The sequence below is a fragment of the Sus scrofa genome, chromosome 17 (assembly GCF_054392235.1).
Source record: "Sus scrofa isolate SSC_HxYL_T2T_F1_AM1 chromosome 17, Sscrofa_HxYL_maternal_Yorkshire_Landrace_v2.0, whole genome shotgun sequence".
Lineage (NCBI taxonomy): Eukaryota > Metazoa > Chordata > Mammalia > Artiodactyla > Suidae > Sus > Sus scrofa.
Window position 1 is genome coordinate 70,671,328 of NC_139399.1, and position 213,673 is coordinate 70,885,000.

At 53.7% G+C, this 213,673-nt stretch overlaps 3 protein-coding genes and 1 long non-coding RNA gene across 58 annotated transcripts; 3 read left to right on the plus strand and 1 right to left on the minus strand.

Moving 5' to 3' along the window:
* Positions 1-17,952: 17,952 nt before the first annotated feature.
* Positions 17,953-81,247, plus strand: MYT1 (myelin transcription factor 1). Of its 41 annotated transcripts, none has more exons than XR_014832951.1 (23): positions 17,953-18,183; positions 38,855-38,955; positions 45,891-45,945; positions 46,790-46,820; positions 51,653-51,715; positions 52,432-52,679; positions 53,843-54,649; positions 56,260-56,394; positions 56,852-56,942; positions 58,077-58,190; positions 60,129-60,343; positions 61,669-61,856; positions 62,377-62,664; positions 65,173-65,287; positions 66,157-66,219; positions 66,333-66,401; positions 70,885-70,947; positions 71,286-71,369; positions 74,888-75,106; positions 76,322-76,413; positions 76,973-77,076; positions 78,979-79,122; positions 79,406-81,247. XR_014832951.1 is itself a non-coding variant. In XM_085004627.1 (23 exons), the coding sequence occupies exons 1-23, from the start codon at positions 18,159-18,161 to the stop codon at positions 79,544-79,546; spliced, it is 3,510 nt and encodes a 1,169-aa protein (XP_084860753.1). In that variant the 5' UTR covers positions 18,073-18,158; the 3' UTR covers positions 79,547-81,247. The 41 variants fall into 41 exon arrangements, 24 of the variants coding, with proteins under 24 accessions (XP_084860753.1, XP_084860754.1, XP_020933451.1 ...); XM_085004627.1 differs by having other exon boundaries at positions 18,073-18,183; positions 56,245-56,394; positions 65,133-65,287; XM_085004628.1 differs by having other exon boundaries at positions 18,088-18,183; positions 61,732-61,856; positions 65,133-65,287.
* Positions 80,499-116,301, plus strand: PCMTD2 (protein-L-isoaspartate (D-aspartate) O-methyltransferase domain containing 2). Of its 6 annotated transcripts, XM_085004641.1 has the most exons (8): positions 80,499-82,530; positions 91,155-91,276; positions 92,735-92,881; positions 100,005-100,341; positions 104,128-104,230; positions 105,294-105,465; positions 111,166-111,289; positions 113,596-116,301. In XM_085004641.1, exons 3-8 carry the CDS (start codon positions 92,870-92,872, stop codon positions 113,973-113,975), a joined length of 1,128 nt encoding a protein of 375 aa, XP_084860767.1. In that variant the 5' UTR covers positions 80,499-82,530; positions 91,155-91,276; positions 92,735-92,869; the 3' UTR covers positions 113,976-116,301. The 6 variants fall into 6 exon arrangements, with proteins under 6 accessions (XP_084860767.1, XP_084860766.1, XP_084860768.1 ...); XM_085004640.1 differs by lacking the exon at positions 80,499-82,530 and having other exon boundaries at positions 87,587-91,276; XM_085004642.1 differs by lacking the exons at positions 80,499-82,530; positions 91,155-91,276; positions 92,735-92,881 and adding an exon at positions 95,834-95,963 and having other exon boundaries at positions 104,128-104,235.
* An 821-nt stretch (positions 116,302-117,122) lies between these two features.
* Positions 117,123-140,955, plus strand: LOC146395431 (uncharacterized). 2 transcript variants are annotated; one of them, XR_014832961.1, is made up of 7 exons: positions 117,123-117,180; positions 120,483-120,559; positions 121,822-121,900; positions 121,988-122,256; positions 138,101-138,161; positions 138,922-139,104; positions 139,646-140,955. XR_014832961.1 is itself a non-coding variant. In XM_085004644.1 (6 exons), exons 1-5 carry the CDS (start codon positions 117,374-117,376, stop codon positions 138,102-138,104), a joined length of 450 nt encoding a protein of 149 aa, XP_084860770.1. In that variant the 5' UTR covers positions 117,235-117,373; the 3' UTR covers positions 138,105-138,161; positions 139,646-140,955. The 2 variants fall into 2 exon arrangements, 1 of the variants encoding a protein (XP_084860770.1); XM_085004644.1 differs by lacking the exons at positions 117,123-117,180; positions 138,922-139,104 and adding an exon at positions 117,235-117,394.
* On the minus strand, positions 128,021-184,312 carry LOC146395432 (uncharacterized). 9 transcript variants are annotated; one of them, XR_014832969.1, is made up of 6 exons: positions 184,189-184,312; positions 140,967-141,095; positions 139,826-139,909; positions 132,175-132,271; positions 128,985-131,595; positions 128,021-128,108 (listed from the first exon to the last, which is right to left on the minus strand). It is a non-coding gene; the product is annotated as an uncharacterized LOC146395432 (long non-coding RNA). The 9 variants fall into 9 exon arrangements; XR_014832970.1 differs by lacking the exons at positions 128,021-128,108; positions 128,985-131,595; positions 184,189-184,312 and adding exons at positions 134,839-134,938; positions 177,156-177,312 and having other exon boundaries at positions 132,266-134,069; XR_014832964.1 differs by lacking the exons at positions 128,021-128,108; positions 128,985-131,595; positions 132,175-132,271 and adding exons at positions 135,677-138,257; positions 155,930-155,991.
* Between the last annotated feature and the right edge of the window lie 29,361 nt (positions 184,313-213,673).

Below are 213,673 nucleotides of genomic sequence, written 5' to 3' on the forward strand. Positions count from 1 at the left end.
CCTTCCTTCTGCTGACTTTAGGTCTTTTTGTTCTTCTTTTTCTAATTCGTTTAGGAACTCCACACATTTTAGATCATGCGGGGGAATCAGTCTTATACGGTTTGGGCTTTGTGACTTCATAGTGTGTGCTCATGCTTCCTTCTGGCGCTTTCACGGTTATTTCTGAACAGTTACATCTTTGACCCATTTAGAGTTTACTTGGTATAAGAGCCAAGTTAGGGATCTGTGCCAACTGGGTCCAGGAGGAAACGGACGTCATCCTGAAACTGGGAAATCTGAGGGGAGCCGAATAAAGGGATTAAGCCGTGGGAAGCCACGGAGGCTAAGGCAGGTTCAGCCTCAGGCCCGAGGGCGCTGAGAAGCCTCCCCACAGCAGCTGGGACCTGGGGGCAAGGGGGGCTGCAGCGAGGGGCTGGAGAAGTGAGCCCCCTGCCCCTGTGGGGCCTCCTGTTGGCCAATCTCCCCCAGCAGCCCAGAGGCAGGCGGCCCACTGGTGCCCTTGCAGGTCCCCTGGGGTGGGGTGGACACATCTGCGCAGGGCAATTTGAGGAGCTCCCCAGGGGACGTGGACAAGCCCCCAGGGAGCAGGGCGGGGTTGGGGGCCGGGGGGCTCTGGAGGCTGTGGTGAAGGGCCTGTGTGGAATGAGCCGACTGGGGGCTGGGCCCAGCTGTGAGCTGCTCTTTGGGGAGGGAGCCTGAGGCTGGCTGCGCAGCTGGACAGGACAGGGTCGGTGGGGGTGGGGGGTAGGGGGCTGTCAGTGGGCAGGGGTCCTGCCTCCTCCCAAAGGGGCCTGCTTCCCCCCCACTCGTCCACTCATTTGTTGGTTCTTTCGTTCAGCATCTGAGCGTCCAGCTCTTGCCCGAACGTTGCGATGGCTCCTCGACACAGAATTTGATGTAAAACATCACTAAGCCATCAGTTTAGCAGCTGAGTCCTGAGCATCGATGGTCTCCCCGGGATGACCCTTTGGATAATTGGCCAGACACTGTCCCGGACTTAGAAATTCAGTGGCCAGTTGGCGGGGGTGGGGGGGTGGGGGGTTCGTGAGCGGGGCCTGGACTGTGCAGGGCTGGGGGCAGGAGGGAGCGTTCAGCTCCGGGGCAGACTCAGAAGGAAGGGCTTGGCTGTTGTCCTGCAGGAGCTGCGGATGACTGCACGCTGGTGGGAGCGGGGGGCCCTGGGCCACCGAGGACGGCAGTGAGCAGAGATGGGGCGACGTGGGAGCCGGTGTGCAGAGGGGCTATCCACACAGCTCGTGGCCAGGCCAAAGGAGCGCTTCTTGGGGTGCCTGTGGGAGGGGTCCTGGACCTGCAGGAGGCCCCGCCCACAGCCAAGAGTGCCCTGGCTGGGGAGGGGCGCCTGAGGACAGAGGGTGGTTCTGTGGTGACCATTGAATTGGGGAAAGCCTCGAGGGCCCAGCAGGTGCATGTGGAGATGAGGTGACACGGGGAGCTCTGGCAGAAGGTGGGTGAGGGGCTGGCCTGTGGCCACCGCCCTGCTTGGCCTGTGCGAGGGTGTTTCCAGGCTGTCGTTGCAGCACCGCGATGTCTGAATGGGGCTTTCTGCTTCGTGTCTTTGCTCCTGATGTGGCTGAACTGAGTGGCTGCTGCCCCGGCGTCTGAGTAGCCAGGACCCTGTGAGAAGGACTCAAAGTTCAATTTTCCCCTGCCCCAAACCAAAGGATCCGTGGACACCGAGGGCAGCCCTGCCCCCCACGACAGGGGCTTGCAGGCGAGGAGTCGGGCTAGCTCCAGCTGCCCACCACTGCCACCTGGGACCCCCTCGGCCGCCTTTCAGACAGATGCTCTGTGCCCCCTGCACCTTGACTGTCCTTTGATTTCCACAGTGGCTGTGGCTGTGGCCCCAGTGCTCAGGCGGCGGTGCCCCTTTTAGCTGAGTGAGGCTCCTTCCACCCTGTGGGCACGAGGCCGACGCCCTGCGTTTTCACGGTGAATCTGTTCTGAGCTGTTGCTGAGATTCTGGAAGCAGAGAAAATGCATTTGCTCCATCACCTTCCGGATGTGACAAGTCCTATAAAGTCTATTAAAGCCTTTAATGAAATCCCTGCTCAGAGGTGCTCCGTGAATGAAAGTGGGATTAGAGTTTAAATTAAAATGTTGTTTCTGTTGTCTGGAGGCTTTGCCTGGGAAGAAATTAAAGGGGCAGTTCGCCTTTCCGCCCTCACTCTCAGGTGGCCCTCCGGGTGGATGCCGGGGCCTTCCTCAGACCCTTGGGGTGGACGGGACAGCCGCTGTCCCCATGCCTGAGGCTGTTCCCACGTCACCTCAACAGAGGAGGCAGTGCAGAGGGAAAGGCAGGTGCACTTGGGGGCCAGGTGGCCACTTGAGGCTGGGGATAAATGTATTTACTTGGAAGTAGACGCAGGGCCTGCAGTCACGGAGCCCCAGTCGGGGGAGACAGACGTGGCCAGAATAGGTGCCAAGGTCTGGAAGTCACAGCGGGAGGACCACGGGCTGCCAGGGAGTGTGGCTGGACGGTCTGGGTGGGCAGGACAGGGACAGGGACTCTTCCCCTCACTGAGACCTGCCCTGGGGATCCCAAGCACACTCAGTTCTGAGGCCTCTGGCCAGCCCCTTGTCTCCACGCTCCTGCAGGCACCCCGCCTGTGGGGAGAGACGGGGGCACACGCCTCGGGTGGAGTGAGAAAACAGGGCTCTAGAGGGGCTTGTCTGTCCTGCTTTCCAGTTTGGCAATGTCACCCTTTCCCTCTGCGATGAAAAGTTCTAAAAGACACCCAGAGCACGTGCAGCAGGAGCAGCGTGCCGCGCAGAGACTGGGTATCCCATGCCGCGGGCAGGGGACCAAGTGGGGAGCCAGGGCAGTGAGTGTGGGCAGCTTCAGGGGTTAGGGTGCAAAGGTCATAACTGAAGCGAGGAGCCCCAGCTGGATGTAGAGTCTGCACCACACACAACCAGCAAGGGTTACTCCCTGCGAGGTGGGTGATTGCTTACAGATCAACAGGAAAGTGGCCACTGCGCAGATCACGGCAACAAGGGCTGTGCGGAGAGAACTTTCCAGAGGGTGTGGAGGAGAGCAGCTCTGGGGACCCTGCATGCTGTCACCTTGCCCCGGGGGGAGGGCTGGCCCTACCTGTGCTGAGCTGATCCTTGCAGTCCTCCTGGGGGCGGGGCAGCAAGGGCAGCGACTTTGAGAGGGCAGTTGGATGTAGAGAACATTCCAGGTCCGGGACGAGCTTCTTCTGCTCTTCTCACTGTCCTGAAGTTCTGGGTCCTCACAACCAATTGGGAACTTGAGCTGGGGGGTCCCTCCTGCCCATCCATGAGGCCGTCTGCATAGCCCCAGACTCACTAGTCACCTGGGTAGCACACGAGGTCGGCAACACCAAGTGCTTGGATGCTCTGAGCTCGAGTGAGTGGGTGAGCGTGAGCTTCATGCTGCGGCAAAGGGCAACCAGCACGAGCCCGGGAGCCCGGTCCGGCGTCCAGGGTCCCCTGCGGCCCCTAGCAGCAAGGAGACAGGGTCATTAGAAATGTATCTGTCATGACAAAAAAGTGGACCTGGGCGTCCTTCAGCAGAACAGCACAGAGGCGTGGCTCGCTCATGCCGTGAAATGCCACACGGGGGTTAAAATCAGCCGGATCGACGCTGATACACCTCAGGAATAACACTGGGCCATGGAAGCAGCTTGTAAAGTGCTTTGTTCGGTGCGATCACATCAGTGTAAATCTACAGAGAATGTTACACATTGTTCTCGGATGTGTCTGTAGGTGGTGGAACTATGAAAACAAGCGGAGAGATGATACAGACTGGTCTCGGAGATGCTCCCTGTGGGAGACGGCAGAGGCCCCGTGTTTATCATCAGCTACCTCGTTGAACGTTTTCATACTTAAAATTCAAAAAAGCAAAGCGTTCGGGGTGGGTGGGGAGGCAGCATCTGGGGGAAGTCCGGGAGGGTGGAGGGGGCAGAGGGAGGGCTTGGAGGCTTCCGGGCAGAGTTTTGTGGAGGAGGCGCTAAGGAGCAGGAAAGGCAAAGGCGTCTGGGAAGGTTGGGAGGGCTGGGGCCCAGCGGGTCCCCGGAGCTGGAAGGACACCTCTGCGGGCCAGGCCCGGGGGGACCACGGCCGCATCACTGCCACTGCTCGGAGCAGAGGCGGGGGGCCCTGGCAGGGGTCAGATCCTCTTCGCCCAGGCTTTGGGGTCTGGGAGCAGCGGGCACGGGGCTGGGGGTCAATTGACATTACCCCACGCCCTCGCTCAGTGCTCAGTCCCCTGGGGGAAATGGCTCCCTTGCAGCTGCCCGGCAGGCCCATCAGCCCCCCCAGGCCGTGCCCACCGCCCTCCTGGTGGGGCACCCCTTCTCCGGCCCACCGAGCCTGCTCTGTCCTGTTGTCCCTGCTCCTCAGAGCCAGGCCCGACTGTGGTGGCCCCGAGGGAGGGTCCTCGGACCCTCCTGGACTCTTCCTCCTCCTCTGGTTTCAGGAGCTCAGAGCAGGCGGGCCTCACGTCTCTCTCTCCTGCCCTCATCACTGCCCCTCAGCTTGTCTGGGTTCTCCCACCCGTCTCCCTACAAGATCAGGAATTGCGTAAGACTGAGCCCTGGGTCCCCAAGGTTCCTGCTCCCCTTCGGGGCCAGTTCCGAGCGCTCCAGGGGCTGAGGCAGATCTCGCATCAGTTCATGCCCTCGTTCCTTGGTTCGTCCAACCCTGATTGCCTCCTGTGTCCTGGGTGCTGGGAGCACCCTTCTCGAGGCCGGTCCCCTCAGGAGCTCTGGTCCCAGCCTTCTCGTGTCCCCTCTGCAGGCTCGCCCCAGAGGGAGCCCGTTTGTTGCCACAGCAAAGTGAAGCCTCTGCTGGTCGGACCTCTGGGTGAAACAGGCCTCCCAGCCGGCAGGCGGACACCGTGGCCCTGCCCACTCCAGACAAGGCTTGCTTTCTGAACACTGAGCGACCTGGGTGGGGTTTCTGGGGTCCCTCCCAGGCACCTCCAGACAGGGGCATTGCAGCTTGATGCCTGCAGCTCCTCCTGTGCCTTCCCCTCCGTGTGGGGGTCCAGCCACACTGCAAGGCTCGGTTTGGGAGGAAAGGGGGCCGGACCGTTCCCATCCCACGGACTCCTTCATTTTCCAGATCCAACATGATTAGAACCAGTCAGAGGGCTGGGGGTGTCCAGACTGAAGCTGGTGCCAGCTTCCCCTACCCTTTCCCCCCAGGGGCTGCGGGTGGGGGAGGGCGGGGGCAGACCAGGTTCCACACGGGACCTGGAGACCAACCGGTGGCACACGGTGGGGTCATGCAGGAGCCCCCAGGCTTTAGCTCTGTGCCATGCGTAAGCTGATCAGCTGTGACCCCCGGCCCTCCATTGGTCTGGGGATGAGGCTGCTGGGCTGCAGGACAAGGAGCTGTCCCCAGGACTGTGCAGGTCCTGTGCTCTACAGTGACACCTGGTGGCTGTGACTGGAACAGCACCTTGCACAGGGCCGGCGGTGGTGCTGGTCTTCTCTGCCTGGGCTGGGCCGGCCTGGCCTCGGTTCTGGGCAGCTGGGTGTGCTGGGCAGTTGGGTGTGTGTCGGAGCAGAATCTGAGGAAGGGAATCCCCCATAGACTTTGAGCCTCACACACTCACTGGGGAAACAAGAGCCCATGCTGGTGTTTGTGCTTTGAGCAGGATCGTTCCTGCCCGCTTTCCCCTTCCCACGTGCTTCCCAGCCCTTTTTTGGGGGCCCAGGGGACAGCCTGGGCCAAACTGCTTTTTGAGTCTCCCGGTTGGATGGGGGAGCAGATCTGTCAGAACCACGTCAAAGCGCTGAGGTGAACAGCGGGCTGTGGGGTCTGGGGGTCCAGGGCCCAGGGGCTTGGCACTGGTGGGAGGCGGAGCTTGGCAACCGTGTCACTGGACCAGAGGTTGGGCTGTGCATCCCTGGGGCCTTGGGGGGCACTCAAACCGGCCCATGGATTCCGCACGTGTAAGGGAGACTGTGGGCCCTGTCCTGTCCAGTCCCGGGCTCAGACGCTCCCTGGGTTTGAGTCTGACCCCTCCTCTCCCTGCGCCACCAGCCCGGCTCCCCATCCAGCAAGGGCTCAGGCGAGCCGGGTGGGGGGCGGTTAGGAGACAAAGAGCTGCCCCGGCTGAGGCCCTGGGCAGCTGAGGGGCTTTGGTCTGGCCTGGGGGATGGGCCACCGACTTCCCTGGAATACCCTCCCTTCCTTCACCCCCAGACTCTGTTTTCAATCAGTTCAATTAGCACAACTTTAAAGCAATTAGGGAGAATCAGGGCCGAGCTGCTGCAGGCCAGGCTGAGAGCCCTCCTCTCCCCTTTGTCCCCAGCCTGGCAGCTGCTGCACCAGACACCCAGCTCAGGCCTCACCTTCTCCTGAGGGTCTGGGGAGGGGAGGGTGGGTAGCCCAGAGACCGGAAGTGGGGTGGGTGGGGGGACAAGGAGGAGAAACTTCGCCTCCCCAGGATGGGACTGGGGCCTGAGTTGCCTGCAGAGGAGACCAGCGAGGATGCTGGTTAGAAGCTCAGCCCCTGAGCCAGGGTGTGGGTGCAGGTTCAGGGCCCCTTTGGCCGGTCCCCTCCCTCCGGCCCCTCCCCCAGCAGGGAGGAGGAGGAGGCTTACACCTCTGCCCCCTGGGTGCTGAGGGCACTGAATCAGTGACATTTCTGCCCATCACAGCTGCTCCCACTTCTGTGGTCTCAAGCCATAGGGAAGGAGACCACAGCGGTTTTCTGGGGAGGGGCAATGTGCCTGGGCTCTGCCCCAGCTCCATGGCCTCCGAGGGCCCCAGCTTGGCACCACTTGGCAGGATAGCCTCTGTTTAGGGCTCTGGCCTCTGCACTCTGCACAGTCAGGTGGGTGCCCAGCCCTGTGCCTGGCATGCGGCAATGGCCTTCTGGGCCAGCTCCAGAGCCGCGGGGGGAGGTGGCCGTCTGTGCTGCAGACACCCTGGTTGGAGGCACGGCCTCTCCTCCAGGCGTGTGGCTGGGGCGGCAGCAGGTGCGGGTCTGACTAGGCAGACAGAGCCCTTTGTGTGGGGACCCACCCACCCTCCCCAAGCCTTCCGGGCCAGCCCCCCCAACTCCTCCGGCCTCTCAAAGAAAGCCTGTTCTAGGAGCCCCTTCGGGGAGACCCCCCAGCAGTGCAGCCTCCTCAGATGTGTGTGGGGTCAGCAGTCTCCACGTCCTCCTGGCCTGGGGCTGAGCCGGGCATGGGCGAGACAGGCCCCCAATGCCCCTCCTCCCCCCAGGAGTTGGACGCTGCACAAATGATGACACAATTCCTTGTTCAGTTCCAGCTGTGATCAAGGCTTCCAGGACGAGCGGGCCAGGGCCCCAGAGAGAGCTCCCGGGCACCCTGACCTGACCTGGAAGCGCCCAGGGAGGCTTTAGCAGGACCATGGTGGGGGGCAACAACCTTTCCGAGGGGGCGGAGCTCAGGGGAGGGGGCCGGCTGAGGTCCGGAGGTCCTGAGGGCAGGGGGAGATTGCCCTTTGTCCTGAGGGGCCTGGAGGGTGGTGGCTGCCGTGAGGTGGGTGCAGGGAGGGCGTGGGCAGCGGGAGGGCTGGGCCCCACCTGCTCTCTGGCCAAGGAGAGGAGGGGGCTGATGTGCTGCCCTGTGGGCCGCTGAAGCGGCCTGGACTCGACCCCGGGGGTGTTGGGCCTCAGTGGCGGGGGAGCGGCGGGGAACCAGTCGTTACTCTGACACCTGTGTCGTCCAAACCCTTCACGCCGGCCTGGAGCACATGCAGTGTCCATGCCCTGTGTCCCCCCAGCTGCCCCTGAGCTGATGAGTGAACCCTGGGGAGGTTCCCTGAGAAAGGGGTGCTGAGGGCCACAAGGAGCAGATCTCAGAACCCAGCGAAATCCCACTAGAAGCCCTGGGACCATCCCTCACCTGTGGCTCAAAATAGGGAAGCTCCTTTCTGACCTGCTGCACCTGCTCCTGGTGGTGAGGGGCTGCTTCCTGCCCCTGCCCCCCACTCAGGAGGCGAGGGATTCCGGGAGATGCCCGGCAGCCAGGATGTCCTCTCCCTCTGCTTGCCCTTGGCATTACTGTTTTTCACTTCCTGAAGAAGCTGTTTCCAACATAATGGCCCCACATTGCAGGAAAAATGTGAGAAACCACCTAAGAGGCAAAAGGCGAAAGAACACTTTGGAGTGTCCTCTGCAGAAAGCAGGCCAGTGGCAGGCTGCTGGGCGCCGGGGCCCTGGCCCGGCCTTGCTCGGGGTTCAGGGGGAGACCAGCAGGCCCTGACAGGCGCCCACCCTGAGCAGAGCAGATGAGGCGCCTGCCTCCCCTGGCTCCCAGACTAGTGGGAGAGGCACGGGGTGGGGGCACGCCTGTGCACACAGCCCCACAGTGCAGGGGCCCTGCCTCTGGGGAGGTGAGGCCTGGGTCGCAGGCCCCTGGAGGAGGGGTCCTGAGCTGAGACCTTGAGATGCAGTCTGCTTCCTCTCATGGGCAATTGGAGAGTGTGCTGCTGTGGCCAATAGATGCCAAGGCCTGTGGGAGCCGAGGCCCGAGTCCTTGCTTGGGGAACAAGCACACGGCCCACCTGAGGGAGTCCTCGCAGTCTGGGAGGGATGTAGGCAACGTGATGGGCTCAGGGTTGAGGGGGTGGTGGGCACCAGAGACCTTGGCCTGAGCCTGGGTGCATACCCACTAGGTGGCAGCTGATGGGGGCTGGTCCCCACGGGGCCCTCCTGCAGCTTCTGTGCTTTCTCCAGCTCCACCCCCTGTCATGGGGGCGGGGGTGGTATGTGCACACGCAGATGCACAGATGTGCAAATGGCAGTGCACACTCCGACCCACACACAGACACGCACACATAAGTGGCGTGTGCCCTTGTCTGAGCCACACGGGCACACGAGCACGCACTCACAGGAGAGGCCTGGGTTCTCGCTTCGGGACCCTGGAGCTGAGGGACGAGGTGAGCTTTGGAGGCAGGAGGCCTGGCTCCTGGGCCCCGGGACGCAGGAGGGACTCTGTGCACCTGCTCAGGCAAGTGGCAGCCTGGGCTCCGGGGTAGGTTAGGAGGGCTCCAGGGCGCCAAGAAACTTTCTGAACCCCGGCTTGGGGGCAGAGTCGGCTGACCCTTGAAGGTCTGGCTGGCCCGCTCTCGGCTGGGCCGCCCGGCCCCTGAGGCCATGATTAATTGCACACTTGCAGGGTGGGCTCCGTGAGGCCACCCCCGGGGCCGCCTGCTCAGGGGACCAGGGCAGCCCCTGCCTGCAGCTAATGCGGTGGCTGGCATTTCCACCCAGCTGCTGGCGGCAGGAGTCCGGCCTGCTCTGCTGCTCGTGCCCAGGGCCGGGGAGGGGCAGGGCTCCAAGAGGGGCACCAGCAGTGCTCCTGTTTCCAACATAGCAACGCAGCAGTGGTCTTTTTGGCCACCCCAGGCAGGAGGTGCTCCAGAGACGTGGGTGAGCCTGAGCATGGGGGTCCACAGTGGCAGGTGGGCACAGTCGCGGGGCGCGAGCTTCTGACAGGCGGCCAGCGTCCGGGCAGACAGAGGACCTGGAGCTGGGACAGCTCAGTAACCAAGCCCTTGGTCTCAGGCTGTAAAGATTCTGTGTCTGGTGGTGGTTTCCTCACCCCTGTTCTAGGCTCACAGCGGGTTCAAGTCCGGCTGAGCTCTGGGCCTTTCTTATTCTCGTCGTCAGAGCCATTCCTTCAGGAAACTCACGGGGCCTGGCTTGGGAAGCCAGTGGGCACTGTGCTCGGGGTGAGGAGGCCACAGGTTGGACAGGCCCTTCCCTAGGAGGCGCTGGAGGACTGCGGGCCCTGCCCTTGGCGGCTGAGGAGTGCCACGGAGCACGGTTGGCTGATGCACACATCCAAGGTCACGGGGCCTAGGGCGGCTGACCGGGGGCAGGGAGGCCTCTGGGAGCGGGGGTGGGGAGGCGCGTCGGGACAGGACTGAGGGCTCGCAGAGGGGGAGCCACGGCGCCTCGGCAGGAGGTCAGGGCCTTGGCCCCGGGAGGAGGGAGAAAGGAGGGGTCTCCGTGGCCAGGGGCTGGAGGGCCCGAGAAAGACGGGGCGCTCAGCGACCGGCAGGACCATTTGGCTTTTGTTCGTTCATTCTGACAGATATTTAAGGAGCTCCCAGCGGTGGTGCCGGGAGCGGCTGGGGCTGGGGGTGGGACCCTCCTGTGGTGAGAGCCGGTGACACACAAACCCTCCAGGTTTACTCTGTGCTGTGGGGAGTGTGGCACAGCGGGCGGCGGCGGGGGGGGGGGGACTCGGGCTGGTCAGAACAAGACTTTTCAAGCCCAGGGACACCCATGCAGGGGGCTGGTGTGGCTGCTGGGATGGGGGTGTGTGCAGAGGCCTGAGGTCCTGCGGGTGACGGGCCCCGGCTGAGGTTGAGCCGGAATTGGCTTTGGCCTGGGAGTCAAGCCGAAGAGGGATGTGGCCCCCCCGCCCCACAGGAGGTGGGGGCTGAACTTGATTTCCGTGCTGCCCCGGCCCTGGGTCCTCTGTCCGCCCAGACCCTGGCCACCTGTCAGAAGCTTCCTTTGCAGCGTGTCCTTCCAGGGTGAAGTTGGAGATGGAAGCAGAGGTTCCGACCCAGGAGCCACATCATGGTACTCCCCCCCCGCCCCCACGTGTCTTGGCTTTCTCTTGGCGTTTGCCTTCTCCATGGCGCCGGGGGAGCTCCGCTTTTTGCAGACATGATGACAAGTGTTCAGTCACGCAAAGGAAAATGGCTTTGCCAGGATGGGGCAGGCTGCCTGTTCACTTGGAGCCTAACGTGGGGTCTGGGTCTTTGATTTAGAAGCAAGTGGCAGGATAGTCCCCATGTTTCTGGGTCGCCTCAGAGTCAGGGTGAGGGGGCAGACCGACAGGGGGCAGGCGGGGCAGGGTGTGCCCTCTGTGTCCAGCTGAGTCTCGGCCACCTTGAACCCAACCCCAGGGCTTGGCATGGTCTCGGGTCTCCGCGTCTGTCTGGCCTCGCCTTGCAAGCCCTGTCTGTACACAGTGTGCGCGGGAGAGTCTGACGCGCGCTCTTGTGCTGCGTGGGCAACGCGGGGACATTGGCGTGATTTTCTAGCTTCCACCAAGTCCACCTCGGCTGAGGCAGGATGGTGCAGCGGGGCCATGGCTCCACCGTGGCTGGGTTCCACGGACCTCAGAGAAGCTCTGTAGTCTTTCTGAGCCCATAAAACAGGTCAGGTCAGCCTGACCTGAGACACAGAGACTCTTCGTGGGGGTAACTCTGGATGGGCATGTGTTGGAGGACAGACCGTGGTCACAGCTCTTCCTCCTGCCACTGTTGGATGTGAACTCAGACTGGTCCATCACGGTGCCGCCAAGGAGATTTCATAGCCGTGAGAATGTGCAGCTTCAAGGTCGGCTGAGAGCCCAGGATCTGCCTGTCCTGTTCCTCAGCCACGAGGGTGGGGGCTGTAGCCTAGCCACGAGGTTCCCCAGGCTCGGGGTGGGGGCTGTAGCCTGCTCCCGTCATCCTGTTTACCCCTCCTGGGGTGGGGGCCTTTGGCCACCCCAAGCAGGTGGATGTCACCCACAAGGTGACCCCTGAGGCTGCCCTCCTCTCCCATACCCCGAGCACGGCTGGTCCCGTCGCCCCTCCCCCAGGCTGCGGGATTTGCATACAGGTGTCCCTGTCTGTGCAGCTGGAGGGCTGGGGGTGGAGCCAGCCGCCCATGCTGGGAGGGCCAGCAGCACGGGAGCACAGGTGGTGGGACAATGGCCACTCAGAACGTGGGTTTTATTCCCTTACCGCCTCCTCAGAGCTGCAGCCTGGCTCCCGAGCTGTGGGGGAGGTGGGCTCTGGTGTTCGGGGGCCTCTGGGGTGCCCTTGCTGTGCCGTCAAGTCCCTCTGGAGCTGTGTCATGTTATCCACTGTCCAAGCCTCAATTCCTTGTCTGTAGTGGGGGTTGGACGAGGGCACTGCCTGCAAAGGGCTTGTGTAAACTGAAGCCCTGCGTCTGCTGCAGAGGATGGGGTCCAGGGTCCCTGCAGCTGCAGGAGGACTAGCAGCCCAGGCTGCACTCTTGCAAAGCTCTTGCGTGAAGCTGTCTGGAGCTCTCTCCAAACGCAGGGCGCCCAGCCAGGCAGGTGGTGTGCTTACAGGTCTATCGACAGACTGGGATGTTGCTGTGTGTCGGTAATTATCAACCCAATCAGAATCTAGTGAATATGCCAACCGTGAAATGGTGAGTTTTACATGTGAATGGTGGACACACACCGAGGTTTTTGTAACACGGCTTTGGCATCGCTGTCTTCTCACAGCCTCGAGGACTTGTGGTTCTGAGGTGTCCCACCTGCCTGATACCACCTTGGTGATGGCTGGGGATGTTCCAGGCTCATGGCACCCCCTCCCAACGAGCTCTGGGCCCTTTCCCAGCAACTTCTACATCTTCTGCCCCTGGCCTGTGCTCCTGGGGCTGGGGGTGGCCATGGTCTGCCGGCCTGTCCCTCTTTCCTTCCAGACACAGAGATGCCTGGTATGTGGAGTTGGGATCAGTGTTGACCACAGGCCTCTGGTTGGGCACTGGGTTGTCTTACCTGGGTGTGTCTAGAACTCTGGAGGTGTGTGTGGTGTGTGCAGGTCAGGTAGGTAGGGGCACACAGGGTTCTGGGCTCCAGGGGCCTTGTGGATTGTCACACTGGTGGCCCCTTAGTGAATCACATCCTCTGTGTCTGAGCCTGGATGTAGTTCTTCCCACATATACTGATCTGCACCAGCAACTGGATACACATATCCATCCACCCATCCATCCACCCACCCACCCATCCATCCACCCATCCATCCATCCATCCATCCATCCACCCATCCATTCATCCATCCATCCATCCACCCATCCATCCACCCATCCATCCATCCATCCACCCATCCATCCACCCATCCATCCACCCATCCATCCATCCATCCATCCACCCATCCATCCACCCATCCATCCACCCATCCATCCACCCATCCAGCCATCCAGCCACCCACCCACCCATCCATCCATCCACCCATCCATCCATCCATCCACCCACCCATCCATCCATCCATCCACCCATCCATCCACCCATCCAGCCAGCCATCCATCCATCCATCCACCCATCCATCCATCCATCCACCCATCCATCCACCCATCCATCCATCCATCCACCCATCCACCCACCCACCCACCCATCCATCCATCCATCCATCCACCCATCCATCCATCCATCCATCCATCATCCATCCACCCATCATCTACCCATCCATCCACCCATCCATCCATCCATCCATCCATCCATCCACCCATCCACCCATCCATCCATCCATCCATCCATCCACCCATCCATCATCCATCCACCCATCATCTACCCATCCATCCATCCATCCACCCATCCATCCACCCATCCAGCCAGCCATCCATCCATCCATCCACCCATCCATCCATCCATCCACCCATCCATCCACCCATCCATCCATCCATCCACCCATCCACCCACCCACCCACCCATCCATCCATCCATCCATCCACCCATCCATCCACCCATCCATCCATCCATCCATCCACCCATCCATCATCCATCCACCCATCATCTACCCATCCATCCATCCATCCACCCATCCATCCATCCATCCATCCATCCATCCACCCATCCACCCATCCACCCATCCATCCATCCATCCATCCATCCATCCATCCATCCACCCATCCAGCCATCCATCCATCCACCCATCCAGCCATCCAGCCATCCATCCATCCATCCATCCACCCATCCATCATCCATCCACCCATCATCTACCCATCCATCCATCCATCCACCCATCCATCCACCTACCCACCCAACCATCCACCCACCATTCCATTCATCTCCTATCCCTCATCTGTCTACCCACCCACCCACCTATCCCCTATTTTCCTACCCACCCATCCACCCATCTGTTCATGCACACATGGATGGCAGAGTTGGGGCATGGAGAGGTGAGGGCTGTTGATGGGCTAGGTTCAGGGCTCTGCTTTTGTGTGTGGTGGGAGTGGGAAGATGGCACAAGAAGGCTGGCATCCAGAGCTTGGCTCTGGATGGTCCTGGGCTATAATCCTGACTCTGCCCTGGGAACTGCAGACCCTCACGCTCCTCAGCCATGTCTACAAGAGAGGACCCAGGATGTCAACCCTACAGGGGGGCTCCCTGTGTGAGGACACCATGCCTCCCTTGCCCCTTCTCAGGGGCTAGACCTGTGGGTCAAGTGACTGGTTGGGGTGTCCTGCCTGGCTCCCTCGGTGGGATTCGTGTGGCGTGACCAGAGAGGTGGCACCAGGATCTGTCCCCTGAGCTCCATCCGGGGCTCCAGCTGTCTGGAGCCCTCAGCCTGGGGCACTCTTTGTGAGACTGGGGCAGACCTGTCTTTACTCCTTTAAACCCAGGAAGCTCTTCCCCTTGTATCCAGCATGGTGCTGCCCCCGGGCTCTGCTGCTGGACTCCAGTGCTGGGTGTGGCTGGAACCACCACAGTGTCAGCACATCCTGGGCCGCAGAGTCCTGGGACTGAGTCTTGGGAGGGAGTGGTTTCCCCTGTGTGGTCAGGCTGTTGTCCCTGGACCTCAGGTTGGGGACAACCAGTGCCCACCAACTCTGCAGCCCTTCTTGGTGCTGTGGGACTGGACGTTCGGACAAGGGTGTTTCCTCTGGGGCTCTGCCAGGGGGGCGACCCTCTCCAGAGCCTGTGTTGACATTTATAGGCCATGCTCCCGTGGCTGCTGATAAGCAGAGGCCCTGCCATGGCGACCTCCACAGCCTCACTCCCATCAAGGTTCCTGGGCAGATTTATCTCCGAGGCCATCTGTTCTGGGAGCAGAATTCCAAAGCCGTTTAGACAGCCTGGAGCCCTCTGTCCTCTCATATGTGCACACGCACACGCACACGCACACATGGATGAAGTGTGACCCCTGCAGGGTGCAAGGTCTCGAAAAAGGCAAAATCCGGGGAGGCTGCCATCTAGCTCTGACTTCTTCTTGGGGCAGCCGCCGTGCCCGCCACCCTGAGCCCTGGGGCCTGTTTGAGTGCCAGCTCCTTCAAGGCACTGGCCTGGCTTCCCCTGCCTCTCTGTCCGCCTGTCTGATTTCTGCCTCTTCTCTTTCTTGTGCTGCCTTCGTGTCCCTGCCATGCTCGTCCCTGACCCTGGCCCCCCGCCCCACTCCCCCTGCTGCAGGCTCTTGTTCCCACCCGGTCAGCTGCACCCTCTTCTCTTTTGCCTCCTCTGTCCTGGCAGGACTAAGCCCTCGGTAGGCTCTGGGCCCCGTGCAGCTAGGTGGGTCTGGTGGGCCAGTTGCTCGCTCCCTCCTCTGCCTCCCTCCCTGCCTCCCAGATGGCTGGGGCCTGGCGAGGGGTGACCAGACCTGCCCTCAGCTTCCTGGGCTCCCACATGTGGGATATCCTCTTAGCCGGCGTAGCCACCCCACTCTGAGCCCCTCACTTGCCGGGCCCATCACTCTGGGCTAGTGGAGCTCTGATACCAGCCTGCAGGGCTGGGATGTGAGCCCTCTCTCTTGTCTGACCTGGGTGCTCCACTGTGCTCCCCCCCGCCCCACCCCAGCTGCTACTGAATCAGCTGAGAGTGGCCCACAGACCCCAGGAACGCTGGACTCAAGCCTCCAGCTGGAGGTCTAAGAGTCCCGCAAACTGGGTCCCTGGAGTGGCCGCCACTGTCCTGGTCCATATGCTCAGAACACAGCTGGCAGCCACAGGGGGCTCAGCTCAAACAGCCACGGTGCTGCAGTGCCCTCCCAGACTGAGCTCCCTGTGGCCCAGGGAGCCCATGGCCAACCGGCCCCTGGAGCATACCCTGTTCCTGCGTCGCTTCAGTCCTTTGTCTCTGGGGCTGGTGTGGGTCTCATCTGGCCGTGCTGCGGCCAGTGGTGTTTGCTTGGAGCAGGGTGGTTGTGCTCAGCGCTGCCCTGGCTTCTGGTCAAGGGGAGGGAGGTGCCATAGCCACACAGAGCCTGAGAGAGGTTGGGGTGACCACTGCCCTTGACAGCTAGAGTCCTGCAGATGGGGTGCCTCATGGGGGCCGTTGGGCCAGAGACCAATGCTGCTCACACTCCAAGGGGGGCTCATTGAAATGTGGATTTGGACTCAGCCCTCCATGCTCTCGTCCCGTCTTGGGACTCTGGTGCTGGTCCTGTTGTCCCTGAGCTCGCTTTGAGTGGACGGGCGAGTGGAGGACGCTGAGTGCCCCTTGCAGCCCCCAGGCCTTCAGAGAGCATACTGACTCTGTCTCTCCTGACTCCGAACTTGTCCGAGCATTTTTGTCCCATGACGGATTATGAAGGCATTTGGCTTTATTAAGGGAAACAGCATGGGTGATCCTAGCTGGCTTCCTTGTTCCTTTTAGGACTCAGTCTTGATTAACCCCATCCAAAGGACACATTTCCCCAAGTTTGGGAGCCCGGTGGAGTCAGAGTGCTCGCTGTGGGAACCTGGCAGCTGTGGTACCAGGAGGAAGCCCTTTGGGCTTCCTGGGGGTCTCTGAGGTTGGGGAGGTTGGAGGTGACAGGACACTGGCAGCAGTGACTCGGCACCAGCCTACCGGTGTGGCCTTGTCTGGGGACCCACAGTTAGTGTCCTGGTGCCTGCATGGTGCCGATGGGAACAGAGTCACAGAAAGCTGGGTAACCCGGTAGAGGCTATTTCTCTGTAAGCATATCTGTCACTGCAGGCGAGGGCCAGAGACAGGCATGGAGAGGACCTGCTCCCCGGCCTCCTTTCCCCATTTACCCCAGCCCCCCATCTGCCCAGAGCCCCCCTGATCCCTCCCACCCCCCCGCCTGCCCCTGATCCCCCACCCTGGCCCTCGCCTGTCCCCATCTGCCCTGATTCACCTGACCCCCCCATCCCCCATCTGCCCCTGCCCTCCCTCTCCCCCCAACACTCCCCTCCCCTCCCCCACCCAGCCCTGATCTACCTCTGATCAGCCTCTGGTCCCCCTGACCCCCCATCTACCCCTGATCCCTCTTGATTCCCCACCCCCCACCTGCCCCTGCCCTCCCTCTCCCCCCAGCACCCTCGCCCTCCTCAGGCTTCATGTAAGGGTAGGTCTGTGAGCACAGGACCTGGCAGTTCCTTTTCTTGACCCCACCACCCCAGGGGCTGGATTTGAGGCCTTCTACTCTAGAGGAATGTTGGAGGGGGGCCCTTGTGTCTCACCTGCCCCTTTCCATCTCCCAGGGTGTCGTTCTCAGATCCTTTCAAGGCCTGAGAAAGCCCCTCCCAGCCCTGTCTCCTAGGCCTCCCCCAGCACCAGCAAATGTAGGATTCTTGATTGGGGCTTTAGCTATTGCAGGCTATGCAGGCTTCACCTGACAGGGGCAGACACCTGCACATAGGCAGGTGAGTACCCACGCTGAGGATGGGGTGGGCACCTTGCAGGAGGTGACGCCTCAGTTGCCCCAAGGGTGAGTGGACACTTCTCTAGCAGCAGGGGAAGCTGGGAGGGTCCAGCTAGGTCTGACGATGGCAGGGCTAATTGCCCCAAAGGCCCCAGTGGGCAGCAAAGGGTCACGGACATGGGGTGGGGTCATCCCAGAAAGGCCCCTCCCTCCCACCCCAGCAGGTCCCCTCCTAAACCTCCCTCCCAGAGGGAGGGGGTCCTTTCTTCACCACCCCCAGCCCCTGCCCCCAAATCTTCACACCCGAGTGGTGGAGGTTCCATGGCTCAGGGGCCACAAGGGCCTGGCCCCTTGGAGTGCAAGGTGTGTGCTGGGGGGGGCGGCAAGGCTTTCCACACCTCATCCCACCCCATCATCGTGGCTGGTCTTTGACGAGGTTTCTGGCCTCACTGGGTCTGGGGTGAAGCAGGGAGAGAGGGAAAGTGGGGGGAAGAAGAGGGGCGGGGAGCGGGAAGGAGGAAAGTGGGAGGGGGAGGGGAGGGGAAGTGGCTTCGGGAAGGGCCCCTCCCCTCCCTCACTTCATCCGTCAGAGCCAAGGGGCAGTGTCTTTGCTTCCCCCACCTGCAGGCGGGGCTCATTGTCAGGGCCTGGGGCCCCTTTGTGTGGGGAAGGGAGCTGCGTTGGCAGGGCGTCAATTTGTGATTATCTGCGCCTGGCGCGGATTGGCTGGATGAGAAGTGCCTTCTCCAGGGCCCTGGGGCACAGAAGTTTGTGCAGCAACTTTTTGCGGCATGAAGTGACCGTGGGGCGAGCTTCGGAGTGGAGGTGCCCGCCCAGCCAGGATGACGCTCTGCGGGACCTTCCTGGGTGCGTACCTTCCCCCCTCCCCAACCCGGCACCCCTCCCCTGGCCTGTTCACAGGTTTCTGCCAAGACGCCAAAGCAACTAATTAGCTGTGTGTCCCCATCAGCTCTCAGTGCTCTTTTCTGGGCAGCCAAGGAGGTGACAGACACACGCTCCCTCCCGAGCAAGGCCAGGGCCCTCGGAAAGTGGCCTGCCACTCTGCCCTGGCAGCTGATGGAGGGGCAGCCCTGTCTGTGGGCGGCCTCTGGAGGGGGGAGGGCAGCCAGTGGGGCTTGCCCGCCTGGGGCTCACTGTAGTAAAAGGCTTTGCTGGTGTTTCCATCACATGCGCAGTTCCTCGGTGTGGGTGAGAAACTTGGGCACGGTGGAATACTCTCGCAAGCCCATGTGTGTTTGTGCGTGTAAGTGCTCACAGAGAGTCAAAGGGTTGGCGCGTTTGATGTCTCAGCATGACACAGCCCCACAATATGGCCAGAGAGTGTGCGCGAGTCCGCCCAGGGTGCTGGTGAGAGTGGCTCTCGGTTTTGTTTGCTCCATCTGCCAGAGCCTGCCTGGGGCAGCGCCCCCCCTCGCCCTCAGCTGTTCGTATACAATATTAATGCTGACCATCGCGGCTCCACACACAACGGCCCTAATTGTCGTCTGCAGCTTTAAGGCGGGCGCCCATCTGCAGGGAAGCTTTCAGAAGGAAACAAGAAAACCCTCACCCCCAGCTGGTCACCGGAGAAGGTGGTGCCAATTACAGATGCAGAAAGTTTAGACCAAAATTACTTGAAAGAGTTTTTATGAGGCAAATGAACTGACACTTGGAATGTCTGTGTGCAGATTTGCACAAGTAATTACACTTTATTTGAAATGATCTTACCAGCTAAGCCATCATTGAGCCGGCCTCCCCAGCTCCCACAAAACGCTTTCTTAGCAAGCGCTGCAAGTTTGCTTTTGCAAATCTCCCCATTTTCTCCTGTGTGGCATTGGAGGACCCTCCAATCAGACAGAGGTTGTTTCCCTCGGGGTCTCCCAAACTTAAAAGTCAGGGATAACTTCACCACAGACCTTTTAGGAAACAAAGCTTGAAGGAATGATTGGCCTCATGCTTAGTTATGGAAAGAAAATATTTTATAATTTAAAAAAATCCTGACAGTTTCCCCCGTGTAAGAACATTTTTGGCGACACCTTGCTGCTATCACCTAGAGGCAGGACTGCAAGCCTTGGTTTGGAATTGCCTTTCCGCGGGCTCCGCGATCGTCGCCCGGGGCCTGTCCGGATTGGGGACTTCCGTGCGCCGAGAACAAAGGGGCCGGCGGGCGAAGGAGCGCTGTCCAACGTGCTGATCGGATCCAGGCGCGTCTGGACCCCACACTCCGGCCAAACGTAAACTTTGCCGGCTAGGCCCCTTCGCGAGCTCCTCCTTTGTTCTCTTGACTGAGTGGGAGAAGGATTTGAACCTTTAGTCATCAAACCCGTCTTCTGAAACGGCTCTTGCAGCTGGACCCTCCCGGTGGGGCTCCTCCTCAGGTTCTGGGAACAGGCACTGGTTGAAAGATCTGAGCTCCCCTGGATGCTCCCTGAGCAGCCTCAGGTGGAGTCTGGAGGCCCCCTGCCCTGACCACCGGGCGGCAGCCTTGGGGGAAGCCTGGTTATTCACAGGAGGGGTGAGATCAGCAGGCGCCTGAGGGTTTGGGCAGTGCAGTGTGTTACCTGAAAAGCCGCCACGTCGTCTCAGGTCTTTCGGTCGCTCGCACCGACCTCTCCTTGTCGCTACCTCTCTTCCCGTTGTTTCCCGAGCTGGCCTGTTCCGTGTCTGAGCCGAACACTTTCATGAGACACAGGGCATTGTTGGGGAGCACGGCTGATTCAGCACCGGCCTCCCTGCGATTCTATCTCCGTCGTGGAACAATGGCGCGCAGGGCTGTCTGAGCCTGCAGCCTGCCGATAAGAGTTTAATAGAATTTCTGAATGCCAAAGGTTCGGGATGCAAAACATCCCGGCACTCACAGCATGTCCAGAGGAGGCAGAAAGTGGCTTTTCAGGAGGGCTCTTAGCCAAGCGAGTCCTTCTGTCTAATGGACGTGAGCTCAGGAGAGAGTAAAAGCAAGCTGCTCTCATCTGGCTGATTAATATTTCACCCTCCGTTTGACCAGTGAGGGCCTGCCTTTATTTCCTTTTGCTCAACCTGGAAGATCACTTTGAGTACAAGTGGTCCTCATGTGTTGAGAGTGACGCATTTTGGGATGAAGCTCCCTGGGTTTACCCGAGATGAGGGCAGCTCTGCAAGTCGAAGGCGATGGCTTGTGGAAGAGCCTAAGCTGACCTTCAAAAACGCTTTCGGAGAGAAAGCCAAGGCCTCACCTCTGGCTCACGCTTGCTTTTGGTGGCCTGAGCCCTTCCGTGCTCTTTCACTCGGGCGTGGTGTTCCCGCATAACTTAGAAGGAGTGATACGCACCGCCTGCTGCAATCTCTGCACCGAACTTCTGGGCCGGAGTCCCACTGGCCCTCTCGCTGGCCGGTGGCCGTCCATGCTGCACAGGTGTCTGCACCTCAGCTTGTGTCCTGTTTCACAGCGCAGTTTCCAACAACCTGATTGTGGTAGGGCACAATCATCGGCCAGCTTTATCTGCAAGAAAAGGGAATTTGGATGACAAGCAAGAATACCCTGGCTCCTGGGTATTCTTACTGAGAAAACGCCTCCGTTTATCCCTGAATCAAAGCATCACAAATGGACACTGTAGAAAGCAGACAGTGGCCTTGCTCACAGGGCGGCTGGGCACCTCCGCTGTGTGCGTTATGGGTTCCCCTCCTCATTTCCACTGGCTCACTCCTGGCAGACAGTTTGAAAAAGACTCAGAAAACCCGAGAGCTGGGGTGGTGTGCCTCCCTCTGGCTGCAGTGGAGCTCGTGGTTTCAGGGTTAGGGTACTTGTGGCTGCGGGGGCGCTCAAGCCTTCTGTGAGAAGGTTTTATTCTTTTAAGTCTCGAAACAAAAAGGGAGTGTGTGATAAAAGCAAAGGATCTTTTCCTGATCTACTCCGTGTGTGTGTGACTATTTTTTGGTCTGTGGCCAGAGGTAACTTTTAGGCACTTAAAAAAAATACACATATCCATTTAAGTCACTGATACTTGAATATGCAGATGAGGCAATATGTAACCCCCCTGGCTCATCTGAGTAATAAATTCTGCAGTCCGTTCTTTATGATGGTAGGTCATATTCCTAACCACCAATAAATATTGTAAAGTACTTTTCCTGCAGCCGTGCTAACCCAGGGCATCTGTCATTCCGCTCGCTGCTATTAGGAATTATTGGACTGAACCACTGGTGGAGAAAGCAGAGGGGGGTGAGCTTGGTGGTGGTGACGCTTCCTGCCCTTTTGTGTGTTTGGCACTAAAAAAACCCAAATCGTGCTGCGTATTAATTATGAATCAGTGTGGGCAAACGCGGGCACTTCTGTTGGCTGAGGCTGGCAGCAGGGGCCAGGGGCTCGGCCGGCCAGGGCACCTCTTGCTCCCCGTTAGCAGATCCATCTTTCTGATGCTATACTGTAAATTTATTTCACCTCAGAGAGTAAACAGATATATTGGAGCCCCAAGGGTTCATGGGTAGCGTATTTACAAAGAAGCCTCTCCGCCAGCCCGTGCCACCGCTGCTAATGAGAGCGGTCATTAAGTAAATGAGACGTCGCCTTTAGCTGGCTTAGGAGTTCGCACACTAAAGGGAGAAGATATTTAATTGAAACCCCGCACACAGGCTTCCCCACATGTGACCGCTGGAAGGGAGGCAGCTGCCTTGCCTCTCCTCCCCCGTCCACCCGCACCCCCCATGTAAATTTCATGATTGCTTTCCGTGATGTCATTTTGAAAGAGGACAGACAATAGCTGTGGGAAAGGTAAGTCCACGTTACGTTCTTTCGCTGACAAAGGCAGACGCCCGGCGCTTGGCTTCTCCCCTTGGCCGGGGGCAGGGAGCGGGTGCGCGAGCGAGTTAATTTCCAAGATGAAGGCTTTCTTTGCTGGAAAAGCAGGTTTGGGGGTGGCTCTTTAAAGCCGCTCCGAGGACCGAGGCTTTCTTCTCCTCCGGGGCTCTCCGTGGCCGCTCTCCTGCGCTGGCTCTGCCCCTCCCTGGCTGCGCCCGTGCCTGGCCTCCTCCGAGTCTAGCGGGCACACTGTGCGGCCGACAGAAAAGACACGGGGGACCTTGTGTCAAGACGGAAACTTTATGTGCGTTTCTGGAAGAGGAGCACGGATCTTCTGCAGCGGGGCCCCGGCAGCTGCGTGCGGGGAGAAGGCTGGCTTCTTAGGCAGGAGACCTCTCTGGAGCAGAACGCGGCCGGGACCTGTGTGCGACCCCCACCCGGGACGGAGGAGAGATGCCATGTGAGCGTCTGTCTTTGCGTGTCATTCTAACGGGTGTTTCTAACTTAAGGAACAACATCTGGGTGCGTGTGTCTGTGGGATAGACGCGCTGAACTAAACACCGCTGTTCGCCTCGGCTCCCTTCTCGCCGCGTGATCGGGTCACGAGTGTCGTTGTTTATGGCGTTAGTGTAACTGGGTTTTCAGATGTAAAACTAGACATCGGGGCTGGCAGAGAAATCGCGTGAGCAGCCGACGCTGCGAGGCCGTTGCTGCAGGGTGGTGTGCTCTGGGCCGTGGACTTTGTCCTTTGGATTCACTTTCTTCTTTGTGAATCAGGAAGATAAACAAGCTGGCGGCAGCTCCTGGGTGTCAGTGCAGTGGGTCCTCGTCCCCGGAGTTGCTCTTTCTGAGCCACCGAGGGCGTCTCTGCTCTCAGCATCACCTTTGCATCCGTGGACGCCATTGGCTGGTAAAGTTGGGCTGTAATTTCTGAAACAAAACCTCTGAGAGGTGGGTCTGTTAGTGGGCTGTGGGCTCGGTCTTGGGCCATCAGACTGTGCCACCATAATGGCGATAATGACAGCGATTATCGTCATTATCCTTTGGGGAGACGGAGGTGAGGAATTTTGCCCCCGTGGTGAAAAAGAAAAGAAAATTGGAGAGGCCTGAGGATATTTCTGTGGCTGGTGGCGAGTGAACAAAAGGCAGGAGAGTGTTGGGGCAAAGCGGGAGGAGGTGAGCCTCGGCCTTGGTGAGAGGATGTGTTTGGACTCTGCCTCCCTGGACACTGGCACAGGCTGCCCGGCCCTTGTTTGGCCCACGGAGGCTGGGCGGGCACTGGGGTGAGGTCCAGGTTCCTTCTACCAGGGCTCCCCTCCCTTTGGTCCCTGGCTGTGTCTCACCTCCTTCCATATGGCCCCCAATTAATGGTAAACAAAGGATGGGAGTGCAGGAGGCTGGCACCCACAGGCCTGGACCCGGAGCTGGTCGTCGTGTGGAGGAGGCCGGCTTAGGGCTCACAGGGTAATTTGTTTGCACAGAGAGGGAAGCAGCTCCATAAACCCTTCTGTCCCGTGGAGCTGGAGACCAAAGCCCCTGCAAGGTGCTCCCACCTCCTGGGCACTTGGGTGGCTTTGGATCTCACGGGGTGTCCGCTGATGCCAGGGGCTGAGCAGGGGCCTCAGGGAGCCCGACACGGGGGCCTTCAATCCTGGCACCCCCTGGGCTCTGACCCCTTCGGACTTTGGGCCCAGAAACAGGCCTGGGAACTCACCCAGGACGGGGGGGCTGCTTCCGTCCCAAGTGTGACCCTGAGGGTCTCTGTGACCCTCAGGCATTTCCCACAGGTCTGGAGGCAGCCCCTGTATTTGGAGCCAATGCTCCATTCCCTCTTGGAAGATCCTGGTGAAGGCAGTGGTCCCCCATTGCCCTGCATGGTCCTGATGCCCTAGGGAGAAGGACCTGCCCCGAGCTGACCCCACATGGCAGGCAGAACCTTTGGGGCTGCAAAGTTGCTCTGTCCCTGGGGTCACAGCCGCTTGTACTGGAAAGCCCTGCCAGGGCCCAGAGGCGCCGGGGAGAGGCTAGCAGAGAGTGTGCTGGCATGGTGTGCTCTTGGACATGCAGACCCACCCCAGGCAGCTGGCCTTGGCTGGAGTGGGCGCTCTCCCTGGTGCTGCCTGGAGTCAGGGCCCCTCTTCTCTGGGCCCCACTGTCCTCCTCTGTCCTGGGGTCACCGAATGTGCCCGTGAGGACGTGGGTGACTCTGTGTGATGGGGCTGGTGCGTTTGGGGTGGGTGCAGAGGGGTCTGCGCCAAGTCTGGGAGCTGGGTCGGGGGAGCCTGGGGTGTGCATGAGGCCCACCTCCCCGTGGGTGGTGCCTGGGCCATGGCTGCGCGGTGTGGAACGCTGCTTTACGGGGCCGGCCCTGGGCAGAGACAGCAGGACCAGGGTCTGCAGACCGACAGTGTGTGAGAAGTGCCTCTGGGGCTTGGGCAGCTGCCCTGATGGTGGTGGGCGGGCTCGTGGGGGCCGAGCTCCTCGGGGTGCAAGAGGCACTTCCGCGGCGGTGAAGAGAGTGTGGCTCAGCCCCCTGCCTGGGCTGGGGAGGGGGCCGGGAGCAAGCAGAACAACCTTGGTCAGCATTGAGCCCGAGTGGCTGTGGGGGGGGCAGGGCCGGTGGGGGGGGGCTGTCAGGTGGGCGGGGCTGCCTGGTCACCTGACCCTCGGGCACGCAGGGCACTGGGTGACAGGCAGCTTGCATGTTGGAGAAAGAAGCACCGCCGCCTGTCCCACACCCCTTTTGTTGGCTTTAATCCTGTGGGAAGCTGGGCTGGAGGACCTGGGACCCTCCCTTTGCTCCCCGGCTCCTGGGCCACCCTACGGAGCTCACTCGTGGATAAACCAGAAGTTGCTTGTCTGCAGATGTGATTTTCACAGAAATTTTGCGGTGTGAGTTGACAGGAAAACCGTCTTTGGGAGCCGACGTCATCAAGGGATTAGTGGGCCCGAAAATTGCTGCGTCTCAGAAGGGACGAGGGCAGCTGCGGCCGTGCTGCCCGGCGGGCCTCCGGCTCCCTCCAGACCCCGGGCCCGTCTGGGGCAGGGGCCCCTCGGCATCCCGGATGGAAGCCGCCCGCCCGGCCGCCACAGATAGTCGCGTGTCCCCAAGTGTTGCTTTAAAGACCCTCAGAACAGAATGAGAGACGTTTCCCACCCAACTTAAAGTGCTTTTTTCTTGGCCTTGCATTGAGTTTGCTTGAGAGAGAAGTGAGGCGTGGGGGCCGGTGGAAGGCACAGCTGGCAGGGCCTTAGGAGCCTGTCCCTGGCCACGGCGGCCACGTGCAGGGAGCTCCTGCCAGGGGAGCCTTCACCCTCCTGCCCTTTTCATTTTTGAATTTACACTCTAAGAAAGGCAGTGTTATTTTAATCAGACGCTGTGGAAGTGATCTGAGGACGCTTTGATCTGCCTGCCTGGCCGTGGCTTCATCTGCCAGTAGGCTGGGTCCTGGCCTCCGCTGCCCGAGCCTGGCAGCTCTGCATCCACTCAGGAAACTGGAGGGGCCACCTGGAGTTGTGTAGACACGTCGCTCTGTGAGGTTTCTTCAGGACTGTGGTCTGGGTGCCGGGTCTACGTGGAGGCTGCGCCTGGAACAAGCCCGAAGGGCTGCGTGGGGTGGGGAGGGGGGGGTCGGTGCGGGCTTGTGTGTCCGTCTGGACGCCGGGAGGGAGTGGGGACGCGCCATATGGCCTGAGCTGCCGGCAGAGGAGCCCGGCTCCCACCTCCGCCTCACGCCTGGCTTCACACCTTGATCCCGTCCGGCGTCGGGCTCCGAGGAAGCCATCTGGGCCCCCTTCTCTTCCCGATCTCGTTGCCTCAAAGCTCCACGTTAAAGCGGCTGCATGAGCGAGGGGTCCCTGGGGCTCCAGGCTGGACAGGCTGCCCTCCCCGCGGCCACAGTCTGGCCGCAGCCTCCCCACCTCTCTGGGCCCAGAGTCCGGACCCCGGGCCGACCTGCCCCAGCCCACGAGAGAGGAGGCTGCTCTTCCTTCCACAGGCAGAGCTTCGTGCCTCCCCAGGTCCCTGTTTCCTGAGAGTTCACACCGAGCTCTCACCTATGGGGTTTGGATTCTGAAAACAAAGCGGCTCAGCCAGTGGTCCTGGCGGCAGCAGGGAGGGAGCTGCCGAGAGATGTTTCAGACTCAGCTTCCCCTGGACACAAACAAGGTGCTTGGGGACAGGAGCTGCCCTGGGCACCCAGATGGCTTGGTCACCAGGCTGCTAACTCAGCAGTAAATGGGCTCCTCACCCACCTGTTTGCCCATGGAATGGGGCAGCTTCTCACACATCCCACCAAAGTTTTGTTCAAGCAGAAACAGGGTCTCGAGATGGGGAGGCTGGCCACATCGAGAGCTGTGTTGATGCTGGGCCACCATCCCACAAAATTCTAAAATGCAACCAGAATTGAGGGTAAACGGACACACTTGACAGCATGGTTTCAGCCAGAGCCTGGGGCTGTGCCGACCAGTTAAATTCCTGCTGATGTGCCCTGCAGGTGGACGCTGTTGCGGCCCATTTCACAGACAAGGCATTGAGGCTGGGCAGGAGGGTGCAGCCTGGCTTCGGAATGCTTCCAGGAGAGGCTGGGATCACGCCCCCGCAGCCCCGCCCTGGACAGCCCAGAGGTCATCCTCAGGCCACGCTCGCTGCCTCTGGGTGTCTCCTTCCTCCAGGACCCTTCCTTGGTCTGTTTCCAGCCTGACTCTAAGGCCAGCCCGGCCTCCCCAGGGCCCCTGGCACCCTTGCCATCTCCTTTACCTCCTGTTTCTCACGCAAGGCCGTGCCCGGGCGGAGGCTGCGCCGGGTCCCTCAGGGGACCCCCCAGGCATCATGGTCCCACCCTTACATGTCTCCTCACTGAAACATCCTTGTTACCTTGTTGCATCAGTCAGATGGGTGTCCCCACTTGCCTCGGAGGCGGGTCTGCAGACCCTCAGGTCAGGGCTGCCTCGTGGGCAGTGCCCCAGGGTTCGGTTCTGTTCCAGATCCTGGGGCTGTCCGGGTGCCCTTGTAGACACGGGCATTGAGTGGTCAGCACTGGCTGGACAGCCAGGGAAGGTTCTGATTCGGGATGGGAAGTTTTCAGTTCCGAGTTTTCCCTCCACGATCTGCCTCCGGTGAGTTTAGACCCTGGGGACCAGGGAGAGAGACTCTCGCCTGAGGGGCGGTTTCTGTGGTCAGATTGTGTTCTGGTGCCTCCCTTCTGTGTATCGCCTTTTATTGAATGAAGCCCACGCCCCCAATCCTAGCTCCTTCTGGGGGTCTCATTTGGCGCCACAGCAGGTTAGCTGTGAGGCCCCTGCCCCAAAGCACGTGCGAGAGCTGTGAGCTGCCTGCTTTCCCCATTCTGCGGTGCTGATGCTTCCAGAAATGGCCCTGGAGCCACGGGGAAACCTGTGGAGACCCTGAAGTCCATGCATCAGCCCAAAGGCAGAGGAAAGGCTGGTTTGAGTTGGTGTTTGAGTTGCATCGACCAAAACTTTTAGCCTCTTCGCAAGCTTCTGGCCCTGTCGTCTAAGTTCAGAACCTGTGTCGAGTGTGGGGTTCCCTTCGTGCCCCAGGTCTGGGCTCTGGTGCTCGGCCCGCAGCCTGCCCCCTGGCGTCAGGGGACCCCAGATGGGTTCTGAGGTGAGCCAGCCTCACCCTGCTGTGATGCGGCTCTGGAGAGCATCTGACAGCTTCTGGAGCACGCATGTCAGTGTGGGGGGTGGGAGGGCTGTGGCAGCCAGAACCCGGAGGGGCGTCCCACACGCTCCTGTGGCGGCCGCCTTATTGCCCAGAGCCACTCGGGGGTCAGCTGCCTTTGGTCTGTGTGCTCTGTGTTCTGTCCAGGTCTGCCCTGTGCTGGCTCTTGGGCCGTGCGGGCCCGTCCAGAGGCAAGATTAGCACGCACAGCCCCCAGTATGTCTAACTTCAAAGGCTGCAGAGTGGGCTGCGCCCTGGCAGCAAGGGAGGCTGTCGGGCGGGTGTCTCTGCCGGTGCACCCCCCACCCTCGCCCCTGCAAATCAGTTGCCATGGGGGGCGCGCTCAGCCCTGGGGCTGGGACTCCATCTGCCGCGTGGGGCTCAGTCCTCGCCCCCCAGCAGGACCACTTCCATTCCCCACTGCGGGACTGGGTGGGGGTGGGGGGCGGAGAGTTGGCTTGGAGGCCCAGAGCTGCCGTCTGGTCCCTGTCCTTGTGAACAGGACGAGAGCAAGGGCAGGGGCAGACCTAAAGGAGCTTCTGGCAGATTAGTCTTATTCTGTTTAGTCAAGAGAGAGCCTGTTCTAGTCGAGTTAACCTCTGGAGCCTCAGAAAAGTGTGGCTTCGAGGAGGAAGGGAACATCTGTCCTCTCCCTGGGCTGCACTGTTCCGATGGAGGAGTTTCTGGGACCCCCGGCATGGGAAATTCCGGGACCCAGCACTGCAGGTGGGCACAGGCGGTGAGGTGCCGCCTCCCGCGGCCTGTGTCCTGTGGTCCGCTGGGTCAGTTGGGTGGGTCAGGGCAGCGGGAGGGAGGCCCTGCCCCAAGGCCGTGTCCCTTTCCTGGTCTCCTGCTCCTGGTCTTTCCTGCTGTCCTGGGGGCTTGAAGGAGAGCAGAGGGCTCCTCTGGCTCCCCCTGGGGGGTGAGGATGTGCCAGGATGGAGGCGGAAGTTGGGGTCACGAGCCTTGACCCCTAGCGTTGAAACGCACCTGGCTGGGAATGCGCTCCATGAGATCCTGTCTGCCCGAGATCTGGCACCTGCCTGGGCGCTGGGGGCCTGGCTCCTCAGTACCCTGCCTGGGCCCGCCTGGGGTGCGCTAACCCCCTCGTTCTCTTGAGGGCCCTCACCCCCTGCAGGCTCCCTGACAGGCTGCCTGGGGAGACGGTCCTGTGATTTGGTTTGGAAAGTCATCATTACGGCCCTGCAGTTTAGCTGTTTTTACAGCGTTGGTAAGGTTAAAAGAAATAATAATAATAATATAAGGCAGACTCAGCCACAGTAGCAGCCTGCAACATGCTATTTGCATTTTTAAGGAAACACTTCTTTGAGACGGCCCGGGTGAAAGGTCACTATTTGCATATAAATGGAAAAGAAAGTGTGCGAGGCTGGAAGTCGCAGCTGTATTATTTCCTCAGCAGTGAGCTGCTGTTGGAGCGATTAGGGGACGTGGCTTGCGTTTGGCTTTTATTGAATAGAGAAAGCACCAGCCCGGCTGATGTAGAAGCAAAATAATGAGAAATGTGCGAAGCATGGAACGGCCCCCCCCCCGCCCCCACCCCTTCTCTCATTTTCACCTAAACTCAGCAAAAGCAGGTCTGTCTTTGCTCCACTCAGCAAGTCTTCATTTGACGTCTCCCTGCATCCAGCTTAGAAAAGAAGAGGAGGGAGCACAACTTGCCCCCATTTCCCATCGGCCCTGTTTGCGTTTCCTGCCAAAGCCTGGGCCGGTGGGTGGGACGCCAGCGCTGGCTGAGACCCTCGGACCTGGTCAGAAACAGGGGTCAGCCCCGAAGAGGCGCCAGGGTAGGGGTGGTGGGGGTGCGGGAGGCCATGCAGGTCTAGGCGACGGCGTCTAAGGTGCTGCCTGTCCTGCAGCTCTGGCCTGGGGCTGTCAGGCTCCTGGGAGCTCACCCACCTGGCTGTCCCCGCCGCACCCGGCTGTCCTGGGGGAGCCAGCCTTGACCCGGACATTGTAACCTCCTTACCTTCCAGGAACAGTCCTGGGACTTGGGAAGGTGGCCTGAGGCCCGCGCCCGCCCCGCCCCACCCCCCAGGCCTCCGATTCCACCTCCTCCCAGAGGCCTCCGCCTGTTGTTGAAATTGCCCCCCCCCACACCATGCTGTTTTTAAAAAATTGTACATATATACACATTTTATATAATTTATATACATTTCATATAATTTATATCTACACACACACGTATTTTACCACACCTGCTGCATGTGGAACTTCCCGGGTCAGGGATTGAACCCATGTCACGGCGGTGACAACACTGGATTCTTAACCCGCTACGCCATAAGAAAACTCCTAAAATATTTTTTAAAATAACCTAAAAAAAAAAAAGGAGTTCCTGTCGTGGCTCAGTGGTAACGAAACCAACTAGTATCCATGAGGATGCGGGTTCTATCCCTGGCCTAGCTCAGTGGGTTAAGGATCCTGCGTGGCTGTGGCTGTGGTGCAGGCCGGCAGCTGTAGCTCTGATTGGACCCCTGGCCTGGGAACCTCCTTATGTTGCAGGTGCGGCCCTAAAAAAACAAAAACAACAACAACCAAAAAAAAAAAAAAAAAAAAAACCAAAAGAAAGAAAGAAAGAACCTCAAACTCCCAGAAAATTTTCAAATACGGGACAAATGGCTTTTCTGGAACTACTTGAGAGCGCGTTTACCGGGTCTGAGTCCATCGTCCAGAGGGGATTGCAGCACAAAAGACGGTCTCAGGAACCGGGTAGAGGCCGCTGTCTCAGGTGGGCTCCGGACGCCCCCTGCGCTGCCTTGGTCTTGGTCAGGCGTGTCCTCCCCCAGGACGGTGCTGGATGTGCCTGGTCCTTCGGGCTGGAGATGGGCTGTTTGGGGACCCCCAGTGTGAGCCGGGTTGGGCGTTGCCGTCCCAGCGTCTCTTGCTGCAATGACACCTTCCCCTTTGAATTAATACGTATTTTGGGGGGAAGGCGTTTCAAAACTCGGGAAGTATCTCATTCCTCATCAAACTACCAATATCCTCATTTTGTCGCTCTCTGAGTAGACTCACGCTGCATTTTGTCGGATGCCGTAATCCTAACTGAGGCTCAGATTGTCCCTGCTGCCAGAGGAGCCCCCGGACACTGGCTGCTGTGCTCTTCTTCTTCTTCTTTTGTTTTTTCACCTGTTCTTAGGGTCACACCCTTGGCACATTGAGGTTTCTGGGCTAGGCGTTGAACTGGAGCTACAGCTGCTGGCCTACGCCACAGCCACAGCCACAGCCAGGCCAGATCCCAGCTGCATCCTCGACCTACACCACAGCTCACGGCAACGCCGGGTCCTTAACCCACTGAGCAAGGCCAGGGATTGAACCCATGTCCTCATGGATCCCAGTTTGGTTCGTAACCGCTGAGCCACAACGGGAACTCCCCATTTCTCCACCCTCCATGTATGTTGGAAGCACACGTTCACACTGACACTTCCGTCCCCCCAAGATGCATTTTAGATTTCTCCCTTTCCACACGTGTAACGTGTTCCTCCAACAGGGAGAAACCCGGTTTCCTTAACCCACTTACTGGCCGGGCACCAACCGCGGGCCGGGCGCTTCCTCCCTTCCCGCAGGTGCTGACACCCACTCTCGGCCGGACGCCCCCACACTCCGCGCCAGGCCGGGCCAGGCCGTCCTGGCGTCTGGCCCAGTCTTCCTGGGACTGTGGGTTCATGGGACGTGAGGCAGGTGGACCCAGCAGGACCCAGGGCCTCAGAACGGGATTCCTGCCCCCTCGCGGCCACAGCACCTGCGCAGCCCCGAGCAGCATCTTTGTTTGTTTTCCGGCCGGGCCGGCCCAGGTCCCAAGGTTGTTTCTCACACGAGGTTTGTTTTCCTTGCAGGTGATCTTCCCGGATAGTGCCCAGCGGGGAGCATACTTTTGAGACTGGGGGTGGGGGGTTCATTCTACGTTTTCCTGGACGGGCAGTTTGTCTGGGCGCAGAGAGCCGCAGGTTGCTCTTCAGCCTTGACTCTGAAGGTCTTGCTGTGTTGTGGGGATGCCATTCTCCACATGCCTTCCCGGGTGGCCCTCCCCGGGGGAGGTTTTGGGCCCACGCTCCCCCCCAGGCGTTAGACTCTCGGGGCTCGGCCTGCCTGGGCAGGTGTTTCTCTCGTTCCCTGTATTGGGTACTTAATGGGCCTTTCGGTCTAAAAATAATTTCCTGTCGTTCTGGGAAATTGTTTTTATTTTATTTATTTATTTATTTATTTATTTATTTATTTTTTTGTCTTTTGTCTTTTTTTGTTGTTGTTGTTGTTGTTGCTATTTCTTGGGCCGCTCCCGAGGCATATGGAGGTTCCCAGGCTAGGGGTTGAATCGGAGCTGTAGCCACCGGCCTACGCCAGAGCCACAGCAACGCGGGATCCGAGCCGCGTCTGCAACCTACACCACAGCTCACGGCAACGCCGGATCGTTAACCCACTGAGCAAGGGCAGGGACCGAACCCGCAACCTCATGGTTCCTAGTCGGATTCGTTAACCACTGCGCCACGACGGGAACTCCTATTTTATTTTTAAATTAATTAATTCATTTCTTTTTTCTGGTTTCGTTCATATCTCTCCTCTCATTTTTGTGTTCTCTCCGGAGCTCCAGCGTTGGCCTTTAGGCCCCACTCAGCTTTTCCTCATCTCAGATCTCTTTTTCTTTCTTTTACTTTTCTAGTGAGTGTCTTTGACTCTGTCTCCCCGTCTTCTGTTGGGTTTTTCATTTTGGTTTTATGCTTTATTTCCAAACTGGGGAAGGCAGACATGAGGGCACGAAGCCTCAAATAACTCCCATCCCAAGCTCCCCCTCCCCTCCTGCCTGGGGCCCCGCCTGCACGGGCCAGCCGGCACTGGCTGTGCCGGGCTCCTGCTCCCCGCTGTCCACACTGCATGGGCACTGCGCTCATTCTGACGCACCACCCTCTGCCCCTGGCTCTGGCCCGTGGTTCTAAGCCTGGGCCTTGCTGTGATCCTTTGGGCACGGGGGGCCCAGCCCTGGAGCCCGAGGCGCGGCCTGTGCCCTCCTTGTCTGGGAGCATGCTCTGCCCCTGCAGGCTTTGGGGTCAGAGGTTCTCTGGGTTCCGAGGGTAGAATCCTGGGCTGTGAGTGCTCCCAGGATCTGCTGAGATCTGTGGTGTGTTTCCTGTGGGCCTTAAATTGTTGCTCCAATTTTATTTTAACTCTTCTCTTCCTTTCTGAGCTTTGCGTTAAATTGGAAATGGCAGCAAGGAGAGGAGTGAGATGAAAGTAAGAGAGATTTGTTCCTTTTTAAAAAAATTTATATGTACGTGTGTTGTATGTATGTATTTTCTAGGGCCGCACCTGTGGCATATGGAGGTTCCCAGGCTAGGGGTCGAATTGGAGCTACAGCTGCCAGCCTACTCCACACCCACAGCAACGCGGGATCTGAGCCACATCTGCGACCTACACCACAGCTCACACCAGTGCCGGATCCTTAACTCACTGAGTGAGGCCAGGGATCGAACCTGCATCCTCATGGATACTAGTCGGGTTCATCACTGCTGAGCCACAGCAGGAACTCCCAGTGTTTTCCTTTTAACTGGAAGACGTGTTTATACAGAGTCCTTGGGTCTTGGCGGGGGACTGCTCCGGGACCATCCCGTCCAGGGCACCCAAATCCAGATGCTCAAGCCCTCCTGTCAAAGCTCTCCTCCACAGACTTCAGATCGTCTCCAGAGGCCTTAGAATTCTGAGGACAATGTAAATGCTCTGTCATAGTTGCTGGCAAACTCAAGTTTTGCCTTTTGTAATTTTCTGGAGTTTTCGGGGGAGTATTTTCCATGCATGGTGGGTTGAACCTATGGATGCAGAACCTGCAGATGTGGGGGCTGGTGGTACGTGATCCCAGGGCCAGGCTGCCCGTGGCTCCTCCATTTATAGCTTTGAGGTGGAGGGTGTGATTCAAAGCGCTCTCTCTCCTAGGCCTGGTGAAGGCCGAGGCCCCGGCTTAGCAGCGCCCCCGCCCCACGCTGGTGACAGGCTGGACGTGGCGTTTCCCTCCGCCTGTGAGGACCCAGGTGCTGTGGGGAACCCAGGTCCCCGGCGGCCTCCTGACCAGCCGGGTGCCCCTGGCCAGGGGCTCCCATGCTACAGAGGAGCAGCTCCGGAACAAAGCAGATAACCCCAGGGTCTGACTTCCTGCGCAGCGCGAGCCGGCTTCGGTCCTTCGCGTTCCAGTGGCGAGTCAGTCACCCTTTGCCTCGTCTGCTCGGCAAGGACGGGCCCTCGGGTCGTTCCCACTTTCTGGCTGGCACGAATAAACCTGTGACGAGGCGTTGTGGACGAGGCTCCGTGGGGACACACGCTTTGACCTCCGTCGGGTCTGTGCCCGGGGGTAATCTTGCTGGGCCCCATGGCTGGTCTGAGTGGGATGTTCTGATGAATGGCCAGACTGTTTGCCAAAGCAGCGGTGCCATTTTCCACTCCTGTTGGCAACATGCGAAGGTGCCAGTCCCTCCATGTTCTCTCCCACACACGCCATTGTCTGATTAAAAAACACCTACCGCCTCGTCGGCGGGTGTGCGGCGGGATCATATTGGGGTTGTGACTTATGTCTCCTGGTGACAGGATGTTGAGCATCTTTCATGAGCCTTCTGACCGTTGGTGGTTGTCTTTGGCAGAATGTCCGTTCGGATCCTGTGGTCATTGAAACGCAGGGGTTGATTGCTTTATTGCGGACGTGTCGGCGTCCCTGTGTCCTCTGAATTAAAGTCCCTTGTCGGGTATGTGATCTGAAGATACTTTCTCCCCGTCTGTGGGTTGTCTCTTCACTTTGTTGGTGGTGTTATTTGACGTCCGAAAGTGTTAAACTTTGACAAAGTTCATCCTTTTTTTAAATAGATATATATTTTGTCACTGGTGCCTTTGGTGTCATATCTAAGAAACCATTGCCTATAACTCAAAATCGGGAAGATTTAATCCTATGTCTTCTAAGCATTTTAACCCTTACATTGAGATCTGTGATCCAGTGTGTTAATTTTTTATACAGAATGAGGCAGATCCGACTTTATTGTTTTTGCTATTCTGTGTTCCTTGATCTGCCATAAGAATTTTAGAATCAGTTTATCAATTTTTTCAAACAAAAAACGAGAGGTCAGAAGTGGTCAGAGGAGTTCCCATCGTGGCTCAGTGGTTAACAAGTCCGACTAGGAACCATGAGGTTGCGGGTTCGATCCCTGGCCTTGCTCAGTGGGTTAAGGATCTGGTGTTGCTGTGAGCTGTGGTGTAGGTTGCAGACACGGCTCGGATCCCGAGTTGCTGTGGCCCTGGCGTAGGCCAGCAGCTACAGATCTGATTAGACCCCTAGCCTGGGAACCTCCATATGCTGCTGGAGCGGCCCAAGAAATTGCAAAAAGACAAAAAAAAAAAAAAAGAAGTGGTCAGAGTCTGGAGAGATTCAGAAAACAGCAGTGGTGGGAGCTGGGTCCAGGACAGTCCCCAGTGTTCCTGCCCAGGGATCTGGGGGCTGAGGGTTAGGGAGAGGAGGAGCTGAGCTGGAGGCGGAGGCAGGGCTGGGCTACAGCAGAAGCGGGGTCACTGGCACGAGAGAAAGGAGGCTGTGTTGGGGTGCAGGATGGGTGTGTGACGGTGAAGTGACTTGTGACCCCCCCCAGGGCTGCTGCAGGAGTGGAGGCCATGAGAGCCAGGACTGGAGTCAGCAAGTTGGGGGTCTCAAGATATATGGCCATGGAGTTCCTGTTGTGGCTCAGTGGTAATGGACCCAACTAGTTTCAATGAGGATGCAAGTTCAATCCCTGGCCTTGCTTAGTGGATTAAGGGTCTGGCGTTGCGGTGAGCTGTGGTGTAGGCCACAGAGGTGGCTCGGATGCTAAGTTGCTGTGGCTGTGGCGTAGGCTGGCAGCTACAGCTCAGGTTTAACCCCTAGTCTGGGAACTGCCACATGGTGCAGGTATGGCCCTAAAAGGACAAAGACAAAGAAATAGAAATATGGTCACGAAGGAGATGGAGGTTTGGAGTCCAGACAGATTGTATTTTTATTTTCAGTTTTTTTTTTTTTTTTTTTGGTCTTTTTAGGGCCGCACGCACGGCATATGGAGGTTCCCAGGCTAGGAATCGAATTGGAGCTGCAGCTGCCGGCCTACACCACAGCCACAGCAACGCCAGACCTGAGCCGCGTCTGCAACCTATACCACAGCTCACGGCAATGCTGGATCCTTAACCCACTGAGCAACGCCAGGGACTGAACCCTCAACCTCATGGCTCCTAGTCAGATTCGTTTCTGCTGCGCCACCACGGGAACTCCCAGATTGTATTTTTAAAATGCGATGCCTCCAGCTTGGTGAGTTGGAAAGCCCCAGCAGGGTCCAGTTGAGGGACGGGGACCAATTCTTTTTTTTGCTTTATTAGGGCTGCACCCGCAGCACATGGAAGTTCTCGGGATGCACGTTCTATCCCTGGCCTGGGTCAGTGGGTTAAGGATCCGGCGTTGCTGTGGCTGTTGCATGGGCCGGTAGCTACAGCTCTGATTATAGCCCCAGGCTGGGAACCTCCACGTGCTGCATATGCCGCCCTAAAGCAAAACGAACGAGCAAAACCCAGTGAGTTGGGGCCTCTGTGTGGTCAGATACTGGGGTGACATGGAGCAGGCAGGGTGCTTAGTGCCAGGTCCCTAGCAGAGGTCTTGCCCAGAGCCACCATCCTCACCCCCTGCTCCCAAGCAGCTTGTTTGCTCTGTGTGTTTGTGAGCAGGGGTTCTGCTGAGCTCAGGAAGACCCGAGAGCCCCAAGAAAGGGCTGGTCTTGAGGACAACGTCCTCCTCGTTGCAGCCTCCCGGGATGAAGGTCAGGGCCATCCTTGCACAGCGAAGTCAGAGGCTCTGAGGCTCGGAATGGCTTCCCCCCACCTCTGCGGGGCAGGGGCAGAGCTGCTCCACTGGCCGAGTGTCTGCGGCAGCAGGACTGCTGGATGGGGCATCTCGGCGGGACACCCTGTTTTGCGCAGGGCCTTCCTTGGCCTGGGGCCTCGGCTGCAGTGGGCATGTGTGGGCTTCACGTGCTGCCTCTGGAGTCTTGTCTGTGGAGGACTTGTGCAGGTTCCAGGGGCGCTGAGAGGGCCTGGGTTGCCTCCCGGCAAAGGAGAAGGACGGCCACACCTTAGCAGCTTCTTGCACTGACTATGGTTTGCTGCCAAAAAATTCCCAGGAGAAGGAAGGAACTGCAGGAAGGTAGAGCCGGAGCCATGTACCACGGTTCCGATCTTGGGGTGTGGGCCTCATGCAAATGCCCTCTGCGTCCCAGGGGAGGCGCTGAGGACACTGCCAGGCATTGCTGTGTGTGGCGGTGCTGGAGCGGAGATCCTTAAGGCCCAGTGCAGCCTGAGCAGGGGTGGGGCTGTGGAGATCAGAGCTGAGCACAGGGGGTGCGGGCGAGGGGAGCTCCCGCAGAAGGGCTTCGCTTCAGGTGAGAGCAGAGGTTCCTGTGGGCAGTTGTCGCTGTCAGATGGAAGCCAGAGCTCCCTTGGCACAGCCGCGCGACTGCTGGGCTCCTCTGGGACAGAGAGCAGGACGACTGGGTGGGGGCGCTCCCAGGACACCTGCAGGGTTGCCCGGAATGGTCCTCACAGCCCAGCTGTCAGGCTCCATCCTTCCCTCCAGCTGCCAGTGAGTCGCGCCCCAGCTACCCCCACCTACTCACGCTCGTCCCCGAGGCCGGATGGTCCACTGCAACCTCAAACATCAGCCCAGTGTGCAGGTCTTGGCGGCGCTGTCTCCCAGGGGAAGAGTGTGTGGGAAGGGGACCCCATTGGCGGCCGGGCGGGCGTCCCCCAGCTCCCGCTGCCACTGTCTCATCCCCGTCGTCAAGTGTGACTGCGTCCTGTGGCCAGGGCGGTTCCTGTTCATCTCCCGGATTCCCTCCCACCTCCCCACCCTCCTCCCGTGGATGCTGTTTGCGGCTTCCTCCTTGGGGTCTGGGGCCTCCTGTCCTTGGTTTGCAGACTTGGATACAGATGGGTGGGCCTGGCTCCCCCGAGCACCTGCTGGTGACTGCTGGGTACCTGGGCCTGAGATCTCCGGTTCTCAGAAGAGCTGCACGGCTCACATGCCTCCAGTTGGGTCTGGTCCTCACAGGTGACCCTTAGCTCAGTGAGACCGAGCACACAGTAGGCGCACACAGTAGGTGCCAGATTCTGGTGTTACCGTCCCTTTGAAGACCTCGCATTAGGCTGTCTCCTTGACAACCCATCTGCTTCCCTCTGTGTTTGTGCTGCTAGAGGTCACAGGAGGCCCTTTAATGGGATGGAGCCATTTCCAGACAAGAGGACCCTGTGGCTGGAGCCGCAGGGCTGCCTGGGGCAGGAGTGGTGGAATTACAGAAAAATGGCGTCTGGGGAGCACGTCCGAAGCATGCGGAGAAGCAAGACGATGGGTGTGACCACTGTGTGCCCGACCCGCCTTCAGCAGAACCCAAACTCATTTCCAAGAAGCAGAGAGCAGAGCGCAGGCATATTCATTTCCTGTTTTGATTGCTGGTTACTTCGTGACCTTCCTTTGAGGCGCTGCCGTGTAGCGCTGGTTGTCATGGAAACAGGGAGTGCCGAGCGAGGGGATAGGACCCGATGCATTTCTTTGTCGGGTCCAGCTGATGCCTTGAGCTTCCTCTCTGCCGTGTGCATGTTTGCGAGGAAGGAGGTACCCACTGGAGGTGCTGCTCTGGAGAGAGGCGGAAACAGCGGGAGAGGGAAGATGCCAGGAGCCTGGGCAAAGGGGAGGCGAAGTGTCGGACCTCACCTGACCCACGCCAGCCCCTGGCGGGGGTGGCCTCCCCAGTGGAAATCCGTACCCGCTCCCAGGCGTGTTCCATCAAGCGCAGCCAGAGCTGGTTGCTGGGGCCAGGGCACCCGAAGCCTCTGGGGACCGTCCCAGAGGCTTCTTCTCAAAGAGCTCCCGCCTCTTGTTCCTGACGTGGCGGGGAGGCCATAACCTTTCCAGCGGATTCCGGAGAAGGGGGACGGTGTAAGCGCCATGTGAAAGAGGCCCGAGCTTCCCGAGTTCTCCCCTTGAGCTGGCGCAGCTGGGGTTCATCAGGTTTTCTTCTTCTGACCCTCAGAAAATGAGTTCCGGGGTGAGCTGCTGAGCCAGAGGTGGACACACGGAGACAAGGCCACCAGCTGCAGGACCTCGAGGCTCTTGCTGGGCGGACACGGCAAGGTGAGGCGCTGGGAGGGCAGCCCCCGCCCTGGGGCCCTGGGTGCAGGCAGGGGTCCATCTCATGCCTAGACTTTGGGTCTCGTCATTCTCGACCTGGATTGGGCAAAGAGTAAGTGGAGGCCAGGCCCATTAAAGATCTGGTCACTTTGAAACTCAAGGAGGAGAAGTCACTGTGAGGGAGCAAAGCTGAAATGTGGCAGCGGGTCTCCCTTCTGCCAGGTCCCTGCTCTGAGGCCTCATCACACCTGGCACCCCTGAGGCGCCGCAGTGCCTGCTCTCTGTTCGTTCCGATGCTCCCTCAGCTGCCTTTGCCTCGGGGACTCCCGAGGTCGGCTGGCCTTGTTTATTCCATCTTCCCAAGTGGGGCCGAGGGTGCCCTGCCTGGGGCTTGCTGGTGGAGGTAACCCCCGCTATCACACGCATCTCTAATTCCAGAGCTCCCCGTGACGGGCCCTGGTGCTCCCTCTCAGGTGACCCTCTGAGGTGGAAGTGGGGGGGACTGCAGGCTGGGGGGCACTCTTTCCCAGCTGGCATGTTCCGGTCTCTCTTCTCTTTGGCAGGTGGATGCTCTCCATCAGGGTCCGGTCCGTGACCCAGGGCCTGGCCACCCAGACGCACGGCCCTGGGTGGAGATGGGAAGGGCCGCGAAGCTTTAGGCGGCAGCCTCATCTGAGGCTGCTTGTGTTTTACTCTCGAAGCCCAACATTTTTCTTTGGGATCGGGTGCCCGGACTGCGGGTCCGTTCTGGTGCTTTCCCAGGCACCTCCACTCACACTTTTATTCCCTTGTGACCATCGGTTCTCTGCTGAGCATGTCTGAGCCTGAGGCAAAGGGAAACGCTGGTGATACTGCCATGGTCTTTATGTAAATTCTTAATATATTGTTCATCATGGAATTTTTGCATTGATTTAGATGTTTTAAAGTATTGCACTAAATTATTATTCATCTTGGTCACCTCGTTTTGTTTCTCCCTTAAATTTGCACCTGGCTGGATGCTTCACTCACCTCACCCTTCCAGTCCTGAGCATTCCGAGGTCACGTGATGGAGAAGTTACTTGCTTGAGGTCAGGGGCTCTGGGTGACCTGCATGCACAACGCTCTGTGCTGGTTATGGGATGAGTAGGAAGGTTGCTTGGGCCCCATGGTCAGGACTCCCAGCTCCTCCCTGGCACTGGCTGTCCCTCTAGTTTGGGCAGCAGGGCCTGAGTGACGGTTCTGAGCCAAGCAGCCAGGATACGAGACGGGGCCAGAGAACAGAAGGTTTTCCCACAAGAGGGCACTGCCTTCTGACTGAGGAGGCCGGGGAGTGGGCATGGGGTGGGGACAGAGTACACACAGGGGCGGGACTGGCCCTGGACAGGAGGTGGGGTGTTGGGCTCGGTGTCTGGAGGGCAGTGTGTACAGAGGAGGCCTGTGTGGGGGAGGTGTGCACAACGGCCTGCGTTCAGCACCAGGCGTGTGGACAGCTCAGAGCCCGTCTGATGGGGCTGCTGGAAAAGCTTAGCTGCCTGTGTGACTGCGCATTCGGCTTTCTTTTCTTTCTTTCTCTCTCTCTCTCTCTTTTTTTTTTTTTAATACTTTAGGCGAAAAGAGTAGGCGTAGGACCTTAAATCTCTTCTTGGCCTTAAAGAGTGAAACATTTGGGCCCCGAATTGTGGCTGTCCAGTGGATATCCAGAGCCTGGGCGCCCTCTTCCTGCCACCCCAGGCGGGTGACCCCAGTGAGGGAGGGTGGTGTGCGTGGGCTCCTTTGACAAGGCTGGTGTCTACCCCGGGCAGGTGGGGCTTTCGTTTACGTTGGAAGATGGGCCCAGACCTGCTGCTTGATCAGAGTGTCTATTGTGTAGCCATGATTATTAATCTGGGGTTGGAGGGAGCCACGAGCCCGTGCTTAGTGCTGTCAGGAGAACCCTCCCAAGCCGTGCATTAATAATGCTCCATGGGGTGTCCTTTTCACACCCAAGGGGCCGGTCTCTTCAGCAGCTGAACAATGGGTGCAGTGTCAGAATTTCAGACACGCAGCGGGATGTCCCGAGGGGGACACAGCTGTCACGCCAGGAGCCAGGGTGCTGAGCTGGCTGTCAGGAGGTGCGGGGTGAGGGCAAGCGGTTTAGCTCAACCGTCTGAGTGGAAACCAGGATGTGTGCAGAGGCTTCCCGAGGCTGCTCAGGCCACCCCGGCTGCTCAGAGAGGCCGGCGAGGCAGGCTGTGCGGAGCTGTGGCAGCACATGGGGCTGGAGGCCTGGAGGGATTGCCCTGGAGGGCCTGGGTAGGAGAGGGAACGAGGAATGCACTTGAATGCTGCTCTTAAACCATTAAGGGAGCGTCCCCCCAGAGGTGCAAAGGTGGATTTGCCCCATGCCCTCTGCCACGAGGCTGCGCAGCAGTGAGAGAGTAAAACCAGCCCAGGCTGTTCCCCCCCCGCCCCCCGCTCCCGCCTCCCTGGAGAAAGGGGCAGATGGGCAGGTATTGTTGGAGCTCCCGGGGGGGGGGGGTGACAGCCAGCTCCCTGCCCCTCCTCACTCCACGTCATCACTCCCTTCTAGGCAGGCCGCGGGCCTGGGAGTCAGCAGACACCCCCACCTCGCCCCCACCTGTGTCTCCAGGAGGGAAAGGTGCACCGTCGCCCATTTAATCCTGCACATTTGAAAAGCTGTCCTAAGTCCACTCGAACCCCCCAGCCTTGCTGGATGTTGGCACACATTCTAATAAGCTGGAACCCTAACCGGTCTCCTCCAGCCCAGGCCTGTGTGTCCTTCACCGTCCTGGGCCTGGACCCTCCAGCAGCCTGGGGCTCCAGGCTTTGCTCTGACTGTCCACAGCTCCAGGAGCCCAGAGACGGTTCTGACTGGCCTCGCTTGTCTGTCCATCTGTCTGTTCGCCTGACCTTGCATAGTACGCCCTGAGCAGCAAGTGTGGCCTCTGTAGGAGAGACACGGACCTCAAAAACATGAGTGAATGAGCTCATTTCAGCTGGAGATGAGAGGCACTGGGTGGAGAATGGGGGGCGGGAAGTAGGGTGGGCGCAGCCTGACCGTGCAGAGGGGCCGGCCACCCAACGGTGCACCTTCCCCACAGGTCTGGGGCACCCCCTACCCTGAGGCCATGGTCCCTACCTGTGCTCAGGTCTTCCCTGGTCCACGGAGCTCCCCACGCCCACGTCTGAGCAGCCCCTTCCTCTTGAGCTCTCCCCTGACACCCTGACACCCTCCTTCCCTGGAGTAAGGGACCTGCTGCTTGGGTCCTGTAGCTGGTGCTGCTCAGGCCGGGACACCTGCAGGGGAGGAGAGGCAGGACCATAACCAGGGCAGCGTGGGGCTAGGCTTCAGCATGGAGCCTGTTCTTTGTCCAGCCCTTAGCTATGCAGGCGGGAGGGCAGGCGTGTGACAGAGGCTGGAGAGGGGCTGGAGAGGCTGCGGAAGGACCAAGAAGAAAGGAGTGAAAGAGACAGAGGGACAGAGCGAGTCAGAGCGGGAGACAGAGGGGAAGAGAGGGTCAGAGAGACAGGGACAGACAGAGAGACAGCCGGAGACTGAGTGAGCAAGACAGAGAATCGGGGGCACCCTCCAGAAACCACCACCAGTCCCCGAATTGGGGGAAATCATGGGCTGACCTGGACTCTGGGGGTAAAGGTGAAGGTTGGCACAAAGCCTGCTGGGCCCCTGACTGGCCGCTGGTGCAGCGTTCCTCTCCGCTCCGTCACTGGCTGAGCATCTGGGCTCTGCTTCTCACAACTGCAGCCCAAGAGTCGACGGGTTCCAGGGTTGCTGTTATGACATTTGCTTTCAGTTTGTAAATGTTCAGCTCGGAACTCAGTTTTGGCAAAGGTGCCACACAGATGGGTCTGGAAGGGTCTTTGTAACATCTCAGTATGAGAACTGTTTACCGCTAGGAAGAGCGTATACGGAGTTCCCGCTGTGGCACAGCGGTTAACGAATCTGACCAGGAACCCTGAGGTTGTGGATTCGATCCCTGGCCTTGCTCAGTGGGTTAAGGATCTGGTGTTGCCGTGAGCTGTGGTGTAGGTTGCAGATGCGGCTCGGATCCCGCGTCGCTGTGGCTGTGGTGCAGGCCAGCGGCTACGGCTCCAATTAGACCCCTAGCCCGGGAACCTCCATATGCCATGGGTGCGGCCCTAAAAAGCAAAAAAAAAAAAAAAAAAAAAAAAAAAAAAGAAAGAGTTGCTTACACGAAGAGGCTTGATTTTTGCTGAAAAGTATAAAACAGAATCAATCAGTGCCACCCTCTCGAGTGAGGCCATCATGCGACACTAATAAGGCAGGTTCGGAGGAGGTGAGTAGCAAGACGGGAGTATTTGCAGCTGCAAACACTCTCCTCCCATAGTTTTCCTACTGAAGACGGAACTCCTGAAATATTAATTAGGGCGAGAAGCAGGTTACAGAGCCCAGCGAAGTTGTAGGACGCGGCCCTGTGGTCACAGCAACTGTGCAGACCTGCCCTGGAGAGAGCCCGTGGCCCCTGGGGTGCGACTGAGGCCAGCTTGGCTGGGTTGGGGGCCTTTCACCCTCAAGGCCAGAGACCACTCCGCTCTGCCAGGCCTTCCAGAAGCAGACCCTCTGGGTTTGTGCTCGGAACAAGCTAGGAATTTTCAAAAAGAAATCAGTAGAAAATTGGGACGTGCTTCCTGGTCTTCGCGTCCGGGAGTGACCTGCCGTCCTGCGGTGGGGCCGAGAGGGGAGGCCAGTGGGCCAAGCACGGCTGCTGGAGGCACAGGAGCGTCAGCACTGAGGCGCGAGGACCCCCGGCACAACCTCTGGAGATGGAAAGCAGTGTCCATCCAGCGGAGCTGGCTCTACGTGGCTTTGCCAGGTGCCTCTGAGCGGGCACTGTGTGTTTCAAACTGTTCAGAAATCAGAGTTTGCCTGGTTTATGAGGGTAATAGAAGTTATCCTCATGTCGAAGGGCGATGAGCCCGAGTTTTTCCTCCCATGATGCAATTTCTTTCCCTTTTAACATCAAAGCTCCATGCACTGAGGAGAACTTCTCACTTATTGACTATCTGATGCAGACAAATTGCAAAGGGAAAGGTGCTGGGGGAGAATGAATGGCACAGCTGTTGGCTGCGTCAATGGGAGCTCGCAGTTTGCAAGCAGCGACCATTACGCATCCTGCAACCCTCTATTCTCTGCTCTTTGAATAATTTATCTGCAGGAAATCCAAATTGCCTAGGCACGCTTTAACCTAGCAGAATGCTTGCCAATTTCCTTGGGAAAACTGACAAAAAAAAGAGCTGTAGATTGCATTTCAGCTGAGAGCAGCCGGGCAATCAGACGCTCCAGCGCCGTTGTGCCACTGCATCGGAAGCTGCTGTGCTTAGGCCCCGCGCAGGCCACATTCGAAGGCTCGTAAATGTAACGTAACGAAGTCCCTTTGACACCTGCTCCTCTCTTCCCTTTGAATGTGAGCCATTGGTCCGTGGGGAACCTCCGCTTTAAAAATAGAAATTATAGTAATTGTTTTCCGTGCAGTCGGAAAGCTGTAAGAGCACAGCTCTTAGCTCTGTGGCCCCACAGCCTAGAGCCAACAGGCCGCATAAAATTACCCCGGGTTTTGATTTTCCTTCCTCACCAAATCACGTAAATCTTTGTATGTTCGTGCTGCCTGGGGCGGGTGGGGAGCTCACTCCGCAGGTTCCATCTTCCTAATTCCCTGCTTTTTCTTCCCGGGTGGGACCTTAGATACGTGTCCTGTGCTGGCTTTTCCCTCCAGTGCTACGCCCTGCCCCGCTGTCCGGCTTTGCCCTGACGGCTCTGGCCAGGCCGGTGGAATTGCTCCGCCCTTCCTGACCACAGGCCACGCCCCTCGGGAAGAGGCCCCTCCTGCCTCCTGCCGAGATTGGCAGGTTGAGGATTCTGCCTGAAGGGCCCTATCACTGACGCCGGCCCGAGGCTCCACCCTCCCGGGGCTCTACCTCCACTGCCTTCGAGGACAATGAGGGCAGAATCGCTGGAGGAAGGGGTCCAGGCAGAGAATGAGGAGTGGGAGCTCTGTGGGCTCAGGCAGGGTGGGCAGCAGACATGGTGGCCTGGACTGTGTGGGGTGCCCCCGGCCACCCTTTCCTGGGAGAAGTGACACCTCTGGGAGGTGGCCTGAGGGTCTGGTCCAGGTGACCCCTTGTCCTGCAGGCTGCCCTTGCCTGGCTCTTACCCCATCTGCTTCCTGCCTCTAGAGGCAGCCACGCTGTGGCTGGCAGTCCAGCACAATGGCCACGGGCATCTGGCACGTGGCTGGTCAAACTCAGATGGGCAGTGAGTCCACGACGGGAACTCCCATTTTGCATTTTAAAATGTGGCCATTAGAAAATTTTCAATGCTGTGGTTGACCTGACCCCTTTCACTGGGCAGTGGTGGCCGGAGGCCCCTGTGCACCCTGGTACATCCACGCTTTGGGGGCTGTCTCGTGTTGGGGATGCTCGGGTCCTTGGGCGCAGGCGGTGTTCCCGTGGGCTTTCCCTGGGACAGCACAGGGGAAACTAAAGTTGGTGTCAGGGTCATCAGCTCCCAGGGGAAGCTGGGCTGGGGGGCACGGTGGGGTCAGAGTCTGCCGTGGGGAGCCTGCCCCCACCGTAAGCAGAGGGTGGTGGAGTCACAGGAGACCATGAACCCTGACATGAGTGAAGGTTTGGGGGGTGCCGCTTCCTCCTTAGATGTGAGCCTGAGGGCAGCAGGGGAGCCCAGAGCAGGAGGTGGTGGACACCCTGGGGCCAGGGTCTCTGCCCCGAAGCACCCGCCTCTCCTGCTGCTCCGTGGTCGCATGCCTTTCCTGCCCTGTGGGCCCACTCCTCGTCCTCCTGTGTCACAGGTTCACACGCACCAGCAGAGCTCAGCCAGAAAACGTCAGCAGGTACCACAGCCCCAGCCACCAGGCGTGGTTCTACAGGTTTCCCATTAACAGCGCTGTTGTTTTTACTTGCAGATGAGCTTAGAAAATGACGAAAAGAGAGCGCGAACGAGATCCAAGGCCCTTCGAGGTGAGTGCTGTCCCCCGATCCCCTGCAGGGTCGCCCAAGACCCCCAGGTCCTAAAGCTGCAGATGCCATTCCCCTCAGCGGTCTTCCCAGGGAGACAGACGCCCACAGTGCTGCCTCGGCCCAGGTGCTCCTCCTCCCTGCTGGGCACCAGGGTCTAAGATATTGGGAGCCTCAGGGTGCCTCAGGGGTCCCTGGGGGCCACTAGCCAGACACACCTGCTGGGGTGGAGGAGAAGAGGCAGACAGCTCCCCAGGGTGGGGAAAGCCAAGCCCAGTTAGACCGTTGCGTTTGGAGAGGAGAGGCTGCCATAGCCTTGCATCAGCAGCCTCTCTGCTGCCCAGGATTCCAGCCTTGGTGCTGGGGTGCTGGGGTGGTGTCGGCTTGAACTGGCAGTGGGTGTGGAGAGGGCCAAGGCTCTGCTTGCTCGGCAAGGACTGAGTCCCCACCCCTTGGCCCCCTCCCTCCCTGGCACCACTGACTCCCCCATCACTGAGGACCAGCTGCTTGTTCTCTTCTTCATCCAGCTTCACCTGCTGGGTCCTCTTTCCCACCGGAAGCCGACTTCTACCTGCAGTTAGAGGACCAGATGCTGCCGCTCCCTGAGGGCTCAGGGACCTCCTGTCTTGGGGGGCCTCTGTCCCACTCTGCAAGCCAGCACCTCTGGCACCAGTCTCGGCCTGGGGGCAGTGGCCCCGTTAGACCCTGGGCACGTTCTAGGAGGCGGGGAGACTGGGGGTCAGGCCCTACGGGCTTGCCTCCGGGTTTCCCTCCACTTGTGCTGCAGGCCCAGGTGCCTTTGCAGTCCTGACGCCCACATGCCTTTCCCTGTTTCTCTTTCACTCAGCTCCCCCGGAGCCCGCAGGTGCCGACCTCAGGTAAGAAAGCTTCCCGCCAGCGCCCAGCATGGTGCACCTGTGACCCCGTGGGTCCTAAACAGCCCATGCCAGGCACCCAGGCCCGCTTTCCCAAACAGGCCCTTTTCCTCCTGGCCAGCGTCCAGCTGTCCTCGCCGCCTGTCCTCTCCCTCCTCTGTCCCAGCCCCGTCACGCAGCCAGCTGGGCACGGCTGTGCTCACACCTCGTCACCACCAGGACGTGTCACCACTGTCCTCAGCCAGGAGCAAGGAGCTGTCTTAGTGGCTCCCAGAAATGCATCTGTGTCAGGTGATCTGAGGTCCCGCTCGGCCGGAGATGAGGCGACAGGCTGCCCCATGTTCCGAGTCTTTCGCTGACCCCAGACGCAGACCGAGGCCGTGGGCTGGACCCTGCGATTCCCAGCGGGCTTTGCGGGGACAGGTCTGAGGGGGACAGACTCACAGGCTGTGCTGGGTTGGAGCTGGCGTCCTTGCCAGAGTTCCACTGGCTTCTGTCCCGGGCTTGGCCAAAGCCTGCGGGAGAGAAAGCACCGCCATGCCTGTGTGTCAGGCTGTCCCAGTGCCACCATGCACTTGTGCACCCGCTCAGGTCCTGGAGGAAGGGCAGCCCCCAGTGTGCCAGGTGGGCATGGGTGTGTGTGTGGGGCATTCGATTCTCACAGATTCCCTTTGAGATGGAACCAATGACCTGCCTGAGTCTTGGAGGGCCAAGGGGCTCTGAGCCCACCCCATGGCGGCTCTGTGGTGCTGCCAGGGCTACAGGCTCTGCATTCCAGCCACATCCTGAGGGGCATTTCTCTGGGCTTCCAGACTCACATGGAGACAAATAGGACTGTCAGTTGAGGCTTCACTCCCCGATGCCCCCTCTGCCCCCCATGCCCCCTCTGCTCCCCAAGCATCCCCTCTGCCCCCATGCCCCCCACATGCCCCCTTTGCCCTCCATGCCCCCTGTGCCCCCCTGCACTCCCTCTGACTCTGCCCCCGTGCACTCCCCTTGCCCCCTGCACCCCCTCTGCCCCCACCCCCTCTCTTCCCACACAACTGCATCCCTCTGGGCACCAGCCACTTTCAATTCCGGGGGTGAAGATTCTCACTGGACAGAGCCCAGATCCGGGAGGGACCATCTCATGCGCCACTAGACCTCTGAGCGGCGATGGCTTTGCTGCCAGGAAGAGGGGAGGTCCCAGGCGCCCTGGCCGCTCTCCAACGTTGGAGGTGGGAAGCGGGGTATGGGAGGGATGCCGAGCCCAAGCACAGTGGCCCATGGAAGTGTCGTTTCCCCACTTGTGAAGTGGGGAAACTAAGGCTCCGAGGGTTAAAGATCATGTGGCCAGATTTGCTGAGTCACACACCTTCTGGTCACAGGGAGGGAAGGCGATGGTGGGACAGCAGCCAGGCCAGGCCCGGGGGGCCCCCACTGAGCCGTGATCGGCTCCCGGGGGGGGGGCTGCTGGGGGAGCTGCTGGTGACACCATGATGCGTAGAGGGGCTGTGGCGCACAGAGCGGAGGGGGGGCTCTGGGAGGAGGTGCCGCTTTCCCTGGGCCGTGTGGCATTCAGCTGGGGACAGCTTAGGGACACAGCAGGGGGAGGCTGGGCACAGGATTTGAATTTTGGTACAAGCAAGTAATTTCGGCAACAGATAAAGTAACGGAGGAAGTGGGAAAGGTGAACCCAAAGGGCTGGGTTTCTCTCGAGACTTCGGAAGTGGGTTTGTTTGGAAGTATTCTCAGGGAGGACCCGACCAGTGTAGGAAGGCGGTTACATGAGCGTCTGGGTTCCGGCCGCTTCACCGATCTCAGGTCTCCCCCTCTTTACTTGGTAGTAGTGGCACCTGTACACGTTTTGCTGGAGAAATGGGGACAGACGCATGGATGAGTGCCAGCAACAGGGCCTTCAGCAATTCTTCAAGTTGTTGAGAACCGATGCTCAGAGGAAAGTGGAACCTGCTGTGCTCAGGAGCCACACACCCCACGTGGAAGTTGCCTCTGCCTCCTGTGTCCCCGAGCCACAAGGGGGGATGTGACCTGTGATGCGCTGGGTTTGTGCGTGGTGGCCGTGTGGGGCCTTCGCGCCACAGGAAGGGGCAGGAGCTGTGAGCCACACCCTTCCTCCCAGCATAGTGTGGGCTGCGGTCTGACAAGCAGATGAGACCCCATCCCGGTGGCACTTTTGCTGTGGGTCCCAGCACAGGGAGAGTGACCCGCAGAGGAAAGCTGTGGCATCAAAGGCACCTGCTCGCGGTCACTTGAAGGGTGGCTGGGTCAGGGTGGAGCTGAACCTGTGGGATGAGGGGACTCACTCCAGGGATGGGGGGTTGCACCCATTTGTCCCGGAATCTGTAAGCTACCCTTCCCAGCTCAGCGGAGACCCCAGGGAGCCACTGCCCTTGCAGAGCAGCTGTTACTGGAGCAAGCAGCATGGTCAGCTGTCTCCTGCCTCCCTGAGCCCCTTCAAGGCTTTCTCTGAATTTGGCATGAACCCCTGAGGGCCTTTCCCTTTGGGCCAGCAGAGCCCCGCCTCGTCTCCCCTGGGCCATCACACAGCCGCGGGAGGGGGCGGGGCAGGGAAGTGGGTCCCGGCCTTCTCTGCACTAGGAAGCCCATGGACCCCTTTCGGAATATCTTTGGGGCTGGGAGAGATGCCTGACACGTCCCAGTCCTGGTTCCCAGGCCACCTGAGGGCTCCTCCTTTGTCCACCTCCTGCCAAGGGGTGGATGGGAGTGGGGTTCCTCTACCTGCCTACTGGGGGCAGGAGGGAGACCCATCCTTTCCAGCAGCCCCCCCGACCCCCAGCTTGAGGCTGTTTATGTTCAGGTCCCTCCCGGCAGTGGACGGTTCCCCTGCTCGGTGCTGACTGCGGGTAGGCCCTCTGGGAACTCGCGCGCCTGCTTCCTGTCTCTGCCACACTCAGAACCACACTGGGGAATTGGGGGAGGGCTTGGCTGGGTCTGCCTCCCCCTCACATTGGGGAAGAGGCTTGGAACCAGTGCTGGTGTCTCCGCCTTCCCTCCGGCCCTGAGCACAGGGGGTGCCAGTAGGTGGACCTGTGGGCTCTGCAGCCCTGAGGCCTTGGTTGGGTCTCAGGCCACTTTCGATGGATGTCCTCTTGGCTGCCGCGTGGGGAGCAGGGGCTTTCCAGCTTCTTCCTCCAGCGTGGCCCTCACCAGCTCTGCCCACGTGGGTGCCCAGCCTGGCCTGCTGCCCTCTGAGGAGCTGGCCCTTGGGGCTGGAGGCCAGGACTCTCCGAGCTGGTGGCGGAGGTGTGGCTTGGAGCAGGTGACGTGTTTGGGGGCAGCGCCAGTGCCCCGCAGGCCTCCACAGCAGCTGGCATCTAATTGCCTGATTAACTCAGTGATTAATCGACTAATTGGGACCTCAGCTTCAAATCCCCAATAACAAGGAGCTTTTGTGAAGCGTCTCAAAGCCAGTTCTTGAGAAAGCGACAGCAAGTGTGGGGCAGAGATTTCAGAATGAGGGGCGGTGGGCAGCGCCGGGGCCTCTGTTTGGAAAGGAAAGGCAAAGTAAACTTCTCGTGCCGCCTCACCACCCCCCTCCTCCCTCAACCCCGGGAAAGTCAGCCCCACCACGGAGGGCTGCCCACGGCGTCCCTCTCAGAGACTCTGCCCCCAAAGCTGAGCCGAGCTGGGGGCGGGGCTTTGCCGCCGGTTCTGCCTCACGCCGACCGGCCAGCGTGAGTGTGGCCTGCTGGTCAGTGGGGTCCCCCAGTTGTCTGCAGTCGGGTCCATGACTAAACAGGTCAGAAGCCATCAGCGTGTCTGGACACGGGACCCTTTCTGGGTCCCAGGTGCCCACAGGTGTCAGCGGGTCCGCGTGGCCCTTCCTTCCCAGGCTCTAGGAGGCGCTCAGGCCCCCATGGGTTCCCTGTCTTGCTGGGTCCCTGACAGGGGGTGATGCCAGCTCCTTGTCATCCTTGGTCCGTGGGTGTGCCCCAAAGCCCACAGGGCCCTGCCCTCGATCCACGTGGCCCCCTCGCTGTCCTGGGGAGCTGAGTTCTGGGGAAATGTTTTGGGTGGTCCGCGCCCGTGACTGACAGTTTCCAGAGCATCCTGCTGTTTGGTTCCGTGGGGAGGCAGATGGTGTTGGAGGGAGAAGGACTCCTGGGGGTCTCCTCTGTCCCTGGGGTGGGAGCTGCACCCCGAGAGGCCAGGCGTTGCCCCACTGAGGTCTCATGGCAGCTCCTGGGTCATCGGCCCTCCTGGCCTCACCTGCCTCCACGGGAAGCTGGGATCAAACCAGGTTGCTGGTTCTGGGCTGGGGTCCTTGCTGCCACACTGCGATTGCCTACCTCCAGCGGGGGGCCCGTGGCTGCATGTTTGCAGACTTGTTCCTGGCTGGGGGGTACCGGCTCAGGGTGCCAGTGAAGGGTGCGCCTGGCAGGGGCTGCAGAGACTGCTGCCCTCAGTGGCTGCAACCCCACAGCATCGTGGAGGCAGTGGAGAGACCCAGCCTTTGTTCTCTGCCCTTGGGCCTGCCTCGCTGCTGGTCCCGCTTCCAAGCCCTGGAAGCCTGGTGGCGTTTGCCTGCAGCGGGAAAGACTCATCCACGGAAAAAGGAAGGTGTCCAACCTTGATCTCGTACATACAGATCTTTAATTAAACACACATAAAATTGTAATGAACCATTCATTTATTTAAATGGGATGAGTTATTTCATTAATGTTTAGCAAACTGCAAGCAGCCATTCTGAGCAAATGCTTGGAGACAATTTTCTGCTTCCCAGGATGAGGGTCTGGGGGGGCCCTGAGGTGCGGACCCCTCCCCGCGCTGGCTGGGGCCCACCCCCAGGTGACAGCTTCCGCTTGTCTCCCCAGCTGCCCCACCCCAGGATGCACGGGCTCGGGACACATCCGGGGCAAGTACTCCAGGCACCGGAGGTAAGGGGGCCGAGGGCCCTGGGGAGGTTCCGGGGAAGGCGGCTGGGCTGCTGCGGTGTCGGAGCCCCTCTCCTGCTCTGAGACCTTCTGTGGTTCTGAACCCCCCCGGCTCTGCTCTTGACTGCTCAGCTGTGGTGTTCTCCTGTTGGAGCCCCTTCCTGGGAGGCCCAGCGTGGCGTCTCCCGGTCGGGGCTGCTGTGAGGCTGGAGGCGTCCGTGTGGGAGAGCTCGGAGCAGACTCAGCACATCCCCTGTGCTCCCTGCTGTCACCCGGGGGGAGGGGGGCTCCGTCTCAGGGCCCCTGACTGTAGCCAGGTTCTGAGGGTGGGTGGGGTGTGGGGGTGTGAAGGGCCTGCCGAGTGTGGAGAAGAAAGGGCCTGGGTGCTCCTGACACCACGCTTGGGGGCAGGTGGGCAGGGTCTGAAGAGCGGAACTCCATCCGGGGGGCGGGGCCTGGACGGGCCCTGGACCTAGGTCTTCCCAGAGAAGCGGGAAGCAAAATTTAAAGCGCAGTCAGGGGCTCCTGAACGCAGACAACAGGTGGAAATTTTTGAACATATCAACCTGCCAGTCCCAAGTTTGGGGCTTGTGGCGGCACGTGGTGATGAGATGCAAAGAGAAGTTTTCAGGGCAGGGAGAGAGGCTGCAGAGAGTGAAGGGTGGGGGGCTCTGGGAGGTGCTGACAGGGTGGCCCCAGCCCCGCCTCCTTCCCCCCAGTTTGCAAAGCTGCCCCCTGGCCAAGAAGAGGAAGCTGGAGGACGCAGAGGCCGAGCACCTGGTGTCCAAGCGGAAGGCACACCCGCTGAAGCTGGCTCTGGATGCGGGCTACGGCGTGGACAGCGACGGCAGTGAGGACGCCGAGGTGAAGGACGCCTCTGTTTCGGATGAATCGGAAGGAACTGCGGAGGAGGACGAGGCCGAGATGTCAGGACAGGAGGAGATTCATCGCCCAGAGCCAGCTGAAGGTGCTTTGTGGCTCTTTCTCCGCGAATAAAGGCGCCTAGTGTGGCCCTGGAGAATCGCAGCCTGAGCGGGGAGGGGCCCGCGTGCGAGCGTCCTTGCTGAGAACAAGCGGCTCTTGTTCCACGTTTGCGGGGCTCCCTGGGGAGGGGCCTGCGGGCACGTCTGTGTGTGGACCCTGCGTCAGTGGGTGTGTGTCTGTGTGGGGGTCTCAGATAGACCCCACCCCACTTGGCCTCAGGAGAGGCACCTGGGGGCGGGGGTGAGGGGCCTGCTTGGCTTCAGGGGAGGCCGGGGGGTGATGTCCAGGGAAGCCTGTTGGGGAGGGGGAGCTGAGGGGGGCCCCCTGAGTCCCCCTTCTCCTGTAGGGCCCCCAGCCCTTGGCAAACGCTAGAGTGAAGGTGGGAAGCTTCAGAGTCTCCTGAGACCCTGGCCGACTGTAGGGTCCTGGGGGTGGGGCTGAGGCCCAAGACCCAGACCCCCCAACACCTCCAAGCTTCTGCTGTTCTCTGACCGTGCAGGGTTAGAGCTGGATGTTTGTTTTATTGTGGAGCCAATCCAGGGAGGGTCCTGACACGCTCCCCCCGACCCCAAGCCGGACCTGGCTGTGCCCGAGGTGGTGCATGGCCCTGGGGACCCTGGCTCCCTGGCTTTCTTACAAAGGATGGAGGTTGGTGCTCAGCCGTCAGCCCTGGCTCGGCCGCCTCCTGGAGTGGACAGACGAGGCCTGGCTCCTGTGCCCTGGGGTCTCGGCCCATGATCCCAAGGAGACCTTGTGTGTGGCATTCTAGTCATGGGGGTTAAAAGACTTAACCTTTAAAAACAAATTTACTGCTTCTCGATTATGAAACAATTTAAAGAAATTGGATGCATTTTAATTTTACGACAGGCGGGTTTGCCTGCTTTAAGGAAACAGGGAGAACTGTTAATCGAAGCTGTCGGATGGGTTCTTAGCTCAGAACTACAGTCGTGGTTCCTCTGCCCACCCTGATGTAGGTTTGCTGTGGCCTCCAGGTCTGGGCAGAGGGGCAGCACGAACGGCCACACCCAACCCATTTCTGGGGGTAGGTGTCCCCTGGCTGTGGCCGGGTGGCGTGGGGGATGCAGGGTCCTGGAGACTCGGCCTCCTTCCCCGTGTGCCTCCCACATGGGTTCTCTTTCTGCGCAGGAAGGAGCCCTGTCAAGGCTCATTTCGGACCCAACCCCGTCAGCAGCCCCACGGGCTCCTCCAAGGGCTACAGCAGCTACCAGGAAATCATCGCCACGTCTCTCCTCAACTTGGGCCAAATCGCTGACGAGACCCTGGTCGGGGACGACTCAGGCCAGGTGGCCAAGCCGGGCCCGGCCATCATGCGGCTGGTTCAGGAGGAGGCTGAGGAAGGGGCCACCAGCGATGAGGGCGACAAGGACGCCGTTATCCAGCCGGAGGACGCCGAGGAAGTGATTGAAGTCACCAGCGAGCGCTCCCAGGAGCTGTGTCCCCAGTCCCTGGAGGGCGTGGCCGGCCAGGAGCCCAGCAAGCCGGACGTGGGCCTGGGTCACGAGGAGGAGGAGGACGAGGACGAGGAGGAGGACGAGGAGGACGAGGAGGAGGACGAGGCCGAGGCCCCTCCTGATGTCATCTGCCAGGAGGCCCCCCATGCCGCCCCCACCAAGGCCCCTGAGCCCCGGCGCCCGGCACCGCCCAGCCCCAAGCCCGCCTTCTCCGTCATGCTGGAGGCGCACTCTGACGACGGCAAGGACGAGGACTCTCGCTCGCAGAAGTCCGCGGTCACGGACGACTCTGAGATGTACGACGTGTTGACCCGTGGGAACCTGGGCCTCCTGGAGCAGGCCATCGCCCTGAAGGCCGAGCAGGTGCGGGCCGTCTGCGAGCCGGGCGGCGCCCCCACCGAGCAAGGCCCACCGGGCCCGGGCGAGCCGGGCAAGGCGGCGAGGCCCCTGGATGCTGCACGGAAGAGCTACTGCAGCAAAGGTAGGGCCCGGCACTGACCCCCACCCTCCAGGGCCGCACCGACCCGCATCTGGGCGTTGGGGGTGGGGGTGGTGGAGATGGGACCAGATGGGACAAACACCCACGTGGCAGGCAGACTGTGGTCCTTGATCCCCAGGAGGGCTTCGCGCCGCTCACACAGGTGGTCTGGAGACACAGCTGAGGTGACCAGGCGGGGAAAGGGCTCGAGGGGCAGAGGCCCAGTGGCTCAGTCACAGCCTGAGGGCTGCTCTGGCGGAGGAGGGACTGAGGGATCTGCAGGCGGGGCAGGCGGGGACACCCAGTCACTCACACGAGACAGGCTCGGGGAGAAAGCCGAGGGGCAGGGAGGACAGCTGTCAACCAGACACCCTTTCAGGATGGCCAAACGTGGGGGACGGCCCCTGGGGGCTCAGAGGCAGGCCAGCACAGGCCTTGAGGGGACATGGACACTAGGAGTCCAGGTGAAGGTGACACAGATTCGGGAACAGGTGTTGGGGCCCATGTGAGTGTCAGTCTGGGGGTGGTGGGCTTGTGGCCTACAGAGCAGGGAGGATGTTGGTGGGCACTCTTGGAACGTGCCATAATGGGGCCATGGGACACAGATGGACAGGACCAGCCCAGGGGTTTGGGGTCTCAGACCCGAGGACAGACCTGGGGCCCCAGATTCAGGGTATCTTGCCTTCTAGGAGAGAGCTGGGGGCTTGGACCCAGGGGGTAGAGCCCCACGGTGAGGTAGGCAGCCAGGCTGGGAGCACTGGGCAGCGATGAGCCCACCTATACCTCGGAGGACAGAGGGACTGGCTCTGAGGGGCTGGCACTGGGGCACAGGCGCGGTGCGGGTCCTGGATGGAAGCCGAGCAGTGAGCTCAGGATTCGGTGCTGGGGAGGGGCTCATGAGCCTCTAGGAGCCCCTGCCTGGTGGTCCAAGGGCAGCTTCCTCCTGTTGGCATCAGAGGTGGAGCCCTGGGGCCCTGCCCCCCTTGGGTAGGTGTTCTGAGCATGGTCTGTGACTTCCGTGCTCTCCAAAGGGGAGATGTGGAGAATTTCTCTGGGCCGTCAGCTATGCTCTGGGGACCCTGTGTGTCCTGAGAGTTGACCCCTCTGTCTCCGCACTCTTAGTGACCACTCTGGGCCTGCCAAGGATAGATGAAGTCGGTAACGGAGGTCTGGGTTTAGTTTCCTCCCAGATGTTTATTCGCTGCTCTGGGTAAGTTACTAGGTGCCTGTGTCCCCTTCATTTCTCAGCACAAAGGACGCATCCTGGAAGGCCTCTCTCTGTGCAGAGGCCTGGCTCCCACCCTGAAGCCAGTGGGCCTTGCAGGACAGGAGAGAGGACAGTGGCCACCATGGGTAGCCCTTCCCGAAGCCTGTACATCCTGCTGTCTGGGTGTCTGTGATCTACGGGCTTTTCCACCCAGGCAGCCAGTTTGGCCGGTTTCTCCAGGGTGCCCCGGCTGTCCAGCCCCTGGGCCCTTTCTGGCTCTGGTGCAGCTGGTCACTCTCCTCCCTGGAGCCAGAGTGAAAGCTGGCAAGCTTCTCTGCTCCTCCCTCTCGATGCCCCCAACCAAGCTTCCTGGCCACCCTCTAACCCATAGGTCTTGTGCGTTCAGATCCCTCAAGAGCGGAGAAACGCGAGATCAAGTGTCCGACGCCAGGCTGTGACGGCACTGGCCACGTTACCGGGCTGTACCCGCACCACCGCAGCCTGTCTGGCTGCCCCCACAAGGACAGGATCCCCCCAGAGAGTGAGTAGCTCAGGCTGGCTCTGGCGCTTGGATGGTGTCCACATGGAGGAGTGGCCAGGGCCTGTCCCTCTGTACTGGGACTGTCCAGAAGCCCAAATTGAGCCCTCGAGCGTGGGGACATGGGGTGTGCCCAGTTTTTCATCTTGGGATGGCAGCCTGGTTCAGGGTCCCGGGAAGCCCCAGGCATTGGGTGGGGGCTGGGGGCGGTGGCGCAGGACCCTGGAGCTGGGGGTGTGCGTTGCCGTCTGTGTTCTGAGGGCTCAGCGGGAGAAAGCCGTCAGCCCTCGTGAACACTGAGTTTCCAGGAGTGAGTCTCGGGACAGCAGGAGGTTTCAAGACCCTAGAGTCAGGGCCACAGGGGTAGGGGGGGCATGCCTTGACAGCAGGCTGAGCCAGGGGCTCTTGCATCACCCCCCTCCAGGCTGTGCTCACCGCCTCCCTTCCCCTTCTCTCGCAGTCTTGGCCATGCACGAGAATGTGCTCAAGTGCCCCACGCCTGGCTGTACAGGCCAAGGCCACGTGAACAGCAACCGTAACACGCACAGAAGGTACGGGCTGAGCTGGGCCCTGGCGGGCTGTGGTGGGGGTGGGCCTGCTGTGTGCGTGCCAATCTGGGGCAGGCTCGGGCTTGCCGTGTCCCCCTGTGTGCTGCCCTTTGGGGCCAGTGCAAGGTCAGGGCAGACCTTGGCGGGAGCAGAGCAGCCCCTGGATGGTGTTGCGGCCTGTGCCACTGCGAGTGGGGGGTCCCGAGAGACCACATGGCTGCTGGCAGCACAGAGAGGAGAGCCAAGTGGAGACCATGTGCCCCGCCCCCTTGGGATCGGGCTGCTCAGTGGCGCCAGGGAGACTCTGGTGGAAGGGACCCAAGGTGGAGTTGTCTGCCGTCTCCTGGCAAGAGGTCCCTGCACCCTGCTCTCGCCCTGAGCACCATGGCTGCAGTGGTGGGTGGGGATGTGTACACTCAGCCAGAAGGCCTGCCAGAGTTCTGAGGCTGCGTCCCGGAGAAGAGGCTGAATCCCCAATACTTTTTTATTTTTTTTAAATCTTTTTAGGGCCGCCGCTGCGGCTTGTGGAGGTTCCCAGTCCAGGGGTCGAATGGGAGCTGTGGCTGCCGGCCTACACCACAGCCACTGCAACTTGGGATCCTTAACCCGCTGAGCGAGGCCAGAGATTGAACCCGAAACCTCATGGTTCCTAGTCAGATTTGTTTCTGCTATGCCACAATGGGAACTCCTATTTTTTTTTTTTTGAATCCCCAACACTTCTGTGACGCACCACGAGGTCTCTGACTGGTGTTCCCCTGGTGTGACCCCGGTGGTCCATGTCCTCCAGGGTCAGCACCCAGTTTCTGGCGTGTGGGGCTCTGGGCCTCCCCAAGTCGGCTGACAGAATGTGAGCAGCTGGTGGTGACGGGAGGGTAGGGGAGAGGCAGGCCCATCTCCCAGGCCCACCCAGAGCAGGGTATTTGCCCAGAGTTTGGGAGAGCTTTAGGATGCATTTTTGTCTCCGTGTGTCATTGGCCTAGAATTTCCAAAACCAGAAGCCAACTGAGCAGCGGGTACCGTGAGGGCTCGAGGACAGAGCGGGCTTTTCTCCTGCGGGAATGACAGGAGCCCTTGCCTGGGGCTCAGACAGGCCGGCCTGCAGGAGAGGGCTCAGCTGTCCTCCTATCCTTTCTCTAGTCTGTCTGGGTGTCCCATTGCCGCTGCTGAAAAACTAGCCAAATCTCACGAGAAGCAACAGCCACCGACGGGAGAGCCTTCCAAGAACAGCTCCAATTCAGACCGGATCCTCAGGTGAGTGCGAAGGCCTATCAAACCCGAGTTCCTGGGCCCCACGCGCAGTGAGGCCAGACAAACCAAAGCCAGGGTTGGAGTTTGGGGCCCAGGGTTATTTCCAGATGCGAGCCAGCCAGGAGAACGCTGGGTGGGGGTCCCCCCCACCGCCGCCCCTGCCGCTTCTGGTTGGGTCTTTAGAGAGGGCTTTGGGGGTGGGGTTGCATGATCAGCTCTCCTTTTGATTGGCTGGTGGTGAGGTAATGGAACCTCAACCTCTGGTTCCAGGTGCCTGTGGCACCGGGGTGGGATCTCTGATTCTGCAGAGCCGCCCTGAGATCCACCTTGGATGGTATCTCTGCTCCTTTGGGAGGGACAAGGGGTCCCGTTAACTGCCGAGTCAGCTCTCTGAAACTCTTGCACGGCGTCGGGGGGTTGCTTGCAGCCCCGGCCTTGGGGGGCATTCAGCCTCCTCCAGCTAGCTTCCTTCCACCAGGCCACGCTCACTGTGGTTGGAAGCTGCTTCTTTCCTCCCTCTTACTGTTCTTTCCAGCTTCCTGTCAGTTTTCTTGCCTGATCCAAGTCACTGATAAAATGTCAGACCACCAGGCAAGTAAGGCTTGGTGAGGCTGGGCAGGGGGCCAAACAGGTTCCAAACACGAGGCATCTGATCTCAATTGGTTTGCCTGTGAGGGTGGTACTACAGCGTTCTGGCTTCAGAAGTTCCTCCCACGGCTTGAATGAGGCAGTGACATTTTGCCTCCTGGGCCCTCAGTGAGGAGCCCAGAATAATTGTGGCCAGGAGTCCGGGCCTTCTGTCCGGGCTCCATGTGTTCCATGGGGCCACGCCTCTGGGGAGAGTCTGGGAAAAGCTTTGCTGGCATCACGGGCACTAGGTCTGTTGCTAGCTGAAGCCCTGGCTGAGGAAGCCACCAAAACGTGGTATGGAATTAAGCTGAGGGTTTGTTTCCTGCCCTGGGGCGCCTGGCGCTCTCCAGCGAGTTCTTTAGATGGCAAGGAGGGCACGCTCTGGCCCTGGTGGTGTCTCTTTCCCAGAGCCCTTCAGAGCTGGCCGTATTGTGGTTGCAGGGTCTTCCTGGCACCAGGCTCCTATCTCCGGGCCACACTCAAGTTCTTAATGTGCCCGGCACTGGGGGCCCTGACATCCGCCTCTTCTTATCTCCACCAACCTGCCCTTTCCAGACCAAGGCCATGGCTTGACTCTCCCAGGCCTCCGCCTTCCCAGCTGCATGGCACACGAGCGCCTCCACCGAGGGCACAGAGGCCGTGGCTTTCCTCTGCAGGGCTGTCTTCCTGCCCCGGCTCCTGCCCTATCCGGGCCCGGGTCTGCATGCTGTCTCTTGTGCTTTTGAGAATCTGAGCTCTTCCAAGAGCTTCAGTAATAGTGAACCAAGGGCTTGAGGTGGTCCCTTCACGCCTGTCCTCAGCCCTGTAGCAGCCTCTGGGGCAGCTTGACCGACTCGAAGCTGAGGACGGTGGGGCCTGACCCCTCCCTGTGAGGAGCAGGGTTGGCCTGCGGGGGTGCTGACTCTCAGAAACACATCCGTGTCCCTGCTGGGCACCCCAGCCCCCTCCGCCCTGGGTCTGGTAAGCTGTTCCACTATGAGAATTCTGCCTTGGCGGCTGCCCCAGGCACACTCCTGCAGGGTTCCCTGCCAAGGTCTCCACACCTTCTCTCGAGCCCCTCTCCTGGCTACGCCAACTGCAAGGGGGCAACCCACAATTTCTTCAAGGCTCCCAGTCCCTCCTCCCTGTGGCGGCTCCGCTTCCTATAGCTCAGACCCCTGACCCCTTTTGCTGTGGATGCAGGGGAAGGACTCCCGGGGTCTCGTCCACTCTGGGCTCTGAGAGACAGCTGGGATGGGGTGGGGCACTGGGTGAGTGGTGCAGGGTCCTTGGGTCCTGTCTTCACTGTCCCCTCTCTGTCCTGCACCCCAGGCCCATGTGCTTCGTGAAGCAGCTTGAGGTCCCTCCGTACGGAAGCTACCGGCCTAGTGTGGCCCCTGCCACACCCAGGGCCAACCTGGCCAAGGAGCTGGAGAAGTTCTCCAAGGTCACTTTTGACTACGCAAGTTTTGATGCTCAGGTTTTTGGCAAGCGTATGCTTGCCCCAAAGATTCAGACCAGCGAAACCTCACCGAAAGCCTTTAAATGTGAGTTGGGGAAACGCCTGGGTGGTGTAGGGGCTGGGGGCCCCTCACCAGGAGCATGCAGGGACTCTCTGCCCTGGGGTGCTGACGGGACAGGCCCAGCCCTAGTGCCCCAGTCCACCCAGGTGGCTCTCTCACCGCGGCTTCCTCCGGGTTCTCCGTCCAGCGTGACACATCTCCTTACTACATGTGAAATAAAGCCCAGGTCCGCTATGGGGGCCTGTCCAAAGGCTTAAGAGCCCTGTGAGAGTGCCCTCTCCTGGCCATCCCTTCCCAGGCAGTTTATGCCAGCTCAAGCGGTGGAGGTCTGCGGGGGGTCGGGCACCGCTGTGCTGAGCCCCGATTCCTGTATAGGGACCGCCTTGCTGGGGACGACGCGCCACTTGTGGTATTAGCAACACGTTTTCTGGGTGCTCTGCACTAGCAAAATTCATTTCAACAAACCTTCAAGAACTAGCCTTCCTTTCTTTTTTGGTGTATGTGTCACTCGCACGAATTTGTGAGTTGTAAGCCCATTAGCCCTAGAAATGTGTACGACATGGAAAAGCACCCCCAGTGTATTGAGATCAGAACTGGCATCTCCTGGTGATGTTGTCAGCGCCCCACATTGGCAGTGGTGCCTTTCCTATGAGATAATAATAAAAACGCGAGCAGGGTAACTGCCAGCTGGAGTGTGAGTGTCTCAGGGCTCAGGGCTTCATGCCTTCACCAAGGCACCCAGTTAGGCTGCAGTGCTCACAAGGAGCTTTCGTGTACCTGGAAATTTACTGCTGATACCCTGAGTGCTCAGAAGTCAGACCTGAGAGTGATCTTACGGTCACAGCACAATCATTGGAAAAGATAAGCTTCGATGCCTTGTCTTGTTTATTTGAACAATAGTGTTACTTGCCAAAGCCCTTTGGCAGGGGTGGGGGCCACCAAAGTGAGCCCTTCGATGTTGTGACAGGATTTCCTACCTGAGTCACATGCCAGACATACGTCCTGTCGGCAGGCTTTGGGCTCTTGATGAGCGCCACTGATGGGCGGCTCGCTCCGCTCCGTTTGAAATGTCAGGGACGCTAGCACGTCTTTTGGAGGGTGTTGCCCTTTCTGCCCAAATTTTAAGTCAGAAATGGCCTTCAGATGTCCCGACAAGAGTGGGGTAAGAGTGGGGTAGGAGTGGGGCGTGTGGGCTCACACCAGTGGGTCGGCGACCCAGTCCTAGGCCCACCTTCACGTGGCTGTGCTTTGCACGCTCTCAGCCCCCAAAGCGCCCCCCCCCCCAAGAGTCTGCGTGATCGCCTCCTGTTCAAGTTGTGTATCAGCCTGGTGTTGTTCCCTTTTTGCAGCCAAACCTTTCCCAAAGGCCTCTTCCCCCAGGCACAGCCCCTGCACTTCGTCCTCTTCTGCAGGCTTCGACTATGCCCACGACGCGGAGGCTGCCCACATGGCCGCCACCGCCATCCTGAACCTCTCCACACGCTGCTGGGAGATGCCTGAGAACCTCAGCACGAAGCCACAGGATCTGCCCAGCAAGGTGGGTGCAGCTCCTGCGAGGAGCCCCTCGAGGCAGAGGAGAGGGTGGGATTTTCAGTTGGGACCACCTGCCGTTTGCCTGAGGCGCGCTGCACGCACCCTGTGCCTGCTAGGAGATTGTCGTGCTTCCCTTTCCTCTTCCTGGCCGTCCCCCGCTGCCTAGGGGCGGCGGACGGGTCCCCACGGAGCTCTGCGCCGTGCCTAAGGGGCACCACGTGGCCGTGCACACCTGTGCTCCCACCTGTCCGAGCGCCCACCTGTCTGAGGGGCCTGCACACGTTCTTGTGCCCACGCATGTGGCCTTTTCAAGGGTCTGGTCCTGTGGTGCCAGGAGACTGGAGGGAGCAAGTCTGGTCCGTGTGATCTCAGGACGCTTTCTTCCCAGAGGCCCTTCTGTCCTTGTCTGGCTCCTCTTCCTCTGGACGGAAGCACCGTTCTGGGTTCCTGGTATGAGGCGTTGGGTGCCGGATGGCACACATGGCAGGGAGGAGGCCAGCTCAGGGTTCCCCTATGCCCTGCAGGCCATGGACATTGAGGTGGATGAGAATGGGACCCTGGACCTGAGCATGCACAAGCACCGAAAGCGGGAGAATGCTTTCCCTGGTGGTGGCAGTGGTGGTGGCGGTGGCAGCAGCAGCAGTAGCCCCGGTGTGAAGTCACCGGACGCCTCCCAGCGCCAGAGCAGCACCAGCGCCCCCAGCAGCTCCATGACCTCGCCCCAGTCCAGCCAGGCCTCCCGCCAGGATGAGTGGGACCGGCCTCTGGACTACACCAAGCCCAGCCGCCAGCGAGAGGAGGAGCCCGAGGAGGTGGGTGCTGTGGTCAGGACCTTGTGGAGGGCAAGGGTGGGGGCTGGTATGCTTTTGCCCCTCCGGGCTGAGCCTCTCGGTCAGGCTCCGCCTGAGCCAGGCGGAGCCTTTTCCACACAAGGTCCTGCACCCTCCGGCAGCTGGGTCGCAGCTGCCTTCCTGGAAGGGTTTGCGCCTTTGGGCCAGGCCGTGTCCTTTACCGCCTGCAGACTGGATGTCGGCCCCAGTGTGGGCAGGGGTAGGAGAAGGGCTTTCATCAGATCCTCGGGGGTGACTGGGGAATGGCTCCAAATTCCTTGCTTTCAAGGGCCTCCCACCAACCTGCTGGCAGATTAGGGTGCTCTGAATTCCAGCAGCCTCTTCTCACTGTCCCCAGGGCACTCCAGGTGCCTGGCTCTCTGGGCAGAGGTGGGAGAAAACTCCTGGGCTCAGGAGGCCCTGTGGTGGCTGGTGGCCTGAGTCCCAAGGCCTCCTGCCTGTAAGAGCAATGAACCAGGCCGTGTTGGAGCTGAGCCTGAGGCCGCAGACCGGACTGTCCCTTCCCAGTCATTCTACCCACCCGAAAGGGGGTGCTGACTGAGGGCTTTTCCCAGGGAGGCAAGCCTCCTGACAGCAAAGCCCAGAGCTCCAGGCGGCCTCGGCCGTGTAGACAGGCCTGCAGTTGCCCTCACTGCCCTCTGCTCCCTGCCAACCCCCACCCCCAGGAGGGGGACCAGGCCAGGGGTTGCTTGAAGGGCAGGGGTGTGTGTGTGGGCGAGGCCAGACTCTCCTAGATCTGCCTGGGGAGTTCCCGTTGTGGCACAGTGAAAAGGAATCTGACTAGTATCCATGAGGATACAAGTTCGATCCCTGGCCTCGCTAAGTGGGTCGGGGAGCCAGCGTTGCTGCGAGCTGGGGTGTAGTTTGCAGACATGGCTTGGACCCCACATTGCTGTGGCTGTAGTGTAGGCCGGTGGCTGTAGCTCCTAGCCTGGGAGCTTCCATCTGCTGCAGGGGCGGCCCTAAAAAAACAAGGAAAAAAAGAAAAAAGATCTCCAGGGCTCCTTGGCCCCTCCTGGGTCAAGGGTAAGGCTGCTGCCCCCTCCTTAACTTCACCTCCGCAGAACTGTGACAGCAGCCCCCCTCACTGTCCCCCAAATGCCCCCGGTTCCTTGTATCTGTGGGTCCCTGGGACGCACACCCTGCCCTGAAGCAGCCTCTGCCCCATGCTTCTGGAAAACCCTGGTTTATCCTAAAGACTCAGCTCGAGTTGGGGCGCCACCTCCGTCTAATGCAGGAGTCTCTTTTCTATGCCTTGCTCAGTAACAGGAGCTGTAGCCACAGCAGCAAGAGCATAGCAAGGATGCGCTGTCCCGCCGGCATGCTGTGGGCCTTACCTCCTCCATCCCCAGACGTCCTTGGAGGGGCTGCTGTTCTTTCAAGTTTAAAAGCATGGGAGTTCCTGCTGTGGGGCAGTGGGTTAATGACCCAGCTTGTCTCTGTGACTTTGCAGGTTTGATACCCAGCCCCACGCTACTGTGGCATAGGTTGTAGATGAGGCGTGGATTCGATCCCTGGCCCAGGAGCTTCCATATGCCAGAAAAACAAAGCATGGTGCCTGGGCCCCAGAGGGTTGGACAACTTGCCTGGGACACATAGCAAGTGCCAGCCCTAGGATTTAAATTGTGAACCATGGAGTTCCCTGGCGGCCTTGTGGCGAGGGATCTGGCGTTGTCACTGCTGTGCTCAGGTTGATGCTGTGGTGCGGGTTGGATCCCTGGCCCAGGAACTCATGCCATGGATGCAGCCAAAAAAAAAAAACCCTGAGAACCATCATGGGGGCTAGCTGTCTGTTAGACTGTCCTGCAGGGCACTGACCTTCCCGGCTCCCGTGGACACCTTCCCTGCCCCTGGACAGAGGGACTGTCCTTGTTCGCCCCCTTGTCCATAGCACCCTGCTCTTGAGTGGCAATTAAACACTGCCAGAGCCTGGGTTGGAAGTCAAAGTGTGTGTTAAATGCCAGCTGTGGCCAGGTCATCATGCGGGGGAGGGGCCACGGGGCCAGACGGTCCCAAGGTCCCCACGGTCACTGTGATCATCCTTTGTGCCTCGCGCCGTCTCGTCATCATAGCCTTTCCACGGACTCTTCCTTAGCGCCCCTGTCTGCTGAGGGCGTCCTGGGCCCCGAGGGAGCTGCTCTCCCTGCGCTCTGCTGGGGGCCCACGTGCCCGAGGCCGCGGAGGGTGTCAGAAGCAGCCACACCGGGCAGCACCTCGGGAGCCGAGGCTGAGGTGAGGGAGCACACCACCCTCTGGGTGCTGTTCCCTGCGTCTGGGGGAGTAAGGCTTCCTCCTTCATCCAGCAGACAGGAGACTCCAGAACATGCCTCTGTGGACACGTTTGGAAGGGTCCCTCTCCCTCAGCCCCCGGGTCGGGCGCCCGGCCCCGCGCCAGCTGGTTAAAACGTCTCCCTGCTGGTTTTTTGCAGTCAGAGCCAGCAGCCCATTCTTTTGCTTCTTCTGAAGCAGATGACCAGGAAGTGTCGGAGGAGAGTTTTGAGGAGCGGAAGTACCCCGGGGAGGTCACCCTGGCCAACTTTAAGCTGAAGTTTCTCTCCAAGGACATAAAGAAGGAGCTGCTCACGTAAGCCGCCCCCCTTTCCCCAGCTGACAGGACCCCTCGGGGAACCCAGGGTCTGGAGAGGACCGCTCCTGGCGGGGGTCCACGATGACCGGCCTCCTGGCCTGACTGCCCTGGTGGGCAGGGCTGGCCGTCCCCTGCCAGTGCCCTCCTGAGCTGGGCAACGTGTGGAGGGTCTCCCACCGCCTCTGCACCGCACTGGGCTCGCACACCCCTCCAGGGCGATAAACAGCAGGGCTGGCCCCCGTGCCGGCCTGCAGAGCAGATGAGGGCTGAGGGCAGAGGGATGAGGGCTCTCTGGAGCCCCACTGTGCCCCGGCCCCCCGCCCGGGCTGAGGGCACTCTGCCTGGGGACTTGGTGCCCTCAGCTCTGGCAGCCCGAGCTAGTCTCACCCGATGTTGCCGGAGAGTAGCTGTGAGCTGGACAGTCAGGAGCCATCCCAGAGCCTTCTGGCCAACCCCACTGAGTGGCACCGAGGGGGCTGCTCCTCAGGGGACCCAGCCCTCACTTGGGCTCCGAGTTCGTTCCCTTGGCTCCTCTTCCCGCCCCGAACCCACTAGCTGCTTTCCACTGCGTGGCTGGCTCTTCTCAGGGCAGCTCTGGTCTGGGGCCTTGTCCTCAGGGAGGGACCCCCTGTGGCGTGTCCACGAGCACGCACAGTACAGGGGCCTCAGGGACGCCCTGGCTGGATGCCGAGCTTTAATCTGGTGCCTTTGCCTCTTTGAGTCAAGTCGGGTGGGGAACCTGCCGTCGGAGGCGGCCTGCGCGCTGAGGGCCGAGCGGGTGGGCCGGGAGTAGGTCAGGTGCAGCCTGGGGCAGGCGGGGTAGGTGTGCCTAGCTCTCTGTCCTGACGCTCTTTCTCCTTGTCCAGCTGTCCCACCCCCGGCTGTGACGGCAGCGGCCACATCACCGGGAACTATGCCTCCCACCGCAGGTTTGTCCCCGCTGGGCTCTGGCCTGGCCTGGGTGCTGCGTGGCGGGTCTCCTCCTCTGCTCCTCTGCTCCCCCTCTTTGGCTTACCCCGATGTCCCATCTCTTCTCTTTCAGCCTCTCTGGTTGCCCTCTTGCTGACAAGAGCCTCAGAAACCTCATGGCTGCCCATTCTGCTGACCTCAAGTATGTCTGCCCTCCTGGCCTCCCAGCTCTGGGGTGGCTTCCTTGCTCTGCTCTCTCCTATGAGGCTCCAGCCAAAATCAGCCTTCTCCAGGGCTCTAGCGCCCGGCTGGCCACACCTGAGGCATGGGGCCACAGGCAGAGAGGCTGGGCCCTGGCGGGGTTGATTCTGCTTGTCTGGGCTGTTGCTGCTGCTGCCTGTAGCCCCGCTCTGACCGCTGCTCTCCGCCTGTGCTCTGGGGCCAGGGGCCCTGCCAGCCTCTCTGAGGGCTGAGTGCAGGGAGCGCCAAGGTGGGGTAGGACCTGCCTCTGGCTCCCGGTGGCCCAGCCCACTCTCTCCCTCTCCTGAGGACCTGTGCCGGGGCATCTGGGTCTGCTCCCCTCTGCCCTTGAGATCTGGGAGAAACCCAGAACTGGCCTTAGCTTGCGAGCCTCGCTGTGGCTCGGGGGCTACAGGCTGTGCAGCTCTTGCTAAATGAACTGGATGCTGAGGATGCAGAGCAGACTCTGCCCTTCCTCCTCCTGCACCCCTTCCAGCTGCTTCTCTCTCGGCCCCTGGTGCCCTCCCACACCTGCCTCCTCCATGCTCCCCTGCCCCCGCTTCTGCCTCTTCTGCTGCTAACACGCGGGCAGGCAGCCCCGTGGCGCCCGCCACCCTGCTTGCCATCCTGCTCAAGTGAGGAGCAAGGGCCCGGAGGTTTCGCGGCTCTCAGTGTCCTCTTGGGCTGCAGCTGGGGACTGTGATTGTCTTTGGTTTCACGACTTCCCTTGAGCTGTGACATTAAAGCTGCGGTGCCCTCAGCCACATGACCCTGGTCCTGGGCTCCCAGGCTGGACTGAGGTTGCAGGAGGTCCCACTCTTGTCTCCTGAGGTCACCCCTCTCCGGGTGTTCCCCTCTCCCTGGGCCTCTGCATTGGGGGCCCTGGATCCAGGCTGGGCTTTCCTAGCTCGTCCTGTTCTGGGCCAGACAGGAACCTGGGATCTGCCCTCTAGGGTGAGGGGCCTGTGCTGCTTGTGAGACCTGAGCTGCCTTAGAAACAGGGCGGACGCGGGGGCAGCTCCGTCCTGCCAGCCTCATCTTTGTGGCTCTGGGGAGGCCTGTCTGGTTCTAGCAGCAGGAGAAGAGCGTTTTCGCCCATTTTCCCAACGGGCCTTCCATTCCTCGGACAAGGCTGGGCAGAGTTCCCGAGCAAAAGCATCTTTCTGGGACTTCACGGCTTTGGCACCAGCACGTTCTGAGGCTCCGCTCCCCTGGCAGACTCAGGCGTGCGTCACTCACGCACCATGTCCGGCTCCAGAACCTCTAGACCCTCAGTGCGGCTGGCTTGGGACACCGACCCTGGCCTCTTCCCTCGTCCCTTCCTCTCTTCTCCAGCGTCTGTCTCATGGCCCTTTCTCCTATTTCTACGTTGCTTCTCTAACTGATCGGCTTCAGGGTTTTCCAGTTCGTGGGCCCGAGTGGTGGTGGAGGTCCGGTGGTGACCACGTGTACTCAGTAGCCCCTCCTTCCTGCAGAGCAGCTGGTCAGGGCTGCTGGAAGGAACGTGAGGTCTTGGTCTGGGCCCAGAGATGCGGCCACAGGGAGGGTCGGCGCCGTGTAAGCCTGGGAGCCTGGGAGGGACTGTGACCCAAACCCCTCCAGAAGTTAGCACCAGGAAGCCTTCCTTGCGTGCAAATAAACCGCTCCCGACTTGGTCCACATCTCTCCTCCCCCACAGGGGTCTCCGTGGAACCCACTCCTCGCCTGCCTTGGGCCCCTGTGTGGTCGTGGCCTGACCACACCCTGCCACTCTCACTCCCCTGTCTGGCGGGCGTTTGGCCCCCTGACTGGACTCGTGACAGTGTCAGGCGAAGGGGACTTGTCCACAGGGGAGCAGATACCTCCACCTTGCCTGGCAAACAGCTTGTTTTTTGGTGCCCTCCCCGTCAACCCTGGGTGCAGTGAGTCTCAGATGATATGTTTTCTGTGTTTTAATCAAGTCCCCAAGGGATTGGCTCTTCTTCCACGTGGCCGGTGTGATCAGGAGCAGGGGACGTGGCTGCCCCGGGCCATTCTGTGTGCGGGGACTCTGCAGTCACAGACCCGTGAGAGAGCAATGGGGGTCTGCACGGGTTGGGGGCATCCCCCACCCCCACGGGGCAGGGGCGAGCAGGGGGTGAGGTCTGCTGTGCTCCGGGCTCTGTGGATCCTTCCTCTTGCCCAGGCAACTCACTCAGAGTAGATGGTGGGCAGGTTCCTGAAGCCGGCCCTGGGAGTCCTCGGGGCCACGGGAGTGGCCACTGCTGCTGGCACGCAGGGAGGGCCTGCTTCTTCAGCCACGTGAACACCAGCCTGTCTCTGATGTGACTCCTGGGGTGAAGCCATCACATCACACCGTGGCAAGAAGCCTGGTGCAGGCATGGCCCACATGTGCGTTCCCGCCAAGTGGCTTCCCCGGACCCTGAGACTTGCTCACAGGCCGCCATTGGAGGCTGCGCCGGCAGGGATGTCACCACAGCTCAGAACTGTGCCGTGGCTGCAGTGGGAGCCTGTGCCCTGAAGCCGGGAAGGAGCGGAAGGAGGGAGGGACACAGGCTCACCGTCAGCAGCCATGGGCCGCCCTGCGGGGAAGAAGAGCTGCACCTGCTGTGCCCGCTGCGCCAGGCCTTCCAGAGGGCGGGGAAGGGCTCTGGCCTCAGCATGGAGCCTTCCCCGGACCCTCAACATGCCTGAAGAGCTGGTACCTGTGGTGTGGCCCAGCGGGCCTTCCTGGGCAACTGGCGCCCTGGGGCCTCAGGCAGTGCGAGGTGCAGTGGCAGAGCCGGAGCGCCCGGGAGTTGGTGTTGGTTGGGTGCTTTCCTAAGTGGAGGCAGTGGGTGGTTTCTATTAAAACACAAAAGCCTCTTTGCCTCAGATGTGTGTGGGTTGAAATATGACCACGTGTGACTGGGCAGGACCCATCATAACCTCGGTGGGACTTGAGTTACCTCCAAAGCCGACAGGAAGCAGATTGATCAGCTGGCCAGCTCTGAGGCCAGGGAGGCTCCTTGGGGCAGGATGAGGAGGGCAAAAATCTGAGGGGCTGGGAAGGAGGCTCCGGGGCACCTAGTCCCTCCGTGTGGCCATGCCAGCCCGATGGGGGCGGGCGGTGTCGACCTGAAGGCGTCTGCCCGGCGGCCTGGAGGTGGAGGGGGGTCTCGCTGCCTTGGCTCTCTCTGTCCAGCCCCAAACACCAGCACCACATGTGCTGGTAGAGGAAGAGGCTCAGGAAGGGTGTGAAGGAGAGGCCTCTGTCCCGCCCCCTCGGGCCTAGGCCCTGTGTCCCTGGGGCCACTTTTGTAGTGAGGAATGGCCTTGGCCCCACATTCCCTGGATGAGGCCAGAAAGGGCAGACAAGGGAGTTCCTGTCGTGGCTTAGTGGTTAACGAATCCGACTAGAAACCATGAGGTTGCAGGTTCAATCTTTGGCCTTGCTCACGGGTTAAGGATCCCGTGATGCCATGAGCTGTGGTGTAGGTTGCAGACGTGGCTTGGATTCAGCATTGCTGTGGCTCTGGCATAGGCCGGCAGCTACAGATCCGATTAGACCCTAGCCTGGGAACTTCCATGTGCCATGCGATCGGCCCTAGAAAAGGCAAAAAAAAAAAAAAGAAAGAAAGAAAAAAAGAAATGGCAGACAAGCACCCTGTGAGTAACAGACTCTCCAGGTGCCAGCACTGAGACTCTGGCGTATCCGCAGAGCTAACACGCTCTGGCTTAAGAGGGACAATGCAGAGAGCCAGGAGGAGCAGCAGGTGGGCTCCTGCAGGATTGATGCCGAACTCACTCTGACAGCGGCGGGAACCGAGTCGCTTTTCCTAAGTGGACATTCGGGGAAAAAGAAGTTGAGAAAACCCATGCTGGTGTATTAAAACAGAACTTCTCCTTCTATGTGATTTGTTCATCAGACGCTTTGGGTGTCAATTTGGGCTTTCGTGTTTTGTGTCTCCTCCTCCCTACCCTCGGCCTGTGCCAGCCACACCACCAAAGTCCCCTCTGTGGGAACTCTGCCCTCACTGGATAGGAATCGCTCCCTGACCTGGACATGCTGTGGGCAGTGGGTCTCGGGTCCTCTGTCCATGAGGACAGCTGTCTTCCTCCAGCCATGCCAGGGAGGGTGCACCAGCCTTAGGTTTAGCCTGCATCCCGAGCACTTGTTTAAAGGCCCACGTGTGCCCTGGAACCTTCTATTCCAGCCTGGTCCTCTGCAGGGGCTGAGTCTGGGCCCATCATCATGCAGTGGAGACGTGCTCTCTTCTTGGCCCTCCTGGGTCCCCCTGGGGACAGTGAGTGGTCAAGTTCCAAGATCTGGAGGTGTGCCGCAGGCTGGCTGGGACCTCGCGGCCCTTTGTAGACCTCAGTGCTGGGAGGGGGCTGGGCCCATTGGGGGCTGAGTCAGAGATACCTGCTATGGCCAAGTGACTGCACTGCACTGGCTCTGGTCCCAGCTCTGCTGTCCTCCACAGGTGCCCCACGCCTGGCTGTGACGGCTCCGGCCACATAACCGGGAACTATGCGTCGCACCGGAGGTGAGCCTGCCACGCCCTGGGTGCCAGGCCGGCGGGGGTGGGGGGCTCTTCCTCAGACGAAGTTCAAGGCTCCAGGTAAGACCTTCACGTTGCTGCATCAAGAGCCCGTCTCTTGGGTCACTGTTCCCAGAGCCTGGTCAGGATGCCCACTGGCCTGAGCAAGGGGCTCACGGTGCTGCTTCCTGTTTGCGGCCCTGCTGCCAGGCAGAGTGCCCCCTGGCGGAAGGCTCCTTGTGTGCCCGGGGCTGCTGTCACAGAGCTGGAGGGGTGGGGGTGGTAGGTGGGAGCAGCTGCTGTTCTGGGACGACTGTGGCACTTTTTTCCTCTTTCAAAACCAGCTTGTCAGGCTGCCCTCGTGCCAAGAAAAGTGGAGCCAAGGCAACGCCCACGAAGGATGACAAGGAAGACCCTGAGCTGATGAAGTGAGTCCCGCTGGCCGCTCGGCTGCTGTGCACACTCGGGGTTGTTTTGTAGTTTATGGTTTTACAAGCCCCTTCTGGATTCTGTTTGCATTAATAGCTGATGAATGACTGTGCCTATCTTTACATGTGTGCTCGTACCGGGCACGCGGACACTGTGAAGGTGGGTGCCGTGTGTGTTACATGGAGGGCACGCACGTGTACTGGCTCCTCTCTGGGCTTCTCAGGTCTGGGGTGTTTGACGGGGCAGGGAGAGACAGCGCGCCCTGCTGCCCTGCCCCTGAGGCACCTGGGTGTGAGCCTCGGGGCATGGGCAGCCCTTCAGCGCACTCACGGGCATTGTCATCCGCCCGCTTCTGGTCTGGTGGGAAGGTTAGGTGCAGGAGTCAAGGAGCAGAGGACAGTTAGAGACAGTGGAGTCTCTGGTGTGTCTGCACAGGTCTGCCTTGGAAGGGGGCTGACGTGGAGTGAGGGAACCTGGGAAGTCACCCTGGCCTGGGACCTTGCCACTCTTGCGGGGACAAGAGAGGCCCCTCTAGGCCTTAAGTGATCGGGGTTCCTGAAACCCTTTACTGACCTTTTCACTGGAGGGGGGAGCTGACGCGTGGTCGGGGGTTGTGTGTGAACCCTGCCCCCTGTGGGATCCTGGTGGGGGCTTGTGTTGCTGCAAGCTTGTCCTTCCAGAAGGACCGTGTCCCCTGAACTCTGCACTTGCAGGTGGGGGCAAGCTGTGCCACAGGTGCCAAAGGGTGACCCCATACCCAGTTTGCTAGACTGTCAGAGCTGACACCGGGCAAAGCAGGCAGTGGTCCCCTGGACGGAAGTGGAGCGGAAGGGAATGGCTCTGGCTGCCTGGTGGGCCGGGGCCCTTGGGCTGGCTTGGTTGGGAGGGCCTGCAGGGCCTGGGAAGCAGGCCTGCCCTGACTGACACCTGCGGGCCAGGAACGCTGGACGCTCACCCCTGCAAAGGGTGTCCACCTGGCCTGAGATTGGCTTGCTCCTCCTGGGAGCCCACCCCAGCTGCACCCACACATCTGCTTGGCTGCAGAGGAAGAGGGCCTAATTGCATTGCACCCTTCCAAAGGGCCGACCCACCAGCTGTTTGACGTAATAAGGCCATGGCTGCTTATTTACTTAGACAATACAACTGTAATGAGTAGTTTTGCTAAATCACAAATGCAAAATACGTGGCTGCTGGTATTGTGAATACTGCCTCCTAAATGGGAGAGTGGGTAAGGAATATGGTTCCTTCTGAGAATCCTGGAATTTGCCTATGATCGTATACATGCAATGCTGTTGTGGAGTTAGCAAGGCTCCTGCTGGTAGGGATTAAAAGTGAATTGTGCTGCAGTTGCAGATGATCAAAATCAAGATCAGCATTTTTCGAGTTAACTGGGAAAAATGGTGTTCCTTTTCCTGATGTGCTGTCAACTTTGCTTTAAAAACAAAAACAAGATTTCTGCAGCCAAGTGGAGAATGTGACTTTTAGCAACACTTCAGCATTTACAGGACGATGGTTCCTAACGGTTCCGTGGCAAAGAGGGGACCGCCCACTTATCACCTCTGTTTTATGGGGCCTCCTCCCAGCCATAAACTTTAACTGTATTTATGATTGACTGGCATCTTTAAACAAGTGCAGACCGCAGCAGAGACTTTAATAGGCGCGTCAGGGCCTGCTGTGTGATGTGATTTCGTTGGCAGGCACCAGCTGTGATTTTAGAGGGACTGGTTGAGGAAGAGTTCCCTTTTATGACATCTTGTTCCTGCACCGTTTGAGATTCAGTTGGGTCAGCACGTTGGGGTAAATCCCTTTGGCCACACAACTAAATAGCTGAAAATCCATGGAGGGTCCAGGGTGGGGGTGGGAGCCGAATGACCCTTGTCAACTGTCCCGGGCCACACCGGCACCTGACCAAAGAGATGTGCCTCTGACTGTCCCTTGGCTTCCCTGGGACATAGAGGCTGCCCAGCCTGGCTCCCCACCATGTCTTGGCGTGAGGTCACCTGAGAGCACTGAAGACTGGGACCTGGGCGCAGGGGGAGCGGAAAGTGGTGTTACCATGGCCACATACGAGGTGCCCCCGCCAAGAACACGACCCCGGGGCCCAGCAGCCCCTCCTGAGGAGGGAGGCCAGGAAAGTGGAGAAAAGGACTTACATTCAACCGGGTGCCGTGACATGGAGAGTCGCCGCTAACGTGGCCTTTTGAGCTTGTGATGTCTGGCCTCAGGGTGCCCAGCCCAGGGGTGCCCTGGGCCCCCACAGTTTGGAGGTGTCCAGGTTTCAGGGGTGGATGTAGAATGGGAGCTCCCAGCCCCTTTGCAGGGGCCCCGGCAGTGACCGCACTCTGGATGGGCGCTGAGGTGACCTGAGGCCGGCTCTGTGGCCATCCCACGCGTCTGGGCCCGCGGGGTTGGGAGGAGAAAGGGCTGAGAGCCGAGAGCGGGGCCACATGAGGACAGGTCCTGGCTGGGGACTCAGGCTGGGAAGGTGTCTCAGCGGCTGCCTGAGACGAGGCCAGAGTGTGGAGGCCACCAGGTAGCGTGGTCCCACCCCCAGCCCTGCCACCCCCAGGGGCTTCCCGTGTCTGACCTGTCTGTGCCCCAGGGACCTTTCTGTCAACTGGGACCTCTGTGCTTGCTGGGTCCATGGCACAGAGTAGGGTGGTGACAAATGGCCAGAAAGTGGCCTGGTTTGTTAGAAGGATGAGACAGAACTGGCAGGGGGGGTTTTGTTCTTGGTCAGGTGTCAGCTCCAGGATCCTGAAATCCTGGACTCCTGCTCCAGGTCCCTCCCAAGGGTGGTAGAGACGGATGCCCAGGGCCCTCTGCCTTGCCCCATTTTCTGTGACCGCACAGGTCCCAGGGGCAGTGTGAGGGCAGCCTCTCGGACCTTCCTCAAGTTTCCTCACCTCTTCCTGGGGCATCAAGGGTTGGCCCCTTGCCTTGAGCAAGGGAATGAAGGGAAACGCTGTCCCAAGCAGACTAGGGCAGAGCCGAATCTTCCCCGAGTGAGCTCTGGGGCTGCCCTTCTTCCTCCAGGAACACATGTTCCAGACGGGGCCGAGCTGGGAATCCGCAAGCATCAGGGACCAGCCTCATTCTGGGATGCTGTGGGGTGATGGGGCCCCTGGCTGTCTCCAAGCTGCCTGTGACCCCCAGGCCCTGTGCTCAGTGCGAGCGCACAGACATGACACCAGCAGCAAGGTCTAGCTTTGGAAGCAGAGGCCACCAAGAGGCAGCCTCAGGCCCCAGGGTTCATCACTGCTGAGGGGCGGGGAGAGAAAGTGGCTGACCCCCCACCCCCTCAGCCATGCAGGGGACAGAGGCCAAGGCTGTGGGGGGGGATGCCATCCCTCTGGTCATGAGGCCCAGGATCTTTGAGGCCCCAGAACTTGCTCCAGCACCGCGAGCTTATCCAGGAGCCCCTAGCATGTCTCAGGGTCTGGCTGGGCTCCTCCCACCCCAGCACCTTGTGCTCACCTCTGACCTTTTGTGCTCACCTCTGACCTTTTGTGCCCAGGTGCCCCGTTCCAGGCTGCGTGGGGCTTGGTCACATCAGCGGCAAGTATGCCTCCCACAGAAGTGCATCGGGCTGCCCCCTGGCTGCCCGGAGGCAGAAGGAGTGTTCGCTCAATGGCTCCTTCTCCTGGAAGTCCCTGAAGAATGAGGGGCCCACCTGCCCCACTCCAGGCTGCGACGGCTCTGGCCACGCCAACGGGAGCTTCCTCACCCACCGGAGGTGACCATCCCGCCTCCCTGCCCTCTCTGCCATCCAGGAGGGATCGCCTCTGGGGGTGTGGATAAGGCTCCCAGGGAGGGACAGGCCAGGACTCAGGTGTGAACTGTAGCTTCTCAAGGAAAAGTAAGACCCAACTTGGTAGCCACCTGGGGGGAGCCATGGAAAGTCTACTGGGATCACACGATGGCCTGTGTGACGTGTCACCCGTGTGCCTACTGGCCTGAGTGCCCCGTCCACATCCACTGGGTTCCCTCTGGCAGTTGGGGGCAGAGCCCTCTTGGGTCTCGTGTAATAGGCTTAGCAGGTGGCTGGAAGCATCGTTACAGAGCCTGCCTCTCCCGCTGGGGCTCCCCCGCCCCATTTTTCAAGTTGCAGTGAAGTAGAGTTGATTTACGGTGCTATGGTAACTTCTGCTGTGCAACAAAGTGATCCAGTTACACGATCCGTTCTCTCCGATCCTTTTCCCACATGAATGGTCATGGAATAGAGGGTAGGGTTCCCTGCGCTGCCAGTCACTCCGATCACCTCCGTGCGCACCTGCCAATCCCCAGCCCCTGGGGCTTCTTCTTTGGGGCCCAGGCCTCTTCCTGCTACACCGGGGACCTCTCCCTGCCTGGGCAGTGGCCTGGGCAGCGCCGACAGGCTCTGACCGGCTCCCAACCCCCACCCCTTGCCCCCTCAGGCTTCCTCCTGCCTGAGCCAAGATGCCACGGAGACAGCCCAGGCGCAGGGAATTACCACCTGGTCCCATCAGGAACCTCATTCTTCTAGTTTGCTTTTGGGCCCCTGTCTCTCTGCCTGTAAGGTTAATTAGCTCTGACATTCCACACGCCATTACTGAGAGTCCATCCGATACCAGTGTCTGGAGGACGGGAGCCCTCCTGGAGTTGATCTGGGCTGGGCAGGTGGGGAGACAGACTGCAAACCAACCAATCTGTGAAATACCCAGTTTGGTGGAGGATGGCGTGCCGTGGGGAGAGGGCGAGGGAGCCCCGAGCTGCCTGTGGGCCAGCCTTCAGGGCAGAGGCTGTGCTGGGAATGGCCTAGGCTGCCAGAGGGCTGGGGCCAGGGAACAGGGGTGCCAGGGCATGAGTGACGGCATCCCAGACAGGATCCTACTGGACTATCTGCTCTCACTGTGACACGTGGCCTCGGACCGGCCCGAGGTGCGTGACCTTGGGCTGGTTTTCGATGTGTGTGTGACTTTGCTTCCAGCTTGTCTGGCTGTCCCAGAGCGACCTTTGCTGGGAAGAAGGGGAAGCTCTCAGGGGATGAGGTTCTCGGCACGAAATTCAAGACGAGTGATGGTAAGGCTGCCCGTCCTGCAGCCCCTGCGTGTGAACCTCGCGGCCCCGGTGACTGAGATGGACGGGGGGAGGGGGTGGGGAGGCAGAGCCCCTCTGGAGCGAGTCACGGTGGAGACGGAGCCCTTGAGCCAAGTGGGGTTGTCCTGAACTGGCTCGAAGCCCCTGCTGTCCTGTGCCCTCACGTGGCCATCGCGGGGCCAGCCTGGGAACCGGGGGGCCCTGCGGGCAGCCCCAGAAGCCATGTTCTCCGGTTGTGAGCTCACGTGGGCCCAGGGAAGAGGGAAGCTGAGGACGGTCAGCGTCAACTGGACAAACTTCCGTTTTTATCTCAGCGACTAACACTCGCCAGAGAGGTGTCTGTTTTCCCACCTAAGATCCAGGGCAGGAGGCAAGAGCTGACACGTGGCTGCTAGGCCCCAAGACCAGGTTTCCCAGCCTGCAATGTGGGGTGAGCGGGGCTTCTGCTTGGAAAGGGGTCCCTAGCTCCACCTAGAAAGCAGCCTCTGCTTCACCCCCACTCGCTGGTCCGGGCTGAGGCCGAGGTTTCTCCCCGGGGCAGTGCTGGAGAACGACGAGGAGATCAAGCAGCTGAACCAGGAGATTCGTGACCTGAACGAGTCCAACTCCGAGATGGAGGCTGCCATGGCGCAGCTGCAGTCCCAGGTGGGTGGTGCCGCCTGCTGGCCCCCTGCCGCCTGCCCTCCCAACGCACAGAGGCCTTCCTGCCTTGGCCTCCTCTTCCAGGGGGGCGGGGAGGACCGAGCCCCGTGTCAAGGTCCCTTTTGGGCCGAGCCACTCAGCACGTGCTCTGCCCAGCAGTGTCCAGAGTCCTGAGGTGCTGGTGGCTGGTGGTCCCTTGGAGTGACCTCCTGTCAGCCGGAGCAGGTGCATGGTGTGGGTTCTAAGAGCCTGGCTGGGGTTGGGTTCTGCCCCAGCACTGCCACACGCGGGCTAAGTGACCTGGCGACCCTCTTCACCAGTCTGCGCCCCGATGTCCTCACAGGTAGCGAGGAGATAGTGACAGAGTCTGCCCTGTTCAGTTGCTGTGAGGTGACTGCATTTCTACGAGGAAAGCAGTTGGCCCACGTGTCTGACCCAGAAAGAACTGCTGTTGCTGAACGATAGGAATACAAATTACCTCAAGTGCATGCATCGTATTGCCCTGATTTTCCCCAAATGAACATTTGCGATCAGAAAATAAACCCAGTAAGGGTCTCTTATTTTGAAGAGGAGACCCTTCCCTTCCCTCAGCTGCTGAGTCTGGGCCATGCAGGGCTTGGGGCACAGAATGGGTAGCCACACCTAGCCGCGTCCTCTTGGTCCTGCAGGTTTGGAGGGCAAAGGGGACGAATGGGAAGTCCTGTCCTGCTGTGCTGCACCCCCCGCCCCCGCAGCTGGGCTTAGGCTGACCTCCTGCTACTCAGAAGCCTGCCTAAAAATAGCATCAGCCTGTGAGGATCAGGAAGCGTTTTCCTCCTGCCCTGAAGCTCTTCCCAGGTTCACAGGGGGTGGCGGCAGAGAGGGCACAAGGTGTTCTTGGGGCACGAGACACTCCCACTGGGTGGCTAAGCCACCCGCCTGCTTTTCTTCCCAAAGTCCGAGGCTCTCCCAGTGTCAGCACCTCTGACGTCCCTTTACTTGCCAGTGTCCACCCATTCAGACAGACTGTCCACTAGCTTCCTTTTGGAAGGACTTCCGAGTCCCCTTCCCCCTCGAAGGGCTTTTGAACCCTGTCCTTAGGCAAAGAGAAGCGGGGCTGCACCCTGATTCAGACCTTTTAAAGCCAAAGGCTTGTCGCTGGGTGATGGGTGATGCTCCCTGGCCAGTCTCGGAGCCACAGCTCCTGTGAGGTGGCTCGTGGTCCTAACCTGAAGAAGGCCTCTGCCCTGAGGCTCCTTCCAGATGCAGTGAGGCTGAGGGCTGCCCTCCCAGGCATGTTTCCTCCAGGCCAGGCCCCGGGCGGCTTCCCACACCCCTTCCCCACAGAGCAGGCAGGACTGCCCATGGCCTCAGCCATCGCTGCCCCCCCGGTTCCATGTGGAAGGCTTAGAGCCCCCTGGAGAAGGGCCCCACCACCCTCCTGGTGCCCTGCTGGGTCCGGAGAAGAAGTGCTTGTGCTGGAGGTCCCAGGTGCTCTCGTGGTGTGGGAGGGATGTCGGCTGGGCCTGCCTCGCCAGGCATCGCAGAGAGATACCCAGTGGCCTGTTCCGCTTGCCTCCGCAGCTTTAACCCAAGGGCAGGCGGGCATCCCCATCACGGAGGGGGAGGAAGTTGGTGGCAGGCTGAGATTTGAGGCCAAGGGGCCTCAGCCTGCTCTTTCCTCCACCCCGTGGGACAGACAGGGCACAGAAAGCCGTGGACACAGAGCCCCTGCCTCAGTCACTGTGTCGCCTCCTCCACCCAGTGGCCAGGGCACTGCCAGCCCTCACATGTGTCAGGCCCCTGGGGCAGGGCCCCTGCTTCCTCAGCCTTCTGCAGAGGGCTGTGAGCAGTGGCCCAGCGGGCAAGCCCAGCGTGCTCCCAGGAGGAGGCGCCAGGAGGCAGCTCGGTCTCTGTCTGGTGCAGATCTCGTCCATGGAGAAGAGCCTGAAGAACATCGAGGAGGAGAACAAGCTTATCGAGGAGCAGAACGAAGCCCTGTTTCTGGAGCTGTCAGGCCTGAGCCAGGCCCTCATCCAAAGTCTTGCCAACATCCGCCTTCCGCACATGGTGAGCAGGGAGCTCCCTGTGGGCCCCGGCGCTGAGCTGGCAGCTGCCCCCTGGGGCTCCAGGGAGGGCGAGGAGGGCACCCTTCTGCCCCTGGGGTCCTGCTGAGGTTCTGCCCAGGCGGACGGCTGGCCACAGCTGTAGCTGTCCTTGGCGGCTGCTGCCCCGCTGGTCCATGGGCTTGTCTCCGAGGTGTGGGCACCTGGGTCTCCCGTTTCCGGGGGAGTTCCCGTTGCCTCTGAAAACCCCGGGCCCGCTGTCTTGCTAAGCTGGTTCTGTTCCACAGGAGCCAATCTGCGAACAGAACTTCGACGCCTACGTGAGCACGCTCACCGACATGTACTCCAACCAGGAGCGCTACCAGAACCCCGAGAACAAGGACCTCCTCGAGAGCATCAAGCAGGCCGTGAGGGGCATCCAGGTCTAGGCCTCCTCGTGCCAGGAGCCAGCGTGCTGACCCCGGGCGCCCAGGGCCCCTGGCCTTGGCTCCTTCGTTTACCTCCCTTGCCCTGCCCTCCCAGTGGAGATTCCCAACTCGTACTGACTCCGGTTGGCGGCCCGGGGCGGCCTCGCGCAGGTCCACCCAGAGGGGTGCGTGGGAAGCTGTGTCGCCCTCCATGTGAGGTGCTGGCCGGGCCGGAGGCCTCGACACCTCCACGCACATGCAGGGGCGTGAAGTATTGCAAAGTGATTTATTTTTGTTTCTGAAAGCTCGAAGTCTCCAGTGGAAGCTCATGGACAAGGTTCTCAGGGAAGTTTAGGAGTTTGCAACCACAGTATTCCTTTGTCTGTCGAGGCTGAGAGGCAGCCCTGGGCCCAGGGTGGGTGGTGCGTGTGACGTGTCAGCCTGGAGCGAGCCGGTCAGTGAGGCCGCAGCGGCAAGTGTGTTCTCTGTTGTCCTTTAATTCAGTTTTATGTTAAGGGTGGAAAAAAGCAGCGTTCCAGAGGGTAGGTCAGGAACAGGCCTGCAGCCCCCTGTCAGCTCGAGGAAGCCAGCCTGGGCTCCTGCCAGTCCGCGCTCGCCCTACGCCAGGGCGCCTCGTCTGGGAGCTGCTGCCCGAGGCCCCAGACACTGTGCTCGGGGTCACGCTCCCTCTGGGGGCTGCGGCCTTTAGACCCAGGTCTGGGGCCCTGCCAGGGCCCTGGCTCTCTGTGCGCCCCCCTGGGCCCGGGAGCTGCCACTGCCGCGTTACCTGGGCCGTGGCTGGGCTTTCCCGAGGTGGGGACAGGGTCGGCGAGGTCAGGGGTAGAGTCCCAGCTGAAGACCACCAGGGGTTCTCTCCGGTTTAGATCCATTTACGATTCGAAGGAAGGTCAGTTTCGATTTAACGTGTTAAAAACACGATGTAAATAGAGTCCAAATCAATTGTGACTGCAATTCCAAGGTAGTATTTAAAAGTAGAAAAACTGCACTTCCTGGAAGAAAGGAGAAAGTAGTTAGTTTAATTATTCTGTAAATTATTTAATTTTGTCAAAATGTAAGTATTTATATTCACAACCTCTTATGTTAACGTTTGCTATTTATTTAACATTTTTATTTATTAATTTTATACTATTTTACCTAGACCCCCCCACCAGGACATATGAGAGGGAAATAAATGAAATCAAAGCAAAATTAAATATGTGACTGAGAGATAGGCCGCAAAAAACTTGCTATAACTTCTAGTTATGATTTTAATGCAACCAAGTTATTTTTTATATATTTTGTTATTTATTCTTTTAATAATGGAGTTTTTAAAAAAGTATTTTGTACCTGAGGAATTTTGATAATTTGGGGTCCTTCCCCTCGGTCCAATGGGAAGAAAGGCTTTTTGGTTTTTGTCATCCCCTTTGGCTCCTTTTGTTTCAGGCACAACCGCAAATGGAATATTCTGTATCTATTGTTCATTTCAGTGCAGTGCAGATGTGTGTGGTGCTCTGGCGTGTTTCTTGTGTCGCGTCCGTGTGCCGGTTCTTGACGGCTGAGTCCTGTTACTGTGAGGGAGCCCTGGGCGCTCGCAGGCCCCGTTCCTCTGACAGCCCCGATACTGTGACCCTCCTTCCTCAGGAAACGCGTTGAACCCACAGCACAGCACTTCTTGGTGTGTTTGCAGGGTGATTTCGTAATAAAAGTCCACTCTGACTGTGAGTGGGAGCCGTGTCTGTGGTGAGGAGGCCGTCTCTGTCCCGGGAGCTCTGAGGGTCACTTTCTGGGAGCGGGCGGTCAGTGGGCTCTCCGCCTCAGGCATCTCCCTGATGCCACACGTGGCTCCCACCTGGAAACCTGGGTCTGAGTCACAGCCTGCACATGCGTAAATCAGAACCTCCTCCTGGGGTCGGGAGAGGTCTTCTTGCTGGGGTTGTTGGACTCGGGCCTGTCCCGGGCCATCTCCTGGTCATGGGAGGAAGCCATCTGCAGTAGGAGAGTGTTTGGATATTTTGGACAGAGCAGAGCTGAGAAGTGAGGGAGAAAGGCGGTGGAAGGGGGAGGAAGAGAGAGCTCCCTGGTGGTCTTTTCAGGGCTCCTGGATTCAGCCATACCTGAAGGTGTCTACCCTTGCGGTAACTCCTTGCCGTTTCACACTTTTGTGTCAGGTGGGACTCTAGCTCTCCCAGGTGAGACCTAGGTCTGGGGCTTCTGGTCACATTCAACCCAGACTGTCAACACAGTTCGACCTCCCTAGGTATCTAGCCCTCGAGGCCCACCTGAAGCTCCCATCTGACCTGTGAACAAAGGAAAATTCTTAGAGATTTTGGGCTGCATTTCCGATCCCTGCCCAAGTTGGACAGTGGAGGGTCTGGAGGGCTCCAGCTACTGGCTGTGCAGCACATGGAGTGGGTTGAGTTAGCCCGTTGAGCCTCAAGGAAGGGCTGCCGGGTCCCTCCGCAGAAGCCCCGTGGGGACGGGGCCTGGGGGGCTGGGTTCTACCCATTCATGTCAGCACAGATGCTGGGTCCCCTCTGCAAGCTGAGGTGACAGCACTCCGGGGCCATGAGAGCTGGTGGCAGGTGATGAGCAGAGGCCAGGGCCGTGGAAGAGCTGGTGAACTGCCACAAACGTCCCCGCCAGACCTCCTGCTCCACCCTCTCCCAGGGCTTTGTCCTGCTCCCTGCTGAAGGTCCCTGGGCCTCCGGTAGCTCCAGACTCTGAGACGTTGCCCTTGGGGGGCGCAGTCCATCCGCTTCCATTCAGCAAGAACCTCTCCCGGTGCCAGGCGCCCGGCCTCAGGACTTGGGTTAAGACCTACAGTGACTCCCTGAGAGCAACGTCGACAAGCACCCGTCCCACGAACGCGGCAGTTGGGTGCTCGTGGGCTCACAGAGCTGGTTTCAGCTTGTTTCGAGGTGGTGAGCTCTGCCTGCAGCGCGGCCGAGCATCTGGTGGGTCTGAAGAGCCACGGAGATGGCTCAGGCCGGAGGAGGCCCCCAGAGGTCAGTCTCAAGGGCAGGTGAGTGTGCAGACAGTGCGGAATCCAGGGGCTTGGGGCGGGGGATTGGGGGGCAGGGGGCCCTCCGCAGGCCGCGTCTCAGCAGAAATCTCTGCTCACCGCAGGGGGACATGTGGGCCAGTTCAGTCCTGGACCCAGCTGTGCCCTCGGAGTTGCTCAGACCCCAGGCTGGCTGTGGGCGCCAAAGGGTGCTCCCCTCAAGTGTGGGTGGCCCTCCGTGGTGGCGGGTCTCAGAGAGGCCGTGTTTAGGATGGGATTGGTGGGATGGAGGAGAGGGGGCTTCCTGGAGAGGGACCACCGAGGGCAAGCAGTGCTGGCGTCGGGCACCCCGAAGTTGAAGGACCGGGGCGCTGAGGAGGCTGCTTTGGTCCTAGGAGGCCTTGAGCTTTTCCTGCCTCTGTTCCCTGACTCCAGGACCCTGGGGGCGCTAGGGAGCCTGGCCTCAGGAACTTTCGGTCATAAGCCCTTGGCTTCCACCCACCATGACATCCTGCGCTTCTGAGGGTTTGTCCTGTGGGCTCAGCAGACCCGGCTCGAAGGTGGCTCTGCATGTGCCAGCTGGTGTTTCTGCGGGCACAGCTGCGGGCAGGGGGGACCACTGCAGCACCTCTGGCTTTAGAAGACGCAGGGTGCAGCGACCTGGGATGTTAGGAGGCTGCACAGTCCCACAGCCCGATGACGACACTGGCTGTTCGCCCCCGACCAGGAGCTGCACCTCCTGCTTGGGGGGTCGGCCTCAGCCACCACCCTCCTGGGGTCCAGGGTCGGGGGGGTGTCTTGGGGTCCAGGCACGCGCTCTCTTAGGACTTGTCGTTGGCTTTCTCTCCCAGCCCATGGAGCCTCCCTTTACCCTCTCCAGAGAGTTCAGCTCGAGGCATTATCCGGAGGGAGGGGAACCTTCCCCAGCTCTCAGCGACCCTTTCCGCCAGCCGTCCTTGCTACAGGCCCCTCTTCCTCCTCCAGCGCAACCTGAAGCTGCCAGTTCCCCGGGGTTCTGAGGGGCGGACGCCTCGGTCCTGAGCTTCCCACACTCTGGCTACAATTCAGGTTTGGGGTCTGCTCAGGCATTCATTGCATATCTCTGTGTTTTCCGGCTTCTAAACCACATTTGCCATCCCTTCTTCCATCTTCCTTTCCTGCCAGTTTACACCTTAAAAGCTGTCACTTTGGCTAGGTTTTGAGAGGGTGCCAAGGATGGCAGGTGTGTATACCTGCCCGCCTAGCCTGGACCCACGGGGAGCACCCCAGGTGGCCGAGCACCTGACCATATGTGTGGGCTGCATGGATGGCGCCCCACGATTGCACAAGAGACTTTCTCCCAGAAGCCGCTGCGCCCCTAAGACGCTGGCCCCACAGGGATGTTACCGCTGTGGGTGGGAACGTTTTCTCCCTGCTGGCTGATTTCAGACCTTGCAGCTCTTCCAGGTATGACGGGCGCTGCCTGCCTTTCTGTTTACTCCTCCTTGAAATAAGGAGGTGGCTTCTCCAATAGCACCCTAGCTCCCGACTCAGCCAAGTGCCCACCAGTTTAAAACATGCAGGGCCCAGTGGACCCAGGGTGGTGGGCACCTCACTGACGCTGGGCAGCTGACCCCCAGGAGAGCCCCTGTGGTCCTTCTGGCACCCCAGCCTCCCACCAGCCATGTGAGGAATGGTCGGCCATTTGAGTCACATGGACCTACACAGGGATGCGTGTGTGATGGCACCTGCCCACCTTAGGGGACAGTGTGGACACAGTGACGCCTGGGCTCCAGGGATTCCCCCCCCACCAGCTGAGGTGTCTGCATTGGGCTCGTTCTGCTCCCTCCCTGGAAGCTTCTTGAGCCAATGTAGGTCTTGGGGGCATATCCGGAACCCCACAGAGTTGGAGGAGGTTGTCAGCCCTGCAGGGCTGTCCTGGAGCACCTACGCTCAGGATGAGGGGCCTGGTGGGAGAGGCGAGGGGCGCCCATGGATCAGCCCTGCCCCCCCCGCCCCCCGCATTGGCCCAAGAACAGATGAGATGGGGGTGCGTTCAGGTATGGCTGTAGACTGGCCCAAGAGCAGGAGCCGGGGAGGAAAAGGACAGCTCCCACTTTCACCTCCTCAGTGAACCCACTCTTCTCTGCTCTAAGGGCACCTTCTGCCAAATTAGACACACTTCTGCCTGTTTCTTTCACAACCTATTGCAAATGTTCTCCTTGTCTTGAATTGTCACGGCTTTCTCTGTGGAAGTTGTCAGAACAGCAGAGGAGAAATCTGACTAAAGATGGTGAGGAACCCCTAGATCCCCCCACTACACGGTGAAGACCAAGCAGAAGTGCTTGAAAGTCCCACACTATGCCCGGGGGCCCCTGGCCAAGACCCTAGCAGGCCCCCAAATCGGAAGGGCTCAGTCACGGCTGAGTCACCCACACAAAGCCCTGCCTGTCTGAGCCCTGACTCAGTTCCTGGGTGACCCTGAGCCCTCTGGACCCACACGGGCTCCTCTAATCTCCCAACCCTGTGGTCCAGGCACTAGAGTTGGCCCCATCCTATAGATGAGGAGACTGAGGCCCAGGACGCTGCTTGGGGTAACACAGAGGGCTGGCTCTGCAGCCAGGACTTCCCCCAGGCCCCTGGTCTCTGGGGTCTGCCCTTCTCAAGAAGAGGAAGGGGGAGTGCCAGCTCAGCTGGGCCCCACAGTGTGGTCAGAGCCAGTAGGCACTGAGGAGCCAGAAAAGGGGCTGCTTGGCCCCCAGGCCAGCAGGAGGGGCAGGAGGTAACAGGAAGGGTCTGCCACGAGGCTGGTGGAGAGGCAGGTCCTGCTCATTTCCCAGTCACGGGCGAGGTAGCTAGGCAGACACTGCTGCTCCTGGGAGCTCCCACTGACCTTTTCCCAGGGGAGGCAGGACTGGAGGGAAGTCCCAAGCTGCTTTAGGTGGAGGCAGGTTCTCCAGGGCTCCTCTGGCCCCTCCCGCCCGTGGGCTGAGCAGGTGCCTGCTGTTGGCCAGTGGGGAGAGGTGCTGCTGTCCTGGGCAGGAGGAGGACCCAGGGGACAGGCTGTGGGTTAGGGAGGTCTGGTTGTGTCCCTGGACACCTTGGCAAGGGACAGTTCCCAGGTGGGAGCCACACCTGGCAGGAGCCCCAGGAGTTAGAAAGTTCCCAGACCTGCTTGGAGCGTTGATCAGGGGACACCCAAGCCTGACCCTCCTTGACGGGGACCCCATGGTGAACACTGATCCCTCCTTCCAGGGTGCTGAGCTCCTGGGAGAAGAGCAACCACGCCTCTGATTTATAAACAGCACTGATTTAAAATGTGAAGCAGTCAATACCAAGAGAATGCATTTGTCTACTTCACCTGAGCTAATTACGGACTCTGGGCCTTTTGTCCAGATGAGGAGGAGGTGCTGCAGGCCAGCGTGTCTCTACCTTGGGCTGGGGCACCTGGACACCCCAGTGGCAAGGTGGGAGATCCAGGTGGAAGCTGGCTTCTATGCCTAGGACAAAGAGGGCGACATAACCACAGGTGGCCCCACCTGGACACAGGGCATCCGCAGCCACAAGGCCCAGAAGATCTGCTTCTTGGTTTGGTTTCCAGGTTCACACACTCCATGTCCTCTGATCAGAGGAGGGTGGACCAGCCACATGCCAAGATCTTTTCTTTCTGATCTTCCTGGAGAGGCTCCAGCCTACCTTCCCTGGAGCTGGGGATGGTGGCAGCCACCAGACAGGCCAGGTCAGCTGTCAAAGTGGCCTTGTGAGCAGGAGGGTCCTGAGAGCCTGAGAATGGGCCCAGGCCCCAGAGGCCTCTCTCCAGCTGCTTGGTGAGGGTTCACTGCCACTAGAGCGGCCTTGGAATTTCTGTAAGGCGCCAGGCTGGTCCAAGACCCCTTTTTAGATTCCTGAGGGCAGTCTCTTCCGATGTACACATTCAGTCAAAAGCAGAAAGGAGTCAGATATCTGTGGCTCATCTAAATCTATACCTCAATCTGTATCATCTATATCCCTACCTGTATGTCAAGAAGGATTTGTTTTCAGGTGCTGGCTCACACAATGTGGAGGTTAAGGCTAAACTCTGCGACAGGCCAGCAGGCTGGAGACTCCGGAAGCGTTGACGTTGCCAGCTGGAATCCAAAGGCCGCGTGGAGGAGTTCCTGCAGTGGTGCAGTGGGATCGGATGGCTTCCCTGGAGCGCTTGGGCCCAGGTTTGCTCCCCAGCCCAGCGCAGTGGGTTAAGGATCCAGCGTTGCCACAACTGCGGCTCGGATCTGACCCCTGGCCCAGGCCCTCCCTGTACCATGGAGGTATATGGAGAAAGAAAGAGAGAGAGACCACCTGGAGGCTGATTCCTCCTTCCTGGGGTCAGTCTTGGCTCCCGTGTTATGGAGGGTAACTGGCTTTACTCAGAGTTTACTGCTTTAAATGTTAGCCACATCCAAAAAATACCCTCGCAGCAACACCTAGACTGGTATTTGACCAAACATCTGGGCACTGCAGCCTAATTAGACCCATAAAAATCACTGCAGACTGCTTCCCTGTGCCAAGCACTGCTAACATTTCACTAAGGTGGTTTGTCTTTTGTTTGTTTTTTTGCTTTTGTTCTGCTTTTAAGGCCGCATCCTCAGCATATGAAAGTTCCCAGGCTAGGGATCGAATTAGAGCTGCCAGCCTACACCACAGCTCACAGCAACACTGGATTTTTTTTTTTTTTTTTTTTTGTCTTTTTGCCTTTTCTAGGGCCACTCCCCGCAGCATATGGAGGTTCCCAGGCTAGGGGTCGAATCGGAGCCATAGCAGCCAGCCTACGCCAGAGCCACAGCAATGAGGGATCCGAGCTGCATCTGCAACCTACACCACAGCTCACGGCAACGCCGGATCCTTAACCCACTGAGCAAGGCCAGGGATCGAACCCACAACCTCATGGTTCCTAGTCAGATTCGTTTCTGCTGCACCACGATGGGAACTCCCCAAGGCGGTTTGTTTTAAAATGAGAAAATATTTTTGGAATCCCTTCCCAATCATTTCACGCATATGAAAATGTGAATTCACCAATATTTTCAGATCGACATAAAACTGCAGTCACCTGTATAGTACACACGGCAGAGAAGCCTTGACTAATGTGTGAAACCGAGGTTAATTCCAAATGGCTACAAATGGCTTAAGATGAGGGAGATTTTTTTTTCTCTCCAGATGACCTACTTTTGATGCTCTTAACACAGCAGCTGTGCGGTGGCGACACCTTGTGGTAACTTTTGCATATTGTCACTGCCATGGCCTCTGCCCTGGCTTGAGGGCCCCTCTGGGCTCATCTCACAGAGCAGACAGGAGACAGGAGAGAGGGTCCGGGCGTAACACCATTCACTTGACCACCCCCTCCTCCGTGGTGTTGGATGCATCTGTGAGCAATGACCGCTCCCAGAGGCCCAAGATGCCCAGAGTGGACATGAACCCTCCCCCTGTCACTGGAGGGGATGTCAGAAAGCCAGGGAGGGGCGGGGGGTGACCACGAGGGGACATAGGTACTCACTACAAGTGCAAACGCGCTGCTTGCCCATGCTAAGAAGAGTCAGCTAACACAGCGGTAAGTGGAGTAAGACGTTTCCCCAGGACGAGGCAAACCAGAAGATGATCTCGTGTATTTACTCCCACGGTTACGGCTGTCAGTACTCTTCGCTCTCTTGTGCAGCTCTGTATTTCCATCTGCTATTTGCTTTCCGCCTGAAAAACTTGCTATATCATGCTGTTTGGGTTTGCTACTTATAGCTTTCATATGTCTGGAAAAAAATGTTTTGCCTCCTTTAAAACATTAATATAGTTTATGTTTGAGGGTAGTTGTAGGTTTACAGGGAATTGAGGGATCTCAGAAAGACTTCTCACGTGCCCTCCCTCCCCAGCACGCGGTTCCCCGTGACTAACGTCTTGCATTCATGTGGTGCGTTGTTGTAATTGCTGCACCAGTATCGACACACCATTAGTTAGCATCTGCAGATTACGTTAGGCTTCACTCTTGGTGTTGTATGTTCTGTGAATTTGACGGCATAGGATGTATATCCACCATTACGGTAGCACACAGAATAATTTCACTGCTGTAAAACCCTGTGTACTCTGTTTGTTCATCCCTTTCTCTTCCCTCACACCCGTTCCTGGCAACCACTCATCTTTTCACTGGTTCTACAGTTTCGCCCTTTCCAAAAGGTCCTGTCATACAGTATGTACAGCATCCCCGCCTGTGGGCTTCCCAGACTGGTTTCTTTGATTTAGCAATAGGCGTGGGCGCTTCCTCCCTGTCTCTTCACAGCTCCTTTCTCTTTGGTGCTGGACAATATTCCACAGTTGGAATGTACCACGGTTGTGCGTCTGCTCGCAGATTGAAGGGACATCTTGGTTGCCCCCAGTTTTTGGCAATTACAAGTAAAGCCGCTGTAAACATTTGCGTGCAGGTTTTATGTGGACATAAGTTTTCGACTACTGTGGGTAAATACTGAGGAGACTGCTGTATCTAATTATGAGACGGTTTTGTTCTGTGAGAGACTGTCAGACCGTCTTCCTACGTGGCTGTACTATTTTGCATTCCCACCAGCCGTGAATGAAGTTCCTGCTGCTCCATATTCACACGGGCATTTGGTGCTGTCAGGGTTGGGGGTTTTAGCCATCGTAACAGGTGTGCAGTGTATCTCATCATTTTAATTTGCATTTCCCTGATGACACAGGACGTTGACCATCTTTCTGTGTATGCTCGTTTGCCATCCGTATGTCTCTGTTGCCCAGGCATCTATTCACGTCATTAGCCTATTTATCTATTTATTTATTGTCTTTTTAGGGCCGCATCCGAGACATATGGAGGTTCCCAGGCTAGGGGTCTAATCGGAGCTGTAGCTGCCGGCCTACACCACAGCCACGGCAACTCGTGATCCGAGCCACGTCTGCGACCTACACCACAGCCATGGCAACGCCAGATCCTTAACCTATTGAGCGAGGCCAGGGATCGAACCCGAAACCTCATGGTTCCTGGTCGGATTCGTTAACCACTGAGCCATGATGGGAACTCCCATTAGCCCATTTTTAAATTGGATCTTTGATTTTTATTGATGTTGAGTTTTAAGAACTCTTTGTGTATTTTGGATACAAGTCCTTTATTAATTATGTGTTTTGTGAATATTTTCTCTCAGTCTGTGGCTTATCTTTTCATTCTTTTAATAATGTCTTTCACAGAGCATAAGTTTTGAATTTTAATGAAATTCACTGTACAATTTTTTTTTCATGAATCATGTCTTTGATGTTCTGTTCTGGAGAACAGGGGATCTGAGCCATGTCTGCGACCTACACCACAGCTCACAGCAATGCCGGATCCTTGACCCCCTGATCGGGGCCAGGAACCAAACCCACACCCTCATGGATATTAGTCGGGTTTGCTACTGCTGAGCCAGAATAGGAATTCCTTGATCACTGTAACTTTAAAATATATCTTGAAGTTGAGTAGTGTCAGACTTCCAACTTTGTTCTTCTTCAGTATTTTGTTGGATATTCTTTTTTTTTCCTTTCCATATAAACTTAAACCAGTTTGTTGATATTAACAAAATCACTTGTTTGCGATTTTTACTGGACTGCGTTGAGTCTACAGATCATGGTGGGAAGAATTGACTTGTCTTCCTGTGAACATGGAGTAGTTATTCACTTGTTTAGATTTTCTTCTATTTCCTTCAAGAGAGTTTCATAGTTTTTCTCATTTCCATCTTGTGCTTTTCTGGGTTAGATTTATACCTAAGTGTTTCTTTTCTTTTTCTTTTTTTGGTGTTAATGTAAATGTATTTTTAAATTTTGAATTCCCATTGTTCGGTGCCAGCAAATAGGAAAGGGATAGATTTTTTTGTAGATTAACGTTGTATTCGGAAACTGCTACAATCACTTATTCAGGAGGTTTTTGTTTGCTTATTTTTAATAGGTTTTGGGGGTATATTCTATGTAGATAATCCTGTCATCTGCAAACAAAAAGAGAGGGTTTTTGTTGTTGTTATTGTCTTTTTTTTTTTTTTTTTGTCTTTTTGCCATTTCTTGGGCCGCTCCTGTGGCATATGGAGGTTCCCAGGCTAGGGGTCCAATTGGAGCTGTAGCCACAGGGCTACGCCAGAGCCACAGCAACCAGGATCCGAGCCACGTCTGCAACCTACACCACAGCTCACGGCAACGCCGGATCGCTAACCCACTGAGTAAGGCCAGGGATTGAACCCGCAACCTCACGGTTCCTAGTCAGATTCGTTAACCACTGAGCCGTGATGGGAACTCCAGTTTTAGTTCTTCCAAATCTGTACCTTTTTTCTCGTTTTCATGTTTTATTGGATTAGCTAGAGCTTCTAGTACAGCGTCAACAGGACTGGTGAGAGAGAACATTATGGCCTTATTCCTAATCTTATTGGAAAGTATATAGTTTCTCACCATTAAGTGTGAGGTTGGCTGTGGTTTTTTGGTAGATGTTCTTTATCGAGTTGAGAAATCTCCCCTCTCTTCCTAGTTTGAGGAGAGTCTTTATAATTAACGAGTGTTGGATTTTGTCAGATGCTTTTTCTGCCTCTCTTCATATGATTGTAAGATTTTTCGTCATTAGCCTGTTGATGTGATGAATTACACCAACTGATTTCTGAATGGCAGACTGGCTTTGCACCCCTGGAGTGAACTGCACTTGGTTGTGGTGTGGGACTCATCCTGAATGTTACTGTATTCGATGTGCTAACACTCTGCTGAGGAGCTCCGCGCCTATGCTCACGGGAGAGGTTGGTGTGTAATTCCCTTTCTTGTGTTGTCTTTGTCTGTTTTTGGCATTAGAGCAATTCTGGTCTCCTAGAATGAGTTAGGAAGTGTTCCCTAGCTTATGTTTCCTGGAAGAGGTCAGACAATTGGTATCATTTCTTCCTTAAGTGTTTGGTAGAATTTACCAGTAAGGTCATCTGTGCCTGGTGATTTGTTTAGAAAGGATATTAATTATTAATTTCTTTAATAGATATAGAACTATTCAGCTGATCTATTTACCCTTGCATGAGTTTGGTAATTTAGGTCTTAAAAGGAACTGGCTCATCTCATTTAGATTATCATATTCGTGAGCATGGACTTGTTTACAATATTCTATTATTATTATTAATTTTTTGTAGGGCCCCACCTGCAGCATATGGAGGTTCCCAGGCTGGGGGCTGAATCAGAGCTGTAGCTGTTGACCTACGCCACAGCTCACGGCAACGCTGGATCCTTAACCCACTGAGCGAGGACAGGGATCCAACCTGCGTCCTCACGGCGGCTAGTCAGATTCGTTTCCGCTGAGCCATGGCAGGAAGTCCTCTTTTATTATCCTTTTAATACCTGTGGGATCTACAGTGATGGCCCTTATTTCACTTCTGATAATTGATAACTTCTATCTCCTTTTTTCCTTGGGTAGCCTGGCTAGAGGTGTATCAATTTTTATCAGTCTTTTCAGACAGCCACCTGTCGCTTTCACTAATTTCCCTTATTGATTTTTTGTTTTCCGTTTCATTGATTTCTGCCCTAATTTTTATTATTTCTTTTCTTCTGCTCACTTTGGATTTAATTTACTCTTTGCTCGGTCAGTCCCGATAATGATAATGATGCTCTCAGGCAGGAACGCCGGAGGCAATTTCTGGGCCTATGTGACTGGCAGTGAGCCCCACAGACAGCCTCCTGCCCCTGCCCCTGCGTCCGCGCAGTGACAGGTCTGGAGCTAATTATCCCTCATGACCGAGGCAAGACACTCCTGAGTACTCCACCCGATGTCCCATGACCGGAGAGGTTTTCCAGTCCGGCTCTGCGACCCTGCGCTCTTCCCGCTTTGTGGCCGGGGACCCTGTTGGCTCCAGTCCTTTTGGGTGGTTCTTTCCCTTGATTGGAGCTGCTTCCTCACGCGCAGGTGCCATTGGTTCTCGGCTGGACACTCGAGGCGTCTTCACATAGACCTCCGAATTCTTTCTCCCCTAGTTGCCTTGGCTTCCCTGAACTCTCAGCTTTATCTCCTCAGCTCGGGGCATCCTCCAGGCCCTGCTTGGCTTCCCTTTCTCTGCACTGCAGCCTAGAAATTCTCACAGCAGTGAGACAACTGCGGGGCAATTGCAGGGCTCAGCCCGTGGGTTTGTCATCTCTCAGGAGTCACTGAACTTTGTTGTATGATGTCCAGTGACCTGAAAACTGTCGCCTCACGTATTTTGTCTATTTCTTCGTTGTTTCAGGAATGAGGGCAGGTCCAACTTCTGTCACTCCATCTTGGTCAGAGTTTCTGTTCAACAATAATGAAAAAATTCTGGACGGTGATGGCTGCACAACAACGAGAGTGTACTTGATGCTTCTGACCTGTACACTTAAACATGGTTAAAATGGTAAATTTTATGTTATCTACACAGAACCACACACACAAAAGCTTAGAGAAAAGGGCTACCCGAACCAGGGAAGTCTTAGTACTCCTCTTGGAAGATGAGGACACAACCCTGCATGTGGCTCGAGCCACGCGAGTCCCTGGGGACTCGCCTGCCTGAGGCCTCTGCAGGAAGATTCCTAGTGGCTAAGGGCTCTTTCTTCAGATATGTTAACCCCAAATCACCCAGCCAGCTCGCACCCCTCAGGGAGCTTTCCCAGTACCTGCTAGAGGTATCGCATAGCTCCCCTTGGTGGGAGCTCTACTCTCTGGGGCAAGAAAGAGTCTGGTGGCCTTTGGCCGGGCATTGACCTCTCTTACAGGTGGGGAAACTCTCAGTGGACCGGATGCTATCAGGGAGCTGGGGGGCCTCCCTGAGCCATACCTGCGGGGTTCAGGGCAGACAGAGGATCAGCTGTATGGATGGAGGAGCAGGGCTCACTGTCCTTGGCTGGGAGAGGGCACGTTGGTGGCACAGGGACCTGGTTTGTGCTTGGACACAATTACAATGTGTCCTCGTCAGAGTGGAGCTCCTCCGTCAGATGCCTGCGTCCAACAGGAGAATCACAGGGGCCTGCTCTGAGCCCCAGGCCAGCTCCTAGCATCATCAGCTGCTCTCCGTCTTGGAGAACCTAATACCCACTTGATGGAAATAACCTGTGTAAAATGCTCACATGACACTCCATGAGCGTGACTACTGACAGTACGCCGTCTTTTGTAGACATCATGTGTTAGGAGGGCTGCTCGGCAGAGCCCAGGGAAGGGCGGTGAGAGGTGAGGCTACAGCCTGACCTGGCAGAGATGAGGGAAGCAAGGGCCAGGAAGGGTGGGGCATATGGAGGGGGCATCCGCTCCCAGGAGGGAGAGGGTCAAGGACGGCTCCAGGGCCTCTGCAGATGGAACTGTCACAGACGACTGCAGGCATGCAGGTAGGAAGGATTCTGAGAGCCAGTGCGAAGGTCATGGGTTGATGGCAACCACAGGGCCATTGATTCAGGGCTGTGGACCATCATGCTTAAGCCTTCCCTGAAACCGTGGAAAGTGGTGAAAACCATGCCCCCAAGTGGACTTCAAGTCTGGGGAGGAAGGCGGGGGCAGGAGGGCCCCATGCCCTCTCCTGCACAGCAGCTGTGCTTGCAGCTGCTGAAACATGGGGCACCATGTAAAACTGAAAAAAAGGTTCTGCTACTAGAGGCTCATTTGGAAAACCTATGTGAGGTTGGGGCTGAAGCAAAAGGAAGATCAGGGCAGGTTTCACAAAGTTGACAGGGTAGGTTGACAACGTGATGTGTTGCATTAGGCAGAAGAGCTTCGGCCCAGAGCGGCTCAGGGAGGCAACAGGGGCTAGATCGCAGGGGCAGCCACCTTTGAGATGCAGAGTGATCCTCACTGATGTCTCAGGAAGGGCTATCGGGCAGCCTGTGCAGGGACAAGAACACCCCCAAGCCAGATGCTATGAGGCACACCTTCCCTGTTCTGAGACCAGGTCCACCTGCAGCCTTCAGGGGCTCCACCTCCCCCGTGCTGTCCCACCACTGAAGCTCAGGTTGGTCTGCTTCACCAGGGCAGCCCTGACTCAGTTGGAGATGAACTGAGTGGACACATCTTTACCCAGCACGTTCTGTGTGGGATGCACAGCTGCATGTACATGCAGGCAGTCCCCGCCCCCCGCTGTGGCTCCTCAGGTCTGAGAATTGGGAGCTGCCCCGTGTTGTCACCAGCACAGTGCCCACCCAGCATTCTGTCCTAGAGGCAGCTTTCTCCTCCTTCCTCCTGTGGAGCTGGGGGTCACTTTGTATACATGTCGTTCCTTTTCGCATTATTCCTACTTGGATTACTCAACACAAGTTCTCTTTGCATTGTAGGACCCAAGAAATTTTACCAGTCTGGCCCCACCCCCACCCCCACCCAAATCCTTATGACAGTCACTTTCACTTCTTTCTTTCTTCTTTTTTTTTTTTCTTTTGTCTTTTTAGGGCCACACCCGCTACATATGGAGGTTCCCAGGCTAGGGGGTCCAATCAGGGCTGTAGCCACAGGCCTACATCACATCCACAGCAACACGGATCCGAGCAGGATGTGCGACCTACACCACATCCCAGGGCAATGCCGGATCCTTAACCCACTGAGCAAGGCCAGGGATCGAACCTGCCTCCTCATGGATACTAGTCTGGTCCGTTAACCACTGGGCCACGCCGGGAACTCCAACTCTCATTTCTTGAGAATCCACTGTGCTAGATCTCTGCGTCTTGAGATATCTTCAGAGACCCAGACAACCAGAAATGTATTGGTTCATGGTTCACTTTGCCAAGAGGCCTTAGAGAGGGTCTACTCCAACTGCATGTTTCTCTGCTGAGGCCCAGAAGAAAGGTGGAAGGGCTGCCAGGCGTGGCAGGGGAGGCGGCAGCCGGCTGAAGCCTAGTGAGGGTGAGCAGGGTTTGCGGGGGAGGCGGTCCTGGGCCGGAGTGGACCCCTTGCGGATGTGGGTGTGGCAGGCGGCTCCTGCCCACTTCTGTTCTCCCTGGCCCGAAGCCTCCGGACCCTCTCTTGGCACAACCGGGTTCTTCCTGTCCTGCAGATCTTCCTCGAATATTCCCCCCGTGTCACCCAAGCCGCCGTTGCCACCGCCGCGCCAGTTTTGTCGATTGCCTGTGTTTTCTTTTCTTCCTCTCCTGTCGGCCCCCTCCTGGAATTTCACTTCCACAGGAGCGAGCCCTGATTGTCGTGCTCACAGTTGAGGCCTGGCTCGCGGTGGGACGCGGAAGCGACAGCTCACCCGCAGCTACCGGTGGACCTCCGCCTCCCCGCGGAGCGCCTGGCTGGCCCGGGCGTCGGGCTGGGGCCCCAGCTGCGCGGTTGCCCCTTTAAGCGCTGGGCCGGGGCGCACGCGTAGTCGGGCCGCTGTGCGCGCACGCGCAGTGGGGCGGTGGATGTTTACGGCGGCGGAGGTCGGGGCTGCGTAGCCAGGCGGCGGACGGGCTAGGGGCGACCGAGGAGCTGCAGGTGTGGCCCAGCGACCGGGTCCCACCGTCCGGCGGAGCCGGGAGGTAGAGCCGCCGCCGACCTTAGCCCGCCAGTCCAGAGGCGGGGGGTCGGCGCGTCCCCGAGGCCGCTCCCCTCCCCCCTTAAGCCCCCTCCCTCCCCCCGCTCCTGGTCCTGGGCGACTGGACCCTCCCCTGGCGCGCTCCCTCCCTTCCGCATCTCCCTGCCCTCGCCCGCTGCCCCTTGTGCCCCACCCCAGCACGACTGCACCTCTCCGCGTCCGGGCGCCGCCGCTCCTCCTTCTTCCCTCCCCGGCGCGCGCGCGGGGTGGGGGGTGCGGGTGTTGGCCGCCTGCTCCCCGGCGTGTCCCGAGGTCTCTCCCGGTGCCCGTGGCTTACAGTCCTTGGGTTTCCTTAATTCTCCAAAGCGCGGCTTGTCCCTGACGTACTAAGTAGGAAACATTTGCAATTAGTAAGGGACGTGAAGAGTTGTCAAGAGGTTTGAATCAATTTCTACCTTTCGAGAAGGTTGCAGGGTCTATTAAGGAAGAATTGGCCCTTCCAAGCCTTGGGGACTTAATTTCAGGCATCTGAAAGTGGTCTTCGATTGGGAAAGGAGAGCTTGCCTGGGCTTTGGAGCCTGTGTGTGTGTGTGTGTGTGTGTGTGTGTGTGTGTGTGTGTGTGTTTGCGAGAGCATGTGCCTCTCAAGTTGCCGTTTGCACCTCGAGAAAGTCGTCTTTCTGTCCCCTCCTTTGCTCCTGTGCCTGTAAACGTGGTTTGTTCTTTTTGGCCCAGGAGTGGCTGAAGTAACAACTCCATTCTGAGTGCCCGGTAGACAGGCAGGTTCCTATAAACCACTCAGAACTTGGGGCTCTGCCTTGGGGGAGAGCTCTTCCCTAGGATGAGCAGGGTCCTTGGAGGTAGTGGGGTTCATTCAGCTCCTGAGACAGAGCCGGGGCCCCGTTCTCTCCGCGTTCTGAGAACGTTTCGGTATTTGCAGTTCCAGTTTTAGAAAGCTCTTCTGTTTGTTTAGTAGAAATTATCTCCGTCTAACACATGTTCCACTGCTCTGGCTTTTCTCAGGCCCAGGAATAGGGTATATATGGCAGCCTTTCAAGTGTTTGGAAAAAAAGAAATCCCTCTGCATTCCTTGTCAGAGTTCTTATTTTCAAGATAAAAAAAGTCTCAGTTTCTTCCATGATTCCTCTGTCAGGGGCTGTGATTTTGGTTCCTTTTCCCCAGCTCATCTTCCACGTGAATTACTTTGTGTGTATTGCCCTTAACAAGTAGTCTTGACAAACCCAGTGTGGACTTGAATCTTGTCCCTTATTGCCATGCCTTTATTTTACATGGTGTTAACCTGGCCACAGCCTCAGTCTTCTCAGTTATTGATTAGGAGACCTTCCCAAGCCCATTGTCTCAGCCGTCTCCTCGCTGAACTCTTGCATTTGATTCTGGAAGGAGCTGTAAGAGAGTCAGCTTGTCTCATTGGACTGTGGCCAGTTGCTGTGGGTGGGGAATTGCGTTAAGAGATGCAGAGTATCATCAAGCACAGCATCCAAAAAAATGCTTTACCATTTCTTTGAAAAATTGGACCTGAGTGGACTTTAGATCCAGATTTGGTTTGGCAAGGGCATCTTTGAACCTGTTGTTATTTTTGGTGTTGGCTGTGTGCATAACTACAAAGTCATTTAGTCTGTCCTTTTGGGTAGAGATTGCCAACTGTTCTACGTTAAAAATTTTTGCTTCCTTGAGAATTTTTTTTTTTTTTTTCTATTTCTTGGGCTGCTCCTGCGGCATATGGAGGTTCCCACGCTAGTGGTCAAATCGGAGCTGTAGCCACTGGCCAGAGCCAGAGCCACAGCAACACGGGATCCGAGTTGTGTCTGCAACCTACACCGCAGCTCACAGCAATGCCGGATCGTTAACCCACTGAGCAAGGCCAGGGACCGAACCTGCAACCTCATGGTTCCTAGTCGGATTCGTTAACCACTGCGCCACGACTGGAACTCCGAGAATTTTTTAAAGCCATATTTGGTATTGGGTAAAGAACACAGGCCTTTGGCTAGATAATTCTGGGCTTGAATGTCGGTCTTCTCCTCACACACCAGTGTGGGATCATGACTGGTGGGTGACGCTGTGAAACCCTTGGAGGCATTTTTACTAAAATCTGGCCTTTGCTTGTGGAATAAACCTTCCAGTGGGGCAAAGTTGAAAGTGAGGGGTAAATACTTAGGTGACAATGAAACCTACCCAACCTACGGTTTGTGTTTGCCTTCTGAGGGTAGAGTGGTGGTTTGGGTAGATGATGGAACAGGCACTCCAAGGCATCTGGGTGAAGAGGTGGCTCTCAGACCCACGCCAGAGGGTGCCTGGTTGCCAGACCTCTTCCTAAATAGACCCTTAAGCAATCAAACATGACTCCACTTGTAACCTGTGACCCACATTTTAAGGTGACTGTCCTAGACTAGGGCTATAGACTTTAGCCTCAGAGCTAAGTGGCTTAGCCAAGATTAAACTCCACCTCATTAGCAGGTACCCAGTCCCATGATGGAAACCTAGCAGGGGCTCCGAGACAACTTAAAATGCGGTGAGAATCGCATCATTGGACCACCCTAGTGATTTGAAGTGTTACAGTTTCAGCTCTAACGCCTTGACGATGAGGATGAACTGTACAGCCACAAAATGGAAGAGCAGTTACGTCCCACTGATCCCACATTGTGTACTTGTTGTGGGAAGCTGAAGAGTCACCCCCTGGGATTGGTTACTTTCATTCCTGGGGAAACCTCTCACTTCCATGGCCAGCTGTGTGTGGGGGGGAACTGCACACCCCAGTATTTCTTCATGATTCTCCTTCTGCTGTTAGAAACCCACAGGAGCACGTATAAACTTTGTAATAATCAAAGTAGAATGTCGTTATGGCCTTTCCTGATTCAGAAAACGTGTCCGTCTGTGAGGTCTGGTGTTTTCTTTTCTCCCAGTAATTTATATCGAATATTTTGTAAAACATTACTGTTTTGTATGAAATAAAATTTACATGGGGTGAGTATAAAATTGGAGAAGATGCTTTTAATTTTAGGAAGGAGACCTGTTTAGATGCAGCACGTTCCCCTGTGAATTAGAGGGAGTATTTTGTATTTTAGTCATTGGCTCTGAGGGGAACATGTGCTCTTTTTCTTCTTGAAGGGAGTTGGTGAGAAATGTGCCTTTCCTTGTAAGGGGCTGGGAAGGTTGTGTAGCAGGGATTCCCAAGGGCGTTGGAGCGGGGGTGGGGCGGCGGTTGTAACAGCAGCTCCTCCTGCACCCAGGGGTGTAGTGTAGCCTTGACACAGATTTTGTGATTATTACAAGAAGGTGTTTGTCACAATACGTTCCGTGAGAGAGTTTTGTGGATGTTGTTTTGCTGGAAATTTGTACGTCAGGCTGTCCGCTCCAGAGATTGAATGGATCGCGTGACTCGGTGTTACGTATATGTGGGATGTGGGTTGTTTTATTGCCAAATAAACTATAAGACAGTGGTTAAATTTGAATTTCAAGTAAACAACAAATAACTCTTTAGTATTTGTCTGAATTAAAATTTTTTTTTTTTGCTTTTAAAGATTTATTTACAAAAGAAAGATCTACAGCATTTGAACTCAAAGAAGTTGGTATTAGAATGACTTTTTAGAGACACGTCTGTTCTCTTTTCATTCAGTGATTTTGCCATTTGTGGTATTTCCTTGTTAAGATACATCTATATTCAAGATGAGTTTAATCCTAAATACTTGACTTTCTAGAATGACAGCTTTTAGTAAAGTTTTGAAATCATACTTTAATGATGTTTTAAAGGCATCAACTGTGTTTTAGGTATCTCAGGTTCGTTTATAAGCAGTTGACATTATAAATTTCAGGCTTATTTTTGGATAGATATGATTAAATTTCAAATTTAACTTTTTTTTTCCATTTTGAATCTTGGGAGTGTCGTGGGATAGGGTAGGTGGGTGGATGTTGACAACGCATATTCCATCTTATTATTTTCAGAATTCAGAATCTGAAATTGGTGTTCGTTTAGAACTTTTGTGGTCCTGTTCTAACCTTTGATGTAAATAGCTTTTTTTACATTTTAGAGTGGCAGCTTTGCCCGAGTGACCAGGAAGATGGGGGGCGCGGTGAGTGCTGGCGAGGACAACGATGAGCTGATAGACAACCTGAAGGAGGCGCAGTACATCCGGACAGAGCGGGTCGAGCAGGCTTTCCGAGCCGTCGATCGGGCAGATTATTACCTTGAGGAATTTAAGAAAAACGCCTATAAAGACTTGGCCTGGAAGCATGGCAACATCCACCTCTCTGCTCCATGCATCTACTCGGAAGTGATGGAAGCCCTGGACCTACAGCCCGGCCTGTCGTTCTTAAACCTGGGCAGTGGCACTGGCTACCTCAGCTCCATGGTGGGGCTTATCCTAGGTGCGTCGGCTCCATCTCACAGCGCTGGCAGCGTTCCCTTTGCGGGGACTGAACCGTGACCGCCCTGGGCTTTCCCAGCAGCTGTGGGGTCTCCTGAGTCCCTGGGTGGAGAGTGGGAGGGCCCTGAGTTTTCCAGAGGGACCCCTTCTGTTCCCATCCCCTCCCACCTGCACCTCCACCATCTGACCAGCACACCCTCCTTTTGGACAGTGGAGGACGCAGAGGTTGTATAAATCTGGACCTTGTGGTGATGTCTTGATTGATAGAATCACTCAGCCTGCCTTGTGGTTCTGTCTCTAAACTGGGAATAATTGAAGTCCCCTGGAAGCTAAAGTTCTAATAAGTAGTTTTTGTTTGGCTGTTTTAATACAAATAGAGTTACTACCTGTAAGTTGTTTATTTTTAAATAAATTCCAGGGATGGGAAGGATTTCACAAGTTATCTTACTTGTAACCATTTAGCCTATTTTCCCAGACAAATAAGCTGTGAGACTGTGCAGTTATTAAAATGGGAACCAGCCATTTTAGTAACCGAGGCAACATCATCGGATAACTGCAGACTTAGCTGTGTTCCTACTTTGTGTAAAGTGCAGCAGTGGGGAGAGTGTCTGTTTTCACTCTTAAAGTGGAATAGTTTTGCAGAGGAGCAATAGGAGCCAAACCGTGCTTCCTGCAGAGGAAGTGGGGGCAGTTTGGGTCAAAGAGAGCAGGAGCTGGGCCCTGGATGCTAGGGGTTTGTGTGCCTGCTTGAACTGACAGGGTTTGCTAAATTTGGCTTAAGAATGTTACTATTGTTATCAGGTCAGTAAGTTTCCAGTATTGGAGATTTCAAGTAATAATGGCTTAAAAGCCATGTGTGAACCATTGGCTTTTATGGTACATTGCAACATTGTTTCCTTTGCAGTGTTAACAGCAGCTTTAGAAAATCCTAGCAGTAACAGTTGCTTTTTGTGGTTTTGGAATGTAACTTTCGGTTTCTTTGTAAGTTCCTATACTTTGAGATTTAGTGAAGTTTTGACTAAATTTGACTTTAGGCTATAAATTGCTACCCTTAGGTTATTAAATGTGTAGTGTTTTGTTTTTCGGGGTTTTTGTTTGTTTGTTTTCCTTAAGCTAAATGCTTTTTAAACTTAACTTGTCTTGGATTGAGACTGCCTTGCAAAGAGAGCCCAGGTTATTCATCATTCTGGAATTAGTGAATTGTACTTCCCTGTCCTGGAGCTGAAAAAGTGGAGGGATTATGGATGAGGTGGTATTTGGGGGAGGGGGTTGGATTATCAAATTGAATAGCCAAGAAATGCTATTGAAAAAGGACAGATAGTTTAGGAAAAGGTGACTTAAAGTAAACCTCAGTTGACCTGCTACACTGGGTGTTCCCTAGAAATTATAAAGAAGCAGCTCACGATTTGGTGTTGCTTCTCGTTCCTGAGCCCCACTTTCCTGGGAATTCTGCTAGATTCTGGGAGAGGAGGATTCTGGGGAGGAAAGCTGTGTTGTCCGCTGTAGTGGACACTGCATGCTGCTTTGACATGTTTGGAGCGTTCGCGCACATGGAGCGAGGTCTGGGATCTGCAGGGAGAAGGCTGCTCGCACTGGGCTGTTCCCCCCGTCCAGACGCTGTGTGTCCTGGGCCTGCCTCCCTGGTTCACTCAGCCTTGACACTGCTTTGTGCCGATCACTCCAGGTGAAAACCTTGTGGGCCTCCCAGTGCCTGCAAATGTGAGGCCTGGGGTCTTTCATCTGACACAGAGGTCCTTACTCTTTCTGACCCCATCTGCCCTTCCCTTTTCTGCCACAGGCCTGTGCTCACTCTGTGGGCTCCCCTTCGCTGAGGACCCCCCGCCCCTTGTGGCTCTGATCCACACTCGTGAGCTAACCTCAAAGTGTCCCGTGGTCTGGGAGCTGCCCTGCTTGGGGACCAGCTTCAGTGTTGAGTCCTTGGTGCCACCATCCTGACCCCACCCCCACCCTGTCCTCCCTTCCTTTAGTCACCTTGTCATGGGAGATGGTCAGGGCATGTGTGTTGTCACTCTGCTTGATGTGGGGCTTCCTGGGAATGGGAGCTATGTCCTTAATAAATGTCTAACCAGAGGGGAGAAGCTCATGAACAATGTGACAAGTGGGAAAATAGAGGGCCATGTTCTTGTTCTCTGGCAAGTGACCAGGACAGTGGTGGGGATAGAGAACAGGGTAATTTGGGTCTGATGATGTGAACAGTGGCCGTGCGGCTGCTCAGGTAGGCGGTGTTTGGAGGAGGGAATGTTGAGCAGCTCTCTGTGTGGCAGGTGTTAAGGGAGGGGAGCAGGTGCATTGCCCAGTGGAGGACCGGAAAGCCTTGGCCGGGGTGGGGCTACTGCAGCAGAAAGAGGCAGGTGAACCCTAGTGGCCAAATGCAAAGATGTGTTTGCACAGATGGTTGCGTATTTACTGGTGTTTCTGTGGGACGGTAGGGAGAGCTCTGGGCTGTGACTTCAGTGGGTAGCTAAATAAATAACTCTTCTACATAAAGCCCTACATGCCCTGTTCATTTTCACGTGAAGATTTTTAAAACTGACGACTTACCCGTAGTAAATCCTCAAGTGCGAGTGTGGAGCTTGGTGACGTCCCACGTGCACCATCCAGAAAAAGGTGCAGGGTAGACTGTGCTCCAGAGACTCTCAAGGCGCCCCCCATAGCAGGACCGCACCCCTCCGGAAGGGACACATTGCCGCCCTGACCCTCTGGCACAGCTTCATGCAAATGAGTTCTCACAACGCAGACTCACCCGGGCTATTTGTGTCTGTGGTTCTCACTGAGGTTTAACCCAGAGGCATTTGGAAGTAGAGGAAACCGTTCTGTCATTACTGGCTCCTAACTTTTCTCACAGCTTTATTTCCAATTACTGATCACTTTCCTTTTTAAAAAAATTAGTCGATTTTCAGCGTTCTGTCAATTTCTGCTGCACAGCAAAGTGACCCAGCCATACGTCCATGTACAGTTTTTCCACATTGTCCTCCACGATTTTCCATCACAAGTGATCAGAGGGCCCTGTGCTATGCGGCAGAATCATTGATAAATTTCCTGTGATAAAGTTTTGTTGTGACTTTGGAATTTAGTTGATTTTGGTGGTGTTTAATATCTATTTTGAGAGGATTCAACACCACATCTCAGTGTCGGGGGAGAACTTTGATGGAAAACAGGCCTGTGTCCACTCTCATGTGCAAATACATGTTTCTTCTTTAATTCATTAGTAACATCTTGAACCTTGGGCTTTTTTACATTTTTTTCTTTAAAAGTTTGAGAACACAGCGGTTCAGGCTTTAGGAAGCCGTGGAGTCGGTAATGTCATAGGGAGTGTTGATGCGAGCAGAGGCTGGCCTGCACTTTTAAAGATTAGGTTGGGGAGTTCCCGTCGTGGCACAGCGGTTAACGAATCCAACTGGGAACCATGAGGTTTCAGGTTTGATCCCTGCCTTTGCTCAGTGGGTTAAGGATCCGGTGTTGCATGTGAGCTGTGGTGTAGGTCGCAGATGCGGCTCAGATCCCGTGTTACTGTGGCTCTGGCGTAGGCTGGCAGCTACAGCTCCGATTGGACCCCTAGCCTGGGAACCTCCATGTGCCGCGGGAGCGGCCCAAGAAATGGCAAAAAGACAAAAAAAAAAAAAAAAAAAAGATTAGGTTGGGTGATTTGGGCCCCATAGCATGAATTTCTGTATTTACACATGCCAAATAAAATGTACGGCCGTCAGTGAAGTAGAAATAAAGAGGAGTTCTTGCCCTAATTCTAAACGTTATCCTGAAACCTTAGGTCCTTTTGGTGTGAACCACGGGGTGGAACTTCATTCGGATGTGATTGAGTACGCAAAGCAGAAACTCGACTTCTTCATCAAGACAAGCGACAGCTTTGACAAGTAAGGTCAGACCTGTCTCTGGGTCTGGGTGTCAGTCATAACTTAAACTTTGGATTAAATGGAAAGAAGTCAGTTTATTAGTGTTCCTCCTTTTCCAGCAAATGTGATTAAACTGTGGCAGGAGAGTCAGTGGTCTGTTCTAATGAAAGTATTTTGTGTTTTTAAGGGCCTTAAGTTTAACTCTGATACCTAAGTAAAGGTAATTTCTCACCAGTATAATAAGGGAAGGAAATAGTTTATTTTGATCAATTTTTATGTTTACAATGGAGACATTTTATCACCTACTTGCTTCTAAAATCGAGTTGTTGGAATTTGTCTTTAAATGGTACCGTATGTAACTAGCTCTTGCCATTTTAAAATAAGGCATTGGAGTTCCCATTGTGTCACAGCGGAAACGAATCCAACTAGGAACCACGAGGTTGCAGTTCGATCCCTGGCCTTGCTCAGTGGGTTAGGGCTCTGATGTTGCCGTGACCTGGGGTGAAGGTTGCAGATGCGGCTTGGATCTTTTGCTGTGGCTCTGGCGTAGGCCAGCAACAACAGCTCCGATTCGACCCCTAGGCTGGGAACTTCCATATGCTGCTAGTGTGGCACTAAAAGGACAAAAGACAAAAAAAATAAAATAAGGTATTAAAGTTCTTATTTTAAGGATTAAAATTTTTAGAAAAAAAATATATGTTTCCCTCATTTCACTTGATTAGTAGACCTTGAGTGGGAAATAGAATAAAAGATAGAAGATAAGATAATAAAGATATGAAATAATAAATATAGAAAGTAATAAGTTAATAAGAACAGAGCAAAGATAGTGATGACTGGAGCTTGGGTGATTGAAGCTTGTATCATGCTTATGATATTGATTTACATAATATTTTATCTAGAAATTCTAGGGTTCTACTTATTAACAGCATAATTCTGAAGCCTGGCATCTAGCTGCTGGCTCTAATTTTACTACATTGCTGTGGGATCGTAGAGAGAAAACACAAGCTGTGTCTACCATTGACTTACTCGGTAGACGCGTCATAATGTGATGCATTTAGTTGTGCAAAACATTTTTTGTTTTCAGGTTTGACTTCTGTGAACCCTCCTTTGTTACTGGCAACTGCCTGGAGATCTCCCCGGACTGCTCCCAGTATGACCGCGTGTACTGTGGGGCCGGCGTGCAGAAGGAGCACGAGGCGTACATGAAGCGCCTCCTCAAAGTCGGAGGCATTCTGGTCATGCCACTGGAGGAGAAGGTCAGACTCCTCGAGGCCCTCGTAACCTTCCCTCCGTGTCTCCAGGGAGGAAAAAGGCAGGTGTAGGTTGTAGGGACAGTGGCGCTGGGGCGGAGTCCTGAGAGCCCGGGCCCTTCCTCTCCACCTCATCCTGCTCCTGCACCGCCCTCCACAGCAATCTCTTATGCTTGTTCTGGCCTTAGTGTCACTCTACACGTATGGAAATTAATGGAGTAATTCTACTCTGATTGTTAGTCTCATTGTTAAATCCACGATGGCAACTCTTCGCAGAATCTCTGGCGTGGTGGGAATCTTGTCCGAGTCGGTCTGGCCGTGCCTGTTTCTGTACGTTTTAGATGTTGTTTCATTGGGAAGATCAGATTGTAGTAAATGAGCCAGTTAATCAGACATGAATTGGTGGGAAGAACATCTCAGTCATGAAGAACTAGGCCAGACAGAAATGACTGGAAGTTCCCCTGTGGTGCAGTGGGTTTAGGATCCGATGTTGCCCCAGCTGTGGCACCGGTTCGATCCCCTGGCCTGGGAGCTTGCGCATGCCAAGGGTACAACCAAAAAAATTTTTTTTAAAAAAGAAAAAACAGAAATGATTGTTTAAATATTTATTTATTTATTGTCTTTTGTCTTTTTAGGGCCGCACCTGTGGCATATGGAGGTTCTCAGGCTAGGGGTTGAATCGGAGCTGTAGCCGCCAGCCTACACCACAGCCACAGCAATGCGGGATCTGAGCTGCATCTGCAACCTACACCACAGCTCACAGCAGTGCTGGATCCTTAACCCACTGATCGAGGCCAGGGACCGAACCTGCAACCTCATGGTTCCTAGTTGGATTCGTTAACCACTGAGCCATGATGGGAACTCCTGTTTAAAAATTTAAAAGAAAGGAAAAACAGACACATTAGGAGATCATATATTTTGGTGAAATTTTCTATAATCTTTAAATCGTTAGCATTTAATTCATTTGATTTGAAACGTAATCCTTTATTTTGGAAAAGCCAGGTGGTGTGAACGTTGAGCAGACTGCTCGCAGTCCCTGGTGACTCTCAGAGGGATTCTGGTAGCACTGCCCTCTGGTTTGCATCCTTTCAGCAAGGTTGTGGTGCCTTGGTTTAGAACTGAAGGTAGTTTACTTATCAGAGTTCATGAATGTTCACTTTAAGTTATTTAACGTTCCGCATTATCATTTTTCGTGCTGGTGTGGTCACCTGACAATTTATTGACCACAGTTTACTGTCTGGCTCCTGTAGTCAGACATTAGACTGTGAATAGTTTTCACTGTTATTTTACTGTTGGATAAAGGCTGTAGTGAATGTCCTTAATGGAAGAAGATTTTGTCTGTAAATACTTCAGTTTGTGCCTGTAAAAGGTAAGGGCTCTGTCTCTTTCTCTGTTTTTCTGGCTGTGCCCATGGCACATGGAAGTTTCCAGGGTAGGGATCAAACCCATGCCACAGCAGTGACCCCAGCTACTGCAGTGACAGTGTTAGATCCAGAACTCTCTGTGCTGCAAGAGAACCCCAGGACTCTGTTGGTTTTTTTTTTTTTTTTTTTTAACTTCATTACAAAACTGTTATCAACCTAAGAAAAGCAATAGTAATTTTTTTTTTAACTTCATTACAAAACTGTTATCAACCTAAGAAAAGCAATAGTAATTTTTTTTTTTTTTTTTTTTTTTGTCTATTTAGGGCCACACCAGTGGCATATGGAGGTTCCCAGGCTAGGGGTTGAATCGGAGCTGTAGCTGCCGGCCTACGCCACAGCCACAGCAACTCGGGATCCAAGCCATGTCTGTAACCTACACCGCAGCTCATAGTAACACCGGATCCTTAACCCACTGAGCAAGGCCAGGGATCAAACCTGCGTCCTCATGGATACTAGTCGGGTTCGTTAACCACTGAGCCATGACGGGAACTCTTCCAATAGTAAATTCGCAACATTTTCAGCTGTTCGGCTGGTGTTGAGATTTTCCTGATTGCCTCCAAATCAGATTGAATAGTTTAGTTGAATTAGGCTCCAGTAGGGTTATTATGCACTGCACTTGGCTGATTCTCTCTTCAGCGTTACTAATCTCGAAGCTTTCCTTCTTTCTTTTTCACTTTTTCTTGCAGTTTGTTTGTTGAGGAAATCAGTCGTTCCTCTTGGAGAGTTTCCTGCAGCTTTGATTTGAAGGTTACTTCTCTGTGGTGGTGTTTTGCATGTTCTTTCTGCCCTTTGTATTCTCCATAATTGGTGGTTGGATCTGAAGACCTGATTTATTTTTTGGAGGGAGAAATGGCGAAAGAGTACTTGCCAAGGGTTAGAGGGTACTTCCTGTGTAAGACATCGTGCCTGCTGCTGCCTTCTGATGCCAACAGCGTGACTGTGTCCTGACCCATTATCTCGTTAAGGGCCACAGAATAATACATTCTAATGCCATCATTTCTCCTCTTCGTAGCTGGAATACTTGGAGAGAAACAGCCTCAGTTACCTGGCTACCCTGAGATACACTTTTTAGGAGAGGCAGGATAAATTCTGATTCTTAACCTTTGTTTTATCAGTTTTTCTAATTATTGGCTTTCTAGCATCTGCCAAAGGGTGATGCCCAACAAGGTTTTGTTTGATTTTTTTTGGTTTGAGAATGAATTCGTGCTTTAAACATAATTAATATTTTACTCATGTGTGATCCTTATTGAATCTCGCGTTGTCCCACCTTGGCCAGGGGGGCCTTCCCGAGTTGCTCCTGGGCCCTGATACAACCTCCAGAGTCTTTGGCAGTTTTGTTGCTTTCTGGCAAGAAAAGATGTTCCAGACTTAAGTTGTGTGTTTTTACCACGGACTTGGAATTAACCGTTTCTGAGGATCTTCTCTGTTCATTTTCAGTTCCATGGGAATTGGTATTTAGAGACTGCAGTTGGGGTTTTTGCGGAAGTCACTCGATACCGTGTTAATCTTTTCAGTGGTCTGTAGGACTGAGGAGCTCCCTTCCCCTCTCCCCGCCCCCTCCCCCTCCCTCTCTCTCTCCCCCTCCTGCTTCCAATTCAGCATCAAGATCAGAGGGTTTTAGGAGTTCCCACTGTGGTGCAACAGAATCGGCAGCATCTCTGTAGTGCTGGGGTGCAGATTCAATCCCTGGCCTGGCACAGTGGGTTAAACATCTGGCATTGCTGCGGCTGCAACAGTGGATCTGATCCCTGGGCCGGGAACTTCCTATGCCTCAGAGTGCCCCCCCCCCAAAAAAAAGACCAGAGGGTTTTTCTTACCTTCCCGTGTTAAGTCAGTATCACCCTTCTCCCACACTGAAGGCCTGGTCCCCAACCCCTCAGCTTGCTCGTTATCAGCTTGCTCGTTATCAGCAGTCTGATTTCTGGAACCTGGTCAGGATCTGGGGGGAGGAGGGGTGGTGCGTCTGTGCTCGTCGTCCCCCGTCTTCCGCGGGAGACCTGCATCCTGTTACCTCTGAAGTCCCTGGAAACAATGCCTCCCTATAAGCCTGACAGTCGGCTCATCTGTTTACTTTTCTTTCAGTTTTGAGGGGTTGCCATTTTGGGGATCGTAACTTGGTTAAAATAGTGAGACGATTCCAAAGTCTAGAGAAGGAACGCTCAGCATTTTCTCCCATTCCTGCCCCCTCCACGCTGCTCCCTTCGCCTGTAGGTAATCAGTTTCGGGTTTGTTCCCAGTTTATCTCCATTTAAGAGTGTGGAAGTAGACACTTCTCTCCAACCTTTTGCTTCTTGAGGTGTACGCACTTTGCACTCCACCCCCAACCCAGACACGAGAAAGGAGAGGTGATGGTTTTAAGTTTTGTGTCATTTGATGCTCATTAGAACGTGAAATTCTTTTTTGCTCCTATTTTGTTTATTTTAAAACTTTTTGTTGGTGCATAAGAATGTGATTTTTTTTTTTTTTTTTTTTTTTTTTTTTTTTTTGTGGGCATGTGGGGTCTTTCAGTCTTCTGCTGCTGTGTAGAGGCTGTGTATCTTTTTCTGCATGTTCTTCTTCTCTTTTCTTTTTTGGCCACCCCACGGCTTATGGAGATCTCGGGCCAGAGATCAGGTCCAAGCTGCAGCTATGGGAACGTTGGATCCTTAACTTGCTGTGCTGAGCCGGGGATCAAACCTGTGTCCCAGCGCTCCTGAGACGCTCCTGATCCTGTTGCACTACAGCAGGAACTCTTGTGCATTCTTGTCTTAGTTTTGTCTGTATCTGTGGTCTCCTCGGAAGTGCTTGACCAGAGGCTTTGTTTGAATCTTTGCCCTCTGCTGGTTCAGAGGCAGTGCTCTCAGCAGTGCAGCAGAGGAGCTGGGCTGAGCCCCCTGCTGGCAGCTGCTGGTCTTCTTACTGCTGATTTGGTAGCTTTTAGTGTGTGACAGGGCTTGATGTCCCCATGTTTGCTCTTTTTCCTGAAGTTACTGTCTTAAGTCCATGTTTACTTGTACAAATGAATTTAGACATTTTTGGTGTGTTGCAGAACTACATTGAAATGTTTATTGGAACTGTGTTAGATTAATTCCAGATTGAAGATATCTTTTCAGTATTCATCTGTTTATCTAGAACATGAAATAGGGATGTATAGTTTTCTATAAGGTTTACTATATAGTTTACATTTTATAGTCAAATATTTCATGTTTTTTATAAATAGAAATTCTTTTAAAAAAGGTTTTTGAAAAAAGATTTTTGGTGTACAAGAATGCACTGAATTGTTGGTGATTGTCTGGTACGTGGCTCCTTAGTTCTTTACTTCTGAGATCCAGGGCACAGATTCTTAGTTTTTAGAGGATTTGCTGGCTTGGGTATCTTTAGGTAAGAGAGCGATAATCTCGGCGTGTCAAAGCTGACCAGAAATAGTACCGGGGCCTGTTTGGGCCCTTGGAGCCTGAGGCCATCATGGAACACCCTGGACGACTGTGTTGTCTCGCTGGAGCCCCCGGTCCTGAGACTCCCAGGACTGCTGGCTGACCCTCGCTGTAGTGCACTAGCTAGTGCCACAGGGGGCATCACCCAGGAGCTCGTGCAGACATGTCAGTGAGCCTCCCAGGAGTGAGGGTGGCATTGTTGGCTTTGGGGAGGTGGCACAGACTGGGAAGGCAGTGCTGCTCGGGGGGTGGTAGTGGGGGGTGGCTGCCAAGTTCCTGGCTGTTGCAGGGGGTTCCTGTAGGTCCTGCCCTCCAGAACAACAGCCTGGATTCAGTCTCAGTTGAAGCGTTGCAGGTAGTTGGTGTGTCTTTTTTTTTTTTTTTTTTTTTTTTTGCTTTTTAGGGCCGCCCCCGTGGCATATGGAGGATCCCAGGCTAGGGGTTGAGTTGGAGCTGTAGCCACCGGCCTGAGCCACGACAGAAACTCCGGTTGGTGTGTCTTTAATGAATCACCTCCACCTCCCTGTGTTTCTCCCACGACATGGACGGATGGAGGATCCAAGAAAGTCGTCTCGTCGGGACCCCGTGTCCCTGGTCGGACTGCTCCTCTCTCGTTTCCCTTTAACCCCTTTTTCTGTCATGTACTTTCTGTACTAGAAGCGTGAGTGTATTCAGGCTAAACATACTTGCAAAAATATCACTAAGTTATGTGTAATTCATGTCATAGCACGTTAGGGGCCCATATTTTCAGGTTTTTTCATTATTAATGTCTGTGTCTTCTTTAGGTTGTATATAGGAATGATTATATTTAAATGTAAACTACCAGTAGTCAAATCTTTGGAATATTCTCGGTTTTGTCTTTGGGATAGTTGACGAAGATAACTCGCACTGGTCCTTCTGCTTGGGAAACCAAAAAGATTCTGGCTGTTTCTTTCGCTCCACTGATCCAGCCCTGCCATTCAGAATCAGGAAAATCCAGACTTGTCCGGTTACGTAAGTACAGAGATCCTAACTTACCTTCTAGATCTTTTTACTCTCATTAGAATTTGAAGGGAAATAAAATTCATAAGGAATCTTTTAATATTAAAGAGTATTTTTCGGGAGTTCCCACCTTGGCGCAGTGGTTAACGAATCCGACTAGGAACCCTGAGGTTGCGGGTTCGATCCCTGGCCTTGCTCAGTGTGTTAGGGATCTGACGTTGCCGTGAGCTGTGGTATAGGTCACAGATGCGGCTCGGATCCAGCGTTGCTGTGTTTCTGGCTTAGGCTGGCGGCTACAGCTCTGATTAGACCCTGAGCCTGGGAACTTACATGTGCCACGGGCGCGGCCCTAGAAAAGGCAAAAAAAGGGACCCCCCCCCCAAAAAAGTATTTTTCCATCTACTGACACCTTAAAGTTTTACAAGTGATTTTTACGCATTTTAAAAATTATGTTTTTAGTCTATTTTGGGTTAATTTAGGATGCTTGTGCTTGGTCTTCAGGGGTGAGAGGGACTTCCCAGAAAGGGAAGAGAAGGGACGGAAGTCTAGCAGAGGCATAGTTACATCCATGTGGACGCCCGGTGTGGTCAGACTGGACGGGCGGGCAGGTTAGAGTCTTCACGGAGGAGGTAGCGCCCCATCACATGGGTTAAGTAAAAGCTGTGGTGCCTCTGTGTTCTGGATTAGCCTGGTGGCCAGCGAGGGTGAGTGTGTGAAATGCTTCCTCCCTGAAAATCCCACCAGAACAAGTAAGCAAACACTGGCCAGGATGGGGGCCACCGCCTTCCAGAGCCCCAGCAGAGTTCTGGAGGCTGAAGGCACAGGCCGGGGTCTGGCTGAAGACAACTGTCCTGGTGTGAGGCTTTGACCTTGCTCTGGTGAGAATCATGACCCCGAGGAGCGACCCCGAGAGGTAGGGTTGAGGCCAGGGCCTCCCAGCAAGTGTGGCACAGTAAACAGTCATATGACTCCAGTTAGGAGTCCCCAGTGACCAGTCCAGTTACTTGTAGCTTTATCTTCCTGGGCCAGAGTTTCCGAGGCTAGTTAAGTCATTTGATGGAGAGGCTGCGTGCTGAGCAGGGCAGTGGGGTCAGTGGTCAGAGTGGGTGGACCAGTGACAGGATGGCCGGAGTCAGGTGTCCAGAGAAAGGTTGAAATTAAGACTCTAGGCTCTGCAGCGCCTGGGATTCAGGGGAGGCACATGGGGCCTTTCTGAGGGAGGGTGCAAGAGTCTGTGGTGTCTGGCCTCTGTGGTTGAGGTGGGTCTGCCCTGGGAGCCTCGGCTGGTCGCTGTTATTTGAAGCCATAGGGTGGGTGTCACACTGAGGGATACTGAGCATGTGCAGAGTTTCCTGGAGCATGTCCCTCTCCAGGAAACTCACAAGGCTGGTGGTAGAGGAAGAGGCAGCAGGAGAGACATGGGCCTGGGGTGAGGTGGCCCTCAGCATGTGGGTGGGCCAGGAACAGGTGAGCCACGAGGTGGGCCAAGCCGGAGAAACCAGAGCTGGCTGTTGGGAGGTCTCATGCGCTGAGAAGGAGCTGGTCAGCGGTCTGGGGGTGGGGGTGAGGGAGGAGAGCCAGGGCATTGGAAGCTTCGGTGGGCAAGTTGAGGATGGCTCAGTGCTGGCCTCCCGCATCCTGGAAAGAAGGGCTGCCGCTGACAGAGGGCCTGCAGCTGCCTTGGGACAGCGGGCACAGGCCTCTGATTGGGGTGAGGAGTGTTACAAGTAGCATAGGGGCCTCTCCTGTGGTATGGGTTCTGGGGTGAAAAGTGGTGCTGATTTTCAGCTTAAGGTATTTAAACACACGACCCTAATACCCACCCCCGCCTGGAAGCCCTTATCTTGCTACCTGTGTGTTGCCGGTGTTAGACTGAACTTTAATTTAATGCCAGGTTTTATTTTTCCTTGATGTGCTTTGGGATTTTTGTTCTTAAGAATGTTTTGGATCTGCGTTTTCTCTATTTTAATAAAAAAGGAACAAATACTGAATTTCTAAAATCCTGTGAAAATACTAAACTAGATAAAAGGATGCTGGAACCACAGAGTCACTCCATTTTTACTGGGTCAAACAGAATGCTTCCGTGAACACGGTAAATAGAGAAATGAGACTGTTTGTCAGAGAACCGGAACTCTGTAACTCTGGTTCTTATTCTGCCACTGCTTTACGAGCCGGGCAGTACGGCCTCCTGTTCTTACCTAACTTGAGGGTTAGCGTATTTGAAAATCTCTTGAAAAATGCTGCCTGATTGCAGAGGAGTTGCCATCGGCCCAGAGCGCCCTCCTGTTCTCCTGATGTGTTTGTTCTTTGCGCCGCAGCACCCCTGGCGGTTCGCAGCCTCCAGGACTTGGCTCGCATTGCCATCCGGGGCACCATTAAAAGGATCATCCACCAGGAAACGGTGAACAAACAGGGAAACGGACTGAAGAACACTCCCAGGTTTAAACGGAGGAGAGTTCGCCGCCGTCGCATGGAAACGATTGTCTTTTTGGACAAAGAGGTCTTTGCCAGTCGCATTTCCAGCCCCTCAGATGACAACAGCTGTGAAGACTTAGAGGAGGAGCGGCGGGAGGAAGAGGCGAAAACCCCGCTGGAAACAAAGCCAGGCCCCCCGGTGAACTTCCTGAGGGAGAAGGTCCTGCGCCTCCCCCTGCCAGACCCCCTGAAGTATTACCTGCTTTATTACAGAGAAAAGTGAGCCTGGTCCAGGCAGGGGGCCTGTGCCCAGGGCGCTCGGGCGGGTGTGTGGCAGGAAGGCGCCCGCTCTGCTCTGCATGTCCTGTCTGCCCTGTCCCTGACTGTCCTCTAGAGTTCTCATCAGTGCTCTGACCTCTCAACACTCCGACAGATGGGAGCAGGACAGAACGCCTCCTGGACAAGGGGTGGAGGTTCGTGCTCCGGAGACACTGGGGTCTGCGTGGAGGTGGCTCGGTGACGTTTCTTACATGAGGTCCATGTGTTTGCATTGAAGAGGAAAACTGAAGTTGAGATTAACCTGCATTGCGTATAAAAGATGAGACAAAGCACAAGTTTGTAAGTGTGTAAAATCTCTGCCAAGCGGGACACACCTGCATTTGCGTTTTATGGACTCAGCTTAGTTACTGGCACTGAGTCTCACTAAATCTTTTAGTTGTAGAGCGGGGAGATATTATTGGAAAGCCCTCCCTTATTTTAAGTAAATTGATTAAATCTTACAGTGAGTTGTCGGTTGTCATGTTAAAGAGGAAATATACTGATGAGGACGAGATTTGAAAGTATCAAATTGCCAGATGTCTTTCTAGAATTTCAAAAGAATCCCAAGGAAGTTTTTCCTGACACCTTTTGTGACCTTAAAAAGAACCAATACTGAGTATTCCTCAAAGACTGTCCTGAAGACCGAAGCAAGTGTTGTGTGTAGGTGATAAGCTGCAGGACTCACCCAGCAACAGAGACGATCGCCGACCAGCTTCCACACGACCACGGCCACGGCCGCAGCCGCAGCCGCAGCGTCTGAGGCCGGGGCTCAGATCCCATGGACGGCAGACGGGTGGGGCTCTCACAGCCAGCCTGTGGGTGTGTTGTTCTTCGCCTATTTTTCTGTAGTCTCATTAGAGTACTGATTCATAGATTTTATCTTTTATAATTCTGGAGAAAAAGATTTGTTAGTTTTGTAGTTTTTATTACGAACAAATGTGTGTGTTTTAGTAGCTGCATTGCAGGAGAACAGCGTGCGTCACAGTGACATGTTAAATCGCCTTCTCCAGCCTGTGTGTCAAGAGCTTTCCACCCTCAAGCCACGGGTCTAGAAGGAAAGCTGTCTGTCAGCCAGGGGGCAGGGTGTTTCCAGAGGACATTGCTTCTTCCAAAACATTGGTTCTTTTCAGACTTCTCAATTTTTCCCAAAGACTAGTGTAAAATGTTAGCAATAAACCCCAAATCAGAGTGCTGATGAGGAGTCACTGTCTAGATGTTAGGATGAAGTTTATCCCTTAGCCTCTTGGATGTTGGGGGATTCCGTGTCTGTGTGGTTTCACCAGCCTGAGTTCTGTGGTTTGGTTTGGTTTTGTTTTCCATCTTTAATGCTGTTTTTAAAGTAACTGAGTCATTTTATCGAAGAATATTGTGTGCATGCATAGCTGGGAAAACAGGTATGTTGCCCTAGACTGGTAAATTTAAGCTGTTGTAAAGATGGTTCCTGCATAGTTGTGTTTACCTGGCTTTTAACGGAAAGTCAAGCCTCATTCAGAGAAAAAAGCATGAGTTAGGTTTACTGGGTAACACTTCATTTGAAGATTTTGCTGATATTATTCTAATTGATTTGTAGAGGCCTCTGCAACACATGGACATTTTTGGACACATTATCATTTATATTAAATAAATGACGTCTGAAACTGTTACATTAGGTGGCTTGACAAAGTTTTTTTCCTATGATTGTATGTGGGTTCCATTTTTTTCCAACCACATTTTGCCTTTTGCTAGATTGTAAAAACTCTTTACAATGCGTAAGGCCTGTTTTCCTGTATTTGTGTTAAACTTTTCCTAATATTTTTTATTTACATATTGTTGGTGTGTTATTTTTAAACCAGAATTCGGTTAAAAAAAATATATAGATATAATATATGTGACCTAGTTTGGTGTTGACCTGTCTTATCAACGTGAAGGCCGTGGTAAATGAGTTTCCCTGCTTAAGCCCCTCTCCCCAGAGTTAGGATGAGACGATCTTCCGTTCTCACCGGGTCCATTGTACACAGTCTGTGTTGCCTGCAAGCTCCGTTTTGTAAACCACACCCGAGACAATGCTGACTTCGATGTTTTGATTAGTCTGTATTTTCATATGTGACTTGTCTTGAAAGTAGTGAAGCCATAGACATGTACCAAACAAATAACAAATTCCTAAGTATTAGTATGTAAAGTAGAAATCAACTGTATATTTAAAATCCTTTTGCCAGTCTGGAACTTTCAGGGGATCATTGTGAGACATTTGGAACAAAGCCTGTGATGAGCTGATGTGTAAAAGATCCCAATAAAGGCAGCAAGACAGTCCAGCCTTCTTGGCACTGCTTCTGTTTCCTGTGTGGAATTGAACTTCTTGGCTACGTTGTTTTCAAGAATCTTTTAAAACAAGCTTAAAATCATGTGTTTTCTTTCACGATTTATATTATTGCTGAATTTTGTATCAGTCTGGCACAGCGAGGGGAGGCATGGTTTCTCATTAAATCCAGGAAGTTGGAATAGCCCAAGAGAAAAGTGGCTTGCTCTGACACACAAGAGCATAGGCGTCTGGAGAATGTCTGTGGTTAGTTTTTTGGCACAATTTTCCCATGTTGTGAAAATGTTAAATAAAAGATAAGGGTTAATGGCAGCATATCTTACGGGGCAGGAGGCGGTGAGGGTTTGGGCTTGGGGTCAGGCCAGGGCCAGGGTCAGAGGGTCATGGTCCATCCAGACTTAAAAGTATTGAGGTGCTATTGTAAATGAGCTTTTTTTTTTTTTTTTTTTTTTTTCCATTTCAAATTTCAATTTTTTGTAAACATCATTGCTGGTTGTTTAAATCCATCTGGGCTGCTGTAACAAAACAGCAATTGGGTGTTTTGGGTGGCTTATACACCATAAAAATGTATTCTGCACAGTTCTGGAGGCTGAGGTCTAAATCGGCACCTGTGTTGTCAGGCGGGGATGCCCTTTCTGGTGGCAGAGCGTCTTACACACCAGCTGTGCTGCTTTGACTTCAGTCAGCTGTCTTTCTGGAATCACAGTAGAGTGCAGTTTGGGGCAGCGATGGCAAAGCCTCACATTTATTCTAGATTTATAGCTCGATGCAATAGCTTTTTCTTATTTTGACTTGTAATTTCTCCTCGGTTTCTAGGTTTATTCAGAATTGTCACATTGAATGAACAAACACTGACACCTTATTATTAACTAAAGTACGTATTTTATTTAGGTTTCTTTTATTCTACCTTGTTCTGTCCCATCTCCCATCCAGGGCACCGCATGGCATATAGTCGTCATGTCTGTCTAGGCTCTCGGGGCTGTGGCAGTTTCTCTGACTCTCCTTGTCTCAGTAGCCTTGACAGGAACCCACACTCCAGGAGACGGGTTCATGCACCTCCTTGATGGATGCCCGAGCATCTACATCAGGTATTTGGAATTCTCCTGCATGGGAGATGTCTGTGTGACCTCATTTGTAAAAACACCTGTGCAGGAGTTCCCACTTTGATACAACAGGGTCGGTGGCATCTTGGGAGAGCTGGTACATAGGTTTGATCCGCGACCCGGCACAGTGGGTGAAGGATTCGGCATTGCCACAGCTGCAGCCTAGGTTGCAGCTGCACCTCGGATCTGATCCCTGGCCCAGGAACTCCACATGCCATGGGGCAGCCATAAAAGGAAAAACGAAAAACAGAAACCACTTGTGCAGTCATTTATGTTACCAGCGTGGACCCTGGAGAGTCGTTTTAAGCACCACAGGGGCTGCTCCTCCCACTTTGGCTGAGAGCTCTTCCCATCAGCCCCGCTTTCCTTTGACGTCATTCCATCTTTCCTTGTGGGCTTTTTGTTTTGTTTCTTGGTACTTCCTGATTTTCTGATACTTCAAGATTATCCTGGCTCAAATATCTACTCTCAGTTCTAGTAGCAGCCATCTCTTCAGTGATCCCTGGCTCTTCTTGCTGGGGGGATACTATGAAAAAGTTACCTATGGGACTGTATGTGCTCAGCTGAAGAGCACAGGAAATGTGTGCGTGTGTTCCCGCCCCTGTGTATCGTGGGGGTGCAGGGTGGGTGCTCCAGGGCTGCAGCACAGTGATTATTCTGAGTTAAAGCGACTTGAGAAGATGCTGATCCAAGCGGGCTGCTTTAGCCCTCGTCTGTCTCTCCCTGAGAGCAGGAAACAACTCTCTCACGGGGAAGGTGCTCTCCCTGCATTCGGGGGTGAAAGGACATCCGGAATTAAGGCCAAGAAGCCTGTACGTAATGCTGACCGACAGACCATGCAGAAAGCTACAAGTAATGAAAGAGTTTATCTGGGGTCCTAAGAGTTGCAGTTCTATGTGTTTCCGTAGTGTGTACAGTCGCCTAACATGCGAAAGGTCCCTGGTTCAAAACTGGGAAGAAACACGAGCACTTTCTTCTGGAGTTCCCACTGTGGCTCAGTGATAAAAACCCGACTAATATCTTTGAGGATGCAGGTTCAATCCTTGGCCGTGCTCAGTGGGTTAAGGATCCCACGTGGCTGTGGCTGTGGTGCAGGCCGGCAGCTACAGCTTTGATTCAGCCTCTAGCCTGGAACTTCCATATGCCACGGGTGCGGCACTAAAAAGACACACACAGAAAAAGTTGCAGAGACACACAGAAAAAGTTCTAGAGATGAAGATTCAGGTAAAACTGAAAAGTTCTGAGGAAGAGAAGGGCGGGGCTACAAAGACATAAAGCCATGATTTTGTTAAATTTGCCCTGCAAGTATTGTGGTCGGTTCTGCTGTAATTCCTTAAGGAGTCAGGAGCTGGTTTAGGGCAGGAGTAAGTAGCTAGGCTCTCTTGAGATGGTTTAGGGTTACGTCCGATAAGTATCTTGTCTCTGGTAGACGTTTTGAATGCCCTTGTAGGGGAGCAAAACTTGCCAGAGTCCAAAATGTCTCTTTGACATATGGATTATTTTGAGCTGGAAATAATCAAGACCCATAAAACTATCACGAGAGATAAATGCAAAAAAAAAAAAAAAAAAAAAAAAAGCTAAGTGTTTTTAGCAGAAATTTTTAAGAATCAGCATCTACTCTGTCTCATTGTTTTTGCTAGGCCCCAAAAGCATTTATTTACCAAACATTGCTTTTCCATATCCATGTGAATTGCTTTTTATCACCCGAAGTTCCACACCCCCACACAACACCCTCTTTTGTCTTTAGCTGAAGATACTATTGAAGGTGTGGGTATTGGCTCTGTTGGCAAGTTACGCAGTGTTCCTAGGTCTATCCCATGTCCTGTTTTGGGGTCACCCCGGAGGCTTGTCCCCCTGAAGTGGGTTCAGCCTCATGTCACCAGGGCAGCTTTCCTGGGTCACACTCACCACCTGCTTGTCCATTCCCAGTTCAGACCCAAAAAGGCAAGGCCCCGTTGGTCCCCAGCCCCATGGCTGTGCCCTGCTCCCCATTCCCCTCCTGCCTGGTCCCTCCTTCCCATGACCCTGTGGGGTCACCAGGAGCTCTCACAGCTTGGGGCAGGCTCTTTGCTCTGTCCTGAGGAAGCCTCCATGGTGTCAGGAAGAAGAAGCAAGAGGTACCCATGGGGCCTCCCTCACGCAGCACAGTGGCTGGCACCCACCTCCTGACCTTGTCACTCTGGATGAGCCTGGGTGGGGGTCCAAGGACCTGCAGTACCTCCTGGTTCTCATCTGTCCCAGTGCTGACTACAGAGGCCTCATGCTCAGCAACTCTGTGCTGGCCGCAGAGAGAGGATGCCCCTCCCAATGCACGGGGCTCACAAGGCAGGCCCCTCCCAGGATATGGAGCTCACCTGGGCAGTTGCCCAGCAGCCCCTGGGGCTCACAAGGGTAGGCACCTCCCAGGCACAGGGCCTACCTGGGCGGGCACCAAGACCGTGTTGGGCAAGCAGGAACCGTGCACAGAGCCCTCACTGCAGACCACCCCAGGCCACCTGTTGGTAAGGTCTGCTCCTGAGCCGTTCAGAGCAGGATCTGAACTAACAGCAGCTCCTGGGCAGGTCTGTGCCCCCAGGCTTCACTCTGTGCAGCCTCCCTCCACTGGGTTTTCCAGAGGCTTCCACTGTACCCAGGGTACCAGCTCCTGTCTCTACTCCCCTCCCCTCCTCTCCCTGACTCCTGGATTTCTTTCATGAGGGGAGGGTCTTCTTGAAATTGTCTCCTACTCATGGGCCAGTTAAAACAATCAGAAAACAAGCCAGAGATGCAGCCCTAAGTCTATCCTGACCCTCAGGGCTCACACCTGTTCCTTGTACCTGGCCATGCAGCAAGGCCCATTTTCTGCAACCAGGAGCCCCTGATATTTGAGGATTGGCTGACCTGGCCAGCCTGACCTGGCCAGCCAGCCCTTCCCAGGTGTGCTGGATTGAGGTCTCTATAAATAGCCCCTCCAGGCAGTGAGAGCACCTGCAGCACCTGACCTGACCTCGTCGGTAGCTGTGGGGCTGGGTTGGCGGGAGGGAGGGGCCACAGCCTTGTGGGTGGCCTGGTCTGAGTGCTGGACCTTCTGTAGGACTTGCCGGGCCACGATCTGCTGAAGAAGAGGACGAGTTACCCGCACCTGCCACTGGAAGTTCTCCCCAGGCAGAGGTGAGGAAGCAGGAAAAAAGGCAGTGGGGGCCAGGACAGGAGGGGTTACTCAGGGGGCAGAGAAAAAGCTTCCAGAAAAGCCCCTAGGCCAGGACCATCCCATGTGGCCTGAAGGCACCGGCTTGGCGAGCATGCTGTCACGGGCATGGCGCCAAGGCCTCTTGTCCAGCCTTTAAAGTCTTTGCATATATTCAGGTGGTTTACCTGGGAGGTGGGTAAGGCTCAGGTGCAGTTGGCCTGGGGTCAGGTAACATTTACTCAGAGACGCCTCCACGGGGTTCACCTGCTTTCCAATGAGGGTGCTCTTGTGGGGGCTGCTGGCTGCATGTGAGAAAATTCCCCACCTCTGACCAACCTCAGGACTGTTCACTGGGGTAGTGCCTGTCCTCATTCTGTTTTCGTCTGTGTAACTGGCAGGTTCTTAACTAGAAGGGGGAATGGCAAAAAAAGGAAAAAAGAAAAAAAGGGGGAGTTGTTCCCATCATGGCACAGCAGAAACGAATCTGACAAGGAGCCATGAGGTTGCGGGTTCCATCCTTGGCCTTGCTCAGTGGGTTAAGGACCCGGTATTGCTGTGAGCTGTGGTGTGGGTCCAAGACGCAGCCTGGATCTGATGTTGCTGTGGCTGTCGTGCAGGCTGGCCGGCAGCTGTAGCTCTGACTAGACCCCTAGCCTGAGAACCTCATATACCGCAAGTGCGGCCCTAAAAAGAAAAAAAAAAAAAAAAAAAAAAAGGTGAGTGGCAAAATTGAAAGTCACCAATGAGGCTTGAAAACCTTAGCCCACGTGAACAAGTGTAAGAACTTGGGGAGGCCGTGTGCAGTCTTTAGGGATGGGCTTCAAACTTGACCCCTCAACATTGTGGGGTCCAGCTGCTGCTTTAGAATTTCTGCAGGTCCAGTGCTGACTCTGAGGTCTCTCTAATCCAGCCTCTATCTGCCTTTAGAGAGACCCACACTTCCTGGATTCTACAGTGTGAGGTCTGTGTGGCTGTTCTGTGGCTTCTCTAACCAGTGACCACAAGCTGGGTGGTTTAAAGCAACAGAAATCCATCCTCCCCCCGTCCTGGGGACCCAGACATCTGAGATCAAGTGTCTCAGGGCTGAAGTCCCTCAGAGGCTCCAGAGGAGGGTCCCTCCTGCCCTTTCCAGCTTCTGGGGTGTCCAGGGGTCCCCAGGCTCATGGCTGCCTCCCTCCATCTCTGCCTTGTCTTCACGTCGTTTCTTCTTCTGTGTCTATGTCCCTCTTTTGTCTCTTATCAGGACTCTGAAATTGAATTTCGGGCCCCCCCAACCCAAGATGACCTCCTCCCAACTACACTTGGAAAGACACTTTTCCCAGGTATGGCCCTGTTCACATGTTTTGGGGACACTGCTTTTGGGGCCACCATTTAATGTATTCTGTGCGTAAAATAACCCTCATTTTAAGAGAAGACCAAGGTGCTGTGTTGACGGGCACAGACGCAGCCACGGGCGTGCGGGTCTGGGGAGAATGAGGACCCTGGAAGCACCTGGAAAGGAGCAAGGCCTGGCTGCGTCGGAAGCTGAGTGCTTCCGCCACTTCACCCTGTCGGTGGAGAGGAGCCCAGCGCCGAGTCCGGGAGAGGCTACCTTGCAGAGCCGGCCCCTCTGGGAGTCCATCCTCGGTGGCATCAGGCGACTGATGACTACGGGCTTCAAGGCATCACTTTCCGGCAGGTGATGACGGCACTGTCCCTTTAGGCTCAGCAAGACTAGAATGGGGGGTTGGAAGGAGACGCGTTTGGGAGCGTGTGAAGCTGGTTGTCAAGGAAACGTCCCCTTTAAGCTGAAGGCAGACCTTGGGGAGTTGGACTCCAGGCACCTTTTAAAGGGGCTGCCCTGAAGCACCCTGACCTGAGAGGTGGTCTCGGCACAGGCTGTGGTTTGAGGGAAGTGTGATGAGATGAAGCCTTCCTTTCTGTTCCTGAAGGGGAGGGTTTTACAGGCACTTCAGCTTTCAGGGCGAATGTCTGTTACTGGAACAAAGTGCTCCCCCTGCAATGGGCTGAAGCTCAAGATGTCTCTGTCCCCTTCATGGGAGGGTCCAGGGCAGGGGGTGTCGGGGCCCAGGCTCTGTCCCCCTTGTTTCTCCTCCCTGCTTCTGGGTGGAGGACTCCAACCAGGAGGGGGTGGGTGTACCACGCCCTGCGTCCTAGGACAGAGGCTGGCCCAGGCCCCACCACCTCCACCTCTTCCCCTCGGTATCAGGAGATGCTGTGCCCCAGCTGCAGGGGTGGGCAGGCTGGGGGCGGGGGCAGGGCACCATGAGCGGGTAACGGATTACGGGCTGTGGTGGGCGCCGGGCAGCTCTGCTGCAGCAGGGTCACCAGGGCACTAGCGCACGTCTCTGGGTCCTGTGAAGTGGGACTGCACGTGGGCGTGAGCTCTCTGGTGCTTGTGGTTCTAGAAGTCACGGAGGAGGTGTCCCCCAGCAGGTGAAGCTCATGTCCCCAGTGGTGGTGAAGCCAGATCTGAGGTTCAGACGGGTGTGGCCGCGTGTACGGGACAAAACCAACGCGTGTGCATGTAGATCAGGCGCGCGGGGCTGCCTGAACTCTCCTCTCGCGCGCCCTCCCCGGGGACCCTCCTCAGCTGCGGAGGCTCCGTAGCTCACGTGCAGGGGATGGAGCGTGCCCAGCCTGAGGCCTGATTTGCCCTGCGTCTGAGTCTGCTCGGTGCTGCCACATCAAATGCCCGAGTCCAGGCGCTTACACAACAGACCTGTCTCCTCGCCTGGATGCTGTCTGAGATCAAGGTGTCTGCAGGTTGGTTCCTCCCGGGGCTTCTCTCTGCGTGTGGACCTCCGTCTTCTCCCCATGTGCTCACGTGGTCGCCCCTGCGCCTGTGTCCTGGTCTCTTCTTGTAGGACCTCTGTCCAATTGCATTAGAAAAACCCCATCTCCAAAGACAGTCATAGCCTGGATTCCTGGGGGTTAGGGATCCAGCATGTGAGTTTTATGGGGACACAGCTGAGCCCACATCCTCCTGCTTAGGAACTAGCTGGGCCTCTGTGCCTCCTTCCCTCAAATTCCATGGCCGCGGGTGTGGATGTGTGACATCCCAAGGAGAGGCCACCTGTCCAGATCTAATTAGGGACAGCACAGGGCCTTAGTTGGGGAGATGCAGGACCTTAGTTAGGGAGGGGGTAGGGACCGAGTTAAGAATAGTTCAGGGCATTTGTTAGGGATAGAGCTGGGCTTTGGATAGGGACAGCTTAGGTCTAGTTAAGGAGCCCTCAAAGCCTTACTTAGGGAGAGCTTAGGGCATTAGTTCGGGACAGTATTGCGCCTTATTAGTGACAGCGCAGAGCCGTAGTTAGGGACAGCTTAAATGTAGTTAGGAACAGGGCAGGCCCACCTCAGGGACAGTGCAGCACCACAGTCAGCAAAAGCACAGGGCCTGAGTGAGGGACCTTGCCCAGCCTTAGTTAGGGACACTGCAGTGCTTTAGGTAGGGACAGCGCAGTGCCTTAGTAAGGGACCTTGCCCAGACTTTGTTAGGGACAGCTCAGGGCTTTAGGGACACTGCAGTGCTTTAGGTGGGACAGCACAGGGCCTTAGTTAGGGACACTTAAGTCCAGTTAGGGATACAGCGAGGCTGAGGTCATGAATGAAGGGTGGGAGTGCAGCGGTATTTTGGTGGGCAGGCTGTGCTCATCTCTGTGCCCTTTCTCTTGAGATTTCTCCCCAACATCCTGCTTGCCTTTGCACCTGAGCCTCTTCTTCCTGTCCGGTGTCATGGGGGTCTGACTTAAAGGCGTGTCTTGTGACTTAAGACAGGGTGACCTAAAGCTGGCTCTCCTGACTCAATGGGGCAGCAGGGCAGCTGAGTGTTTTACGGTCGTTAGGGTTAGGGTAAGTTGGGGTGAGTGTCCTGGGAGGCTTTGAGAAATACCCCATCTGTAGGGGGCTCTTCATTGTGCTTAGAGGGAGAGGAGGAACAAAATCAAGCTGGCAGGTGCTGGCGCCCCAGGGCTGCTGAGGGAGACGGAGGAAGGACTGAGAGTTGCTGTTAGAGCACACGGCCACTAGAGGGTGTCAAGAGCCCCAGCAGCGCCCCCGCCCCCACTGCAGCTCCCTGGCTGCACCTCCAGGCTCAGATGTAGGAGATGGGTCAGTGGAGCCCCAAGGGGGTGCCCAGAGCTTTGGGCTTGGGTACAGGGCACCTCTGACCACCTGCCCCGGTTTTCCTCATCTCAGGGGACATACTGCCTTCACACTGTGGTTCAATTCTTGTCTGGTCAGGTTGCCCAATGGCTAGAGAGTGTGACAGGCTGTCTCGGGTCTGAGTTCCCTTTGATTGTTTGGAGGCACAGCTCTGGACCCAGAATTACCTGGCTTGAATCTTGGACCTGCAGTTTTCTCAAATCAGGCTGGCATGGCGTTTGGCTTCTGGTCGTGAATGCAGTGTGTCAATGTGGGGGTCTTTTGGGGGTGATCTGTGCTCATCTTTGTGCCTTTTCTCTTGAGAGTTCTCTCCAAAGACCCTCCTTCTTCCATCTTAGCTGCTTCCTTCTGTCCTTGACCCCTCCTGGGGGAACCTGAATTAAGAGGGGCTGATTGATTTAAAGCCAGCCTTGTGATACAGTTTGACTCAAAATAGTGGGGTGGGTGGGGAGGGGTATGCGTCCTGGGAAACACTGAGAGAAAAATACCCCCTCGGTATGGCATTTCACTGTAGGAGAGGAGAAACAAAGTCAGCCTGGCAGGTACCTGGGGTCTGTCAGTCCAGCCCCTGGGGTGGGGGAGGGAGACGGGAGGAAGGGCTGAGTTTATAGAGCCTATGGCTGCTAGGGGGCATTGCAGCACCAGAGGAGCCCACTGCTTTCTGGAGGCCCCTCTAGGCTCAGAACTGGGGATGGTATGGGGTGGGCAAAATCCCAAGGATGTGCCCTGAGAAAAGGGTTTGGTACCCGGTGCCCTCTGGCCAAATTGCCGCATGTCACAGAGGGGACATGGTTCTGCCTTATGTATGTGGGTGACTTCCAGCCTGGTCTGGTGGCCCTTTGGCCAGACATTTGGACAGGCTGTCTGGGGTCTGATTGCCTTCTGGTTGTCCAGAGGCAGAACTCTGGGCCCAGAAATACCTGGCTTGAATCCTGGGTGTGCTGTTTTCTAGAATCAGGCTTGCAAGGGGTTTGGCCTCAGGAAAGCTGGGCTGGTGGTCGTGAATGGAGGGTGTGAAAGGGGTGCTATTTGGGTGGGGGAGCTACGCTCGTCCTTGTGCCCTTTCTCTTGAAATTGATCCCCAGCTTCCTTTTCCCTTCCATCTGAAAGCCTCCTCCTCTGCCCAACTCCTGTTAGGGGGGAAAATGCCTAAAACCCGGTGACATGAGGAAAGGGTGCGAGGTTACTGATTTAAAGCTGGGCCCCAGGGCTTAAGGGTCCAGATGGATTTAACAGCCACTCCTGTGAACTAAAAAGCAGGGCGGCTGAGGGATGGCAGGCTGGGGGGTGGTGTCAGGTGGGGCGAGGGCCCTGGTGGACCGAGAAAGCCGGGCCCCCTCTGCAGGGCCTTTCCTGGTGCTCATGTTAGGGCACCGTTGACTGAACCGCTGAAACCGCCCCCCCCCCCCCCCCGGGCCAGGCAGGACCCCAGCCCTTGCAGGAGTTGTGTCACAGCAGGTGGCCCTGAGGAGAAACACGGTGCTGCCCTGGAGACAAACCGGGAGGGTTGGGAGGGAGCGGGAGGGGGGCAGATGATCAGCCTCCCTGATCCGTAGGCTCCGTCTCAGCTGAGAAGCACATGTGCCACCAGGAAGGCCCCCGGTCCCGTAACACCTGAGGCTTCAAGCCACATGGCCGAGCCGTTCTCCTGGGCTCCCTCCCCTGCTGCCCTCCGCCTGGGCGTCCTTCCCAAGAAGCCTCTCCCTCTGCCAGCCGTGTGTCTCCTCAGACAATTCATTTCCCAGTGTCAGACAGGAGCCCACACTGGGCCCTGGAGGGGTCCCCTTCTGCCGCAGCTGGCGACTCTGCCAAGGCACCTTCCTCACCGGGACTGATATTCCGACCATCAGGCCCCGGCTCTGCTCCCTCATCCCCCGCTTCTCTCAGTCTGGCCACTCTCCCTCCCGCTGAAACCTCTGAAGACTCCGCATACTTCCATTTACTGTCGGCGCTGAGGCCGAGCAGGCCCTGGGGCGTCCTGGGAACAAGCCTTCCTGGGTCCCCCGCTTCGGGTTTTTAGGGAACCAGCTTCGGCCTCCGTGACCTCCCCTGAGCTCCCAAAGGGCAGGTTCAAACTGCTGCTCATCAGGGAAGGGAGGGGAGGCAGAGACAGGAGAACAGTCAAGAGGCAGCAGGGCAGCCCCAGGACCGAGTCTTGGATCCTCTTCAAGGAATACCCATAACAGCCTCTGAGTCCCTCTGCAGAACGAAGCCCCCAACACGTGACAACCAGAGTGGAGGACCCCCAGAACCAGTCCTGGGGCCACGAAACACCGACTCTGAGGGGGAGTGAAAGCTTGCACCCACCCCCGCCCTTGTCTGGGCCCCTATTTTCTGTCCCAAACTCTAAAAGCACCTCCTGTTCCAAGCAGAGTCTTGGGGAGGAAGGCTGCTGATTCAAAGCCTTCTGTCCTGACTTAAATAGGAGGGTTGCTGATTTCAGGGAGTGGATAAAGTCGGGTGTGGTGAGTGGCCTGGCTGATTGTGAATAAGTCACAACCCCCACCATCGTGCATTTGAGTGTGATGAGAGGGAGACAGATAAGAAAACCACGCAGGCACGTGGCCCAGGCAAGGGCAGACCAGGGTTCCTCTGGGAGGCAGAGGAAGGGCTGAGACTGGCAGTTAGATGCTGCGTCCAACAGGTGGCGCCTGAGTGACAGCAAACCTCCCCACCAGTGCCCCCACCGCTGCAGCTCCCTAACCACAGAACCAAGCTCAGATCAGGGTAGAACATGATTGGTGGAGGCCCAAGTAGGTTCCCAGACATTTGCCTTTGGCTACACGGTGCCTCCAACACAGTGGCCCAATGTGCCTCAGCTCAGAGAAAGATGAAGGTTCTGCCGTCCCATCTCAGGTTCCGTCTCTGCACAATCGTGTGGTCCAGTGGGTGGAAAGTTTGACAGGCTGCCTGGGGCATGAGCACCCTTTGCTTGTTTGGAGGATATCACTGGATCCAGAAATTCCTGGCTTATTTTAGAATCCGGCTGGGGTGACATTGGCTTCTGCGAAGTGAGGCTGTTAGCGGTCAGTGTGGTGTATCACTGGGGTGGTGGTGTGGGGGCAGGTCTCAGCCATTTCTGTGCCCTTTCTCTCTTGAGATCTCCACCTCCTCCTTCCCGCTCCACCTGAGCCACCTCCTCCTCTGGATGTAGGATTCCTACCTACATCCAGGGGAAGCGAATAACTGGGAGGTCCTGGATCTCAAGCCAGGTGCCAGGGCTGAGGGCTGCTGATTGATGGCCAGTGGGCTTTGTTGACTGACCAAGCAGGGTGTTTGATTTCAGGGAGTGGGGTGGTCTTGGGGGAGTGCCCTGGCCGATTTGAGATAGGCCTACACCTGCTCTTCATGTATTTCAGTGCGCTGTGAGGGAGAGGAATTAGGAAATCAGGCTGGCAACTGGCCCAGGCCAGTGCAGACCAGGGTCCTGGTGTGGGAGGCAGGAGGGTTGAGAATTGCTGTTAGAGCAGCTGGCCACCAGAGGGCATTAGAACAGCTGGCACCAGAGAGCAGCGGAGCTGCTCCCCCGGCTCGGACTTCACCTTCAGGCTCCAAGAAAATCTAGAAATGGGTCCTTAGCACCAAAGGAGGTGCCCAGAGCCTTCCATTTTGGTACATGGTGCCCCTGACCCTCTAACCAAATTTGCCTCCTCTGAGAGAGGAGAAATAATTCTGCCATCACATCTAAAGTTCAATTCCTGCATGGTCAGGTATCCTCATGGCTAGAGAGGTGACAGCCTGTCTGGGGTCTGAGTGCCCTTTAACTGTCTGGAGGCAGATCTCTGGATCCAGAAATACCTGGCTTAAGACTGTTTTCCAGAATGGGGCTGGAGTGCACTTTGACTTCTGGAACCCTGGGCTTCTGGTTGAGAAAGGTACCAGGGTTTACAACCAGTGGCTACTTTGGGATGGTCTGTGCTCCTCCCAGTGACTTTTCTCTCCAGAGGTCTCCTCCACAACCTCCTCCCCCCCTCCCACCTGAGCCTCTTCCCCCTCTGCCGAACCTGGGGACAAAGAACCCAACCAAGTCCGAGTAATGTGTAGAAATGCTGGGTGAGCCTTGATTTCAAGCTGGGTCCAGGGCTGAAGGGTGCTGCCTGATGCAAAGCCTGCACATTTGACCTCAAATGGGGCTTGTTTTTGTCTGATTTCAGGGAGTGGGTTTGGGTCGGTGTGGGGGGAATTGCCCTGGTGACTTTGAGATCGTCATAACCCCGCCTACAGGGTATTTCAGAAGGCGGAGAGGGAGAGAAGGAAATTACACTGGCAGCAGGTCAGAGCAGAGCTGGGCTCCACTGAGGGAGGCAGAGGAAGGGCTGGGAGCTGCTGTTAGAGCCCAAGTCTCAACAGAATGTGCTGGGGCACCGGCAGAGCCCCATCTGCAGCCTCCCTGGCTGCACCTTCAGACTCAAACACAAAGTTGGGGATGGGTTGGGGAGGCCAAAAGAGGGGCCCAGAGCTCATTCTGGGTTACAGGGCACCTCCAAGACGCTGGGCAATTTGTCTCCTCTCAGAAAAGGGGACAGTTCTGCCATCGCATCTCAGGTTCGATTCCTGCATGGTCCAGCGCCCAATGGCTAGGGAATTTGACAGGCTGTCTTGAGTCTGAGTCTCTTTTGATTGTTGGGAAGCACAACTCTGGACCCAGAAATACCTGGCTGTAATTTTGGCCATACAGTTTGCTAGAATCAGGCTGGTCCATGTGGAGCTGAGCTTCTAGAAGTCTGGCTTTGTGGTTGTGAATGCACTGTGTCATCCCAGTTGTTTCTGGGGACAGGCTGTGCTCGTACCAGTGCTCTTTCTCTCTAGAGATCTCCTCACGCTCTTTCTTCACTCCCACCCGAGACTCTTCTTCCTCCGACAGACACTTGTTCCAAGGAAGCTACCTGCAAACAGGTAGTGTGAAAAAGGCCTTGGTTTCATGCTGGTTCCCAGGGCTGAAGGGTGCTGACTCATTCAGAGCCTGCTCACATGACTTATAAAGTGGGCCCATTGATTTCGGGGTGTGTGGTGGTGTCGTGCAGGGTGAACGTCTTGCTTGAAAGTGAGCTACTCATACCTGGCTGGTAGTGTATTGCATTGCTCCGAAAGGGAGCGGAGCAAGGACCTGAGGCTGGCTGGTGCCCCAGGCCAGTGCACGCTTCTGCTGTGGGAGGCAGAGGAAGAGCTGAGAGCTGCTGTTAGAGCACATGTCCGCCAGAGGGCGCCAGCGCACAGCAGCGCTCCCTGTACCTACCTGTTTGGATCTCCACGCTCAGAAGGGGATTGGGGTTTCACCCTTGGATCTTCGACATGGTGCGTGGAGCCTGGTGTTTGTGTTCATGGTGCCTCTGACCCTGTGACCCAATTTGCCATCAGGTGTCTAATTCAATTCCTGTCTGGTCAGGTGGCCACAAGAAGAGAGAGTTAGACAGGTGCCTGGGGTCGGAGTGTCCTTTGCTTGTTTTCAGACAGAACTCTGGACCCAGAAACACCTGGCTTGAATGTTAGATGTGCAGTTTTCTAGAATCAGCCTGGAGGGGAGCTTGGCTTCCGGAAAGCTGGGCTTCATTCGTGAATGTAGTGTGTCCATGAGATAGACTTTTGGGGAATGGGCTGTGCTTATGGACGGGATCTTTCTCCCCAGAGATTTCCACAACCTCCATCTTCCAACTGTACCTGAGCCACTTCGGCCTCTGCAAGACAGGCATTAGAAGGAAGCTGTCTAAATGCATGCAAGGTGAATCATGGCTGGGTTGTTTAGGATTCCAAGCTGAGTCCCGGGGAGGAAGGCTGCTGATTCAAAGCCTGCTGTCCTGACTTAAATTGCAGGGTTGTTGATTTCAGGTGGTAGATAAAGTCAGGTGTTGTGAGTGGCCTGGCCATCTGTGAGACAGTCACAGCACTGTCCGCAGTGCATTTGAGTGTGCTGAGTGGGAGACGGGTAAGAAAATCTCATTTGCAAGTGCTCCGGGCAAGGGCAGAGCAGGGTTCCTCTCTGGAAGGAAGAGGAAGGGCTGAGACGTGCTGTTATGGCTCCTGCCCACCAGATGGTGCCAGAGCGACAGCAGAAGTTCTGCTCCCCCAACCCCCGCCCCTCTGCAGCTCCATGGCTGCATCAACAGGCTCAGATACAGGGTGGAAAATGATTGGTGGAGGCCCAGGAGGTTCACAGATATTTGCCTTTGGGTATGTGGTACTTCCAACCCTGTGGGCCAATGTGCCTCAACTCAGAGAAGGATTATGGTTGTGCCGTCACATCTCAGGTTCAGTCACTGCATGATCAGGTGGCCCAATGGGTCGAGAGTTTGACAGGCTCCCTAGGGCCTCAGTGCCCTTTGCTTGTTTGATGTACAACACCGGACCCAGAAACCCCTGGCTTAAATCTTGGGTGTGTGGTGTTTTAGGATCAGGCTGGTATGATATTTGGCTGCTGGAAAACTGGGCTTTTGGTGGTGAATGCAGCTATCTGAGGTGGTGGTGTGGTGGGCGGGTCTCAGCTTCTCCCTCTGCCCTTTCTCTCTAGAGCTCTCCACCTCCTCCTTCCTGCTCTGCCTGAGCCTCTTCCTCCTCTGGGGTGGAGGCTGTGCCAAGGAACCTGCCTAAATCCAGGGAAAATGAATAAAGCCTGGGAGGTCCTGGATCTCAAGCTGGGGGCCGGGGCTGAGGGGTGCTGATTGATGGCCAGCAGGCTCCATTGATTACCAAGCAGGGTGTCTGATTCAGGGAGTGGGATGGTCTGGGTGGGATGAGTGCCCTGGATGACTTTGAGATAGTCCTACCCCATCCATCATGCATTTCTGTGCACTGGGAGGGAGACAAGTGAGGAAATCAGGCTGGCAAGTGGCCCAGGCCAGTGCAGACCAGGGTTCTGCTGAGGGAGGCAGAGGAAAGACAGAGTTGCTGTTAGAGAATATGGCCACTAGATGGCGCCATAGCACCAGCAGAGCCACCCCTCTGCATCACCCAGACTTCACCTTCAGTGTTCAGAGGCAAGGTTGGAGATGGGTCCTTGGGACACCAAGGAGGTGCCCAGAGCCTCCCATTTTGGTATGTGGTGCCTCTTTCCAAATTTGCCTATTCTGAGAGGGGGAAATATTTCTGCCATCACATCTCTGGTTCAATTCCTGCATGGTCAGTTGTCCCAATGGCTAGAGAGTTTGACAGCCTGTTGGAGGTCTGCCCTCTGACTGTAGGCAGATCTCTGGATCCAGAAATACCTACTTGGAGTCCTGGGTGTACCATTTCTATAATCAGGCTGGAGTGCAGCTTGACTTCTGGAAAGCTGGGCTTCTGGCTGTGAGGTACCAGAGACTCCACCTGGTGGATATTCTGGGATGGGCTGGGCTGGTCCCTGTGCCTTTTCTCTCCAGAGATCCTCCAAAACCTCCCCCTGCCCTCCTGCCTGGTCCTGTTGCTGCTCTGCCCACCCCAGTGATAAGGAACCCACCCCAGTCCAGGTAACATGATGAAAACCTGGGTGATCCTTGATTTCAAGCTGGGTCCAGGGCTGAAGGGTGCTGACATTCAAAGACTGCTCATTTGACCTAAAAAGAGAGGTGTATGGCTGATTTCAGGGATGGGTTTATGTCAGGGGTGGGTGTAGGTGCTCCGGCGACTCTGAGATAGTGATACCTCTGCCTGTAGGGTATGTCAGTGGGCTGAGAGGAGAAGAATAAGGAAATCATGCTGGCAGGAGCCTGGACCAGATCAGAGCAGGGTTCGGCTGAGGGATGCAGAAGGCGGCCTGGGAGTTGCTTTTAGAGCCCATGTCCACCAGAGGGTGCCAGAGGACGAGCAGAACCCCCTCTTCTGCTCCATGGCTGCACTTTCAGACTCACATTCAAGGTGGAAGATGGGTTGGGGGTAGCCAAAAGAGGTGCCCAGACCTGGGGCTGGGTTACAGGGCACCTCCAGTCTCTGGACAATTTGCCTCATCCCAGAAAAAGGGACATGGTTCTGCCATCGCATCTCAAGTTCAATTCCTGCATGGTCTGGTTAACTAATGGCTAGAGAGTTTGACAGGCTTTCTTGGGTCTGAGTCTCCTTTGATTGTTTGGAGGCCCAGCTCTGGACCCAGAAACACCTGGCTTGAATTTGGCTGTACAACTTGCTCGAATGATGCTGGTCCACCTGGAGTTGAGCTTCTGGAAGGCTAGTCTTCTGGCCGTGACTGCAGTGCGTAAGCCTGGTGGTTTTGGGGGGCAGGCCATGCTCATACCCCTGCTGTTTCTCTCTGGAGGTCTCCTCATGCTTCTTCTCCCCTCCCACCTGAGCCTCCTTTCTCCTACGTCGGACACCTGCTGCAAGGAAGGTACCTAAAACTGGGCAAGGTGAATAAAGGCTGGGGTGGTTCCTGGTTTCTAGCTGGGTCCCAGGGCTGAAGGGAGCTGATTGATTTGGAGCCTGCTCACATGACTTAGAATGCGGGTCCTTGGTTTCAGGGTGTGGGGTCATGCCGTGTTGGGGGGGAGGGTCCTGGCCGACTGTGAGAGAGTCATGCCCCCACCCGCAGTGTATCTCAGTGTGCCCGAGAGGGGGAGGAGCAAGGGCATCAGGCTGGCAAGGGGCCCAGGCCAGCACAGACCAGGCTTCTGCTGTGGGAGGCAGAGGCGGGGCTGAGAGGTGCTGTTAGAGGGTATGTCCGCCAGAGGGCGCCAGCGCACAGCAGGGCCCCTGCAGCTCCCTGGTCGCATCTCCAGGCTCAGAAGGGGGTTGGACATGGCCCCATGGAATCTCAAGGAGGTGCAGGAGCCGGGTGTTTGAGTTCATGGTGCCTCTCACCCTGTGGCCCAATTTGCCTCAACTCAGTGACAGAATGGAGTTTGCCACTTGTCTGATTCAGTTCCTGTCTGGTCATGTGGCCCTAAGATGAGGGGGAGAGAGAAGCTGTCTGTGGTCTGAGTGTCCTTTGCTAGTTTGCAGACCTCTGGACACAGAAACACCTGGCTTGAATGTGGTACATGCAGTTTTCTAGAATCAGCCTGGCAGGGAGTTTGGCTTCTGGAAAGCTGGGCTTCTGGTCATGAATGCAGTGTGTTTTGTGGTGGTCATTTGGTGGGTGGGCTGTGATCATGGCTGGGCTCTCTCTCTCCACTGATCTCCAAAATCTGTCTTTCCTCTGCTCCTGGGGTGCTTCAGCCTCTGCAGGACACCCATTCAAAGGAAGCTGTCTAAATCCATGTAAGGTGAATCATGGCTGGATTGAGACCCGGGGAGGGAGGCTGCTGATTCAAAGCCTGTTGTCCTGACTTAGGTAGGAGGGTTGCTGAGGTCAGGGCATGTGGTAAAGTCAGGTGGGGTGAGTGGCCTGGCCGTCCGTGAGTCAGTCAACCCCTTGCCCATCTGCATTTGAACACACGGAGAGAGAGACAGGTAAGAAAATCATGCTGGATAGAGCCTCAGACTAGTGCAGAGCAGGTTCCTCTGTTGGAGGCAGAGGAAGGGCTGGGACTGGTCATTAGGGCCCATGTCTGCCAGATGGCTCAGGAGTGAGGGCAGAGCTCCGTCCCAAAGACACCCCTCCTGCTGACAGCAACTCCATGGCTGACTCACCAGGCTCAGATACAACATGGGAAATGATTGTAGGTTCCAAAATATTTCCATTGGGATACATCGTGCCTCTGACCCTGTGGCCCAATGTGCCTCAACTCAGAGGACTAAGGTTCGGCCACTCCATCCTGGGTTTAATCTCTGCATGATTGGGTGGCCCAATGACTAGAGAGTTTGACAGGCTGCCTGGGGCCTGAGTACCCTTTGCTTATTCGAAAGACAACACTGGACCCAGAAATCTCTGGCTTAAATCTTGGTTGTGGAGAGTTTTAGAATCAGGCTGGTGGGGAGTTGGCTTCTGGAAATGTGGGCTTTGGGTCATGAATGCAGCCATCTATGAGGTGGTGGTGTGGGGGGTGGGTCTCAGCCTCTCCCTCTGCCCTTTCTCTCTAGAGATTGCCACATCCTCCTTCCCACTCCGCCTGAGCCACGTCCTCCTCTGGGGTGGGGGGAACCTACCTAAATCCGGGGGAAGTGAATAACATCTGGGAGATCCTGGCTTTCAGGCTGGGTGCCAAGGCCGAGGGGTGCTGATGGAGGCCTGCTGGCTCTGTTGACTTACCAAGTGTTTGATTTCAGGGAGTGGGGTGGTCTCCAGTGGGGTGAGTGCTGTGGAAAACTTTGAGATGGTCCTTTCCCTGCCCATCCTGTATTTTAGAGTGCTGCAAGGGAGAGGATTTGGCAAATCAGGCTGCTAAGGTCCCCAGGCCACTGCAGACCAGGATTCTGCTGTGGGAGACAGGAAGGGCTGGGAGTTGCTGTTAGAGCAGATGGCCACCAGATGGCGGCAGAGCACCGTTGGCGCCCCTCCCTGCAGCTCCCAAACTTCATCTTAAGGCTGAGAGGCAAGGTTGGAGATGGGTTTTTAGCATCCCAAAGAGGTTCCCAGAGCCTTCTGTTTTGGTATGTGGTACTTCGGACTCTCTGGCCAAATTTTCCTTCTCTGAGGGAGGGGAAATAATTCAGCCATCACATCTATGGTTCAATTCCTGAAAGGCCAATTGGCCCAGTGGCTAGAGAGTTGACAAACTGTCCCCTTTGTTTGGAGGCTCAACTCTGGACCCAGAAATACATGGATTATTTTCTGGCCATGCAGTTTGCTAGAATCGGTCTGTTCCACATGGAGTTGAGTTCTAGAAAGCTGGCCTTCGGGTAGTGAACACATTGTGTTAAACCAGGGGTTTTGGGGGGACATGCTGAGCTCATTACTGTGTTCTATCTCTCCATGGATTTCTTCAAGCTTTTTCTTCCCTCCCACCTGAGCCTCTTCTTCCTCTGCCAGACACCTATTGCAAGGAAGACATTTACAAACAGGTACCATGAACAAAAGCTGGGTGGTGCTTGCTTTCAAGCTGGGTCAAAAGGCTGGAGGGTGCTGATTGATTTGGAGCCTGCTCACATGATTTACAAAGCGGGGTCTTTGTTTTCAGAGTATGGGGAGGTGTCATGTGGGGTGAGGGTCCTGGCCGACTGTAAGAGAGTCATGCCCCTGCCCATAGTGTATCTCAGTGCGCCCGAGAGGGAGAGGAGCAAGGACATCAGGCTGGCAAGTGGCCCAGGCCAGCGCAGACCAGGCTTCTGCTGTGGGAGGCAGAGGAAGGGCTGAGAGGTGCTGTTAGAGGGTATGTCCACCAGAGGGCGCCAGTGCGCAGCAGAGCCCCTGTGGCTCCCTGGTCGCATTTCCAGAAGATTAGTGTCTGACCAATGGAACTTCAAGCATGTACTTGGAGCCTGGTGCTTGTTTTCATGGTGCCTCTGACACTGTTGCTCAACTTGCCTCAATTCAGCAAGGGGATGGAGTTCTGCTATCACATGTCTAATTCCTGTCTGGTCACGTGGCCAAAATATGTATGCGTTTGACTGGCTGTCTGTGGTCTGAGTGTCCTTTGCTTATTTAGAGGCAGAACTCTGGACCCAGAAACACCTGGCTTGAATCCCGGATGCGCAGTTTTCAAATCAGCCTGGCAGGGATTTTGAATTCTGGAAAGCTGGGCTTAAAGGCATGAATGTAGTATGTCCATGAGATGGAATTTCCAGGGCAGACTGTGCTCAGGGCTGGGCTCTTTCTCTCCCGAGAGCTCCACAACCTCCATCTTCCCTCTGCACTGGAGCCACTTCTGCCTCCACAGGCGCACATTTGAAGGAAGCTGCCTAAATGCATGGAAGGTGAATCACGGCCATGTTGTGTAGGATTCCAAGCTGAGTCCTGGGTAGGTAGGCTGCTGATTCAAAGCCTGCTGTCCTGACTTAAGTAGGAGGGTTGCTGATTTTTGTAGTGGGATAAAGTTGGGTGGGGTGAGTGGCCTGGCCGACTATGCGACTTTCATGCCACTGCCCATCATGCATTGGAGTGTGCTGAGAGGGAGGGTGCTATGACAGTCACGCTGACAAGTGCCCCACGTGAGTGCAGAGCAGCGTTCCTCTGTTGGGTGTAGAGGAAGGGCCGAGACTTGCTGTGAGTGCCCATGTCAGATGGTGCCAGAGCACCAGCAGAACCCCCTCTGCGGCTACATGGCTGCACTTTTGTCCTCAAATATATGGTTGGAGATGGGCTGGTGGAAGCCAAAAGAGGTGCCCAGAGCTGGGGGGCTTAGCTACAGGGCACCTCCAAGTCTATGGACAATTTGCCTCATCTCAGAAGAGGGGACATAGTTCTGCCCTCTCATCTAAGGTTTAATTCCTTCATGGTCCACTGGCCCAATGGCTAGAGATTTTGATAGGCTGTCTGGGGTCTGAGTCCCCTTTGATTGTTTAGCAGTATGACTCTGGACCCAGAAATACCTGGCTTGAATTTTAGCCCTAGAGTTTGCTGGAATCAGTTGGTCCACTTGGAGTTGATCTTCTAGAAATCTGGAATTCTGGTTGTGAACGTACTATGTCAACCGGTGGTTTTTTGGGGCTAGGCTGTGCTGAGGCCCAGGCTCTTCCTCTCTAGAGATCTCCTCATGCTTTTTTCCCCCTCCCACCTGAGACTCTTCCTCCTCTGCCAGACACCTGTTTGAAGGAGGCTACTGCAACTTGGTAACATGAATAAAGCCTGGGTGGTCCTCGGTTTCTATCTGGGTCCCAGGGCTGAAGGATGCTGATTGATTCAGAGCCTGCTAAAGGGACTGACAAAGTGGGGTCACTGATTTCAGGAGGTGTGGGGAGAGTATCCAGGGCGATTGTAAGAATTTCATACCCCCTGCCCCCATAGTGTATCTCAGTGCGCCTGGGAGCAGGAGGAGCAAGGGCATCAGGCTGGCAAGTGGCCCAGGCCAGCGCAGACCAGGCTTCTGCTGTGGGAGGCAGAGGCAGGGCTGAGTTGCTGTTGGAGCACGTGTCCGCCAGAGGGCGCCAGCGCACAGCGGAGGCCCCTGCAGCCCCCTGTTTGCCTGTCCAGGCTTCCAAGTGGATTGGAGAGGGACCCATGGAACCTCGAGGTGGTGCCTGGAGCCTGGTTTGTGTTCATAATGCCTTGGACCCTGCGGCCCAATTTGCCGCAACTCAGTGAGGGGACAGAATTCTTCCATCACGTGTCTAATTCAATTCATGTTTGGTCACGTGGCCCCAAAATGACGGAGATTGACAGGCTGTCTGTGGTCAGAGTGTCCTTTGCTAGTTTGCAGGCAGACCTCCAGTCCCCAGAAACACCTGGCTTGAATGTGGGATGTGCAGTTTTCTAGAATCAGCCTGGCAGGGAGTTTGGCTTCCGGAAAGCTGGGCTTCATGTCACGAATGCAGTGTGCCTGTGCTGTTGTCTCTTGGGGGGGGGGGGGTGGACTGTGGTCATGGCTGGGTCTTTCTCTCCAGAGAGCTCCACAACCTCCATCTTCCCTCTGCAGTTGAGCCGCTTCAGCCTCTGCGGGACACCCACTCGAAGGAAGCCGTCTAAAGCCATGTAAGGTGAATCACAGCTGATTTGTTTAGGATTCCAAGCAGAGTCCCAGGGAGGAAGGCTGCTGATTCAAAGCCTGCTGTCCTGACTTAAAAGGAGGGTGGCTGATTTTGGGGGGTAGGATAAAGTTGGGTAGGGTGAGTGGCCTGGCCGACTGAGACAGTCACTCCCCTCACCCCCCATTGTGCATTTCAGTATGCTGATAGGGAGATGGGTAAGAAAATCACACAACAGGTGCCCCAGGCCAGTGCAGAGCAAGATTCCTCTGTGGGAGGCAGAGGAAGGGCTGAGACTTGCTGTGAGGGCCTCTGTCCACCAGCCTGAGCTGGAGCAACAGCAGGGCTTCCCCGACCCCCACCTACTCTCACCACCATGGCCGCATCACCAGGCTCAGATTCAGGGTGCAAAAGGCTTGGTGGAGGCCCAAGTGGGTACCCAGACATTTGTATTTGGGTACTTGGTGCCTCCTACGCTGTGCCTCAGCTCAGAGGAGGATTAAAGTTCGGCCACCACATTTCCGGTTCAATCTGTGCCTGATCAGGTGGCCCAATGGCTGGAGAGTTTGACAGGTGGCCTCGGGCCTGAGTGCCCTTTGCTGGTTTGAAGCACATTGCTGGACCCAGAAACCCCTGCCTTAAATCTTGGGCGTGCAGAGTTGTAAATCAGCCTGGGGTGATATTTGGCTTCTGGAAAGCTGGGCTTTTGTCAGGAATGCAGCGCAGTGCTGTGGGGGCAGGTCTCAGCTTCTCCCTGTGCCTTTCTCTCTAGAGAGCTCCACCTCCTCCTTCCTCCTGTTCCACCTGAGCTGCTTCCTCCTCTGTGGGGGACTCTGTCAAGAAACCTACCTCAACCCAGGGAACGTGAATGATGCCTGGGAGGTCCTGGATCTCAAGCCAGGTGCAGGGCTGTGGGGTGCTGATGGAAGCCACCTGGTTCCACTAACTTACCAAGGTGTCTGATTTCAGGGAGTGGGGTGGTCTCAGTTGGGGTGAGGGCCCTGGCTGACTCTGAGATATTCCCCCCATCATGCCTTTCAGTGCGCTGTGAGGGAGAGGACTTAGGAAATCAGGCTGGCAAGGGGCCCAGGCCTCTACCGGGAGTGTAGACCAGGCTTCTGCTGTAGGAGGCAGAGGGAGGCCTGAGATTGTTAGAGCAGATGGCCACCAGATGGCACCAGAGTGCCCCCTGCTGCATCGCCTGGACTTCACCTTCAGGCCCCCAGGCAAGATTGGAGATGGGTCCTTGGTCTGGTGGCCCAATGGCTAGAGAGTTTGACAGGCTAACTCGGGTCTGAGTCCTGTTGGTGGTTTGGAGTTACAACTCTGGACCCAGAAATACCGGGCTTGGATTTTGGCCCTACAATTTGCTGGAATCAGGCTGGTCCCTGTGGAATTGTACTTCTGGAAAGGTGGCCTTCTGGTTGTGAAGGCACTGTGTCAGCACAGTGGTTTCGGGCGCAGACTGTGCTCATACCTGTGCTCTTTCTCTCCAGAGATCTCCTCAAGCTTTTCCTTCCCTCCCACCTGATCCTCTCCCTCCTTGGCCAGACACCTGCTGCAGGAAAGCTACCTAAAACCAGGTAACTTTTACAAAGGCTGCAAGGTCCTTGGTTTCATGCTGGGTCCCAGGGTTGAAGGGTGCTGACTGATCAGGGGCTGCTCACAGGACTTACCAAGTGGGGTTGTTGATTTCAGGGTGTGGGGTGAGTTCCGGCTCTGAGATTGTCACACCCCAGCCCGTAGCGTGTTTCTGGGCGCTGAAAGGGAGAGGAGGAAGGAAATCACACTGGCAGTGCCCCCGGGCCCTGCAGAGCGGACTTCTGCCGTTGGAGGCTGTCAGGGCTCCGAGTTGCTGTTAGAGCAGCGCATTCTGGTCAAAGGGCTCTGGAGAACCCCGGAGACCCTCCTCTCCTTCAGGCTGAAATACGTGGTTGCCGATTGTATGACGAGACCCCACGGAAGTGCTCGGGGCTGAGATGGGGTTACAGGGCGCCTCTTACCATCTGGCCAATTTCTTTCACCTCAGGATACTGGCATAATTGCTCACACATCTTTGGTTCAAATTCAGCATGTTTCTCTGATAAATGACCAGAAAATTTGACAGGCTCTCTGAGGGGACAAGCAAATTCCTGGCTTGAATCTCGAATGTTCAGGTTTCTGAAAGCGGGCTGACATCACGCCCTCTCCTCTTGGGTGTTCAGTTCGCTGAGAGGAAGGGGCAGAGGACACTCACGCCGGTCTGTGCCCAAGACCAGTGCTTCAAAGGTCAAAGCCCCATCTTTAGCCCTGTTGTTTCTGGACCCAAGGGTCTGCCTCTGGAGAAACAGGGCCAGCTGACCCAGGGAGCCTGTCACACTCTGGCCCTGGGGCACCGATCTGGCTGACATGCCCGCCAGATGCTGAGGGCACAGCTGTGTCCCTGCCCTGAGGTGAGTCCGTTTGGCCAGAGCCGTAGAGGCTCCCTGTTTCCAGCCCAAGCCTCTGAGCATGTGCTGAGGGTCCCACAGTCCTCCCTCAACTGCACCTCTGAGCCCGGAGTCTCAGCCAGGCGTCTGCCAGGGGCTCTGCCTGGGCTGGGGTTCAGCCTGGCGACCTTCATCTAACACCGTCTCTCAGCCCTTCCTCCTGTTTCTCAGCTGCCCTAGAAGCTACCCGGGCCTTGGGCCTGAGCTGCTCGATTTCATTTCTCCTCAGCTGCTGAGCCGAATGAATGCCCTAGACGCTGGAGTATTTCTCTCACAGTCTCCCCGAGTGCTCACCCCAACTTACCCCACCCCAATACATAAAAACCCCTGCATCCCCACCATTGGGTACCTTCTTTAAATCAGTCCCAGCTGCCTTCCCTTCTCAGGCCCTTCCCTTAGTTCTGCTCCTTGAAACAGCCATTGCAGACAGGACATAGAGGTTCAGATGGAAGGGGAAGAAAGAATCCGGGGAGAACTCCTGAAAGATAAAGCAAGGGGTTCCTGTCTGCCCCCTCAAAATAGCACCACTTTCACAAGCTCCATTCATGACCACAAGCCCCGTTGGACACATGATGACTTTACAGAAGCTGCAGGATTGGTAATTGCGAGGCCAAGATTCAAGACAGATATTGTGGGTCCAGTGTCCCTGCCCCCTGAGAAACAAAAACAAACCAACCCCAGAGAACGTGTCCACCTCTCTGGCCTCTGGGCAGCCAGAGCCGGGTGGAACTACCCATCAGATGCAGAAAGCACATGTCTTTCTGCTCCCTGAGGTCAGTCGATTGGTGCCAGAGAGTCAGTGGTGCCCTGTGAGCCATCTTAACACATCCTAGGGCTCCCACTAACCCCTCTTGGCACCACCTCGTAGCCTGGAGGTGCAGCCAGGGGGCTTCGGATGGGCTTTGTCTGTGCTCTGGCCCCTTCCGGAGGCCGTCTCCTCTAACACTGACTCTCAGCCTTTCCTCCTGTTTCCCTCAGCGGCCCCCCAGGGCTCTCCTGGCCTTGGGCAGCTGCCAGCCTGATTGAATTCCTCCTCACCTTCTAAGCCAAGTGAAGTGCCCAGAGAGAGGGGCAATTCTCTCAAAGACTCCCAGCACACACACCCCCACCCCACCTTAATGCATTAAAATCCTTTTAATTACCCTACTTTAATTCCCGAGAACCACCTTTAAGTCTGCTCCCTGAAACAGGGCTTGGGGACAGGAAAACGAGGCCCCAAAGGAAAGAGAGAGGGAATTTGGGGGAGGGTCTTGAAGCACAAAGCCTAGCGATTTGCACAGTCGCCCAGAGGAGCCAGCACCACTGTTAGGCGCTCCATTCCTGACCATCAGCCCCTTTGCCGCAGGACAGTGACCTGGGTGGGGGGCGGGGCTTGGCAATTGCGAGGCCAAGATTCTAGAGAATTTCCTGTCCAGGGTCCTGCCTCTGAGAAACCAAAAGCAATCCATCCCCAGAGAACCTGTCAAACTCTCTGGCCCCTGGGCCACCCAGGCAGGCTGGAAACGCCCATCAGATGCTGAAGGCACAGCCATGACCCCTCCCTGAGGTGAGGCCATTTGGGACAGAGAATTAGAGGCACCCCAACCACCCCCAAATCAATGAGCCTGTGCTGAGTGCACCCACATTCCTTCTTCCACTTGGGCTCTGAGCCTGAATGTGCTGCCAGGCAGCGGCAGAGAGTCTCCGCCGGGGCTCTGTGCGGCCTGGTGACCATCTGCTCTGACCCCATCTCTCAGCCCTTCCTCCCGGTTCCCTCAGCAGCCCCTGCAGCTACCCTCTCCTTGGGCCCTGGCCGCTTGATTTCACTGCTCCTCAGCCACCCAGCACAGTGAAGTACCCCAGACACTGTGTCCTTCTCAGTCTCCCACATGCAGCCTACCCGATCCCCGGACATTCAAAACCCTCTGCCTCCCCACCCACTGCTTCTTGAGTCTTTAAATCAATCCGCTTTCATTCGAAAGACCTGCCTTCAAGTCGGCTCCTTGCGATACAGAGGTAGAGGCCAGGAAAAAAAAAAAAAAAAAAAAAAAGGCTCAGATGGAAAGTGAGGTTTGGGGAGACGTCTTGAGGAAGAGACCCAGGGCTTCTCCAGCCGCCCCCAGAATTAGTGCCGCAGCTCTGAGCTCTGTTCATGAGCATCCGCCCCTTTCACACTGGACGACGGACCGCGTGGAGGCCGGCGGCCCGGAACCTGTACGAGTCCAGAGTCCTGCCTCTGAGAAAACAAAGGCTGCATTTCCTCCCACCAACAGCCGTTCCCACGGCGGCTCAGCAGGATGTGCTGGCCTCGGACCCCTGCCAGCTGGATGTCCTCCCCCCTCCCCTTTAGCGCAAGGACTGCCCAGCAGCCGGGGCCTTCTCTTCTCACAGGCGCCCAGAGCACTCACCTCGGCCGCCACTGCCCCAAGCGTGAGACTCCCCACCTCCCCGCCTCTTGGTTCCTGAGCACCTTGTTTGGTTTGTTTTTTAGGGCCACACCTGCAGCATATGGAAGTTCCCTAACCCTAAATGGAGTGATGGCTGCTGGCCTACACCACAGCTCAGAGCAATGCCGAATCCTTTAACCCAACAGACCCCTTTTCCAAATGACAACCTCCACAAGCCCAAGGTTCAAGACAGGTGTTTCTAGGTCCAGAGCCCTGCCCATAAAAACAAAGGACAGTCTGACCCCAGGGAATGTGTCAAACCCTCTGGCACTTGGGCCACCCAAGGAGACTAGAAAGGCCCATCAGATTTGAAGGCATGGATGTGTCCTGTGCCTGAGGTGAGGCAGTTGGTGGGGGGTTTGGGGAGTCAGTCAGTCTCTTGTCTTCACAACTCTGGGCAGATCCAGGCAGTTCCATCTTCAACCTGGTATCAGAGCCTGGAGGTGTGTCCAGGGAGGGGCAGGTGGGATCTACACCTCCTTACATGATGAAGTGAATGAGCAAAGCCCTTTGAGAGTTGGGTGTTTCTCTCTCCAAGTAAAACAATGACACACACTCCTCCCTGTATCCCACACCAGACACATAAAAGACGCAAAACCAAGCCAAACAGGTGACCAGACTTAAATGAAACAGCATCCTGCTCTTCATTTCTGTGTCTTGGCTTGAGGTAAGAATTTTCATCAGGGGTGAAAGAGAGGAGGGGAGAGGCTCAGATGGAAGGAAAAGAAGAACATTTTCAGAGAACCTTCACGAGACAAGGCACTGGGATGGATGCAAAGTGCTACCAAGGAACCGCTGCCTTTGCACTCCCCATTCATGACAACCGCCAAGCTGCCCAGATGCCAGAAGCAGTGCAGACCAGATCTGGGAACTCTGCAGGGCCAGTATTCAGTCCAATGCTTTTTGGGCTCCGATGTCTGCCTCTGCAGAATCTGAAGGCAATCAGAATTCTTTTATGGAAGTTCCCCGGCTTAGGGGTCCAATTGGAGCTGTAGCCACTGGCCTACACCAGAGCAACAATAGTGCGGGATCCAAGCCATGTCTGCAACCTACACTACAGCTCATGGCAAAGCTGGATCCTTAAACCACTGAGGGAGGCCAGGGATTGAACCCAAAACCTCATGGTTCCTAGTCAGATTCATTTCCATTGCTCCATGACGGGAACTCCCAGTCAGAATTCTTGACAGCATGTCCAGTCATCTGGACCTCAGGCTCCCTGAGCTGTCTGAAAGTGACCCAGAGATGATAAGGTCCTTCCTATCAGGTGAATTAATTTAGACCCGAGAGTGAGAGGTGACCTGTAACCTAGCCCCCCTCACAAGGCAGACCCCAGAGGGACCCAAACCACCGGCTTGAACCGCACCTCTGTGCTGGGACATGCCCATGCCAAGCTGCTGGGTGTGTCAGGCTCCTCGTCCTCTAGTGGCCATCACGACTCCTGGCCAGTCTCGTCCCACACCTCTGTCTCCTGACACCACCTGGTTCCGCGGGCACTGCCCTTAAGCACCTGGGAGCCTGGTGCAGTCCTCCCGTCTCTCTCAGACTCTGAGGTCTGTGGAGGACAGTGTTTCCCCAAGTCCTCCACATGCCTCCCCGCTCCCTGTGTGTCAGCCCTCCTTTGAGTCCATCAGGGGAACACACTTCGAGTCAGGCATCCTGATTCATCCACCCTGCCCCGCCTCACCAGCCTTTACTCTGCGTCACCAGGATTTAGGTAAGATGTGCCCTCAGGGATGCTCGAAAGGCAGGAGAGGCACAGATGGAGGAAGATCTAAGGAACAATGCAGCGCACCCCCAAGAGAGAGGGCTCCTGCATAAGGACAGCCCGCCCGCCACAAGGGTCAGCTCTCACGCACACTCTTCATTGACGACCAGCAGCCCAGCTCTCCAGAGGCCAAGCCCTGGACTCTGGGAAACGGCAGACCCCAAACCCCAGCCAGCCACCTGCGTGCTAGCACTCCTACTTCTGGAGAACCCCAAGGCCCTGTGGACCCCAGTGGCACATACAACGATGTGGGCTTTGGGTTGGCTGAGTCGACTGAACCTGACCATGACATTTGGAGGGCAGATCACGTTCCCTTTTACCGGGTGTGCCAGTTCAGACGGGAGAGTCATCTGAGACCTGTACGCAACCTCTTTTCGAAGGACATCTCCTGGGGGATCCTCCCATCCCCATCTTGAAACACCCCCCCCCTTTTTTTTTTTCTTTTTTTGGTCTTTTTGCCTTTTCTAGGGCCACTTCCCATGGCATATGGAGGTTCCCAGGCCAGGGGTCTAATTGGAGCTGTAGCCACCGGCCTACACCAGAGCCACAGCCACAGCAATGCGGGATCTGAGCCGAGTCTGGCCTACACCACAGCTATGACAACGCTGGATCCTTAACCCACTAAGCAAGGCCAGGGATTGAACCCGCAACCTCATGGTTCCTAGTTGGATTCAATAACCACTGCGCCACAACAGGAACCCCGAAACCCATCTTTTAACCTGGAGGTGATACTACCAAGCCTCTGCTGGGCTTGAAATGTGTCATTTCTAATGACAACTCAGAGCCCTGCCTCCAGCTTCCTGAACAGGAAAGAATGCCCTTGGCTTGTGCTCCAAATAGTGGATTTAATCCCTCCTCTCACTCTAAGAACAATCAAGCTCATTCTAGGCGCATTAATATTCTGTCGAAGTCAGCTATGGCACTCACTCCTCCTAATCCTTCCCCACTCGTCTAAGTCCTTGAGTCAAACTCATCCAAATCTGGTGACAGGATTTCAATGAATCCTGTTCCCCACTCTTCATTTCTGGGTTTTGGCCAGAGGTTTGATTTTCCCCTCCGGGGGGAATTAGAGGAGGGGAGAGGCTCTGAACGAAGGAAAAGAAGAAACTTTTCAGAGAATCCTTGAGAGACCCGTCTCTGGGATGAATGCAGCCTGTGGGCTGATCAAGGAAGCATGGCTTTAGTGCATTCAATTCATGAGCACCCACCCAGCTGTCCTGAGGGCAAACCCTGCAGAAGCCTGATTGGGAGCACTGAAAGCATAGTCCTCAGTCTCCTGCCTTTCGGCTGAGATGTCAGCCTCTGCAGAAGCCGAGGGCCATCAGAGATCTTTCCAATCATCTGGAATTTAGGCTCCACCAGCTGTCTGAAAGTGACCCACAGATGATAAGAGCAGGACAAGTCCTTCCTCTCAGGTGAGTTAATTTAGACCTGTAACCTAGCCCTCCTGGCAAGGCATGTCCCGTGGGGATCCACTTCACCCAATTCCGACCTCACCTCTGGGCTGGGATTCGTCAATGCCAAGCAGCTGCTGGGCCCTGTCAGTGTTCTGTCACCCTCTGGTGATGAATTGTTGAATAAAAATTCAGAGCCCTTCATCCTGTATCCTGACCAAAGCCACACTAGCACCACGCTCGCCTTGTTCACCTGAGGGCGCATCTCCCTCCTACCCTCCTTCTAAGTATAACCGTGTGCTTTACAGGGGCCAGAGGTCTCTCTCAGACTCTCCTGTGACTCTCCCTCCTCCTCCCTGCCCATCACCACTACCCCATGTCATCCGGCTGATCCCACTTCAGTTCAGCTCACCACCTGTAAATACATCTGGCTGCCTGAATACATGCAACCTATTCCTTGCCATTGTTCATTTTCGTGGATGACTTTTAGCAAGCCATGGCTCAGTTAGAAAAAAAATAGGAACCATATGGAGGAATTTGAGACTTAGACCCAGGAAAGAGCACATCCTGCACAGCCAAAAATGCCGCTTCTACACCTCTCCGTTCATGTCCTCAAGCACTGCTTTCCAGGTGCCACCCCCAACCAAAGCCCCATTCTCCAAATCAGACATGCCCAAGGCTTAAACCAAGTACCTGTGGATTCAGGGTTATACTGCTGGAGAAACCAAAGGCTATTGGCCCAACCACACCTGCTCCCCAGATAGACAGTCAAATCATCGGCACTTAGGGCTCCGTGACCCCTATGGAAATGACCACCTGGTCATGATGGAAGAACTACGCAGCCACCCCCAGGGGATGTGTTTGGGTCCTGAAAGTCCAAGGCAGCTGTAACTCAACTTTCCTCACTGGGAGGTCCTTGGGGTGCCACCAGCACCACCTCCAACCCCATCTCTAACCCTGGAAGGGCCAACACTAAGCAGCATCTCGGTGTGTCAGAGCTCCTTGACCTCTAGTGGCTATTCCCACTCCCAGGTATTCTAATCCCAAACTTCTGCCTCCTGACCAGACCCGGTTCTGTTGGCACTGCTCTTGAGCACCTGGGTGCCTGGCTTGGTCCTCCTGTTGCTTCACTCTCTCAGAATCATCTAAGGCCTTATGGAGGGTGGTATTTCACTAAGTCTTCCATGTGCCTCCCTGCTCCCAATCTGTCAGCTCTCCCTTGAGCCCATCAGGGGAGCACATTTCAAGTCAGGCAACTGGCTTCACATTACTTCCCAGAACATCCTGCTTCACCAGTCATTCTTCTTTGTCACCTGTTTCAGGTAAGATGTGCCCTCAGTGGGGCTCGCAAGGCAGGAGAGGCTCAGATGGTGGAAAAACTAAGGAACATGGCAGAACACCCTCAAGAAAGAGGGATCCTGCATGAAGACAGCCTCCCTCCAAAAGATGTAGGCTTTTATACTCACTTTTCACTGATCAGCAGCCCAGCTCTCCAGAGGGCAACCCCCGGACTCTGGAAAACTACACGCCCAGTACTCCAAGCAGCTGCCTGCTTGCTCAGAATTCTACATCTGGAGAACCTAAAGCATGTGTGAACCCTGATGGCCCATCCAATAATGTGGGCTTTAGGCCAGCTGAGTCGACTGAAAGTTACCCTTTTTTTTTTTTTTTTTTTTTTTTGCTTTTTAGGGCCAAACCTGCAGCATATGGAGGTTCCCAGGCTAGGGGTCAAATCAGAGCTGTAGGTGCTGGCCTATGCCACATCCACAGCAATGCAGGATCTGAACCACATATTTGACCTACCCCGAAGCTCATGGCATTACCAGATCCCTAACCCACTGAGCAAGGCCAGGGACTGAACCTGCATCCTCATGGATGCTAGTCAGATTCGTTAACCGCTAAGCCATGATGGGAACTCAGTACCCTGATATTTTTAAGACATAACACTTTCCCTTTTACTGGGTGATCAAATTCAGACTGGAGAGTCAGCTGTGGCCTGTACATTTCTGAACCTGGAGGTGCCACTACCAAGCAGCTCTTGGACTTGGACCTCCCTTCAGCGCCCTCTGGTGGCCTTTCTCTCTAATGACACCTCACAGCCCTGCCTCCTTCCTTCTGAACAGAACCCCTGGTTGGACTGCATTTGGCTTGTGCAACCAATAGTAGATTTAATCTCCCTTGTCATGCTTAGAACAACCAAGCACATTCCAGGGGGGGTATTATTCTCTAAAAATAAGCCATGGCACTCCCTCCTCCTAATCCTTTCCTCTCCTCAAATTCCTTGAGTTGAACACCCTTCAAATCATGTGACCAGATTTCAATGAATCAGCTTCATAATCTTATCTGGGACTTGGCCAGATGTAAGATTTTCCACTCAGGGTAAAGAGAAGATGGGAGAGGCTCAGGAGGAAAAAAAGAATCTTTTCTGAGAACCCTCAAGAGACCAGTCTCTGGGGCAAATGCAATCTGGGGCCCAAGCAAGGAACTGCTGCTTTTGCACCCTCTATTCATGACCACCTGCCCAGCTTCCCAGAGGACAAACACTGTTCAAGCCTCCTCAGGGTACCCTGCAAGCCCAATATTCAATTCCATGCCTTTTGTCTCAGATACAGCTTCTGTAGAATCCAAAGGCAGTCAGAACGCTAGACAGCCTGTCCAATCATCTGGACTTTAGGCTGCCCAAGCTGTCTGAATGCGACCCACAGATGGAAAGGGAAGGTCTTTCATTCAGGTGAGTTAATTTAGACCCGAGAGTCAGAGGCAACCTGTAACCCAGCCCTCCTCAGAAGGCATGTCTCATGAGGATCCACCACCCCCAACCTCCTGGTTCAGATTCTCCTATGACAAATAGCGGCTGGGCTCTGCTTGTGCTCCATCGCCCTCTGGCGGCCAATATCTCTAATAACAACTCAGAGTTTGTTCCTTCTGAGCAAACCATGGATGCACCGCACTCACCTTGTTCACCTTAAGGCCTAACTCCCTCCTACTCTCACTCTAAGTAACCCCCCCATGTGCCTTACAGATGCCTAGAAGTCTCTCTCAAAGTCTCCCCTCCTCCTCCCTATCCAACACCACCACCCTATGTCCACCGGCCAATCCCACTTCAAGTCAGCCCCCCAGCTTTATAGTCATCCTCCTACCTTAATACCTGCGACTTAGTTCTCATCATGTTTCATTCCTCATGGGTAACTTACAGGATGCTGAGGCTCAGGGGGAAAAGGAAAAAAGGAGCTCTAGGGAGGAATCTGAGACTTAGACCTGGGAAGGAGCACAACCCGGCCAGCCAGAAATGCTGCTTCTACACACTCCACTCAGGTCCCCAAGCACTGCTTTCCAGATGCCATCCCGACAAAAGCCCCATTCTCCTAAACGGACATGCCCAAGGCTCAAACCTGTGGATTCAGGGTTATTCTGCTGGAGAACCCAAAGCCTTTCTGACCACCAGTGTCTCCCGGTCCAGATAGGCTGTCAAATCATCTGTAGGTCGGGCTCCATGATCCCCAAGGAAAAGACCATTTAGTCGTGTAGGAAGAACAATGCACCCACTCACAGAGGAAGTTTTGGGGGCCTGAGGGTCAGAAGCAACCTGTAACTTGAGTTTCCTCACTGGGCACATCCTTGGTCTGCCACCAGCGCCACCTCCAAACCCATCCCTGAGCCTGCCAGTGTCAACGCGGAACAGAAGCTGGGCATGTCATAGCTCCTTGTCCTCTAGTGGCCAGAACCACTCTCAGCCACACACATGTCAAACTTCTCCTTCCTGAGCACACCCAGTTCTGTTGGCACTGCTCTTGAGCACCCGAGAGCTTGATTTGGTGCCCCCCCCCAACAATTTATATCTTGATGGAAGGTGGTATTTTTCTCTCTAAATCTTTGACCTGCCACCATGTTCCCTGTCTGTCAGCACTTTGAGTCCATCAGCAGAACACACTTCAAGTCAGGCAACTGGTTTTACACTGTTCCCCATCACACCAGGCTTGGCCAGCCCTTATTTTGTGTCACCTGGTTTCAGGTAATGCGTTCCCTCAGTGGTGCTCAAAAGGAGGGAGAGGTTCAGATGGAGGAAAATCTAAGGAATTTTGCAGAACACACCCAAGAGAGAGAGGGTCCCTTCATAAAGACCGTCTGCCCACCTCAAGCTGTCAGCTTTTACACTCATCCTTCATTGATGACCAGCAGCCCAGCTCACCACAGGTCAAAACCCTGGACTCTGGAAAACTGCATGCCCCATACTCCAGCTGCCTGTGTGTTCACAGCTCTACTTCCGGAGAACCACAGGGCCATATGAACCCTGAGGCTGTGTACAATAAAGTGGGCTTTGGGGTAACTCAGTCGACTGAAGGTGACCCTGATATTTGGAAGGCAGAACACATTCCCTTTACCAGGTGAGCCAAATTGGACTGGAGAGTGTTCTGGCCCTTTCAGTAAGTCTTTTCGATGGACCCCTCCTGGGGGATCCACCCATTCCCATCTCAAACCCCATCTCTGAGCCTGGAGGCACCACTACCAAGCAGCTCCTAGGCTTGGACCATGCTTTGGCCTTCTTGGTGGCTATTCTCTGAAGGACAACTCACAGCCCTGCCTCCTGCCCCATGAACAGACCCCCTGGATGGGTTGCCCTGGGCTAGTGCGTTCGATAGTCCATTTAATCCCTCTTCTGACTTGAAGAACAAGCCAGCACCATACAGGGGGGTGGTTTTTCCTCAAAGTCAGCCATGGCACTCACTCCTCCCAATCCTTCCCCACTGCTCTAAATCCTTGAGGTGAACCCATCCAAATCTGGTGACCAGATGTCAATGAATCTGTGTCCACTCATCATTTCTGGGACTTGGACAGAGACAAGATGTTCCCCTCAGGGGGAATGAGAGGAGGGGAGAGGCTCAGATGGACAAAAAGAAGAAACATTTCAGAGAGCCCTCAAGAGACCTGTCTCTGGGGACCCAACCTGCTGACCAAAGCAGCGCTGCTTTTGAGGGCTCCATTCATGAACACCTTCCAGCTGTCCAGAGGTCAAACACCGTGCATGCCTGATCTGGGAGTCCTGCAAGCCCAGTATTCAATCCCACACATTTTGGGATCAGGTGTTAGCTTCTGCAGAATCTGAAGTCAGTCAGAACCCTTAGCAGTCTTGCCAATCATTTGGACGTTTGTCTACTAGAGCTGTTGGAAAGAAACCCACAGATGTGAAGGGTTTATAGGCAGGACATGCCCTCCTCTCCGTGCATATCCCAGGGGCATCCACCATCCCAACTCCAACCCCACCTCTGGCCTGGGATTCCCCCATACCAAGCAGCTCTCGAGCTCTGTCGCCCTCTGGCGGCCATTCTCTTGAATAGCATCTCAGAGCCCTTAACTCCTGCTTCCTGACTAGGGCTGTGGGTGCACCGTGCTTATTTTGTTCAGCTGATGGCAGAAGTCCCCACTACTCTCACTCTAAATACCACCCTGTGATTTACGGAAGGCCAGATGCCTTTCTCAAAGCCTCCTGGGACTCTCCATCCTCTTCCCTATGCCGCAAAACTACCCCACATCCAGCAGTGGATCCCATTTCACGTCAGCTCACAGGCTGGACATTCACCTGCCTGCATTAATACACACAACGTAGTTCTCTCTATGGATCGTCCTTGGGGGTCACTTACAGGAGGCCATGGCTCAGGTAGAAGAAGAAGAAAAGGGAGTTCCCATCGTGGCTCAGTGGCTAAATCCGACTAGGAACCATGAGGTTGTGGGTTCGATCCCTGGCCTTGCTCAGTGGGTTAAGGATCCAGTGTTGCTGTGAGCTGTGGTGTAGGTGGCAGATGTGGCTTGGATCCTGCATTGCTGTGGCTGTGGTGTAGGCCGGCAGCTACAGCTCTGATTCGACCCCTAGTCTGGGAACCTACATATGTCGTGGGAGTGGCCCAAGAAATGGCAAAAAGATGAAAACGAAGGAAGAAGACAAAGACAATGAAGACAACGACGATGACGAAGAAGAAAAAGAAGAAACACATCTCCTCTCCTGGGAGATGTTTTGGGACCCAAGAGCCAGAAAGAACCCATACCTCGAATTTCCTCACTGGGCACATCCTCAGGCTGCCATCAGCACCACATATAACCACCTCTCTGAGCCTGGTAGTGCCAACACCAAACAGCAGCTGGGCATGTCATAGCTCCTCATCCTCTAGAGGCCATTACCACTTCCAGCCAGTCTCGTCCCAAACTGCTGCCTCCTGACCCCACCTTGTTCCACTGGCAATGCTCTTGAGCACCTGTGAGCCAGATCTAGTCCTTCTCTCTCTCTCGGAAAAATAAAAGAGCATGTGGAGGGTAGTATTTCTCCCTCTAAGTTTTCCATGGGCTTGCCTGCTCCCATCTCTCAGAAATCCTTGAGTCCATCAGGGGAACAAACTCTGTCTCAGGCAACGGGCTTTATGCTAGTTCCCCACCCCACCCCTACCCCGCTTCACCAGCCCTTAGTCTGTGTCACCTGGCTGCAGGTAACATGTTCCCTCAGTGGTTCTTGAAAGGAAGGAGAGGCTCAGATGGAGGAATAAATATTTAAGGAACTTTGAAGAAAACCCTCAAGAGGGAGGTCTCTGGCATAAAGACTGCCTGCCAGGTAAAAGATATCAGTTTTACACTCACTCTTCATTGATGACCAGCAGCTGCCCAGCTCTCCAGAGGCCAAACCACCGACTCTGAAAAACTGCATGCCCAACACTCCAGCCAGCTGCCTGCGTGCTGAGAGTTCTTTCTCAGCCATCTGGACTCTGCAGACCCGTCTAAAAATGTGGGCTTTGGGCTAGCTGAGCCAACTGAAGGTGACCCTGATACTTGGAAGGCAGAATCCTTTACTGGGTGTACCAATTCAGACTGGCATGTCAGCTGCAGCCTGTAAGTAACCCTGTTTCAATGGGCACCTCCTGGGGGATCCACCCACCCCCATCTCTAAGCCTGGAGGTACCACTATCAAGCTGTTCCTGGGCTTGGACCATGTTTCAGCACCCTCTGGCAGACATTCTTTCTTTTTTGTTGCCCCCCCTTTTTTTTTTGCTTTTTAGGGCCGCACCTGCAGCATATGGAGGTTCCCCGGCTAGGGGTCCAATTAGAGCTACAGCTGCTGTCCTAGGCCACAGCCACATCAGATCAGAGCCACGTCTTCAAACTACACCACAGCTCACAGCAATGCTGGATCCTTAACCCACTGAGTGAGGCCAGGGATCAAATCTGCAACCTCACGGTTCCTAGTTGGATTTGTTTCCACTGCACCACAACAGGAGCTTCTGGCAGACATTCTTTCCAATGACAACTCACAGCCCTGCCTCCTGCCTTCTGAACGGACCCCCTGGATGGACTGCCCTTGGCTCCTGCACCCCTTGGTGGATTTAATCACTCATTCCCCTCTAAGAACAAGCAAGCACCTTCTGGGGGGTTGTTTTTCTCTTACAGTCAGCCATGGCACTCACACCCTCCCCACGCCTCTCAGTCCTTGAGCCAAACCCACTCCAAATCAGGTGACAGGACTTCAGTGAAGACTCCTCCCCTCATCATCTCTTTGACTTGGCAAGAGGTGAGATGTTCACACTCGGGGGGAATGGGAGGAGGGGGGGATGGAAGAAAAGAAGAAATTTTCAGATAACCCTCAAGAGATGAATCTCTGGGATGGATTCAACCTGCCAACCAAGGAACTGCTGCATTTGCACTCTCCATTCATGACCACCATGCAAGTCTGATCTGCAAAAACACTGCAAGCCCAGTGTTAAATCCCATGCCTTTGGGCTGAGATGTAAGCTTCTGTAGAATCCAAAGGCAGTCAGAAATCTTCAGAGCCTGTCCAATCATTGGGACTTTAGTCTACCTGAGCTGTTGGAAAGTGACCCTCAAATGGGAAGGGCAGGACAAGGTCCTTCCTATCAGGTGAGTTAATTTAGACCCAATTACCTTCACTTTAGGCTACCCAGCTGTCTGAAAGAGACCCTCAGATATGAAGGGCAGGACAAGGTCCTTCTTATCAGGTGAATTAATTTAGACACGAGTCAGAGGCAACCTGCAACAGCCCTCTTCACAAGTCATGTCCTGGAGGTGGGGGGGATTCTCCCCCCCCCAAATCAAACCCCACCTCTGGTCTAGGAAAACCAGTGCCAAGCAGCTGCTGGGCTTGACATGCTCTCTGGTGCCCTCTGGCGGTCATTCCCTCTCATGACAACTCAGAGCCCTGCCTTCTGCCTCCTGAACTCTAGAACCCTTGGATGGACCGCTGTGGGCCTGTGCACCCAATATTTGATTTAATCCCTCCTCTCACTCTATGAACAACCAAGCTCCTTCCATGGGGTTATTTTTTTTCTCAAAGTCAGCCATGGCACTCACTCTTACCAATCCTTCCCCACTCCTCTAAGTCATTGAGCTGAACCCGCTGCAAATCAAGTGACCGATTTCAATGTATCAGCCTCCCTCTCTTCATTTCTGGGACCTGGACTGAGGTCAGATTTTCCCCCTAAGGGGTAAACGAGAGGAGGGGAGAGACTCGGATGGAAAAGAAGAAACTTTTCAGAGAACGCTCAAGAGTTGAGTCTCTGTGATGGTTGCAACCTGCTGACCAAGGAACCTCTGCTTTTGCCTCTCCATTCACGTTCACCTGCCTGGTTGTCCAGATGCCAAACAGCAGGCACGCCTGATCCAGGAACACCGCAAGCCCAGTGCTCAATCCCATGCCCTTTGGGCTTGGATGTCTGCCTCTGTGGAATCCTAAGTCAGTCAGAACTCTTGACAGTGTGTCAAATCATCAGGACTTTAAGCTACCCAAGCTGTCGGAAGGTGACACCCAGATGGGATAGGGAGGACAAGGTCAGAGGTGAGAGTAAGAGGGCATCTGTAAGCTAGCCCTCCTCTCAAGTATGTTCCTATGGGATCCACCATCCCCAACTCCAACCTCACCTCTGGGCTGGGATTTGCCAATGCCAAGCAGCTGCTGGGCTCTGTTGGTGCTCTGCCACCCTCTGGTGGCCAATCTCTCAAATGACGGCTCAGAGCCCTTCCTCCTGCCTCCTGACCAAAGCCATGAATGGACTGCTCTCCCCTTGTTCCCCTGATGGCTGAATATTCTCCTACTCTCACTCTAATTACCACTGGTTCCTTACAGAGGCCAAAGGTCCCTCTCAAAGTCTCCCAGGGCATTCCCTCCTCCTCCCTACCCAACGTCACTACCCTGCACCCACTGGCCAATCACACATGAGGTCAACTCACCACCTGGACATTCGTCTGCTTGCCTTAATCTACTCAATCTAGTTCTATCTGTGGATCATTCCTCTGGGGCATCTGACAGGATGCAGTGACTCAGGTAAAAAAAAAAGGAGAAAAGGAGTGTGTAGAAGTGATGTTTTCGGCTGGCGAGGATGTGCTCCTTCCTGAGGTCTGTGTCTTATGTTACACCCGAGGGTGTAAGACGTCACCTCTACACCCTCCATTCAGGTTCACAGACACTGCTTGCGGATTCCACACCTGACCAAATCCCAGTTCTTGAAAACGGACATGCCCAAGGCTCAAACCAAACATTGATTCAAGCAAGGTCCTACCGCTAGAGAACCCAAAGGCATTCAGACTCTCCCCCTCCCAGGTAGCCTGTCAAGTCATCTGGTCTTAGGCCTCTGTGATCCCCTATGCAAGTGACCACTAGTCATGAAAGAAGAATGATGCACCCACTCTCAGGACCTGTTTGGGACCCAAGAGTCGAAAGCAACCTGTAACTCACCTTTCTTTGCTGGGCACATCCTCAGAGTGCTGCAAGTGCCACTTCCAACCCCATCTCTGACCCTGAAAGTGCCAAAACCAAACAGCAGCTGGGTATGTCAGGGTTCCTCGTCCTCCAGTGGCCACTTCCACTCCCAGCCAGTCTCATCCCAAATTTCTTCCTCCTGACTCACCTGGTCCCACTGGCGCAGCTCTTGAGAACCTGTGAGCTCAATTTTGTCCTCCTCCTCCTGTCTCTTTCTTACAGAAAAATCAAAGGCCTTATGGAGCATGGAATTTCTCTAAGTCTCCTATATGCCTCCCTGTGCCCTGTCAGTACTCCCTTGAATCCATCAGGGGAGCACATTTTGAGCCAGGAAACTTGCTTTGTATTGTTTTCCACCCCCCACCCTCATTGCCAGCCCTTATTTTGTGTCACCTAGCTTCAGGAAAGATGTTTCCTCACTAGGGCTCAAAAGGAGAGCAAGGCTCAGATGGAGGAACAACTATGGAGCTTTGCAGAACACCCTCAAGAGAGAGGGCTCTGGCATAAAGACAGCCTGCCCTCTAAAAGACATTGGCTTTTACACTCGCTCTTTATTTATGACCAGCAACCCAGCTCCCCAGATGCAAAACACCTGGACTCTAGAAAACTGCATGTCCAGTACTCCAGCCAGTTGCCTGGGTGCTCTGAGTTCTATTTCTGGAGAGCGTCACGGCCAGCTGAGCCCAGAAGTCCCGCCCAATAATATGGGCTTTGGGCTAGCTGAGCTGACTGCAGTTGAGCCAGATATCTGGAAGGCAGAACTCTTTCCATTTATTTATACCAGATGAGTCAGCCGCAGTGGTTCAGTAACCAATTTTTGCTGGACCCCTCCTGGAGGATCCACCCATACACATTTCAAACCCCATCTCTGAGCCTGCATGTGCCAGTACCAAGCAGCTACCAGGCTTGGCCAGCGCTTTGGCGCCCTCTGGCGGCCATTATGTCTAATGACAACTCAGAGGCCTGCCTCCTGCCTCCTGAACAGACCCCTGGATGGACTGCACTGGGCTTGTGCACTGGGTAGTTGATTTAATCCCTCCTCTCATTCTAAAACAACCATTTTTCTCTCATAGTCAGCAAAAGTGCTCACGCCTCCCAATCCTTCCCCTCTCCTCTGAGTCATTGAGCCGAACCCACTCCCAATCACGTGACCAGATTTCAATGAATCAGCCTCCCCATCTTCATTTCTGTCACTTGGGTCGAGGTGAGATTTTCACCATCAGGGGTGAATGAGAGGAGGGGAGAAGCTCAGACGGTAGGAAAAGAAGGAAACTTACAGAAAACCTTCAAGAGATGAGTCTCTGGGATGGATGAACCTGCTGACCAGGGAAATGCTGCTTTTGCACCCTCCATTCACAGCCACCCACCCACTGCCCAGAGGTCACACACTGCGCAAGCCTGTTCTGGGAGCGCTGCAAGCCCAGTATTCCAGCCCACACCCTTTTGTCTCACATGCAGCCTCTGCAGAATCCAAAGGCAGTCAGAACTCTTCACGGACTGTCCAATCATCTGGACTTCAGGCTACCTGAGCTGTCTGAAAATGACCCACAGATGGGAAGAGCAGGACAAGGTCCTTCCTATCAGGTGAGCTAATTTAGACCCAAGAGTCAAAGGAGACCTGTAACCCAGCCCTCTTCACAAGGCATGACCACTGCTGATCCACCACCCCCACATCAAACTCCACCTCTGGGCTGGAATAGGCCAATACCAAGCATCTGCTGGGCTCTGTTGCCCTCTGGTGGCCAATCTCTTGAATTACAACCCAAAGCCCTTCCTCCTGCCTCTGAAACAAATCCATGGGGCTGCCCTGGGCTTGTGCACCTCAGAGCCAATGTAAATCATCCTCTCCCTCTAGGAACACTGGTTTCAGCTCTCCTAGGCAAACACCATGCAATCCTGGCTCTGGGAAATGCACGCCAAATATTCTGACCAACTGCTTGTGGGTTTAGAGTTCTCCTTCAGGAGAAACCAAAAGTCAGCCAGACCCATGATTGTCAGTCCAAGGGTGTGGACTTTGGTCTATCTGAGCTGACTGCAAGTGACCCAGATGCGTTGAAGGTGGAACCATTTCCCTTTTACCGGGTGAGCCAATTTTGATTGGAGAGTCAAGCCTGTAACCTTCCCCTCCTCACCAGACACCTCCTGAGGGAATCCACCCCTCCCCATCTCTGAGCCTGGAAGTGCCAACACCAAGCAGTTGCTGGGCTTGCCCAGTGCCTTAGTGCCCTCTGGTGGCCATTTCCTCTAATAACAACCCAGAGCCCTCCCACTCCTGCCTCCTGAACAAACCCATGGACTGCACTGGGCTTGGGTACCTCAGAGCTGATGTAATTCCTCCTTTCCTTCTAGGAACAACCAAGTGCCTTCCAGGATGGGGGTATTTCCCTCTCACAGTCATCCATGGCACTCACTCCTCCCTATCCCTTAGCATTCCTCTTAGTCTATGAGCTGAACCCACTGCAAATCAAGTAACTGGATTTACATTAAATCAGCCTCCCGCCTTAATTTATGTGACCTGTCTTGAACTAAGATTTTTTTCCCTTAGGGGTGAATGAAAGGGGGGAGAGGCTCAGATGGAAGAAATAGAAAGAAATTTCAAGAGACCAGAGACAATTTTCAGGAAATGGGCAACCTTCCCACCAAGGAACCTCTGCTTTTCCATTCTCCATTCATGACCACCCACCCAGCTTTCCAGATGCCAAACATGGTGCAGGCATGATCCTGGAGCACTGCATGCCCAGTAGCCAAGCCAACTACATCTGTGTTCAGTTTTCTGCCTCTGCAGAATCCAAAGGCAGTCACCACTCTTGCCAGCCTGCCCAAGTGTCTGGACTTTAGGCCACCTGAGCTGTCTGAGAGCGCCCCACAGATGGGAAGGCAGACAGGTGAGGTAATTATTCTGGGGAGTCAGTGGTGCTCTGTATCCTACCCTGCTCCCTAGGCATGTCCTGGGGGATCCACCAGCCCCATCTTCAACTCTGGCTCTGTGCTGGCACAGGCCGATCCCAAGCACCTCTGGGCTTTGCCGGTGCTCTGGCAACCGTTCTCTCTAGTAACCACTCTGAGGACTTCCTTCTGCCTCCTGACCAAACCCAGGGGTGGACTGCACTAGGGTTGTGCACTTGACAGCTGATTTCCAACCTACTCTCCCTCTAACGAAAACCACATCCCGCCTGACAGAGGGCAATCTGTCTCTCTCTCAAAGTCTCCTGTGGCACTGCTTCCTCCTTTCCCAACACCACTGCTCTACGTCCATCAACTGATCCATCCCACTTCACATCAGGTCACCAGCTGGAAAGTCATCTGCTCACCGTAAAACATGTGATCGCCTCTTAGTGAATGCCCTTTCCCTGGAGATGAATGAGAGGAGGCACTGGTTCAGGAGGAAAAATGAAAAGGCACTCGGGGGAGAAGTTTGTGAGATATATCCCAGTGAGGAGCAGAGCCTGACCAGACAAAACACTGGTGCTGTTTCACACTCCATTCAGATCCTCAAGCACTGGTTTCCTGTGCATGTAACAGAAGGCTGATTTGGGACAGCTGCATGCTCAGGAATCAAGCCAGATATTTTGTATTCTGGGTTATGATGCTGGAGAATCCAAAGGCAGTGAGACCCCAGGCAGCCTGCCAAACCGTTTAGTCTTAGTGCTCCACCAGCAGCACGGAAATGACCCTTAGTTGTAAAGGAAGACCTGTGTACCCACTATCAGGAGAGGAATTTTGGACCTGAGAGTCAGAAGCAACCTGTAACTCACCTTTCCTTGCTGGGCACATCCTCAGGGTTCCACCAGCACCATTTCCAACCCTGTCTCTAAGTCTGGGAGTGCCGAGCTGCAGGTGGGCAATGTCAGGGCTCCTTGTCCTCTAGCGACCATTACCTCTACTGACAATTCAGATCCCATCCTCTGCCTCCCGACAGCAAGCGGTTCTGTCTGCGCTGCTCATGATCATCTGCGAGCCTAATCTGGTCCTCCTTTCTTTCTCAGAAAACTCAAGGGCCTTACAGAAGGTGGTGTTTCTCTCTCAAAGTCTCCCATATCCTTCCCTGCTCCCTATCAGCAGCCCTTGAAGTCCATCAGCTGAATGCACTACGAGTCAGATAATTGGCTTTAAATTATTTCCCCTCTGTCCTCCTTTTAGCCACCCTTTATCTTATGTGACCTGGCTTTAGGTAAGATTTCCCCTCAGGGGTGCACGAAAGGAGAGAGAGGCTTAGATCAAAGAAAAATGTGGGATGTTCAGAGAACACTCAAGAGACAGGTTTCTGGGATGGGCATAGCCTGCCCTCCAAAGGACCCCTGTTTTATACTCTCCACTGATGACCATCGGCCCTGCTCTCCAGATGCCAAACATCATGGAAGCCTGATTCTGGAAAACCAAATGCCCAATACTCAAACCAACTGCCTGTGTTTCGGAGTTCTACCTCTGGAGAATCAAAAGGCAGTCTTAACCTTGAAGAGCTGTCCTTTAACGTGGGCTTTGGGCTAGCTGTGCCACTTGAAAATGACCCAGATGTGTGAAGGTGGAACAAGTTTCCTTTCCCCAGGTAAGCCAGTTTGGCCTGGAGGGTCAGTTGCGACCTGTAAGCAACCCCTCCTGGCGGGACATCTCCTGGGGTACCCAGCACCCCCATCTGCATCCCCATCTCTGAGCCTAGCAGTGCCAACACCAAGCAGCTGCTGTGCTTGGATGGCACTTCAGCGCCCTCCAGCGGCCATTCCCTCCAATGACAACTCAGAGCACTTCCTCCTGCCTCCTGAACAAACCCATGGACTGCCCTGGGGTAGCTGATTCAGTTCCTCCTCTAAGAACCACCAAGAGCTGTCCAGAGGGAGTATTTTCCCCCTCCAATTCAGCTATGGCACTCACTCCTCCCCATCCTTCACCATTCCTCTTAGTCAATGAGCCACGGCCACTCTGAATCAGGTAAACTTTTTAAAAATTAGTCATCCTCCCCTCCTAATTTATGTGACTTTTCTTGAGTCATATTTTTCCTCGGGGGTGATCCAGAGGAGGGAGAGGCTCGTATGGAAGAAAAAGAAGAAATTTTTCAGAGAACCGAGAGACAGGTCTGTAGGATCGTCGCAGCCTACCCACCAAGGAAACTCTGCTTTTCCACTCTTCATTCATGACCACTGGTCCAGCTTTCCAGGCCCCGCGCCGTGTGCAAGTCTGATCCTGGAGCAGTGCTTGCCCAATATTCAAGCCAACGCCTCTTGGGCTGATTTCCCTCCTCCTCTCACTCTAAGAACCACCACAGGCCTCATATGAGTCCACGAGCTCTCTCTCTCTCTCAAAATCTCCCAGCACGGTCCTTTCTCCCTGTCCAACACTACCAGGCTGGTTGGAGCTTGCCCTGCCTCCAGGACAGGCCCCAAACTCACCCTCCCCAAGGTCACTGGAGTGACCCCTATCTGGTATCGAAGCACATATTCAGGTCAAGACTGGCAAACTGATTTTACAGTAATGCTCTGGGCACAAGGAAGTTTCAGATGTTTGTGGGTTTTGACTGACACCTTCTCAGACTGGATGGAGTCATTTCTCACCTGAACTGAGACTGCCTTGGAGGTTTCTAAGACCTTTCTCAAGGAAAGAATTCCCCGTTTGGGCCCCCTAAGTCCATCAAGAGGGACAAGGGGCCTGCCTTTGTTCCCAAATTACGAAGGGAGTCTCTAGAGCTGTAGGAATTACATGGGGTTTACCCTCCACTTGGAAACCGCAATCCTCAGGAAAGTAGAACAAATCAAACCCTCAAAAGGAACTCCTGGATTTCCCACTGTGGCTCAGAAGGAGAAGGTAGTTCTGGATCGTCGCGTGGTGTAAAGCTGTGATTATTTCCCCCTCTCTGAAAGGCATATTTCTACTGGTCCATATCCCCCAGGGTGGTCTCAGAGCCAGTTCCTTCAGGAATGTGCCTCCCATACATGGTCTCATATGGACTCAACATGATTTTTCCTTTAGGGACTATTCGCATTCGTACAAGTGCTATGGGGAAAGGGAGATCAAGCGTTGATGAGTGTCTTGACATAATTGGAATGTTTCCCTTTATTATTTAATTTTACTGGAGTGTGTGTGTGTGTGTATATATATATATATATAGAGAGAGAGAGACAGAGGTATTCATTTTTTTCCCCACATAGGTTATTACAGAATATTGAGTCTATTTCCCTGTGCTCTACAACAGATTCTTGCTCGTTATCTATTCTGCACATAGTAGTGTGTATATACTAATACTATTGTCCCAATTTATTCCCCCTCCCCATGGTTTCCCCCTGGGTAACCATAAGTTTGATTTCAGGAACCGTGTTTGTTTCCATTTTATAAGGAAGTTTTGTAAAATTTTACTAGATTCCACATAGAAGGGATCTCATAAGCTATTTCTCTGATTTACTTGGTATGTTAAACTCTAGGTCCACCCATGTTGCTGCAAATGGCATTATTTCATTCTTTTTACAGCCAAGTAACATTCCATTATATATACCACATCTTTAGCCATTCCTCTGTCAAAGGACATTTAAGTGGCTTCTATGTCTTGGATAGTGTCAGTAGTTCCACAATGAATATTGGGGTACATATAACTTTTCCAATTATGGTTTTCTCCAGATATATGTCCAGAAGTTTCTTTGTTTTTTGTTTTTCTTTTTAGGGCTGCATCTGAGGCATATGGAAGTCCCCAGGGTAGGAGTCAAATAGGAGCTGCAGCTGTTGTCCTATACCACAGCCACAGCAATGCCAGATCCCAGCTGCATCTGCAACCTATGCTGCATCTTGCAGCAATGCCAGATCCTTGCTTAAATGATGCCCCATTTGTGCACAATGCACACTAGGCTGGTAAGTTCTAGGAACCTATGTATGACCATTCATAATATCACCCAGCACTGAGATAAAGGGGCAATAAGATTCCCTCCAGCAGGAGTAGGGATTGCTCTTGGATTAGACAAGGGGGATTTGGTGGCCCCCTGGGGAAGTTCTGCATACCATGAAATCACTGCACAAATCCTTACACGAGCCCCTGAGGACTTGCCTAAAAGCATGAGGGATGCTTTATTCCATACTTCTCTGGACTCGGTAGAAAATATTGTACTTGACAATAGGCTAGCCCTTGACTACTTCCTGGCTGAGCAAGGGAAATTCGGCATAGTTATTAATAAAACCCACCACGTACATGGGAGTAACTCTGGTCAGATTGAGGTAAACATAAAAGAGGTGTATAAGCAAGCTCAAAGGGCACAAAGGTATCCCCCCAAATGTCCCAATCCAAGCTCCATCTGGAATAAGGTCAAAGAGAGCCTTTCTAGTTTAAACTGGTCTCTTCCATTTCTTGGCACACTGACTGCATTAACCTCCTGTTCGTCTTCAGGCCTTGCTTCCATAACCGCCTTGTCAACTCTGTTAGCAAAGAGCTTGAATCCCTCAAACTTCAGATGATACTAACACAAGGGTACAAGAACTGAGGCTGCAGCCTTCTGAAGCTCAGGCTTATGTTAGGCGGGGCAGGGACAGTTCTGCGCCTCCAATCCAGGGGAAAACTATGCCCATGTTCAGCAGGAAGCAGCCCCAGAAGACAGACCTTCCCCCTCAAGAATGGGGAGTAGTGATGAGGAAAGCGGGTGTTGTTGCCAAAGCCTGCGAAACCCTCCTTGAACTGGAGTTATCGTGTATCGAGAAGTGAAAGGTCTGGAGACAAGAGGAGGAAGCTATAGGAAGAGACAAACCAGACGGAACCAGGTGGAATCAGGATGATGACGACTCTGGCCTCCCCAGACTCCGAGTCTCATTCAACAGATTTTGCCACATTAGCTACTAGATGACACACCTACTGGTGGTCGTGACTGGGAGATGCTGACCAAAAAAATCATAAAAGGGGGGTGGCACCCATTTCCAGGAAAGCCCTGACCCTTCCCTGAAGAGCAATGGGCTGGCCTCCCTGTCATTAGCCTCACTCCTCTTCCCTTTATCTTTACTCCTTAAAATCAAAGACCTCTCACAACTTGGCTGGGAACTTGAGCTGTGAACTAAGGTCCTACTTATCCATTCTTTGCCCACCGAATAAAGCCTGGGCATCCATCTCAGCTTTGGTTTCATTTTTTGGCTACAAAAACCCAAACTAGCATCTATTCTATGCTTTTTTTCCCTTTTTTTTTTTTTAGGGCCACTGGTGAGGCATGTGGAAATTCCCAGGCTAGGGATTGAATTGGGGTTATAGTTCCTGGCCTACGCCACAGCCCTGGCAATGTGGGATCTGAGCCATGACCTGCACCACAGCTCATGGCAACTCTGGATCCTTGAACCACTGGGCAAGGCCAGGGATCAAACCTGCTTCTTCATGGGTATGATTTGGGTTTGTTACCACTGAACCACAATGGGAACTCCCCTATTCTATGCTTTATTTTCATTCTTGTCCTTATGCTAATGACAAGTATGATTGAAAATGACCACCTTAAAAAAAGACTTTGAAATATATTTACTACCCTTGTTTGTAAATCAGAAAAGTAGAGCAACACATCTCCTTAAGATTCAAGGAAGAAGCTCTAGCTCCACCTTCAGCTCCCGAATTTGGAATTCAACTTAAACTCTTCCCTGAACCATTTGCATATGGGACATTTACACTATCTTTACGTGCTGTGTAAATACTAAAAATTTTATCATAAAACTGACATTACTATGTACATTGTGCATCACATGTCCTTCCACACATGTAAGTACAATACCTATGTTTTATTATATATAATAGATGATCATGTAATTATGTATCAATTATCTCCCTCATGTGTATAAGCATGTACTTCAGCCTACTGTTATTACAGGACACATTAAGCAGTTCAATCCAGGAATTCCCTCGTGGCCTAGTGGTTAAGAACTTGGCATGAAGACTGCTGTGGCCCAGGTTACTGCTGTGGCTTGGGTTTGATCCCAGACCTGGGAAATTCTACATGCTGCAGGTGCTACAAAACAAAAGACAGTTCAATCCTGATTAGATTCCAGTCACTAGAGAACATTCATGGGGTAACTGAAGTGATTGATAGTGTATAGGACTATATTTATTAATTCTACATATCACATTATATCCAAACATTTTCCAGTCAACATGCTTATCATAACCAACAACCAGAACATAGTCAGAAAGCCTTGATAAATCATCAACCTGCCCACAAATGTGCCTCTCTCCTAGTTCAGGGCCCAAGAATCATGGGGATTTCTATAAATGATTTATCCATCCATCCATCTGTCCATACCTGCGGCATGCTGAAGTTCCAGGGCCAGGGGTCATCCCCAAGCCACAGCAGTGACAATACCAGTCCTTAACCACTAGGCCACCAGGAAACTCCAAAGGAATTATATCTTGCATTTGGTACTTATTTTAGGGCCATTTTTACCCTTAACTGCCCACTTTTTCTCCTTAAGTAAGACATCCCAGTGGACTATCATATCAGCTTGTGTTCACATGTAACTGGCTCTATGCATTTGGTATTTTTAATTATGGAGGAGGCTGTGACTCAGCTGTGGCCATCAGATGCCTTATCACAGTCAAGCAACTTGTAGCTGGGATTAAATTGTATAGTATTTACCAACATGATAAACCATAATGTGTTATTGAGTGAATGGTCACAGGACATAGAGTAATTACACACACTCACAGGCTTATCAGGTAAATAGCTTCCCTAATCAAATCCTCCTACCTCCCACTCAATCTCATACTTCATATGCCATTATTGCCTGGCCAAACCCCCCAACAAGGCAAAGCGTGTGACTGCATAAGAGTCAACTAACCAATCTAACAAAGATATTGCCACTACTTCAGTGACAGAAAGTTAGTATAACTACAACAGAGCCTGCTAATAATACAAATCAATTAGATATATAAGGCTTAAACAAAATGATGTCCCCCCTAGCTGTCGTGTACCTCAAACAAAATAAAGTACATTTTAATAATCTCCAAAAGAAAATATATTAAATATATCAATGTCAATTTTAACAGACTACTACACTGAATACTAATGTCACGTAAATGCATAAATCTTATATGTATAAAGTTCTATTCAACCTGTTGAAGTAGTTTCATATTTAATGTGAGGCACTATAAGTGACTAGATGAACTTACTAGCTCCATATACATATGGGTCTTGTCCCAGTCTATTAATTTCTAATAAAATTAGACATCCGGAGTTCCCGTCGTGGCGCAGTGGTTAACGAATCCGACTAGGAACCGTGAGGTTGCGGGTTCGGTCCCTGCCCTTGCTCAGTGGGTTAACGATCTGGCGTTGCCGTGAGCTGTGGTGTAGGTTGCAGACGCGGCTCGGATCCCGCGTTGCTGTGGCTCTGGCGTAGGCCGGTGGCTACAGCTCCGATTAGACCCCTATCCTGGGAACCTCCACATGCTGCGGGAGCAGCCCAAGAAATAGCAAAAAGACAAAAAAAAAAAAAAAATTAGACATCCTCAGAAAACGCTGGTAAAGAACAAAGAGCAGGAGTTCCCATCATGGCTCAGTGGTTAACAAATCCGACTAGGAACCATGAGGTTGCGGGTTCGATCCCTGGCCTTGCTCAGGTTAAGGATCTGGCATTGCCATGAGCTGTGGTGTAGGTTGCAGACGTGGCTCAGATCCTGTGTTGCTGTGGCTCTGGTGTAGGCTGGCGGCTACAGCTCCGATTCGACCCCTATCCTGGGAACCTCCATATGCCATGAAAGCGGCCCAAGAAATGACAAAAAGACAAAAAAAAAAACCAACCAAAAAAACAATGAGCATAATTATCAGACATAAAAATCTCAGATGAAGTTGTAACCTATAGGAGGGAAGAAGGGGGTATGTTTTCTACCTCAAAAGCATTAAGTAATTTATACAAAAGTTTTTATGAAATAAACAACTGAAGGAAGATTTAGTAGAAAATTAAGAATAAAGTGCTTAGTTGAATCAAGTCATGAAGCACAGACACACTGCCCACCACCCTCCGCAAATAGAGAACAGTTTTCATAACCTATTAACAAGTACCAAACATAAAAGGGGAAATAAGGAGTTCCTGCTGTGGCTCAGTGGGCTAATTAATTAATTAATCAATAAAAACTCCAATAACTGAACTTTAAAGAATAACATAGTTTTTACTGGACTCACAATTTTGGTTGGGGTGACCTTGGAGAATAACGTTTAGGGTAACAGTGCAATCTTATTCTAGAATTCGACAGAGTAACGACATTGATGCTGGATCAGGACATCCCAGTGGCGTAACTGGGTATAATGGTCTGTTTGCTCAATGACTGGAGTCCTACGTGTTAGACTGGAGTGGTCCTGGTCGCTCTATCTGTCATAGATTTCTCCCACTGTGAAAGGACAAGAGATGTAAGACCTAATTTTCAAAATGCCTTCAAACTAAATGATGATGTAATCTACATTCAGTTGATTTATACATACTCCAATGCAGAACAGGGTGTGTTAGGGTTTGCAGAGCCCGGCAACTGTATAAAACTTGAAGTTCTATCCACAGTGGTTCAAGTCCTCTTCCTAAGGATATACTTATAATAGGCATTCTTTCACTAATTACCCAATTTTACTTGCTATAGCATTCCTTACAGTAACCGAATTAAAAATCTAGGCTATCTACAAACCTGGAGAGAGCCAAACAACATCAGCTCCTATGGATTATTGTAACACATTCCTGATGCAGCCCAATTATGTATTAAAGAACCACAATCCTAAGAATATGCTTATAATAGGCATTCTTTCACTACCCAGTTTTACTTGCTATAGCATTCCTTACAGTAACCGAATTAAAAATCTAGGCTATCTACAAACCTGGAGAGAGCCAAACAACATCAGCTCCTATGGATTATTGTAACACATTCCTGATGCAGTCCAATTATGTATTAAAGAACCACAATGGCCATCCTACCATCATCAAGGTATATATTTTAGCACCAGTGCTCGCCTTAACCCTGGCTGTCACATAATGAGTTCCTCTTCCCATGCCCTATCCACTAATTAATATAAACCTAGGCGTACTGTTTATATTAGTTGTATGAAGCCTCACAGTGTATTCAATCCTCTGAGCTGGATGAGTTTCAGATTCAGAACACACACACACCTGGAACTCTGGGCAGTAGAAATCTCATATGAAGAAACACAAGCTATTGTTCTCTTATCAGCCCTGCTGCTAAATGGACCATTTACACGTTTGCCAGTAATTATTACACAAAAACACCCATGACTAATTTTCCCATCCTGACCCCTGCCCAGAATTTGATTATTAAAGGAGAAATCCGGTGGAGCCCCATTTGATTTAACGGAGGTGGAATTAAAAGCTCTATTTAGTTTCAATGTAGAAAATGCAGCAGGCACATTCACGCTGTTCTTCCTGGAGAGTATGTCAGTATCATTCTCATCATTTTCACAACAATCCTATTTTAGGAGCATTTCACAACCCCTATAAGCCAGAATTGTGTACAGCCAATGTCATCATTAAAACACTCCTAACAATCTCCTTTCTATGAATTTGAGCATCCTACCCATAATATTGATACGATCAACATATACATCTATTATAAATTTTTTTTACTGTTAACATTATGAGAAGTGTACCAAAGTATGTGAGCAGTTTCACTACATATCTTCACATCAGACATCCCCCCACAAACATGAGACATATGTCTGACAAAAGAGTTGAGAGTGAATAATAGACGTTTCCTAGAATTGCAGGAATTGAGCTGCTGTTAAGAGCTTTACATGCTCCTTGTCACCACGTTACACCACATGCTACAGCAGGTCCACTAAGTGAGCTACTGGGCCCAGACACCCAAGATGTTCTAGACATGTTGTGTTATGTCTTCGTGCACTAATAAACCACGTTGTTTGTGCTGTCATTTTACTGACCACCATCTCGGGAGCATAATTGTAGTAACAGGCTCATACTGGTCAACACTATCCTCCTTCTAATAAAAAATTAAACCCTAAGCTGTAGAAGCATCCAACAGATATTTTCTGAAACAATCCACATCAATACTGCTTATGACGGCTGTTACTGCTAATCCAATATACCCTGGCCAGTGAACACCATAAATTATAAAAACCTTTAGTCCAACAGCACCCACCATCAAAATAATAGCTTTTGTCCTAAAATTAGGATCTTCCTTGTTTTATTTCTGAGTGCCTGAAATAACTCAAAGCAGTCTACGAGCAGTAGGCCTGATGCTGTTAATGCGACAGACTTGGATCCACATCTCACCACCCATCATCGTACCGTTGGTTACAGCTGTACTATGAATCGTAACTGGAGGCTGCAGGGAACTCAAGCAAGTTCAACTACAAGAATCATGGGCTCCTCATCGACTGCCCATAGAGAATGAGTAACAGATACTATGATGCATAATCCAACCATAACCATCCTAATGCAATGGTTTCTATAGTAACAGTCTTCTTACCAATGATGCACAGATTATGCGCCACAACAGCATCATTATCACACACGAGTAACAACACACCTCCCATCACAACCCTCAGCTTCGTAATTAGAGCATCATCAGGAAGGCTCCCACCACGAGGGTTTTTACCCAAGTGAATACTTACGCGAGAGATAACAAAAATGAGGAGTTCCCGTCGTGGCTCAGTGGTTAACGAATCCGACTAGGAACCATGAGGTTGTGGGTTTGGTCCCTGCCCTTGCTCAGTGGGTTAACGATCTGGCGTTGCCGTGAGCTGTGGTGTAGGTTGCAGATGTGGCTCAGATCCCGAGTGGCTGTGGCTCTGGTGTAGGCCGGCGGCAACAGCTCCAATTAGACCCCTAGCCTGGGAACCCCCATATGCTATGGGAGCAGCCCTAGAAAAGGCAAAAAGACAAAAAAAAAAAAAAAAGAGAGAGAACAAAAATGATAACATCAGTCTACCTATCAGAGAACGACTCAGCATGTATTTCTATTTGTGTCTATCATTCTCCAAATAACTATATTCCCATCAGTAAACTTAAAACAACAATTCACTCACACAAAGCAAATCACCTTTCTATCATCACTGACTGTCATATCCACACCATCACTGGCCTTAACACCCATTCTACCAGTAATGGGCTAGGAGTTTAGGTTGGTTTAGACCAAGAGCTTTCAAAATTCTAAGCAGGTACAATGTACTTAATTCCTGAAAATAAGGATTACAAAACACTTGAAGATGGGTTTCCACCCCAGGAAATTTTAGTTAACAGGTAAATACACTCTCACCTTTGAGAACAAAGAAAAATCTGGAAAAGCACCTGAAGAATTGAGGCTTCTTTGAATTTGCAGTTAAGTTTGTTGATTCATCACAAGATTCAGCAAAAAGAGGACTCACGCTCTTTCATTTGATTTCTAGTCTAATGCTTGCTCAGCCGTTTTGCCTGTGTTCATCAACTGCTCTTTTCAACGAATCACAAGTGTATTGTCATTGTACTGTTTGGTGCCTGAGCTGGAACAGTAGGCAACACCTTAAGTCTATTAATCCATGCTCAGCTAAGCTAATCTGGAGCCTACTTGGAGATGACTCAATCTATAATGTAGTCATGGCAGCCCCTGCATTTTTAATGCTTTTCTTTATTGTTTTACCCATTATGATTGGAGGTTTTGGAAATTGTCTTGTCCCACAAATACCTGGGGCGTCTGATGTAGCATTTCCCCAAATAAATAATACTAGCTTTTGACTACTTCTCCCTCATTCCTACTCCTACTCATATCATCAGTAGTAGAGCTGGTTCTGTACTGGTTGAAACATACATCCACCTGAAGCCAGAAATATGGGACATACAGAAGCCTCTGTAGACCCAACCATTTTCTCCTCGCTTTTAGCAGATGTTTCCTCAAATCTCGATGCTATTACTTTTATGACTACAATCTTTAATATGAAACCACCAGCCATTATTCCAATACCAAACACCATTATTTGTTTGATCTGCCCCAATTATAGCCATATTACTATAATTATCACTTTCAGTCCTAGCAGCCAGAATTACCATACTGTAGATCAAAATAGAAACACTACTACTTTCTTTGACCCTGCAGGAGGAGACCCAATCCTATCCCAACATGTATTTTGATTCTCTGGTCACCCTGAAGTCTATATTCATAGCCTACCAGGGTTTGGACTAGTCTCACATATCATTACATACTATTTAGGACAAAACCAACCTTTCAGATATATGGGAATGGCTTGAATCATGTCCATTGGTTTTTTAGGGCCTGTCTTGTGGGGCCATCATACATTTGCCATAGGGAGAGATGTCAGCCCATGAGCTTACTTTACATCAGCTGCCGTAACTATTGCTATTCTTACAGGAGTAAAGATATTCAGCTGATTAGTAGCTCTTCAGAGAGGGAGTAGAACATGATCTCCCACTACCTTGTGAGCTTTAGGCTTTTTCTTTTTATAACAGGTGGTTTGACAGGAATTATCTTAGCCAGTGCGTTCAGGGCCATTGTTCTACGTATGACGTAGTAGCACACTTCCATTATGTAATGTCAGTGGAGCCATCTTCGCTATTATAGGAGGCTCCATATGCTGATTTTCACCATTCTCAGATATATGCTTAGCTAAACATGAGCCGAATTTCACTTCACAATGTCATTTGTAGGAGTAAATAGGACCTTCTTCCCACAGCACTTTCTTGGCCTTTCAGGGATGTCATGACATGACTCCAACTCCCCTGACACACACACAACATGAAATGCTTCCCCTCTAGGCTCACTCACTCAGTAACAGCAGTAAGGGTACTTATCTCCATACTTTGAGAGGTATTTGCATCCCAGGGAGAAGTTTCTTCAGTGGAAACTCCTACTGCTAATCTAGAGTGGTTACATTCTCCACGTCAGAGGTTTGAAGAGCCCACCTATGTACATTTACAATAAGGAGCGAAGAGGGAGTTCCTCTGGGGCTCAGGAGGTTGAGAATCTGGCATTGTCACTGCTGTGGCTTGTGGTGCAGATTCAACCCTGTCCAGGAACTTCCACATGCTGTGAGGGTGGCCTAAATCAATAAATAAATAAAAGGAAAGAAGGAAGGAACGGAATCCTTGTCAATGGTGTCAGCCAACACCATGACTGTTGCGTCTTTCTCCACGAGTGTGATTTCGTGTAAAAAGTGCATAACTTTGTCAAAACTAAATCATAGGCAAAAATCCTGCATATCCATTCCACACAGGCTCTCAAGAGGCAACATCATCTAATGTGGAATAAATTTTTCATGACCACACATTGGTAGACACTTTGGGGAGTTCCCTTGTGACAGAGTGGGCTAATGATCTGGCGTTGCTGCTGCAGTGGCGTGGGTTGCTTCTGCGTTGTGGGTTCTATCCCTGATCCAGGAACTTCCACATGCCACTGGTGGGGCCAAAAAGTAATTATTTTTGGGTAACCTCTCTAGTTTTCTATATTATTTCACTAATATTGACAACTGAATGGATTCATACATGTACATTAGATGCACAAGTAGATAATATGAACCATTTACCAGCCAACATCCTCAAATTTTTTTCTTTTTCAGCCTCCCCACGGCATATGCAGTTCCAGGGCCAGGGATCAAATCTGTAGGCCACAACTGCAACCTACATCACAGCTGTGAAAACACCAGATCCTTTAACCACTATGCTGGGCAGGGGATCTAACCTGCACTGCAGAAATGCCACCAATCCCATTGCCCCACAGAAGGAACTCCCACCATTCTACTCTTAATTGCCCTATTATCATTGTAAGTCCTGTACATGATACATGAAATCAGTAATCCTTCCCTAAACATAAAAACTACAGGTCATCAGTGATACTGAATCTATGAATACACAGATTGTAAGGGTATAAATTTTGCTCCTTTGTAACCCCCACATCAGATCTAAAACCAGAAGTATTATGACTAACAGAAGTCAGCAATTGAGCAGTATAAATAGTCATCAAATATTAATTTCCTCTGAAAATGCTTTACATGCATGAACTGTTCCCTCCTCAGGCCTGAAAAGAGCTGCCATAACAGGATGCCTAAGTTAAAGGACCCTGATATCGACCAGGCCAGTGCTCAGTAGAAGTCGTTTTCATGTTCAAGATGGGACAGAGGGTGACAGCGGAGAGGTGGGTGAATCCAGAGCCCATGGTGAACATGCCTTCTGAAGTCCAGGAAAGGAACGGGGCCTCCGGGGCCCCAGGCCACCCCCAATGCCCTTCTGAGTTGGGTAATGGGAACATTCCCTGTGGGTGACAAGGTGGCCTGAGAAAGTGTCATGACGCTGACACTGTGTCCTTTTTTTTTTTTTTTTTTTTTGGTTGTTGTTGTTGCTATTTCTTGGGCCGCTCCCGCAGCATATGGAGGTTCCCAGGCTAGGGGTCGAATCGGAGCTGTAGCCACCGGCCTACGCCAGAGCCACAGCAACACGGGAACCGAGCCGCGTCTGCGATCTACACCACAGCTCACGGCAACGCCGGATCGTTAACCCACTGAGCAAGGGCAGGGACCGAACCCGCAACCTCATGGTTCCTAGTCAGATTCGTTAACCACTGCGCCACGACGGGAACTCCAAGACACTGGGTCCTGTGTGAACTCCATGCTCTTGGTATCACACCCCATCCTCTGCGTGTCCCCCCTGCAGGGTCCTTCCTGCCTCAGGACAGAGACCACCTGGCAAGCAGTTGACCTGTCAGCAAACAGCAGAGGATTCTGTTCTAATGGGAGCCCTGAAGGTGACAACTCGTGGACAGAAGTGGCCCGTGGTGTTGGGGCTGCCAGAGGGGGTGGGGAGTGAGACTTTCATGGTTGTGGAACCTCGGGTTTAAAAGCTGAACTATTCTATGGATAGTGTGAGGGCTCCACAAAAAGGTGAGTGTACCTGATGCCTTAAAAACGTGAACTTAAAATGGTGATGAGGGTGTGACGTGTGCTACAGTTCACTTACATTTAGAAATGATGCCTTGGGAGCTCCTGTCAGGGCTCAGTGGCTGTGAACGTGACTAGTGTCCATGAGAGTGCAGGTTCAATCCCAGGCCTCGCTCAGTGGGTTCATGAACAGGCATTGCTGGGGCTGTCATGTAGGCCGGCTGCGGCAGCTCTGATTCCACCCCTAGCCTGGGAACCTCCATATGCTGCAGGTGCGGCCCTTAAAAGCTAAAACAAAACAAAGAAACCCCTGATGTCTTACTCAGATTCCAATTTGAATCCTCTTTATCACAAACATGGGAGGCCCAAGCACTGTCCCCCACCAAGGAGGCCCTCATGGTACTTTCATGTGGCACATGGGGATCATTCTTAGGGGGGCTAGTCCGTGCTCCTGGAGCTCCGTCCGGGGAACCCAGGCAGCAGTGACACGAATGGGTTGGACATGTGATAGACTATGATATCAGCAGGATAACACCAAGGGTTGTCACTCAGCCGAAATTTGAGCCACAACCACTCAAGGTGCTTGTCCTCATTTGATATGGCAAGAGAAAGAGAACAAAGGGGACCACAGGTTCCTCAGAGCAACACCCTCAATTCAGATATTTGAAACTTCAGGGAGGACAAGAAACACTGGAGGAAGACATGGGGTCTCCCCTGAACCAGAGCCTGACCCACACGGATGGGGTGAGACCCACACAATCCCCAGACCCAGCACCAGGGTGACCTCACCTCTCCAGACCCTGCACCTGGGGTCACAGGTCCCCTTGGCCAGGACGCTAGGGCTGTGCTGAGTGGGCCCCCAACATGGGAATGAGTCAGGTCCTGGGACCTGCTAGGACAGCAGAAGGAGTGTAGGGTCTGCCTCCTCCCCTCTTTTCAGTTTGTCCCAGAGAAGTCAGTCTCCACCTCTTTTCCCCTTGGTTCTGGGCTATTTTAATTGCTTTTAGCCATTTATGCTAAAGTTGAGCACAATACCTTGGTTCTAGCAGGCTCAGCCATTTCTTTGTCTTGCTGAAGTGCTGAGACAACTCCCTGGAAGGCAAGACTGACACAGGAGGTGCAGGACTGGGTGCTGCTGAGCAAGGATAAGCAACTAGAAGGAGACCTCAGAGGCAACTTCCCCTGCTGCTAGTTGGCCTTACACCCAGACCCACGTGCCCAGCAATCAACTCACCAGGCAAACCCGCCTCCCTCCTCACCCTGTGAATCCTGTTTATTTTTTTTAATGGCTGCACCCACAGTATATGGAAGTTCCCGGGCCAGTGATTGAATACAAGCTGCAGCTTAGGCTTATGTTGCAGCTGCAGCAATGCCAGATCCTTTAATCCACTGTGCCAGGCTGGGGATTGAACCTGCACCACCACAGAGACCAGAGCTGCTGCGTACTCTTTTTTTTTTGAGGGCCACACATGCAGCATATGGAAGTTCCTAGGCTAGGGATCGATTGGTGCTATGGCTGCCAGCCTATGCCACAGCCGCAGCAATGCCAAATCCAAGCCACATCAGTAACATACACCACAGCTCAGGCCCGTGCTGGATCCTTAACCCCCTGAGTGGGGCCAGGGATTGAACCTGCATCCTCATGGATACTAATCAGGTTCATTTCCACTGAGCCACAATGGGAACTCCCTGCAGTCAGATCATGAACCCACTGCGCCACAGCAGGAGTTCCCTGGTGAATTGGTTTAATTATGAGGGAGCTCACCTGAGGCGCCTCCACCAGCCCCAGGGAAGGTGAACCTGCAGGGGTAAGGACTAGGCTCCCTCTGCCCCTGTAGCTATGACCCCCAGGCAAGGTAGAGAACCAGCCTTAGAGCAGAGGCTGTGACCAGACAAGTCCAGCTCAGCTCCAGATCTGACATCTAAGCACAGACATTTGGACAGAGGCACAGACCTTCCCAGGACTGCGGCCAGTCTGGGTCTCTACCCACGACCCCATGTCCCCCTCAAAGCTCTCAGGACTGAAGCTGGGTCTCTACCCAGGACCCCACATCCTAGTGTGGGCCGAACTTGGTCATGTCTAAAAACGCACAGTGTAGACAGGGCACGGAGAGGGCTAAATCTACCATGTGGACTACTCAGTTTTAAAGTAGTTTGGGGCTGCTCTTCTGTGGGTCACATGTCACACAGGTGGGGTCTTTCACCTCTGGACAGGGATTTACCCCTTGGTGGGAGTGGGATGTCTGTTTCTTGGAGAATAAATCAACATAAGGCTCCACATTTCACCTGCATCAGCGAACTGCACAAAATGCTTGTCATTAAGCATTTCAACATGCAAAACAAAAACATTACCAATTTCTCTGGCCGTGGTCAGGACTCAGAAGTCAGCCCAGGCTCCCACAAGGGAGGAGCAGAAGTGGCCCAATTCCACTATCCCAGGTCCCCGCCAGATCATCCATCCTGCTGACAACTAAAATGACCCAAATACATACACTAGATGCACAAGTAGGGCAACTTGAACCATTTGCTAAGCCGCCATTATAATCTTAACTGTCCTATCATCATTGCGAATTCTTTACATGACACACAAATCAATAATTCTTCCCTAGCCATTACACTATCCCTCATCAATGATACTGAAGCCACAAATACAGATTGTGAAAACTTAAATTTTGACTCCTCTATGATACCCACATCAGATCTAAAACCAGGAGGATTATGACTGAAAGAAATCAACAACCAAGGTCCGCAGTCATCAAATATTCGTTTCCTCTGAAAATGTTTTACACTCGTGCTGATCCCCCCTTTATGCTTATAAACAGAGGCTACCCGAGGACACCTAGATGACAGGTCCTGATGTCCGCAGGGCCAGGCCTGTGCTGTGCACAGTGACCAGCAGAAGCGCACCCGCTGCCCCCTCAGGGGGATTACCTGCCATGGCAGTTTCCACGGCCCTCCTCTGAGGGGACCAGCTCACAGGCCTCCGCTTAGGAGGATTCATTTTGTGAGCCTTCCCTTCAGTGGGGTTCATCCTTCAAATCCTTTCTTTGATGGACTTTGCCTTACAATCCTGTGTTGGGGTCACGCAGCAGGCATTTCCCCCTGAAGTGGGTTTAGGCTCATGTGAGAAGATTGCACTCACCACCTGCTCGTCCACTCCCAGCTCAGACCCAGAAAGACCCCCCTTGGTCTCCCAGCCCATGGCTCTGCCTGGGCACCCTCTCCCCTCCCTCCTGGCCTCTCCCTCCCATGTCCCCTGAGGGTTACCAGGAGCTCCCGCCTGGGGTGGGCTGTCCACTCTGTCCTAAGGAAGCCTCCATGTCATCAGGTGAAAAAAAGCAAGAGGTACTGATGGGGCCTCCCTCATGTGGCACAGTGGCCAGCACCCACCTACTGACCTTGTCACTCTGGATGAGTCTGGGTGGGGGTCCAAGGACGTGCAGCACTTTCTGGTTCTCATTTCATTCCAGCAATGCCCCCAGGAATCACACTAAACAACTCTGTACCAACTGCAAAGGATGCTTGTTCACAAGCCCCTTCCAGTTCCCAGGGCTCACGAGGGCAGGCCCTGCCCGGGTTATGCAGCTCACCTTGGCAATAACCCAGCAGCCCCTGGGGCTCACGAGGGCAGGTCATGCCTTGTATATGGAGCTCACCTGGGCAATCACCCATCATCACCCGGGGCTCACAAGGGCAGGCCTTGCCCAGGATATGGAGCTCACCTGGGCAATCACCCATCATCACCCGGGGCTCACAAGGGCAGGCCTTGCCCAGGATATGGAGCTCACCTGGGCAATCACCCATCATCACCCGGGGCTCACAAGGGCAGGCCTTGCCCAGGATATGGAGCTCACCTGGGCAATCACCCATCATCACCCGGGGCTCACAAGGGCAGGCCTTGCCCAGGATATGGAGCTCACCTGGGCAATCACCCATCATCACCTGGGGCTCAAAAGGGCAGGCCTTGTCCAGGATATGGAGCTCACCTGAGCAATAACCCAGAAGCCCCTGGAGCTCACAAGGGCAGGCTCCTCCCAGGATATGGAGCTCACCTGAGCAATAACCCATCATCACCCCGGGCTCAAAAGGGCAGGCCTTGCCCAGGATATGGAGCTCACCTGAGCAATAACCCAGAAGCCCCTGGAGCTCACGAGGGCAGGCTCCTCCCAGGATATGGAGCTCACCTGAGCAATAACCCATCATCACCCCGGGCTCAAAAGGGCAGGCCTTGCCCAGGATATGGAGCTCACCTGAGCAATAACCCATCATCACCCCGGGCTCAAAAGGGCAGGCCTTGTCCAGGATATGGAGCTCACCTGAGCAATAACCCAGAAGCCCCTGGGGCTCACAAGGGCAGGCCTTGCCCAGGATATGGAGCTCACCTGAGCAATAACCCAGAAGCCCCTGGGGCTCACAAGGGCAGGCCTTGCCCAGGATATGGAGCTCACCTGAGCAATAACCCAGAAGCCCCTGGGGCTCACGAGGGCAGGCCTTGCACAGATTATGGAGCTCACCTGGGCGGGCACCCTGACAGCGACCAGCACACAGGAACCACATACAGAGACCTCACTGCAGACCCCTCCCCCAGCCCCCCTTGTTAGAGCGGACCCTGAGCACCTTAGAGCAGTGTCTGAACTAACAGCAGCTCCTGGGCAGGTCTGTGCCCCTGGACGTTTCTCCGTGCAGCCTCCCTCCAGTGGGTCTTCCAGAGGCTTCCAATGCACCAGGGTACCCGGCCCCTGTTTCCACCCACCTCCCCTCTTCTCCCTTCTTACAGGATTTCTCTCATGAGGAGAGAATCTTCTTGAAATAGTCTCCCACTCGTGAGCCAGATAAAATTAGAAAATGAGCTAGAGCTGCAGCCCCACGTCTACCTTGACCCTCAGGACTCCACATGCTCTTTGTACAGAACCTGAGGAGCAAGGCCCATTTCCCACAACCATAGGCACCTGATGGGTTAGGGTTAGGGTTTAGGGTTGGGGTTAGGGTTTGGGTTCTGGTTGGGCTTTGGGATCAGGTTCGGTGTTAGGGTTTGGCTTGGGGTGAGAGGTTAGGGTTAGAGGCTTAGGGTTTTGGTTTGGGGGTTAGGATTAGAGGGTTAGGGTTAGGATTGGAGTTAAGTTGGGCTCACTGCTCTGAAAGACTTTGAGAGAGATATAGCCCATATTGGCAGGCACTTCTCAGTAATAAAGAAAGAGGGGGAAGGAAGCTGACCTGCATATTGCCCAAGGCCAATACAGCCCCGGGGGCTGCTGAGCCAGAGAGGAGGAAAGCCTGAGAGTTGCTGTTAGAGCAGATGTCCCCAAGACACAGCCATAGTACCTTCTGGACCCCTGTGCAGCTTCAAGGCTGTGAGTGCAGGCTCAGAGGTGAGGTTGATGGTGGTTTTGGTAGAACCTCCAGCCAGCAGTCAGAGGTTTGGCATGGCTTTCCAGGCTCTGGTGACTCTGCTCCAAGATGCCTCATGTCAGGCAGAGGAAACAGGTGTCTCTTCAGCACTGGATGTGGATTTGCAGCCTGGTCAGTTGGCAGAGCATTTAGAATGCTTGAGGGTTTCACTGGGTTTCAGATTGCCTTCTGTTCTTTCAGAGGCAGGAGCTGGGACCCACACACTCTCTGTTTTGATTCACGTGCTGGGAATTGTCAAGCCCCCGATTGTCGCGGGTTTAGGTATCAGGATATAGGCTGGTGCTGATGAATGGATGGTGGAATTCGGTGGTATTTTGGCTGGTGGCTGTACTAATCCTTATGCTTTTTTTCATTCAAGAGACCTAGTGAAACTTCCCCCTTGCCTTTCCACAGAAGCCTCTGTTTCACTACCACACCAGGCTATGGAGGCCTGACCAAACCCAGGTCTGATGAATTAGGCAAAGTTTATTGATATCGAGAAAGCTCTCATGGAGTTCCCTCATGGCTGCCTGGTTATGAGCTTGTCTCTGTCACTGCTGGGGCTGTGATAAGAGCTGCATTTGGAGATCACAACCTGGCCAGACAAGTCCCCAGTGTCACAGTTGGCACCTCAATAAATGAATAAATAAAAGTAAAAAGTCAAAAGAAAGAGCAGTTGATCAAGAAGTCGATAACTACATATATACAATCCTACAGAGCAGCCAAGTGAATTGATAGATAAATCAATACAAAAGGCTCTCCTGGGAGTTCCCATCATGGCTCAGTGGTTAACAAATCCGACTAGGAACCATGAGGCTGCGGGTTTGATCCCTGGCCTCGCTCACTGGGTTAAGGATCTGGCATTATTGTGAGCTGTGGTGTAGGTTGCAGAGGCGGCTTGGATCCCACATTGCTGTGGCTCGTGGCACAGCAGTGGCTACAGTTCCAATTAGACCCCTAGCCTGGGAATTGCCATATGCCATGGGAGCGGCCCAAGAAATGTCAAAAAGACAAAAAAAGGCTCTCCTGATGTTATGCTTGGGGAGGCAGAGGATTTTAAGTACAAGGCTGGAGTTGTAACAGCTGTGGTATGGTTTCAAATCTGGGCCAGACAATGTCGTCATTCCCCAAGGGGATCCAAAAAAAAAAGTAAGTAAATAAAGATGTCAATAAATCATTGAATTCATACACCAGAGATAATTATTACTGGTAATTAATATCTGAAGAAAGACATAAGGCTCCCATGGCACAATGGGTTGGGCGGCAGAGGGAATTTACATAACAGCCTTGGTTAAGTATGGCTGAGTGCTCCGAATTTTTTTGAGAGAGAAATACCCCACATCTTAGGGGACTTCATGGCACTTAGATGGAAAGGAAATATAAAGTCAAAGCCTCAGGCTTGCCCAAGGCCAGTGCAGCCCCCAGGAGAGATGAGGCAACAGGGGGAAGGCAGGCCTGAGAGGTGCTGTTAGGGCCCATGTCCACAAGATGGTGCCAGAGTACCTCCTGGACCCATGGGCAGCTCCAAGGCTGCAGGCTCCAGGCTCAGAGAAGGGGTGAATGATGCATTTGGCTGAAGCCCCAGCAAGCAGTCTATCACAGCCCCAGCAGTGACAGAGACAAGCTCTTAACCAGGCAGCCATGAGGGAACTCCATGAGAACTTTCTGGATATCAATATACTTTGCCTAATTCATCAGACCTGGGTTTGGTCAGGCCTCCATAGCCTGGTGTGGTAGTGAAACAGAGGCTTCTGTGGAAAGGCAAGGGGGAAGTTTCACTAGGTCTCTTGAGTGAAAAAAAGATTTAGGGTTGTCTTCAGGGCACCTGGGACTCTCTGGGCCAAGATGCCTCCTGTCAGGCAGAGGACACAGGTGCCCTTTCAGCATTGGATGTGGATTTGCAGCCTGCCTGGGTGTCACAGCGGTAAGAAAGCTTGGCAGGTTCAATGGGATCAGACAGCCTGTTGTTTCTCAAGAGGCAGGAGTCTGGACTAGGATACCATGGCTTGTGAAGTCGGAGCTGGCAATTTTGAAACCCCAGGCTGAGCGGGGGTTTGTGATCTGGATCAAGTGCCTGCGGGAGGTGAGTGGAGGATGGATTGGTGAGCAGCTGCTCTAAATCTTGTGCCTTTTCTCTCAAGAGGTCTCCTGAAACTCTGTTCCTTTCTTTTCATGTGAGCCTCATTTTTTCTCTCTATACACCTGGTAGGAAGACCTGATCAAAAGCAAGGTCTGGGGAATTAAGGCAGGTAGATTGATATAAAGAAAAGCTCTCCCAGAGATCCCTCCTGGCTCCCTGGGTAAAGATCTGCCTTTGTCCCTGCGGTGGGATTGATAACTTCTCTTCCTTGAAATATGTCGATGGGCAGACAACACACTTATGCTTCAGCTGGGGTCAAGAAAGAAAGAGAGAAAGAAAAGAAGGAAGAAACAAAGAAAGATAGGTAGGCATGAATGGATAATGTTCCCAAGGTCAAGAAAATCAATAATTACATCCATACACAGTTACATTCATAGAAACATAAGTGCACAAATACATGAAAAATTGAATAAGGCTGTCATGACATGATGGGTTGGAGCTGAGGTTGTGAATGGATTGTTCTGGTGTAGGTTGGCCTCAGTGTCTTGGAAGACATTCAGCGAGACAGCTTACTTAGTGGAGCACTTCTCGGTATTTAAAGAAAGAGGGGGAAGGAAAACCAACGGGCATATTGCCCAAGGGCAATGCAGAGAGAGGAGGAAATCCTGAGAGTTGCTGTCAGAGCAGATGGCCACGAGACGGCACCAGAGTACCTTCTGGACCCTGTGCAGCTCCAAGGCTGCTTGCCTATCCAGGCTCAGAGGTAGGTTGTTGGTGGGTTTGGTCAAAACCCCAGCAAATATCCATTGTTAGATAAGTTCTCTTGTCTTTTATATTATTTTACTAATATTGACAACGAAACTGATTCATACACATACACTAGATGCATACGTAGGAAAATCTGAACCATTTACCAGCTGCTGTTCTAAACTTTTAAAAAAAATTATGTAAAGTCTAAACCCATTTCTGGGTGGCATTATCTACCATGACCCCATTTTTCCTGATTTTCTAGTGGCCGTCTTCTATTCAGGTCAGGGCGGAATTCTTACATTTCACAGATACATCACGATTGTGCCTATGTCTGCCCCTCAAGTCAATCTAATCATGTGACTCTGGCTCTTAAATGCCTTAATGGCTTCCCGTTACAGCGAGAGGAAATTCATGACACCTTCTATGACCTACAGAATCCACCACGATCTGGGATCCATTTTTTTTCTTCTTCTTCTGGCCACATTGCAACACATGGAGTTCCCAGGCAAGGGATCAGATCTGAGCTGCAGATGCAACCTATGCTGCAGCTGTGGCAATGCTGGGTTCTTAACCCACTGTGCTGGGCTGGGGATGGAAACCGCTTCCCATTGCTCCAGAGACGCTGCTGATCCCGTTTCGCCCACTGTTCTAATCTTAACTTCCCATCCGCATTGCCAGTCCTCTACATGATACATGAAATCAGTCACTCCTCCCTAAAAACCACAGGTCATCAATGACCCTGAAGCTACAAATACACAGATGGGGAAGATTTAAACCTCTACAGCAGATCTAAAACCAGGAGAATTATGACTAATAGAAGTCAACAGCTGAGTAATAGAATCATTGAATATTAATTTCACCTGAAAATGTTTTGCAGTCATTAGCTGTTCCCTCTTTAGGCCTAAAACAGCTCCTATTCCAGTAATCTAATCATTGAATATTAATTTCACCTGAAAATGTTTTGCAGTCATTAGCTGTTCCCTCTTTAGGCCTAAAACAGCTCCTATTCCAGTAATCTAATCATTGAATATTAATTTCACCTGAAAATGTTTTGCAGTCATTAGCTGTTCCCTCTTTAGGCCTAAAAACAGCTCCTATTCCAGTAATCTAATCATTGAATATTAATTTCACCTGAAAATATTTTAACTCATTAGCTGTTCCCTCTTTAGGCCCCAAAACAGCTCCTATTCCAGGACGCCTAAATTAGAGGCCCTGATTCTGACATGACCAGGCCTATATTGTGGAAAATGATCAGTTCACGTTGTTTTCCTGGGTTCAAGACATGACAGAGGGAGATGGCAGAGACGCGGGGTGAATCTGGAGTCCAGGGTGGATGTGCTGCCTGAGCTTCCGGACAGGAACATGGCCTCTGGGGTCCCAGGCCTCCCATCACGCCACCTTCGTGGAGTCTTGGGAACACTCTGTGTGATGAGACAGCCCACACACTTGTCATAGCCCTGATGCTGTGTGCTATGTGGGCCCCATGCTCTTGGGATCAGAGCCCACACTCCGTGGTCCCCCCTGCAGGGTCCTTCCTGCCACAGGAGCAGAGACCACCCAGCAAGCAACCTCTCCCCAACCTGCAGGATGAGGGTAACAGGGACGCCAGAGTCCCCAGAGCACCAGTGGGGACAGCGATGACGCAGATGAGGCTCAGTCCAAGAGATGGGACCAGAGAGACCCACAAGGCCAGTCAGGTCATGGTTCATCTGAGCCCCAAACACACTGTCCCTCATATGCCATCCCTAAATGCAGGGTCTTGAGATGCAAACAGGCTGAGCTTCACACTGAAGGTCAGCTCTTCCAAACTGACCCCTCAGCAAACACTGCAGGAATCCGCTCAAATGGGGGCCTGGAGTCCACAACTCAAGGACCGCAGAGCCAGGACTGTGGGGGGTGGGGTGGGGGGAGTGAGACTTCCACCCCAACTCCCCAGCCTCCCTACCTGGGTACCACATCCACCCTGAGAGTGACCCCACCTCCCCAAACCCTGTGCCTCGGCTCACATCCCCTTGGTTGATACCAGGGCTGTGCTGGGTGGGCCCCCGTTGTGAGCTGGGTCCCTGGGAGCTGCTAGGACCGTAGAAAGAAATGCGGGGTCCATCTCCTCCCCCAACACTTGTCCCAGAGAAGTCAGTCCCCTCCTCTTCTCACTTGATTCTGGGTTATCTTCACTGCTTTTAAAGCTTTCATGATAAAGTTGAACACATTACCTTGACTCTGGCAGGCTCAGCCCTTTCGTCTCACTGAGGTGATGAGAAAACTCGTGGGACAGCAGAGCTGAAAGCGAAGACGCAGGTCTGGGCTCGGCCAAGTGGGAAGGAGACTCTAAAGGCCGCCTCATCTGCTGCCCTTTGGCCTTAAATGGAGATCCACGAGCCCAGCAATCAGTTTACCAGGGAAACCTGCCCCCTCCTCGCCCTGTGTGTGCTGCTGAATGGGAGTCATTGTGAGGTAGCCCAGGTGAGGGGTCTGCACCAACCCCAAGGGAAGGTGGCCATTGCAGGGGTAGGACTTGGGCCCTCCCATGGCACTGACCCCTGGGAGGCCAGGTCACCATGTTCAGAGCAGACACTGCTAACAGACAAGCCCGCACAGCTCTAGACCCAACACTTAAGCACTGACATTCAGACAGAGGCGTGGAACTTCCCAGGACTGAGGCCAGGTCTTCCTCAGGTCCCCACATCGCCCTGAAGCTCCAAGACTGAGGATGGGTCTCCACCCAGGCCCCCACATCCTAGCGTGGGCAGAACCTGTCAATCTAAGTGTTCTCACTGTAGACAGCACATGGTCAGGTCTAAACACACTCAGTGTAGACAGCACATGGAGAGGTCTAAATCTACTGTGTCCACAGAACTTGGTCAGGTTTAAACTGGCTTAGGGCTGCTCCCCTGGGAGGCACAGGTCACCCACGTGGAGTCTCTCATCTTTGGACAGGGGCTCAGCCTCCTGTGGGAAGGAGGATGTCCATTTCTCAGTGAATAAATCCACACTGGGCTCTACACCTCACCCTCCTCAGGCAACTGCACAGTCTCTCTGTCACTAAACATTTCACCATGCAAAGCAAAATGTTCCCAATTTCTCTGACTACATGACGGTCAGGACCCAGGCATCAGCCAGGAGCTTTTCATAGTGCAGCCTAGGCTCCAGCAAGGACAGACCAGATGTGGCCTGATGCCAGCATCCTGGTCTCCTCAGGAGTGGCCGCCCTGGAAGCCGGGGCAGGACAGTCCCGCACAATCCAGGTGGAGTGCGTTCAGGGTACTGAGAGCCTGGCCCCCAGGTCCTGCTTCATGGCAACATGTGCAGAGTGGGGGGATCACAGGGAGAGGTTGGGGCACAGAAGCTGCTCAACTGGGGAACCCAGAGCCCGAGCTCCTTGGGCACTTGCCTGTTTCCACCTGCAGCCCGCCTGTCCCCTTCGGCTGGCCCATATCCATCCCACATGCCCACTGCCTGCTCTTTCAAAAGCACAGGATCTCACACCCAGGGGGTCTATCAACCCCCACTCCTCATGCTGAATTTTGGGAGAATAAACCCCTTGACTGGATTCAGGACCCTCCAAGGAAGGAGGCTGTGTGGCTGATCCCAGTCGGGGCTGTGCTGACTGATGCGGACACAGGAGCCACGTTCAGGGCCTGGAGGCAAGGGCCACAGAAGTGGGGTCCACAGCCCTGGCCAGGCTCTCCTATCATGACATTGTGGCTTAAAGGAGATCCGGGAGAGGTGGCTGAATGCAATGGGGGCCCAAGTGGAACCTCGAATGGGGCTTAGAGAAGGCGTGAAGGACGTTACTGAGACAGCTACCATGGCGGGGAGACAGACTCTGTTAGGACAGCCTGCTCCACCCACTTAAATGCCCAAGATCTGTGACCTCACATGGCAACACGGGATCGACTGAGCAGGATGTGCTGATGTATTTGGGGCCCAGTTTAGTCTGCAACCAACTTGCAAGTGGTTCCAGCGAACACACAGGTGAACACATATGTGCAGCACACACTCTAACATATGCACATACACAGCACAAATACACACACACTAGCACATGAATGTGCAAGCACACAATGCATAGCACACATATGCCCTGCACACACTAACATGTGCTCCCACACACAGCTATGCACACACAGCACACACTCCATGCACACAGTTCACACACAGGGACTAGTATCGTAGAGTGTTAATTCCTGAACACAAGTGAAGTTCACATGCATTCCTCCCTTTTTCTTCAACTTACTGTTTTTCAAAATAAAAAGTTTAAGAAAAAAGTTACTAGTCAATGACTTTTGATTCATAGGACTTTCTGAAGTTATTCCACAACATTATGACACAGGAAATTAACGTAGATGTTACATTACCGCCTATTGATGGATGGATAGAGAAGCAGAATGCTGTCCATCCACACAATGGAAGGTTTTTCCACCTAAAAATGAAGGAAATTCTGTCACAAGCTACAGCATGAATGAACCCCCTTTCAGTGATAATAGTCCCCCCTCTATGGTAAGAATACCCCACAGAAATAGTGCTGCCTCTACTGTCACCATTACTCTCTGCAGAATGGGCCTCCTCTATTGGGCTAGTGCCCTTTATCACAGCAGCCCCCTGTACTGTCACAGTCCCTTCCCTGCTGCAGCACCCCCATGTCATCCTAGTCCCTCATTGTAACTTTCCCCCCGCGGGAACCATCCCCCCTGTTGCAGCACCCCCACGTCATCCTAGTCCTCCATCGTAACTTTCCCCCCACGGGAACCATCCCCCCTGCTGCAGCACCCCCACGTCATCCTAGTCCCCCATCGTAACCTTCCCCCCGCAGGAACCATCCCCCCTGCTGCAGCACCCCCACATCATCCTAGTCCCCCATCGTAACTTTCCCCCCACAGGAACCATCCCCCCTGCTGCAGCACCCCCACGTCATCCTAGTCCCCCATCGTAACCTTCCCCCCGCGGGAACCATCCCCCCAGTACAGCAGTGGTCCTCCTTTACGGTGAGAGTCCCCTCACCAGGGTATCATCCCCCACACTGTCTTGGCCCCAACTCAGTGTCACATCCCCATCACATTCGTCACCTCTGTACAGGAGTCCCCTCCCTAGTGTTCCTTGTAGGGATATAGTCCTTCCTCTTCAGCAACCGTCCCCCCTCTATTGTAATGGTCCCCCCATTAGCACCCTCATCCCAGGTAATCGTCCCCCTTCCTCCTCACAGTAATTCTTGTGGAGTAAAAGTTTCCTTTCTAACTGGATTTGAATTGCACAGGCCTCAAAGGACTGCAGGAGTGACATACAGCAAATCCCTCCTTGCAGGGCCCAGGCATGGGCAGTCTGAGGCACCTGTGGATGCGTGTCCCCCATCAGGTAGGGTGCCTGTTGGTGTGCCCTGTGTCACCATTGGGGGCACCTCTGTGTCTGTCACTATTGTGGGGACCCATATGTGTGTCTGCTTCTCCACTGCAAAGGGCACCTCTCCCCAAACACAAGTCATGTGACACTAAGAGGATCCTGTTTACTCTGGTCCATAACTGCGGTTATCTGATCTCTGGGTCCCTGTCCCCTCCTGTCCCCAGGTCCCCAGGCCTCTGTTTCATCAGAATCTGTGTCACTTTGTATTAAGTCCCTCATCCTCCCATTTACTCCCCCCACCCCCCGCCTGAGAAGGTCATGAGTTTGTCCGTGATGGGAGGAAAATTGTCCCATCCCCATGGACACCAATCCCGTGCTTGCCAGGAGGCACTCACCTCCTCCCAGGTGCACAGATATGGTCACCCATCCTCTCCCTTGCTACAGACCCCAGCTCTCTGGTTTCCAAGTACAGATTCAGGTGCGCTCAGCACTGGTGCTGAGAACCACCCAGGTGACCCCATGCCCTGGCCTCGAGCCCTCGGGCAGCACCCCTGGGAGTCAGCCAGGTGCACCTGTGCATCCTGCTGCCTTCTCCACTGAGCGCTTCCTCAGCTGTATCCACGCCGCCCTCTGCCTTCTCAGTCAACGCGGGACTCAGTGAGCACGAGGAGAGGCTTTCACAAACGCATGGGGGTCTTTTGCCCATTTTTCAATTGGGTTGTTGCCTTTTTTGCTATTGAGTTGTATACGTTGTTTGCATATTTTAGAGATTAAGCCCTTGTCCGTTCCATGATTTGACACTCTTTCCTCCCATTCTGTAAGTTGTCTTTTCGTTTTCTTTTTGGTTTCCTTTGCTTTGCAAAAGCTTGTCAGTTTGATTAGGTCTCATTGGTTTATTTTTGCTTTTATTTCTGATGCTTTGGGAGACTGACCTGAGAAAACATTTGTAAGGTTCATGTCAGAGAATGTTTTGCCTATGTTCTCTTCCAGGAATTTGATGGTGTCTTGTCTTATATTTCAGTCTTTAAGCCATTTTGAGGTTTTTTTTTTTTTTTTTGTCTTTTTGTTGTTGTTGTTGTTGTTGTTGTTGTTGCTATTTCTTGGGCCGCTCCCGTGGCATATGGAGGTTCCCAGGCTAGGGGTCGAATCGGAGCTGTAGCCACCGGCCTACGCCAGAGCCACAGCAACGCAGGATCCGAGCCGCGTCTGCAACCTACACCACAGCTCACGGCAACGCCAGATCGTTAACCCACTGAGCAAGGGCAGGGACCGAACCCGCAACCTCATGGTTCCTAGTCGGATTCGTTAACCACTGCGCCACGACGGGAACTCCTTTTTTTTTTTTTTTTTTTTTGAGGTTATTTTTGTGCATGGTGTGAGGGCGGGTTCTAGTTTCATCGATTTGCATGCAGCTGTCCAGGTTTCCCAGCAATACTTGCTGAAAAGACTGTCTTTTTCCCATTTTATGTTCTTGCCTGCTTTGTCAAAGAGTAATTGACCGTAAGTGTCTGGGTTTATTTCCAAAAGACCTGAATAGACATTTCTCCAAAGAAGATATACAGATGGCCAACAAGCACATGAAAAAATGCTCAATGTCACTGATGATTAGAGAAATGCAGATCAAAACTACCATGAGGTACGAACTCACACCCTCAGTTATTAATAAGTCCACAAATAACAACTGCTGGAGAGGGTGTGGAGAAAAGGGGACCCTCCTGCACTGTTGGTGGGAATGTAAGTTAGTACAACCACTATGGCAAACAGTATGGAGATACCTTAGAAAACTATACATAGAACTACCATATGACCCAGCAATCCCACTCTTGGGCACATAGCCAGACAAAACTTTCCTTGAAAAAGACACATGCAAACCGCATGTTCACTACAGCGCTATTCACAAAGGCCAAGACATGGAAACAACTTAAATGTCCAGCGACAGATGATTGGATTAGGAAGATGTGGTGTATATACACAAGGGAATAGTACTCAGCCAGAAAAAAGAATAAAGTAATGCCAGTTGCAGCAACATGGATGTTACTAGAGACTCTCATACTGAGTGAAGTAAGTCAGAAAGACAAATACCATATGATATCACTTACATATGGAATCTAATATACGGCACAAATGAACTTTTCCACAGAAAGGAAAATCATGGACTTGGAGAATAGGCCCTAACCCATCAGGCCTGCCACTAGGGATGAAAGCTGCTCCCACAAGGGAGCAGGGAACAGGTCCCATGTATATTGTGGCCCAGAGACTCAGTGTAATGCCTCCTACAGAGAAGCAGCAGATGTGTCTCATGGATAAAGACCCTGACATCATCCAAGGGGACAGGCACTGCGATTTCCCAAGCCTGGGCAGTGGGCAACTTTTCTATAAAACCTTGGTGTGGGTTTTATGGAATTCTAGTTGTGGCTCAGCGGAAACAAACTTGACACGGTCTCCATGAGGATACAGGTTCCATCCCTGGCCTTGCCCAGTGGGTTAAGCATCCAACATTGCTATGGCTGTGGTGTAGGCTGGCCCCCTAGCCTGGGAGCCTCCATATGCCACAGACGTGGCCTTAGAAAGCAAAAAACAAAAACAACCCAAAACCTTGGTGTGGGTTTTTTATTGTTAAAAATTGTTTTGTGTTAAAGAGAACAATTTGGGGGCATTTAGCACGTTCCCAGTGTTGTGCCAGCACCACCTCTATCTGGTTCCAGCACATCCTCATCCCCCTGGAGGAGACCCTGTCCCGTTAATCACTCTCAGTGTCCTCACCACCCCCCACCCCGAAAACACCAGATTGCTTCTGTCTCAATGCATTTGTGTGCTCTGAATGGCTCATATTAAATGGAATCAAGAAAATGTGAATTTTTCACTTTGCTGTACAGTAACAATTGGCAGAACTTTGTAAATCAACTGTAACAAAAATTTTCTTGTAAAAAGAAAATGTGACTTTTGTGGCTGGCTTCTCTCACTGAGCATCATGTCCTCAGGGTTCATCCACTTCTTAAGCAGGTGTTGGAACTTCATTACTTTTCATGGCTGAGTAATATTCCATCAAGGAATGAGAGTAACTGCTATGGGTTCAAATCGATGTGACAACCTGTACATCCCATTCTGATGATGGAGCAACCTTAGGGAGGAGAATGCAGCTTCAGGACATTCCAGTGTACTTTTGGGGATCTAGACAAAAACTCATGATATCCTCCTCCCAATAGAGCATCACATGGTGGAGAGGGGGCCCAAGTAAAGGTGAGGGGTGCCCATGAGGCACAGGGCCTGGAGTGGAGAGTCAGGGGAACCTGCATCACCCCCTCACCCCCCACCTGGGCCCTGACCTCCCTGTGAATGTCCCCCCATCCGGGCTCTGACCTCACTCTGGACATCCCCCCATCTGGGCCTTGACCTATGTGGGCATCCTCCCATCTGGGCCCTGACCTCACTGTGGATGTCCCCCCATCTGGGCCCTGACCTCACTCTGGTTGTCCCCACATCTGGGCCCTGGCCTATGTGGGCATCCTCCCATCTGGGCCCTGACCTCACTGTGGATGTCCCCCGACCTGGGCCCTGACCTCACTGTGGATGTCCCCCCACCTGGGCCCTGACCTCACTCTGGTTGTCCCCACATCTGGGCCCTGGCCTATGTGGACATCCCCCTGCCTGGGGCCTGACCCCACTGTGGATGTCCCCTCATCTGGGCCCTGACCTATATGGATGTAACCCACTCCCCCCCATGCTCCTGCAGCTCCGTGGTATCCATCCTGGCAGCCCCCAGCCCCGTCCCCACTTTTGTTCCCCTCCTCCTTCCCTGGTCTCTGAACAGCCTGCCCACGGGTCCCATTAACAATTGACATCACAGGGAATTCCCACTTCTGCACAGAAGCCAGTGTTCAGCCTGTATGTTCACGTGTGCCCAGCAGCACAGGATCGAATCCACCAAGGGCAGGGCCAGCTTTATCATCACGCTGTTGCCGAGACCAGCTCAGCAGAATGGGGCTGAAGAATGGGTGCTGTGAAACTTAAGGAAAAAAGTTAACATAAAACAAGACACAGAGACATTTATCTGAAGTAAAGGTGGGAACCGGGGGACTCAAGGTCTCAGGGACCAAGATCACCGCCTTAAGAAACCACACTGCTTTTATTGTGTTTTTTAGGATTACATCGCGTGAGAAGGGGGTTGTAGGTTCAGGATATAGGTTTTTTAAGTTATTTTAAAAGTCACATAACCTGTTGCTGATTAAGCTTTTACTCTGCCTTTAGGCATTTAAGAATCATTAGCAGGGTGTTCCCATTGTGGTGCAGTGCTAACAAATCCAACTAGGAACCATGAGGTTGCGGGTTCGAACCCTGCCCTTGCTCAGTGGGTTGGCGTGAGTTGTGGTGTGTGTCACAGATGCGGCTCGGATCCCACGTTGCTGTGGCTCTGGTGTAGGCTGGCAGCTACAGCTCCGATTAGACCCCCTAGCTTGGGAACCTCCATATGCTTTGGGAACGGCCCAAGAAATGGCAAAAAGACAAAAAAAAAAAAAAAAAAAAGGATGGCACATACATAAAAAGCATCATACTTAAATGCAAATACAAAGGAAAGGAAAGTTACCTTAAAAAAGAATCATTAGCATATGAGGAAGCTTGGCGTCAGCTGTCTATGCGTAGCATCTAGAGAATCACCATTGTGCTTCTGCAGACTGCGTGCCTATCTGCAGCAACCTGGCCTGCCCAGGTTTGCACCTCGGTTCTTCTTTGCTAATGCAAATCCAGCTAATGACCCCTCATAAACCCCTTGGGGCTATGGGGCTCCTCTTTTATTCTTCAGAGGACGTATCATGCTGTGCAAATGGTGCGCCAATCTGCACAGGCCTGGCGTGCCCAGACCAACGTGTTAAGTCCTCATTCCGCTGACCCTGTGACTAACTTATGCCTTTAGGTCTTTGTTCTTAAGCCCAAGTCATTCACCGTCACTGCGACTGTTTTTCAAGCAGGAGGATGGGGTAAAGTAAAGCAGGACGAGAGAGAGTTTTCAGCAGAGAGGCCAAGAAAATATTGTAGAAACATGTCTCGTGACACGCTGTGACCAGCCCCATGGGGCAGGGGCCCTGCACAGGCTGACTGACTGACTTCGGCCCTGTCCCGGATGGTGACTGAGACATTTAACGGGGGTGGTGGAGGCCGAGCCCCGACACCATGCAGTGGTCCCATAGGGAAACCCACTCATTAATTACCACCTGCTCAACCAGGGATGTGAGTAAGACCCAGCCATTCAGTGATCCGAGCACCTGTGTTGTCCTGGATGCCACTGGGAGACCTGAGAGACACGTGAGAGAGAGCTGAAGCAATGCCGAGCTAAAACCTGGAGGAATTGCCAGGGATAGAGTAGGCACAGGTGGTTGAGAAGTCCCAATAGGGGATCATCGCTAAAGAGGGAAACCTGGGGGATTTTGGGAGACCTCTGCAAGTTCCAGAAAGCCTTGCTTGATTAGTGGAGGCGTGAGAATTGCCTCAGGTCATTGGATGGGGGATGGGATGAGCCCTGCATTCGGATTCAGACCGAGGGCAAGAGTTTGAGGACCGCCCTTCAGCTGATTTGAATACGCACTTTACCGGATTCTAAGGAGGAGCTACTCCTCCCAGAAAGGAAGAGGCGGGCCTTTCCAACCCCCACTTCCCTTGGAAGGTAAAACTGCGGACCCCTGGATCCTTGGGGCAGAGCTTCCTTTATTTCCCGCTTGCATCTCTCACAAACATCCTATCGTAATAACTCTGTTTCTTGCCTATCACTTTGTCTCTCACTGAATTCCTTCTGAGCAGAGGCATAAAGAACCTGAACCTCAGTGAGTCCAGGCACAGGGTGAGTAATTCTAATTTAAAACCTTGGGTTTAAGTCCCAATCTGGCTTTAGGCTGGGTTCGAGTCCCAGAACATGGGTTCAAGTCCCAGTATGGATTTTGGCTGAGTTCAAGTCCCGGCATGCGGATTTAAGTCCCAGTCTGGGTTTTGGCTGGGTTCGAGTTCAAGCCCCAATCTGTGTTCTAGGTTCAGGCCATTCGTGCTGTCAGTTTCAGAATGAAGCTCTCGAGCAGCATACTGGCCCACCACACAATGTCATGAGTAAACTTTATCACTGACAAATTCAACTTTAAAATGGGAAATGGAGTTTCAAGCAGAAAAACGAGGAGCATCGGAAAGCCAGCCTCCAACTAACACCTCAGCCAGATTTTTGTGTGTACGTGCGAAACTTACACTTGCAAGTATCTACTTCATAAAGTAGTAAAGGAGGACTTTTGCCCTAAGAATCAGTCAGAATGGGCTCTTTTATTGGTCCCTGGTCTTCTCCCGAGGAGGGTGACTGGCCAGAGTGCCCCGACCGGGTAGGGGACAAGAGATTTTCTGAGGTTTTCCACGTCCCTCCTCACGAGCTGCCCTCTTTCCGTCCCTTTGAGACCTTCGAGGACCCGAGACATGTCCATTTCCTCCCTTCATTAGGACTCGGATCCGAAGGGTCTCTGTCTCTGCAGGTCTTCTGAGAGGCTCCAGTCTTGCACGTAAGGGAGTGTCTGATGAGGAAGACCGTGCTTGTGGGATTTGTGCTTTATGTTCTGTGTTGACGTTGTGACGGCCATTCTGCTGAGTGAAAGAGGAAGGTCTGGTTCTGTTCCACCGCAGAGCCCTGTCCAGAATTCTGTCTGGCTGGAAAGAGGCTAAGACTGAGAAGAAAAAACAGTTTAACTGTATGGCCACAGTATTGTTTAGAGTCCAGAGAAAGGTGGTTTTTGCATGTGCAATTAAAAAAAAATCAAGCTTGAGAAAACCTCTTTTCAGGATTCTGAACTTGAGAGAATAAGTCCTTCTAGGAGAACTTGCTTTTCTTGCATTTGCCTTGACCTGGGCTCTCAGGAACACCTGTCTAGACCATCTTTAATTCCTGAGACTGAAAAGGAAAAATTGGGAAAAGTCTTCAAAACTTATTTTTAAGCTAGTGAGTTTTATTTGTAATATCTGACTCATAACTGGGCTTAGAAGAGGAAGCTATGAGATCTCTCTGTCCATGTGTATGTGCATCACCTGTCTCACCTTTGGGATGATGTCATCAGAAATTAAATGCAAAGGAGCCCTACCTAACTGGCTTAAAGGAAACAAAGTGCTTCTATAAATTCTCAAATATAGAAGGTAACTGGCCGGAATAACGTTTAGGTTCACATGAACTGAGAAATATTCCGTATTAAATTAATATCTAGCATTAAAGCTAAAGTTTGTTAATTAATAGAGACATGTCTTTAGACTTATCAGCATTCAGTAGAATTCCTTATTGTACCTAGGTTTCATAGAAGTCAGGTGAGATAGTGAGACATCAATTACAAACAGAAACTAAAGGTGTTTAGGACTATTATTACTGTGTTCGGTGTCACCCCGAGATGTTCTCTGTAAGGAAAACATGTTTTAGAAATGATAAAAGACAATCCATCATTGCTTTAGAAAAGTAGCATGTGTGTTTTCTTTGAAGAAGGATGAGGAAGGGAATTGCATTTTATCAAGGGAAAAAGGAGCATTGTTTGTAGTTTGTTGCTCTGGATGGAAAAATAAGGGACAGACCAATATGGATACAGAAAGTGATGCAGGACGTGTGGGAAGTGGACATTGAGAAAGGAGTTTTGGGCATGGTTGGAACTGACAAAGTTTAGACTAAAATTAAGTGTAAATTGATTTTGAAAGCAAGCTGCTGCAAAACTTGAATTTGGCTTTTCTCTCTCTGCTAAGAGAACAAAGTCATCTTGGAATGGTACTTTTGACAACAGTTATGTGGAGTTCTTTGCCTTTAAGTGATCTGTATTTTCTTTTGAGATCTCTTCTAACTTTGGGAAAAGTATTATCCACAATGGCCTATCAGTAACACTTTAAAGGAACCAGGCCATAATGTCTTGTTTTCTCTTAATCTTGGAGTTCCCGTCGTGGCTCAGTGGTTAATGGATCTGACTAGGAACCATGAAGTTGCGGGTTCGATCCCTGGCCTTGCTCAGTGGGTTAAGGATCCAGCGTTGCTGTGAGCTGTGGTGTAGGTTGCAGACACGGCTTGGATCCTGCATTGCTGTGGCTCTGCCTTAGGCCGGTGGCTACAGTTCCAATTCAACCCCTAGCCTGGGAATCTCCAAATACCATGGGAGTGGCCCAAGAAATGGCAAAAAGACCCCCCCCCCCAAAAAAATATTATACAATCTAATATGATATCTACCTAAAATTTAGAAGCAAAGGGACCAAAATTTGTCCAGAACCCCCACTGTGCCTTAGAAGGATTCAACCAGGCGTGGATGGCCTTTCCTGGTGCACCCTAGAATTTGGGACATTAAATGACAAGGCACCCCTAAATGGGGAACAGAGGAAACATACTCTATGTAATTGGACAAATTCTACCCATTTCCTCAGGCGGACACCCTGGGAACAATGTCTCCATCTAACTGTGATTAAAAATAGTGACTTTTTGCCACCGAGTGAGTAGGGAGACCCGAAGTCTATTGGAGGGCCCCTAATGGGACCTGCTGGAGTTGTGGAACAAACTTGTGGCCCTGGCTCCCTCCGGGGTGGATTGGGAGAGGCACCCTGGGTTTCCCTTGGGCCCAGGACATAAACAAAAACCCTGCAATTTGCCAAATTGCCAACCTACCACATCTCTCTACCAGAGGGACTCAGTCGGTTTTCAGAGTGAATGATTGCTTGATCAATTTCTTTGTTCCCAATATAGGCCTGGAGAGTGTCACTCTCCACTGAGAAGCTCTGGCCAGGTTCACCCCTCAAGCCTTAAAGGATAGCCAGAGAAGCACTGCCTTGTTAAATACTGAGGTCTCCCTGACGAGAAAGGCAATCCTACAAAATAGCATCTCCCCAGACGTCCTCACTGCCTCTCAAGGAGGAACCTGCACATCTTTCACTCAGAATGCTGTGCTTTTATACCGTATGATCTGGCGATATCAGGGCTTTGCTTCATCAGATGAAAGCCCAAATACGGAAAGTAAACCAGGAGAACGCTTACGCCTCTGAGGTAGTGACTAAAGTTTCAGACTGGTTTTCTGATATGCTAGGTTGGATGGTATTATCCAAATTAATTTTTCAATGAGCTTTACTTGATTGGCTTAAAAATTAAGTGCTTATATAAATGCTCAAAAATACTGATAACAGGCCAGAATTAATTTTAGGTTCATGTGAACCGGGAAATATTCAGTATAAAGTAATACCTGCTATTAAAATTTGTTGCTATAGTGAATATATACATGTCTTTAAAGCCATTAAGATTAAGTATACTTCTTTTTTTGGGGGGGGTGCTGCAGGTGTGGCATATGGAAATTCCCAGGCTAGGGGTCAAATCGGAGCTACAGCTGCCAGCCGACACCACAGCCACAGCAACGGTGAGTCCTTAACCCACTGAGCAAGGCCAGGGATGGAACCTGCATCTTCATGGATACTAGTCAGGTTCTTAACTCACTGAGCCACAGAGGGAACGCCAACATTAAGTATAATACGTTATTGTACCTAGGCTTTGTAGAAGTTTACAAAACTTCTGTTACATCTGTTGTAAATTTCTTAGCAAGAAAAATAACTTTGTATGAATTTTTTTTTCTTTTTACAGCTGCACTTGCAGCATACAGAACTTCCCAGGCTAGGGGTTGAATCGGAGATGCAGCTGCTGGCCTGTGTCACAGCCATCGCAACACCATGTCCGAGCTGCATCTGTTACCTACGCCATAGCTCACATCAATGCTGGATACATGACCCACTGAGCGAGGCCAGGGATTGAATCTGCGTCCTCTGAGACACTATGTCAGGTTCAGCTGAAGATCCAATTCAACCCCTAGCCAAAGAATGTACAAATGACACAGCTGTGGCCTTAAAAAAATAGAGTCATAGGAACTCAAGGGAAACTCACCATAGCTCCACATCCAGATGATGGCAATGGGAGGATTACAGACCAACTTGAAACAGAAATCTGTCTTGCTCCCAGGGCACTATCCCTAGGAGCCCCTAGGGCACTTCTAGGGCACTCAGGCATCCAGAGGTTTTACTGCCAAACAGGAGGGTTCACATACCTGATTTCAAAGAGTGGTTGCCATCAGAAAGGGTAGGTGCCCAGGCCAAATCTGAGATCGTCAAACCCCAGCCTGTATGGATTTCACACCCTGAGAAGGAGAGGAGTAAGAAAATCATGGCTGCCCATCAGGCATTTCAGGGCTCATTGAGGGAGAGGAGCCAGGAAATCACGCTGGCAGGTGCACAAGACCAGTGCCAAAAAGAGTCGGGCTGTGGGAGGCAGAGGAGTGGAGGGTTGCTGTTAGGAAGCATGTCTGCCAGATGGCGCCAAAGCGCAAGCCGAGCAGCTCCCTCTGCGTCTCCTCTCCTGCATCTCCAGGCTCAGATACATGGCAGGAGATGGATGGAACCTCAAGGAGGGGGCCAGAGCCTTGTTTGTGAACATGGTGCCTCTGATCCTGTGGCCCCATTTGCCTCAACTCAGTGAGGGGACATAGGTCTACCATCACATGTCTAATTCAATTCCTGTCTGGTCGGGTGGCCCAAGGATCAGCTTGACAGGCTCTCTGGGGTCTGAGTGTCCTTTCCTTCTTTGGAGGCAGCACTCTGGACCCAGAAACACCAGGCTTGAATGTGGGACATGCGGTTTTCCAGAACCAGCCTGGCAGGGAGTGTGGCTTCCGGAAAGCCGGGCTTCGGGTGGTGAATGCAGTGTGTCCCTGCGATGGTGTGTTGGTGGCTGGGCTGTGCTCATCACTGTGCTCTTTCACTCCAGGGATCCGCACACCCTCTCTTTTCCTGCTACACCGGAGCATCTTCCTCCTCTGCTGGACAAGTTTGCCAAGGAACTTACCCAAATCCAGGTAAAAGTGAGTAACTCATGGGAGGTCCTGGATCTCAAGCCAGATGCCAGGGTGGAGGGGTGCTGACTGATCGACAACTGGCTGTGCTGACTTAACAAGTAGGGTGTCTGTTTTCAGGGAATGGGATGGTGTCCTGTGGGGTGAGTGCCCTGGTCGACTTTGAGATAGTCACACCTCTGCCCATTGTGCATTTCAGAGCCCTGCCAGGGAGAGGAGTCAGGAAATCATGCTGGCCAATGCCCCAGGCCAGTGCAGACCAGGCCCTGGGAGGCCGAGGAAGGGCTGAGGGTTGCTGTTAGGGTGCGTGTCCGCCAGAGGGCCCCAGAGAGGCAGGTGAGCCGCCCCCCTGCCTCGCCCTGGCTGCCTCACCAGGCTCAGAAAGTGATTGGAGATGGATGGATGGAACCTCAAGGAGGGGCCCGGAGCCTTGTGTTTGTGTACCTGGTGCCTCTGCCCCAGCGGCCCAGTTTGCCTCCACTCAGTGAGGGCAACATTCCTCATTCGGGACAACAACCGGAGCTTCCTTGGGGGAGAGTCAGGGCCTTTAGTGTAATGAGTGGAGGTCTAGTTGGAGAGAGCTTAGGGCTTTAGACAACGGCAAGGCTGGGCCTAAATTAGGTAAACAGACAGGGCCTTAATTAGAGACAGCTCAGAGCATGAGTCATGGTTAGTGCAAGGCCTTAGGTAGGGCCATGCCAGGACCTTATTTAGGCACAGCATAGAGCCTTAGGTAGGCGAACAGGGCCTCATTTGGAGAGAGCTCAGGCTGATAATGAAGGGTAAGTTCTTAGTTAGGGACAGTGCAAGGCTTACATAGGGACAGCACAGGGCCTAAATTAGGCACCCGGTCAGGGCCTTCGTTGGAGATTGACTGGGGACAGTGCATGGCCTCTTTTAGGGAGAGCCCAGGACCTTATTTAGGGACATCACAGCGTCTCAGTTCTGGGGAGAGCCAAGGATTTAGTTAGAAGAAGCTCAGATGGTAGTTAGGGAGAGCCCAGTGCCCTAGTTCCATGAAGAGTCAAATTTTGGGGAGTTCCCGTCGTGGCGCAGTGGTTAACGACACCGACTAGGAACCATGAGGTTGCGGGTTCGATCCCTGCCCTCACTCAGTGGGTTAAGGATCCGGCGTTGCCGTGAGCCATGGTGTAGGTCGCAGACGCGGCTTGGATCCTGCATTGCTGTGGCTCTGGCGTAGGCTGGCAGCTACAGCTCCGATTCAACCCCTAGCCTGGGAACCTCCATATGCCACAGGAGCGGCCCAAGAAATGGCAAAAAGACAAAAAAAAAAAAAAAAAAGAGTCAGATTTTGGCTGGGGAAGGCTCCAGGTTATGGTGAAGGACAGTGTAGGGTCTTGGTTAAGGACAAGCAGGGCCTTCCTTAGGCATGATGTTGGGGACTTGGATGAAGATAGCTTAGTGACTTCAGTAGGGACATTGTCAAAGCCTCATTTTGGGATAGGCCAGGGCCTTAGTTAGGGACAATTCACAGCCTTAGGGAGAGTACAGGGCCTATGTTAGGGACAGCATTAGGACTTGACTTAGAGACAGGGTCAGGGCCATCGTTGGTCATAACTCAATTCCTTAGGAGAGAAAATCTCGGTCTTCATTAAGGACACGTAAAGGTCTCATGGACAGTGCATGGCCACAGGTAGCGACAGTGCAGGGACTGAGTTAGGAAGAGTGTCAGAGCCTTAGGTGTAGACAGCAAGGGCCTTAGTTGGGGGCATGACTGGGCATTAGGAAGAGTGCAGGGTCTAAGTTGAGGACAAATGAAGACTTTTCTTAGGGACAGCGCTGGACACAGCACAGTGCTTTAGTTAGAGACATAACTGAGCCTTTGTTAAGGACAGTGCATGACTTTAGGAACAGTAGAGGGTCTAGGTTCATGACAGCACTAGGACTTTTCTTAGGGACAAAGTCAAGGGCTTAGTTTGACATAGCACAGGGTCTTTGTTAGAGATAACTCAGGGACTTAGCAAAGGACACATAATAGTCTCAAATAGGGGCAGTGTAGGGCTTTAGCCAGGAACAGTGCCTGGCACAGGGCAGAACTATGTTTAGGGGCAGTGTAGGGCCTTTGTTAAGGACCGTGCCAGTGTCTTTGTTAGGGACAGCCCTGGGCCTTCGTTAGGCACACTGCCAGAGCCTTGGGTTTGGACAGCAGTGGCCTTAGTTATGGACATAACTTAGCCTTAGTCAAGGATGGTGTGCAACCTTAGGAACAGTGCAGTGCCTAAGATAAGGACGGCAGTAGGACTTTTCTCAGGGGAATGGTCAAGACCAAGTTGGACACAGCACAGGGTCTTAGTTAGGGGCAGGATCTGGGCCTTGTGTGGATGTAATCAAGGCCCTAGTTAAGGACATATAAGGGTATTAGATAAGGACACTTAAGAGTCTTAGTTACAGAAGTTTAGGGCCTTCATTAGGGAAAACACAGGGCCCGAGTTAAACACAGTGTCCAGAGCCTTAGGTTTGGACGGCAGTGCCCTTAGTTAGGGACATAACTAGGCCTTAGTTAAGGACAGTGCACAACCTTAGCAACAGCGCAATCTCTAAGAGGAGGACAGCATTAGGACTTTTCATGGGGACAGAGTCAAGGCCATAGTTGGACATAGTTAGGGGCAGGATCTGGGCCTTAGTTGGAGATACTCAGGGCCTTAGTTAAGGTCATATAAGGGACATCCTGGCCCCTAAGTTAGGTTTTTCTGCAGGGCCTTTGTTGGAGATAGAATAGGGACTTAGGGACAGTGTCAGGAGCTCAGTTAGGAGTCGTCCAGGGCCTTGTTAGGGATGGAGCAGGACCTTAGGAATAGTGCAGGGTCTAAGTTGAGGACAGCAATAGAACTTTACCTAAGGACAGATTTAGGGCCATAGTTGCAGATAATTCAGGGCCTTAGTAATGAAAGATATGAGTCTAGTGTAAGGACACATAAGGTCCTTTGTTAGGGAAACATATGAGTCTAGTATAAGTACACATAAGGTCCTTAGTTAGGGAAGGCAAGGCCTAATGCCCAGTGCCAGGGCTTTAGTTATGACAGCAAAAACCTTAATTGGGGAATAGCTTGGCCAGAGTTAAGGACAATGCACGACCTTAGTAACAGGGCAGGGTCTAAGTTGAGGACAGCGTGAGGAATGTTCTTTGTCCGTTGTTGGACACAGCATAGGCTCTTAGTTAGGATCCGTCTACTTAGTGACAGCCCAGGGCTTTAGACAGAGACAGCTCGGGCCTCAGTTATGGACAGTACAAGGCGGTCGTTAGGATCAGCTCAGGGCTTTAGTTAGAGGCAGTCCAGGGGCTTATTAGGAGAGAGTAGGGACCTAGGGACAGTGCAGGGGTTTAGTTAGGGGGAGTTTAGGTCTAGTTAGGGCCAGAGCATGGACTTAATCCGGGACAGCTCAGGGCTTTACTTAGACGAGAAAGAGCAGGGCAGAGACTGTAGGGCCTAAATTAGGGAGACAGCAGTACCTTAGTTAGGAATACTGCAGTAACTCTTTTAGAGATAGCTCAGAGTCTTAGGTGCAGCTCAGGGACTTACTAGGAAACCAAACAGGGCCTTTACTGGGGACAGTGCAGCACCTTCATTAGTGGCAGAGCAGGCCATTCGTTCGAGACAGCAGGGCCTTAGGGAGAGTGCAGGTCTTTAGGTAGAAACAGCTCAGGGCCATTGATATCTATGTGTTGATTCTGTGAATTTACTGAATTCATGTATTAGTTCTAATAGTTTTTTTGGTGGAATAGTGTGAAACATTGGAATTTAAAAATCCACTGCTTCTGCTGCATCCATGTCATTCACAGCCCAGAAGAAAGTGGCTCCGAGTATAATTTTCTCCCAGTGTCTCTAAATTACACATGGACTTTGGGTCAAGTGAATCTGAGAAGACTTGGCCTCCATATGAAAGTTTGAGGTTTTCCCTGCTTTTCTGGCATGGTATTGACATGGTGTTTTCAAAAGTAATTTATTTTCCATTAATTTTGAATATACAGACAACTTTACAAAGATAAAAACCTGTCTTATTTCTGGAGTAAATATATTCCTACATAGTAATGGTGACATTATTTTAAATGGAATTGTTTTTATATAGTCTTTTTCAGATTATTTATTGCTCGTGTATATATACACATTTTTGTGAATTGATATTTTGTCCTGTAACTTTGCTGAATTCGTTTACCAGGTCCAATAGTTTTCTGTCACTATAGGAAGTTTTATATATAAGATGATGTCATCTGTGTTCTGTGCCTCGGCGCAGTTTTACTGGATCCATCCACACATGGACGCCTTTGACTTCCGTCCTCAAGCCCTCAGGTAGAACTTCTAGTACCCTGCTGAGTAACGGTGGTGAAGGCCAGCTTCCCGGCCTCGTTTCTGGTTTCGGGAGTAAATGTTTGTCTTTACTTTTGAGCAGGAAGTTTGCTGTGGCTTTGCATACTGCTTTTTTCCGTATTGAACAATCTTGGTTTCGTTCTTACATTCTTGAGTGTTTGTAACATGAAATAGCACTAGAGTTTGATTACAGCCTTGTCTGCAGTGATTGTTATGATCCTGTGTTTTTACCTCACATCTTTATTGCGGTCTAATTCATTGACTGGTTTCAGTGTGTCGACCAACCTGAAATTGCTCTTGCAGATACACTTGCTTGTGAACCATCTCCAATTTCTGTTGGAGATACACTTGCTTGTGATATTATCCATTTAATGCTCTGCGGGTTCCACGGTGCTCTTATTTTGTGGAGGATTTTTACATTCCTATTTGTAAGGTACACTTTGGCTTGGTGCTACTGGTTTGAAGGGTTAGCGTTAGGGCTGGGACTCGTGTGGGGGTTGGGGCTGGTTAATGTTTACCATTACGGTTTAAGTCTTCAGGTGGTGATTTATGGTGATGATTTATTTATGTGTATGGATCATGAATACATTTTACGCTGTATGGTTATGATTTTGGTTAGGATTATGGTTTTGTTTAGTGTTTAAAGTTTATGGTTCAGGTCTCAGGGTGTTAGGGTTAGAATTAGGCCGTGGGGATGAGTATGGGTTAGGTAAGATACGGGTTTAGGGCAAGGGCTAGGGCTAATGCTAAGTCAAGGTTTAGGGTCGGGGTCAGAGTTTAGGGTTAGGATCAGTGTCGGCATTGGACTCAAGCTTGAGTCAGGCCTTTCTTTTCCTGCTCCTCCCATCCTGGGCTCTGACGGAAGATGAAGGACGTCTGCTCTGGTCACTCACTGTTTCAAATTAATCTCAACCTTTGTCAAGAGTTCTTAGGCCCATGGAGATCCACAGGGTTTTCTTCTGCCCTTCCGCTTGGGAAGTGGATGAAGGCGCCACTCTGTCTGGGTAGCCCCAGGTCCAGCACGGCCCTGACACGCAGAGTGCTCAGTAGACATGTGCAGATTTATACAGGACTGGGTGCATCAAGCTGCCAGCCCCCAGGTGCTGCTCTATGGAGGGCTGGTGAACCCTCCTGGTGAATGGATCTTTATGGCATCTACCTGGGTGTAGAAACAGGCCTCAGAGCAGCCCTTGGCCTCTGACCATCCAGGCAGGCATTCCTGGTCTTGCAGCTGAGGTCAGCCTTGGCCCTCAAGCCCCCATGGCCAATGACTGAGCGGATTGTACTGCTGGGTAATGAGCTGCGTTGGGATGCTTCAGTTCCCAGCATCCATGTCCTTGAGCAAATGCCTCCTCCCTCACATCCTCTTAGCCTGCCAAGAGAAGAAATCACCCTTCAAATGTCGAGTGTGGCCCCGATCACCACACCCACACACAGACTGTGGCCCTGCAGTCCTCCGACCTTCTGGTTGCAACAAAGATGGACCTTCGTGTTCACTGGAATCAAAGGTATGGAAGCACCTGGGCCTCCTAACAGGCAGTTTCACATAGAGGCTTGTGGCCTCAGGGGGACATGTGCACACCTGGCCCATGCCCTCTGGTCTCTGCCAACCCACCAACCATGGTACTGTGGTGTAAAATAATCCTTGAGACTCTCACTGCTTCATTGAGCAAGAATTCCTTTATCACCCTAGCATCTGGTCTCTGTTCTTTAGAAAAGGAGAGAGAAAAGACTGGAAAATGAGGAAATTTGTTCTTCATGGGTGAATCATGTGGTCCTGGAGCAGGCCTGACTCCTGGGTTCCTACCTCCCAGTGCCAGGAATGAGTTCTGTGTGCTTTCTGAGGGCACACAGGCTATTCTCGGCCAATCTCTCAGATATGAGGAACCAGGGCCCAAGGCAGGAGCCCTGAGTTTACCCCCAGCTGCAAAGGTGATTTTTGAGCAACCGGAAGAGCTTCTTGCCATCCCGGGAGGACAGAAAAAGCACTAGATGGATGGCCACAGCCCCGACCCTAAGGCGAATTCTTTCTTTCCTTGGGCTTCAGATACACATCCGTGTGGTGTGCTATCAATCATGTGGAATCAGGTGCTTTCCCCACCCAGCATCTATTCTCGTATCTCAGTTTTGGGGAATTATATCTTATTCGATTCTGGTCCACACATTTGCCAAGGACTGATCCCATGATCCACCCCCCTCAAAGATGGGCACATGATCCACCCACCTCAAAGATGGGCATATGATCCGTGGCCAGCCAATCCCATGTTCTGTCCTCTTGGTGCTCTGGTGGGTTCAAGGATGAGAATAGGACTCAAGTTGGAGTAAAGGTATTTAAAGCAGTGACTTTCCAGGGAACATAATGGAGAGATCCTTCCCAGTAGAATGGACACGAATCAGTGTCAGCCTGGGGTTGCTGGAGGCCCCTGATGCAGAGAGAAAGAGAGACTGTGCCTGTGGATGGGGCCACCACAAAGTTAGTAGGAAAGGGGACCAGGTCACACTGTGAGGGTGTGAGCCCCATCCCACCAGACCCAGGACCCCTCCTATAACTGCCTCTTGGAAGTGTTATTTTATTTCTGTCATTAAGAAACTTATTGATTTATTTTACATCATTAAATGTGTGCAGTCCCTTGGCATCAAAAAAGTCGTAGCTCAGTAACCCCTGAGACTCCCCCTGGTAGGGTGTCCTCTTTCATGGAGCCATGGTGGTCAGTGGTGAAGACACTGGGTAGGGTCAGATCTTAGGGGAGCTGCTGGACATCTTTGTACCTGTTTCTTCTCTGTCCAGGAGAGGGAGAGCCCCAAAACAACGAGAGGAGAAGCAGCAGGGGAAAGAGGTCCCTGGGTGGCTAATTGGTCTCTGTATTTTCCTTATTTTGGGGTCATTTTAGTGTATTTTTATTACAAAATCACCCATTTCTTCTACATTTCCTGTTTGATAAATAGATTTTTCTCATCTTACTTTTACTTTTTCGTCTCTTTTAGCTGCCTACGGAACTTTCACAGTTAACAAACATGTTGCTACCTTTTTATTAACTGAAGTCTAGTTATTTTACTCGGGTTTTATTCTGGTTCCCCCTGTTCTAGCTTCTTCTGTTCCACCTCCCATCCAGGGCACATGAAATATTGTCGTCATGTGTGTGTAGGCTCTTCTGGGCTTTGACACTTTCTCAGAGTCTCCTTGTTTCTGTGACCTTGACGCAGTTGAGGAAGACTGCTATGTATTTTGTAGACTGTCCCACATTAGTATTTACTTGGTGTGTTTCTTGTGACGAGATGGGGTTTATGGGTTTTGTGGAAGCAGATCACAGAGGTCAGGTGACCTCTCAACATTTTAGGTCAAAGGATCAGACTCTCAAGGCAACTTAGCTCTGTTCATGTTAACTTTGGCCACATGGCTGAGGTCGCGTTTTTCTGTGAAGTTATTTTTCCCATGTCCTTGTTATATGCTGTATTTGGAAGAAAAGCGCTTTGGGAACCAGCACGTATGGAGAGAGGATTTAGCTCTACTTCCTTGATGGATGGCTGAGTGTCTATATCAGTTATATGGAATTCTGCATAGGACATTTCTATTAAACCCAATTTATAAAAAGTGTGTGTGATCATTTATTTTACTGTTGTGGACACCTGAATAGTTACTTTATGCTTATGGTTATAATCTAGCCATAGAGTGTTTTGGTGCATAGTTTGTTCTTGCCTGGCTGTTGAGCGTTTTCCATTGTCTCATGGAATTATGTCCAATGAAAACATCTTGTAGGCTTTTCTTTTTGTTGTTCTTCTCTTGGTACTTCTTTACTTTCTGATACTTGAAGTTTATCATGGCTCAGATATTTCCTCTCTGAGTCCAAGTAGCAGCCATGTCTTCAAACAGTCCTGATCCCTTTTATTAGAAGGTGGTATTAAAAACTTGCATTTGGAAGCTGAATGTAATCAACTGACAATGCACTGAAATGTATGCAAATATTCCAACCTGTGAATATACACTTTATGGCAAAGATTTCTTTGAGAAACTGTCTGTAATCATGTTACGATAAAGATGAGTTTTTATAGATGTCACCCACCTGATCCATTATGTTGTGGATATCGTAGCCTTCTCCCTTTGCTTATGTGCAACTTCCTATTCCAGTGCTGAGAACCCTGCCTTCCACCATCTGTCATTGTATCAATCCATGGCTGTCTCTAGTCCAGATGACAGACATAGTGGTTTCAGCATTCTTTTTTTTTTTTTTTTTTGTCTTTTTGTTGTTGCTATTTCTTGGGCCGCTCCCGCGGCATATGGAGGTTCCCAGGCTAGGGGTTGAATCGGAGCTGTAGCCACCGGCCTACGCCAGAGCCACAGCAACGCGGGATCCGAGCCGCGTCTGCAACCTACACCACAGCTCACGGCAACGCCGGATCGTCAACCCACTGAGCAAGGGCAGGGACCGAACCCGCAACCTCATGGTTCCTAGTCGGATTCGTTAACCACTGCGCCATGACGGGAACTCCCGGTTTCAGCATTCTTAGTTCCTACCCTCAAGGAAAGAATTTTATAAAATAGAGTTCACTGTTTAGATGCAGGGTATTTTGCCTTTAGTCTATAGATTGCATTTATGTACAAATTTACCGAGATCAGCACCTTTTATCCCACCACCAACAGGGAGTATTTTTCCCCCCACACACCTTTTTTTTAAAAATTCTGGAATGCATCCTGTGGCACTCCCATATCCTAAAATTCAATACATTGTGATTTGTTGTGCTGTAAAAATGTATGGGTTTAGACAGATGTATAGTTGCAGGTACTCATCAGCAGAGTATCATGTGGAATATTTCAATCCCCACCCACAACCTGTTTACCATCTCAGTTTTACCTGTTCCAGAACATCATACATGGGTTCATCCAACGGGTAGCACTTCAGATTGCCTTCTTTTACTTAGCAGTATGCGTGCTTCTGCATGGGGTGAAGGTTCATTCCTTTACACTTCTGAATACTATTCCATTACCTGTGTATGGGGGGTACTTTTCCCTCTACCCTTCTTGGTTTTCACTGGATCCCCCCTCGTAATGAAAGTGAAAGGCTGATGAACTAGAGGAAAGCACTCAGAAGGTTAATATCATGTGTGTATCGTACATGCAAAGGAGATCTTCATGAAGGCTGAGGAACACCCTGAAACGGCCCAAGCCACCACCTTAAATGCCATCTTCATCTACAGACAAGAATGGAGGAGTCTGGTTTTTGTGCAGACCTAAGTGTTAGCATTCTCCATTGATAAGAATTTCTTGAGACTTAGTCATCCTTCCATTCTTGGTATGGAGAAGGAGACAACCTTTCAAATGGAGATTTTCCTTGTAAATGTAACTTTTCCTCAAAAAAAGTGTAATCTGGATTTGATTTTCAGAGATTCTCCAATGTGTTCTTTTTTAAAAAAATAATTAGCTTAAAATATTCCTTACATTAACAGGCATATTTAGCTCCCCTTGAAATGGACAGACCCTGATTCGCTTATGCATGTTTCTTTTTCATCTTTTTAGGGCCACACCTGTGGCATAGGGAGGTTCCCAGGCTATAGGTCAGGATGTTTATTTGAGATTTTTGTTATTTTTTCAGAAAGGATTTTATCACTTTGAACTTACTTCTAGGAACTGCTTTTGCGGCATCCTACAGATTTTGTACTTTTTTTTTTTGGTTCATTGCTGTTTGTTTCAAGGTATTTTTAAGTTTCCTCTTTGATTTCCTTGTTGGTCAATTTTTTTTTTTTTTAGTAGCACATTGTTTAGTCTCCATGAGGTTGTTTTTTTTTCTCATTTCTTTCCCTGTGATTGATTTCTAGTTTCACACCTTTGTTGTCAGAGAAGATGCTTGAAATAACTTCTATATTCTTATATTTGTTGAGGTTAGTTTTGTGCCCCAGTATGTGGTCAGTCCTAGAGAATGTACTATGTATACTTGAAAGGAATGTATATTCTGATTTTTTTGGATGCAGTATCCTGAAAATATCCATCAAATGTAACAGTTCTATTCATTTAGCATCTCTGTTGCCTTATTGATTTTCTGTCTAGAGGGTTTGTCCTTTGATGTGAATGGGGTGTTAAAGCCTCCTAATCCTACTATTATTTTATTCCCATCAAATCTTCTTTTTCTGTTGGTTTTTTGTATTTGAATGCTCTTATATTAGGTGCGTATATGTTGATGAGTGTAACATCCTCTTCTTGAATTGATCCTTTTAACATTAAATACTTTCCTCCTTTATCTTTCTTGATGGTCTTTGTTTTAAAGGATATTTTGTATTGCGACTCCTACTTTCTCGTCATTATCTTTTTTTCCGTTCCCTCACTTACAGTCCATGTATGTCCTTTTCCCTATGAAGGGTCTCTTTTAGGCAGCATATTGTTGGCTCTTGCTTTTCTTTTTTTTTTTAATTCCAGTGTGACACTCTATGTCTTTTGATTGGAGCATCCAGTCCATTGACATTTAAGGTAATTAATTTTTTTTACTCAATGAATTCTATTACATTTATAGTTGTACAATGATCAACAATTATCAAAACCCAATTTTATAGCATTTCCGTCCAAGGTACTTATTGATATGTATATACTGCCATTTTATTTTTAAAATTCTTAAAATTTCTTTTGTTTTTTTCCTTTTTTTATTGCTCAGTGATTTTTATTACATTTATAGTTGTACAACTATCATCACAAACAAATTTTATAACATTTCCATTGCAAACCCCCAGCCCATCCCCCCACCCCCCCATAATTATTGCCATTTTAAACCTTGTTTTCCAGTTGATTCTGGGTTTTCCCTTTGTTCCTTTCTTTTTCTTTTTGTGGTTTGATGATTTCTGTTTATTTTATGCTTGTCTCCTCTTCTTGCTTTTTTTTTTCTTTTTTGAATCTTGTTCGTTTTGGATTTTTCATTGCCCTGTTTTTAAGTCTGTTAGCCCTTTCTTATATTTGCTTATTTTAGACTGATAGTCATATAGTGTCAAACACATTGTAAAAAAGAAAAAAAAGTCTAGATTTTCTTCCTCTCCTTCCCCGCATTTTATGACGTTGATGTCCTTGTTTACATCTTCATGTTTACCATTTTGGTGTTCCTTGTGTTTGTCTCTGCTTTCACGAATAGCTTTTCTTCCTTGTAGGTCTGTGTACTGACTTATTCAAGTGCTTGCTTTCCAACATGATCTCCTCCATCCTATATCTTCTTACTTCTTTCCTAGTTTGAGGAGACCATTCAATATTTCTGCTTGGATAGATTTAGTATTGCTGTATTCCTTTAGCTTTTGTTTGTCTGAGAATGTCTTTATCCTTTATCCTTGGTGACCTGGTGAGGTGAGGGTGGCAGGCTGTGCCTGGTTGTAAGGCCCTTGGCAGTGGCAGGGACCCCCTAGGAGGTGGGGGAGGTGTCTGGAGCCCTTGGCACTGGTAGCAGTGTGGTGTGTGCATTCCCAGGAAGGTGGGTGCAATGGCGGTGCTCAGTTGCACGGTCCTCTGCAGTGGCAACCTCTGGGGTGACTGGGGCAGTAGGCAGTGCCTGGTCATGGGACCCTTACTGCTGGCGGACTCTGCCCACCTCTGGAGTCAGAATTGGCTGCAGAGGTTTGCACCTGCCCCCGTAGCCCATGAAAGAGGCACCCTGCTGCCTGAGGGTCTGTGTGCATAAAGAAGAATGTTCCTGTGGTGGTCCTGCTCCCTCTCCTCTCACCCTCCCCAGAAATGGTGCCTTGCTTCTGTGGTGGTCCCAGGCCTCCTCCCACAGTGCCTCGGTTATGGGGCACCACTCTCTAGGTGCCCCCCCATGCTACTTCCATACAGCCAACCCTAGTTCTTTCCCTGGTGCTGACTTCCAAAGCCTGAACCTCAGCCCCGCCTGAGTGTCTCAGGCTGTAGTGTGCTGGGCGGTGGCACTGATCATCTGTGCGGCTCTCTGCTTCTCCTTCCTCAGACCGGTTGCTGTGCTTTTCTCTGAGGCTTTGAGGCACCTCCTCCATCCCAGCTGATTTCCCTGCCAGTCAGGGGCCTCCCAGGGTGCAGATTCCTTTCCCCTTATGCAGATACTTCTCAGGAGTGTTGGTCGCGTCCTGAATTCTTTTTTCCCCACTTCTCTCTCTTTTCCCTTTTGTTCTACCCAGTCATGTGGTAGGTTTCTTTTTTTCCGCCCTTTTTGAAAGTCTGAGATCTTCCAGCATTCACTAGATATGAGCATCTACTGATGAGATTCATTTTAAGAATCTCATCTGATGAGATTCATTTTAAGAGTAGATTTTTAAAAATCTTTGTAGGAGAAGGTGAGCTCCACATCATATTCCACCATTTGATCCTGGATACCCATGTACAGTTTTTATAGTTTTGCATTTTAAATTGTGCCTACGGACAATGTTGAGTAAATTTTGGTTTAAGTTGTAACATTTGTGTCTGCATTCTTTTGATTGCATACGGTTTCCAATTAATTAATTATTCTCTAAGTATTTTTGAAGAAGGCATGGGATATTTGGCTCTCTTTCAGTTTGAATTTCCAAATGTAGTGGATCCTGCAGTCTTGCCTTCTCAGAGCATGGCCTCCACTGAACTGAGAGTTTGTGGCCTGCATGTCCCAGCTGGCCAGCAGGGGGCGCCAAGCTCGCCTCTCTTACCCTTGAGGTTCCTGTGTGGTCCACGGGTGGACCTGGCTCATGAAGGAACTTGGCTCCTCATGCTGCCGATAGAAGCTCGGTCTCTTCAGGGTCTGCCATGGTTTCAGCTTTGGGACTACACTCAGGCGAGTCCATGCAGTCAGGAAACACATGTCTTCAAGATCTTCCGGGTGGCCCCACCGTGGGAGGAAAAGGGGGTGCTGGGAGATTTCTCTATCTGGCTTAGTGTTATGGGAGGGGGCGTCTATTTTCAGAGGATCCAGCAGAGGAAGGGCTTGATGTGAAAAATCGTAGATTTTAGTCGGTTTCCTATGTGGTGCTTATGGTGTCCAGGGTTCTTTGGTGTGTGCTGTCCTGGCACCATTTATTGAAAGGACTGTCCTTTCCCTTGTTTGTGTTCTTGGCTCCTTTGTTATGAGGTAACTGTTGACATACCAATGGATTTATTTCTGTGCTCTCTATTCTGTTCCTCTTGTCTATGTACCTGTTCCTGTGCCAATGCCACACTGTTTTGGTGACAGTAGCTTCATAGTGTCCTATAAAGTCAGGGAGGGAGATGCCTCCAGCTGTGTTCTTGTTTTTCAGGATCACTTACGGTATTCAGTATTCTTCAGTGTTGCACACAGATGGTAGGATTTCTTGTTCTGTTTCTGTGAAAAATGTCGTTTGAATATTGGAGGGATTGCTTTGCATGTACATACTGCTTCTATTGCCAGATTAAGTCACATGGGCCCCTCCCTGGAGGTCTGCATGACTTAACTCTGTAACGAAATTTGGTGAGCCAGGTAGGAGGCCAGGCTTGGGTCTGCTGTTCCATCCAGTAACTCAGCCAGTCCTTGCTCACTGACCTGGAATCAATGAAGCTGGTTACATAATGGCAGTGTCCCTAGTCCTTGACCTCTGGGCCAGGGAGGGCTCCTGAATTCATTCTGAGGTCAAAAAGCAGCCAAGAGTTATTTGAAATGCTCCCCAGGTAAAGACCCTTCCTCCACCCTGGCACTTCTAAAACAAGGATGCTTGCTCTGGATTGGGTTTGTGTTGAGGAACCAAATTACATGGGGTGCTGACCCCACTCAAGCCAATAAAGCCAAGGTTGGTTATAGGGGTGGGCAGATTAAGGGAAAGGAATCTGGCCATCTGGTTGGAGTGAGACCTCTATTGAGAGAACTGGACGGAGTGGTTGGTCTTCCGAATCCAGCTGATCCTCTAGTAGTGCGTGAGATAAAGAATTCACCATCTGGTTGGACAAGTTCCTGGCAAGGGGATTGGACGTGATGGTAAGTCATCTAGAGCTCAGCACACGGTAAGAAATTTCCTTGGTGTCCTGTGTGTTTCCAAACTCCTAGTCTCTGTTCTGGATATGAGTGACTTCAATCTCTGTTATATTCTTTCTGATCTTAGGGTTGGGGTTAGGCTGGTGTAACAGTTAATGGATTAGGGTTCAGGTTCCAGTTTCAGACTTGGGAGACCAGTTAGGTTTTGCATTAAGGTAAGTGTTAAGGTTAATGTAAGGCTTAATGTATGAGTTACAGACAAGGTAGGGTATGGTTTAGATTAAGGGTTAAGTTTAGTATAAGAAGAGTGGATAGGGTTAGTGTATGGGTTAAAATGAGTAGGTGCAGGGCCGTAGACCAGGACAGTGCAGGGTTAGAGCTAGGAAGAGCCCAGGGCCCTATTTAGGGAAAGATCATGGATTTGGTAAGACACAATGTAGGGTCTTAGAGTATCATAGGTATCCATTTAGGACAGAAGAGGGCTTTATTTAAGGACAAAGGAGGTCTCTAGAGAGCAACGGTGGTTCGGGTTGGGGTTCGGGTTCGGGTTGGGGTTCGTGTTCGGGTTTGTGTTCGGGTTCGGGTTCGGGCTAGGGCTAGGGTTAGGTTTGGGGTTCGGGTTCGTGTTCGGGTTCGGGTTCTGGTTCGGGTTCGGGTTCGGGTTAGAGTTCGGGTTCGGGTTCGGGTTAAGGTTAGGGTTCGGGTTAGGGTTAGGGTTCGGGTTAGGGTTCGGGTTCGGGTTCGGGTTAGGGTTCGGGTTAGGGTTAGGGTTCGGGGTAGAGGGTTCGGGTTAGGGTTCGGGTTCGGGTTAGGGTTCGGGTTCGGGTTAGAGGGTTCGGGTTAGGGTTCGGGTTAGGGTTCGGGTTAGGGTTCGGGTTAGGGTTCGGGTTAGGGTTCGGGTTCGGGTTAGAGGGTTCGGGTTCGGGTTCGGGTTAGGGTTCGGGTTCGGGTTCGGGTTAGAGGGTTCGGGTTCGGGTTCGGGTTCGGGTTCGGGGTCGGGGTCGGGGTCGGGGTTCGGGTTCGGGTTCGGGTTCGGGTTTAGGGTTCGGATTCGGGTTCGGGTTCGGGTTCGGGTTCGGGTTTAGGGTTAGGGTTAGGGTTAGGGTTCGGGTTCGGGTTCGGGTTCGGGTTCGGGTTAGGGTTCGGGTTCGGGTTCGGGTTCGGGTTCGGGTTAGGGTTCGGGTTCGGGTTCGGGTTCGGGTTCGGGTTAGGGTTCGGGTTCGGGTTAGGGTTCGGGTTCGGGTTAGGGTTCGGGTTCGGGTTAGGGTTCGGGTTCGGGTTCGGGTT

Bases quoted from the DNA above. Each gene is read 5' to 3' on its own strand.
- PCMTD2 (XM_085004641.1), top strand. The intron at 104,231-105,293 runs GTAAGGTCAGAC...TTTTGTTTTCAG, and splicing joins ACAAGCGACAGCTTTGACAA to GTTTGACTTCTGTGAACCCT. The intron at 111,290-113,595 runs GTAAGTACAGAG...TTTGCGCCGCAG, and splicing joins ATCCAGACTTGTCCGGTTAC to CACCCCTGGCGGTTCGCAGC.
- MYT1 (XM_021077786.2), top strand. From the start codon at position 38,044: ATGGAGCCATTTCCAGACAAGAGGACCCTGTGGCTGGAGCCGCAGGGC. The intron at 56,395-56,851 runs GTGAGTAGCTCA...CTTCTCTCGCAG, and splicing joins GGACAGGATCCCCCCAGAGA to TCTTGGCCATGCACGAGAAT. The intron at 76,414-76,972 runs GTAAGGCTGCCC...TCCCCGGGGCAG, and splicing joins GAAATTCAAGACGAGTGATG to TGCTGGAGAACGACGAGGAG.
- LOC146395431 (XM_085004644.1), top strand. From the start codon at position 117,374: ATGCCCGAGCATCTACATCAG. The intron at 120,560-121,821 runs GTGAGGAAGCAG...GTCTCTTATCAG, and splicing joins GAAGTTCTCCCCAGGCAGAG to GACTCTGAAATTGAATTTCG. The intron at 121,901-121,987 runs GTATGGCCCTGT...CCTCATTTTAAG, and splicing joins TGGAAAGACACTTTTCCCAG to AGAAGACCAAGGTGCTGTGT.